This window comes from Rhinatrema bivittatum, chromosome 2 (assembly GCF_901001135.1).
Source record: "Rhinatrema bivittatum chromosome 2, aRhiBiv1.1, whole genome shotgun sequence".
NCBI classification, from domain to species: Eukaryota; Metazoa; Chordata; class Amphibia; order Gymnophiona; family Rhinatrematidae; genus Rhinatrema; species Rhinatrema bivittatum.
This window is the reverse complement of record NC_042616.1, coordinates 591,263,120-591,551,477: the sequence shown is the minus strand read 5'-3', so window position 1 is coordinate 591,551,477 and position 288,358 is coordinate 591,263,120. Positions and strand designations below refer to the sequence as shown.

General features: G+C 43.7%; 1 long non-coding RNA gene across 1 annotated transcript; it reads left to right on the top strand.

Annotated features, from left to right (window-relative positions):
- Window positions 1-121,132: 121,132 nt before the first annotated feature.
- On the top strand, window positions 121,133-257,760 carry LOC115086220. The gene is made up of 4 exons (XR_003855167.1): window positions 121,133-121,241; window positions 245,103-245,190; window positions 245,671-245,989; window positions 256,869-257,760. It is a non-coding gene; the product is annotated as an uncharacterized LOC115086220 (long non-coding RNA).
- Window positions 257,761-288,358: the final 30,598 nt, after the last annotated feature.

Sequence of the window (288,358 nt, the reverse complement as noted above, 5' to 3'; positions counted from 1 at the left end):
TAAGCAGCAAAGAGGTAGGAGGTAGATATTGAACAGGGTGGGCAATAATGAGGAACCTTGAGGAACACCCTGTGTGATTGGGACGTGTGAGGATTGGTGTCTTTCAGTTTTTACTATGTATTCTCTGTTGTTAAGATATGAGGAGAACCAAGAAAGGGCGGTGTCAGCAATGCCTATTTCCGCCAGGCGGATCATTAAGATTTGGTGGTTAACAGTGTCGAAAGCTGCAGAGATGTCTAAGAGTGCGAGCAGGTAGGATTTTCCATGGTCCATGCCCTTGAGAATAGTATCTGTCTTTGATAGTAATAGGGTTTCTGTGTTTCGGGCTGCGCCATATTAGAGATCTTAGACTAATTTCCTCTTGAGCAGTTGACGTATGGTTGTGCTTTGTATATAACTGCTTGTGGTTGTGGGAAGGCCACACACATTAGCACTGAACTGACTTTAATTCATAATGGTGGAATTCCTATTACGCGCCCTACCCGCAGTTGTCCTGCGCACGGGACTGCTCACCTTCAGGGTCACACAGCGGGTCCCGGTCCTGTCTCCCTCGCAGCCCTTGCAAGTCCGGCTAGACCCCGGCATCCTGCGGCGGTGGTCGCCGGGCCTTCAGTCACATGCCGGGACCTCACGCCAGACCTCAGCATCTCAGCAACTAGCCATGCCCCTACGTGCAAGCACGCGGACCAGTTGCCCTGATGCAGGTTGCAGGGCAGGGCCTAGTTCCACTGCGCACCCTGATTGAACTCATGTTATAAGGAAGTTCCTGGCCTCACTTCCTTGCCTTGGCAATCGACTCGGTTTGTTCCTGAGATTGCCCTTGCTCGTGTTCCTGCTTGCTTGTTCATAGTCTCGTTCCAGGATCCTTCTGTTCCAGTTCCATTCCTGCTTGTACCTGCTTCCTCTTCCTGCTTGTTCCTGTGTTCATTGTTCATCTCCCTGGTCTTACCTTAGACTGACTTTCTGGTAAAGACCTCAGCTTGTTCCTGACCTGCCTGCCACCTGCCAAAGACCTCAGCCTGTTCCTGACCTGCCTGCCTGCCTGCCACCTGCCTAAGACCTCAACCTGCTCTTTGACCTTGCTTGACATTTGGATCTTAACCCTTGCTTTGTTGACCACTCCTTGGACTGATTCTTGTACTTTGACCCTGCTCGCCTGACCTTGCTTGATTCTGGCTCTGTACCTAACCTTGTCCTCACCAACTCTATTCTGGTTCGCTCTCCTCCAACATGTTTCCAGCTTCGAACCCAATAGCGCTCTCCCAGTGTCTGTGGGCACGCCGGACTCTGACTCTCCCAGGAGACCCTGCGAGGCCCAACTAAGTCCCAGCAGCCCGGGTCCCTATGGGCTCCTCCCGGGGGGACCTCGGGCTTCCAGTGGTGAAGATCTACACTGCCTCTGTCTCCTTCCATGCTGCGCCCCCTGTGGCCAGTCCCTGTACTGCCACAGGACAGGGGTCCACCCCCGAGTGCAACAATTCCTAAGTAGAATGGTCTTTTAAAAACTTGAAACAATAACTTCAATTTAACAAATATCAGAAAACTAAAGGAGCTTTCCTGGAAGAATTATATATATATATATATATATATATATATATATATATATATAGTATTTATCTGCATTTGAATAAACATGGGCCCCTATAGCATGGAGCCAAATCATAACATGATATTTGTGCCCCAGAACACACCTTATGCATGCACTATTTTTTAGGGATGAGCCTTTGAGCTGATTGTGAAGACTATTGTGGTGAATAATATGAGGGGTTACAATATTCTATACTCCACGGACAAGAAAGACACCATGTGAAACAAACAGTGATATAAGGGAGTGTTTATCCCATATTAAAGCAAACAAATAAGTTTCTATTAACATTTATATATATTAAAAGATTCTAGGCACCATGATATACAGTATGGTATCTATGTCCCCATTAGGAAGTCACAACTGTGGTAAAACAAGTGCCAATGTAGGGGAGATTTTTGAAAGTACCAGACCGAATATTGTTGTTTAAAATTCAAGGAATTTTGAGTGATTTTTACATTGTGTAATGATTATATACATATTGCCACCTGCCACTAAGTACCATTAATTATGACTGCAGAGTGAATATCAACTCACTGGGTTTCCACTCATAACCCTTTGGAAAAAGTTTTTTTGGATAGAGTTTGAAAAAAATTGATAAGGAAGGCAACGAGAGAATTTGAAAAAGCTTGCTGTGGAAGCAAAAACTCATAATAAAATCTTTTTTAGGTACATCTGAAGTAAAAAGCCAGTAAGGGAGTTAGTTGGACCACTAGATGATCAAGGGATAAAAGGGTCACTAAGAGATGACAAAGCCATAGCAGAGAGACTAAATGAATTCTTTTCTTCAGTCTTTACTGTGGAAGATGTAAGAGAGATATCTATATGTAGAACAAGATCTTTCTAAGGGGGTCATTTTCGAAAGTGATTGCACACGAAAAGGGACTTTAAAAATGCCTGCCCTGACTCCGCCCCCACTAAATGGGGGCGGAGTCAGGGCAGAGTCGGCCCCGGAAGAGGAAGAGTCGGGGCAGCACCGGGGCCGACTCTATGGAGACATCGCTGGCGGCGAAAGGTAACGACCCTTATTGCCGCCAGTTTTGTGCCAAATAACTACACCTTTTATGTTGTAGTTATTCGGTGAGAAAGTCAGCAGCCAGCACACCGCAGTGGTGCGATGGCTGCCGGATTTCGCAGGCCCGCCCCCTGCTTCGCCTCTCCCCCCCCCGTTACTGCCAGATTCTCTAAGGTCTGTGACATTATAGAATCCAGGCCTAAGAGAATAAATAATCCAATGCAAAAAAAGGGGAACCCCATGTGTTGGAAGCTGACAAATAGAACAATTTGGGGCGGATTTTAAAAGCCCTACGCACGTAAATCCAGAGGATTGCCGCTGTGTCGAAGGATCACATGCCAGCAGGCTGCCGGCGCGCACAACTTGCGCCTGCCTGGATGCAGGCGCAAAAGGTAAAATAGAAATTTTGGAGGGTTAGAATAGGGCTAGGGGAGGAAAGGTTAGGGGAAGGGGTGGGAAAGTCAGGTTAGGTGGAAGGGAAGGGAACTGGGAAAGGCAGCGCGGCTCGGCACGCGCAAGGTGCACAATTGCGCACCCCCTTACATGCGTCGACCCCTGATTTTATAACTTGCATGCACAAGTGATAAAATCAGGTGTACATGCATGCATGCCAGGTAGCGCACTCACATGCACGCCCACGCGTACCTTTTTAAAATCTACCCCTTTATGTTTTAACAGGTGACCATCATATGCTGATGAACACACAGTCTTTTATAAACTGATTTCATGCACTCACAATATTATAATCATCAATAACCATAAAACCCAGTCTTTCAGTAGAATAGTTCAATTTTCCAGTGCCTTCATTTTCCACAATATTTTTTTAAGAAAGTTGTTTAGATGCATTTAAAAATGACTTATCTGTTAAATTAGTTAAGTCAAAAAAGGTCCATCGTATATGTTGACACTGGCTCAGGGTTTTGCATCCATCTGCATCAGGGGTATAATAGAAACCTTCAAATACCAGCTTGAAACACTACAATAACGTAAAAGAAACCATCATAATTCAGATAAAAAAATGTATATATGTCTTATTATTGCATTTATGTTTAACCATTCAGTGCTTAAACAAGCTGATGCAGCTGGACTCAAACTCATAGAGACACCATTAAGAGTGCCAAGAGCTCAGTGTTTTGAATATAAAGTGAAAAGAGCATTAATCCAGATTACTAGCAGAGATGAGGATTAGCCAGCCAACTCCAATATTCAGAATTAGCTAGTTAACTGGCTGGGCCAAAGAGCTGTCTTATAGTTAGGTAGCTATAGTTACTTGACTCACTTTAAGATAATATGTTTTCATTATTGAATATACTACCAAAGTTAGCTGGGTAAATTTATCCGGTTAACTTTGCTTGTCGGACTGTGTCTGAATATGGACCTCTTTGACTTTAGCTAGCTATTTTCAATGAAATGTGTACTAGGTATGATCCACTGAATTTTCAACTAAAGTTACCCACATAACTTTCTTGTTCTCCAGTTTACTGAATATTTACCTCACAGTTTCTTGACTAAATAATGTGAATTGGAAGTTCTCAAGTATGTGTTGGTTCCTCCTCTTCTCTCTTGTTTTCTCTCCTCTATCTCATTCCTGAGTTCTCTATTCTGCCCTTCCACAGCATTTTCTTCTCTAAATGCCTCATCTGCTCCATGATCCATCAGTAGTCCTCACAGGATCCTGTTAACAGAGCCCTTGAAATTGTGTGCATGCCAAAAAATTAACACCTGGTTTGATGCATGTGTTAAATTTAGCATAAATGCACTAAGTAAGTAAGGAAGGAAGGCACACCATGTAATGCTTTTAGCATAAATGCACTAAGTAAGTATGAAGGAAGGCACACCATGGGCCTCATTTTCTAAAGTATCGCAGGCCTGCGATCGCACCTCCGCAGTGCGATAACTGCTGGCATCGTGCCCAATAACTACACCATAGAAGGTGTAGTCATTGGGCGCGAAATAGGCAGCGAAAAGGCTCCTTACCTTTTCACTGTCCGCGCCGTTCTCGCAGAGTCGGCCCCGGTGACTCCCCGACTCCTCCTCTTCCGGGGCCGACTCCGCCCCGATGTAGGTAGCGCAGGCATGCGCTACCTTCGCTAGCTATTACTAGCTTGCGCTGTTAGCGCAAGCCTGCAATAGCCTTAGAAAATAAGGCCCATGTTATTTAGTGTGCACCCACAAAAGCCTCATTTGCTTCTGGAATTCCTTCATTTACATATGGTTGCATGCCAATTTTAATATACACATGCTAAGGTCTTTTAAGTCTGTTCTTGCATACATGCCTTTCGTGTGTAGCAAGTTATTTCAAGTGCATGCTAAACTGCCTTAACATGCACACTGTGCTTTAGTTATAGTCCCCTAAATCTGTTAAATTATCTTTTTAATCTGATTAAATTTCCCCCTTATATAAATGATTTAAAATGAGAATCTAATTATCTTATTCCATTCATAGTTGTGGTATGTGTTCTGACATTGCTCTTAAGGGAATGATTTGCAGAGCTAGTGCTGAATGCCGTTTCAGAAGTGTTACACTTGGTGTATAACTGATTATCAAATTGCATGCTTCTGTGTGTTTTCTCTGCCATCTGGGATGACTTCAGGCATTTGGAGTTCCATTTATGTTACCAAGTCACCATGGTTTCAGCCAACTAAAGTAAGACCATCTGCAAATGAATAAATGCCACCCTTCTGTGCTCTTTCCTTTCTGCGCATACTGTCACATCACGGTTTTCATACTTTGGTCTACAAGTGGCATACAGCTTGTATAAATATCTCTTCTGTGCCCCATTTTCTATATTTTTGGATGGAAGTTCACACTGCAAGTGATTATTAGTTCTCTTTCACACTGTTTCTAATAATAAATTGTTAAAAGTGTCGCGGAATATAATTATAGCATTATGGCTTTTAATTCTCTGTGGAATTCCATGCCAGACTTAAAACTGATTCTGTTACTCTTATTTTACTCTTCAAAAATCTGAGACTAGTGACTAGTTCTGTGCTGGAGCGAGAGCAAGATGTGGTGTTCTTTGCTATTAAGCCTGACTCTGCTAGTGCATTTAGTTTTCATTTTATGTGTTTGAAGGTTTTATGAACTAACACTGTATCCTACTTACTTAGCCCATTGGTAGTCAGCACAATATTCAACAGGTCTGATTTCCAGGTTAATCAGAATATACAAATATATTCAATTATGTCTGAAAAATATTTATTGCTGAGCTGATGATATATTTGCAAAGTATGATTGACTATATGGGATAAATGGTAACACAAGCCATCAAAGCCCCTGCTCCACCCTCTAGTCAGATGCAGGGGCTCTTTCGGAAGTTCTGGGGCCAGTTTCTGAACTGTGCTCTCATGGTTCCTTTCTGGTGGGGGAGAAGAAAAGCCTTCACAGCCCGTAGACATGCAGAATGTCTTATAGCACCTCCCCGTTGGAATAAAAGAAGTCTGGTATTGTCCATAAATCAATCCTGAATTTGATGTAGATGTACACTTGCATCCAGTTACAGTAACATAAATTGTCTGCACTGGAGAATTCCTTCCTCAGCTGTCTTATAGTGTACTCTTTAGAGATGCTCCCATTCTCGGTTGGTGCCTGCGTTATGGTGCGCAGAACTCTGTAGAGTCCAGTAGCTGATCTGTGCAACGACTCGAGAAGAGATACATTTGAGATCCTGATGATTCTTCCTCAGTAGCGGTTCAGAAGTAGGTTTCCAAGTATGGCAGTCCATCTGACTTCAGTCAGAAATCCAATAGGTAATTAAGGTAACTCAACGAGTATGGGGCTAGCTCCCCTTTCACCTTCCTTCACCTCTTGGTCTTCTCATCTAAACCTGAAAAAAATCACTTTAGATGGGATCTGGACTGTATTAAAGTCAATAGAAAACTCAATTAAAATGCTATCCCAGGTCACATTGGGGATACTAGGAATCAAACTGTTCTTAATAATAATCTAATATCAAATGTCAATAAAAAGGTGGAAGATTTGTATAAAAGGACCAGCTCTGTGGAAAATATACCACAGAAACTGATTGTGTCTGAGAACACTGCAAGTAAAAGATTAGACGTAGTTGAAAATACACTAAGGGCACATAACCTCAGAATACTGAACTTTCCGGTAATAAGATCAATATGGCCTCTAGAACTTTTAAAGATCTATATGAAACAGATATTAAAAATCCCTGATACAGCTTTACCGGTGATTGTGAAAGTCTATTACCTACAACAGCGTAGCCAGGTGGAAGAGCAGGATTGTTCAGGAGGACAAATATCAATGTTGGACTTAACAAATATACTAGAAATGTCTCTGGAAACAGTGATTAATCTTAGGAAACCACTACTTATGTCATTTGCTTTCTTATCTGAGACTTTTCTTTAGAAATAGACAAACTTTGTTTTATGGTCATCCAATTTGGATTTTCCCTGACGTAGTCAAAGATACTCAAACTCATCGAAAATAACTTTTAGTGATGCGTTCTGATGTACTTAAGCCTGGTGCTAGATTTATACTAAAATTTCCCTGTAAAGCTTGTGTGAGATTATATGAATGTTAACTATGTTTTTCAGGAACCGGAGCACCTCAGAGTGTTCTTAATGGCACGCTCCCCAGGAGCCATCATTACAGGCTCAGTATAAGGAATTGGTTATAGCACTATCCGGCATGTCAATCTTTTTCATTCGTGTGCTTTTCTTAATCATTATAGACGCTCTAATTTCTGCCTCCCAATATTCCTATAATTTAGATGTCTGGAAGAGATATATGGTTTGGAATATGTTGTACTTTATTATCTTTAGAAAAACCTTTTGCTTTTCTCTCATGTTAAGACGTCAAATTTTCTGTACAAGAATTTTTTTTCTTGGGATAATTTCAAAATTTGAAAATAAAGAATTAAATTTTTTTTTAAAAAAAAGAGGATTTTCCACCGGGGGCGGATTTTCAGAGCCCTGCTCGCGTAAATCCGCCCAAAACCGGGCGGATTTACGCGAGCAGGGCCCTGCGCGCGGGGAAGCCTATTTTACATAGGCCTACCGGCGCGCGCAGAGCCCCGGGACTCGCGTAAGTCCCGGGGTTTTCGGAGGGGGCGTGTCGGGGGGCGTGTCGGGGGCGGGCCCGAACCGCGCGGCGTTTTTGGGGCGTGTCGGGAGCGTTCCAGGGGCATGGCTACGGCCCGGGGCGGCCCGGGGGCGTGGCCGCGCCCTCCGGACCCGCCCCTAGGTCGCGTCCCGGCGCGCAGGAGGCCCGCTGACGCGCGGGGATTTACGCCTCCCTCCGGGAGGCGTAAATCCCCCGACAAAGGTAAGGGGGGGGTTTAGACAGGGCCGGGCGGGTGGGTTAGGTAGGGGAAGGGAGGGGAAGGTGAGGGGAGGGCAAAGGAAAGTTCCCTCCGAGGCCGCTCTGATTTCGGAGCGGCCTTGGAGGGAACGGGGGTAGGCTGCGCGGCTCGGCGCGCACCGGCTATACGAAATCGATAGCCTTGCGCGCGCCGATCCAGGATTTTAGCGGATACGCGCGGCTCCGCGCGTATCTACTAAAATCCAGCGTACTTTTGTTTGCGCCTGGAGCGCAAACAAAAGTAGGCTATTCGCGCTCGTTTTAAAATCCGCCCCCCGGTGAACAAGTCAATCTGTGGAAAAACATAGTCTGATTATTTTCTTCTTACCCCATTCCTTCTGTTCAGATAAAAGTATGTACAATATGGGGCGGATTTTAAAACGAGCGCGAATAGCCTACTTTTGTTTGCGCTCCAGGCGCAAACAAAAGTACGCTGGATTTTAGTAGATACGCGCGGAGCCGCGCGTATCTGCTAAAATCCTGGATCGGCGCGCGCAAGGCTATCGATTTCGTATAGCCGGCGCGCGCCGAGCCGCGCAGCCTACCCCCGTTCCCTCCAAGGCCGCTCCGAAATCGGAGCGGCCTCGGAGGGAACTTTCCTTTGCCCTCCCCTCACCTTCCCCTCCCTTCCCCTACCTAACCCACCCACCCGGCCCTGTCTAAAACCCCCCCTTACCTTTGTCGGGGGATTTACGCCTCCCAGAGGGAGGCGTAAATCCCCGCGTGCAAGCGGGCCTCCTGCGCGCCGGGCCGCGACCTGGGGGCGGGTACGGAGGGTGCGGCCACGCCCCCGGACCGCCCCGGGCCGTAGCCACGCCCCCGTACCCGCCCCCAAAAAGCTGCCGACACGCCCCCGAAATGCCGCGACGACCGGGCCCGCCCCCCGACACGCCCCCCTCGGAGAACCCCGGAACTTACGCGAGTCCCGGGGCTCTGCGCGCGCCGGGAGGCCTATGTAAAATAGGCTTCCCGGCGCGCAGGGCCCTGCTCGCGTAAATCCGCCCGGTTTTGGGCGGATTTACGCGAGCAGGGCTCTGAAAATCCACCCCTATATGTTCACAAGATGTTGTATTATTATCCACTGAAAAAAAGAGGTGGGGGAGGTCAAGGGAGGGAACTTCTGCACAGGACCTGATTTTCAAAAGCATTTACATACTTAAAACTGGGTTTTACATGTTAAATGTACTGTACCTGTGTTAAGTGGCTTTTGAAAATTGCTATGATATATGCTATTGAATTGTCCATAGGTTTTACCCGTGTTAAATGCACTTAACATGGGTAAATGTTATTTGAAAATTTCTATGATAGTATTTATTTATTTAACTCTTTTCTAAACCGACATTCGTGATACAAATCATACCATATCGGTTCACAAGGAACAAGGGGGTTATAACATTAACATTGAAGAAGAAGCAAAGTTACAATAAAATATATAACACAACCAGCTCATTTAACTGTTCGTTGTAAATATTTAAAATGCTATTAACCTTTTCTTTTTCCTTCCTCTCCCAGTTTAAGCATCCCTGTTTTTTGTAACTGCTTTTTTCCATACTACAGTTCCAGTTTGTTTTTTCTTTCTATGCACCACTGTTTTAATGTAAACCAGCATGATGTGATTTCATCATGAATGCCGGTATATAAAAACCTTAAATAAATAAAATAAATAAAACAAGATCGTTTGTATAAGGTAGTATGTTATATTTAGATGTGGAATTCATTTGAAAATTCACCTGATAATTTCTAGTATATACTTTGCACCTGTTTCAATGCAGGCACAAAGGTGCATGTGTACTGTGTACCTGCATTTTGCACCAAGGTCAAATATTCAAAGGAAACTCTTTGAGGAGTTTCCCTTTGAATATGAGCATGTAGTTGCATGGGTCTACAAATTCTATGGCAAGGATCATTATTCCCCTCCCTAAGCACAGATCTCTTTTACAGACTTAAACTTCTCTTGAAAACATGAGGTGGGTGAATAGTAACTTTTGTGATAGAGCCTGCCACTCGCTAAACTCTCTGGGATAGGAATTTGATTTCTCGCTCCCTTTCAGAGATGAGGCATGACACAATAGGGGTGTGCATTCGGATTGACCGCATTAGTAAAACGCAACTCATATTTTTTTTTTACTTAAAAAATTGATTCGACATAAACGATCGGATTTCCCACATATCGAACATAGATATGTTCGATATGTGGGAAATCGCGATTGTTGAGCCAAAATAAAAATTTAAACCCCCTAACCCTCCTTAATCCCCCCCCAGACTTACCACAACTCCCTGGTGATCGAGCGAGGAGTGAGGACGCCATTTCTGCAATCCTTGGCGAGAAGCATGTGACGTCGGCGGCACGTCGAGTGACGCCGGCGTCACGTGATTCCCGGCTCGATCGCGCCGGACGGCTCGTTCGGCCCAAAAAGAACTTTTGGCCAGCTTGGGGGGGTCAGGAGGCCCCCCCAAGCTGGCCAAAAGTTCTTTTGGGCCGAACGAGCCGTCCGGCGCAAACGAGCCGGGAATCACGTGGCGCCGCGTCACTCAGACGCGACGTCACGTGATTCCCGGCAAGTTCGCGCCGGACGGCTCGTTCGGCCCAAAAAGAACTTTTGGCCAGCTTGAGGGGGTCAGGAGGCCCCCCCAAGCTGGCCAAAAGTTCTTTTTGGGCCGAACGAGCCGTCCGGCGCGAACTTGCCGGGAATCACGTGACGTCGGCGTCACGTGATTCCCGGCTCGTTCGCGCCGGACGGCTCGTTCGGCCCAGAAAGAACTTTTGGCCAGCTTGGGGGGGTCAGGAGGCCCCCCCAAGCTGGCCAAAAGTTCTTTTTGGGCCGAACGAGCCGTCCGGCGTGAACTCGCCGGGAATCACGTGACGCCGCGTCACTCGACGTGCCACCGACGTCACATGCTTCTCGCCAAGGATTGCAGAAATGACGTCCTCACTCCTCGCTCGATCACCAGGGAGTTGTGGTAAGTCTGGGGGGGGGATTAAGGAGGGTGAGGGGGTTTAAATTTTTTTTTTTGCACATATGTACATATACCCAACTCATTGGATTTTTTTTTATGTCTATATTGGCCGCAAGTGGGACCCCCTTTCGGACATAAAAAATATGAACATAAAATTTTGCTCTGCACATCCCTATGACACAAGTACAGTATCTTTCTTTATTTTCACTCAAATTCACGTATGTACAAATCACAAACTCTGTTCATTGGCGTCAGACATCAAAGCATTTTAGGCATGTGAGAACTAACACAAACTAACATGAACCTGTTCAGAGAACTCAGGATCTTATACCTATCCTCCTTAGCAGCTGACTGTCACAGGATTTTAAAATAGTGCTTTCATACTGGCTTCATAGCTTTAAGATTCTGGGTTTCTTAAACAGATAATTCTTTCTGGCTTAACAATTTTTAGACTCTGCTGGCCCTGTCCAGTCAGACCCTGCCCATGGGTTGACTTCTCACTCAGCCTCCTGATCCCATTCCTATCTTATCACTCTTTCCCATTTATTTGCTTTTCTTTGATTCTTCCCTAATTTTTCCACTTACTTCTTCCTGGCCTTGCAGGCCAGCTACCTTTAAATATTACAAATCACATCATTTTCTCTCTGGGTAACAAAGCCTTTAGAGCTCCTGCTAAAGACCAGGTATCCACATTTAATGGATGGAATGCCTGCTCTCACACTTTTGTTCCCAAAAAGGCAATTGAATTCTATATGTTTATTAAAGTTGTGTAATTTCTTGGTATCTCTGATCGAAACCTTGACGATTGAAGACAGGCGAGGAAAGAATGGGTGATTTTATTGGCCCAAGATGGCCTGGTATAGATGTCTGATAAAATACCTCTTTTATTGCCTGCAATAATTGCTGCAATAATAGCTTCAATCCACGATAATGACTGCAGGTGCATGCTAAACTATTTTTTCACCTGGTATCGCAAAGAAAAAGGTGTAGTTATTTCTGACATTAAATACCATGTTAAAGTGCATTATTCTTTCACAGAATGTGGTAGGACACACCTTAATTTTCATACTAAAATTAGAATTTGCACGCTATCTTACGTTGTACTATTTATCACATGCACAATGCACGTTAGACCCCCTTAAACATGCATTCAGGTTTTAACGCAATTTGATGAATTACCTGGTTAGTGAGACAAACAACTCCACCTTGGAATGCCCTCATCCCACTCCAAGTTAGCCTGATAACCATAACCATAAAAAATTATATGGTTAACTTGGGGTCCATCAGCATGGTGGGATTTTCTAATCCCATCATTTGACTGGCTAATTCTACTCCATCTACATGGAAGTGGTCTGTAGCACTCAAATGTGCATGCTCGACATGGTGGCCAGGTTTCCAGGTGCTATGCATGATTTCTTTATACTTAAGCAATCTGGCCGCTTTGAAAATTTTGAGGATGGTGTCTATAGTGATGGTTGGCTGGTAGGTAAGACAGATGCTTCTTTCTTTACTCCATCTCTAGCTATGTGTTTGCAGCAAACGACACATTCATGGGGAGGAGGGTCTGGGGGATGTAACAACATTGCTGTCTTGACAAGTGACTTATACAGCCAGGGCCTGGCTTTCTCTCCCCATGCTCAAGAGGCCTGCTAATCTTGTGAGGCCAAACAATGCACTTGCCATAGAGCTTGGTGCGTGAGAAGCCACTACACGTTTTTTACGGGTTCACTGTAAAAACGTCCTTTTTCCAGTCCTCCCATTTGGGCCAGGAGAAATCTCACAAGTGAATCTAAGCCTTTCATTGTCCACACAGCTGGTACTTGCAGATTAGGTGTGGCTTGCTACTAATGGATCAGTCAGGATGTCAGACACAGTTTGTCTTGCCCATCACAGATGTAAAGCAGAAGCAACGGCCGGTGCATTTTGGGCTTAGCATATTCCCTGTGTCAAGGCAGATACCTTTTTGTATCTGTGGAGTACATACTGCAGAGCAGCCAGGGACATGCACATTCAGGCCATGAGCTAGAGGTTTCCTGCTAGGACAGGTGTGGCATCTCTGATGTACTGCTTAGGGTTTATAGAAACGAGTAGCCTTAGCTTGGTTGTGAAGTGCTGGAACACTTTTGGTGAAATCTCCAGACTCAGTTTATTAGTCTGGACGATGTGACCTAGATTCAGCTAATACTATATTGGTCATATAGTGTTCCAGAAAAAGATGGCAGGCACCTAGGATACGGAAATAGGCTTTTAAGGCTGAGGCTAAGCTACAGGCTTGCTTCTACTATCTTGCATCATGCTGTCATCTGGCAGAAAGATGTCAAACTGACTGTGGTGTGATTGATGCCCCATTCTGTCATTTTCCGCAAGCTTCTCACTCCCATTGCTATTTTCAATATGCTGGCAGAGGCAAGGTATAATGGTAGGAGTAATGGACGGCCGGCGCCATCTTTAAAAATGACGCAGGCCATCCAGTGCTCCTACCATGTGACAGGGGCTGGCCAATGGCATGGATACCCTGTCACATGGTAAGGGCAAAGTGCCATCAGCGCCATTTTTTTTAGTGGCAGCCAACGGCCCGAGAGCGGGAGATCGCTCCCCGGATCTCCACTGGACCACCAGGTACTTGTAAAAGGTTTGGGGGGGGGGGGGGGGGGGGGGGGGGAAGCTAAGGTATCTGTTTTAAAGGGTCAGGGTGGGTTTTTTGTTTATCGGCTCAGGTGCAGCCGATAAAAATAAAAAAGATCGGGCCGCACGAAAAAAGTTTCACGATGTGAATCGGAACCGGAATCGGAACCGATTCCGGTTCTGATTCACATCTCTAAAAGATTGTAGGCAAATTTAAGATAACTACAAATACACAAGGCTAGCTTAATGTTTTCTAACTGATAGTGAGTCTAAAAGAGGCATGTGTCACAAGACAGTTTATATACGACTGCCAACACAGTGTACATAGCTTGGCCTAGCTTGTGGCATTTGGCTTGGTGGGCCTCCCACTAGGACCCTGTCCTAGCTCTCACACGTGGGTGACATAGTAGCATAGATGTGATGGGACTCCAGCTGGGTTAGACTGCATTTTTAAATACTCAGTCAATAAGGTAGCAGTAGGTAGGCAGTGAATAAACAAGTTAGATTGTTTGTATTTTTAGTCAGTCAATAAGGTAGCAGTAGGTAGTGTGTTTATTTTTAAAAGTCTGCAGAACTGAGTGTTCTCCAGACTTTTAAAGAGCTGAGTGTTTGTATTTAATACTAACTGAGTGCTTGTATTGAAAAAAAAACAGCACAAAAAAAAACAAAAACCCACAAAAAGTAGCCAGAAGCTAGAAATAAGCTAGGAGCAGTATATACCAAAGTAAAAAAGTTGAATAGTTCAGCTCAGTTACTCACCTTGGAAAGGTGTTGAGGTAGTGTGATTGGGTTTGAATAGGGAACAACATTTGTTAATCAAGGGAGCAGTGAGTCACTCAGGCTGACTAACTGAAGTTAGACTGTATGTATTTCCCAACCCACCCACTCCTAGCTCATCCCTTAATTTATAGGCAGGTGCAACTTTCACAAAAAAAAAAAATCAACAAAAACTTTATTGAGAATTCGATCAGACCCCGGTAGGCCACTACCAGACACATAGTGAATTCACTAATACATTTAAAGGAAGTTAGACACATTCCTACTCCCATAGCAACCTAAAACTTAACTAGGAACTGATCAAAATTGAGATGAAGGCAGCAGTCCAGCAGCAAGAGGGGGGCTTCCCAGTCTTTTGCATCGTGTGTCACATGTACAATTTTTTACCCACCGGTGAGAAGTTGTACATGTGCATGCGATGCAAAGAGCTCCTGGCTCTCAGAGAACGAGTCCGATCTCTGGACCCTAGAGTGGCAGACCTGGAGGAGCTGAGGCAGACAGAGAAGTATATAGATGAGACCTTCAGGGACATAGTAGTCAAGTCCCAACTTCAAACTGGCCGCCCTCGTGCTGCCTTGGAGGAAGAAGGTCTCATGATGGGAGAGCACCAACCAGGTGTAGCAGGAAAGGATCCTGTAGCAAGGACCTGCTCTCTAGGTGATGCATTGTCCTTTCGCACTGAGGATATCTCCCCAAGGCCTTCTGCCCAGGAGGGAAGGGTTAGGTCGGCCGTCATAGTTGGTGATTCGATTATTAGGAATATAGATAGCAGGGTGGCTGGTGGGCATGAGGATCGCCTGGTAACATGCCTACCTGGTGCGAAGGTGGCGGACCTCACGCGTCACCTAGATAGGATTTTAGACAGTGCTGGGGAGGAGCCGGCTGTCGTGGTACACGTGGGCACCAACGACATAGGAAAATGTGGGAGGGAGGTTCTGGAAGCCAAATTTAGGCTCTTAGGTAGAAAGATTAAATCCAGAACCTCCAGGGTAGCATTCTCTGAAATGCTCCCTGTTCCACGTGCAGGTCACCAGAGGCAGGCAGAGCTCTGGAGTCTCAATGCGTGGATGAGACGATGGTGCAAGGAAGAGGGATTCAGTTTTGTTAGGAACTGGGGAACCTTTTGGGGAAGGGGGAGTCTTTACCGAAGGGATGGACTCCACCTTAACCAGGGTGGAACCAGACTGCTGGCGCTAACCTTTAAAAGGAGAGAGAGCAGCTTTTAAACTAGAACAAAGGGGAAAGCCGACAGTCGCTCAGCAGCGCATGGTTCGGAGAGAGGTATCTTTAAAGGATACTAATGATGCATTAGAATTAGGGCATCCCGACAGTGAGGTTCCAATAATTAGAAAAGTCGTCCAAGTGCCTGTAACTAAAAACTCACCTGAGCTAAAAAATTCTAACTTATCCCTATCAATTAAAAAGCAGAATGAAAATACAAACAAAAAACAAACTTTGAAATGTTTGTATGCTAATGCCAGAAGTCTAAGAAGTAAGATGGGAGAATTAGAATGTATAGCAGTAAATGATTACATAGACTTAATTGGCATCTCAGAGACATGGTGGAAAGAGGATAACCAATGGGACAGTGCTATACCAGGGTACAAATTATATCGCAATGACAGAGAGGAGCACTCGGGAGGAGGTGTGGCACTTTATGTCCGGGATGGCATAGATTCCAACAGGATAAACATCCTGCATGAGACTAAATACAAAATTGAATCTTTATGGGTAGAAATCCCTTGTGTGTAAGGGAAGACTATAGTGATAGGGGTATACTACCGTCCACCTGGTCAAGATGGTGAGATGGACAGTGAAATGCTAAGAGAAATTAGGGAAGCTAACCAAATTGGTAGTGCAGTAATAATGGGAGACTTCAATTACCCCAATATAGACTGGGTAAATGTATCATCAGGTCACGCTAGAGAGATAACGTTCCTGGATGGAATAAATGATAGCTTTATGGAGCAATTGGTCAGGAACTGATGAGAGAGGGAGCAATTTTAGATCTAATTCTCAGTGGAGCACAGGACTTGGTGAGAGAGGTAACGGTGGTGGGGCCGCTTGGCAATAGTGATCAAAATATGATCAAATTTGATTTAATGACTGGAAAAGGAACAGTGTGCAAATCCAAAGCTCTCGTGCTAACTTTCAAAAGGGAAACTTTGATAAAATGAGAAAAATTGTTAGAAAAAAACTGAAAGGAGCAGCTACAAAAGTAAAAAATGTCCAAGAGGCGTGGTCATTGTTAAAAAATACCATTCTAGAAGCACAGTCCAGATGTATTCCACACATTAAGAAAGGTGGAAAGAAGGCAAAACAATTACCGGCATGGTTAAAAGGGGAGGTGAAAGAAGCTATTTTAGCCAAAAGATCTTCATTCAAAAATTGGAAGAAGGATCCAACAGAAGAAAATAGGATAAAGCATGAACATTGGCAAGTTAAATGTAAGACATTGATAAGACAGGCTAAGAGAGAATTTGAAAAGAAGTTGGCTTTAGAAGCAAAATCTCACAGTAAAAACCTTTTTTAAATATATCCGAAGCAGAAAGCCTGTGAGGGAGTCAGTTGGACCGTTAGATGATCGAGGGGTTAAAGGGGCACTTAGAGAAGATAAGGCCATCGCGGAAAGATTAAATGATTTATTTACTTTGGTGTTTACTGAAGAGGATGTTGGGGAGGTACCCGTAATGGAGAAGGTTTTCATGGGTAATGATTCAGATGGACTGAATCAAATCACGGTGAACCTAGAAGATGTGGTAGGCCTGATTGACAAACTGAAGAGTAGTAAATCACCTGGACCGGATGGTATACATCCCAGAGTTCTGAAGGAACTAAAAAATGAAATTTCAGACCTATTAGTAAAAATTTGTAACTTATCATTAAAATCATTCATTGTACCTGAAGACTGGAGGATAGCAAATGTAACCCCAATATTTAAAAAGGGCTCCAGGGGCGATCCGGGAAACTACAGACCGGTTAGCCTGACTTCAGTGCCAGGAAAAATAGTGGAAAGTGTTCTAAACATCAAAATCACAGAACATATAGAAAGACATGGTTTAACGGAACAAAGTCAGCATGGCTTTACCCAGGGCAAGTCTTGCCTCACAAATCTGCTTCACTTTTTTGAAGGAGTTAATAAACATGTGGATAAAGGTGAACCGGTAGATATAGTATACTTGGATTTTCAGAAGGCGTTTGACAAAGTTCTTCATGAGAGGCTTCTAGAAAAAGTAAAAAGTCATGGGATAGGTGGCGATGTCTTTTCGTGGATTGCACGCCCCCGAAATGCCGCGACGACCGGGCCCGCCCCCCGACACGCCCCCCTCGGAGAACCCCGGGACTTACGCGAGTCCCGGGGCTCTGGCGCGCCGGGAGGCCTATGTAAAATAGGCTTCCCGGCGCGCAGGGCCCTGCTCGCGTAAATCCGCCCGGTTTTGGGCGGATTACGCGAGCAGGGCTCTGAAAATCCACCCCTATATGTTCACAAGACGTTGTATTATTATCCACTGAAAAAAGAGGTGGGGGAGGTCAAGGGAGGGAACTTCTGCACAGGACCTGATTTTCAAAAGCATTTACATACTTAAAACTGGGTTTTACATGTTAAATGTACTGTACCTGTGTTAAGTGGCTTTTGAAAATTGCTATGATATATGCTATTGAATTGTCCATAGGTTTTACCCGTGTTAAATGCACTTAACATGGGTAAATGTTATTTGAAAATTTCTATGATAGTATTTATTTATTTAACTCTTTTCTAAACCGACATTCGTGATACAAATCATACCATATCGGTTCACAAGAAACAAGGGGGTTATAACATTAACATTGAAGAAGAAGCAAAGTTACAATAAAATATATAACACAACCAGCTCATTTAACTGTTCGTTGTAAATATTTAAAATGCTATTAACCTTTTCTTTTTCCTTCCTCTCCCAGTTTAAGCATCCCTGTTTTTTGTAACTGCTTTTTTCCATACTACAGTTCCAGTTTGTTTTTTCTTTCTATGCACCACTGTTTTAATGTAAACCAGCATGATGTGATTTCATCATGAATGCCGGTATATAAAAACCTTAAATAAATAAAATAAATAAAACAAGATCGTTTGTATAAGGTAGTATGTTATATTTAGATGTGGAATTCATTTGAAAATTCACCTGATAATTTCTAGTATATACTTTGCACCTGTTTCAATGCAGGCACAAAGGTGCATGTGTACTGTGTACCTGCATTTTGCACCAAGGTCAAATATTCAAAGGAAACTCTTTGAGGAGTTTCCCTTTGAATATGAGCATGTAGTTGCATGGGTCTACAAATTCTATGGCAAGGATCATTATTCCCCTCCCTAAGCACAGATCTCTTTTACAGACTTAAACTTCTCTTGAAAACATGAGGTGGGTGAATAGTAACTTTTGTGATAGAGCCTGCCACTCGCTAAACTCTCTGGGATAGGAATTTGATTTCTCGCTCCCTTTCAGAGATGAGGCATGACACAATAGGGGTGTGCATTCGGATTGACCGCATTAGTAAAACGCAACTCATATTTTTTTTTTACTTAAAAAATTGATTCGACATAAACGATCGGATTTCCCACATATCGAACATAGATATGTTCGATATGTGGGAAATCGCGATTGTTGAGCCAAAATAAAAATTTAAAACCCCCTAACCCTCCTTAATCCCCCCCCAGACTTACCACAACTCCCTGGTGATCGAGCGAGGAGTGAGGACGCCATTTCTGCAATCCTTGGCGAGAAGCATGTGACGTCGGCGGCACGTCGAGTGACGCCGGCGTCACGTGATTCCCGGCTCGATCGCGCCGGACGGCTCGTTCGGCCCAAAAAGAACTTTTGGCCAGCTTGGGGGGGTCAGGAGGCCCCCCCAAGCTGGCCAAAAGTTCTTTTTGGGCCGAACGAGCCGTCCGGCGCAAACGAGCCGGGAATCACGTGGCGCCGCGTCACTCAGACGCGACGTCACGTGATTCCCGGCAAGTTCGCGCCGGACGGCTCGTTCGGCCCAAAAAGAACTTTTGGCCAGCTTGAGGGGGTCAGGAGGCCCCCCCAAGCTGGCCAAAGTTCTTTTTGGGCCGAACGAGCCGTCCGGCGCGAACTTGCCGGGAATCACGTGACGTCGGCGTCACGTGATTCCCGGCTCGTTCGCGCCGGACGGCTCGTTCGGCCCAGAAAGAACTTTTGGCCAGCTTGGGGGGGTCAGGAGGCCCCCCCAAGCTGGCCAAAGTTCTTTTTGGGCCGAACGAGCCGTCCGGCGTGAACTCGCCGGGAATCACGTGACGCCGCGTCACTCGACGTGCCACCGACGTCACATGCTTCTCGCCAAGGATTGCAGAAATGACGTCCTCACTCCTCGCTCGATCACCAGGGAGTTGTGGTAAGTCTGGGGGGGGGATTAAGGAGGGTGAGGGGGTTTAAATTTTTTTTTTTGCACATATGTACATATACCCAACTCATTGGATTTTTTTTATGTCTATATTGGCCGCAAGTGGGACCCCCTTTCGGACATAAAAAATATGAACATAAAATTTTGCTCTGCACATCCCTATGACACAAGTACAGTATCTTTCTTTATTTTCACTCAAATTCACGTATGTACAAATCACAAACTCTGTTCATTGGCGTCAGACATCAAGCATTTTAGGCATGTGAGAACTAACACAAACTAACATGAACCTGTTCAGAGAACTCAGGATCTTATACCTATCCTCCTTAGCAGCTGACTGTCACAGGATTTTAAAATAGTGCTTTCATACTGGCTTCATAGCTTTAAGATTCTGGGTTTCTTAAACAGATAATTCTTTCTGGCTTAACAATTTTTAGACTCTGCTGGCCCTGTCCAGTCAGACCCTGCCCATGGGTTGACTTCTCACTCAGCCTCCTGATCCCATTCCTATCTTTATCACTCTTTCCCATTTATTTGCTTTTCTTTGATTCTTCCCTAATTTTTCCACTTACTTCTTCCTGGCCTTGCAGGCCAGCTACCTTTAAATATTACAAATCACATCATTTTCTCTCTGGGTAACAAAGCCTTTAGAGCTCCTGCTAAAGACCAGGTATCCACATTTAATGGATGGAATGCCTGCTCTCACACTTTTGTTCCCAAAAAGGCAATTGAATTCTATATGTTTATTAAAGTTGTGTAATTTCTTGGTATCTCTGATCGAAACCTTGACGATTGAAGACAGGCGAGGAAAGAATGGGTGATTTTATTGGCCCAAGATGGCCTGGTATAGATGTCTGATAAAATACCTCTTTTTATTGCCTGCAATAATTGCTGCAATAATAGCTTCAATCCACGATAATGACTGCAGGTGCATGCTAAACTATTTTTTCACCTGGTATCGCAAAGAAAAAGGTGTAGTTATTTCTGACATTAAATACCATGTTAAAGTGCATTATTCTTTCACAGAATGTGGTAGGACACACCTTAATTTTCATACTAAAATTAGAATTTGCACGCTATCTTACGTTGTACTATTTATCACATGCACAATGCACGTTAGACCCCCTTAAACATGCATTCAGGTTTTAAACGCAATTTGATGAATTACCTGGTTAGTGAGACAAACAACTCCACCTTGGAATGCCCTCATCCCACTCCAAGTTAGCCTGATAACCATAACCATAAAAAATTATATGGTTAACTTGGGGTCCATCAGCATGGTGGGATTTTCTAATCCCATCATTTGACTGGCTAATTCTACTCCATCTACATGGAAGTGGTCTGTAGCACTCAAATGTGCATGCTCGACATGGTGGCCAGGTTTCCAGGTGCTATGCATGATTTCTTTATACTTAAGCAATCTGGCCGCTTTGAAAATTTTGAGGATGGTGTCTATAGTGATGGTTGGCTGGTAGGTAAGACAGATGCTTCTTTCTTTACTCCATCTCTAGCTATGTGTTTGCAGCAAACGACACATTCATGGGGAGGAGGGTCTGGGGGATGTAACAACATTGCTGTCTTGACAAGTGACTTATACAGCCAGGGCCTGGCTTCTCTCCCCATGCTCAAGAGGCCTGCTAATCTTGTGAGGCCAAACAATGCACTTGCCATAGAGCTTGGTGCGTGAGAAGCCACTACACGTTTTTTACGGGTTCACTGTAAAAACGTCCTTTTTCCAGTCCTCCCATTTGGGCCAGGAGAAATCTCACAAGTGAATCTAAGCCTTTCATTGTCCACACAGCTGGTACTTGCAGATTAGGTGTGGCTTGCTACTAATGGATCAGTCAGGATGTCAGACACAGTTTGTCTTGCCCATCACAGATGTAAAGCAGAAGCAACGGCCGGTGCATTTTGGGCTTAGCATATTCCCTGTGTCAAGGCAGATACCTTTTTGTATCTGTGGAGTACATACTGCAGAGCAGCCAGGGACATGCACATTCAGGCCATGAGCTAGAGGTTTTCCTGCTAGGACAGGTGTGGCATCTCTGATGTACTGCTTAGGGTTTATAGAAACGAGTAGCCTTAGCTTGGTTGTGAAGTGCTGGAACACTTTTGGTGAAATCTCCAGACTCAGTTTATTAGTCTGGACGATGTGACCTAGATTCAGCTAATACTATATTGGTCATATAGTGTTCCAGAAAAAGATGGCAGGCACCTAGGATACGGAAATAGGCTTTTAAGGCTGAGGCTAAGCTACAGGCTTGCTTCTACTATCTTGCATCATGCTGTCATCTGGCAGAAAGATGTCAAACTGACTGTGGTGTGATTGATGCCCCATTCTGTCATTTTCCGCAAGCTTCTCACTCCCATTGCTATTTTCAATATGCTGGCAGAGGCAAGGTATAATGGTAGGAGTAATGGACGGCCGGCGCCATCTTTAAAAATGACGCAGGCCATCCAGTGCTCCTACCATGTGACAGGGGCTGGCCAATGGCATGGATACCCTGTCACATGGTAAGGGCAAAGTGCCATCAGCGCCATTTTTTTTAGTGGCAGCCAACGGCCCGAGAGCGGGAGATCGCTCCCCGGATCTCCACTGGACCACCAGGTACTTGTAAAAGGTTTGGGGGGGGGGGGGTTGGGAGGGTGGGGGAAGCTAAGGTATCTGTTTTAAAGGGTCAGGGTGGGTTTTTTGTTTATCGGCTCAGGTGCAGCCGATAAAAATAAAAAAGATCGGGCCGCACGAAAAAAGTTTCACGATGTGAATCGGAACCGGAATCGGAACCGATTCCGGTTCTGATTCACATCTCTAAAAGATTGTAGGCAAATTTAAGATAACTACAAATACACAAGGCTAGCTTAATGTTTTCTAACTGATAGTGAGTCTAAAAGAGGCATGTGTCACAAGACAGTTTATATACGACTGCCAACACAGTGTACATAGCTTGGCCTAGCTTGTGGCATTTGGCTTGGTGGGCCTCCCACTAGGACCCTGTCCTAGCTCTCACACGTGGGTGACATAGTAGCATAGATGTGATGGGACTCCAGCTGGGTTAGACTGCATTTTTAAATACTCAGTCAATAAGGTAGCAGTAGGTAGGCAGTGAATAAACAAGTTAGATTGTTTGTATTTTTAGTCAGTCAATAAGGTAGCAGTAGGTAGTGTGTTTATTTTTAAAAGTCTGCAGAACTGAGTGTTCTCCAGACTTTTAAAGAGCTGAGTGTTTGTATTTAATACTAACTGAGTGCTTGTATTGAAAAAAAACAGCACAAAAAAAAAACAAAAACCCACAAAAAGTAGCCAGAAGCTAGAAATAAGCTAGGAGCAGTATATACCAAAGTAAAAAAGTTGAATAGTTCAGCTCAGTTACTCACCTTGGAAAGGTGTTGAGGTAGTGTGATTGGGTTTGAATAGGGAACAACATTTGTTAATCAAGGGAGCAGTGAGTCACTCAGGCTGACTAACTGAAGTTAGACTGTATGTATTTCCCAACCCACCCACTCCTAGCTCATCCCTTAATTTATAGGCAGGTGCAACTTTCACAAAAAAAAAAAAATCAACAAAAACTTTATTGAGAATTCGATCAGACCCCGGTAGGCCACTACCAGACACATAGTGAATTCACTAATACATTTAAAGGAAGTTAGACACATTCCTACTCCCATAGCAACCTAAAACTTAACTAGGAACTGATCAAAATTGAGATGAAGGCAGCAGTCCAGCAGCAAGAGGGGGGCTTCCCAGTCTTTTGCATCGTGTGTCACATGTACAATTTTTTACCCACCGGTGAGAAGTTGTACATGTGCATGCGATGCAAAGAGCTCCTGGCTCTCAGAGAACGAGTCCGATCTCTGGACCCTAGAGTGGCAGACCTGGAGGAGCTGAGGCAGACAGAGAAGTATATAGATGAGACCTTCAGGGACATAGTAGTCAAGTCCCAACTTCAAACTGGCCGCCCTCGTGCTGCCTTGGAGGAAGAAGGTCTCATGATGGGAGAGCACCAACCAGGTGTAGCAGGAAAGGATCCTGTAGCAAGGACCTGCTCTCTAGGTGATGCATTGTCCTTTCGCACTGAGGATATCTCCCCAAGGCCTTCTGCCCAGGAGGGAAGGGTTAGGTCGGCCGTCATAGTTGGTGATTCGATTATTAGGAATATAGATAGCAGGGTGGCTGGTGGGCATGAGGATCGCCTGGTAACATGCCTACCTGGTGCGAAGGTGGCGGACCTCACGCGTCACCTAGATAGGATTTTAGACAGTGCTGGGGAGGAGCCGGCTGTCGTGGTACACGTGGGCACCAACGACATAGGAAAATGTGGGAGGGAGGTTCTGGAAGCCAAATTTAGGCTCTTAGGTAGAAAGATTAAATCCAGAACCTCCAGGGTAGCATTCTCTGAAATGCTCCCTGTTCCACGTGCAGGTCACCAGAGGCAGGCAGAGCTCTGGAGTCTCAATGCGTGGATGAGACGATGGTGCAAGGAAGAGGGATTCAGTTTTGTTAGGAACTGGGGGAACCTTTTGGGGAAGGGGGAGTCTTTACCGAAGGGATGGACTCCACCTTAACCAGGGTGGAACCAGACTGCTGGCGCTAACCTTTAAAAAGGAGAGAGAGCAGCTTTTAAACTAGAACAAAGGGGAAAGCCGACAGTCGCTCAGCAGCGCATGGTTCGGAGAGAGGTATCTTTAAAGGATACTAATGATGCATTAGAATTAGGGCATCCCGACAGTGAGGTTCCAATAATTAGAAAAGTCGTCCAAGTGCCTGTAACTAAAAACTCACCTGAGCTAAAAAATTCTAACTTATCCCTATCAATTAAAAAGCAGAATGAAAATACAAACAAAAAACAAACTTTGAAATGTTTGTATGCTAATGCCAGAAGTCTAAGAAGTAAGATGGGAGAATTAGAATGTATAGCAGTAAATGATTACATAGACTTAATTGGCATCTCAGAGACATGGTGGAAAGAGGATAACCAATGGGACAGTGCTATACCAGGGTACAAATTATATCGCAATGACAGAGAGGAGCACTCGGGAGGAGGTGTGGCACTTTATGTCCGGGATGGCATAGATTCCAACAGGATAAACATCCTGCATGAGACTAAATACAAAATTGAATCTTTATGGGTAGAAATCCCTTGTGTGTAAGGGAAGACTATAGTGATAGGGGTATACTACCGTCCACCTGGTCAAGATGGTGAGATGGACAGTGAAATGCTAAGAGAAATTAGGGAAGCTAACCAAATTGGTAGTGCAGTAATAATGGGAGACTTCAATTACCCCAATATAGACTGGGTAAATGTATCATCAGGTCACGCTAGAGAGATAACGTTCCTGGATGGAATAAATGATAGCTTTATGGAGCAATTGGTTCAGGAACTGATGAGAGAGGGAGCAATTTTAGATCTAATTCTCAGTGGAGCACAGGACTTGGTGAGAGAGGTAACGGTGGTGGGGCCGCTTGGCAATAGTGATCAAAATATGATCAAATTTGATTTAATGACTGGAAAAGGAACAGTGTGCAAATCCAAAGCTCTCGTGCTAAACTTTCAAAAGGGAAACTTTGATAAATGAGAAAAATTGTTAGAAAAAAACTGAAAGGAGCAGCTACAAAAGTAAAAAATGTCCAAGAGGCGTGGTCATTGTTAAAAAATACCATTCTAGAAGCACAGTCCAGATGTATTCCACACATTAAGAAAGGTGGAAAGAAGGCAAAACAATTACCGGCATGGTTAAAAGGGGAGGTGAAAGAAGCTATTTTAGCCAAAAGATCTTCATTCAAAAATTGGAAGAAGGATCCAACAGAAGAAAATAGGATAAAGCATGAACATTGGCAAGTTAAATGTAAGACATTGATAAGACAGGCTAAGAGAGAATTTGAAAAGAAGTTGGCTTTAGAAGCAAAATCTCACAGTAAAAACCTTTTTTAAATATATCCGAAGCAGAAAGCCTGTGAGGGAGTCAGTTGGACCGTTAGATGATCGAGGGGGTTAAAGGGGCACTTAGAGAAGATAAGGCCATCGCGGAAAGATTAAATGATTTATTTACTTTGGTGTTTACTGAAGAGGATGTTGGGGAGGTACCCGTAATGGAGAAGGTTTTCATGGGTAATGATTCAGATGGACTGAATCAAATCACGGTGAACCTAGAAGATGTGGTAGGCCTGATTGACAAACTGAAGAGTAGTAAATCACCTGGACCGGATGGTATACATCCCAGAGTTCTGAAGGAACTAAAAAATGAAATTTCAGACCTATTAGTAAAAATTTGTAACTTATCATTAAAATCATTCATTGTACCTGAAGACTGGAGGATAGCAAATGTAACCCCAATATTTAAAAAGGGCTCCAGGGGCGATCCGGGAAACTACAGACCGGTTAGCCTGACTTCAGTGCCAGGAAAAATAGTGGAAAGTGTTCTAAACATCAAAATCACAGAACATATAGAAAGACATGGTTTAACGGAACAAAGTCAGCATGGCTTTACCCAGGGCAAGTCTTGCCTCACAAATCTGCTTCACTTTTTTGAAGGAGTTAATAAACATGTGGATAAAGGTGAACCGGTAGATATAGTATACTTGGATTTTCAGAAGGCGTTTGACAAAGTTCTTCATGAGAGGCTTCTAGAAAAAGTAAAAAGTCATGGGATAGGTGGCGATGTCTTTTCGTGGATTGCACGCCCCCGAAATGCCGCGACGACCGGGCCCGCCCCCCGACACGCCCCCCTCGGAGAACCCCGGGACTTACGCGAGTCCCGGGGCTCTGGGCGCGCCGGGAGGCCTATGTAAAATAGGCTTCCCGGCGCGCAGGGCCCTGCTCGCGTAAATCCGCCCGGTTTTGGGCGGATTTACGCGAGCAGGGCTCTGAAAATCCACCCCTATATGTTCACAAGACGTTGTATTATTATCCACTGAAAAAAAGAGGTGGGGGAGGTCAAGGGAGGGAACTTCTGCACAGGACCTGATTTTCAAAAGCATTTACATACTTAAAACTGGGTTTTACATGTTAAATGTACTGTACCTGTGTTAAGTGGCTTTTGAAAATTGCTATGATATATGCTATTGAATTGTCCATAGGTTTTACCCGTGTTAAATGCACTTAACATGGGTAAATGTTATTTGAAAATTTCTATGATAGTATTTATTTATTTAACTCTTTTCTAAACCGACATTCGTGATACAAATCATACCATATCGGTTCACAAGAAACAAGGGGGTTATAACATTAACATTGAAGAAGAAGCAAAGTTACAATAAAATATATAACACAACCAGCTCATTTAACTGTTCGTTGTAAATATTTAAAATGCTATTAACCTTTTCTTTTTCCTTCCTCTCCCAGTTTAAGCATCCCTGTTTTTTGTAACTGCTTTTTTCCATACTACAGTTCCAGTTTGTTTTTTCTTTCTATGCACCACTGTTTTAATGTAAACCAGCATGATGTGATTTCATCATGAATGCCGGTATATAAAAACCTTAAATAAATAAAATAAATAAAACAAGATCGTTTGTATAAGGTAGTATGTTATATTTAGATGTGGAATTCATTTGAAAATTCACCTGATAATTTCTAGTATATACTTTGCACCTGTTTCAATGCAGGCACAAAGGTGCATGTGTACTGTGTACCTGCATTTTGCACCAAGGTCAAATATTCAAAGGAAACTCTTTGAGGAGTTTCCCTTTGAATATGAGCATGTAGTTGCATGGGTCTACAAATTCTATGGCAAGGATCATTATTCCCCTCCCTAAGCACAGATCTCTTTTACAGACTTAAACTTCTCTTGAAAACATGAGGTGGGTGAATAGTAACTTTTGTGATAGAGCCTGCCACTCGCTAAACTCTCTGGGATAGGAATTTGATTTCTCGCTCCCTTTCAGAGATGAGGCATGACACAATAGGGGTGTGCATTCGGATTGACCGCATTAGTAAAACGCAACTCATATTTTTTTTTACTTAAAAAATTGATTCGACATAAACGATCGGATTTCCCACATATCGAACATAGATATGTTCGATATGTGGGAAATCGCGATTGTTGAGCCAAAATAAAAATTTAAACCCCCTAACCCTCCTTAATCCCCCCCCCAGACTTACCACAACTCCCTGGTGATCGAGCGAGGAGTGAGGACGCCATTTCTGCAATCCTTGGCGAGAAGCATGTGACGTCGGCGGCACGTCGAGTGACGCCGGCGTCACGTGATTCCCGGCTCGATCGCGCCGGACGGCTCGTTCGGCCCAAAAAGAACTTTTGGCCAGCTTGGGGGGGTCAGGAGGCCCCCCAAGCTGGCCAAAAGTTCTTTTTGGGCCGAACGAGCCGTCCGGCGCGAACTTGCCGGGAATCACGTGACGTCGGCGTCACGTGATTCCCGGCTCGTTCGCGCCGGACGGCTCGTTCGGCCCAGAAAGAACTTTTGGCCAGCTTGGGGGGGTCAGGAGGCCCCCCCCAAGCTGGCCAAAAGTTCTTTTTGGGCCGAACGAGCCGTCCGGCGTGAACTCGCCGGGAATCACGTGACGCCGCGTCACTCGACGTGCCACCGACGTCACATGCTTCTCGCCAAGGATTGCAGAAATGACGTCCTCACTCCTCGCTCGATCACCAGGGAGTTGTGGTAAGTCTGGGGGGGGGATTAAGGAGGGTGAGGGGGTTTAAATTTTTTTTTGCACATATGTACATATACCCAACTCATTGGATTTTTTTTATGTTCATATTGGCCGCAAGTGGGACCCCCTTTCGGACATAAAAAATATGAACATAAAATTTTGCTCTGCACATCCCTATGACACAAGTACAGTATCTTTCTTTATTTTCACTCAAATTCACGTATGTACAAATCACAAACTCTGTTCATTGGCGTCAGACATCAAAGCATTTTAGGCATGTGAGAACTAACACAAACTAACATGAACCTGTTCAGAGAACTCAGGATCTTATACCTATCCTCCTTAGCAGCTGACTGTCACAGGATTTTAAAATAGTGCTTTCATACTGGCTTCATAGCTTTAAGATTCTGGGTTTCTTAAACAGATAATTCTTTCTGGCTTAACAATTTTTAGACTCTGCTGGCCCTGTCCAGTCAGACCCTGCCCATGGGTTGACTTCTCACTCAGCCTCCTGATCCCATTCCTATCTTTATCACTCTTTCCCATTTATTTGCTTTTCTTTGATTCTTCCCTAATTTTTCCACTTACTTCTTCCTGGCCTTGCAGGCCAGCTACCTTTAAATATTACAAATCACATCATTTTCTCTCTGGGTAACAAAGCCTTTAGAGCTCCTGCTAAAGACCAGGTATCCACATTTAATGGATGGAATGCCTGCTCTCACACTTTTGTTCCCAAAAAGGCAATTGAATTCTATATGTTTATTAAAGTTGTGTAATTTCTTGGTATCTCTGATCGAAACCTTGACGATTGAAGACAGGCGAGGAAAGAATGGGTGATTTTATTGGCCCAAGATGGCCTGGTATAGATGTCTGATAAAATACCTCTTTTTATTGCCTGCAATAATTGCTGCAATAATAGCTTCAATCCACGATAATGACTGCAGGTGCATGCTAAACTATTTTTTCACCTGGTATCGCAAAGAAAAAGGTGTAGTTATTTCTGACATTAATACCATGTTAAAGTGCATTATTCTTTCACAGAATGTGGTAGGACACACCTTAATTTTCATACTAAAATTAGAATTTGCACGCTATCTTACGTTGTACTATTTATCACATGCACAATGCACGTTAGACCCCCTTAAACATGCATTCAGGTTTTAACGCAATTTGATGAATTACCTGGTTAGTGAGACAAACAACTCCACCTTGGAATGCCCTCATCCCACTCCAAGTTAGCCTGATAACCATAACCATAAAAAATTATATGGTTAACTTGGGGTCCATCAGCATGGTGGGATTTTCTAATCCCATCATTTGACTGGCTAATTCTACTCCATCTACATGGAAGTGGTCTGTAGCACTCAAATGTGCATGCTCGACATGGTGGCCAGGTTTCCAGGTGCTATGCATGATTTCTTTATACTTAAGCAATCTGGCCGCTTTGAAAATTTTGAGGATGGTGTCTATAGTGATGGTTGGCTGGTAGGTAAGACAGATGCTTCTTTCTTTACTCCATCTCTAGCTATGTGTTTGCAGCAAACGACACATTCATGGGGAGGAGGGTCTGGGGGATGTAACAACATTGCTGTCTTGACAAGTGACTTATACAGCCAGGGCCTGGCTTTCTCTCCCCATGCTCAAGAGGCCTGCTAATCTTGTGAGGCCAAACAATGCACTTGCCATAGAGCTTGGTGCGTGAGAAGCCACTACACGTTTTTTACGGGTTCACTGTAAAAACGTCCTTTTTCCAGTCCTCCCATTTGGGCCAGGAGAAATCTCACAAGTGAATCTAAGCCTTTCATTGTCCACACAGCTGGTACTTGCAGATTAGGTGTGGCTTGCTACTAATGGATCAGTCAGGATGTCAGACACAGTTTGTCTTGCCCATCACAGATGTAAAGCAGAAGCAACGGCCGGTGCATTTTGGGCTTAGCATATTCCCTGTGTCAAGGCAGATACCTTTTTGTATCTGTGGAGTACATACTGCAGAGCAGCCAGGGACATGCACATTCAGGCCATGAGCTAGAGGTTTTCCTGCTAGGACAGGTGTGGCATCTCTGATGTACTGCTTAGGGTTTATAGAAACGAGTAGCCTTAGCTTGGTTGTGAAGTGCTGGAACACTTTTGGTGAAATCTCCAGACTCAGTTTATTAGTCTGGACGATGTGACCTAGATTCAGCTAATACTATATTGGTCATATAGTGTTCCAGAAAAAGATGGCAGGCACCTAGGATACGGAAATAGGCTTTTAAGGCTGAGGCTAAGCTACAGGCTTGCTTCTACTATCTTGCATCATGCTGTCATCTGGCAGAAAGATGTCAAACTGACTGTGGTGTGATTGATGCCCCATTCTGTCTTTTCCGCAAGCTTCTCACTCCCATTGCTATTTTCAATATGCTGGCAGAGGCAAGGTATAATGGTAGGAGTAATGGACGGCCGGCGCCATCTTTAAAAATGACGCAGGCCATCCAGTGCTCCTACCATGTGACAGGGGCTGGCCAATGGCATGGATACCCTGTCACATGGTAAGGGCAAAGTGCCATCAGCGCCATTTTTTTTAGTGGCAGCCAACGGCCCGAGAGCGGGAGATCGCTCCCCGGATCTCCACTGGACCACCAGGTACTTGTAAAAGGTTTGGGGGGGGGGGGGGGTTGGGGGGGTGGGGGAAGCTAAGGTATCTGTTTTAAAGGGTCAGGGTGGGTTTTTTGTTTATCGGCTCAGGTGCAGCCGATAAAAATAAAAAAGATCGGGCCGCACGAAAAAAGTTTCACGATGTGAATCGGAACCGGAATCGGAACCGATTCCGGTTCTGATTCACATCTCTAAAAGATTGTAGGCAAATTTAAGATAACTACAAATACACAAGGCTAGCTTAATGTTTTCTAAGTGAGTCTAAAAGAGGCATGTGTCACAAGACAGTTTATATACGACTGCCAACACAGTGTACATAGCTTGGCCTAGCTTGTGGCATTTGGCTTGGTGGGCCTCCCACTAGGACCCTGTCCTAGCTCTCACACGTGGGTGACATAGTAGCATAGATGTGATGGGACTCCAGCTGGGTTGAACATGGAGAGCAACAGCTCTAGAAATCTTATAAATCACAAGTAGCTCAGGAGGGGTAAAAAAAATTAAATATCTAATTTCATGAAAGAGCTACAGACCAGAAGAAAGATTCGTGGGAGCCTCTTAAGAGACTTTCACCAGCAGTACCCCAAGAATCCTTGTGCCTCAGGGAGGGGGCTTAAAATGGAGAGGAGAGGATCACCTTGCTGGTGGCTGAAAGGAATCAGTAAGTTTTTGCTTGGGACATTGTCTTTTTTAAAAGTATTAGGGAAAAGTTAACTATTTGGGAATATTATTTAGTGTGTTTGTGTGTTTGTGCCTTTAATAGTCAGAAAGGCAGTGAATAAACAAGTTAGACTGCATTTTTAAATACTCAGTCAATAAGGTAGCAGTAGGTAGGCAGTGAATAAACAAGTTAGATTGTTTGTATTTTTAGTCAGTCAATAAGGTAGCAGTAGGTAGTGTGTTTATTTTTAAAAGTCTGCAGAACTGAGTGTTCTCCAGACTTTTAAAGAGCTGAGTGTTTGTATTTAATACTAACTGAGTGCTTGTATTGAAAAAAAAACAGCACAAAAAAAAAACAAAAACCCACAAAAAGTAGCCAGAAGCTAGAAATAAGCTAGGAGCAGTATATACCAAAGTAAAAAAGTTGAATAGTTCAGCTCAGTTACTCACCTTGGAAAGGTGTTGAGGTAGTGTGATTGGGTTTGAATAGGGAACAACATTTGTTAATCAAGGGAGCAGTGAGTCACTCAGGCTGACTAACTGAAGTTAGACTGTATGTATTTCCCAACCCACCCACTCCTAGCTCATCCCTTAATTTATAGGCAGGTGCAACTTTCACAAAAAAAAAAAAAATCAACAAAAACTTTATTGAGAATTCGATCAGACCCCGGTAGGCCACTACCAGACACATAGTGAATTCACTAATACATTTAAAGGAAGTTAGACACATTCCTACTCCCATAGCAACCTAAAACTTAACTAGGAACTGATCAAAATTGAGATGAAGGCAGCAGTCCAGCAGCAAGAGGGGGGCTTCCCAGTCTTTTGCATCGTGTGTCACATGTACAATTTTTTACCCACCGGTGAGAAGTTGTACATGTGCATGCGATGCAAAGAGCTCCTGGCTCTCAGAGAACGAGTCCGATCTCTGGACCCTAGAGTGGCAGACCTGGAGGAGCTGAGGCAGACAGAGAAGTATATAGATGAGACCTTCAGGGACATAGTAGTCAAGTCCCAACTTCAAACTGGCCGCCCTCGTGCTGCCTTGGAGGAAGAAGGTCTCATGATGGGAGAGCACCAACCAGGTGTAGCAGGAAAGGATCCTGTAGCAAGGACCTGCTCTCTAGGTGATGCATTGTCCTTTCGCACTGAGGATATCTCCCCAAGGCCTTCTGCCCAGGAGGGAAGGGTTAGGTCGGCCGTCATAGTTGGTGATTCGATTATTAGGAATATAGATAGCAGGGTGGCTGGTGGGCATGAGGATCGCCTGGTAACATGCCTACCTGGTGCGAAGGTGGCGGACCTCACGCGTCACCTAGATAGGATTTTAGACAGTGCTGGGGAGGAGCCGGCTGTCGTGGTACACGTGGGCACCAACGACATAGGAAAATGTGGGAGGGAGGTTCTGGAAGCCAAATTTAGGCTCTTAGGTAGAAAGATTAAATCCAGAACCTCCAGGGTAGCATTCTCTGAAATGCTCCCTGTTCCACGTGCAGGTCACCAGAGGCAGGCAGAGCTCTGGAGTCTCAATGCGTGGATGAGACGATGGTGCAAGGAAGAGGGATTCAGTTTTGTTAGGAACTGGGGAACCTTTTGGGGAAGGGGGAGTCTTTACCGAAGGGATGGACTCCACCTTAACCAGGGTGGAACCAGACTGCTGGCGCTAACCTTTAAAAAGGAGAGAGAGCAGCTTTTAAACTAGAACAAAGGGGAAAGCCGACAGTCGCTCAGCAGCGCATGGTTCGGAGAGAGGTATCTTTAAAGGATACTAATGATGCATTAGAATTAGGGCATCCCGACAGTGAGGTTCCAATAATTAGAAAAGTCGTCCAAGTGCCTGTAACTAAAAAACTCACCTGAGCTAAAAATTCTAACTTATCCCTATCAATTAAAAGCAGAATGAAAATACAAACAAAAAACAAACTTTGAAATGTTTGTATGCTAATGCCAGAAGTCTAAGAAGTAAGATGGGAGAATTAGAATGTATAGCAGTAAATGATTACATAGACTTAATTGGCATCTCAGAGACATGGTGGAAAGAGGATAACCAATGGGACAGTGCTATACCAGGGTACAAATTATATCGCAATGACAGAGAGGAGCACTCGGGAGGAGGTGTGGCACTTTATGTCCGGGATGGCATAGATTCCAACAGGATAAACATCCTGCATGAGACTAAATACAAAATTGAATCTTTATGGGTAGAAATCCCTTGTGTGTAAGGGAAGACTATAGTGATAGGGGTATACTACCGTCCACCTGGTCAAGATGGTGAGATGGACAGTGAAATGCTAAGAGAAATTAGGGAAGCTAACCAAATTGGTAGTGCAGTAATAATGGGAGACTTCAATTACCCCAATATAGACTGGGTAAATGTATCATCAGGTCACGCTAGAGAGATAACGTTCCTGGATGGAATAAATGATAGCTTTATGGAGCAATTGGTTCAGGAACTGATGAGAGAGGGAGCAATTTTAGATCTAATTCTCAGTGGAGCACAGGACTTGGTGAGAGAGGTAACGGTGGTGGGGCCGCTTGGCAATAGTGATCAAAATATGATCAAATTTGATTTAATGACTGGAAAAGGAACAGTGTGCAAATCCAAAGCTCTCGTGCTAAACTTTCAAAAGGGAAACTTTGATAAAATGAGAAAAATTGTTAGAAAAAAACTGAAAGGAGCAGCTACAAAAGTAAAAAATGTCCAAGAGGCGTGGTCATTGTTAAAAAATACCATTCTAGAAGCACAGTCCAGATGTATTCCACACATTAAGAAAGGTGGAAAGAAGGCAAAACAATTACCGGCATGGTTAAAAGGGGAGGTGAAAGAAGCTATTTTAGCCAAAAGATCTTCATTCAAAAATTGGAAGAAGGATCCAACAGAAGAAAATAGGATAAAGCATGAACATTGGCAAGTTAAATGTAAGACATTGATAAGACAGGCTAAGAGAGAATTTGAAAAGAAGTTGGCTTTAGAAGCAAATCTCACAGTAAAAACCTTTTTTAAATATATCCGAAGCAGAAAGCCTGTGAGGGAGTCAGTTGGACCGTTAGATGATCGAGGGGTTAAAGGGGCACTTAGAGAAGATAAGGCCATCGCGGAAAGATTAAATGATTTATTTACTTTGGTGTTTACTGAAGAGGATGTTGGGGAGGTACCCGTAATGGAGAAGGTTTTCATGGGTAATGATTCAGATGGACTGAATCAAATCACGGTGAACCTAGAAGATGTGGTAGGCCTGATTGACAAACTGAAGAGTAGTAAATCACCTGGACCGGATGGTATACATCCCAGAGTTCTGAAGGAACTAAAAAATGAAATTTCAGACCTATTAGTAAAAATTTGTAACTTATCATTAAAATCATTCATTGTACCTGAAGACTGGAGGATAGCAAATGTAACCCCAATATTTAAAAAGGGCTCCAGGGGCGATCCGGGAAACTACAGACCGGTTAGCCTGACTTCAGTGCCAGGAAAAATAGTGGAAAGTGTTCTAAACATCAAAATCACAGAACATATAGAAAGACATGGTTTAACGGAACAAAGTCAGCATGGCTTTACCCAGGGCAAGTCTTGCCTCACAAATCTGCTTCACTTTTTGAAGGAGTTAATAAACATGTGGATAAAGGTGAACCGGTAGATATAGTATACTTGGATTTTCAGAAGGCGTTTGACAAAGTTCTTCATGAGAGGCTTCTAGAAAAAGTAAAAAGTCATGGGATAGGTGGCGATGTCTTTTCGTGGATTGCAAACTGGCTAAAAGACAGGAAACAGAGAGTAGGATTAAATGGGCAATTTTCTCAGTGGAAGTGAGTGGACAGTGGAGTGCCTCAGGGATCTGTATTGGGACCCTTACTTTTCAATATATTTATAAATGATCTGGAAAGAAATACGACGAGTGAGATAATCAAATTTGCAGATGACACAAAATTGTTCAGAGTAGTTAAATCACAAGCAGATTGTGATAAATTGCAGGAAGACCTCGTGAGACTGGAAAATTGGGCATCCAAATGGCAGATGAAATTTAATGTGGATAAGTGCAAGGTGATGCATATAGGGAAAAATAACCCATGCTATAATTATACAATGTTGGGTTCCATATTAGGTGCTACAACCCAAGAAAGAGATCTAGGTGTCATAGTGGATAACACATTGAAATCGTCGGTACAGTGTGCTGCGGCAGTCAAAAAAGCAAACAGAATGTTGGGAATTATTAGAAAGGGAATGGTGAATAAAACAGATAATGTCATAATGCCTCTGTATCGCTCCATGGTGAGACCGCACCTTGAATACTATGTACAATTCTGGTCGCTGCATCTCAAAAAAGATATATTTGCGATGGAGAAGGTACAGAGAAGGGCTACCAAAATGATAAGCGGAATAGAACAACTCCCCTATGAGGAAAGACTAAAGAGGTTAGGACTTTTCAGCTTGGAGAAGAGACGACTGAGGGGGGATATGATAGAGGTGTTTAAAATCATGAGAGGTCTAGAACGGGTAGATGTGAATCGGTTATTTACTCTTTCGGATAGTAGAAAGACTAGGGAGCACTCCATGAAGTTAGCATGGGGCACATTTAAAACTAATCGGAGAAAGTTCTTTTTTACTCAACGCACAATTAAACTCTGGAATTTGTTGCCAGAGGAAGTGGTTAGTGCAGGTGATATAGTTTTGTTTAAATAAGGATTGGATAAGTTCTTGGAGGAGAAGTCCATTACCTGCTATTAAGTTCACTTAGAGAATAGCCACTGCCATTAGCAATGGTTACATGGAATAGACTTAGTTTTTGGGTACTTGCAGGTTCTTATGGCCTAGATTGGCCACTGTTGGAAACAGGATGCTGGGCTTGATGGACCCTTGGTCTGACCCAGTATGGCATTTTCTTATGTTCTTATGTTCTCTTACATTTGGTGGTCTGTGGACTACTCCCACTAACTTCTGTACTTACCCTCTTGGACGGGCCATACCCGCTAGTTTCCAGTGCACCCGAGGATCCCTTGCTCTCCTCATGGCAGAATACTGTGTTCCGGTGTGGCAAGCCACCACCATGCTTCCATGTAACAGGATGCCACCAACCGTGAACAGCCGTGCTTCTCTTTAGGTGCGTGCAAGCCCAATGCTACCTGATTTAAAGGGCCCATGGCGGGAGAATCCCCACATTACATCTGGATGACATCACACAAATAGGCCTAGAAAAAGGTCTTTACTGCCTCTGCTTCACTGCCTCAGCACAGGTCCACTTACATCTCTTCTTTTTCCCAGCTTGTCTTCAGTCCTGTTCCTGCTTGTATTCATTTCTGTTCCAGATTGTCTTCAGTTGATGTCCTCCTTGTCTTCACTCCTGGTCCAGTTTGTCTTCTCCTGTGTTGTCTGTCAGTTCTCTCCTTGCCTACCTGCCCTTACTATCCATCCCCCTCTGCCTTCAGACCGATACCTGGTTTGACTTTGGCTTGGATTCTGGATGTGCTTGAACACCTGGACCATGGATACACTTGACCACTGCAAGCCTCTGACAATTGCCTGGACCACTGATATGCTTGACCACTGCCTGCCTCTGACCACTGCCTGGATCCTGGGTACATCTGACTGCTGCCTGCTTTGACCCTAGCCATCCATGGACCTCTCCTTCTGCCACCAGCAGAGACCTCGCATAAATGCTGCCAGCCTCAGCACCTGAAGGCTCAACCCGAGGGGAATAAAGGCTGGTATAGATAAAGGTGAAGTCAGGTCTCCGCCTTGCCTGGGTCTGCCTGCTGATGGTAGGAACCTGCAGGGCACCTCCCTGCAGGTAGAGTCAATCCTTCCTCGGCCCAAGGGTCCAAAGATACAGCATGATGTTTTCTCATACAATTTGTGACTATAGCTGTAATTTCTACCTCACCAGTTCTCCAGAGCAATAGGAAGTGATGTTTGATGTTGGGGGGGGGGGGGGGGGGGGGGAGGGGTAAGGATATTATGCCCCCCAAAGCTTCAATTGCCACCTCCCTCCAAGAATAGTTCTGTCCAATAGTGGGAGTAGGGCTGGCCTTAAACCAGCATATATTTACAATTATTGGGGGGAGGGGGGTAATTTAGAAAAGAAAGTGTGTTGCAGTCTGGGAAGCTGCAGTCCAGGTGTGAACCCTTGAACCGAACTACCCTGGTTAGAGTAGCTCGGGAGGCGGAGCCACAGGCACAGGTCTTCACCCGGGAACCAGGAACCCCCCAGGAGGAGCCCGTAGTGTCCTTGAACCTTGGGACTTAAGAGCCACAGGCACAGGTCTTCACCCGGGAACCAGGAACCCCCCAGGAGGAGCCCGTAGGGTCCTAGAACCTTGGGACTTAACAGCCACAGGCACAGGTCTTCACCCAGGAACCAGGGACCCCCCCAGGATGAGCCCGTAGGGTCCTAGAACCTTGGGACTTAGGAGCACAGTAACAGTCTCTTTAGAGAAGGCCTGGGCAAGAGTAATCCACAGAGTCCAGCAGCAGGAAACAGGAAGGCCCGGCGAGAGTGGGGCAGTAGATGGAGTCTGTAGCCTGCTGAACGAGCAGTAGAGAGCAGGACCGGGATCTGCAGTAAGCCGCGGAGCGGAGCAGACAGGTAACAGGAACAGAGTCTGTAGTGGAACGTAGGCTGTGACCTGCTGAAGGCAGGACTGGGGTCAGAAGCGTTCAAGGAGCCAGACCGGGCAGAGAGTAAGGAAGACAAACCCGAGTCAGGCTGACAGCCAGTCAAAGCAGTCTCAGGAGCAGGCCAAGATCAGAGGCTGGCGGCAAGCAGGAGCGGAGTCAGGAACGAGCTGAGGTCAATGGCAGGCGGCAGGCAGAAGCAGAGTCAGGAACGAGCTGAAATCAATGGCAGGCGGCAGGCAGAAGCGGAGTCAGGAACGAGCTGAAGTCAATGGCAGGCGGCAGGCAGAAGCGGAGTCAGGAACGAGCTGAGGTCAATGGCAGGCGGCAGGCAGAAGCGGAGTCAGGAACGAGCTGAGGTCAATGGCAGGCGGCAGGCAGAAGCGGAGTCAGGAACGAGCTGAGGTCAATGGCAGGCGGCAGGCAGAAGCGGAGTCAGGAACGAGCTGAGGTCAACCGGGAGAGCAGAACAGTAGAAACGCAACTAAGAACTACTAACAGTAGCGACCCTCGTTGCAAGGCAATGAGAAGGCAGATGAACGCCGGTTAAATCAGGCTTGGGGCGTGGCGTAGTTAGCCCAGGCGGGGTCAGACCTCCGGGGTCCGTACGTCCATAATGCGCATCCTCGCGCGCACGCGCGTGGCGGCTGCGAGATGACCCAGTAATGGCGGGCGCCCCTCAGGCCCAGCAGAGCCGCGGAAGCGGCGTTCCCGGCATCGAAGGTGAGCTCTGAGTTCAGGAAAAAGAGGGGAAGCGGTGGAGACCGCAACAAGTGCTCATACAAATTCCTCTGCAATTCTTTTCTTACTTTTCCTCTGCTCTGTTTTAGGGGATTTACTCTCTTTTTCACTGTTGCAAGATAATTTAATTCCCATAATGTGAATAATTTTCAAGCTGTACTTTTTATCTGCGTTTTGCACTAATTATCAACGTGAAAGTTCTTTCAAACTTGTGATGGTAGTGGGGAAGGGGGAGGATGACACACTTTGATGACATCACTCTTAGAAAGTGTAGGTCAGCAGTGACTGCTGCTTGCATTTCTTTATTTAGGGGCTAGGTTTTTCCTTGAAAAGTACATTTGAAGATTTGCCCATGCCATCTACCCCTGCGCTTTTTCTGCCCACACCTTAAACATGCCCCCAGAATGCCACCTTTCAACACAGCTAAAAGTCCACACATTGTGGACTTCAGGTACTTCTAGCCATATTAAGGGGGGTCATTCATCATTTTGCTATAGGCCATTATCTCATGTGTCTGCAAATCGTGTATGCAAATAAAAAATGTATTATTCAACAGGGAGGAGTTTGGGCAGAGTTTATGAAGATTAGCGGCTGCCAGCGCTGCGTGCGATAAACTATCGCGCACTAGCACAGGCAATTTCGTGAGAAATAGCTACAGCTTTTCCAGCGGCGCTACGGGGGTGAAAATGACTAACACGGCCAATATTGCTGCCTATGATAACGCAATGCTGCGTGTGTTATCATATGCTGCAATGTGGCCGGCTGCTCATTTGCCTACCCATGCCCGTTTTCCTATCGCGGGCGATCATTTCCCTATAATTATAGAAAAATGAGGAATCCAGGTCAAAGAGACAGCAATTTCTAGACAGCTTTTTATTGCAGGTAAAAAAATATTTTTACCAGCATGAATCGCTTTGAAAATTGTCCAAAATATATTATTAATTTGTAAGTCACATCAGTTATCCCTGTGCATTATTTTTTTATACATTTGGCAGAGCTCAGCCTAGTTTTTTTGTGAAACAATATGCAGAAAGCATTGTAAACTGAGGCACTGAACTAAGGAGAAGCCTATGAAATGAACAAAATAACTTTAAATGCACTATTAAAATATTTTTATAAGATCAAAGACATGCAAATCTTTCTTTAAAGCCCATATTGACTGAATTTCATTATTAGTTTAATGTCATTTGGTGGCACATATAAAATGAATTGTAGCTTGAGTATAATTCCCAGTGGAAAAACTTCCAAGTCACAAAAATGCCAACATCTCCACTTACACTAATTAGTACTCTAGTCAGCAAACCCACTAAAAATGTCAAGGATTGAGTAGGCATGGAAACGGAAGTTTTCTTTAACAAATTGTCTGCAATTGGGTTGATGCAGGATAAGAATGCTTCCTCTATAGCTGCACAAGTGTGTATCTGCAGGACTTCAATTTCCAATGCTGTCAGTCTTGCATCTTTTACAAATTCTAGTTGTATAGCATTTTCTTTTCTTGCAAAAAATATTAAATGTATAAAAAAGTACCCAATATCCCAAGATAGCATAACTAAACATATTTTCCTTTCCACATATGCCCAAAAGTCTCTTTACTAAGCCTTAAAACAACCTTTCCTTACAAAGAAATCACTAAGTAGACCCAGAGACTGTTGTTAGAAAAAAATTGAATGTAATTTACTTTTAGTTTCTGTGCTAAGTCCCCACCTCTTTAGGTGATTTGTTTACAGAGTGCCTGAAGGAGGCTGAAAAGGAACAAAATCAATCATTCAACACATTGGGACACATCTTTACAGAATTTCCTAGCAAAAGCTGTGAAACAGGGAGGGAATAGTTACAAAAATAAAAAATTATAATTTATGTGATTTCCTCTGATGTCCCTTACCATTTTTGTTAAAGCCTAAGAAGCCTGTGATGAGAAGATCAATGCTTTACCCAGTACACAGAAACAAAAACACAGCGGTAAATTTTCAAGTGGATCCAGCCAGCTAAGGAAAGATTTAGCTGGCTACATCAAAGGCTTAGAAATTTCGCTGAGGCTAAGCGGCTAAATTTAACTTCCCAGTTTCAAAATATTTAGCAGGCCAACTTAAACCCCGGGGAAGAGTTAGGTTTGATAGAAGCGTTAAGTAGCTAGCAAAGATTTTCAGTGCTAACTACTTAATTCGGTCGGTCAATAGTAGGTGCTGCTATAGGAGGCGTAAATTCTTCCTTCCTCCTGGCCCAAAGGTAAAAGTGTGGCGGCGAGGCTAACAGCCCTCCCACCATGATCCCCTTGTTGATCCTCCCTCCCTTCCAACTCCTTAAAACAACTGCTCCCATCAACCCCCCTGATCCACTTCCATTCCATCCCTTCAAATACCCCCTAAAATGGGCCTACTTTAATGTATTTTCCAACCAATGATTCACAGATGACATCTGCTAATAAAACATAGCTGTATACCTTGCAATGTCTAAGATACAAGGTTGGAACTGTCTCGAAAAAAGGGCAACCCCATGAGTTAATCCAGAATGGCATATTGTCCATGAAATATAGACAATTTGTGCTCTCTGTTGGGCAGGGTCTGCCTTTACAGATACTGACTCCAAGATAGATATCGTGGTGGCGAGGTCCCATTGTATCCAATGAAAAGGTTGTAGCCTAGCCATTGTAATCTCTCAGTCAGGTCCTCCTTGGGCTTGCTGGACTTGTTATTCAAGTCCTTTTTTAGTCCGAGATGGCCATCACTCTGTAACTCAATATGGATCAGGGGGATAAAAAAAAAAAAAAAGGTTAACTTTTATTCTGCAGCATCTTCTTAGCACAGCTGCTAAACCGTCTTTGCAGTGCAGGAACATAAACACAGCAGGAAAGGCTTTTTCTCTGCAGCCTCTTCTCAGCACAGCTGATAAACAATCCTTGTCCTGGGAGAACTCTGGCTTGGGTTTTCTTTATCAAATTATCCCCTGGATTTTCAGGTCCCTTAGATTTTTTTCCTTTCTCTGCAAATCTTACAAGAAAACCCTGCCAAAGCTAACAGCATTGGCAAACTGTTTTACCTGAGTAGCATGGTTTCAGATAGCACCTTGGTGCTACTTTCTGCTCATGTTACATAAAAACATAAGAACATGCCATACTGGGTCAGACCAAGGTCCATCGAGTCCAGCATCCTGTTTCCAACAGTGGCCAATCCAGGCCATAAGAACCTGGCAAGTACCCAAAACCTAAGTCTATTTCATGTTACCATTGCTAGTAATAGCAGTGGCTATTTTCTAAGTCAACTTAATTAATATCAGGTAATGGACTTCTCCTCCAAGAACTTATCCAATCCTTTTTTAAACACAGCTACACTAACTGCACTAACCACATCCTCTGGCAACAAATTCCAGAGATTAATTGTGCGTTGAGTGAAGAAGAACTTTCTACGATTAGTTTTAAATGTGCCACATGCTAACTTCATGGAGAGCCCTCTAGTTTTTCTATTATCTGAAAGAGTAAATAACCGATTCACATCTACCCGTTCTAGACCTCTCATGATTTTAAACACCTCTATCATATCCTCCCTCAGCTGTCTCTTCTCTAAGCTGAAAAGTCCTAACCTCTTTAGTTTTTTCTCATAGGGGAGCTGTTCCATTCCCCTTATCATTTTGGTTGCCCTTCTCTGTACCTTCTCCATCGCAATTAAATTCTTTTGAGATGCGGCGACCAGAATTGTACACAGTATTCAAGGTGGGGGTCTCACTATGGAGCGATACAGAGGCATTATGACATTTTCCGTTTTATTCACCATTCCCTTTCTAATAATTCCCAACATTCTGTTTGCTTTTTTGACTGCCGCAGCACACTGAACCGACGATTTCAATGTGTTATCCACTATGACGCCTAGATCTCTTTCTTGAGTAGCAGCACCTAATATGGAACCTAACATTTTGTAACTATTAGGGATGTGAATTGTTTTTTAATGATTTAAATTATAGTCCGATAATTTTAAAATCGTCATTAATCAGTAAGGGACTTGATACAATAGGAATTCCCTCGATTTATCGTGAAAAATCGTTAAATCGAGTACGGGAATTATTTGGGGGGAGGGCGGGAAAACCGGCACACCAAAACAACCCCTAAACCCACCCCGACCCTTTAAAACCAATCCTTTACCTTCCCCCACCCTCCCGAACCTCCCCAAAATGTTAAATTACCTGGTGGTCCAGTGGGGGGGAGGGGTCCCAGCGCGATCTCCCGCTCTCGGGCCATCGGCGCCATTTTGGCTACCACTGATAAAAATGGCGCCGATGGCCCGATAAAAAAACCCACCCCAACCCTTTACAAATTACCCCTTTGCTTCTCCCATCCTCCCGACCCCCCCAAAAACCTTTTACATGTACCTGGTGGTCTAGCGGGGGGTCAGGGAGCCATCCCTTCAATCATACCCTCGGTGCCGGTGCCGGTGCTGGACTGGTTTCAAAATGGCACCAATCGCCATTGCCCTCACTATGTCACAGGGAGCGATCGTCGCTCCCTGTGACAAAGTGAGGGCAAAGGCGATTGACTGCCAGTATGGTAATGAAAAGGAAAATTGATGGTAATTTTAATCTCACGGATGAAATATTCATGGAGCACACAAAAAAATAATTTAAAAAAATTTTTGGGACTGACCGATGATTAAACATAAGGCAGAGTGATAAAAAAAAGCTGTATAGCAGTACACAATGATGCCTATTATGATGGTCAATTAGTAAGCATCAATACATTGATCTGATGACTGGGAAATTAGTGGTTGGTTTTTTAATCTTTCTACTATAACATCCCCTAATATGATTTGTTTCACTTCCCATGTCACAGTTATTCATACTTCAGGTAAATACACTAATACTTCTTTTCCACTAAATGGCACCTTCTTACTTCCTTTGGTGATTTCTGTTTCTCTAGGTACCTGTCCTCCACTTGTCTTTTTTCCTAGGGGGGACACATTTCTGGGATGCCCCATTGGGGCTCAGGTGTTTCCTTTTGGAGGGGGGAATGGTATAACATTCATGAGGGGATTTGAGTCCCTCGACCCAAGAAGTATGGGCCTGTTGCTAGCAGAGAGCTATGTGATTTGTCGGAACAGAGAAAGTATCTAGTAATGTAAATTTTCAGGTATAGTAGGTTGAGTTATACCAAATAGAGGTAGACATTGGCTAGCAAGTAATCCATTTTGTCTGCCCTGCTGCTTTTAAGTACTAACCAGCAGGGATTCTCTGTCGGCACAAAGTTGCTGTTTCTAAGAGGAGCGGATTTGAGCCAGGTTATGCTGAACATGCAGGACTGTTTTGGATATTCCCCTTTGCCTGTCCAGTAAGAGAATTGCTGTTTACTGCAACCTGTAGGTCAGCAAACCTTGCTGTTTACTGCAACCTATAGGTCGGGGAACTCATGTTATGTTTCGAATATGTGTGGCTTTTCATTAAATGTTGCTAGAATGTGTGTCAGTTGCGTGGTATTAAACCAGATCCTGACAACCTGGAATACTGTGTTCAGTTCTGGAAGCCATATCTCAAAAAGGATAGAGATTCTAGTGGTGGTTCAGAGAAGGGTAAAACAATGGTGAGGGGATGGCACCAAATGACTTATGAGTTGAGACTAAAAGCCTACATATGTTTGCCCTAGAGGAGAGAAAAAACAGTGGGATATGATAGGGTAATTTAAATACAATTCAACAGAAGGGAAGTTGTGTAGAACTAGGGGTTATAATGTGAAGCTCTAAGGAAGAAGACTCAAGAACAAAATCAGAAAGTATTTTTTAACAAAAGGGTAGTAGATGATAGGCATTCACATTTGTTGCTCCATTCATTTGGTTCATTTCAGCGGTATTTGCATATCTAATGAAAGGATAGAGCTCACGCAGAAATGAATGATGTGAACGTATGTCCTCGGTGCATACATGACCAAAGGTTTCCTTCTTTTTCTGTCTATGGGGGTCATTTATCAAAATGCTTTAAGGTGTTTTCACATGTGTTAGCACCATATCAAATTATGTGATGCAAATCTGAAAAAGAGGAGGAGTGGGCTTACCAGTTTGTGAAGTCCTATTGCATAAATTTTAGTGCTACACCTTTTTCAGTAGTGTGGTAGCTTTAGTGCATTTCATGATGTCTCCTGAAAGGCCTGTTGGGGGGGAGGGAGGGAGAGAGAGAGAGACTAGCCATAATGCCCTCTCCCTAGATAGGTATTTGTATCCCTATGGGAGGCCCAGCTAGTAACTCGAGGTGAGGTTTAAGTATTAGGGTAGGGGTTTAGGGGCCACTTTGACATTCAACGTGAGAAGTACGAACAGAACAGTGGTCTCTTGTGAAGATTTGATGACCTATGCAGAGGGAAACTCACCCAAAGATGAGATTGGTGCAATGTTCTCTCCACCTAGCTTGATGGACTCTCTACCTGGGTAACATCAAGCTAGGTGGAGAGAACATTGCACCAATCTCATCTTTGGGTGAGTTTCCTCACTATGAAGGTAATCAAATCTTCACAAGAGACCACTGTTCTGTTCGTACGTCTCCGTTGAATGTCAAAGTGGCTCTTAAACCCCTACACTAATACCTAAACCTCACCTCGAGTTACTAGGTGGGCCTCCCATAGGGATACAAATACCTATCTAGGGAGAGGCCATTATGGCTATGTGTTCTCTCTCTTTCTCTCTCCCTCTTTCTCTCTCTCTCTCTCTCTTCCCCCCCCCCCCCCCCCCAGTGGTTGTATGCAGGAAATACAATAGGTGTGCATTTGTTTGCAATGTATTGGCAATGTGCAATGTATAGGGTTGTATTCATGGGGAAGCAAAACATATTGCAATACAATGAATCTTCACTGAATTATTTGGCCAGGTAAAGGAGCAAATTTAAACAAAACCCCCACCCTCCTGACTTGCCAAAACTTCATGGTGGTCCAGCAGGGGTCTGAAAGCAATCTCCTGCACTCAGGCCATTGGCTGCCGGTATTCAAAATGGCACTGATAGCCTTTGCCCTTACTATGTCACAGGGGCTGACCAATGGCACCGGTAGCCCCTGTGACATAGGAAGGGCAAAGACTATCAGTGCCATTTTGAGTACCAGCAGCCGACAGTATGAGTTCAGTAGAAGGCTCCTGGACCACCAGGGAGTTTTGATAAGTCTTGGGGGGTCAGGAGGGTGGGGGTTGTAGTTAATTAAATTTTAGCCAGGAAACAAATAAGAATGGAATGCATGAAAGGATCGGGGCTCCCTCCCTTGCCGAATGCAACGTATCTGCCCCCCCTCGAATACGAATACCGAATGTAACGTATGCGGTCCCTCTGCACATCCCTAGCAATTTGCGCTAACTTAGCTCTTTGCATAGGTATTATTGCGATAAACTGTCTATTTGCATAAAACACGCCCCTTTGCTATCGTATGCGATACTTATCACATTTTGATAAATCCAGGCCTATATATGTTAACATAGAAGATCAAAAAGATATACTTAAGATAGAAGATCAAAATTAATTCATTTCTCCTAAAAATGAATATCTACTATTAGCTGTTTCTTCATATTGTAGTAACTGACATTGAAAGAAAATAATTGAGAAGGCAAACTGCTTGCCATAGGTAAGTTAAACACTGCAGTACATGAAAAATGTCCTCTTTGTTAGATAATAGGAATATTTAAACTTGCCCTAAGGGTTATTACAGAAAGGTTCATAGGAAAGGTTATTTTGCAGATGATACTAATATCTGTGACAGAGTGAACACTACTGATGCAATGGATCAGGGTCAGCTCGAGATCAAATGGCACTCTGGGCAAAATTCGGTGATTGCAGCAACCTCTACCCTGCCCCCAACTGATCTCTGCCCCCTGTCCTTGTATGGATTTGAAGGGTAGAAGGTGAATGCAAGTATTCTCTGCAAGTGAGTGGTGAGGTGGTTCCCAGCTCCCCAAGCATCCAATCCCCTGCCTCTTATCTCCTTCCCAAGCATTCTTGACCGTGTTTCTTATCTCCTTTCCCCCAGCATCTGCCCCACCTCCTTTCCCAAGCACCTTCTCCCCTGTCTCTTGTGCCACCATCTCCAGTATCAGCCTTCCTGCCTCTTAACCCCACATCCCCAGCATCCACTCCATCTGCTAAACCCCATCATATCAGTATCCTCTCTCCAGTCTCTTAATCTCCTTCACCAGCATCTGCCTCCTGCCTTATCCGTCTTCCTTCCAAGTGTAAGGAACCTCTGGTTTCCTTACCAGAAGGAACGTACTAACTAGCTAGGGAGGTTCAGAGAGATGTATAGAAGTGTAGGTTTGACTCCCCCTTGTGAGAGCTACAGATAGTGTGCTCTAGCAGGATATAGACCCCTGCCACCATCTTAGGGTGTAGATTCTTAGATTTTTAGGTTAAGCTTTCAGCAGGCAGGATGTCACTGCCTTCTGTTAATTCTTTTTGCTAACTTAGCTCAGAAGATTTTCCTGATTTGTCTACCTTGGTGTCAATATTTCATCTGACTTATTTTGATTTCTTTACCTTTTTGATCCATTTTTGAAAGCATTCCCTATGAGAACATTGGTACCCCTTTACAGAGGATTTGGGGAGCCCCTATATACGGTTAGATCAAGGGGTAGGGAAGATTCTGCTGCTCTCTATCTCACCTTCAGTAGATATAGCAGTCAATGACCAAATGTAGAGGAGTTCCACATTTGAGTTGTTTTCTTCATTGACTATCTTATCATTTTGGGAAACAGGGGAGTTTATCCACCCTCCCTGTCTCTTCTTTGTTTTTTCCCTATTTGAGTCAAAGTCCATTTTTGTTCCTTTTGGAAATGAGTGCCCTTGGTACCAGGGAATCAGTTTTTAGTTCATTGGAAGAAGAGGTGTATTTCACCTAGGAAGAGCCAGAGGAATGGAGGTTTCATCAAAGAGGAATACATTCCTATTCATTACCAGATGGAGAAAGAGTAGAAGTATTTTGTTCAAGATTTGTTTCTTCTACTGACCAAAGTATGCTGCACTTGAGAGGAGAGTGCTCACTGGTGCTTCCAGAAGAAAGTTAAATATATTTATGAAGACTGAAAGAACAGTATGAGAGTATGTGTTCTGATTAGTACTTTGGGATTACATTCTAACCATTCTACAGAGAGGAGGCAATTGAAATAAATTGAGGAGCTGGAAGAAGGATTATGCTTTCTTCAATCTGAGTAACTTAAAAAGAGAAGGATATAAATTGTCATGGAATTGGCCTCCATAAATTCAAAGATGTTACTAGAAGAGTGGGGTAAACATTGATTAAACTTTAATTATTATTGTTCATCAATTTTATTTAAGTGATGTAAAGAAACTTCATTCAATTTAACCAACTATCAGTAAAAAAGTTGGAAACCACATTTTTTTCTCAGTGTGATTATTGCTAAAGGCTAGTTGATACAAAAGAGCTGTGAAGCTATGCTTCCCCAACAGGTAGCCACGAACATTAGAATGAAAAGCTATCCATGGACAACTGGTTGCAGATAGGATCTATTTAATTTCTATATGCCTTTGGGAACATCATTAGGATTCTGTCCCATCCAGGGGTTACACTGTCATCTCCATCTTGTCTCCATACATTCTTTCCCACTTCTAACACTGCATCTAATCATTAGAAGCAGAACAGCTGCCACCCTTCCTCCCTGTCTGTACCAGCTTTGCAAGCATGTTCAAAACTTGCAGGTCAGCACTTCCTGTATGCTGAACTTTCGAATAATAGAAGGACTAGGGGGCATTCCATGAAGTTAGCAAGTAGCACATTTAAGACTAATCGGAGAAAATTCTTTTTCACTCAACGCACAATAAATCTCTGGAATTTGTTGCCAGAGGATGTGGTTAGTGCAGTTAGTGTAGCTGGGTTCAAAAAAGGTTTGGATAAGTTCTTGGAAGAGAAGTCCATTAACTGCTATTAATCAAGTTTACTTAGGGGTAGATTTTCAGACGAGCGCGAACAGCCTACTTTTGTTTGCGCTCCAGGCGCAAACAAAAGTACGCTGGATTTTAGTAGATACGCGCGTAGTCGCGCGTATCGGCTAAAATCCTGGATCGGCGCGCGCAAGGCTATCGATTTCGTATAGCCTGCGCGCGCCGAGCCGCGCTGCCTACCCCCGTTCCCTCCTAGGCCGCTCCGAAATCGGAGCGGCCTAGAAGGGAACTTTCCTTTGCCCTCCCCTCACCTTCCCCTCCCTTCCCCTACCTAACCCACCCGCCCGGCCCTGTCTAAACCCCCATCCTACCTTTGTCGGGGGATTTACGCCTCCCGGAGGGAGGCGTAAATCCCCGCGCGCCAGCGGGCCTCCTGCGCGCCGGGCCGCGACCTGGGGGCGGGTACGGAGGGCGCGGCCACGCCCCCGGGCCGTAGCCACGCCCCGTACCCGCCCCCAAAACGCTGCCGACACGCCCCCGCAACGCCGCGCGCTCCGGCCCCGCCCCCCGACACGCCTCCCGACACGCCCACTCCGAAAACCCCGGGACTTACGCGAGTCCCGGGGCTCTGCGCGCGCCGGGAGGCCTATGTAAAATAGGCTTCCCGGCGCGCAGGGCCCTGCTCGCGTAAATCCGCCCGGATTTGGGCGGATTTACGCGAGCAGGGCTCTGAAAATCCGCCCCTTAGGGAATAGTCACTGCTATTAATTGCATCAGTAGCATGGGATCTTCTAGGTGTTTGGGTAATTGCCAGGTTCTTGTGGCCTGGTTTGGCCTCTGTTGGAAACAGGATGCTGGGCTTGATGGACCCTTGGTCTGACCCAGCATGGCAATTTCTTATGTTCTTATGTTCTTATGCATGAGATCAGTATATAAGACATGCCATCCTGTGAGTTTTGATCATGCTCACAGGCCTGTCCATATGGTAAGGAACATGGCAGCAGTAGCATCTCCATCTGTTCTCCCACCAGGTCTGTTTCTGCATGGCCTGAGTTGTGACATGCACAGCTGTATAAAGAGCCCTCTTTGACTATGCATATATGCACTACAGGGAACAATGTACTTGTGACTCTGGGCTGGAGGTGCTCATTTTCACTTGGCAGCTCTGCTTTCTGCCACTCAGCCTTGCTATCATATCCAGGCATACACCTTGTGGTTTTGCCACTGTAGGAGGCCACTTTGCATCTCTCATTAGGCCTTGGTATGTTGGTATAACTCTTTGTGTTGTTTTGTGTCTTTATTAGTTCCTTGGGGTTTTTCCTGCCACCTTTTCTGCTTTGTGCCCCCTTCGTGTTGCCTTAGGATGTTGATGCCACTCTTAGTGCCACTTTTCTTTTCATGCTACATTTTGGGTTCATTCCACTGTTGTTAGTGCACCTTTTTTGAAGCCTTGGGGGTATTCCTCCCATTCTTGCTTCTTCTTTGCTCCTTTCATGGTGCTTAGGAGAACACCTGACACTGTTGGAACCCCTTTGTTCCTTTACAGTACCTTAGGCTATTCATGCTACTTTAGTGCCATGATGACATAGTCTTGCTGCATTGGCAAGCCTTCGCCCTTCTTATGATGTCTATCCTCCAGTTTTATTAGAACTGATTAGAAACCCCCAATTTTGGAGCCCAAAATAGGCTGCAATGCTTCCTCCATTGACTTTAATAGGAAATAATTGAACAAAAATACCCAAACTTTTTTCAAACTAATGAAATGAATAGATGTGCCCTATGAAATGAATGAACAAACTGAAATAAATCAGTTTTTCTATGCATAACCCTAGTGCATACTTATGTGTGTAGGTCCACTTTGAAAATTCAGGCTGAAGTCATTAACCCTCCATGGGCTGTTATAAAATTACCATCAAAAAGATCTATTGACAATTTTTGACTGTCCTGATTTTATATGTTTTTCCTAGTTGGGATTCATATTTACGTAAAAAAGAAATTAGTTTGAGTGGAATATGAAAACTTTTGTTCATGTGACTCAATCATTGAAAATCATTGCAATCAAAGGACTGTAGTTTAGAAAAGGATTGTAGCCCGTTTGTTTCTCAAACAGTTGTTAAAAGAAACACGTAATGAAGAGCAAGGGAACAATTAAGATTCTGATATATTTTGGATTGTTTTATGAGCTTGCAGCTCTTCATAAAGCCGTTAATGAAAACTGAACCCATATCTCTAAAAACTAAAAAGGTCTCACAGCTGGGTGACTTCCTGTTGAAGATATACCTAGATCCCTCTATAACTTTCTACTCTGTAAAATCAATTGGACCATAATAACACCCTTTTATCTTCTAATAAACAAATCAAAAGTCAAACAAATCAATAATATTGTGCTGTTGGGGGCTCACTGGTTTGCTTTCTGCACAAATGGAAATGCAGTGACCTGTAAGTTAATTACATATTGTCTGTAGCCACGAACTCCACAAGTATCCTACCATTTGAAACAGAAGAAAGACAGAGTGGGTGAAAGGTGTCCTGGCAGGTTTCAAATAATAATTTGAGGATTCAAGGCCAACTTAATTTCTTTTGGAATGAATGCACTGCAATATTATAGGACGGAAATGTCATCCTGCATGAGGTTGCTTTTCCCTCATGCCGTTAAATTGAGATATCAGAGATAAGGTCTCAAAATATGAGCAACTTTTGACAACCTTAAGAAAAATGTCAATAGTTCTCTGGCTGCTATAATGTGCTTTTCTGACACCACCACACATAGTTTCAATATAGTTTCCTAGTATTTTTTCAAAACAAACTATTTAAACTGAAAAATCTACTGTACTATTGATATTTATTTATTTTAATTGTTTGTATCCGCATTCATCGTGGATGCCTGAAATGGTTCAGAGTATATAAAATATATAATTAAAATACCCAGTATAAACACGAAAAAATAAAAAAACAAAATTTACATTAAAAATAGACAAAAAGTAACTATACTGTGCAGTGGAAGGTCCTGGATAAAAGAGTATAATAGCCAGGGTTGATGACAGTCATTTAAAAGTGTCGAGACTTCAGAGCCTAGGAAGCATCAGCTTATCCATCAATCAAAGCCATGCTTAAACAGGAATGTTTTCAGTGCTCTGTTCAAGTTTATTAAGTCAGAGATATCCTGCAAATTTTAAAGCAGTGAATTCCAGAATCTAGGTCCTGTAACCTTGAAGGCATGGATTCTGGTAATATCAAAACTAGCTAATCTAGGTGAGGGAATTTCAAATACATTTTTATATGATGAGCAGAGCTGTCTAGTGGGTTTAAAAAAGCTTAGGGGTCATTTTCCAAAGGTATCGCATGCAAAAGGGGATTTTTTTGGAATCAAAATGTCCCTTTTCGCGTGCAATATCTAAATTGGGGCGGAGTCCGCACCGGAAGGGGAGGAGTCGGGGCAGCCTTGGGGCGGACTCCATGATGACTTCACTGACGGCGAAAGGTAAGGCTCCTTATCGCCGCCAGTATCGTGCCCAATAGCACCACCTTTCACGGTGGCGCTATTGGGTGAGAAAGCCGGCAGCAATAGCACCGCAGAGGTACGATCGCTACCGGCTTTCGTAGGCCCGCCCCTCCCCCCCCCCACTTTGCCTCCCTGCTCCCCTGTACCGCGCGATTCACAGAGGCAGAAAATCTAGCCCTTAGAGAGGTACTTAGCCAAACAGATTGGTCAGTATGTAGTAGTTTAAATATGAACATAATAATTTTATACTGAACGCAATAAACAACAGGGAGCCAATGCAGGGAGATAAGTAAAGAATAGCTGTATAGATGACAAATTAGAGCTAGAATGCAAACACTACACAGGCAGCAATTTTTTATGCACATTCATAAAGCAAATATCAAGGTTATAACCACTGTGGCCTGGATTTTCTATCAGCGCACGGCTTACTGAATTCTGCGGTAAAGGGGGGCGGGGGGCGAAGTGGGGGGCGGGCCTGTGAAAAGCCGGCAGAGATCGCACCTCCGCAGTGTTATCACTGCCTGCTTTCGCACCCAATAGCACCACAGTGAAAGGTGGTGCTATTGGGCGCGCTACTGGCGGCGATAACGGGTCTTACCTTATCACCGCCAGCAAAGTTACTGCCGCATCCGCCCCAACTCCTCCTCTTCCGGTTCCGACTCCACCCTGACTCCGCCCCTATCAAGCTATCGCATGCCTAGATTCATCAAGCCACCGCCCCACCCCCCCAAAAAAAACCATGGCCAAACAAGGACGTTGAGGGGGGGTTAGTGCTGACCTCCATGTCAACCTATGTCTACTGGTTGAGGTGGCCCTGACTCCCCCAAAATTTAAAAAAAGTGTCAATGATGTGTGCAGTGGTGGCTGTGGCCCCCTTGAAGTCCAAGCCCCTGCTCCCCAGCCCAGAAAAGTTACTCCAAGATCCATCCCACCCTCCAACCCCCCCCTGACATGACTTTAATCCCACCCCCGCCTTAGCCCCCCAAAGGCACTCAAATCCCTACCTCCATTTTCTGCCCCCCCTCACCAAAGTGTTCAAACCCCTCACCTCCAGCCTCCCTGATGCTCAAACTCATCCACCACTCAATCCTGGCCCCCCTGAAATCACTCCAAGCCCCATTCCCCCACACCCCTGGCCCTACGAAGTCACTCCCCGATCCTCAGACCTTATCCCAGTCACATGCGAGCTTCTTGGAAGATTTCTGAAATCCTGCAAGATATAGTTATCTGCCACCAATAAAAGGATTACCTCTTTTATCGAGCACATAGACGTTTGTCAGCAGACATCCTAAAGAAGGGGCAATTACCCAATTCATAGTACCAAAATATATTGAGGGAAATAGCCAATAGCTGGTCATTGAGTTAAAACGTTGGTATTTCATTTTGGTGCAGTGTCTGTTTAGGAGGCTGAAAAGGGAAGAAAATGGTGAAAATGAGCATAGAACAAAGAATTTCAGGCTTGTCCTGCTCCAAGTTATTGGATGTATTACCTGCCTCATTTCTACATGAATAAGCTTGATTATGTCTTTTTGAACATAGGGAGAACAATTTTCAAAGAGTTTTACATGGGATATACAGCTGTTTATTCATGTAAAACTCCCCTTTGAATACTGCCTATCTCTCTCTGCAGGTAAATTAATCATGTCAGCTACAGCAAGAGTATTTTTAATCACCAGCAAAAAGGGGTGGAGAGAAAATAGGCAAAGGGCTATTATTTGAAAGCCCCTAGTATTCTTTCTATGGATACCTGCTTCAAAGAAGATGTAAATGGATGGGGGTACATTGTGCCATTGGGAGTTTCAAAGAGAAACCCTATAGGGGGTTTCTCTTTTAAAATAAGTTTGCAGTCCCTTGGGTAAATTGTATCTGTGGGACTGGAAGCCCCATGGTTATTTCTCAACAGTACATCCACAATGTCACTCAGTGACATTAGTATCCTATTAAAACAGATGGGAAAATGACACTGACGAGGGGCACTCTGTCCTCAAAAGCTCATGCATTAGTTAGCCTATAAAGTGTCACTCGACTCCTGTCATTTTTGGTATACCAGACTAACACGGCTATCTCTGAGATAAATCAAAATAACATTCTGTCTGCTCTGTGCTAACTTTTCAAGCTAGTGTCATCTGTAGGTATAGATCCATGATACTGGGGATTGGTGGTATGAGTGCTTAATAAAAAAAAAACCAGAATACTGTTGCCACCAGTGAGGTTGAGCTGAGAAGCAATCAAGCACTGGTCTTTGAGAGCTGCCATTCTGGGAATCTCTGCAAACTGTGTGGACCAGTGAAAAGATGGAAGAACAATAAGTAATCTGATAGGAGTGCATGTATCCCTTTTCTGGACATAGCAAAATTGTAACTCTTCTACATCTAGGCCCCTACCCTCCTATTCTTTGTCAAATACATTCCGCCATTGCCTGTGCTTTCCTTGTGCAGTCTTTCTTAAAAAGAACTGCTAAATGCTGGATAAGTAGGTTATGTTTGGAGATTTGTAAAGCACAGCATGCACAGCTCTAGTTTTACTACATCCTTGGTAATGCTTTCAGCAGTATCCTGCTGGAATTCATCTTTCAGCTCCTCCTCAGACATCTTGTATAGAATTTCCAACCTCTGGGTTTCTTTAAGATGATCCTAAAACATGTTGACAGACTTGATGGGAAGATGTTTCTTGTAGTTGTTATTTCTGCTGCCTTCTCTTAAGGAATATGTATTCTTCTTCAACAATGAACCTTAACTGCCTGAGCATGTGACTGGATGCATTTTAAAAAAAAATGTTTTTATTTATTCAATTTTCCAAATATATTCATCAAGACAACTTAAGAAAGAAAATCACAAATCGGCACAGAAAAATAAAGGAACAGAATACACTAATATAGGGAAAAATAGTATCTAATCAGCTATAGATCAAGTCCATAATTAAGAGAATTCTAAGATCTCAATAAAGAAGCAAAAAAAAAAAAAAAAGTCAAAGAAAAAAAATCAGTCATGTCAGCTACCCCCAGGGCTATCACTGAAAAAGACCTTACAATTACACCTACACAGGGGCCTCAGGTGCTATAGCAAGAGGTTCTGAGGATACAAATGTATGAGCAAGAAAAAAAGAAAGTTGGCTAGGTTAAAAAAAAAACCCATACATAATGTTCTTATATTTAACACAACATTTACAGCGGAATTTAAAAAAGAACTGAGCACCCAACTGTAACATCCTAGGTCTTAACAAAAGGTTTTGTTTCCTTTTCTTTTGGGTTGATCTTGTTACATCTGTAAATGCCAAATTCCTACATTATAGAAAATAACCACCACAATACCTAAAATACATTCCAAAGTGCCAGTCTCTATCCCGGCCCACTACCAAGGAAACCAATAATGTATTAGGTTTAGCAAAAACAGAGTCAGATGTTTCCAACAAAGCTGTGACATCCAGAAAATTATCCACTATCAGAGAAAGTCCCTGAGATCTTCTATCAACTTCTTTCTTAGAAGGAGACAAATAATAGATTCTGGCAAAAGGTGGAATTACATCTTCTGGAATTTTAAGAATCTCCAACATATATCTTTTAGTAGAGATGTGAATCGGAACCGGAATCGGTTCCGATTACGATTCACATCGTTAATTTTTTTAGTGAGGCCCGATTGTGTTTTTGTTTATTGGCTGCGCCTGAGCCGATAAACAAAAAACCCACCCCGACCCTTTAAAACTGACCCCTTAGCTTCCCCCACCCTTCTGAACCCCCCCAAAACTTTTTACAAATACCTGGTGATCTAGCGGAAGGACCAGGAGCGATCTCCCGGTCTCGGGCCATCGGCTGCGCTAATAAAAATGGTGCCAATGACCCTTTGCCCTTATCATGTAACAGGGTATCCGTGCCATTGGCCGGCCCCTGTCACATGGTAGGAGCAATGGCGCCGGCGCTACCTTTGCCCTCACTACGTCACAGGGGCCGACCGTCGGCCCCTATGACATAGTGAGAGCAAAGTTAGCGCCGGCACCATTTTGAATACTGGCAATATGGCCCGAGTGCAGGAGGTCGCTCCCAGACCCCCGCTGGAATTTTGGCAAGTCTTGTGGGGGTCAGGAGGCCCCCCAAGCTGGCCAAAAGTCCCTGGGGGTCCAACGCCGGCCATCAAGTGCTCCTACCATGTGACAGGGGCCGGCCAATGGCAAGGATACCCTGTCACATGGTAAGGGCAAAGGGCCATCGGTGCCATTTTTATTAGTGGCAGCCGATGGCCCGAGAGCAGGAGATCGCTCCCCGCACCCCCGCTGGACCACCAGGTAATTTTAAAAGGTTTTGGAGGGGGGGTTGGGAGGGTGGGGGAGGCTAAGGGGGTCATTTTAAAGGGTCGGGTGGGGGTTTTTTTTATCGGGCCATCAGCACCATTTATATTAGTGGCAACCAAAATGGCGCCGATGGCCCGAGAGCGGGAGATCGCGCCGGGACCCCCCACTGGACCACCAGGTAATTTAAAACATTTTGGGGGGGAGGTTTGGGAGGGTGGGGGATTTGTTTTAAAGGGTCGGGTTGGGTTTAGGGGTTGTTTTGGTGTGCCGGTTTTCCTGCCCTCCCCCAATTTACGATTTTTCACGATAAATCTGGGGAATTTCTATTGTATCGCGACTCTAACGATTTTTGACGATTTAAAAAATATCTGATGATTTTTTTAAATCGTCAAAAAACGATTCACATCCCTACTAGCTACCCCAAATTTTTTTATTTCACTACTTACTGCTCCTCTGGAGCAGAAGTATTTTCTGTGCACTGGCCAGCTGTCAGTATGCGCTTCCCCAGGACAGTGGCTAATGGCTGCTGACCCAGTGTTATCATTTTGAGGTGTTGAAGTGGATTCTTGGGCTCTGTGGTGATGGCCACTCCCATGGGGAGGAGCCCCGTGAGGAACCGCAGTACTAGGCTAGACTCTATACACGCAGACACAGAGAATTTGTATTTATTATACAGCTTGATGGTACTGTCCGGGTTGGACAGTAGTGAAGGTAGCTCAGTAGAAGCAGTCTAGGGGTCCTTGGCAGAGGAGACAAGCCCCACTCTTAGGTAGCTGAAAGGCAGCACAAGTAGAGGCAGAGCCCGGATGTAGATTCCAAGCGCTGAAGCTGAAGCTGAAGGTGTTAATACTCACTGAGCAGTTGGTTGTATTGATGAAGATCCTGGCAGGCAGAAGCAGATCGGTTACAGGTACCAGGTTAGGGAATGCAGGCCCTTGAGGAGTGAGTACCTGGTTTCCCAGATAGACACCTAAAAGAGAGAAGAAGGGCCCTCGAGGAGTGGAAACCCAAGTTAGCGATGAATTACCCTGCAGGGCGGAGAGAGAGCTTCCAGCGGCTGCTGGGAAGCGGCAGGGCAGCTTAGACTGGAGCATTCCACTCCTTGCTAACTCGGTTTGTTAGCAAACGAAGAGCAGGCTAAATACCAGGATGTGCTGATGTCACTCGGAGGAGACGCCTCCGAGGTTCCCGCCATGACGTGGATAAAGACTTGGGTGGCATGCATGCATGCACCCTAGGAGGCCCTTAGGAGAAACATGGCAAACACCATCGCCGTTGCCGATCCAGGGATGCCGGAGAGAACGGCATGAGGATGCGGTGACAGCCAGCTTCCCAAGGCTTGAGGAGAGAGAAGGAAGAAAGGTGAGGCACAGAGGTCGAAGCCGTCTGAGACCGACGGATGCAACACCTAGACAGCCTCTGTCCCTCCCCACCCTGCCCCTCCCTGACCGGAGCATGCCCCAGGCCAGGCCCTTTTTCAGGGCCTGGCACTTCTGCGTGTAACGGGGGTAACACGTGTAGCTGGGCCCATTCTAAAATGCATGTGGTGCACGCAAGGCCCGGCCATGTGCATACCCCTGTCATTTACATGCATGGCCCTTTGAAAATTTAGCTCAAAAACAAAATGACAATAAAAATGTGATTTATAGACGTAGCAGAAGTTCTAAGCCATGAGATACCATAGGCTGACAATGGTTGACAGCCTAATACAGTAAATATTACAGTACAATCTAATGTATGTGAAAACCCGGGCACAGTACTTGATAAATGGTTCCAAATGACTCAAAAACACAATTACAATAAAAAAAAAAGGATCAGTATATGTAGTCAAGGCTCTAAGTCATGAGATACCACAAGCAAACACTAAAAGACAGCATAATACAGGAAATATATATTTATTTATTTATTTATTTATTTATTTATTTACAGATTTTTTATATACCGGGGCACGTAAGAAACATCACCTCGGTTTACATTCAAACATTAATTCAGCATATTGCTTTACATTAAAACATTAAAACTGAAAGAATACAAATCCAAGTAAAAAACTTTGTATAATAGGAATAAATATACAATATTTATTATATTAATATTATTATTATATTAATATTAATATATTAATATATATTAATTATATATATTGATTTTATTATATTATTATATTATATTAATTATTATATTAATAAATTATATTATATTATATATATATATATTTATTTATATATATTTATATATATTATATATATATATAATTGATAATATATTAATAATTAATATATTAATATTAATATAATATTTAAATATAATAGGAATAAATATACAGCACACATGCATGAAAACATGCACTCTGTGGTTCTAGGCTGCTTCAATTTTTTTTAGGAAAACCAAAGTAGTGTGGGGGGGGGGTCGTCAAATTATCAGAAATTGAAGGTCAGCAGAAATGGTTAAAAGCAGGAAGATTCAACTTGCTGTGAAAATGTTTAATGATTGTGCAATCATTTATAGATTTCAAATGCATGAAAATCTGCACTCGGTGAGTATAGTATTAGCTATAATTGGGTTATTCTTCCTTAAGTGCATCACTTTGTATTTGTCCACATTAAATTTCACTTTCCATTTGCATGCCCAGTCTCTTGTGATTTAACAGCTTTGAATAATTTTGTGTTATCTGAAAATTTGATCATCTCGCTCTTTGTTCCTATTTCCAGGTTGTTTATAACTATATTAAAAAGCAGTAATCTAGGACTAATCCCTGGGATACTCTTCTATTCACCTTTCTCCACTGGGAAAATTTACCATTTTGACCTACTCTCTGATTTCTGTCTGAAATCCCCCTCCCAAGAGAGAGCATGGAAAAGAGCATGATACCATTTAAGTGTAATATAGCTATGTAACATGAGCTCCCAGCCCAGGAAAATCAAAGTGAGATTGAAAAGATTGCCAGACCCCTTATTGTGAAGGTACTTAAAAGGTCACTGAATAGATGAATCACAGACTCAACTAGGGGTTTACATGTCACAGCCCCCTTGAGTACTGCCATAATTTATAGTGAAACTAGCCGTTAAGCCCGTTAAAGCGGGCGAGATTCCATCGGTCAGACCGGCACGGTTAGACCCGCTCCGTTCTCCACAACTTCCCTTTTCCTTCCATCCCCTCTCATCTTTCCTTTCCTTCCCTCCTCCACTCTTTTTTCTCTTCTCCAGAACTTCTTAACCTTCTCACTTGTTCAGTCATATCCTCTTCCCTTTTCCTTCCCCTCTCACATTCCCTTTCCTTCCCCTTCTCCCCTCTCCCTCAGCCCTCCTCCACTCCCTCTTTTTCTCTACTCCACTTTACCCTTCCCACTTACTCACATCCTCTTCCTTCCATCCCTTCTCATCTTCCCTTTCCTTCCTCTCCCACCTCCTCAACCCCTCTCCCTCAGCCCTCCTCCACTCCCTCTTCTTCTCTTATCCAGAACACGCGCCTCACCACCGGGGGTATCTCTCTCGCGCGCGCCTCTCCACCGGGCTCGTTGCTGGCCCGCCCGACGCTCGGTGATGAGGCACACGCATGAGACTCCCGGAGACCTCCCATTTCTGTCTGTGCCGCCGCCGCTTCTCCCTGCGCGAGAGAGAGACCCCCCCCCCCCCCCCGAGACCTTGTGTGCTGCTGCCGTCGCCGCTGCTCCTCCCTGCCGCTTCCAAGCAGCCCTCTGCTACTCCATTTCTTCTCAGCACCATGTTGCTGCCCTCTGACCGACGTGCTCTTGCGCATGCGCACTAGAGCTGCTCTCTACTGCGCATTTGTGGCACGTCGGTCCAAGCCCATTTAAATGGTAGATATCATTTTAAAAACAAAGGATGGCAAAATCCTAAATTAAAGTACATTGACTGAATAGGTCCTACATTGCAGAATTCTGAAAGAGAGAGGGATTGATGAGAGAAATGTACTCAAAAACAGCCCTAGGAAGCAATCAGATTCTCACCCTGAGTAACAAGGGGAGTCAGAATCTTTGGGTATCTAAGACAAAAACAACAAAAAAGGAACAGGTAGGATGAAAGGGCTTGCACATATTCTCTTTCCATAGTCCTGCATGGGTCTTGGCCTTTTGGCTATGAGAAGGTAATCTCTCCAGGCTGGGTAACAGTGAATGATTAGCCAGAAATTAACTGAGCTAGAATCACTGAAAACTGAGACTGTGAGGGCCCGAATCACTAAGTACTAAGCAAGCCATGAGCATATTGGAGCTGTAATCCCAGGCATGGAAAAACCCCTCCTACCAAGGAAGAAGAGCATAAGGACAGTGGCAGATCTGGAGATGGAGTTGGGTCCCCTATGGGGAAGGGGACCCCAGCAGTAGATCAGAAGGTGACCCTGGGTTGCCCATGAGGAATGGGACCCCAGTGGTGGATCGGGATATGAGTCAGAGTCTCCCATGAGGAAGGGACCTCAGCAGCAGCCTTGGAGGCAGAGTCGGGTCCCTGAGAGGCATACTTAGGTCCCCCATGAGGGTTTTGACCCCAGGAGTGAACCAGGAGGTAGAGTCAGGACCCCCAGGAGGTCAAGGAACAGGAGTTGGGTCCCCTCCAGGAGGGTGGGGTCCCCAGCATTGGACCAGGAAGCAGAGTTAAGTACCATAAAGGGGGCACAGACCTGTCAGCAGAGTGGAAGTAGCACAGATGAAATGGCAATGGTTTATATACAATGGACACCCCTTCCAGATCAGCACTGCCCATCAGCCGAGTTGTATCTTTTCATATCGGTGAGACTTGGGATAAAAGGGGGAGAAGAAGAATAATACTTGATTAAGCAGGAATTCAAGAGTCCCTTCTTTTATATATGGTTGCCAACTGTGGGGACCAACAACCCCAAATAACTAAATATTAAATGTTCTTGCTATCTAGTGGAACTGTATATAGTTGAATGGCCTGAGATTAATAACCATAAAAAGATAAGTGCACTGTTTAATATCCTATTAGCAATGGACATAGTCTTGTAGAAATGTATATACCCATATAGTCTAATAAACCTATATATATTGCTACATACTGCCAGTCTTGATCTCGGTCCTATTTGTTTTTCTGGAATGAAGGGAGAGAAATCACAGCCACTACACTTTCTTTCCTGTGTGGAGACACCAGGCACCAAGAATGAGAGGACAAATTGAGTCTTCTTGCGGGGGCTCCCACCAGGATGGCACTGGATCCAGGACCACCCCAAGAGATAAGCAGTCAAGGGGGCAGTACATGACTTTTAACCAGTTTGTAATCCACAAAAGAACACTGCCTCCTATCCCATTATTTTTTAATTTCCTAAGAAGTCTCTCATGAGAGAATTTGTCAAATGCTTTCTGGAAATCCAGATACAATATATCAACTCTCTCACCTTTATCCACATGTGTGTTTACAACCTAACAAATGTAGCAGATTAATGAGGCAAATTTTTTCTTTGTTAAATCCATGTTGGCTTTGTCCCATTAAACTATGCCTATTTATTTGTTCAGCAATTTTGTTCTTTATGATAGTTTATACCATTTTGTCTGGCACAGTTGTCAGATTCACTGTTCTGTAGTTTCCTGGATCACCCCTTGTTCCTTAAAAAACAAAACAAAAAAAACAAAAAAAAACTGGCATTACATTGGCAACCCTCCAGTCTTCAGGTACCATAAATAATTTTCATGATAGTTTAAACATTTCCAATAGCAGGTCCGCAATTTCAGTTTTTATTTCTTCCTGTACTTTGGGATGTATGCCATCTGGTCCAGGTGATTTGCTACTATTTAGTCTGTCAATTTGCTCTAGTACTTCTTCCAGGTTCACTGAGATTTGTTTCAGTTACTCTGAAGCATCATCTTTGAATACCATTTCTGGCATGTGTATCTCTCTTACATTTTATTACTACTACTGCTACTACTTAACATTTCTATAGCACTACACAACATATATAGCTCTGTACAAACATACAGTGAAGACCAAAGCAAATAATTCATTTAGTACCTCTGCTATGGCTTTGTCAGTGTCCCTTTTAATCCTTGATCATCTAATGGTACAACTGACTCCCTTGTGGGCTTTTTACTGTGATTTTGCTTCCATGGCAAGCTTCTTTCCAAATTGTCTCTTTGCATTTGACTTGCCAGTGCTTATGCTGTTTCCTGTTTTCTTCATTCTGATCCCTTTTCCATTTTTGAAATATGTTTGAAATATCTTTTAGCTATTATAGCCTCTCTCACCTCACCTTTTAACCATGCCAGTTAGCCTTCTTTCCACCTTTTCTAATGTGTGGAAATACATGTGGTCCGAGCTTCCCAGATGGTATTTTTAAACAATGTCCATGCCTGATCTAAACTCTTAACATTTGCAGTTACACCTTTCAGTTTTGTCCTAACTATTTTCCTCATTTTATCTTAGTCACCTTTTTGAAAGTTAAATGTTGTCACAGTAGATTTCTTTAGTGCCCTCCCTCCAGTAATTAAGTCAAGTTTGATCATGTTGTGATCACTATTGCCAAGTATCTCCAATACTATTAACTCTCACACCAAATCCTGTGTTTTACTAAGGAACAGGTTTAAAATAGTTTCTCCTCTTGTTGGTTCTTGTACCAGGCCAGTTGCTACATGAAGCAGTCAATTATTTTATCCAAATCTTTACCTCTCTAGCGTTCCTATTGTGACATTCACCCAGTCAATACTGGGGTAATTGAAATCCCCCATTATTACAGTTACTGATTTTGCTTGTCTCCCTAATTTTGTTTTTAGCTTTTCATTTTCTGTTTGTTCAATTTGGCCAGGTGGATGGTAACATCCCCACTGCTATTAAATTCTACTTTCCACATGGAATTTCTTTTGTTTTCATTTTTCGTTTCATTTTTCAGAAGGGTTTTTTTTTCCCCATGGATTTTGGTTCTTGGAATGTTTGATTTGTTTTATTTGTGTGAAAAAAAAAAAAAGAATAAACATTAAAAAAATAAACAAACAGCCAAAAACAAAAATGGGGCCTCCCATCTACCTGGAAAATTGCCAGGCTCAACATCTCTTCCCCTAAGCCCCCACTTTCCCAGTCCATTGGAGATCTGCGACTTGCTGAAATGTTACAAAACTTTGATATAATAAGCAGATTTCAAATAATATCTTACTATTTTAAAGTTAAATAATATTATCTTAAATTAAAATTCAAACAGAGAAAAACATAACAAGAGAGACTTTTATGAACACTTCAGCCCAAATAAAAATGACGTTATTTAAAATTTTAAAAAATATAGATATAGCACAGGAGGTTACACTTTTCTTTTAATTACTGAAATCAGGAGGTGCTAGTTCTATATGAAAAATATTTTGTCCAGATATGTGTATAAACAAACAGTCAAATTAAGGAGAAATGACCTAATGACACCACAGACCATGGGGTAGCTGGGTTGGTACCTGTTACGATTCTGCCCGTGGCTAGGTCCACGAGCAGCTTCTCACCACATTTTCCCTTCCTCCGTGGCCAGAGGCCGTCGACATCCTCGCTGTGTGGCTGGAGCCGCTGTCTTTTACCTTTGTGGTCAGGAGGCCGCCGACGCCATCTCCATGCGGCCGGAGGCCGCCAGCGTACTCCTTGCTCTGTGGCGGCAGGGAGCCACCACCATACCTTCATGCAGCCTGGAGGCCTCCAATGTCAGCGTCGTCCTCCGCAGCTTGTGCCATCCCCCAGCCTCCTTTCGGCAGTCTGGAAGCCGCCATTAATGCTGGGCCTGGTCCTGCAGCCTGGTGCCATTCCTGCTCCTCTTTGCAGCATGGACACCACTCTCCAGGGTCCTGCCCTAGGCTTGAGGCCGTGCCTCTCTTCACTTATTAAAGGGCCCACATGGGAGTTGTCCTGCGGCCCCTCCTGATGATGTCATCCATGTCAGCCCTATATATAGGTTCTTCTTCAGTTCTTCGTTGCGTTTGCAAGGAGCCAGTCCACTCCTGGACTTCTTGTCATTCAGCTTCTCCTAGCCACTCTGTTGTTCATTGGAATTCCTTGTCTTCATCTATGGTTCCATGTCCTGGTGTCTTGTCAGATCCTGTGTCTCCTACTCATCGGTTCCTGATGTCCTTGCCTTGATGTTCCTGATGTTCCAGATATTCTCCAGATGTCCTGATGTTCCTGACATCCTGTTCTCCTGATATTCTTGTGTCCAGATGATCTTGTATCCAGATGTCCTTCTTGTGAGCAGCACAAGCCTCCAGAAGACCCTTGCTTTTAATGTTCCAAGCTCCGAGTGTCAAGCTCTAAGTACCAAGCTCCGAGTTCCCTGTTCCAAGTTCCTAACTCTGAGCCTTGTATCCTGAGTCTTGAATCCTGAATCCTGTAATGGTCTTTGGAGTTCCTTGTGTCTGCTTCCATCCATGTCTAAGTCTCTGCCAGAACCTGCTCCTTTCCAGCGTGGCCCGTACCTTGCCTTGACTGGCTGTGGAGGGCGCGTCTCGGGGCAAGCCTCTCCTGAATCTTTGTCATGTTCTGATTTGAAGTTCCATCACTTCACACGGAGTCTGCTTTGCCTGCAGTGTGGTCTGCGACCTGCCTTGAGTGGCTGTGTAGGGCGCATGGTGTGGTAGCACCCACTCAGTGCGTCTCCATAATCCTGAACCTTGCCTGAGATCTCCTAGCAACCTGTCTTCATCCGAGTTGTCTGAATCCTGTGTCTTTGTCTGAGTTCTTGTTCCGCCCTCAGCCTCTGGCCATCCTGTCACATCTGCCGTTCCTGTACCGCCGGTCTGAAAGGGCTATGGAGTGGCCGGAGGGTTACCCCAGAGACCAACATTGCATTGTGGGGTCTCTTTGATGCGTTCAGGTTCGGCAGAGGTCAGAGCCCCTGGTCTTCAGCCCCTCCGCCCGTCCTTTGACATGTCTAGCCTGCCTTGGTGCTTCCCCGGAGCCCCTCTGTGGTTGCTCTGTGGTCCATGGGCACACTACCTCTCCGAAATCGGGACCACTTCCCAGCGCTCCCACAACAGTACCAAAAGGCTTATACTCCTCAGAAACCAACTAGACCGATGCTAGTAGTGCTAGTGCTACAAATCCCCAGTATTCACCAAGTCAATACTGGCAGTTTGTTGGTGATCTAATATTCACCAGCAAGGTGAAGAGACCCAAGCAGGCAGATGTCTGAGAAACATCCTCACTAGTTTTAGTACTTGGTGATAAGAAATACTGTGAAGGATCTAGTTGTTCAGGCTTGTGGTTGATCTTTCACTTTTCTGTGAATAATCTGATTCTCAGCCTTGTCAGTATCATCTGCCCCTTCCACCTCTTCACTGGAGGCGAAGATGCAACTGTCTAGTAGGGATGTGAATCGTTTTAGGACGATTAAAATTATCGTCCGATAATTTTAATATCGTCTTAAACCGTTATGGAACACAATACAATAGAGATTCTAACGATTTATCGTTATAAATCGTTAGAATCGTGAGCCGGCACACTAAAACCCCCTAAAACCCACCCCCGACCCTTTAAATTAAATCCCCCACCCTCCCGAACCCCCCCCAAATGAGTTAAATAACCTGCGGGTCCAGCGGCGGTCCGGAACGGCAGCGGTCCGGAACGGGCTCCTGCTCCTCAATCTTGTTGTCTTCAGCCGGCGCCATTTTCCAAAATGGCGGCGAAAAATGGCGGCGGCCATAGACGAACACGATTGGACGGCAGGAGGTCCTTCCGGACCCCCGCTGGACTTTTGGCAAGTCTCGTGGGGGTCAGGAGGCCCCCCACAAGCTGGCCAAAAGTTCCTGGAGGTCCAGCGGGGGTCAGGGAGCGATTTCCCGCCGCGAATCGTTTTCGTACGGAAAATGGCGCCGGCAGGAGATCGACTGCAGGAGGTCGTTCAGCGAGGCGCCGGAACCCTCGCTGAACGACCTCCTGCAGTCGATCTCCTGCCGGCGCCATTTTCCGTACGAAAACGATTCGCGGCAGGAAATCGCTCCCTGACCCCCGCTGGACCTCCAGGAACTTTTGGCCAGCTTGTGGGGGGCCTCCTGACCCCCACGAGACTTGCCAAAAGTCCAGCGGGGGTCCGGAAGGACCTCCTGCCGTCCAATCGTGTTCGTCTATGGCCGCCGCCATTTTTCGCCGCCATTTTGGAAAATGGCGCCGGCTGAAGACAACAAGATTGAGGAGCAGGAGCCCGTTCCGGACCGCTGCCGTTCCGGACCGCCGCTGGACCCGCAGGTTATTTAACTCATTTGGGGGGGGTTCGGGAGGGTGGGGGATTTAATTTAAAGGGTCGGGGGTGGGTTTTAGGGGGTTTTAATGTGCCGGTTTTGCGATTTTTCGATTTTTAGATTTTTCTCGATTTTTCACGATTTTTCACGATATTTTACCCCCCCAAACGGCAACAATACGATTCCCTCCCCCTCCCAGCCGAAATCGATCGTTAAGACGATCGAGGACACGATTCACATCCCTACTGTCTAGAGTCACCAAATACTTTTCAGCCACTAGCTGTTTAATATCTTATAAGTCAGGGAATCTAGAACATGATTCTTCTTCTGAATCAGTTTTTCTTAATACTCTCTCCATTTTCTGAGAAGCAGTAAAAATAGACTAGTGTGGATTTGATTTTGGGTGCTACCCTTTTGCTGCCTTTGATTTTTACTGTAGAAATGTAAGGGAAGGGAGTTTGAAGACACAATTTAAAAGGGCATGAAACAATTAAAGACACTTGGGTAAGGCATGTGGAAAGCATTAGATTGCCAGGGCAAGACAAAGAATCAGCAAGCACCATACGGATAAGGGATTTGGAAAGAACTTCAAAGACAGAGGACAAGAGGAGGAAGCACTATAGGGTATCAAGAATGGGTTGGATGAGCAGCAGCAGCAGTTGCACTGGTGAATATATTCAGAAATGGTAGAAGCAGAGCAACACAGCAAGAAGAGTTGCAGCAAAGTTCCAGGATGTTTCACAAGGAAGAATGACATCAAAAGTCCAAGGCAATAAGAGAGGCAAAGTAGTACCAGGAGTGGCATGAAAGGCCCGATGTACTACGATTGGTGCAGTGAGTCTGTAAAGCATTGGAATGCCATGGCAACCAAGAGTTGCCAAGTATTGTAGAGGAAGGGGATTTGGAAAGAACCTTGAAGACAGCCAGAGAAGAGGAGGAAAACACTAAGAAATCAAGAATGGCTTGGAGTAAGATCAGCATGTTAGGATTCTTGGCTTGCAGGGGGACCCTGTGAGCCATGGAATGCACCCCTGCCAGCCACTAATGCTGCCATATCCAACTCTGCAGTAGAGACACTGCCACCGTGCTGCCCTGTTGTGAGATTTCCTAGTTGAGTATTGCATGTTAGAGATGTGAATCGGAACCGGAATCTGATCGGTTCCGGTTCCGATCCAAATCTTAAAATTTGTATCGCCCAGCCCGATTTGAGTTCTGATTATCGGCTGCACCCGATCCGATAATCAAAACACCCTCCCAAACCCCCAAAAAAGGTTTTAAAATTACCTGGTGGTCCAGCGGGAGCACGGGGAGCGATCTCCCGCTCTCAGGCCATCGGCTGCGTTAATAAAAATGGCGCCGATGGCCCTTTACCCTTACCATGTGACAGGGCAAAGGTAGCGCCGGCGCCATTTTGAATATTGGCAATACGGCCCGAGTGCAGGAAATCGCTCCTGGACCCCCGCTGGACCCCCAGGGACTTTTGACCAGCTTGGGGGGCCTCCTGACCCCCACAAGACTTGTCAAAAGTCCAGCGGGGGTCCGGGAGCGACCTACTGCACTCGGGCCGTATTGCCAGTATTCAAAATGGCGCCGGCGCTACCTTTGCCCTCACTATGTCACAGGGGCCGACCGTCGGCCGACCGTCGGCATGCTGTGTCACATGGTAAGGGCAAAGGGCCATCGGCGCCATTTTTATTAACGCAGCCGATGGCCCGAGAGCGGGAGATCGTGCCAGGCCCCCCCCCCCCCCACTGGACCACCAGGTAATTTTAAACATTTTGGGGGGGTTCGGGAGGGTGGGGGATTTGTTTTAAAGGGTCGGGGTGGGTTTTAGTGTTGTTTTGGTGTGTCGGTTTTCCCACCCTCCCCCTCCCCCGATTTACGATTTTTCACGATAAATCGGGGGAATTTCTATTGTATCGCGACTCTAACGATTTTTGACGATTTAAAAAATATCTGACGATTTTTTTAAATCATCAAAAGATGATTCACATCCCTATTGCATGTGGCTCTTCTTGTGGGCTCCATGGTGGTAACCCCGAGTACTGGCACCCTCTGATGACATCATGTGACTTAGTATATAAGGCCTAGCCATGCGCCCCATCTTGCCTCAGCTATGGGTCTCCTGCTTGCAGTGTATACTGCTATTTCCTATGTTCCTGGTTCCTGCCTCCTGCCTCATCCAGCCTTGCTTTCCAGCCTTGCCTCGTTCAGTTTTGCCTTGTCCAGCCTTGCTTCATCTAGCCTTGCCTCATCCAGCCTTACCTTCCAGCCTTGCCTCATCCAGTCTTGTCTTCAAGCCTTACCTTATCCAGCCTTGTCTTCTAGTCTTGTCTCCTCCGACTTTGCCTTCTCCAGCTGTCTTTGCTTTAGCCTGTCTTGTTCATCTTGTCCTGTGTGTCCTGTGTTTCCTGTGTGTCTTTATCTCCTCTTGGCTTGTCTCTTCGGATCTAGACCCCTTACTTGGGCATGACCATGATTTCCTGCTGCTTGGGTCTGACCCTTTGTTGGACATGACTACTCTTGCCTGCTGTCTGTCCTGACTTTAGTATCTCTCTGACTCTGTATGTCTCTCTCTGACTCTGTATGTCTGCTGCCTGCTCTGACCCTGTTGTGCCTTTAGACTCTAAGTATCACCTCCACCTTAGAAACCCACCTAAGTCCTGCTGGCTGCCAGAACCTAAGGGCTTAACCTTCAGGGAGGTGGCTGGTAAATGTGAAGCTCCAGTCTGGCCTCCTACCATTTTTCCACTGTTGGCATAGGCCTCATAGATCCTTCTATGAGGTTGTGTCAACTATGCCATATCATCAAGATCTCGCTCCATCTCCAAACAGCATCATGGTGTTGTTAATTAAAATAAAAATATGATAGGAACAGAGAAACACATCAAGAATTTTGAGATCAAAGCCCAAAGATATACCACAAGAGCTGAAGTAGGAGGAAGAATGGCATCAAAAGCCAAAAGCTATACCTATATAGTGTACTACAGTTATACATTACAATACTGCACCCAGTAACTCTTAAAATGCATGCAAAAATGTCCTTCATAAACTGTGTGTGGAATCACAAATAACATAAAGGCATTCAAATCCCTAAAGCACAGAATGAGGGGAATCACAAACAGAACAAAGACATCAACATCCCCAAAGCTAACACTGCAGGGAATTGCAAACAGCACAAAAGCATAAAAACCCCAAGGCATATAGTGTGGGGAATAAGAAACAGTACAAACATATCAAACCCCCCAAGGCATACAATGAGAAGAATCATAAATAGTACAAAGGAATCAAACCCCCAAAGGCTAACAGTGTGGGGGAACACAGACAACACAAAGGCAATAAAAATCCATAGATATAGAGTTCAGGGAATCACAAAGGCATCAAAGCTCCCAAGGTGCAGAATATGGAAAACTACAAATAAGAAAAAGTATTAAAACATAGAAAGAAACATGAGCAGAAAAAAGGAAACAGCACTAGCTATATAAACAGGCCACGGCAGTAAAGGAAGCACCAATAATGGCATGAATAGCCCCAAAGGAACTGCAAAGCTGAGGGTTTTCTCCAGGGCACCATAAAAGAGCCAGGAGCAGGTAGGACAGTAATAGTGCAGGCTTAAACAGCAAGGCATAAAACCAGAAAAGATGTGGTATGGGAAAGAAAACTTTTATTTTTAATTTTTTTCACATTTTTATTTGGGGGACAAAGCACCCTAGTATGTCCAAGAAAGAAGCAGAATGTGATAACAAGGCTATGATTATAAAAGGGCAAAAAACAGTAAAGTGGAGAACCAGAAAAGAAGTGGGATGGGAGGATAAATTTATATTTTAATTTTTACATTTTTATTTTTGAGACAAAACATCCTAGTATAAGAAAGAAAGGAGTAGAGTAAGAGAACTAAGTTGGGATTCAAGCATCAAACAACATAGAAGCATTAAAACCTCCAATGTGATACATCAGTGACGTGGCAGAGGAACAACGTGTCATCAAGACCCCAAAGGTGGTACATCTGGGCATGGCAGCAAGGCAGAATGGCAGCAAGACCTCCAAGGTGGTACAACTGGGGTATGGAAGCTAGGTAGAATAGAAACACGTCCCTCAAGATGGTACATCTGGAGCATGGCAGCTAAACAGACTGGCAGCAAGACCCCCAAGATGATACATCAGGGGCATAGCAGTTAGGCAGAGTGACAGCAAGAACCTCGAATGTACTTTCAATCATCTTGCAACTCATGGACATTTTTGAAAACCTAGCAAAAGTAAATTGATTTTCAAAAAGACCATGCTTTTTCATCAACTCTGGCACCAGCCTTGAAGAATGAAGGGGTCATGATGTCCCTTGCTATTAAGAAGACAAGTTTGTGGGTCACACTAGGTAATCAGGAAAGATAATTCTGAGCCAAGTTGGCAAGGTCTGGCAAGACCAAGGACTTGTGAGCCCAATATGCTAGCACATCTGAGTCCATGTCCTCAATGGGTTATGTTAGATAGCATATTATAAATGTCAGCTGGGTCTCCTTTGCTGGGATGGAGTAAAGGTCTTTATTGCCACTTTCTTTATCTATGGACTGTGATGGGGGGGGGGGGGCAACCTGGGAAGGAAGTGCTATCTGATAGGGTGCTATTTGTGCCTACACTGCTGCTTTCTGGGATGGCCACATTTTGCTGTGCTAAATCATCACCATCTTGCACTCTAGTTCATATACCCTACCTGCCAGTATCTCCTTAATGTATGTGAGACTTCAGAATTGGAGAGTGAAGGTCTCCTTCATCCATGGATGACAAAGTTTAGCAAGCACCTAAGTATTGTTTTCCGTTAGGTTTTTTCAGTCTCACTTTCACTTCTTGCTGCAAGCAGTCCACAGACTAGAACAACTGTTGCGTCCGTCGGTTGCAGACAGCTGTGACCACCCTGCCTTACCTATTTTCTTCCCTTTTCCTCCTCCTTGGGCAAGATGGCTGACTCCGATGCCGAGTGCCAAGGGCCTCGGCATCTCCAGCTTAGCACGGGCATTCCAGTGCACCATGCTCATTCCTGTTGCCTCCTAGGGCACACGCGCGCACATCTCCTACGCTCAAATACACATCATGGCTGCCAGACATAGTGAGGGCAAAGGCTATCGACACCATTTTGAATACTCGCAAAGGCTATCGATAGCCATTTCGAATACTGGAAAAGGCTATGGAGTGCAAGAGGTAGCTCCCGAACCCCCGCTGGACTTTTGGCAAGTCTTGTGGGGGTCAGGAGGGTCCCCCAAGATTTGCCAAAAGTCCCTTATGGTCCAGTGGGGGTCCGGGAGCAATCGCCTGCATTTGGGCCGTCGGCTGCCAGTAATCAAAATGGTGCCAATAGCCTTTGCCCTTACTATGTCACAGGGGCTACCGGTGCCATTGGTCAGCCCCTGTCACATGGTAGGAGCACAAGATGGCACCAATGGCCATGTGACAGGGGCTAACCAATGGCACCGGTAGCCCCTGTGACATAGTAGGTCAAAGGCTATCGGCGCCATTTTGAAACCAGAAGCCGAGGGTGTGAGTGCAGGGGATGGCTCCCGGACCCCCCGCTGGACTACCAGGGAGTTTTGGTAAGTCTTGGGGGGGTCAGGAGGGTGGGGGGTTTGTTTAAATTGGCTCCTTTAGGCGACCAAATTATTCATCGAGATTCGTTGTATTCGTGGGGAATCACGATACGTTTCGCTTCCCCACGAATACAACGAATAAGGCCCTATACGTTGCAGATTCCCAATTCGTAGGGAACAAATGCACACCCCTACCAGATTGACAAGGAACAAGGCTAGAGAAAAGACCACAGACAGGGAGTAGGATTGAAGGCAAGGCAGACAGGCAAGTAGCAGGAGTACAGGCAAGACAAGAGGCAAGGACTGGAATAGCAATACACACTGCAAGCAGATTGGCACGGAAGGTCTCCAGCAGTGTTTAAATGACCCAGGAGGCCTGTTGTCACCAGAAGGTGCCACCTCTATCTTTCCGCTGTGGGGTCTATTTAGCCCATATGAATGTGCGCACATGCGCCTATGGTGCCACATTGGAGTGCAGGCTGATAGCATCCATCAGGAGCAGCATTGGTGGCATTGGAGTCAATGTGGCCAGTCACAGAGCCATCCCGTGAATGGCCAAAAGTTACAATAGCTCCCTTTATAAGCCCCCTCCCCAAGTCTTTTGATTTAGCCTTATGGGGAAAGAGGCGGTGGAACTCCTTGGTGAGGCGAGGGGCTTGTACATTGGAGGTCGGCTCCCAAGTATTTTCTTCAGGGCCAAATCCTTTCTATAAGATGAATAGAATAGTTTCTTTCTGATTCTTCTGGAGTTCAAGATAGATTGAACTTTGTACTCCTTGTCTTCCCCCGAGATTGTCTTGGTGAGTTCAAGAATAGAGTGGGAAGGCCAGAACAAGAGTAGAGGTTTAAACAGAAAAGTGAAAAAGACATTATGAATCCTGAGAGTTGGACCGGTCCTATCTGGGGGACCAGAAAGGGCCCAATGAACCTTGGGGAGAACTTCATGGATGGCATCTTTAGGTGGAAGTTATGCATTTTGAGCCATAGTCTGTCTCTAGGCTTGAAGTGTGGTGCCGGGTGGCATTTCCGATCTGCATGTTTTTTGTATCTTTTGATATCTGAGGTAAGGCATTGATGTGTTTCTTGCCTCAGATTTTAAGCTGTTGGGATATAGAACTGTCAAGGCCACCAGAAGGGAAACTCTTGGGTGTCGGCCAAAATCTAAGTAGAAGGGTAAAGACTCCATGGGCTCGCTTGCGTGGTGGTTGTGGAAGAACTCTATCCAGGGCAGTATGGTAGCCCAATGACCTGCCAGTCAATAGCATATGCTCTTAAGAAGGCCTTGAGAATTTGATTGGTGCATTCCATTTGGCCATTGGTCTGTGGGTGGTAGACAGATGAAAAGTCTAAGGAGAATTTACATTTTTGACAGGTTCCTGGACATCAGACACTTCAAAGGACTTGGAGAAAGCATCCACATGCCTGTTCTTTTCTGCTGGCCAAAACTTAAGTTCAAAGTTGAACCGATTAAAGAACTGGGACCATGGGGTCTGCCTGGGATTTAAGCATTGTGCTTGCTGGAGGTATTGAAAGTTTTTGTGACCTTTGTATATGAGGAGTAGGTGCAAGGCTCCATCTAACAGATGATGTCATTCTTCTAGGGTGAGTTTTATGGTGAGAATCTCCTTTCACCGATATTGTAATTCCACTCTGTTAGTGAGAACTTCTTCAAAAAATAGAAGCAAGGCATAAGAGTCCCATTGTTATTATGCTTGGAGAGAATGGCCCCTTCTCCAATGGCAGACACGTCTACCTCTAGGCTAAATGGATTTCATGGGGCCAGCTGCTGTAACCAGGGTGCTTTGAGGAAGGCTGCCATGAACTGTTCAAAGGTCTGAATCACTGATCCTGGCTAATGTTTGGTATCTAGTCCCTTTTTTGTAAGAGAAGTGAGAGGCGTTACCAGAGTGTAGTAATTACAATTGAATTGTCTATAGTAATTGGTGAAGCCCAAGAATCTTTGTTATGCCTTAAGGCCCACTGGCCGAGGTCAGTCTTGTATCACCTTTAGTTTCTCTGGATCCATGGGTAGACCTTGTGGTAAGATGATATAACCCAAGAAGGGCACTTCCTCTTGCTCAATTGTGCACTTTTCTAATTTGGCATACAGATGGTTTTCTCACAGCCATGCATCCAATGTGGTAGAAGAGATTAGGAGAAGATAAGGATGTTGTCTAAATAGAAGAGCACACAGGACTGAAAGAAAGATCTCATTGACCATGTGCTGAAATGCTGCGGGTGCATCACAGAAACCAAAAAACATTTTCAAATATTCATAGTGGCCATCTCTAGTTCTAAAAGCTGTTTTCCACTCATGATTAGCACAAATGTGGATGACGTTATAAGCACCTCTAAGATTTAGTTTTGTAAAGATATTCGGCCCTTGCGTCGATCAAAGAGCTAAGATATGAAAGGCAATGGGTATCAGTTTTTGCATGTGATAGCATGCAATCTCTGATAATCTATACAGGGGTGAAGAGACCCATATTTCTTCTCAACAAACAAGAAAACTGCCACCTGACTGGTGTAAAGGGCCTTTGTATCAGCTTGGGGAAAATCTTCTCCTTTGCAACCTATTTCCTAAGGCTTTCTCTTTGAGTGGCAGAGTGCATCCCCAGGTTAGTACTGCTGCCCTTCCTTGATGCCAATAATAACAGGTGCTGCTTCTGCAGGTGATGCTGCATTCCAGCATTTGTCAGATGCCTTAGATACCTTCACTCGACTGTTGTCCTTAACTGCAGTGAATACACTGAGCAAAGCACATGTCCTCTCTCACTTTAAAATGATTCCATATCAGAGATGTCCTGCACAATCCCTTCTTTGCATCCTTGGTGCTGATGCTGGCACTGGAGTTGAGGTTTAGGGCAGTCCATTTGGAAAACAGCTAAAGGCATTGCTCACACACTTTACTTGCACTGTCTGCTATTTCTGGGGTTTGTTCTCAGTATCAGCATCTCTCCCTTATCATCCCACTGGACACTAATATGCTACTAAGTAACTAGACCTCCCAAATATTCCTGAGCTACTAGTCCTTCAATAGCTTCTGATTCAGTGAATCCCAAGTTTCTTTCTCAGAATCAGTTGTTGAAAATATTTCCTCATTACTTCTGAAGTAGTAATCATACATACGTGCACTGCTGTTTTTGGGTATTGCATATCTGCTGCCCTTGCCCTGCTGATACCAGCCTTTGATAGATCTCCCACCTTTTGCCCCCACTTCAATACAAAAGGGAGAGCAAAAGGCAAGGGTGACACATTCAATCCCAATTTAAATTTCTTCTCCCGGCTTTGTTTAGATAAAGACTCAAAAAAATCTCTCTAAATATTCTGAGGATGGTAATAGCCGTATCAAAAGTAACCATAACATTGGAGGCTAAAGAACCAAAATGTTATAACCCAAATCAACACACCGTGAATGAAAAAAAAAGTTTTCTCATTTGATGGACCTCACACATTCCGATGATGTCTACCCACAAGTTTCATTCGAACTGATTTAAAAAATGAATTTTGGAACTCAGACTGCTTTGCTTTTCCTAATGACTTGAATGGAAAACAAATGAAAAAAAAGTAGAACAAATAACTAAAACAATTTGTAATCCCACCCTGGTGTGCAAGTCCAGCATGAGCGAGGCCATAAAGTTATTTATACTCTTTGGGCAGGAACCCTGACCAGCTCTTCGATTTCTCTCGCTTCCCCAGGTGTACATTGGACTAAGGGAAGAAAGGAGTCCTTTCAGATCCCGATGTAACAGGGATGATTTCTTTACACATTCCCTGAGGTATACTGTTTCCCCTAGGGAGGATGTCTGTCCTTTATGTGGGTGCGGTGAATGCAGAAATACATATTCTGGAGCCATTTGGTTAGTGTCCAAAATAAAAGTCTTTACTGTTAAACACTAATGGTGAATGTCACAAAACTCAAACTGCAGCACTGCAGAAATGTATTTGTTTATTTATTTATTTGTTTTTATATACCGATCTTCTTGCATGGGATACAAATCAAACCGGTTTACAGTGAAACAGTAACCTCGCATGAAAGCGTAACATAGAACATGAAACATTGAATAAACTTTGAATAAAACATTAGGAATATAGAACATTAGGTAACGTTACAATTAATTAGAATTATATTGAATATAATATAGTATTAGACAATGGATAGCATTGAGCAGTTGGGGCTAGATCGGGCCAAATATAAATATAAATGTCTCTTCAATTCTTTTACAGTCTCTATCTGTGCAGGACTCACATATCAGGGCTTGGAAAACACCCACACTCTTGATTTAAAGTGGAGGTCCCAGATGGGCAGGGTCTTTAGGATGGTCAAAACCCTTTGAAACTGATAAAATAGCAAAGTCTATGGCACAGAGATGAAATCCTCTCTTTCTCACCCCAGGGTGATGAATACTGGATGTGTGTCCCCAGTGGTTTACTCACAGTTAGCAAGCCTTCTGGATCTACTTGATTTTACCACAGTTTCTTTAGTTCTCTCTCTGGATCCTTGATGGAAAAGATCCTCTTTGAAACAAGCAGTTCTCTTCCTTCTAGCAGGTAGGAAGAGGCAGCGAAACTTCCTCCTGGATCTTCTAAATCAAAAACTATTTCTCCCAAACAACTGAATTTAACACCGGAGTTGTTCCTTGCAGTGGGTCACTGTCACCCCTTTCCTCATTGAGGGCGTGAGGGGCAGGTCTTTCCTATCGATGGGCGCCCCAGACACAGGGTTTCCCAATCCCTGTGCCCAAGAAAGGCCCAGTTGTCTCACAAGGCTCCTACCATGAAAAATCTCAAAACCCTCAAAAACAGTCCAAAGGGATATGCCAACCAGCTAATGATTAGACTGGAAGGAAAGCCCTTCTCGCCCCAGTCAGTACACACAGGCTGACTACATATAAATACAAATTAATCAAGTAACAATTAAATGTTTATCAAGTAAAGACATATGTTACAAATGTTTAACTCCAAATTTTCCCTTTTGTTTTGAACTGAAATATAGTGCAACCAGCCTTTTTATATTGTATTTAGAAAATCCTTGTCATCTTTCAAAGAACATGAGCTTACTTATGCCGAAGCTGCCCTCAGCATCGGCAGTTTGCAATTATGGAGAAAGAGAGGTTTTGTATGCTCTGTGATTTATTGTTTTGCCCTATGACTATTTTCCCCAGAGAGCTCATTTCCAGGGCTAGTGTGTCCCATTAGGTAAAATGGCGGTTGCCTAGGGTGCCAACCATTAGGGGGTGGCAAAGAGCAGCCATGTGGGGCCACGAGAGGAGCCTATTCTGCTTTCGGCTGAGAGGAGTAGAGACTTGGCGGGCCGCAAACGGTGCCCATCTTGCTCATGGCGCAGAGAAGCACAGAATCGGCTGGATGCAAGCAGTGCCCATTTTGCTCATGACCAAGAAAAGCAAATACTTGGCAGGCCATGAGCAGCGTATCAATGAATGAGGTTGGGACAGGTGGGGGAGGGACGGAGGGGGCGGGCGCAAAGCAGAAAATTTGCCTAGGGCGCCTAACACCCTTGCATCAGCCCTGCTCATTTCCTCTGAGTTGGCCTGCAGGTGATGTTTGACCTCTGCAGTCTAGTTCAAACAGAGGCTTGGAACACTGGCTTGGTTCAAAATAAGGCTTGGAGAGCATTCATATACCAATATTCTTGAAGAAACCATAAGACCAACATCCCACAGTGCCATTGGCCAGAAAACTATTACTAGTAAGAAGGCCATTGGCCAGAGAGCTAATGCTAGTAATTTTCACCCTGATTGGCCTATCGGACAGAGATTTAGGTGCTAGAATTCTCTAGTCCAAAATGAACATGCATATGATATATGTGCAAACAATGCAGGCAAATATATCTTATGCACACTCATTGTGAATATCCTGATAATCAAACCTGTTTGTGTTTTACCAGGACCAGAGTTGCTTACTCCTGTTTTAAATGGATAACACTCGCTCCAGAAATGATATCAAGATCATCTCTGGTTTGATTTAAGAGATCTTTGAGGGATCAAACATTCTGTTTACTCTGTCCACTACAATCTCACCCCTCCCCTCCCATTCCCTTATAGTACAGGAGGGAGAGGCTGGATTAAATATCAAAGTACCTTTTCTCTTCTTTCTGCTTTTCTCTCCTGCCTCAGCCCTTCCCACTCTCCTACTGTTCCCTACAGGCAGCCTGCAAGAGGGGAGGCTGGAGCAGGGAATGGGCAAACCGCTCCAGAGAGATGAGTTCAGCTGAACACACAGTTTTACCAGTAGCAGAATGCACATTTTGTGAGCATAAACCTTACTGTAGATGCAGCAAGGAGTTTTACATTCATAAAATATGCATTAAAAAATGTGAGGTTAGCTTAACATTCTTATATGGAAATTCCATACTAATGAGGGCATTAAGTATTCCCTCCCAAATAAGAGAGGTGTGCTGGCTAACCTCACATTTATGGCTGTGGGGGCACATAAAATGTAAAATAATGCCCCCCCCCCCCCTGTTATTTAGCTGGATAAGTATGGACTTATCTGGCTAGCTGGGCATAGTTTGCCACTACTTATCTGGCTAAGTGGCAGCAGTTAACCATGACAAGAGAGATAATAGCTGGATAAGACCTGGCTTAAGTGACAGAGAATGTTAGACTAACTCTCCCACTGATAGCTCCCTCACCCTCTCCACTCTTGAGTTAAAATGTTCATTCAGTCCATGCTGAATACACATTTTAACTCTGCGTATGCACATTTTATCTCCCGATGCATAAGCATCCCATTAGCTTACTCCCACTGAGGGTGAGCCCTAGCAGGAGACCCTCTTAGGTCCATACCAACAGCAAGTAAACATGATCAAGCTGGGACAAGGTCAGAGATTCACCTGTACCGGCCCTGTTCCCCGCAAGTTGAGGCAGTGTCATGGTGGTGGTCCTTGCTGCTGGTGGGGTTTGAGGCATCCTGGGGTGGGTCAGCGGCCTCAGCCGGCACAACATTACACTTACTGCATCGGGAATTAAAAAAAATTAACCTGCATCTTAGAAAACTGTGTGCTGAATTGCAGTGCACAGTTTTAATGCTCAGGTTTCAGCATCGGCCTGAGAGCTTAAAGGCAGGCAAGCCAGTAACTTTGGGTGATTGAATTTATGGAAGTGGGAGCTTCCAGTTTGTTGATTTCATGGCAGGCTCTAAATTATGCAGCAACTGAAAAATTAAGCATTTTTTTTTCCTGCAGCCAAGGAATCGGTAGCACTGATTTTATCTTTTTAGAGATGTTACTTCTAGAAATGGACACAATTAGAGAGATGTGCAAACTCCTTGAAAAGAGATTTTGTGTGTGTACATCAAAGTGGTTCACAAACCTTTTTTAAGGGAGGGTAGTTGCTGGCAAAATTCACCGTGAAGCCTGCATTAATGAACAGCATAGCCAGCTCCTGCCGAGCCAAAGAATGAAAAAATGTGCCTGGGAATTGAACCGAGCTATCCCACAAGGCAGAGTTCAGTATTGTCACTAGGCAATGAATTTGTTCCAAGGAGTCAAAATTTTAGCAAGTAACTAAACAGTGTTTAATTCCTGTTTTATAACTTATCCAATGAAGCGTTTCTCTTTTATAGGTTTCTTAATTAAAATGCAGTGTGCTTACACTGGCATCAATGAACCTTAAATATACTGCTGTCTTTCTGCTTGTTTTAGACCTGATGCTGAATTGTATCATCTACGTTTCTGATTAAGATTTTTTTTTATCTTGTTATATTGTGTGAGAGCTGAACTAAAAACAGGTTTTAGCACCTGCTAAAAATATCAGCCCAGCTAAAATCATTAATTTCTGTCATCTGTTCCATGTCATTAGTGTAATTCTCAGTCTCAGACTTATTTTGTTTTAATTAAGACTTGCAATTGACTGTTAAAAGTAGACTTGATAGTAACGTATTTTATCTGTATTTATTTTGAATCAGTAGATGTGTTAAATTGTAATGTAAAATAGAAGAGTAAATTACTCATGATAATACTTTTACATTTCACCTTTAAATATTGAATAAGACTAGAGATGGATGCAACTAAACAAAAAAAAATCAGAGCCACATGGATTATTATTGTAATTATTATTTATTTTAAAACATTTATTATCTGCTTTTCCTACTTTCAGGGTGGGGTACAATGAAACATACATAATAAGTAACACATAAATAAAGCATAACTAAGTAAAATTCACTAAAACTTAAAAACATCAATAACATTAAATGAAAAAAATAAAATAAAATAAAAATACAAAATTACAGTAGTGGATAAATCAGTTCTCTGCTTGAATATGTAATTCAAGGGAGGCCTAGGATAATTATGTATTGTCTGCTTGATTGGGGAAGGCTTTCTTAAGTATATTTTTAAGGCTTTTCTGAAGAAGAATTTTTCATTGAAGTTTCTTAGTTCATCCATAAGGGAGTTCCATAGGAGAGGACCTGCAGAGAAAAATGTGTGTTCTCAGGTCTCTTCTAGATGGATTACTCTAGAGGAAGGAACATTGAGAAGTGATTGGGAAGAAGATCTTAGTGATCTAATAGGAGTATGGATTTTAAGGAAAGATGTGATGCACGGAGAGTGGATATTATGATTAGAGGAATGTGTTATTGTGGCCAACTTGTGTTGGATTCAGTATGTAATAGGTAGCCAGTGAAGAGATTCTAATAGAGGGCTAATATGTTCATGGATTGGAGTTCCTGTTATCAGCCTAGCAGCTGAATTCTGTATAATCTATAATGGCCGAGCAGTATGGGCAGGCAAACTGATTAAGAGTAAGTTACAATGGTCAGTGTTAGAGAGTAAAAGAGATTGTAGGACAGAGCAGAAATAAGTTGAGGTAAGAAGAGGTTTTAGATGTCAAAGAAGTCTTAATTTATAAAAAGAGGATTAGGTGAGAAGCTTTACATGGTCTTGCATTGAAAGAGCAGGGTCAATGGTGATTCCAAGATTATAAACTTTCTGGATGAATGGAATTGTCTCATTATTAAATTGAAAACTATTGAGTATATTTTGATTTGGAAATCAGGATAAGATGATGAGTTCAGTTTCAGAAAAATTAAATGCCAATTTATTATGACTTAGCCATCCTTGGATAGCTGATAGACAAGTGCGAAGAAAAGATTCAGTTTGAGCCCATGTTTCTTTAATTGGTAAGAAGAACTGTTTATCATCAAGCATAATGTTTATAGTGAATACCAAGATTGGTAAGAATATGGCACAGAGGTGTTAAGTAGATGTTAAACAAGGCTGCAGAGAAAGCATATCTTTGGGGAACACCAGAGCCTAAATGGAACAATGATAAAGAGTGGGATTGAATAGAGACTTGTTGGGTCCTAATAGAGAGATAAGAAGTGAACTAAGAAAGAATAGCTCCAGAAATCCCATGTCGAATGTTGAAAGAAGATGTTCTGTACTATATGATATGATATGATATGATATGTTGGAAACAGGATGCTGGGCTTGATGGACCCTTGGTCTGACCCAGTTTGGCATGTTCTTATGTTCTTATGTACTATGACGTTTCCTAAAGACAAACTGGTATTGGTCAAGTACATTATTCATTTCAAGCAAGTTATTAAGCTGATGAAGTACAGCTGTCTCCAAAATGTTTGCCAAGAACAGTAATGATGAAATAAGACAATAGCTTGAAAGAAGAGTAGGGTTGGCAGAGGCTTTTTTGATTCCATTGCTCGTTTCAAGTAATCTGGGAAGGAACCATGTTTTAAAGAAGAATTTGCAAAATCAGAGATAAAGCTGTATCTGATTTAATTTTTTTCAGTAGGTTTGTAGAGCACAATTTGAGCCGGTTAGGGGAGGGAGTCATGTTATTACTGATACTTATAATATCAACTTCAGAAACAGATTCAAATTTATCCCATAATGGGTCGTCAAAATTAGGTCATCAGCTTTAAAGAAGTTATAAATGATCTGAAAAGGGTAAGTCACCTGAACTATGATCTGCCAATCAATAGTGTGGATTGCGACATTTCTGATAATAGTTTGAATAAAATACCATTGACCATTGAAATAACATGTTCTTATGGCATTTTATCTTCCTTAATCCAATCTCCATTAACTTCACAGAGTTACTGACATCAAGGAATGTTGGACTAATACAGTTTCTATGTGCAAGGGCAGAGAAGGGACTGTGAAAACATTAATTTAATCCCTCTCTCAGGTCTCTCCTATGGCAAGGAGGTTTTAATGTTGCCTGTAGATTATTGGCTTTGAAGGAGGATGGAATATTTTTTTTTATGTCTGCCTTGCAACTCTTTAGAGTATCCTTGGGACTTACTTAGTCACCTTAAGATGATAAACATTAGTGGAGTTCATTAGAGATCTCCCAGAAGATAACCCAATTAGTGTTGTCCGATCAGTTTAGGACCAAGTTCTTGTATAAGCCTGGGTGTGAACATAATCACCCTTTGACTAACTGGTTATACAACAAAATGGCACTGGTTATACCTGACACAGGCACTGAAGTGATGTCCTTCGGCACTTCTATCCATGTGGCCAGTGCCATTTTAAAATCTTTTCCAACAAGGCATTGTTGCAAATGGCATTGCTCCTGCCCTTTCTATTCTAAGAACCCAATGGAAGGGATAAACTGGGCCAGAGAGAAGGCCCTCAGCTCCAGCTGAGGTTCCAGGGGGGGGGGGGGGGGGGGGGAGAGGGGCCCAGGGACCAGATAGGCCTGGGCCCTAAGAAATTCTTGGGGAAAGAAGGGTAATCAAAGGGCCTATGGCAGGCCTGTTGTTTTTTTGTTTTAATTTTTGTGTTTATTTAGTGTTTCTGTTCAAGAAGTAAACCAAACAGACAAAAAAAAACATTAAACAAAATATATATATATATATATAAATATATGTATCTTAAAATGAAAAAATGAAGGCTGTGCAGCGATTTTTATTGGTTGGTTTTAAAAAGCTTTGGATAAGTTTCTGGAGAACAGATCCATTAACAATTATTAGCCAGATAAATGTGGGAATTGACACCTCTTTCTTCTGGGAATGAACTTCAGGGAAGGGATCTCTCCATTAGGGTCTCTAAGGTACTTCCAAACTACCTAGATTTGCTACTTTAGCAGACAGGATGCTGGGCTCGATGGACTGTTGCTCTGACTAAGCATGGCTCTTCATATGTTCTGATGGTCTTAAGGATGCTTTGTTGTGGCTTACGGCTTAATTCTACCTGTAAATGAGATGCCTGTCATACTGTCAAGAAGGCCCTGTGTTGCACAGAGTGGAGCTGTGTTGCTGCCTGTGGAGGAATAGGTTTCATGAGAACATAAAGGAATTATTTTACTGCAAATCTAGCTCTGCATCTATTTCCAGTGATCTGGCAAGGATCTAGTCAGACTAGAAACTGAGTCATGGCCACACTGTATTATCCTTTACCCCTCCTCTCAATTGAATCAGTCTGTACAATAAAGCATACTGGCACACATATTTTCTGAAACTATACTAAATTATGATTGCAGGAGTGTTCAAAGGTATTTTCCCTGCCAAGTGTTTTTATCTATCTATGTATCTATCATTTTTCAAGTCACGTTAGGGCCTTATCGCACATATTAAGGACATATTGCGTGTGATAAATATCACAACACAAATGCAATTGCAAATTTTACATTGAGTTTGCAAGTGGGAGGAGAGTGAAAGAAATTAATGCAAAGTAGGATCTCCTACTGAGGAATCTGTTACATTATAATAATTCGTTCTTGTTACTGTTTTATATTGTTTAATGTAATTTAGATTTCATCTACTATTATCCTGTTATATGTACACGCAATTGCGTATTTTTGTTCCTTGTACACCGACGTGATATCTTTGATGAGCGGCGGTATAGAAAAACCATTAAATAAATAAATAAATAAATTAATTAATGCACAATTATGAAGATTTAACGCCAGAAATAAATACACCTATTTTTTTGAGTGGTATTGGCAAAAAATATTTTTACCAGAAGTGTATGGCATTCGTGCGGTTTGAGGCTATTATTGCACGCAATAAAATGAGGCCTAATCGCCAAAACACCAATCCTCCTGGGCCATTAAAAACATCTGTGCATATCTGACCTGCCTTCCTAGACCCACTGGGGTGGATTTTCAAAGGGTTACGTGTGTAATATATGCATGTAACCCTTTAAAACCCTCCTGCTCATGCCAATCCTATTTTGCATAGGCTTGGCAACGCGCACAAGCCCCAGGATGAGTGTATGTCCCGGGCCTTTAAAAATTGGGCGGGGGTGGGGAGGGCGGGGAAAGGGCGTGACCCGCGACCTCACCACTGCCGCTGGGCCTGGGGATCGCCGGCGTGTGCTACCTATGCCTGCCCGGAGGCAGGAGTAAATAGTAAAACAAAGGTGGGAGGCGATTTAGATAGAGCTGGGGGGCAGATTAGATAGGGGAAGGGAGGGGAAGGTGGAGGGGAAGGTGGAAGGAAAGTTCCCTCCGAGGCCGCTCCGATTTTGCTCCGGAGCAGCCTCGGAGGGAACGGGGAAAGGCATTGGGTCCCCCCTAGGGCTCGGCGTGCACAAGTGTGCACTCCCTTGCGCACGCCAACCCTGGATTTTATAAAATGTGTACGCGGCTCCGCGCACATGTTATAAAATCGGGCGTAGATTTGTGCGTGCCAGATTGCACGCACAAATCTACGCCTGCTCGTAGGTTACAAAATCTGGCCCATTATGTTTATGGCAAATGCATTTGTGAGGCGATATTGGATGCTTGAGGAGGATTGCCACAGCCAACAAGAAGAGAAGAAGAAGAACAACAACAACAACTACCAGAGCAGGCAAAGGACATTCCCACCTCTCCTAAGGAAATCTCTGTACTGGAAGCTGAGCTACTGGACTTGCAAGGAAAGCATCAGAGCCCATGACAGTGCTTGCCACACAGGCAGCCATGGCGGAGGAGATACAGGGAATGCATCTTTCCTCCACGAACATCTTTGCTTGACATGCAGAAGAATATGTGCTAAGAAGGTATCACTTCAGCTTTCACGCTATCCTGGAATTAGATGAGGAAATAGAGATGTGAATCGGAATCGGTTCGGATTCCAGTTCCAATTCACATGTGGGTTTTTTCCATCAGGCCCTATCGCGGTTTTGTTTATCGGCTGCGCCCGAGCCGATAAACAAAAAACCCACCCTGACCGTTTAAAACTAATCCCTTTGCTTCCCCCACCCTCCCGACCCCCCCTAAAACATTTTACAGGTACCTGGTGGTCCAGTGGGGGTCCCGGGAGCGATCTCCCGCTCTCGGGCCGTCGGCTGCCACTAATAAAAATGGCGCCGATGGCCTTTGCCCTTACCATGTGACAGGGTATCCGTGCCATTGGCCGGCCCCTGTCACATGGAGGGATCACTGGATGGCCGGCGCCATCTTTAAAAATGGCACTGGCCATCCAGTGCTCCTACCATGTGACAGGGGCCAGCCAATGGCACGGATACCCTGTCACATGGTAAGGGCAAAGGGCCATCGGTGCCATTTTGATTAGTGGCAGCCGACAGCCCGGGAGAGGGAGATCATGCCCGGGACCCCCACTGGACCACCATGTACCTGTAAAATGTTTTTGGGGGGGTCGGGAGGGTGGGGGAAGCAAGGGATTCGTTTTAAAGGGTCGGGGTGGGTTTAGGGGTTATTTTTGTGTGCTGTTTTTCCCGCCCTCCCCCAAAACGATAAGAGAACCCCCACGATCAATATTGTGGGGTTTTCCTATCGTTTCTGGGGAGCCCCCGATTTCTGACGATTTTGAAAATATCGACGATATTTTCAGTCGTCCGAAGCCCGATTCACATCCCTATGAGGAAATAAGAGGAGATCTGGATACGGTCATGGAACGATTTCATGCTATAGCTGGCTTCACCAAACTATTGTCCACCCTCCATTTTCTGGAATCTAGATCCTTCCAAACTACAGTAGGGGTCAGCAGGGTAATGGCCCAGAGCACTTCTTTATGCTGTCTGGGTCAGGTTATAGAAGCAGTATCCAACCGCAATAGCATTACTTCTGGACAGGCAGGACTTGACAGATATCAAGAGAGACTTTTATGCCATTGTACACTTTCCCAATGTAGTGGAAGCTATTGACCCTACTCATATAGCCATCATCCCACCATGTAACTGGGCAGAGATCTTCCGCAACAGAAAGCTCTTCCACTCCCTCAATATGCAAGTGCTCTGTGATGCATGACTGCATATGCTCGATGTTATGGCTAGGCACCCTGGAGCCATGCACAATTCTTTTATACTTAGGCAATCCGGCCTCTTTGAAGAATATGAAGATGGCCTCTACGGTGATGGTTGGTTCATAGGTAAGACACATGCTTCTTTATTTACTCTCTAGCTCAATGTTTCCATCACTCGGCTAAGACATGGTGGGGTGGGGGGAGATTACAGCATTGCTCAAAAAAAAATGCCTGGTACTGTTAGATGTACATGCCAGAGCACCAGGGCCTGGCTTTCTCTCGCCATACTGGATAGGCCTGCTAATGTTATTTTCCCACCCGATGCACTTGCCACAAAGTTTTGTGTTATGTTTGCCAACCGCAGGATCCCTTGGTCGGTCTCACTTACCTCAGGCCTCCTGGTAATGGCAGGGAGCCACTGCTGCCTTTCTCCATGGCCTTAAGCCACTGAAAGTTCTTGCTGTCTCTGCAGCCCTATGCTGCCAGCTCCTCATCCCGGCCTCCTCCTTCGTGGTGGTGGCTGCTGCTGCTACCATGTAGCCTCACGGTGGGGATGTTGCCGACTCTTCTGTACCCGGGCTTTCTCTTAGGCATGCACGCGCACCTCTCCTCTACATTTAAAGGGCCCGCGGTGGGAAAATGCCTGTGGCTCTTTCTCTGTCATCACCTCTCAGGGACTATATATGTCAAGTCTCTGTCTTCAGCAGATGCCTTGGCAATAGGCCTCCTCGCTCCTGCAAAGTGTATTTCCTGAGTTCCTGCCCTTTCCTCGGACTGATTCTGGTTTCTATTTGAACTGGACCTAACTATAAGATATGCCACCTGCCACGACCCTTGCCTGGAACTGGACTACTAGACACATCACCCGCCAAGACCCTAGCCTGGAACCGGACTACTAGATACGCCGCCTGCCACGACACTCACCTGGAACTCGACCTTGTGCTTCTCTGCCTGTTCCTTAACTGAGTCTTCTTCTCGGCCTGGGGTGAATGATGCCGATCGTGGATTCCAATGGCCCTTTGCCCTTACCATGTGACAGGGTATCCGTGCCATTGGCCGGCTCCTGTCACATGGTAGGAGCACTGGATGGCCGGCGCCATCTTTAAAGATGGTGGCGGCCATCTTTATGATGGCGGTGGCCATCTTTAAATACAGCGGTGGTCATCTTTAAAGATGGCAGCGGCCACCCAGTGCTCCTACCATGTGACAGGGGCTGGCCAATGGCACGGATACCCTGTCATATGGTAAGGGCAAAGGGCCGTCGGCGCCATCTTTGAGTGGCAGCCGACGGCCTGAGAACGGGGGATCGCTCCCGGGACCACCACTAGACCACCAGGTAATTTTAAAATGTTTTGGCGGGATCGGGAGGGTGGGGGAAGCTAAGGGGTCATTTTTAAAGGGTCGGGTGGGTATTTTTTTTTATCGGGCCATCGGCGCCATTTTTGAGAGGCAGCCAAAATGGCGCCGATGGACCAAGAGTGGGAGATTGGTCCCCGCGCCCCCACATGACCACCAGGTACTCGTAAAAAGTTTTGGGGGGGTTCGGGAGGGTGGGGGAAGGTAAGGGATTCATTTTATAAGGTCGGGGTGGGTTTAGGGGTTGTTTTGGTGTGCCGGTTTTCCCCACCCTCCCCCCTCCCCCGATTTATGATTTTTCACGATAAATCGGGGGAATTTCTATTGTATCGCGACTGTTAACGATTTTTGATGATTTAAAAAATATCTGATGATTTTTTTAAATCGTCAAAAAATGATTCACATCCCTAGATTTGAATATGTCTCTCTTAGGAGTAAATGGCAGTTGATATTCAGCAAAATCTGAATGCCTAATGATGTCATTCTGGATGATAATAATTTAGATGCATTAGTCTTTTGTATTTTATAGTGCATGTTATCAGGATCTGCCTATCTGAATACACCAAACATCTGTTTACTCTTTAACTTCTTTTTTTCTCTATTCTAGTATGTTTTTACCTCACTGTCACTGATGTGAGCATCTGTTTTATCTAGGAGATGTTGCGCTCAGGGCTGGACCCTTGTCTTGGAGCAGAGATGGAACGCCTCCTGAAAGGAAACAGGAGGTAACTGCTCCCAGGGGGTGAAGCACTGGAGGAGACAGAGGCTGGGAAGAGCTTCACCACTGGAAGCCCGAGGTCCCCCCGGGAGGAGCCTGTAGGGACCTGGGCCGCTTGGACTTAGGTGGGCCTCGCAGGGTCTCCTGAGAGAATGAAAGGGGGAGTGCCATCAGGTTCAAAGGTGACTGCTGGTTAGAACAAGGAGAACCAGAACAGAGTTGGTGATGACAAGGCGAGGAACAGAGCCTGAATCTGGATCCGAAGTCAGGCAGGCAAAGGTCAAGATCCAGAGGTCAGTCTGAGGAATGTTCAGCAAAGCGGGGTCAGGTACCGGAGGTCAGATGAGGTCAAAGGCAGGCTGAGGTCTTGAGGCAGGCGGCAGGCAGGCAGGTCAGGAACAAGCTGAGGTCTTTGAGGCAGGCGGCAGGCAAGCAGGCAGAACAGGCTGTGGTCTTTGAGGCAGGCGGCAGTCAGACAGGCAGGTCAGGAGCAAGCTGAGGTCATTACCAGTAAGACAGTCCGATGGTATTACCTGGGTAGACAGACAGATGAACACAGGAACAAGCAGGACGTAGGAACTAGGATGCAGGAACAAGTCAGGAACAGAACTGGAACAGATGGATCCTGGAACGAGACTAGGAACAAGCAGGAACAGGAACAAATGCGGAGGCAATCTTAGAATAAACCGACCCAATTGCCAAGGCAAGGAAGCAGAGACAGGAACTTCCTTATATCGAGGGATCAATCAGGGTGCGCCGCGAATCTAGGACCCTCCCTTGGCCCTACATGAGTCCGGGCAGTCCGCGCACACACGTGTATGGGTGTGGCTAACAAGGCCAAGGACACCGAGCCTTGGTGTGAGGCCTGGCGCGCAGTGGAAGGCCCGGCGACCGCCTCCACAGGACACCGGGGCCTGGCAGGACTGGCAACTACCGTGAGGGAGGTCGCCCCGGGACCCGCTATGGAACCATGAAGGTGAGCAGGCCTGCGTGTAGAACAGCTGCGGGTGGGGCGCGTAACAGGAGATATGATAACGGTTTATTAGATTTTGAATTAGTTCTAGAGATGTGAATCGTGTCCTCGATCGTCTTAACGATCGATTTCGGCTGGGAGGGGGAGGGAATCGTATTGTTGCCGTTTGGGGGGGTAAAATATCGTGAAAAATCGTGAAAAATCGTAAAAAATCGAAAAAACGTAAAATCGCAAAACCGGCACATTAAAACCCCCTAAAACCCACCCCCGACCCTTTAAATTAAATCCCCCACCCTCCCGAACCCCCCCCCAAATGACTTAAATAACCTGCGGGTCCAGCGGCGGTCCGGAACGGCAGCGGTCCGGAACGGGCTCCTGCTACTGAATCTTGTTGTCTTCAGCCGGCGCCATTTTCCAAAATGGCGCCGAAAAATGGCGGCGGCCATAGACGAACACGATTGGACGGCAGGAGGTCCTTCCGGACCCCCGCTGGACTTTTGGCAAGTCTTGTGGGGGTCAGGAGCCCCCCCCCCCAAGCTGGCCAAAAGTTCCTGGAGGTCCAGCGGGGGTCAGGGAGCGATTTCCCGCCGCAAATCGTTTTCGTATGGAAAATGGCGCTGGCCATACGCGTATGGCCGGCGATTGGACTGCAGGAGGTCGTTCAGCGAGGGTTCCGGCGCCTCGCTGAACAACCTCCTGCAGTCGATCTCCTGCCGGCGCCATTTTCCGTACGAAAACGATTCGCGGCGGGAAATCGCTCCCTGACCCCCGCTGGACCTCCAGGAACTTTTGGCCAGCTTGGGGGGGGCCTCCTGACCCCCACAAGACTTGCCAAAAGTCCAGCGGGGGTCCGGAAGGACCTCCTGCCGTCCAATCGTGTTCGTCTATGGCCGCCGCCATTTTTCGGCGCCATTTTGGAAAATGGCGCCGGCTGAAGACAACAAGATTCAGTAGCAGGAGCCCGTTCCGGACCGCTGCCGTTCCGGACCGCCGATGGACCCGCAGGTTATTTAAGTCATTTGGGGGGGGGTTCGGGAGGGTGGGGGATTTAATTTAAAGGGTCGGGGGTGGGTTTTAGGGGGTTTTAGTGTGCTGGCTCACGATTCTAACGATTTATAACGATAAATCGTTAGAATCTCTATTGTATTGTGTTCCATAACGGTTTAAGATGATATTAAAATTATCGGACGATAATTTTAATCGTCCTAAAACGATTCACATCCCTACTCTGTTCTAAGAAAAAAATTTCAATTGTTTTATATTGAAATTTCAATTGATATTTACTGCAAGTAGCATTAATATTACTCATCTCTCTTTGTTAATTTTTCTATTTTTTGTAATCTACAGTTGGTGTGGCAGTATCGATTTATTGATTTATTTATTGATTTATTTAAATGTTTTTATATACCGGTATTCATGTATACATCATATCGGTTTACAGCGAACTTAACAAGGTACAATGAAACAGGTTAGAAACAATTTACAACATTTTTAAACCATATAATACAATTTAAAATGAATTAACTCTTAATTGAACTAGATTAAAAGAATTTAAAACAAATTACAGCGATCTAGGGGTGCAGGGATGGGGGGGAAAGTAATAATGGGGGGGACAAGAGGGGGGCCAAGGCAGGCGCTGTAGGGAGTTGCAATATAACAAGTTATGGGGAAAATTTAAAACAATTTAATAGAAATTGCTGCGAGCTTGGGGGGTAGTAGAAAGGCGAGGGAGGGCTAGGGAAGAGGGGGGGTGGGGGGGCGGAGGCAAGTTGGGGGGTAACCTAAATACAGGAGGGGGGGAGAGGACGATGGGCCCTATTCAGGGTATGCCTGATTAAAGAGCCATGTCTTAAGTTTTTTTTTAAATTTCTGAGAGCATGGCTGTAGGCGGAGGTCAGGGGGCATAGAATTCCAGAGGGTGGGCCCTGCGCAGGATAGGGCATGTTGTTTAGTAGAAGTGAGGTGTGTGGTCTTGGGAGAGGGTGTGTAAAGACATCCTTTGTAGGTGGATCTAGTGGGCCGGTTGGAGGTGAGGAAGCGGAGGGAGTTTTCGAGCCATTGGGTGTTGTTGTTGTGTAGGGATTTATGGATGATGGTGAGGGCTTTGTAGATTATGCGGGAGGAAATCAGGAGCCAATGGAGTTCCTTAAGGTAGGGGTAATGTGTTCAGATTTCCTGGTGTTAGTGAGAATTTGAGCTGCTGCATTTTGTAGCATCTGTAGGGGTTTGATGGAGGTGAAAGGGAGGCCTAGTAGTAGGGTGTAGCAGTAGTCCAATTTAGAGAAGATGGTGTCTTGGAGGACAGTACGGAAGTCGTGGACATAAAGGAGGGGTTTAAGTTTCTTAAGGACCTGTAACTTAAATAATCCGTCTTTTATGGTTGCATTGATGTATTTTTTCATGTTGATTTGTTGGTCGAAGATAACACCGAGGTTCCGTATGCTATGGGGGAAGGAGATGGAGGGGGAGAGGGAGAGGGGCACCTTGTTGAGGGGTGGCATTATGTCATGTTGGGAGGATATACGTAGTAGTTTTGTTTTAGAGGTATTTAAAGCCAGGTGAAGATTGTTGAGGAGGGTGTTTATGGACGTGAGGCAGTTTTCCCAGGTCTTGAGAGTTTTTGACAAGGATTCTTGTATGGGGATGAGGATTTGTACATTGTCTGCGTAAATGTAGTGTTTGAGACCGAGGTCTAAGAGGAGTTGGCAGAGGGGCAGGAGGTATATGTTAAAGAGGGTGGATGATAGGGAAGACCCCTGGGGGACACCTTGTGTTAGTTGGATAGGTGTGGATTCAGTGTTACCAATTTTGACTATATATTCTCTCTTATTAAGGTAGGATTTGAACAAGAGGTGGGCTCAGCCTGTGATGCCAATTTCTGAAAGGCGGTTCATAGGGATGTGAATCTTTTTTGACGATTTAAAATATCGTCCGATATATTTTAAATCGTCAAAAATTGTTAGGGCCACGATACAATACCAATTCCCCAATTTATCATCAAAAAATCGTAAATCGGGGGAAGGGGGAGGGCAGGAAAACCGGCACACTAAAACACCCTAAAACCCACCCCCGACCCTTTAAATTAAATCCCCCACCCTCCCAAACCCCCCCCCCCAAATGCCTTAACTTACCTGGGGGTCCAGCGGCACACTAAAACACGGCACACTAAAACCCCCTAAAACCCACCCCGACCCTTTAAATTAAATCCCCCCCCTCCCGAACCCCCCCCAAATGCCTTAAATTACCTGGGGGTCCGTAGCGGCGGTCCATAGCTTAAATTACCTCCGTAGCGGCGGTCCGTAGCTAAATCGGGGGAAGGGGGAGAGCAGGAAAACCGGCACACTAAATCGTGTAGTCTTCAGCCGGCGCCATTTTGCAAAATGGCCGCCGCAAAATGGCGGCGGCCATAGACCAAAACGATTCGACGCAGGAGGTCGTTCCGGACCCCCGCTGGACTTTTGGCAAGTCTTGTGGGGGTCAGGAGGCCCCCCCAAGCTGGCCAAAAGTTCCTGGGGGTCCAGCGGGGGTCAAGGAGCGATTTCCTGCCGCGAATCGTTTTCCGTACGGAAAATGGCGCCGGCAGGAGATCGACTGCAGGAGGTCGTTCAGCGAGGGTTCCCTACGGTTCCCTATGGTCCCCCAGGTAATTTAAGGCATTTGGGGGGATTTAATTTAAAGAGTCGGGGTGGGTTTTAGGGGGTTTTAGTTGCCGTGTTTTAGTGTGCCGCTGGACCCCCGGGTAATTTAAGGCATTTGGGGGGGGGGGTTCGGGAGGTGGGGGATTTAATTTAAAGGGTCGGGGGTGGGTTTTATGGGGTTTTAGTGTGCCGGCTCACGATTTTAACGATTTTCACGATACTTTACACACCCAAACTGCAACAATACGATTCCCTCCCCCTCCCAGCCGAAATCGATCGTTAAGACGATCGAGGACACGATTCACATCTCTAGCGGTTCATGAGGCTATAGTGATTTATGGTGTTGAAAGCAGACGAAATATCAAGAAGGGCAAGAATGTAAGATTCTTGGCCTTTAAGAATGGTGTCTGAAAGGGAGATTAAGAGTGTTTCAGTATTAAGGAACTTATGGAAGCCGAATTGGGAAGGGGATAGGAAGTTGTGCATTTCAAGGTAGTCTGAGAGTTGTGAATTAACTGCCATTTCCATGACTTTAGCTAGAAATGGGATACTGATATTACATTAGGTGCAACCTTTCTTAATTTTCTCAAACTCAAGTTCATGTACGGATTTGGCCGATATGTTCCCTGAAACTTTCAGAAACCTTAGTGAAGTCTGCATCATTAATCTAATCACTACATACTAATTCCATGAAAACAATGAATAGTAAAACATAAAAAATTGTTGCAATGTCATGAAGAAAGACCATTCAGAGGAAAATAGGTGACAACATCTAGTAAAGTTTTTTCATTGATTATTCTGTAAACTTTCTTATATGTGTTGAGCTAGTGGACCCTTGGACTGAGGGGGAGTTAATGCTACTGTTGCACCTGTCTGTCACAGACAGCTGTGCCCTCTCTGTCTCACCTCTTTTCTTTCTCTTTCCTCTCCTCTGGGCAAGATGGCTGCCTCCGCCTCTCTCCGCCGACCTCTCCAGCATCCCTGGACCGGCATGGGCGATTGCGTTCGCCATTCTTACACTTAGATCACTTAGGGCACGTGCGCACGCACCGCCCTCTCTTTTGAATACATTATGGTGGGAACCTCAGGTGCATCCCCACCGCATGACTTCACTACTTCCGGGTACTTAGCCTCCGATCTCCAATCCAACTACAAGTTAGCAAGGATTCCGCTCCAGCTAATTTCAACTCCTTCAGAGACACCAGCTCTGAATTCTTGTTCCTATAAACCCTCCTGGGTTACGCTGGCTACACTAGGGCGTTCTAGGTACCTGCACCTCGGGGGCCTTATTTGCTCCTACCTACCCTCCGGAGTTTTGCTGTTCCAGCAAGAACGCTCAAGGCATCCGCTCCTCGGGGGTCTTGCTTCGCTCCTATTTACTCTCCAGGTTTCGCAGCTCATCAGGATCCTAGGTACCCACTCCCCGGGGCCTTACACTCGCCTGCCTTCCTCCTGAGTTAACCTGCATCTACAGAGGATATCTTGGCTCCAGCACTCCGGGCCTTGCATCATTACCTCCGTTCTACGGAGGCCATCTGCTCAACAGCTACCAGCCTTCGTGAGTACCTTCTCTCTCAGTCTCTCTTCCTTGTCTCACCACAGAATAGGTTCTCGACGTACCCCGCTTCGCGGACCACTACTGGATCTACCATCACTGCCTACGTCATCAGTGACTGGGTTCTCGGCCTACACCGCTCCGTGGACCTCTACCGGACCCTTCACTTCCAGCTTCTGGTGAGACCTTCTCTGCACTTGATACAACTCAGTACCTGGGCTGAACTAATCATCAGAGACCTACTCCACTGGCTGAAGAATGCAGCCTGCTTCTCGGGCCTTGCCAACTGCTGTATAATAAAGCTTCTATTCTCTCTGTGGTCATTACTGAAGAGTCAGCCTATTGCTGTATTTTCCCTATGGGGCCCCTCCCTGTGAGAAGAGTCATCAATACAGCAACCAGGGGTCCACAAACAAGTCAAACTTACAACAGATTGCTATCTCCATGGACCCGACTCAGCTCTCAGCCATACAGGCCATTCCTGGCCTGGCCCAACGGATCACCGAACAACAAAAGATTCTGGAGTCATAAACAATCACCTTGAACCAGTTGAACGCCCGACTGAATACCTCGATGGTTCCAGCTGAAGGCTCCTCATCTAAGGTACTTACTATCAAGTCTACCATACCTCCATCAACTCCTACACGGTTTTCTGTGGATACACGGATGTGTAGGGGCTTCATTAACCAATGTAGTATGCATTTTTCTTTGCAACCCAACTACTTCCCTACTGCTATCGCCAAGACCACCTACATCCTTTTGTTACTCGAAGGAAGAGCCCTGGCCTGGGCTTCACCGCTCTGGGAATGCAGTGACTCTATTTTGAACGATTTGACCGGCTTTCTAACCCTTTTCAAGTCAGTATTTGATGATCCCGCTCGTCAGTCCATTGCAGGATCTAATCTGCTGCATCTTCAGCAAGGGAACAAACCTCTACCGGACTATGTGATTGAATTTAAGACTTTAGCATCCAAACTCCATTGGGACCTGGGGTGCTTGCATGCCATTTTCTTAGAGGATCTCAACTCTCGACTGAAGGATGAATTAGTGACTCGAGAATTGCCTGATACCCTGGAATATCTCATTGATTTAGACGGGAGGATTGATCGCCACATTCAAGAGGCTAAGAGTCCCAAGAAGCACGTCTCGGGAGGTACCCGTCCTAAGCCTTTGCACACAGCTCCTACCCCACAATTGCCTCCTAGCAAGGAGGACAAGCTAATGAAGTTAGGTTGCATACATTTAACCTCTAAGGAGAGATGCTACCATAAACGCATGGGTCTATGCATGTACTGCGGTCACTCCGGCCATGCTATCCAGACTTGCCTTTTGTGTCCGGGAAACATGCAGACTTAGGAGCCACTAGAGGACACTTTCTAGGTCTAACTACACCTACTTCTCCATTATCATTTCCTGTCTTGCTTTTCTGCGGAAGCCTGGAGTTTCAGACACTTGCCCTCATAGACTCTGGGGCCGGAGGGAACTTTATTTTAAAACAGCTGGTGGAACATCTATGAATTCCTACGATACCCATGGCTACTTCCTTGCTTCTATCTTCTATACATGGAGAACCACTTCTGGGAGAAGTCTCTCTCACCTCTCAGCCCATTTGCCTTCGCACTGGGGCTTTACACTCAGAGACCATCTCCTTTCTTGTTCTTGAGAAACTATCCACCCAGTGGTGCTCGGCCTACCCTGGTTACAGGATCACATGCCTCAATTTAACTGGAATTGTCACGATGGGGTCCTGACTGCCATGGTTGATGTCTGTCTGAAATAACCCCTGTACCATTATGCCCACCATACCATTGTTACCCAGTCTACCACCACAATACTCATCTTTCCAGGATGTTTTCTACAAACAAGCAGCATACGAACTACCTCTGCATCGTATTTTTGATTGTGCTATCAATCTGAAGCCCAATACAGAGCCTCCCAAGGGAAGGGCGTACCCCCTCTCAGTAGCAGAGACTAAGGCTATGTCAGCCACCATCCAAGAGAACCTGCAAAAAGGGTTCATCATACCCTCTAAATCCCTGGCTGGCGCGGGGGTTTTCTTCATGGGAAAAAAGGATGGCTCCCTTTGTCTTTGTATTGATTACAGAGGCCTCAATGAGATCATCAACAAGCATTTTTATCCTCTGCCTCTAATATCAGAGCTATTCGACAGACTTCAGGGGGCTAAAATCTTCTCCAAATTGAACCTCAAAGGGGCCTACAACTTGGTCTGAATCCATCACAGGGATGAGTGGAAAACAGCCTTTAACACCCATGACGGACAATTTTGAATACCTAGTCATGCCTTTCGGCTTTTGCAATGCACCAGTGATGTTTCAGAATATGATGAATGACATTCTGCAGGATTTCCTGTACCAATGTGTAGTGGTGTATTTAGATGATATCCTGATCTTCTCACAGGATCTACAGGAGGACGTGAAGAAAGTACTGCGGAGGTTGCGAGAGAACCATTTGTACGCTAAACTTGAGAAATGCGCTTTTCATCAAGAATCCGTACCGTTCCTGGGCTACATCGTCTCTAAAAAGGGCTTTCAAATGGATCCCCAAAAGATTAAAAGCATCCAAAAGTGGCCTCAACCCACAGGGTTGAAGGCATTACGCCACTTCCTTGGCTTCATGAACTACTACCGTTCATTTATCAAGAACTACTCCACCTTGACGGTTCCACTCACATCCATGACTAAAAAAGGGGCTAATCCTTCCAAATGGTCTCCTGAGGCCGTGGCGGATTTTCAAACCCTCAGAGAAGCCTTCCAAAGAAAACCTTGTCTTCGCCATCCCGACCCCCATTGTCCTTTCATCGTCGAGGTCGATGCCTCGGATGTAGGCGTAGGGGCGGTATTAAGCCAGTACAGCAACTCCAATGTTCTCCATCCTTGCTCATTCTTCTCAAGATGCTTTTCACTTGCTGAAAAAAACTATGGAATTGGAGACAAAGAATTACTCGCTATTAAATTGGCCTTTGAAGAGTGGCGCCCTGTGGTATCCACAGATATTAAGAGATAGTATATTTGTGTTTTAATAATTAGTGATGCCATATTTATACTTTGTATGTACTTAATCTGTGAAAGAAATATATGTTGAATAATAAAAAAAATGTCATGTATTAAAAAAATATTTGTTTTTCATGTTGTTAAATGAATGAAATATACGTTTTACATAATCCTTGTTGAATAAGAATATACATTCATGTCCTTTTGATGATATTTGATTATGTTAAGTTAAGGACTATTACATTGCCCGTGTATTGTTTACCGTATTTGGCAGCTATGCACACAGTTCCTGCCGGTAAAACAGTTGTGGCTCAGAATATGAGGAAAATAGCTATTAAAATGGTCACATGATTCTCGTCTGGCTGGCCATCCTGGGCAAAGCCGCACACTAGCCATGCTCCAATGCTTCTATTGGTGGCCTACAATGAAGGAGGATTTACAAGCCTACGTATCTTCCTGAGCGACCTGTGCAAGACAGAAACCCCCTGCCAGACGCCCCTGGGGTCTCCTATAACCTCTGCCGGTTCTTGAGGAGCCCTGGACACACATTGCGACTGACTTCATAGTGGATCTACCATCTTCCAGAGGAAACAATACAATTTGGGTGACTGTCGATCGCTTTTCAAAAATGGCACATTTCGTGGCACTGCCAGGTTTACCATCTGCTGCTAAAATAGCAAAGCTATTTGTGAAACACATTTTTCGCCTCCATTGGATGCCCAAGCACATCTTATCCGACAGAGGTGTACAATTTGCCGCTAAATTTTGTAGAGCGCTTTGCAGAAAGTTTGACATTTCACTGGACCTCACGTCGGCCTATCATCCACAATCCAATGGGCAGACTGAAAGGATGAACAGGACACTTAAACAGTTTTTGCGATCTTATGTGAACACAAGACAAAGCGACTGGGCAGAATTACTACCTTGAGCAGAGTTTGCCTTAAACTCATATCTGGCCACTGCTACAGGGTCCTCCCCTTTTCAAGTCATATATGGTCGGCAACCACTACCTCCTCTACCAGTACCACTGACTGTGGCTTCACCTGCAGCTCAATCCATGGCAGCAGAATTACAACAGCTCTGGAGACAAACTAAGGAACTGCTACTCAAGGCAGGTCAAAGAGCCAAGAGAACTTACAATGTCCATCATAGAAAGGCACCTCAGTTTCAACCAGGAGACAAGGTCTGGCTGAGTACAAGATTTCTTCGCCTTAAGCTGCCTTAGGCATACTTTGCGCCATGCCACATCGGACCCTTTGCCATCCTCCGACGACTGGGGAATTTGTCGTACAGCCTAAAACTACCTCTATGCATGAAGATACACAACGCCTTTCATGTGGCTCTGCTAAAACCGCTTGTTTTCTCTGAGTTCTCCAATAAGCCTCCCGAACCTGCAACTCCAGAAGCTGAGGAGGTCATTGAATACAAGGTTGATGACATCTTAGATGTTTGCAAGAGAGGCAACACTTGGGAGTATCTTATCTCCTGGGAGGAATATGGTCCTGAGGAGAATTCATGGGAACCACTTGTCAACATCATCGACAAAAACATGCTTCGTCGGTTCCACCAGACTCATCCTCAGAAACCCAAACCCCCTGGAAGGAGGCCTGGAGGGGGCCCTATGAAGGTGGATACTGTTGCGCCCGTTGGTTGCAGATGCCTGCGCCCTCTCTGTCTCACCTGTTTTCTTTCTCTTTCCTCTCCTCTGGGCAAGATGGCTGCCTCTGCCTCTCTCTGCCAACCTCTCCGGCATCCCCGGACAGGCATGGGCGATTGCATTCGCCATTCTTACACTGAGGTCACTTAGGGCATGCGAGTGCGCGCTGCCCTCTCTTTTGAATACGTCATGGTGGGAACCTCGGGGGTGTCCCTACCGCTTGATGTCACTACCTCCAGGTACTTAGCCTCCGATCCTTAATCCAGCTACGAGTTACCAAGGACTCTGCTCCAGCTAATTTCGACTCCTTCAGAAACACCCGCTCTGAATACTCATTCCTACAAACCCTCCGGGGTTATGCTGGCTACGCTAGGGCATTCTAGGTACCCGCTCCTCAGGGGCCTTATTCGCTCCTACCTACCCTCCAGGGTTTCGCTGTTCCAGCAAGGATGCTCAAGGCACCCGCTCCTCGGGGATCTTGCTTCGTTCCTATCTACTCTCCAGGTTTCGCAGCTCATCAGGATCCTAGGTACCTGCTCCCCGAGGCCTTGCATTCGCCTGCTTTCCTCCTGGGTTAACCTGCATCTACAGAGGATATCTTGGCCTTGCATCATTTCTACCTCTGCTCAACAGCTACCAGCCTTCGTGAGTACCTTCTCTCTCAGGCTCTCTGCCTTGTCTCACCACAGAATAGATTCTCAGCGTACCTTGCTTCGTGAACCACTACCGGATCTACCATCGCTGCCTACATCATCAGTGACTGGGTTCTCGGCCTACCCCGCTCTGCAGACCTTTACCGGATCCTTCACTTCCAGCTTCTGGTGAGACCTTCTCTGCACTTGATACAACTCAGTGCCTGGGCTGAACTAATCATCAGAGACCTACTCTACTGGCTGAGGAATGCATCCCACTTCTCGGGCCTTGACAACTGCTGAATAATAAAGCTTCTATTCTCTCTGTGGTCATTACTGAAGAGTCAGCCTATTGCTGTATTTTCCCCACAGGGCCCCTCCTCATGGGAGGAGTCATCAATACAGCAATCAGGGGTCCACAAACAAGTCAAACTTACAACAGCTACCTGTGGAGAGGAGCCCCACAGGTCCCTTCCATTGACAGATGAGGCTGGTAGAAGCAGAAGCTCAGCTGGACCTTCACCAATACTAGCCCACGTTCCCCTTAGGTTGAGCCCTCGGGTGCTGGGGCTGGCTGGTCTTAGGTGGGGCCTCTGCAGAGGTGGAAGTCTAGGAATTTGGAACGTTGCTGGCAGCTTGCCAAAGGGTCAGTTGAGGAACAGACAGGGTATCGGAGAAGAGAGTGAAGTGGTGGTACAGGCCGAGGTTGGGGCAGGCAGTGAAGCTCATGGTCAAGTCTAGGCAACGGTTGAGGCAGGAGATGAGAAGAGTAGAGGTGAAGTCCAGTTCGGGTTCAAGCCAAGATCAGTCCAAAGGAAGAAGAAGATGAGGAACTCAGGAACTCTGCAAACCACTACTCCAGATGGTGAAGACCTATTGAAAAGTCAAGGACTGAAGGCATGAAACAGACTTAAATAGGTCCAGGGCGATGATGTCATCAATGAGGGCTGCAGGGCTTTTCCCACCATAGGCCCTTTAAATTACAAAGAGAGGCGCGTGTGCTCACTTAGGAAGATGCTGGCAGGAGCAGAAAGTCAGTGCCATTGGCAGCATGGCTAGTGGCTCAGCACCACAAAGATACAGGACAATGTAGACATAGGCTCTCAGCCACTATGAGGGAGCCTGGGATTGACTCAGCTGCGGCAGTGTGGCATAAGGTGAGTGAAGCTGCTGATAGGATCCGTGGGCAGCAGCCACAACAGTACCCTCTCCTCTAAACCCCCTCCTGAGGGTTTCTTTTCTTGGGATCAGAGGTGTGGAATTGTTTGATCAGGATCTTATCCAATATATTGAAGACAGGTTCCCAGGTATTTTCCTCCAGGCCATATCCTTCGCAAGAAAGGTGGTACTCCTGCCGCATCTCCTAATGTCCAGGACTTCTTGTACTTGGTACGTATTATTGCTCTCTGAGGCAATCTCCTGCGGCTGAGGTGCCTTCCAAGAGGACCTCAAGAATGCCAGGGATTTTAGGAGAGAGACATAAAAAGAGTTGTAAATCCTTAAGGATATGGATAGCTGAAGTTGATAGGTTACTGGCCCAAGTTGTCACAACACTGTAAATGGCCCGATATACCAGGGAGCAAGCCGAATGGATGGGACTCTGAGTCTGATATGATGCATGCTGAGCCATACCCTTTCCCCTGGTTTAAAATATGGCACAGATCTACAGTGAAGGTCAGTAAACCTCTTGGCCTTAAGGCCCATTTTCTGAAGCATCTATCAGAGTCTTTGAAGTTCTTGTACCATCAGATGAGCCACTGGGGAGGGAACTGTTAGAGGAAGAGGTAGAGGTGGGAGTGTCTGTTTACCATAGATGATTTGAAAGGGTGAAGAACCTGTGGTGGTGCAGGGATGAGAGTTATAAGAAAACTCCACCCAAGGAAGCAGGGTCATCCAGTCATCCTGGCAGGTATTGACATAGGCTTGCAAGAAGTGTTTTAAGCTCTGATTGATTCGTTTGGACTGACCATTTGATTGGGGGTGGTAGGCTCTGGTGAAGTCCAACTTAATGCTGAATTTCTTGCATAAGGATTGCCAAAACCTTGCGGTGAACTGGGTACCACAGTCTGAGATTATGTGTTTTGGAAGTCCGTGGAGTTGTAACACATGCTGGATGAAGAGTTGAGCCAGCTCAGGAGCTGTGGGAAGACCAGGCAAAGATGTAAAGTAGGCCATTTTAGAGAAATGGTCATCTGCTACCTAGATGACTGTATTGCTGTTAGAGAGGGGAAGATCCATGAAAAAAGTCAGTGGAGAAGTTGGTCCAAGATTCCTCGGGGGCTGCCAATGGCTGTAACAACCCCAAAGGTCATCCCGTAAATGGTCTCTGCTGTGTGAAGGTGGGACAAGAGTCCACATAAGCCCAAACATCCTTCTGCATGTTAGGCAATCAGTAGAATTGCGGAAGCAATGCAAAGGTGACCTGCGACATGGGAATCGTGGGACCAACTTAACATTTTTTCACGGTGTTTGTGAGGAACAACAGTCTTCACTGGAGGGACGGTTGTGGTGGAAGCAAGGAGGAACTGGGCCAGGTCAATGATATGCTGGAGTAGTTCAATGGTGTCCTGGGTCAGAAAAAAGCAAGAAAGAGCATCTGCTGAGACATTTTTGGCTGTGGGTCTGTATCTGAGTTTGAAGTCGAAGCGAGTAAAGAATAGTGAACAGCGGCCTGCCGAGGATTCAGATGCTGGTCAAGGTAGAGGTGCTCCAGTATAGAGGTTATACGATGTTGTGCCCCCTCCAACCACTGGCACCACTCCTCCAGCGTGAGCTTGATGGCCAGTAATTCCTTGTTGCTGATTCCATAATTACGATCAGCTGGGGAAAATTTTCTGGAGAAAAAGGAGCAAGGGTGCAAGATACCAGTAGAAGAGCTCCTACCCCTTCGGAAGCGGCATCCACTTCAAAAATAAAAGTAAGCTGTGGATTTTGGTGATGGAGACAGGTTCCTGGAGGAAGGTGGCCTTTAATTCTTCAAAGGCTATCACTGCCTCAGGCAGCCAATGTTTGGCATTGGCTCCTTTGTGGGTCAGGGCTGTGAGTGGAGCTGCAAGCTTGGAGAAGTTGTTAATAAAGTTGTGACAATAATTGGCGAAGCCCAAGAATATCTGTAGGCGTTGTAAGGCCAGTCTTGTATGCAATTGAGTTTGTCATGGTCCATGTGAAAACCCTGTATGGAGACTATGTAACGCAGAAATAGGAGGATCTCTTTTTTGAACAAGCCCTTCTAGAAATTTGGTATAAAGCCAGTTGTCACAGAGATGTTGCAGTACCTGGGAGACATCTTGGTGATGGGTTACCAGATCCTTAGAGAATACAAAGATGTTGTCCAAGTATATGACTATGCAGTCATAGAGTAGGTCCCTGAAAATCTTGTTATCATGTTTTGGAACACAGCTGGGGAGTTACACAATCCGAACAGCATGACCAAGTAGGTGTTCCACAAGGGTCTTCATGAGAAAATTCCCACCTGGCCCAGAATCTATTAGGGCTAGCATGGTTAAGTCCTGGTTGCCCACTGACAGCATCACTGGAAGCATTAATGGGGGAGCTGGAGAGGTGAGGTCTAGGATCAGTCCCCCTCAGAGTCCTAGGCCCAGAGGTTTACTGGCTGTACTGGGCAGTGGGCAATTTCGTGACCTGCCTTACCACAGTAAACACATAGACCAGTCTGGCAGCACCTGAGGCATTCTTCCAGGGTCAGCTGGCCACGGCCCAGTTGCATCAGCTCCTCTGTCATAGTTCCATAGAAGAAAGAGCTTCTGGAGGAGAAGAGGGATGCTGAGGTTGGTTGGCGGCCGCCGTACATCTCTTGGAGAGTTGTAAATCTCAAATCTGCTTCTGGAGTTGATGGTCAATCCTCCCAGCTAACTCAATCAGGGAGTCAAGGGAGTCAGGGAGTTCAACAGCAGCCAGTTCATCCTTAATTCGGGGTGATAGTCCATCCAAAAGATGGAGCGAGGACAATCCTCTCCTCAATGGAGTTCCATAGTCAAGGTCTGGAATTCAATGGTGTAGTTGGAGAGGGAGTGACTACCCTGATGTTATGCAGGAGATCTGAACTGGAATCTGCCTGATGGCCCCGGTCATCAAACACAGTCCTGAGGAGTTCCAGAAACTGCTGGAGGTCCTGAGGATGGGGTCAGAATGCTTCCACAAAGGAGAGGCCCAGGCAAGAGCTTTGTCATCCAACAGGGAGAGAATGTAGATAGTCATGGTGACATTGTCAGGAAACAAAGCAGATTGGAGGCAAAAATGCATGATACACTGGTTAAAGAACCACCAACAGAGCTGAGGCTTCCCAGAATAGCGGGTAGGAGCCGGAGGCAGTATGAGGAAGTGCAGAGGAGTCACCAAAATGGTAGGAGACGGTGTGGATGGTGTCAGTATGCCCACTGGAATAGCAGAGTATAGGCAGGTGCTGAGATGCTCCCTAGTGGCTGCCAGAGCTTTGAGAAACCACTGCTGTTCCTGTATTTTCTGGGCCAGGCCCAGAATGGCCTGCAGGGTGGAGGCCTCCACTGGGTCCATGGCCTTGGCAATCTGTTGAGCTGGTGGACCTTTGGACCAAGAGGGATTTGATGCTACCTGTGGGGAAGAGTCCCACAGGTCCCCACCATCAGTAGGCAAGACTTGTGGAAGCAGATCCCCACTGGAGCTTCACCAATACCAGCCCACATTCCTCTTAGGTTGATCCATCAGGTGCTGGGGGCGGTTGGTCTTAGATGGGGTCTCTGCGGAGGTGGAAGTTCAGGAAGTTGGAATGTTACTGGCAGCATGCCAAAGGGTCAGCTGAGAAACAGCCAGGGGTTCAGAGAAGAGAGCTAACTGGTGATACAGGATGAGGTCTTGTGCAAGCAGCGAAGCTCGTGGTCAAGTCCAGGCAAAGGTCGAGGCAGGAGGCAAGCAGCTAAGGGTCAAAGTCCAGTCTGGGGTCAAGCCAAGATCAGTCCAAAGGGAAGGAAGAAGAAGACAAGGAACTCAGGAACTTGGCAAGCCACTACTTCAGATGGAGAAAACCTATTGCCAAGGCAAGGGCTGAAGGCAGGAATCAGCCTTAAATAGTAACTGGGCAATGATGTCATCAATGAGGGCCGCAGTGCTTTTCTGAGCACGGGCCCTTTAAATTACAAAGAGAGGCATGCACACGTGCTTAGGAGGACACAGGCAGGAGCAGGAAGTCGGTGGTGTCAACAGCATAGCTGGCGGCTCAATATCGTGAAGATACGGGAGAGAATCGGTGTCGGCTCCCAGCCACTACGAGGGAGCTCGGGAGTGACTCAGCCATGGCAACATGGCATTGGGTGAGTGAAGCTGTCCACTGGCTCTGCGGGCAGCAGCCGCAATGATATGTCATTTATTTAAAAAGTGAAATTTCAAACCCCTTAATCTAAGAGGATATATTCTCTGTTGAAGCTGGTGAATTATAATACAGAGAGGGAGGGCAGAATAAACAGCATACACATATAGAGAAATAGCAACAAAAATAATGTGTGGCAAATAATCTACTGGTCAATAACAGTTAACAACAAAGACTTTTAATTTTGCATACACACACATCAATTGTGCATAATACTTAACAACAAATTGTAAAATGTAAACAGAAGACCCCAAATTATAATACAGACCAGAATGAGTCACCAGAATCATTTTAGTACATTTGAAAAAGAATCCTCTTCAAGCAGATGCCAGAATAACCCTGCCTGCTCTCAAGTTGTATTTGTTGGTTTATCTCTGCCATAGGGACATATGTTCTTTATTGCTAGTCCTTTTTTTAATCTCTCTATTTCAAAAATAACCACATCAAATTATACAGTGCTCATTTTCTTTCTTTCTTTCTTACTTTAATTCAGCTTTTAGAACGCTGGATCATAAATAGAATGCTCCCAATGGGTAAAAGCACAAGAACAGTAGAACACCACATTAGGAAGGGGATTATCAAAGAAAAATCTACCAGCAAAATTGTGCTTTACTTGCAGAAATGGCCCTATACAAAATTGTACAAGGAATAGGCATGTAAAATTATGCACATATACACTGTATGTTTGTACTTTTAAACACTAAGAAGAAAGGCATTCCAGGGGTGGAGTCTGGGTGGGGTTGGAGCTTATGGGCATACTTTTTTATTTTAAAAAGCATGGAGTAAATGTTCAAAGGAATTTTGCATGTAGAAATAGTATATACATGCATAAGTAGCATGCACTTGTGTATGTGCTATTTTACAAATCTTGAGAATTTGTACATATTCTCCATTTCAAACAAACATTTTACCTTGGAACAAAGGAAAGAAGTCAGAAGTATACATGGTGATTACTGTTTTGTTAGAGGTATACATATGTACATTACCAAAATAATTCATGCACTTTTATACCTGCTAATTGACTCAAGTAAATAAAATCAGACTCTCTGCAGGTTTTGGGTGGGAAGTCTGGATGAATGGGTTCCAGTTGAAGGTAACCTGGAAAAGGACTGGGTGAACGGGTGATTTCAAGTTCATGCACAAGTATTTTCAAAAAGGTAAAGGCACATATTTTATAAAATACTGCCTCTGTGTATAAATCAGGATTATTACACATACATGTTTATAAAATAGACAGAGAAAGTATGTGTTTCCTTGTAAATGGAAATATTCACGTATACTAATTTATACACCTGTACTTCTGGAGCAGAAATGTGCGGTATTTTATAAACTGTGCAGCTCCCACCTCAGAGTTTATAAAACACTAGTATTAATCTCTGTGCATCTGTATTAGCTTGTGAGCCCTCTGGGGTCAGGAAAATGCTCACAGTGCCTGAATGTAATACTCCTTGAAGTGCCGAAAATAAAACAAAAGAAAAACAAACAAACACATATATATAAATAAATGCTATACTATGGATAGCTTTGAAAGTTAAGATCCTTGTATGTAAATTCTCTTAGGGGTAGATTTTTAAAAACAGCGCGATCGCGTACTTTTGTTTGCGCAGCAGGCGCAAACAAAAGTACGATGGATTTTATAAGATACGCGCATAGCCGCGCGTATCCTCTAAAATCCTGGATCGGCGCACGCAAGGCTGCCGATTTTTGGGCAGCCGGCACGCGCCAAGCCGCGCAGCCTGCCTCCGTTCCCTTCCTCTACCTAACCCACCCCCCCGGCCCTATCTAAACCCCCCCTTACCTTTGTCCATAGATTTACGCCTGAGAGAAGCAGATGTAAATCTATGCACGCCAGCGAACTGCTGGCGCGCCATCCTCCGACCCGGGGGCTGGTTCGGAGGCCTGGACCACGCCCCCGGGCTGGCGCCCCACCCCGGTCCCTCCCCCGAAATGCCGCGCCCTGCCCCCAAAACGTAGCATCATCGGGTCCCGCCCCCGGCACGCCCCCTTCCAAAAACCCCGGGACCTACGCGCGTCCCGGGGCTCTGCGCGCGCCGGCGGCCTATGGAAAATAGGCGCGCCAGCGCGGAAGGCTTTTAAAATCCGCCCGTTAGTGAACCTATGCACACCAAATAGCAGGTGTAATTGTGTGAATGGTTTTGCCAGAGTAATTTTCAAAGTGAATTAATGCATGTAAGTTTGCTTTGAAAACTGGTTCTTGTAATTTATGCTCGTAATATTTGCAAATACATGCAGGCTGTTCCAATATTACCGCTAGGTATATATCATAAAGAGTAAAGTAAACCAAAGTAATCCAACCATTTCCATCTTAAATATAAAACAATTCAAGTTTAGCAACCTAAACCTCAGAACTCAGCAAAATTATGATTTTTTTACTCACTAGTGAAAGGTTTTATGGTTTCACCCAGTGCAAAGAGTTCCTGGCTCTCAAAGAACGAGTCCGATCTCTGGAGACTAGAGTGGCAGACCTGGAGGAGCTGAGGCAGCAGAGAAGTTTATATATGACACCTTCAGGGACATAGTAGCCAAATTCCAACACCAGTCTGGCAGCCCTAGTGCTTCCTTGGAGGCAGAAGGTCTCATGGACAGAAAGCATCAACCTGGTACAGCAGGAAATGATCCTGTAGCAAGGACCTGCTCTCCAGGTGATGCATTGTCCTCTCCCACCTTGGATGTATCTCCCAGGGCTACTGCCCAGGAGGGAAGGGTTAGGTCGACTGTCATAGTTGGTGTTTCGATTATTAGGAATGTAGAGATCTGGGTGGCTGGTGGGAATGAGGATCACCTGGAATCATGCCTGCCTGGTGCAAATGTGGCAGACCTCTCGCGTCAGCTAGATACGATTTTAGACAGTGCTAGGGAAGAGCCAGTTGATGTGTACACGTGGGCACAAAAGACATAGGAAAATGTTGGATGGAGGTTCTAGAAGCCAAATTTTGGCTCTTATATAGAAAGCTGAAATCCAACCTCCAGGGTAACATTCACTGAAATGCTCCCTGTTCTATGTGCAGGTTCCCAGAAGTAGGCAGAGCTCTGGAGTCTCAACTTGTGGATAAATCGATGGTGCAAGGAAGAGGGATTCTGTTTTATAACAAATTGCAGAACCTTTGGTGGACGTGGGAGTCTTTTCCAAAGGGACAGGCTCCACCTTGACCAGGGTGGAACCAGGCTGCTGGCACTAACCTTTAAAGAGGAAATAGAGCAGTTTTTAAACTACAACAAAGGGGAAAACTGACAGTCACTCAGCAGCACATGATTCAGAGAAAGGTATCTTCAAAAGATACTAATGGAGCAGAAGAGTTAGGGCATTTCAACAGAGAGGTTCCAATAAAAGTAAAAGTAGTCCATGTGCCTATAAGTACAGAATCACCTAAACTAAAAGATCCCAAATTATCCTTGTCAGCTGAAAACAGCTGTTAATACAAAAAAAACAAAACAAAAAAAACCCACTTTGAAATGTCTGTATGCAATGCCAGAAGTCAAAGAGGTAAAAGTACATAGCAGTAAATGATGAGATAGACTTATTTGGCATCTCAAAGACATGGTGGAAGGAGGATAACCAATGGGATAGTGCCATACCAGTATACAAATTATATTGCAATGATAGGTGGAAGCAAGTTGTGGTGGTGGGGTGGGGGGGAGGGCTCTTTATGTCTGGGATGGAATAGAGTCCAACAGGATAAGGATCCAGCAAGAGACTAAACATACAATAAAATCTTTATGGATAGAAATCCCTTGTGTGTTTGGGAAGAGTATAGTAATAGGAGTATACTACAATCCAGCTGGCCAAAATGATGAGACAGACAATGAAATGGCAAAAGAAATTAGGGAAGCTAAGCAAATAGGTAGTGCAGTAATAATCTGAGATTTCAATTACCCCAATATTAAATGGGTAAATGTAACATTAGGACATGCTAGAGAGATAAATTTCCTGGATGGATCTAATTCTTAATAGAACGCAGGAATTGATTAGAAAGGTAATGGTGGTAGGGTGTTTTGGCAACAGTGATGATAGCTAGGGATGTACATCATTCTTTTGATGGATGAAAATATTGTACGATATTTTCTAATCCATTATGTATCGGGGGTCCCCAAAAATGATAGCAAAACCCCACAAAATTTTCAAGTGGTTTTCTTATTGTTATGGGGAGGGGGGGGGAGAAAGGGCACACAGAAAAACAAAACCAAATCGACCCAACCCTTTAGATCTAATTATTTACAATCCCCCAGCCTCCCGACACCCCCAAAACTTGCCTAAAGTCCCTGGTGGTCCAGCGAGGGTCCTGGGAGCGATGTCCCCCTCTCGTGCCGTCGACTGCCACTAATCAAAATGGCGCCGATGGCCCTTTGCCCTTATCATGTGACAGGGGCTATCAGAGCCATTGGCTGGCCCCTGTCACATGATAGGAGCAATGGATGGCCTGTGCCATTTTTTAAGATGGCGCCGGCTTGCTCCTACCATGTGACAATTTTTTACAGTATCATGACTCCTTCTCCATGAGTTTTATTTTCTTTTCTCTTGTACATTATTGAAGACTGATAGACACTTTAAATGAGTTTGGTGACCAAAATAATAAATGGAATGGAACAATTCCCCTATGAAGAAATGCTGAAGAGGTTTGGACTCTTCAGCTTGGAGAAAAGGTGGCCAAGGGGAGATATGACAGAGGTCTATAAAATAATCAGTAGAATATACAAAGACCAGGGTACACAATATGCAGTTACCAGGTAATACATTTAAAACTAATAAGAGTAAATATTATTTTTACTCAACACATAATTAAGTTCTGTAATTCATTGCCAGAGGATGCGGTGAAAGCTATTAGTGTAGCTGCATTTAAAAAAGGTTTAGACACTTTACTGGAGGAAAAGTTCATTAACCATTATTAAGGTAGAGTTGCAGAAATCCATGGCTTATTCTTGGGATAAGTAGCTTGGAATCTATCTACTCCTTGGGATCCTGCCAGGTATTTGTGACCTGACTTGGCCACTGTTGGAAACAGGATACCGGGCTTGATGGACCCTTGGTCTGACCCAGAATATCAAGTCTTATGATCTTATAATTTAAGGAGAACTTGTATTTAAATGATCAAGGTGCAGCCAAAGCTATCTTTGCACTAAGCCTGGACAGTTCTTGCTTAACTTTGTACCAGCTTCAGCTGCACCTTGATCATTTAAATACAAGTTCTCCTTATATTGAGGAATTGTTCCTGAATCTTGACGGAATGCCTCAGACTATATAACCCCGAGCGACTTTTCATATATGACACCTCACCAATGCACTTCATTCCCATACATGAGATGCAGTGATTTTATCAACCTGCTTCTTATTGCCATTGTTTTCTATGATTTAACATCATTCTTCACACACATTAGAATAGTGCTCTTCCAATTGTAATTGGTTCACCACTCCCCCCCCCCCCCAATTATCCTCTGCAAATTCCCCTTGATATATCTAATGGGACACTTATCTCAAGAATGTAATGCCTCTTTATTTTAACACATGTAATTGCTCCCTCCCGATGCAGCCTTTGCGAAACATGGTCCGTGTCGGGGGACTGACATTTTGGAATTATTGAACTTTTCCTGTTTAAATTGTTTTTTCTTGTTTGTTTTACATGGACCTTTGCAATTGATTTTGCAACATACCTGTTCGATTGTGTTAAATTTATCTCACCCATGAGATTTTTACTTTGCAAACTTCAGAGAAAGAGTGAGAAGAGAAAGAGACTCTTCATAAGGCTGTCATAGTAGTCAACTATTTATATCAGTGGTCAACTATTTATATTAGTAGTCAATTATTTATATCAGTGGAAAAGGATAAACAGTGGAGTGCCTCAGGGATCTGTACTTGGATTGGTGCTTTTCAATATTTATATAAATGATCTGGAAAGGAATACGACGAGTGAGGTTATCAAATTTGCGGATGATCCAAAATTATTCAGCGTAGTTAAATCAGAAACAGATTATGATACATTACAGGAGGACCTTGCAAGACTGGAAGATTGGGCATCCAAATGGCAGATGAAATTTAATCTGGACAAGTGCAAGGTGTTGCATATAGGGAAAAATAACCCTTGCTGTAGTTACACGATGTTAGGTTCCATATTAGGAAAAAGATCTTTTTCTGTTTAAAGATCTAGGCATCATAGTGGATAATACTTTAAAATTGTCGGCTCAGTGTGCTGCAGCAGTCAAAAAAGCAAACAGAATGTTAGGAATTATTAGGAAGGGAATGGTTAATAAAACGGAAAATGTCATAATGCCTCTATATTGCTCCATGGGGAGACCGCACCTTGAATACTGTGTACAATTCTGGTCGCCACATCTCAAAAAAGATATAGTTGCAATGGAGAAGGTACAGAGAAGGGCAACAAAAATGATAAAGGGGATGGAACAGCTCCCCTATGAGGAAAGGCTGAAGAAGTTAGGGCTGTTCAGCTTGGAGAAGAGACGGTTGAGAGGGGATATGATAGAGGTCTTTAAGATCATGAGAGGTCTTGAACGAGTAGATGTGAATCGGTTATTTACACTTTTGAATAATAGAAGTACTAGGGGGCATTCCATGAAGTTAGCAAGTAGCACATTTAAGACTAATTGGAGAAAATTATTTTTCACTCAACGTACAATTAAACTCTGGAATTTGTTGTCAAAGGATGTTGTTAGTGCAGTTAGTGTAGCTGGGTTCAAAAAAGGTTTGGATAAGTTCTTGGAGGAGAAGTCTATTAATGGCTATTAATCAAATTTACTTAAGGAATAGCCACTGCTATTATTTGCATCAGTAGCATGGGATCTTCTTAGTGTTTGGGTAATTGTCAGGTTCTTGTGGCCTGGTTTGGCCTCTGTTGGAAACAGGATGCTGGGATTGGTGGACCCTTGGTCTGACCCAGCATGGCAATTTCTTATGTTCTTATGTTCACTATAGGAGGGTCAGCTAATAACCTGAGGTGAGATTTTGGTGGTGGTTTAGGGTTTTGGGACCAGTTTGACATGCAGAGTGAGATGTACAAACAGCACAGTACACCTCAGTGAAGATTTGACATCATCAAACTAGGGCGAGAGAACATTGTAGAAATCTCATCTTTGTGAGACTTTCCTCATGCCAAATGATGTCAAATCATTGTAAGAGTCCAAAGAACTGTAGAACCCAATATGGACAGGGATTGGGTGTCAGAAGGGAGTTCTGAGTTGGGACCATAGGGAGTTGAGTGGGACAAGGTCCCTCCCACCTTAGTCCAGATGGAGTAAAAGAGTACAGGAAGGACATGTGGTTCTCTCCTTTATAGTGACCACAAAGAAACAGCAGGAGGAAGGAAGCTCAGAAGCAAGAGGAGTCGGAGTGACCAGACTAAGCACAGCTGCTTAGGATGCACTAAGCGGTGGGAGAAGGAATGCCAGCAACTAGTTAGACAAAGTTATCAAGCATCATTTTTCAACACTGTAGTGTGGGGGAAGGACACTATAGAGTTGTGGAGTGGGAGAGATAACTGCAGCATTTCAGAAACTTCAGTTTTGAGACTGTGTAAAGCTGCTGCATGGGAGGTTGGCAGCGCAACCCATGCAAGGTTGAAGCCTTGTAAAAGCCTTGAACTTGTTTTTCCTTCTGGGGTGGCAGCAGTGTGGACAGATAAAATATTAAGAGAGTTTGAAGATTGGATGTAAGGCCTGTTTTTTTTTTGGTTTTTTTTTTTTTTGGGGGGGGGGGTTTGTGGTGGCCAGGGGCGGTTGGCTTTCACATATACCTGGGTGGGGACTGGACTCTCAGATTCAGATAAAATTGAGTCACACTGACAGACATCTGGATTAGCCCAGGAGTGATTTGGACATTTTCCACTCCTCATGGGATTTTGGAGTGAGACAATTGACAGGGGAATGGAGAGAGAATTGTTGGACAGATATATCTTGCTGTGGATGAGCATACTGATGATTTTAAAGACTTCTATCTTATCTCCTTCAGCTAACTGCTATCTCTTCTCCAGGCTGAAGAGCCCTAACCTCTTAAGTCTTTCCTTGTAGGGGTGCCATTCCATCTCCTTTATCATTTTGCTCATCCATCTCCATACTTTTTCTAGTTCTGTGATACCTTTTTTTGAGATGTGACAACCAAATTATACACAGTAATCTAGATGCTGTCGCACCATGGAGCGATACAGATTATTATTACATTTTCTGTTTTGTTCTCCATTCCTTTCCTAATAATTCCTAACATTATGTTTCTTTCTTCAATGTATTGTCTGCAATGACCCCTCAGTTCTTTTTCTGAGTGGTGAATCCAAATATGGACCCTAACATTATGTAACTAGTTTGAATTATTTTTTTGCTATGTACAACACTTTGAACTTCACCATATTAAATGTCATCTTCATTTGGATGCCCAGTTTCCCAATCTCCCAAGTTCCTCCTGCAATTTCTCACAATCCACCTATGATGTAACAATTTGAAATTATTTTTCGTTGTCTGCAAATGTGATTACCTCACTCATTGTTCCCTTTTCCAGATTATTTATATATTTGTTACAGAGCACCAGTCCCAGTACATATCCCTGGTGCACTCCACTAACCACCTTTCTTCATTCAGAAAACTATCCATTTAGTCCTATTCTCTGTTTCATATCTTTTTACCAGTCTATACAATAATGCTCACACTAAAATGTTTTTTGTGTAAGCTCACAACAAAAATGTAACATGCACACAAAAACTCTGCTTAACGTGCTATGCCATAGTAGTGGCATGCATGGTAACCCCACAAAACTTTGCTGCAGGCCACTACTATCTCAAATCCCCCCTGCTGAGTGCCTCTCTGCCAGTACATCTCTCTCCCCCTCCCTCCCATAAAAGGAAAAAAGCAAGCCTCCACCTGGGCAACTTCTCCCCTCCCTCCCCCATAACCCATGGCAATAAGAACCTAACATAGCAGATCCAATATTCCGCTACTAGCCCCAGAGTCTGAGACCCCATGGAAGATTAAGCACTCCCTCCAATAGCCTCCTTCTACCCCTTATTTATTTGAATTATTTGATTTATTATCCATCTTTCAGACACTTCAAAGCAGATTACATTCAGGTACCATAGATACCTCCCTCAAGATTCCATAACCGATAACCATAGTCTATATCCTCCAGGAACCCCCATTACCCTGCACTCCCTTACTGCAAGGTATACTTATCCTTCCAGAGGAGCCAAGATCTTCACAGGCAACAGGAACATCAAAGTCCTCCTCCCCATAGTGCTCTTTGCCAAATGACACTACTAGATGTGCTTCCCTGCTCATGATGATCTTGGACTCTTCAAAAGGATAATGCACCTCCTAGAGGGATGCCAGGTAGAGGTTGGGGTACGGGGATATCTGGAGGCTATTGTTTGAAAAGGGGACCCCCGACTCAGGGGTTTCTCTCTAAAACTAGAAGCAGGGGGGAAAGGAGAGAGATGGCTCAGTTGGAATTGAATGTGGTTGTGGGAACAGGGAGAGTTGGGAATGCCTCATATGGATCTTAGTTTTACTAAGAAAAAGAGGGAAGAAATTCTCTCACTAAGCAACCCTATCAGTTCAAGCTGCTTAAGACAAGGGATTTCAGATAGTAGTGGTATTAAAGATAGTTGTTTTGGCCTCACTACTGTGGCCAGAATTTAACATGCAGAAATTCTTTATATATCATGTTAGACTTTTTGCATGCATACCATATTTATTTATTTTTTTGCAAGTTCAAGCTATTTTTATTTTTGTTCTAAGAGTTTTATTACATAGGCTCCTATGCATCTGCAAATTAAACCCATTAGGGGAGATGTCTTAACTGATTCACGTAATAGTAGAATAAAATGTATGTATATGTGGAATGATAAAATATTACCAAGAAAAGTCCAACAAGCAGAATACATAATACAAAGAGTCTGATAAATTTCCAAAAAAAATTGAAAGATGTACCTTTAAAGAAATTAGTAAATTGCACCTTAGAAAGAAAACTATGAGATGTTTATCTCTGAGTTTATATTCTGTTTCCTGGAAGGTGAGAGAGAGTACTTTCTGGCAAAGTAAACTGGTAAGTTCTAAGGAAGCATTAACAAATGCTTGCTTCTCATTGTGTTCATCAAATTAAGATAATAAATGTGAGCTGGCAATATATAACATTTAGATTAACTGTGCAACTCTAATAACTGAGAGTTTTAAATGATTGCCACAGAGTAATGATGTCTTATTTTTAGAACATGAAGGACTGAGATGCTTGATACTGATTTCAAACAAGGATCCAGCAGTTGATAATGGCAGCTGTCAGACGCACATCTACTAAGGATGAGTCATGCTAGCCATTCTAGAGTTCCCTGTGAGCCAAGGTTTTTTTTATTAGTTCACTCTTCTGAAGGTTGCTGGAAAATAAAATATAGTTATGTTTACCTGCAACAGCCACTAGGGAAAGGTAATGAGCTCATTCAGAAGACACAAGCTGGCCATCACCTGCTTTCCTAGTCAATACAGAAGTTAAGGAGGCAATTTCCATCACTGTAGGGACACACAAGCTAATTTAAAAAGTACCAGTTTTTAATTAGCTTCAAGTCTTGCACACTGCATGGCAAAATCATTAAGTAAGCCAGAGGTGTTATTCATTAAAGATACTCTGAAATATTTAGTATGACCAAAACCACTTACATGACCTTACTCCAAAGGGAGCAGTGGGGAAAGGATAAAGAAAAGAAACTTGATTCAAGAGACACTTTAATATTTAGAAATATGTTGCGATGTTAGGAGTTGTCACATGTAAATGGAAATCTGATAAAAGAACAAGAAAGATTATCATTTGCATCACACATGTTGTCTTATCCTCACCCTCTAAGTAATTGCACTGTGTATCAAGGAAGACTATTCTGTTTCCAAACAAAACATCTCTGCATTTCTGAACTTATGCAGGCCATACCTTCTATTATAGCATGCTTAAGTACATAAGTACATAACATATGCATACTGGGTCAGACCAAGGGTCCATCAAACCCAGTATCTTGTTTCCAACAGTGGCCACAAGTACCTGGCAATTACCCAAACATTAATTAAATAAATCACAAACTACTATTGCTTATTAATTAATAGCAGCTAATGGATTTTTCCTCTAGGAAATTATCCAAACCTTTTTTAAACCCAGTTACACTATCTGCTGTAACCACATCCTCTGGCAATGAATTCCAGAGCTTAACTCTGCACTGAGTGAAAAAGAATTGTCTTCGATTTGTTTTAAATGAGCTAATTGCTAACTTCATGGAGTACCCCCTGGTTCTTCTGAGAGAGTAAATAACTGATTTACATTAACTTGTTCAAGTCCTTTCATGATTTTGTTGACTTCTATCATACCCCCTCAGTCAACTTTTCTCCAAACTGAAGAGCCCTAACTTCTTTAGCCTATCCTCAAAGGGGAGCCTTTCCATGCCCTTTATCATTTTGGTTGCCCTTCTCTGTACCTTCTCCATCGCAGTTATATCTTTTTTGAGATGCAGTGACCAGAATTGCACATAGTATTCAAGATGAAGTCTCACTATGGAGCAATACAGAGGCATTATGACATGTAGGGATGTGCATTGAAATTGTCTAATTCGTCCTGGTTTGGAGGACCTGAAAAATGAACACAATTTTTCCGAAATTTTTGAAAAATGTGTTTTTCGGGTTAGCGCGCACTAACTCCCGTTAGTGCACGCTAACTTTAAAATGTTAGCACGCACTAATGGGAATTAGTGCATGTTAACTCGAAAATCGGGGTCCCCCCAAAAAAAGCCCAAACAAAATTTCCCACGGCGAGCCAAAAACGAAGCCCAAACCAAATGGTTTTACCGCTGCGCATCTCGAATGACATGCATCCTTTTATTTCCCATTCCCTTCCTAATAATTCCTAACATTCTGTTTTCTTTTTCAATCGCCACAGCACACTGAACAGACAATGTCAATGTATTATACACTAAGATGCCTAGATCTCTTTTCTGGGTGGTAATTTCTAGGGATGTGCAGAGCAAAATTTTATGTTCATATTTTTTATGTCCGAAAGGGGGTCCCACTTGCGGCCAATATGGACATAAAAAAAATCCAATGAGTTGGGTATATGTACATATGTGCAAAAAAAAAAATTTAAACCCCCTCACCCTCCTTAATCCCCCCCCCCAGACTTACCACAACTCCCTGGTGATCGAGCGAGGAGTGAGGACGTCATTTCTGCAATCCTTGGCGAGAAGCATGTGACGTCGGTGGCACGTCGAGTGACGCGGCGTCACGTGATTCCCGGCGAGTTCGCGCCGGACGGCTCGTTCGGCCCAAAAAGAACTTTTGGCCAGCTTGGGGGGGCCTCCTGACCCCCCCAAGCTGGCCAAAAGTTCTTTTTGGGCCGAACGAGCCGTCCGGCGCGAACGAGCCGGGAATCACGTGACGCCGGCGTCACTCGACGTGCCGCCGACGTCACATGCTTCTCGCCAAGGATTGCAGAAATGGCATCCTCACTCCTCGCTCGATCACCAGGGAGTTGTGGTAAGTCTGGGGGGGGGATTAAGGAGGGTGAGGGGGTTTAAATTTTTATTTTGGCTCAACAATCGCGATTTCCCACATATCGAACATATCTATGTTCGATATGTGGGAAATCCGATCGTTTATGTCGAATCAATTTTTTAAGTAAAAAAAAAATATGAGTTGCGTTTTACTAATGCGGTCAATCCGAATGCACACCCCTAGTAATTTCTAAGATAGAACCTAATATTGTGTAACTACAGTAAAGGTTATTTTTCCCTATATGCATCACTTTGCACTTGTCCACATTACATTTCATCTGCCATTTAGTAGACCTGACTTCCAGTCTCGCAAGGTCATCTTGCAATTCATCACAATCCACTTGAGATTTAACTACTCTGAATAATTTTGTGTCATCCACAAACTTGATCTCCTCACTCATTGAACCCCTTTCCAGATCATTTATAAATACATTAAAAAGCACTGGTCAAAGTACAGATCCCTGAGTTACTCCACCACCTTTTTCCACAGTGAAAATAGACCATTTAATCCTACTCTCTGTTTCCTGTCTTTTAACCAGTTTGCAATCCACAAAAGGATATTGCCTCCTATCCCATGACTTTATAGTTTTCTTAGAAGCCTCTCATGCGGAACTTTGTTGAACGCCTTCTGAAAATCCAAATACACCACATCTACCAGTTTACCTTTGTCCACATGTTTATTCACCCCTTCAAAAAAGTATAGGAGATTTGTGAGGCAAGACTTCCCTTGGGAAAACCCTTGCTGGCTGTGTCCCATCAAACCATATCTGTCTAAATGTTTTGTGCTTTTATTCTTTATATCAGTTTCTAAAAATTTTCCAGACACTGAACTCAGGCTCACTGTCTACAGTTTCTCAGATCACCCCTGGATCGCTTTTTAAATATTGGAGTTACATTGGCCATCTTCTAATCTTCAGGTACAATGGATGATTTTAATGATTGGTTAAAAAGGAATTGAAATAGGTGAACATTTTGCATGATACAGAGTTGATTATTCAGACGAGGAGAAGGGGGTGGATTAAGGCAATTTGAAAAGCATTGGCCATCTGGTTAGGACACCATAGTTGTCCTCAGATCCACACAATGACACCTCTATGCTATGATGTATAATACAAACTTATGGGAGGCAGAAACTGTCCATGCCACATGGAAAAGAAGAGGAACTACTTCATACAGAGTAATGCCACTTGTAACACATCTATTATCTCATGTATTATGAAATTTTTTTCCAGATTGCTGTAAGCCATTTACCACAATCCTTTTGACTTGATTAGGCTGGGTACAAATCTAATAAAACATTACAACAATCTTACCCTTTTATAGAAGCAGTAGGAAATTACAATTTACAAATTAGTTCTTACATATATATATATATGTATCAATATATATATATATATATATATATATACCTTATAAATGGCCTGTGACCGACGGCCCGCAAATGCGCAGTAGAGCGCAGCTCTACTGCGCATGTGCGGGCAAGGATGTCGATCAGAAAAAAAAATGGCGGTGGGGCCGCAGGAGCGGGAGGAGAAGCAGCGGCGCCGCGCGCGCGCGGTGCCGCTGCTTCTCCTCCCCAGATCTGCCGGCAGATCTCGGGGGGGGGGGGGTGTCACTCCCGCGCCCCCCCCCCCCACCGAGATCTGCCGGCAGATCTCGGGGGGGGTGTCACTCCCGCGCCCCCCGAGATCTGCCGGCAGGAGCGGGAGGAGAAGTAGCGGCACCGCGCTGCGCGCGGTGCCGCTACTTCTCCTCCCCAGATCTGCCGGCAGATCTCGGGGGGGTCACTGCCGCGCGCGCGGGAGTGACCCCCCCGAGATCTGCCGGCAGGAGCGGGAGGAGTTAATGGAGCCGGGTGAGGGTTGCGGGAAGTCGCGCTTACGGCGCCGGGAGGAAATGGAGGTGGGTGAACGGAGGGAGGGAGGGAGAGGGGGACTGAGTGAGTGGGAGGGAGAGGGGGACTGAGTGAGTGGGAGGGAGGGAGAGGGGGGACTGAGTGGGAGGGAGTGAGGGAGAGGGGGGACTGAGTGAGAGGAGAGGGAGGGTGGAGAGGAGTGGGTGGGGGTGGTGAAGAGTGAGGGGAGAGAGAATGAGGGGGAGGTGAGAGACAGAGGGATGTAGCCCGTTTTAACGGGCTTTACGGCTTGTATATATATATATATATATATATATATATATAAAACTCAATAAAAGATGTAAGCAAAATGGATTAAAAACAGGGAGTCTGATATTCAAAACAGACTTAGCTGGATAAGTCAGACTTCTTCAGCTAAGTGGCACCACTGAATATCCTTCTCAGTAAGTGGTTGCCTTCCCATTGCTAGATAAGTCACTTAACCGACTAAATATTCAAATGAATAACTCTGGGGCAGAGAATGGGTGGTTTGGAGAGGAGTTAAGTTAGCTGGATATTCAGCGCTAGCTGGCTACGTTAACTAGTTAACTCTTGACAACCCATACACCTATCCTAAATTTAGCCAGATAAACTTAACCTGCTAACTTAAGGATATCCAGCTATGTTCAGTGGTGTGGCTGTGCCACTGAATATACAGCACTAGTTTACCAGATACATTTATTTGGCTAACTAGCAAAGCTGTACAGTAGTTAGTTGAATATGGACTCCTGAAGGGATAGTTACTCCGGCAGACACTGAGGCATCTCATCCAGTCACATCTTCCATAGGACAAATGATTCAGGAAGTAAAACAACATCTGCTCATCTTTATAGCCCTAGTTTAATCTTTTACACCATCATGTCTATCAGCTCTGTCAAATGGATCTTTAAATTCCTTTAAATTCTGCTTGAAGCATAGGTGCTAGCTCTAAGGAAAACTTATTTACTGTGTCCAGGGAAAGGTAATTTTATAAATTGTCTCCCTCATAGATTGAAGTATTATGATTGGTTTTAAGTTCACTTGAATATGCAGAAATAAAGATCAACATACAAATTGTAGTTGATATCTTTTTATTGGACTAACTCAATATATCTTTGATAAGTAGTGTAACTGTAGTCTCTCTTCACTGACCTGATGAAGGGAGCGCACAGCTCTCAGAAGCTAGTAAGAAATGTATTTAGTTTGTCCATGTAATGGAGTGATCCTATTTTCCCCCTTGATGCATATGCAGGACCAGGCTAGATGCCTGGTCTACCTTAAATCCCACAGAGGGTGAGAGCTATTTGGGTGGGACCCTGCTGGGGCAGGGAGAGTCCTGAGGGTGAGACCAGCTGGGGTGCATAAGAGTGTAAGCCCAGCTGGGTTCAGGAGGCCCCTATGTCTCCAGGAGTGGCAGCTCCTATTAATCTGTGTTGACCCAGATCCCAGGGAATGGGGAACATACTGCAAAGGTAGGCAGTCCTGATTATTGTTGAAGTACTGTGAATACTTTGAAAAGGCTGGAGCCCGGGTGGCTTTCTGCCTCCAGCCTGGGAAACACTGCTTGGTTTCCAACAGACCAATAAAAAAAGAATTTCCTAGTCTACTTGTTAACCCTTATTTCTAAATATTCTGATTCAAGAAGCTTTATTGGTATGACAATTTCTATATGTTGCCAAAGTGATTCATAAAGAAGGCAGTTTCAGTGGGGTGCTCAGGAATGAATTAAATCAGCTGTGTTACACTTGGCTAGGTTAAGGTTAATTTTCAACCACAACCTAGTTGGTTAGGTAGTGGTTGAACATTTTCTTAAAACTGTTTGGGCATAACATAGGCCTAGATTCATCATTTTGCTATAAATTTCTCAAGAATAATGCCTGTGATAAAAGTGGGGTGTAGTTAGGGTAATTTTAGATTCTTTATAAAGCTCTTATATAAGAAAATTATTTATATCACTATAAGTGGGGCTACTAGAAACTCGGGGTGAGGTTTTGGTGTTGGGCTAGGTTTAAGGGGGCAGTTTTACATGCACAGTCAGAGGTACGAACTGCACAGTAGACAGCAGTGAAGATTTTATGTGATTTGGAGTGATGAAAGGTATAAAAAGATGAGATTTGTACAATGTATTCTCGACCTAGCCACTCCAAATCACATAAAATCTTCACTGCTGTCTACTATGCTGTTTGTACCTCTGACTGTGCATGTAAAACTGCCCCCTTAAGCCTAGCCCACCACCAAAACCTCACCCCAAGTTCAGAATGGTCCCTCTTACAGTAGCATAAAAAGTGGACTAATATGTGTGCCTCCCCAGAGGTTCTCTCTCTCCCCCTCCCCAAAATAGAATTTACGATATTTATTGCAAATTCCATTTCAGCAGTAACACATAGCTATTGCAGGCATAACACCAGGAAAAAAATCTGTAGTTATTTCTGATGTTAAAACTCACGATAGTGTGCATTACTCCATCGTACATAACATTAAATGCCCCTCATTTTCATTTTCTCCTCCCATTCCAGAAAAATGTAACAATTTGCATACTCATCTCGCAATGCAATAAATAACGCATGCGTTATGGCATTATCATGGGCGTTAGGGCCCCAACGCCAGCAATAATGTCCTAAGGCGATTTGATGAATGACCCCCAGAGGCGGCTAGCCTCCCTTCACTGGCCCCAGCCCCCAAAATTTATGCACAGGATTTTCCTCCCTAGTACCAGACTTCAAAATAATTCCTGGTGTCTTCCCTCCTATATTTTGGACCTCAAACTCAGGCTAAATTAGGGCAAAAACAAGATAGCCATATGTCTAGGGTACTAAATATTGAAGGCATCCAAAAACTAGAATCTCCACCCCCACCTCCAATCTCCCAATTTCTAAAACAGATCTCTGCCCTGGTCCTCCCTATGGGTGTCATAATCTTGAATCTGGCCTTGCCCAAACTTATATGGAAAGCCCCCAATCAGCAATGCCTCCCTCACCTAAATCCTGAGGCAGAATGAGTATGTATGTATGTATTTATTTATTTTTTTTTACATCTATCAACATTACTAGGTGGTTTACATAAAAACATTCATAAAATATACCTTTAAGAACTAGGCAGCAAATAAAAACTATTTACATAAAAACACAAACATAAAATTACCAAATATTGTGTACCCACCATCACAGACACCTAATACAATGTACATTAAAAAATCACCTAAAACCAAAATAAAATAAACATCATGGTGGGTGAGCAGTTAAACCTGCAACTGGAGTACACAGCTGTACATGTGATCATAAGTTGAAGCCTTGTTGGAATAAAAAGGTGTACCACCTCTCTGTTTTAATACCAGGTTTCAAATACCAATGGTAGGCATGTGTGCTGCCAATCAACATTTGGACCTTGGCACTGGAGCAGGGAGGAAGTAAGCATACCCACTCTTACCTCGCGGGGGTGGCAAATGGGCTTGTGGGGAGGGGAGGATTTGTAACCAGGTGAAGAACTTACATGGTCCAGGAACTGTGAGGGGAGACATTTGGAATTATTTTGGGCGCCATTGGAAGCTACTTCAAGGTCTGAAAGTAATAAAAGAAAGCTTGGGAAAAAGGTTTGGGGCACAGACCTGAGAAGGGAACCACTGGGGAATGTTTTAGGATCTTAGGGAATGAATGCTGAGGCATTGGAAAGTATTTCAAGATCTGGAGCTAGGGAGGAACAACATTGGGGCCGATGTAATAAGGTGCGCTGAAGCTACTGCAGGTTTGTGCACGCCTGTACACGCGTTCGTACGTGCATTTTCCCGCACAAAGCCCTAACAGGGATGTAATAAGGGTTTTGTGCACGGGAAAAAAAACTACATTTGAAGGCACTTACAGACCCGCGGTTTTTCCTGCACAAATGCATGCTAATGACATGCTAAGGAGGCGATTTGCCAATCCTAGGCAATGTAGGGAGCTGCACTAATGATAGTGCAAGTTTTTTAATGCAGGATTTTACCGCCATGGTCAGGGTATGACTTGGGGGACCTATCTCGGCTTCTGAGCATCCTGAAAACCACCTAGTTGAACTCCTATCTCGGTGTCCGACTCCCCACGTATTAAACATTTTTGTTTGAATGTAAACCGATCTGATATGTAAAATCGAACACCGGTATATAAAAATAAATAAATAAAATAAATAAATAGGCAATTTTCTAGGTGTCGGAACATCCAGCTTAGGTAGGTGCTTCCCTAGGCACTTTTCTGGGTGTCCAACGGCATACATTCACGACCAAGTAAAATGCCTAGCCTTTCTGGGTGCCTAGCTACTGTTGTCGTTTGGGTGCTCAGCTAGGCGCTTACTTGGTCACGAATGTATGCTGTCGGTTGCCCAGAAAGGCACCTAGCTAACATTGCTGCTTGGGCGCGACGAAGTAAGTACCTAGCTTAGTACTCGAGCAGCAACAGTAGCTAGGCGCCTTTCTGGGCACCCGATTGTGCAGATATGCGAGCGATTAAGCGCCTAGCTGAGTGCCCAAATGGCAACAGTAGATTGTGCAGATTTTCCTGCCACGAACAGAGCACGAGTGGCCTCATAAGCGCCTGGCTTAGCATCTATCTCAGCTTCAGCGTGGCGAGCTTTTCACGGTGTCCGAGATAGACGCTTCCCTGGGTGGACAGATACACGGCCAGAAGAGCTGCAAGATTGTTGTGAATTAGCATCCATGAAAATATTTGCCATGTTTTCTGCAGCACAGTTCTTGGAAATATTTAAAAATACTTTCCAGGGTCATATTTAACTTAATAAGGAGACCCGTTCACTCGCACGCTTTTATGCATGGATTATCAGTGCGGGTTTTGAGCACGGATGCGGCCATAGACCCTTACCATGCTTAGGTTCGCACATTTTTCCGTATGTGCATGGATTTCTGCGCGCAAGTCAGTTGCATAATTTATATTTATTACATCCCTGTGGAAGCGGCAGCTTCAGCTGCGTGCGGTGATCAAAACCCGCGCACTTAAGGAGCGCCTGTTTTGCTGCTGGTCTTATTACATCAGCCCCATTGGCAGGTTTGAGTTCTTGCATGTATTCTGAAAATCAAAGATATGGGCATAGTCATCTCCCCAAACCAACTATACCCTGCCCAGAGAAGGCCTACATTCTTAGGGGCAGATTTTCAAAGGCTACACGCGTAACATACACGTGTAAACTTAGAAAATCTGCCCCTGCATGCGCTGAGCCTATTTTGCATAGGCTCGGTGGCGCGCGCAAGCCCTGGAACGCACGTTTGTCGCGGGGCATCGAAAAAGGGGTGGTACGGGGGTGGGCTGGGGGCAGGGCTGAGTGCTCCTGCACAGCGGCCTGTGCCGGGGCATGGCACTCCGGCAACTGGCTGGTGCGCGCAAGTTACGCCTGCCTCGGGCAGGCGTAACTAATGCAACAAAGGTATGGGGGGTTTAGGTAGGGCTGGGGGGTGGGTTAGATAGGGAAAGGGAGGGGGAGGTGGGGGGAGCGGAAGGAAAGTTCCCTCCAAGGCCGCTTCGATTTCGAAGTGGCCTCGGTGTGCGCAAGGTGCGAACAAATCTACGCCTGGGCGTATTTTTTAAGATCTGGCCCTAAGTGACTAAATATTCCTGTCAAAATGTACAGAATTTCACAGCACATTTTTTTTCAGACTTAGAAACTGACTAAATTTATTTGCCCAAAAACATAACTGTATTTTTTGTCAGAACATGTTCAATGTCCCAAAAAGAAGTGAATTAATCCCTTAAATTTCTATAACAACAATGAAGGGGGGAAATCTGCAGTCAAAAAAATATGCAAGAAAACCTCTGCAAAAAGTGCTGTGGAATTGTTCCCTCATGCGTGCTAAATTTAAAATTTAGGTAAGTTCAACAATGCTTTTTGGATACTAGTTGATATCTACCTTTAGATCACAGAAACCAAGATGAAGGAAATAACTCTTCGGCCAAGTATACGGAAAACCTAAGCCATTGGGGAGGTTCTATTTATGACTTCACTGCTGTAGGTGCTAAGAGTGACAGAAGGTAACAAACTGTCTCCCAATAAGCCTCATCTGAAAGAAAAAAAACAGGTGAAGTGAGTTCAGCAACTAAAACTCTCATACTAAAACAATATGTTCAGTGTTATTTTGTCATAATATATAGGGCCAAGAGCATGTCTTAAATCACATTCGGTTGTAAAGTATCTAGTTGATATCACTACCGCTCTTAGCCATGTTTCATGATGAAGTCATTATAAGAAAGCTTGGTTACAGCACATTATAGTCAAGTCACCCAGAATAAATCTTGGACAGCATTTTTTTATGGTATTCAAATTCTATTACCACAAACCTCCTTTTATAACTGTGATGGGGTACACATTCCCTGCCAGAGAAAGGTAAGATTTAAAGAGTCAGGCCCCAGGAAAAAAAAAAAGTCAGTGTAATAAAGTAGCAAGGAGAAAAAGAGAGAAAGAAAACACAGCAGGGCTCTAGGGGATTAATTCAGTAAGGGAGAGGGCCCGAACCCTGCCCAGCCTATGGCAGAGAGCGTAGGAGGTAAAAAAGCAAGCACATCAGGAAATCATCTCCTGGAGGGATGCACATTAGATTAAAAGGAATATCTATCCCAAAGTGATAAGGCCATTTTTGTTTCACTAAAATCTGAAATGATCAAAAATACCTACAAAAAAATCACAAACATTATTTAGACTTTTTTTGTTTTGGAAAATAGTGCACACTGTTTGCAAATTGTGTATACTATTTTCTGAAATTAAAAAAAAAAAAATCAAATGACACCCCCACCTCCACCTCCAAAATGAAATTCATCCAAAACACAAATTAAATGAATCCAACGGAAAATATTTGTCTGCACATCCCTGTAGTAAGTCAAGTACAAATCTGGGCTTCAGAATAGATGCTCAAAGGTAGGACTAAGGCCAGCAGAAGAAAGAGCTCCTGAGAGTCTGAGAGGCTTAGGCTGCTTAGATTATCCTGGCAGTAAAGAGGTGGAATAGGCTGTTTAGGCTCATCTCTCCCAAGGAGCTGGAAGCAAGGACAGAGAGAGCAGCTGCTTGGGGAGCTAAAGGTGAAGGAGTGACCTGAAAGGGGTGGGGGGGGGGAGGAAAGAACAGCAGGCAAAGTAGGAGTTATAGCCTTTGACTAGATGCCCAGAAGCTAGGTGCCCTGCTTGAGAGAGGACCTACAGACTAGGGATGTGAATCGTTTTTTGACGATTTAAAATATTGTCTGATATATTTTAAATCGTCAAAAATCGTTAGAGCCGCGATACAATAACAATTCCCCCGATTTATCGTCAAAAAATCGTAAATCGGGGGAAGAGGGAGGGCGAAAAAACCGGCACACTAAAAAAACCCTAAAACCCACCCCGACCCTTTAAAATAAATCCCCCACCCTCCCGAACCCCCCCAAAATGCCGTAAATTACCTGGGGTCCAGAGGAAGGGTCCCGCTGTGATCTTCCACTCTCGGACCTCCGGTGCTTGTAGAAATGGCGCCGGCGCTACCTTTGGTTTTTCCGTACGGAAAAACGATTCGCGGCAGGAGATCGCTCCCGGACCCCCGCTGGACCCCCAGGGACTTTTGGCCAGCTTGGGGGGGCCTCCTGACCCCCACAAGACTTGCCAAAAGTCCAGCGGGGGTCCGGAACGACCTCCTGCAGTCGAATCGTGTTGTCTACGGCCGGCGCCATTTTGCGCAAAATGGCGCCGGCCGTAGACAACACGATTCGACTGCAGGAGGTCGTTCCGGACCCCCGCTGGACTTTTGGCAAGTCTTGTGGGGGTCAGGAGGCCCCCCCAAGCTGGCCAAAAGTCCCTGGGGGTCCAGCGGGGGTCCAGGAGCGATCTCCTACGCTCCTGACCTCGGGGGACAAAAAACAAAATGGCGCCGGCGCTACCTTTGACCTGTCATATGACAAGGCAAAGGTAGTGCCGGCGCCATTTCTACAAGCACCGGAGGTCCGAGAGTAAAAGATCACACCGGGACCCTTCCTCTGGACCCCAGGTAATTTAAGGCATTTTGGGGGGGGTTCGGGAGGGTGGGGGATTTATTTTAAAGGGTCGGGGTGGGTTTTAGGGTTGTTTTAGTGTGCCGGTTTTCCCGCCCTCCCCCCCACTGGACCCCAGGTAATTTAAGGCATTTTGGGGGGGGGGGGTTCGGGAGGGTGGGGGATTTATTTTAAAGGGTCGGGGGTGGGTTTTAGGGATGTTTTAGTGTGCCGATTTTCGATTTTCATGATTTTCACGATTTTTAAAAAACCCAAACGGCAACGATCCGATTCCCTCCCCCTCCCAGCCGAAATCAATCGTTAAGACGATCAATCACACGATTCACATCTCTACTACAGACTGGTTCACAATAACACATTTGACTTGTTAGCGAGAATGCTTAATATGCTGTAATATCAGAGAAACAGTTTGATGCATACATTTCATATGATGTGCATTTGTGACAAAGTCCATGGACCCTTTTTTTGACAGCAGACTTTGCTGTTGCGCTGGAGTTGGACCCTTGGCTTGGTGCAGGATTGGTATGGTCCTCTGGTCGGACCCAGAGAGTGCCTGCCACCAGGAGGCGGAGCACACAAGGAGACAGAGGCTAACTGGAGCTTCACCAATAACAGTCCGTGGTTTCTGCAGGTTGAGCCCTTGGGTACCCGGACCGCCTGGACTTAGGTGGGCCTCTGGTGGTCTCTCGGAGAGGTAGCGGAGGGGTGTGCCCACCACAAGCAAGGGTTCTCGGCTGATGCATAATGGATGGACTAGACCCAAACTGGAAGCTCCGGAGACCTCAGGGATGCTACAGTTAAGGAAGGTTTTCTGGGTGAGACAGGCAGCGCCTGCGGGTCTAGTCAAGTGGAAGCCACGGTTAGTTTCCAAGCAGGTTGGTCTGATAGTCACGGTAGGCCAGAAGAGAGTGTCCGAGTGAAGCGTAAGGGTCAAAGCCAGTCCAGGAGTAGTCAGCCAAAGCAGGGGTCAATACCAGAGTCAGTCTGAACGTAGTCAAGGCAAGCAAGTGTCTGTTCCAGGCAGCAGGCAAGAGAATGGTCAGGCAGGTAGTGGTCAGTTCCAGGCAGCAGGTAAGAGAATGGTCAGACAGGCAGTGGTCGGTTCTAGGAGGCAGGCAAGAGAATGATCAGGCAAGCAGAGGTCAGTACCAGAGGACAGTCCGAAGAGGTACTATCTGGGAAGGATACAGGAACACAAGGAGCCACTGGGAACACGGAGATGCTAGAACATGGAGATGCTGGAACATGGAGACACTGGAACAGAACACTGGAACAGGGGAACACTGAAACACAAAGGCAAACTAGCACACCAATGGTGTCGACCCGATTGCCAAGGCAGGAATCAGGGGTTTGAACCCTGCCTTATATACAGGGCTCTGGTGATGTCATCCAAAAGCACCTCCCTCGGTTTTCCCGCGCTTGTCCTTTTAAAAGACTGGACATCAGCTGCGCGCACACCTAGGGGCGGGCCGAGACAGCCGAAGATGCGGAGCCCCATCAGGAGCTCCGCTGCAAGGCCTGCTGGGATGAGGATGCTGAGGAAGGCCGTGGTGAACGATGGGGATGCCGGGGGTTAGCGGTGGCAGCCAGGCCAGCACTTGTGGAGGGCAGCTCAAGGTGAGCAGGCCCGGTCGTGGCACCTACACGGCCGGGGCGCACAACATAACCCATGAACATCTGCAATTGCATTTTGTGTGGCTAGTTTTTTCATGGAAAATAACATGCATAGAGTTGTTAAAACAATCCATCATGTTATTTTCTGATCTCACCCAAAATACACCTCCAGCAACACTTTCCCTAAATGTGGCTAAAAGTGCACTCATATTTTTAGCCATATTGAGTGGAATTATCAAACAGCCAATTTAAATTCATAAATTTATATTTACCTGTTGTGGTGTGCACATAAAAACTTTAGTTCATCTCTTAATTACAAAGTGCCCTCCAAGACTACATTTAATAGGAATGTTATCCCCACCATGCACAATCAGTGGCATAGCTGCATGCAGGCACAGCTGGCCAAGGGAAATGGGAGTAGCGTGCATTTCGCCAGCAACTTCTGGGCTAGCCAATGCATTATACATGCCTCCCTCACCCTGATGACACACTGGTGGGAGCTGCCTGAGGCAGGAGCAGATAGTGGCAAGTGGGCTGTGCTGCACACCCACATGATACTCATAACTCATGCAATATCCTAATAGCTATAACAAAGATTCTGGAGGGCTGGCACCTAGACTGGACAGGCAGGAGTGCTTATTCAGGGTTTTGTTTTAGTCAGATAGTGGTACAAATATGATAAGGGCAGTGAAAGATGGGGGCTGTGAAGGGATCTATTGCTTTGCACATTTGTTGCACCTGGCAGTGAAGGATTCCCTGGGGCTGGGGCCCAAGGAACACAGGATTCCAGTCCTGAAGGACATAATAGAGAGGTGCAGGAAAATGGAGTGACATTTTCATTGTAGCGTGAAGGCTGAACAGGAAACATTTGGGATGTTTCACAAGAGACTCATTCAAGATGTTGGCACCCACTGGACTTCAACCTATCTGATGCTGCAGAGGTTAATGGAGCAGCACACACCCCTCATAATCTGTCTCTGGAAATAGAGATAGATGTGGATAGCCCACTGGAGCTTCATATTTGGGTAGAGGTACAGTTCTGAAACTCTTCAAGAATGCTACAGAGGATCTGAGTTTCAGAAGTGCCACCTTATGTGGGGTCATTCCCATAGTAACTATTCTGGAGGAAAAGATAGAGGGTTTCCATGAGCCAGAGGGAATTAATGCAGAGGTGTTGTAATGTGTGGACTCCTCACAGTAGCAAACAATATTTACATGCTTGCCACTGTTTGTGATCCACAAGTAAAAGGGAGTCTTGCACTCTGGTCCCAGTATTTCACGTACATGAAGAAGATTCTGGCGGCTAGAGTGCATGAACAGGAGCACCAAAGGAAGAGTTGATGTAGGGTTGCAGCACAGGAAAGAGTGGCCACCCCAGAGAGTAGTCTGAATACAAGAGGCACATTGTCAGCTACCACTTTCTTCCCCACCTCAATATGCAAGAGCCATGTTGGTCCCACAGAACTGTCACTGTTGGCACAGACCACAGCTAAGGGAGCTGGCAACAAAGACTCTTACCTGATCAAAGCAAAAGAGCGACCAGCAGAATTTCTTTTCACATGCTATCTGACAGAGCCCATTAAGAACATAGCCACAGACCCATTGGTATATTGGGCACACAAGTCTATGGTCTAGCTCAGTGATGGTGAACTCTAGTCCTCAAGTGCAATAAACAAGCCAGGTTTTCAGGATATCCACAATGAATATGCATGAGATAGAATTGCATACAATGAAGGCAGTGTATGCAAATCTTTCTCATGCATATTCATTATGGATATCATGAAAACATGGCACTCAAGAACTGTTCACCATCACTGTTCTAGCCAGACCTGGCCAAGGTGACTCAGCACTATCCTAACTACCCACCATTCAGTATAGCTGACAAACGTATCTTTTCAAAGACAGGACATTGTGAGCCCCAGTCATTTAAGACTAGGGCCAGATTTGATGAAAATGTTGATAATCAAGCTGCCTTTGCTGGGTTTCCCAGAAATTGCATGTGAGTGGCAGGACAACTGAAATCACTTTTGGGGTTTTGCTGCCACTCTACTTAGCATCCATGCCCATGAAGCTACAGTTTGAAGGTCTTTCTGCCACTCTGCCTAGACATTATGCCCAATTCTATAATTTGGGGTCTTACTGGTACACTGCCTAACTGCTATGCCCTTGATACTACACCTTGATGGCCTTGCTTCCACACTGCCTAACTGCACTACTCCTGATGCTTCACCTTGTGGGTCTTCCTGCCACTCTGCCTTGCTGCTCTGGCACTGATGCTACACCTTGGGGTCTTGTTACTACTCTGCCTTGCTGCACTGTCCCTGAAGATACAACTTGGGAGTCTTGCTGTCATTTTACTTAGATTCAATGCCTCTGTCACTACACCTTGCGAGTTTTGCTACCTTTCTGTCTTGCTCTTGACACTACAACTTTGGAGACATGCTTTCACTCTGCCTGCTGCCATGCCCTGATGCTATACCTATTTCTATTTATTAAAAATTACATCAAAGCTCGAGGCAGATTACAAAATAAAACATAATCATATGACAAACATTCTACAAAATCAAAAGAAACAATAAAAACAAAACGACACAATAGAATAGAATCTACACTACTAATAAAATAAAGTCATGTTATGCCTGCTAGATATCAAACTGCATTTAAATCTGACTAGAAAGTCAGTTGAAGTTGAAAACAAGCCTTTTAATTATGTTCCCTTGAACAAGTGGGTCTTCAACACCTTTCTAAAAGAGCTGTGACATTCAATAGCCCTGATATTGTCTGGTAAAGAGTTCCATACAACTGGACCCACAATTGAAAATTTACTCTCTTGAGTAGACTCCAAATGAGCAGATTTTACAGAGGGAACTTTCAGCAAAACTTTACCCTTGAACCTAAGTAATCAAATTGGTCTTCTTACTGGCATTCTGCCTAGCTGTCATGCCCTTGATGCTAAACCTTGGCAGTCTTGCTGCCACTCTGTGCAGTAGTGATGCCCCTAATGCCACATCTTAAGTGTCTTGCTGCCACTTTACTTATCTGCCATGCCCCATTTGCTAAAACTTGGGGTTCTTTGTTGCCTTCATGTAGTTTCCCTGCTTGGGTCCCAGTCTAATCCTCACATCCTGCTTCTTTCTTGGATATACTGGGGTATTTTCTCTCCAAAATAAATTGTGAAAAAATAAAAAAAATACAAGTTTCTCCTTCCAGCCCACCTCTTTTCTTATTCTATGCCTTTCTAGCTAAGTCTGCCACTGTTATTTCCATGCCTGCTTGCGGCTTTATCATGTTGACCTGGAGAACGCCTGCCACTAAGAGTACCATTTTGATGCTTTGCAGTTCATCTGAGGATATACATGCCACTGATGGTGCTGCCTTTGCTGCTCTTTTAGTGTCTTTACTGCCTTGGGCTGTTTACATTATTTTGATTCCCTTTGCCCCTCTGATTTTGCCTTGGGTTTTGATACCTCTGTATTCTTTGTGATTCTCTACACTCTATGCCTCATGGAATTTGATGCCTCTGTGCTGTTTTCAGTACCCCATAATCTACATCTTGGGGGAATTGATGACTATATGCTGTTTGTGAATCCATGCACTCTTTGGATTATGGGTCTTGATGCATCTGTTCCATTTGCAATTCCACAGTCTGTGCTATTTGTGATATCCCACACTGTACAGCTGGGGAGGGGGGGGGGGTGTTTGATGCCACACTGTCTTTCTTATCTCTATTAACTTCATAGACAGATTGTAGTGAATACCAACCTAAACCTTGTCTTGTGTGTGTGCAAAAGTAATCAGCTGTTACATTTAGTAGCTCACGGTATATCCCCACAAGCTGTGTTCCTCACTCCAATGCCACATCTTTGCAGCAGAATGCTGCCATCATGGCCGGCATGGCAGGACACCATCAGACTTCCTTAAGGTACCCGCCTGCTGACGCTGAGCCTCTTAAAGGGCCTACAACGGGAAATTCCCCATGGCACCCTTAGATGAGCTCATTGGACTCTTCCTACTTAAGACTGCCTCAGACGCCCTCCCAACACTTCAGCAACAGGATCAACTACCTCGGTTGTGCATGTTGCCTCATCTGCCCAGCGTGATACTGCCTTGTTTGCCCAGCCTGATTCTGCCTTATCTACCCAGCCTAATCCTGCCTCATCAGCGTTTCTCCACCTCCTGCTCACCTAGTTCCTCAGACGGATACCTGATATTGACCTTTGCTTGGACCCTCATCTTGCCTGATAGCTGCCTGCCGCCAACCTCTGCCTGGATCCTGGAATGTTAGCTGCCCTCCTCCAACCCAGCTTGGCCCTGGACTCTGCTTCCTTGCCTACTCCCAGAGACCCTTGCCAAAGTCTTGCTGGCCTCGGCACCCAAAGGCTCAACCTAAGGGGAAAAGGGGCTGGTATTAGTGAAACCACTCCAGTCTGTCATGCCAGGGTCTGCCTTCTGGCAGTGAGAACGTGTGGGCTTCTCCCCGCAGGTTGAACCAATCTTACCCCAGCCCAAAGGTTCACAGACACAACAGTTTGCTGAGGCCATGGTCGCAGTGGACTTGTCTTCATTCCAAGCAATTCCAGGAATGGTCCCTTTCTTCAGGAGCAACAGGGAACCCACAGCAGCCAAGGACTGCCTTACTCTTCGCCTGGATGCACTGACTTCAGTATCCATCCTGTTTCCACCTGTGGCTGTGCCTACACTGCCTGCACCCATTAACCGGCCAGTTCCTCAGCTCCCAGAACATCCACACTACTCTAGGGATCCTAAACAATGTTAAGCATTCCTCAATCATTCCTCAATTAGCTCAAACATTTTCAGCTACAGGCTGAAAATGATTTTCCCCAACAATCAGTGCAAGGCAACCTACATCCTCTCTTTGTTGGATAGGCACACTTTGGAATGGGCTTCTCTTCTCTGGGAGCAAACAGATTGCATTTTACTAGACTTCCCTGTCTTCCTGGAACAGTTTTGCTCTGTATTTGAAGATCCAGGGTGAATGACTTCACTGGCTTCAGACTTAATTTACATAAGCCAAGGCTACATACCTTGGCTGAATGCGCCTTGGAATTCTGAACCCTGGCCTTGGAGCACAATTGAACTGAAGACACGCTGCTCACTATTTTCCTGGAAGGCATCTTGGGGAGAATAAAGGACAAGCTAGCAGCCTACAACTTACTGGCTTCCCCGGAGGTTCTCATCACTCTGACTGGCAAGATCAACTGTCATCGAGAGATCAGGAGAATCATCTGGTATGCAAGTCCTTCACTCTGGCTCCGTGATTTCAACACCTGCCTACTCTGGCTCCCACACCTCAAGTGGATCCTGTAGCCATTGAAGAACCCATGCAATTGGGTTGATGTAAACTCGCTCCTGAGGAAAGGCTCCATCGCAGAAACAGGGGCTTGGTACGTACTGTGTGGCCAAAGGTCATCTCATTGCCAAATGTGCTGAGAGGTCGGGAAACAAATGCTTAGGCTCAGTTAGGGAGGTGGCCCTAAGTCTCAACGTAGGGAGTAGCGGTAACTGGTAACTGTCTCCCTGGAGATGGGCCCAAACTCTTTCTCTACACAGTCCTTCATTGACTATGAATCCTGAGGGAACTTCATCCTCCAGACCTCGTACAACAGCTACAGATACCTAACTTGTAATTGATACAACCCTCATAATTTCCTCCATGTGCAGGAATTCTCTCCCAGGTTCCCTCACTCAGACAACAGTATACCTCAAACTCCGTACTGGGCTGTTGCACACTGAAAGTATCATCTTCCATATCATTCCCCAGTCATTTAACCAGTGATTTTAGGCCTGCCTTGGCTTTATCAGCACCAGCCCCAGTTTGACAGGTCTACTCTGCAACTAGCCCGCTGGGAACCTGCCTGCTTTGACTCTGGTTTATCCTTTCTTGAGCATCCTAGCTGTTATGCTTGCCAGCCATGGGAACCTGCAACCAGCCTCGCTCACCCAATGCCGCTTCGGGTCTGCTCTGGGCCTCCTAGTTGCGGCAGGGAGCTGCCGCTGCTGCCGCTATTAAACCATGGTTTTCCATCGCCATCCTTCCGCTTCTCCCTCCTTGAGAACTGCCGCAACCCCGATGCTGTTTCCCTGCAGGGCTCCAGAGGTGCATGCATGCACTGCTCCTCAACATTTAAAGCGCCCACAACGGGAAAGTGCCACAGTCCCTGCAGATGAGATCAGTACCCCGGCACTATTTAAGTCAAGTTCCTGCCTGCAGTCCTTGCTTTGGCAACAGGTCTCTTCGCTCCTTGCAATCTGTGTGCTGCTGTCCTGAGTTCCTGAGTTCCTTGCCTCCTCCCTTGTTCTTTGGATTGCCTTGGAATTTGATTTCAGACCGGATACTGACCACACGATACGCCACCTGTCTTGACCCCTACCTGAAACCCAACCATCAGATATGCCGCCTGCCTCGACACCTGCATGGAACCTGACCACGAGATACGCTGCCTGCCTCGACCCTTGCCTGGAACCTGTCCTTGTACTCTGTTGCCTGATCCAGAACTCGTCCTACTCACCAGCACCTCTCCTTCTCCTGGACTTCCTTTGTACAGAGACCCCATGAAAGTCCAGCCAGCCCCAGCACCCGAAGGCTCAACCTAAGGGGAACGTGGGCTGGTAGTGGTGAAGCTCCAGTGGGTCTCTCTTCTCCATCAGCCTCACCTACTGTCCGTGGGGACATGTGGGGGTCCTCCCCACAGATAGCGTCAACGCCACCTCAATCCAAGAGTCCACCAGCGTGACACTAGCTCCATGATAGTGGCTTCAGTGCTACCCAGGCTTCCGCCCCAGTACGTGGATTTTCAGGATGTCTTTTCTGTGACTCTTGAGATAAATATCAATATCAAAAATAACAAACAATTTCTCAAAAAAAATTTTAATATAGTGAACAAGTAAGAGTCAATGTGTATTACCCAGTGACCATCATAAAGCACCGGGTTGAGTCAGTATCCCTTATTCTGCAACCCAAACAATTGTTTTATTCGTTCTTAAAAATTTGTTAATCATCAGTCACTGGGAACAGAAGACTTCTAACAGCCTTCCAATTATTTTTGTGCGAATTCATCTTCATCTTCCTTATATTAAATCTTTTAATCTTTTTGTACATCCTTTTTTGTTATTTTTTATTATATTTTTGAAACATTTTGTTTTTTTGTAAAAATGCTGTTCATCACTGAATCTTACAATAGTAACAGTCAAATTTTACTATGCTTATCGCAGCAAGTTATACTTAAGGAACCTGCATGCTTTAAAGAGACAAGATAGGTGTTGCTCACTTGCATTTTATTGAATACAAAATACCAAAAAAGTATGTTTGAACTTGGAAAACTGATGATTATTTAAAAAGCAAGGAATATTTTCGGGCTGGTAGTGTTTAGTATGATGGTCTCTCTATTCAATTTCTTTTAAGTTTAAAAACAACTTCTGTACTGTTTGTATGCTGTAGTGATAAATCTTTCCCATGTATCATTGACACCTCTTTAAAAACAAGAATAGGATCATGGTTTATCATTTGTTCCTACAGTTGAACACGATCCATATGAAAGTTGAATACATTTATATTGTTTCTTCCAAACTCTTGAGATAAAGCTTTTTTTCTCACACAACCTCATTGCAAATCCAGACACCTTGTCACAATCATGTTGGCATGCTCTGGACCCTATCAATCCTCACATGCAGACTTTTCAAACCTTACTTCTCCAAGGTCTGGAAGATATGCAGCACTAGCAAGCTTGAACATTCTATAACTTCTCATCTGCAGAGAAAGTGGCTCTTTGATCTTTAATCAACAACCATGAAGTTGTCATCAAGCTGGCAGACCAAGGTGGAGCTATGGTGATAATGGACACCTGTGCTTACATCGCCGAGATGAACAGGCAGTTCGGTGAGATTTGCTTCTATGTTACAGGAAGACCCTTCCTTTCATTTAAAAGACTGTATCACCAGAATGTTTGATCAGGCATCCTTGAGAGGTTTCCTGACAAATAAAGAACTAACTTTTCTCCATGTCCAGAGTCCATGAACTCCTCTTCTTTACAGTGTACCTAAGGTGCACAAGTCTAATGAATTCTCCCTGTCGTCCTACTGCATCTGCAAATGGTTCTTTATTAGAACCTCTAGCCACATTTTTGGACTTATTTTTACAACCTCAGGTACAAAGTGCCACTTCTTACATACAAGAAATTGCACATATACTTAGAAAACTGTCTTCTTTGTCCACATGTTTAAAATCATGAGAGATCTAGAATGGGTAAATGTGAATCAGTTATTTACTCTTTCTGATAATAGACAGACTAGGGGGTACTCCATGAAGTTAGCATGTGCCACATTTAAAACTCATCTGAGAAAGTTCTTTTTCACTCAACCACAATTAAACTCTGAGATTTTTTGCCAGGGGATGTGGTTAGTGCAGTTAGTGTAGCTGGGTTTTAAAAAGGATTGGATAAGTTCTTGGAGGAGAAGTCAATTACCTGCTATTAATTAAGTTGACTTAAAAAATAGCCACTGCTATTACTAGCAACAATAACATGGAATAGACTTAGTTTTGGGGTACTTGCCAGGTTCTTATGGCCTGGATTGGCCACTGTTGGAGACAGGATGCTGGGCTTGATGGACCCTTGGTCTGACCCAGTATGGCATGTTCTTATTACCAAGGGAAGCATGTCTTTTTAGCATGGATGTAGAATCTCTCTACACAAATATTCCCTTGGGGGAAGCTCTAGAAGTGGTTCAAGATTCTTTGGATAATTTACCTCAACCACAATGAATTCCATCCAAGTTTTTAATGGAACTGGCAGAATTGGTTGTTTGTCAAAACTGTTTCATGTTTGAATCACATAACTATCATTAAATATAGTCCTTGACATAGCCAACCAGTATGTTTCACTCTTTGAAGAAAGACATGTATTTCAGTCCTCATTTTTTCAATATGTCACATTCGGGAGAAGATACGTCAATGATGTTTTCTTCATATGGTGTGACACAGAAGAACATTTAATCCAATTTCATTGGTGGCTAAATATGTAAGATGTCTATCTACACTTTACCTTAACCTATGACCAGAAATGTTTGTCCTTCTTAGACATTCTTGCCTTTTGTCAAGATACTTACATTTCCACCACTCTGTTTCACAAAAGTATCAAGCAAAACAATTAACTTAAGTTTCAAGCATCCATCCTTGGCCGTTCTTGTGCAGTCTTCCTGTCAGCCAGTTTCTGAAACTCTGGCATATATGTACCATCATGGAAGAAATTAAACATCAATCTACTGATCTTTTGCAAATATTTCCTGAGAGAGGTTACATTAAGAAATCAGTTTGCAAAGCAAACTTGCAAGCCATATTTGCTGATAAAGACCAGTTGCTCTGATACAAATATAAACCACCTATGGAGAATTAAGTGTATGTCCTAAAATGTGCTAACATGGCACACAACATAACATCATTGATTAAGCATTATTGGCATGTCCTAAGTCCTTATTCCATTTTCAAGAATATTCCCCTCTTTTCTTATGCTAGAGGAACCAACATCAGAAACTGGGTGGTGAGAGCAGGACTTCTAGAACCAATACCTTTAGACTTAATGCCACCAGGAAACTACAGTTAATGAAATTATTACATATGTAGCAGTACCATCCAAGGTCAATATTGGCAGCTCCCCCAAAAAGGACAGATAGTCCAAGTTCAGAGTTGTACAAAATGTAATTCCAAAGTTGTCATTTATTTGATCTAACATCCATGCTATATGATCTACATTGGACGTACGAGAAAGATCAAGGTGCATCTAATGGAACACCTCTTATAGTCCCAGGCCATGCCCCGGTACCTCCACTCACCTCCCGGCCCGGGCCGGCCATGGGAGTCCCTCCACTTCGGCCCCAAAGGCCCAAAACGTGGTCTACGATGGCGCTCTCCCTGTGAGGGAGACAGCGTCAACGAGCCGCGGCTGGCCCTGCCCCCTAGGCGCGTGCACGCGCCGGGACTTCAGTCTTAAAGGGGCCAGTGCGGGAAACTCAGGGACAGCCTCCCACTGACGTCAGACTCTGCTGGGTTATTTAAACCTGGCAGTCACTGACATACCTCACCTTGCAACGAGGTTCACTCAGTCCCCTGAGTTGCTAGTTGCTGCATTGGATCTTGGATCGTCTCTTCTACTTCTGGCTTCCAACCCGGCTTCATCCATTGACTTCATCTTCGCACCTGATCCTGGTTTTGGTTTGGACTTCTGCCTTCTGGCTTCCGACCCGGCTTCGTCCATTGACTTTGTCTTCGCTCCCGCTCCTGGTTTTGGTTTGGACTTCTGACTTCTGGCTTCTGACCCGGCTCCGTCCAAGACTGTTTCCAGTTTCCGCCCCTGGCTTTGACTTCAGGCCTCTGACTTCTGGCTTCTGACCCTGCTTTGTTCCTGGACTCCGACTTCTGTTCCCTCTGCCTCTTCAGGTATCCAGTTCTTGCTGGCCCAGGTGATTCTCCTAAGTCCCAGCGGCTCAGGCTCTCACGGGCTCCTTCCGGGGGAGCCGTGGGCTTTCGAGGGTGAAGACTCTTCCAACCTCCTGGGCCCTACCGTCCTCATAGACCATCTCTTCAACCGCTTCCTGGATCCTTTGTCGCAGAGGGTCCCACCTAAGTCCAAGAGGTCCGGGTCCCTACGGGCTCCTCCTGGGGGGACCTCAGACTTCTAGTGGTGAAGTCTTCTCTGGAGTCTCTCGTCAGCACTGCCTCCCAGCTGTGACACTCACTGTGGGTCCCCACAGTGCAACATCTGCAGTCTCAGCCGCCCAAGGGTCCACGACCATAACACCACCACAGTCGCTTTAACACTAAAGATGTCCATGCACCCATTGTCCAGCATTGCCCTTCACAAGACCATTCTTTTTTTGAACTATGGTGGACTGTGTTGGAACAGATCTGGTTGCAATCATGAGGAGGTGACATGACATCGCCGTTAACAAATGCAAACATTTCCAGATATTTTTCTTAAAATTAGTAGCATCAGCAAGTTTAAATATTTATATCAAATGGCACATTTTATAGAATGGTTATATTTTCTTCAGTTTTTTTATGTTTTTTCTCATTTTCCTTGTCAGTATCCTATGGTTTTGGCCTTTCAAAATGGCCATCATCTTTGAAGGTATGCTATAGCTGATTGTCAGAATTACTGGCCTGTGCTTTTTCCCTTTATATATGGCTGCTTTACTTCCACTTACATTCAGCAGCTGATTGGCAGAGCTGAGTCGCTGACTATCAGAGCAATTCCACTCAGTCAGCATTGCAGATATGTTTCTTTGCAATTGTAGCAAGTAAGTTCTTAATTTTTCTTTATCTTTATCTTTGTATTTATGTTTTATAAAAGGCTAGCATTTCATTAAGGTTTTCCAGCACAAAAAGTATGAAACTTTGATGAGAAGGGATATCAGCAAGCCGGGAAATGTTTTGTGTCTAACCCTTGTCAATATGTAGACTAGAGTGGACAACCTGATCTTCTCAATCATTCATCCCAAATATGGAAGTGTTATCATGGATAGAAACCTTTTATTTTTAGTTATTTAGAATACACTTAAAACATATAATACCACAATAAAGCACGATGACAAGATACGTTTTGCTTATAAATCCTCTTCCTGATGCAGGAGTATATAGAAACATCAGCTGATGTTTGGGTTTTTGATGTATAATGTTTCATGTTGATTTTGAGAAATATGGTTTAGATATTCTATTGAAACATCTAGCCAGAGTAACTGAGATAGTTATGCCCTGCAGTGTCTTCCATAATCTGGCTCACACAGAGCTCATTCTTAACTAAGAGGTACGTACAGATCCATAGCCCAGGCCAGTACAGGGGTGGGAGCCGGACTGTTTATATCTGCCTGGTCCTAGGCAACAACAGGCCTCATCACTGCCTACTCCTGGGCAGTGGGGAATCTCTATTCTACACAACACTCTGACTCCTCATCAGTTCTCACACAGCATTTGGCACTGTGTTAGAGCAGGCTGCCAGTAGAAGACACTTTGTTTTAGTGGCAGACCTTAAAATGCTTTGGTTTTGAGTGCCTTTTAAGTGGAGAGAGGTCACAAGTAAGGGACCCAAAGTTATTTCTTATGAGGTGGTTAGTGTCACTTCACCTAACACCACAGAAGATTTACATGCACGCTATGTACTTTTTGTGTCTTGTGCTTGCAGCTTCTCAATTTGGCTCCCTAGAAATAACAAGAACTTGGGTTTTATGTTTTTTTTCAAGTAGGCTTCTGACTAAAGACTTATGTGATGACAGTATTTAGTGCCAGACCCAGAGAAAAGTCCTATTGCTTGGTCAAAGATTATATATCTTTACGAAGGAAGAGGTCAATGGTTATTAAACTGCATTATGACATTCTTATAGCTTTACAACCTATCGGTCACCCTCACATTGAATACAAGAATTAGCTAAGAGTATGCTCTCTGGAGAAAGCAGCATTAGCCACTTGTGATGCCCCACAGTAAGGAGTTTGCTGTTTAGCTTCTGCTGTCTTCTTTGGGAGTATATAACGAGCTTTCAGTGTAATGAACTAAGCCATATGGTCTTGCATGTGAGAAATGTGCCTAGTTGAAATGGCCAATGGCACTCTAACATGCAAGGTGATGTGGGCCCTAAAACTTTTACCTAGTGAGCCCTTAAAACAAAAGCTACACAATGAAAAGACAGAACCAGAAAGTGAAATTTCAAAACACGTGACCACTTTATTAAACAATTGTAGTAAACATAATCAAAAAAAGTAAATGTCTTTGGTAATCACATTCTTCAAGGACAAGAGATCAAATAGCACATGACATCATATCTGAAATGACCAGCCCATTTAAAGTAGACCTGTCACACATAGTTACAAATGGCAACATGTCATATACTGTATTAGGATCTTATTCTTTTACAAAATCACGACTAGAGCAAAGAACATAGAAAGTGAAAGTGACAAACCAGTAGATACAGTATAGCTCTAATGGTAGAGTTGATACCAGCACACCTCTGTGATGGCAAGAGAAAGCCCAGACAGTCCATGTTGAAAGAGTGCACTCAAGAGGACAGCAACTATTTATTTATTTATTTAGTTATTTAAAGTTTTTCTTTCCCACACCTTCCAAAGTTCGGGGCAGGTTACATATAAAAGCATACATAATTTAATTCAATATATATAACTAAAGCTAAAAAAACAAAATTGAACAAAATAAATATTTAAATAAAATAATAAAAATGCTTTAGTGGTATAACATAGGGTTATTAAAAGAAAAAGAGAGGAAAAGAGAAGGATGGTCATGATACACATAAGTCAGGGAAGGCTTGTATGAAGAGATGATGCTTAAGAACTTTTTTGAAATCTCTTTTATTGGTGATTAATCTTAAGCCAGGAGGTAGTGTATTCCAAAGAATAGGATCTGCAATTGAAAATGCTGGCTCTCTGGTTTTAGTTAGCCTGGTTGTTTTAAGGGACAGAATTTGTAAGAGAATTTTGTTTTTGGATCTGAGGTTTCTGCAAGGAGTATATATGTGTAATGTGGAAGATCAGGTGGAATTATTGTTATAAATCAGGCTATGAATAATTGTTAGGGTTTTGTATTGGATGCACCATTTGACTAGTAACCTATATGATCCTATATGTTCATAGGGCTTCCTGTTGGAAAGAAGCTGTGCTGCAGTGTTTTGTAAAAGCTGAAGTGAATGAATAGTAGATTGAGGTAGATCTAAGTATAGCAAGTTGCAGTAATCTAAGCCAGAAAAAATTAGTGATTGAAGTATTGTGTGATAGTGGTTCAAGTCAAGTAGAGTTTTTATATGCCTGAGAAAGCAAAGTTTGTACAAAAAAGTTTTGAGTAAAGATTTAATGCATATGGTTAAATCTAACTTTGGATCTAGTTTGATGCCAAGATTATGGACTTGTTTCATGATATTGATGGTAGAGCTATCTATGAGAATGGATTCTGGAATGATGTCGAACTGAGAGTTTCCTAAAATCAGTATTTCAGTTTTTGCTAGATTTAAGCTGGGTTTGTTATGCAGTAACAATTTTTTTTACTGCGGATAAGGAGAGTTCAAGAAATTTGAATGTTTCATTCCAAGTATGCTTGGTTGGAAAGTAAAATTGAATGTCATCAGCATAAATTCAATATGTTATGCCTAGAGTGGACAATAACTGACAGATGGGTGTGAGGTATATGTTGAATAAGAGGTCCGATAAAGCATATTCTTGTGGACCACCTGGTTTAAACAAAAATAAGAGAACTTGCTTGTTTTAGGAAGATTTCCAGATATCTGTTTTTCAAGTATGATTGAAACCAAGCATGTACTGTTCCGGATATTTCCAGATTGGAGAGGTGAGTAATTAGAAATGGTTAGTGCAGTTAGTATAGCTGTGTTTAAAAAAGGATTGGATAAGTTCTTGGAGGAGAAGTCCATTACCTGCTATTAATTAAATTGACCTAGAAAATAGACACTGCTATTACTAGCAACAGTAGCAGGTACTTATGGCCTGGATTGGCCAGTGTTGGAAACAGGATGCTGGGCTTGATGGACACTTGGTCTGATCCAGTATGGCTTGTTCTTATGTTCTTAAAGTTGATTGGTATTAGATGGAGCTTGAACAACACCAGAAGGAGTAACTGCTTTGCTTTTTCAGTGATCAGTATATACCTCTCCTCAGCAAAGTTAAAATAAAAACACTCTTCTGAATAAGGATAGATTTTTTTTTTTTTTTTTTAGAAAATGTTTGCCATGGCTCCTTAATAATTTTTTTTTTTTTTTTTACTCTTGCATAGTTAGGGTAAAAAAAATTATCCTTTGTTTTTATTAATTAGCATACAGTAACAATTAGATGCATCACCAACATTTAGGGTACACACAAATAGAGCTGGCGGAAGAATCTGAGGGGGGCATCTCTAGTATCTCTAACTGGTTTATTTGAGTTTATTTATTTGAGTTAGGTAGGTAGTAAGTTTGAGAAGAGGACCAGAAAACTACAAAATTCCTATGCACTTCAGCAATGCCCGCCACAAAGAGATAGAGAGACTCTTAACTGAAAAAGAAAGCTAAGTGTGCACACAAAACCAATAATGAAAAAAGAGGAATAAAACAAGCTGGTTTGATAGAGAAAAGAAGAAAGATTAAATTGTACAAGGAGAAAGAAAAAAGAAAGACAAAGAGATACGAAGGGCGCAATCTTTACCTGATGGCTATTCCATGATGAAAAGAAAGACATTCGTAGATACCTAGAAGGAAAAATAAAAACAAAAAGGGGTCAATTTTAAAAGGAGTGCAAGGCCATCCATGTACGCGTGGTTCCCAGCGCACACACATGGATGTGCCGATTTTATAACATGCACACGCTAGCGCGTGCATGTTATAAAATCCGATGGCCGTGCGCACATGCACGCCGGATTTTAAAATCCATGTGCACATGTGTGGGTGGCATGTGCAGAGGGGAAGAATTTTCGGTAAATATGCACGGTGATGCAATTGGGCCTCCCCCAGTTTCCTCCCAGTCTGCTCCAGTTAAGGAATGGACTGGAAAGGAACTTCCCTATCCTCCTGCCTAATCTTCCTTCCCTTTCCCCTCTCCACCCCAACCCCTAACCCATACCTACCTACCCCAAATTTTTTTATTTCACTACTTCTTGCTCCTCCAGAGGAGAAGTAGTTTCCACATGCCAGCCGGCTGCTGGCGCATGCTTCCCTGGGACAGCGGCTAATGGCCGCTAACCTGGTTGGCCTCTGTCCCACCCCACCCCACCCCTCCCCTCCCCACCAAACCACACTTCCTGGCCCGCCCCTTTTTCAGGAGCCAGTACTGGTGCGCGTGTCTGTGGTCATGCGCATGGCCGGGCCATTTAGAAAATGCGTGTGGCGTGTGCAGGGCCCAGCCACGCACATAACCGCCAGTATTTGACGTGTGGGCCTTTGAAAATTTGGCCTAAAGTATCAATTCTAAACATTTATATTAGAAAAGTAGAAATAGATACATAGAAGTTATACTGAAAAATGTACAATATACTTATCTGACAAGAGTATTAGAAGAGATATTCAATGTTCTTTTAATTGATTAATATTTGAATAGTTGTATTTTGAATTTGAAACCTGTAAAGGATATAAAAAAAGGTTAAGAAAACAACTGATTTATGGTTTAACTGTTATAAATATTTTATATCAATTAATAAAAAAACATTGTTAAAAGATAACTGGTAGTCATCAAATTGGCCTTTATCCTATTTAAATACTTCTACTTCCCCGCCTACTCAACAGGAGAAACCTTGATTGGATATATCATTTTATGGGTATAGTTTAGTAGACCTAATAAGAAAGAGACATTTTTGCATGTGTCCTTCTATAGGCAACATCAGGGTTCCCAATATTTTACACTCGACCTTAAACAAGTTTAAGTGGGTGGGTTACTCCAATAAAGGTGATTTACACCAGGACCTTTTGGAAACCCAAAAGTGTATTGGCTAAATAATATGAGCATGTATGATCATAGTAAATCTACCATACTCTGTTTTCTTTTCCTCTTTGCTTCTCATCCTGTCTTCCAAAGCATAGCTAAGTAAGCTTGATACATGAGGGTTGCTTATTAGTGCAGAGAGAAGAAGTGGGAGACCCACTGCATTATAGCATAGGAGGTCAAAGGAGAGCAGAGGGTTACAGGAAAGCATAAAACAGGTTTAGATCTAACTCTCATGTTAGAGATCATGTTAGAAGATCTTTAAATATTGGTGTGACAAGATGTGGCTGGGGACAGAAGGGAGAATGCAAGGGGGAGATCCAGAGAGCAATCTGACTGCTCTAACTTAAAAGAACATATGCATCTAACATTTCATCCCCTCCCAATGACCACCCACCACAAAGTCAGCTTTTGTCAGCTTCAAAATGCTTTTGAGGCTCAGACTACTCTTCAACTTCAAGTCTCTATGCGATCCATATTCAGCCTCTGTATGACACAGCAAGTTAGCTAGATAAACTTCAGCCATATTTCTGAATATATTCATTTATCCTAAAGTTAGCCAGATAAGTTCATTTAACTTTAGGACAGGTCTATGGGATGACCATAGACCTGGATAACTCATCTGGCTAACCCGGCTCCTCCCAGTTATGCCCTCCGACTTATCCAGCCAAATTTTAGCAAAGTAATTATCTGGCTAAAATTTTAACCAGATAAGTACCCAAATATGTATTTATCCAGATACATTTTGAGTTGCTTCTGAATACACTGGTCAACAGCCAAAATGTTTCCAAAATGAATGTAGTCAAACCAATAAAAATGATAAGTACTCTTAAATGGTACAAACTCTTAGATCATCCAATCAGAACTTCTTAGATACCCTCTCAGCCCTGGACACACCTTTTGAAACTCTTTTCTACATGAATTATGAAAAATCAAAGATACAATTTTGCTCTAAAAGTACTAAAATATACTTATTTTAAAATCCTTTGATTGCTAATCTTTTCTTACTTATTTTACCACAATGTGCATTATATGTATTGCACCTGCAATATTTTCATGTTGCATGCTGAAAAGTACCCAGACAGGCCTTTATCAAATTTTGGGCAGCTGGAGAGAGAGAGAGTGAACAAGAGACTCTTTATAAGGATCTCATATAAGTAAACTATTTTTACCACTCTAAGAGGGGCAACTAATAACTTGGGGTGAGGTTTTGGTGGAGGCCTTGGTTTTGGAGGGCAGTTTTACATGCACAATTAGAGGTACGAACAGCACAATAGGCATCAGTGAAGATTTTATGTTATGTGGAGTAATGACAGATTCAGAAATAAGAGATTTGTACAATGTACTCTTGACCTAGCTTGATGCACTCTCTACCTGACTGGTATCATGCTAGGTCGAGAGTACAATGTCCAAATCTCATCTTTGTTTACCTGTCATAACTCCAAATCACAAACAATCTTCACTGATGCCTACTGTGCAGTTCGTACCTCTGACTGTGCATGTAAAACTGCCCCCCAAAACCTAGGCCACCACCAAAACCTCACCCCTAGTTCAGAATGGCCCCTCTTATAATGATATAAAAAGTTGACTAATATGTGTGCCTCCCCACAGGTGCTCTCTCTCTCTCTCTCTTAAACAGGATTTGCGATAAATAGCACAGTTCCCATTTCAGCAGTAACACATAGCTATTGCAGGCATAATTCCAGGAAAAAAGGTGCAGTTATTTCCGATGTTAAAACCCACAATAGTATGTGTTAAGCTATCACATACAGTGCTAAGTGTCCCCCCATTTTAATTTGCTGCGCCTAGTTGGGGAAATTTGTAAAATTTGCATACACATCTTGCAATGTTTTATTTATCATGCAGATTATGGCGTTATTGCAGGCATTACGGCCCTAAAGCTCGCAATTACACCCTAACGTGATTTGATAAATGACTCTCTTGAGTTTGGACACTACTTGCTTTTTGGGAAGAACAATGTGGGGACATTTTTAGCTGCTTTGGAAAATTGTGTGCAATGCCTACATTTATGGCCTAGATGTTGGGAAAGCATTTGATAGGGTACCTTAGTCTTCCTTATTTGTTATTTTAAAACATATGGGTTAATAGGACCCTATATTGTAAAACTTGTAAATCCTTTATGTTAATCCAATGGCATGTGTTAGTGTTAATGGTGTTCTATCAGAGATATTTTCTATCCAGTGTGATACTAGGCAAGGATGTCCTCTTCCCTCTCTGCTTTTCATTTTGTCATAAGAACATAAGAACATAAGAAAATGCCATACTGGGTCAGACCAAGGGTCCATCAAGCCCAGCATCCTGTTTCCAACAGTGGCCAATCCAGGCCATAAGAACCTGGCAAGTACCCAGAAACTAAGTCTATTCCATGTAACCATTGCTAATGGCAGTGGCTATTCTCTAAGTGAACTTAATAGCAGGTAATGGACTTCTCCTCCAAGAACTTATCCAATCCTTTTTTAAACACAGCTATACTAACTGCACGAACCACATTCTCTGGCAACAAATTCCAGAGTTTAATTGTGCGTTGAGTAAAAAAGAACTTTCTCCGATTAGTTTTAAATGTGCCCCATGCTAACTTCATGGAGTGTCCCCTAGTCTTTCTACTATCCGAAAGAGTAAATAACCGATTCACATCTACCCGTTCTAGACCTCTCATGATTTTAAACACCTCTATCCTATCCTCCCTCAGTCGTCTCTTCTCCAAGCTGAAAAGTCCTAACCTCTTTAGTCTTTCCTCATAGGGGAGTTGTTCCATTCCCCTTATCATTTTGGTAGCCCTTCTCTGTACCTTCTCCATCACAATTATATCTTTTTTGAGATGCGGCGACCAGAATTGTACACAGTATTCAAGGTGCGGTCTCACCATGGAGCGATACAGAGGCATTATGACATTTTCCGTTTTATTCATCATTCCTTTTCTAATAATTCCCAACATTCTGTTTGCATTTTTGACTGCCGCAGCACACTGAACCGACGATTTCAATGTGTTATCCACTATGACACCTAGATCTCTTTCTTGGGTTGTAGCACCTAATATGGAACCCAACATCGTGTAATTATAGCATGGGTTATTTTTCCCTATATGCATCACCTTGCACTTATCCACATTAAATTTCATCTGCCATTTGGATGCCCAATTTTCCAGTCTCACAAGGTCTTCCTGCAATTTATCACAATCTGCTTGTGATTTAACTACTCTGAACAATTTTGTGTCATCTGCAAATTTGATTATCTCACTCGTCGTATTTCTTTCCAGATCATTTATAAATATATTGAACAGTAAGGGTCCCAATACAGATCCCTGAGGCACTCCACTGTCCACTCCCTTCCACTGAGAAAATTGCCCATTTAATCCTACTCTCTGTTTCTCTTTTAGCCAGTTTGCAATCCACGAAAGGACATCGCCACCTATCCCATGACTTTTTACTTAGAGCTCCTAATATTGTCTCTTGAAGAAAATAAGGATGTTTCTGGCATACCAGTTGGGACTGCCCAAATTAAACAACTATTGCTTGCAAATGATATTTTACTGCTTTGGGATAAGACTCAGATGTCTTTACCCATAGCATTGAAAATGTTTAGGCTTATGGTTCTTTCTCTGGGCTCAAATTAAACCTGGATAAACATGAAGGGTTACATATAAATGGGGGCTTAGCTTCTGGATGGCATGATTTACCACTCAAATGGGCAGATGGCAAATGTAAATATTTGGGAGTCTGAATAACTAGGGCCCCTTCTTGATTATACTGATCAATTTCTTTGATTGGGTGACCAGAGATTTTGGATCAAGGGAGAGTGCTAGATGTAGTATGCTTGGGTTTCTGCAAGGCCATTGACATGGCTCTGCCCAGAAGATTTATAAATCAATTGTGCACCTTTTGTATGGATCCTAGAGTGACTGACTGGGTTAGAAACTGGCTGCGTGGGAGGTGACAAAGGGAGTTTTCTCTGAGGAGGGGTTTGTTACTAATGGTGTGCCTCTGGGATTGGTCATTGGACAGGTTCTTTTCAACATTTTTGTGAATGACATAACAGAAAGGTTGTCAGGAAAGGTTTGTCTTTTTGACAATGATTCCAAAATCTGTAACAGGGTGGACATCCAGGAAGGAGTGGAAAACATGAGGAGAGAGCTAGCGAAGATTGAGGAATGGTCTGGTGGTTATGATTTAATGCTAAAAACATGCTGAGTATTGTAATGTACTTATGATGCAAAAACCTAAGGAAAAGATAATATTGTATAGGGATGTGAATCGTGTCCTCGATCGTCTTAATGATCGATTTCGGCTGGGAGGGGGAGGGAATCGTATTGTTGCCGTTTGGGGGGGTAAAATATCGTGAAAAATCGAAAAAAATCATGAAAAATCGTGAAAAATCTAAAAATCTAAAAATCGCAAAACCGGCACATTAAAACCCCCTAAAACCCACCCCCAACCCTTTAAATTAAATCCCCCACCCTCCCGAACCCCCCCCAAATGACTTAAATAACTTGCGGGTCCAGCGGCGGTCCGGAACGGCAGCGGTCCGGAACGGGCTCCTGCTCCTGAATCTTGTTGTCTTCAGCCGGCGCCATTTTCCAAAATGGCGCCGAAAAATGGCGGCGGCCATAGACGAACACGATTGGACGGCAGGAGGTCCTTCCGGACCCCCGCTGGACTTTTGGCAAGTCTCGTGGGGGTCAGGAGGCCCCCCACAAGCTGGCCAAAAGTTCCTGGAGGTCCAGTGGGGGTCAGGGAGCGATTTCCCGCCGCGAATCGTTTTCGTACGGAAAATGGCGCCGGCAGGAGATCGACTGCAGGAGGTCGTTCAGCGAGGGTTCCGGCGCCTCGCTGAACAACCTCCTGCAGTCGATCTCCTGCCGGCGCCATTTTCCGTACGAAAACGATTCGCGGCGGGAAATCGCTCCCTGACCCCCGCTGGACCTCCAGGAACTTTTGGCCAGCTTGTGGGGGGCCTCCTGACCCCCACGAGACTTGCCAAAAGTCCAGCGGGGGTCCGGAAGGACCTCCTGCCGTCCAATCGTGTTCGTCTATGGCCGCCGCCATTTTTCGGCGCCATTTTGGAAAATGGCGCCGGCTGAAGACAACAAGATTCAGGAGCAGGAGCCCGTTCCGGACCGCTGCCGTTCCGGACCGCCGCTGGACCCGCAGGTTATTTAAGTCATTTGGGGGGGGTTCGGGAGGGTGGGGGATTTAATTTAAAGGGTCGGGGGTGGGTTTTTAGGGGGTTTTAGTGTGCCGGCTCACGATTCTAACGATTTATAACGATAAATCGTTAGAATCTCTATTGTATTGTGTTCCATAACGGTTTAAGACGATATTAAAATTATCGGACGATAATTTTAATCGTCCTAAAACGATTCACATCCCTAATATTGTAGTGAAATTCTAAGCACAAAGGAAGACCAGGATCTGGGGGGTTATTGTATCTGATGATCATAAGGTAAAAGTAAAAAAACGGAAAGATGCTTGGCTGCATAGGGAGAGGAATAGTCAGCAGGAAATGAGAGGTGATATTGCCCCTGTATAGGTCCCTAGTAATATTGTCTACAATTCTGGAGACCGCACCTTCAAAGGTTATAAACTGGATGGTGTTGGTCCAGAGGGTGGCTTCTAAAATGGTCAGTGGTTTTCATTCTAAAGCGTATAGAGATAGATTTAAAGATCTAAACATGTATACCCTAGAGGAAAGGCAAGATAGGAGAGATATGATAGAGACATTCAAATATCTTAAAGGTTTCCATGCACAGGAGGTGAGTCTTTTTCAATGGAAAGGAGGCTCTAGAAGAGATTGAAAGGTGGTAGACTCAGGAGTAATCTTAAGAAATATTTCTTTACAATGAAGGTGATGGCTGTGTGGAACAGCCTTCCAGTGGAAGTGGTGGAGAAGAAAACAGTATCTGAATTCAAGAAAGTATGAGATAAATACAGGGGATCTTTAATAAGGTGATAAGAATTACAATGCTAAATTAATTGGATGGATTATGCAGACTGGATTATGCAGACTGGATGGGCCATACGGTCTTTTTCTGCCATCATGTTTCTATGTTTCTGTGTACTCAGCCAATGTTCCTCAGGTACTAAAGGTGTTTAAAGATAAAGAGCTTGGAGTGGTTTCCTTTGGCTTTGTAAGGTAGATTAACCTTAATTAAAATAATTTTGCTTCCTAAATTGCTATATATCTTGTTGATGTTACTGATTATTTTGCTTAGTAAAGATGTCCCTCCCAGGCCCCCTTCCAGGGGATTTGGGTTTCCGAGGATGTGACTGATGGAAGCATCGGATCATGTCTTTGTCAAGGATATTGACAGCGGGCTCCCAAGAGTTCTCTTCAGGTCCGTATCCTTTCCAGGAGATAAGATACTCCCATCATTTACCTCTTTTGCGGACATCCAGGATGTCATAAACTGTATATGCGATATCCTCCTCAGCATCAAGAGGAGTGGGTTCCGGAGTCTTGTTGGAGAACTCGGAAAGGATGAGTGATTTGAGTAGTGCCAGATGAAAGGCATTAAGAATCTTCATGGATAGATGTAGTTTTAAACTGTACATCAGATTCCCAAGATGTCAGAGGATGGAGAAGGGTCCAACGTATCATGGTGCAAAGCGTGCAGAAGGTAGTTTAAGGTGAGGGAACTTCGTACTGAGCCATACCTTGTCTCCTGGTTGGAACTGGGGTGCCTTCCTGTGATGAGCGTCATAAGACTTCTTGGCCCTTTGGCCCGCCTTGACAATCAGGTCCTTGGTTTGTCTCCACAATTATTGTTATTCACATGTAGTAGTTTGAGCTGCTGGGGAAGACACGGATAGCAGCAGAGGCAATGGAGGTAATGGTTGACGATCATATATCACTTGAAATGGGGTTGATGCTATAGCAGAAGCAGGATGCAAGTTTAGAACAAACTCAGCCCAGGGAAGTAGTTTAGCCCAGTTGCTTTGTCTAGAGTTCACTTATGAGTGCAATACTTGCTTGATTGTCCGATTCATTCTCTCTGTTTGTCCGTTGGATTGTGGGTGATAGGCCGAGGTTAGGTCCAATGAAATGTCTAACTTCCGGAACAATGCTCTCCAAAAGTTTGTGGTAAACTGAACACCTCTGTCCGACAAAATGTGTTTGGGCATGCCTTGGAGGCGGAAGATGTGCTTCACAAACAACTTGGCTAGTTCAACAGTGGATCGTAGGCCTGGCAGTGCTACAATATGTGCCATTTTCGAGACTCGATCAACAGTCACTCATATTGTTTTGTTTCCACCTCTGAGGCCTGGGCATTGGGCCTGGACCTGAGGCTGCGCTAATGCTCTGGCATCGGTCCTGGATCAGAGTCAAGGCCCAGGCATTGGGCCTGTGTCTGGGGAAAGGCCCTGGTGTCAGGCCCTGGCCTCAGGACTGAGTTGCAGTGTTGGGCCTGGGCCATGTTTGTGGCCTACATCAAGGTCCTGTGTGTCAGGGCCAGGCCTCAGCCAAGAAGCCGGCTTTGCAATCAGGCCTGAGCCGAGATCCTGGTGTCACACTTGGACCTATGTCACGTCTCCTGACTCGGGCTGCGGTCTATGCTCTAGGCGAATCGTCAAGGGATTTTAAAAGGGGAGCATACCAATGCTATTCCCAGTTTTACCAGTTGATACCCAGTTCACCCAGTTAGGAAATTAGTCCTCCGAACCCCCCCCCCCCCCCAGTTTAATAGCCTTCAATCTCCTCAGCTTTGACCCTTAAAACCCCACAGATCTGCCTAGTTTTCTTTATTTTTTAACGTACACGTCACTGTAGCAGAAGTAAAGTTACATGGCAGGGAGACTCAGCACGCACCAGATCACATAAGTATTTACGAACACATCTCAGGTTCATGCCCCAAAATACCCATATCTCTTCCAGACCATGCTCACACCCCACTCCTTTTTGACAACTTCTGAGATGTGCATGCACCAAAAGATACACGTATCTCAGCAGCTTTTAAAATCCACTCAGTGTGTGCGAGCCTGACATATTCGCACATCCCCTAATTAATGCACACGTCGGGCTTTTTAAATTCACCGTTATATGTGCAAATGTTAGCTAACATAACTTATTTTTTCTGTTTAATGATGGCATAACACTTCAAGAGTTCCTGTATTAACTTACACTTTGATAGACCATTAGGATACCATTGGGGAAAAAAGGGCTACAATAAATATATTACTTGATTAAAGGCAATTGATGGGAATAATTACACACCAAACAATTTGTAATGTGTTACAGAAGTGTCAGTTAAGGAAAGAAGAGCAGACGCGATTAGAGAAGAGGAAGGCTGGCAAACTATCTTCCAAGTGCTGCATATTAGTACTGTACCCCTGGGTTCAAAATTACTTTAATTATTTGTTTACCACTTCTCCTGAGGAAGAAACAAATTGCCCAAGTAGTACATCTAATGAGTTAACCTTATTTTATGCCTGATGACTGCCATATGGAGTGGCAGGGCTATTACCAGCCTCTGTGTCAAATGAAATGAGTGCACTGGGAGTTTTTCTTTTTAGAAAACCTATTAAAGATCTTAGTTAATGAGCTTTTATTTGTTGCATTTACTCCAAAAATAAAATAAAGATGTGATTACCATGAAACGTGTAAGAACGTGGTATGATTATCTGCAATACAGTATTTTTATAAGCCTGACCCATTATAACTTAATTCAACAGAATTCATATAAAACTTCAATTTATAAAATGATTGAATACACTTAATTAAAAGTGTATGAATTATTTGAGAAAGAATATTACATACATTTGTAGCAGCTTATTTTGCCTTCAAGAAGCAGTATCTTGCATATTAATTAGACAGTATGACTGAGTGTATATAAGAATTTTAAAAAATCATTTAAATGATAACAAAGGGCTATTTTCAACCCTCCTGCTTAGAATGAAGGACTGTGGGTACTTACTTTGTGCCAATGATGCTGCAACCATGGGGCCAATATTCAGCCACGGAGTGGCTAGTTAAGTTAGCCGGATATATAGCTGGATATAGCCCCAGGGGACTGTGAAATATAAATAAAGATTGGCATATCTCCTTGTGATGCAATTATAAGAAGCCAAATACAAATGGATTGAGTATCAACTGAGAAAATTGTCCATTTAATCCTACTCTCTGTTTCCTGTCTTTTAACCAGCTTGTAATCCACGAAAGGACATCACAACCTATCCCATGACTTTTTACTTTTCCAAGAAGCCTCTCATGAGGAACTTTGTCAAATGCCTTCTGAAAATCCAAGTACTCTACATCACCTTTATCCACATGTTTATTAACCCCTTAAAAAAAGTGAAGCAGATTTGAGAGGCAAGACTTGCCTTGGATAAAGCCATGCTGACTTTGTTCCATTAAACCATGTCTTTCTATATGTTCTGTGATTTTGATGTTTAGAACACTTTCCACTATTTTTCCTGGCACTGAAGTCAGGCTAACTGGTCTGTAGTTTCCTGGATCGCCCCTGGAGCCCTTTTTAAATAGTGGGGTTACATTTGCTATCCTCCAGTCTTCAGGTACAATGGATGATTTTAATGATAGGTTACAAATTTTTACTAATAGGTCTGAAATTTCATTTTTTAGTTCCTTCAGAAGTCTGGGGTGTATACCATCCGGTCCAGGTGATTTACTACTCTTCAGTTTGTCAATCAGGCCTACCACATCTTCTAGGTTCACCGTGATTTGATTCAGTCCATCTGAATCATTACCCATGAAAACCTTCTCCAGTACGGGTACCTCCCCAACATCCTCTTCAGTAAACACCGAAGCAAAGAAATCATTTAATCTTTTCACAATGGCCTTATCTTCTCTAAGTGCCCCCTTAACCCCTCAATCATCTAGTGGTCCAACTGACTCCCTCACAGGCTTTCTGTTTTGGATATATTAAAAGTTTTTACTGTGAGTTTTTGTCTCTATGGCCAACTTCTTTTCAAATTCTCTCTTAGCCTGTCTTATCAATGTCTTACATTTAACTTGCCAACGTTCATGCATTATCCTATTTTCTTCTGTTGGATCCTTCTTCCAATTTTTGAATGAAGATCTTTTGGCTAAAATAGCTTCTTTCACCTCCCCTTTTAATCATGCCAGTAATTGTTTCGCCTTCTTTCCACCTTTCTTAATGTGTGGAATACATCTGGACTGTGCTTCTAGAATGGTATTTTTTAACAATGACCATGCCTCTTGCACACTTTTTACTTTTGTAGCTGCTCCTTTCAGTTTTTTTCTAACAATTTTTCTCATTTTATCAAAGTTTCCCTTTTGAAAGTTTAGCACGAGAGCCGTGGATTTGCATACTGTTCCTCTTCCAGTCATTAATTCAAATTTGATCATATTATGATCACTATTGCCAAGCGGCCCCACCACCATTACCTCTCTCACCAAATCCTGTGCTCCACTGAGAATTAGATATAAAATTGCTCCCTCTCTCTTCGGTTCCTGAACCAATTGCTCCATAAAGCTTTCATTTATTCCATCCATACATTTTCTTCATTCCCACTTGGACTTCTTCCCAAACAACCTTGGTGGTGTGAATGATGAACATGGTGAAAGGTCTCATCAAGACATTGTCAAGATGGAGAAACGGTATCAAGGCAATTGGAACCCCTCCATGCTGGGTGACTATTGTTGGTCTCTAATCTGCGAAGTGTCGGATAGTGATTACAAACAAAAATATGTGGCAAAAGATTTTTAGTTTTGTTTTCTGGTGCCAACATTGCCATTATAGCTTATGCCGCTACAGACACGTAACAATGCTTAATGTATATCACATTTTTCTGGCAAACAGTATGTGATACAGATATAATAAATGCATATTTGTGTTCAGCTTGTTAAAATCTACTTGTTTCACTGAAGGTTGTGGAAGAAACAAAATGTTCCCAGAAATTTGTTTACCAGTGTTATTTACCCTTTTAAAGAGCACTAGGACTCTGGAATACTCCATGAAATTGGCAACCAGCAAAATCATAGGAAGCATTTTTTTCACTCAGAATACAATCTGTTGCCAGAAGACATGGTCAAGGCAACTAAGAAGATTCAAGAGTGAATTGGATAAGTTCCTGAAGAAAAGTCCAAAAAGAGTTATTGGTCAGGTAGACTTGGAAAAGTCAGTGCTTATCCCTGAGAATTAACTATAAGAATTATTTCAACTATTGAAGATCTGCTGGGTACTTGTCACCCAGAATGGCCACAGTCAGAGACAAGATGCTGGGTTCAATAGATCTTGGTCTGACCTAGCATGGCACTTCTTATGTTCTTATGAAACTTGCTAGTAGACATCATCAGAAGGGGGAAGACACTCTAACATATCAAGACTATGTCAACGTGGCACCAAAAGTGACATTTATAGCCCAAGGACCTGCATTAGAGCAAAACGCTACCAGTAGCAGCAGTACTTCCAAGGCACCGTCAGAGGAGCAAAACAGCAGCAAGAATGGCCAGAACACCCCAAGGCTCCAAAAGTGGTACAAAGGGCACCAACAACATTAGCAAAAAACCCCAAGTCTGTGTGAGAGGAGAAAAGTGGCACCAAGTGAGACTTGAACAGTTCAAGGCAACATGAAGAGGAATAAAGCAATAAAAAGGGCAGTAAAAAAACCCAAGATAGTGATAGAGGGTCAAAAAAGCAGAAAGGTGGCATGAAGATTCCATAACACTATGAAAGTCTCAAAGCAGCCACCCACAATGGCAAGAATGCCCAAATGTTCTAAATGAGGAGCAAAAAGCATCAGATAAATTGGTACAAAGTCTTAGGCATGGAAAATCAGAGAAAATCCCTGGAGGAGGACTGATAACCTTTCTGTATGACATAATTCGGAGAATAGGCTGGCTGTTCAGGCTTAGAATTAGTCTTTCCCTTTGCTGTATCTAATCTCAGCCTTATCAGTATCATCTGCCTCCTCCATCTCCTCACTGGATCCTAAGATTCTACTGACTAGTTGTACTAAATTCTTTTCAGCCACTAGCAGGTTCAATATCCTGTAATTCGGAGAATCAAGGACACAGTTCTTCTTCTGAATCAGTTTTCATAAATATTGTCTCCAATATCTGAGAAGCAGTAATAATGAAATAGCATGGTCCTGATTTGTGTGCTACATTTCTGCTGCTTCTACCTTTTGTTTACCCTTCCCAGCTTTTCTTTATTTAAGTCAGCTTGTGCTGTTCTCCATTTTTTGGCTGGTCTGTAATTTCTTCTTCCTTCAGTGAGTTAACAGGTAACCTTTTGTAGCACCTTCCTATCTTTTGCAACAATAGATCAAGGTGAAAGGTGGAGAGGATGTGCAACAGAGGTTAAAGAGTGCTGAGCTTAACCCAAAAGAAACCAAAAGATATTTTTTTTCTTTAGCGTTAGAGATACTCAACACCATCTCTGCCCAGGATTCCAAATTGCTAGTTATACCTATATTTACTAAGGTGCCCATCAATGTATTTTCAGACTTTTATTAGATCATTTTGCAAACGTCCATAGCCCAGCTTCCAGAGGCCCTGCATTCCTTTGTAGTAGAGGAGGACCGGAAGGCTCATCTGCATACTGCTCCCAGCATCCCCCGGGAGAGGAGTCCAGAATTCACCGCAAGCGATCCAGGAATTGAGGTCCATAGCCCAGCTTCCAGAGGCCCTGCATTCCTTTGCAGTAGAGGAGGACCAGAAGGCTCATCTGCATACTGCTCCCAGCATCCCCTGGGAGAGGAGTCCAGAAGTCACCGCAAGTGATCCAGGGATTGACGTCCATAGCCCAGCTTCCAGAGGCCCCGCATTCCTTTGCAGTAGAGGAGGACCGGAAGGCTCATCTGCATACTGCTCCCAGCATTCCCCGGGAGAGGAGTCCAGAAGTCACCGCAAGCGATCCAGGGATTGACGTCCATAGCCCAGCTTCCAGAGGCCCCGCATTCCTTTGCAGTAGAGGAGGACCGGAAGGCTCATCTGCATACTGCTCCCAGCATCCCCCGGGAGAGGAGTCCAGAATTCACCGCAAGCGATCCAGGGATTGACGTCCATAGCCCAGCTTCCAGAGGCCCCGCATTCCTTTGCAGTAGAGGAGGACAGGAAGGCTCATCTGCATACTGCTCCCAGCATCCCCCGGGAGAAAAGTCCAGAAGTCACCGCAAGCAATCCAGGGATTGACGTCCATAGCCCAGCTTTCAGAGGTCCCGCATTCCTTTGCAGTAGAGGAGGACCGGAAGCGCGTGCCTAACGGCGCACAAATCCCAAAACCTTCCATTAACTGACTGAAGATTAATTTAACAGTGATTAAAGAGGGGTTGGTAAGTATAGTTTTCAGAAATTTTTGGGCTTATAAAAGTTTGATGAAAGGTGAAATTAAGGGATATATTCTTTAGAGTTTGTGTGTGTCTGAGGTAATAAGCAAGCCAGAGATAGTTAATTCTAGTGCCTGTCTTTCCCACCCACTCAACCCTTGATTTTTAGGCATGAGACACTTTCTCATTAAAAATCAATCAGGGTCTTATCTAAATCATATTATTTTGCCAGCCCTTACTGAAAGTTTAATCATCCACTTGTAGGACACTAGCTGATTAATTAGTAAATTCACCTGTAAATTTAAACCACCCATTCCAACTCCCTTAGTATCCTAAACTTAACTAGGAACTCAATAAAACTAAGATGAAGGCAGCAGTCCAGCAGCAAGAGGGGAGGGGGGGCTTTCCAGTCTTTTGCATTGAGTGTCAAATGTATGATTTTTTACCCGCCGGTGAGAGATTGTATGTGTGCACTCGGTGCAAAGAGCTCCTGCCTCTCAGGGAACAAGTCCAATCTCTGGAGGCTAGAGTAACAGACTTGGAGGAGCTGAAGGAGACAGAGAGGTACATTGATGAGACCTTCAGGGACATAGTAGCCAAGTCCCAAATCCAGTCTGGCAGCCCTAGTGCTGCCTTGGATCAGAAATGTCTCCCAGTAGGAGAACATCACCCTGGTGTAGCAGGAAGTGATCCTGTAGCAAGGACCTGCCCTCCAGGTGATGTATTGTCCTCTCGCACCGAGGACAAGTCTCCCAGGGCTACTGCCCAGGAGGGAAGGGTTAGACCGGCCATCATAGTTGGTGATTCGATTATTAGAAATGTAGATAGCAGGGTGGCTGGTGGGCGTGAGGACCGCCTGGTAACTTGCCTGCCTGGTGCGAAGGTGGCAGACCTCACGCGTCACCTACATAGGATTATAGACAGTGCTGGGGAGGAGCCCGTTGTCGTGGTACATGTGGGCACCAACGACATAGGAAAATGTGGGAGAGAGGTTCTGGAAGCCAAATTTAGGATTTTAGGTAGGAAGCTAAAATCCAGAACCTCCAGGGTGGCATTCTCTGAAATGCTTCCTGTTCCAAGTGCAGGTCCCCAGAGGCAAGCAGAGCTCCAGAGTTTCAATGCGTGGCTGAGACGACGATGGTGCAGGGAAGAGGGATTCAGCTTTGTAAGGAACTGGGGAAACATTTGGGGAAAGGGGAGACTTTTCCGAAAGGATGGGCTCCACCTTAACCAGAGTGGAACCAAGCTGCTGGCACGAACTTTCAAAAAGGAGATAGAGCATCTTTTAAACTAGAACAAGGGGGAAAGCCGACAGTCACTCAGCAATACATGGTTCGGAGCAATGTATCCTTGAAGGATACTAATGAAACAGGAGAGTTAGGGCATCCCAACACAGAGGTTCCATTAAAAGCAAACATAGTCCATATGCCTATATGTAAAAAATCACCAAAGCTAATGATTTTCAAATTATCCCAAACAACTGAAAAGCAGGTTGTTAAAACAACAAAAAACAGACTTTGAAATGTCTGTATTAGAGATGTGAATCATGTGATCAATCGTCTTAACGATCGATTTTGGCTGGGGGGGGAGGGAATCGGATCGTCGCGGTTTTGTTTTTTTTTAAATCGTGTAAATCGTAAATCGGTGGAGGGCAGGAAAACTAGCACACTAAAACAACCCTAAAACCCACCCTGACCCGTTAAAATAAATCCCCCACCCTCCCCACTGGACCCCAGGTAATTTAAGACATTTTGGGGAGGTTCGGGAGGGTGGGGGATTTATTTTAAAGGGTCGGGGTGGGTTTTAGGGTTGTTTTAGTGTGCCGGTTTTCCCGCCCTCCCCTTCCCCTCCCCCTTCCCCCGATTTACGATTTTTGACGATAAATCGGGGGAATTCCTATTGTATATCGCCTCTAACGATTTTTGACGATTTAAAATATATCGGACGATATTTTAAATCGTCAAAAAACGATTCACATCCCTAGTCTGTATGCCAATGCCAGAAGTCTAAGAAGTAAGATGGGAGAGTTAGAGTGTATAGCAGCAAATAATGAGATTGACATAATTGGCATCACAGAAACTTGGTGGAAGGAGGATAACCAATGGGATAGTGCTATATCAGGGTACAAATTATATCGCAATGATAGGGAGGATCAACTTGGCGGGGGTGTGGGACTTTATGTCCGGGAGGGTATAGAGTCCAACAGGATAAAGATCATACAAGAGACTAAATACTCAGTAGAATCTATATGGGTAGAAATCCCATGTGTGTTGGGTAAGAGTATAGTGATAGGAGTATACTACCGTCCACCTGGACAAAATGGTCAGACAGATGATGAAATGCTAAGAGAAATCAGGGAAGCAAACCAATTTGGCAGTGCAATGATAATGGGAGATTTCAATTACCCCAATATTGACTGGGTAAATGTAACATCAAGACTTGCTAGAGACATAAAGTTCCAGGATGTAATAAATGATTGCTTCATGGAGCAATTGGTTCAGGAACCAACAAGAGAGGAAGCTATTTTAAATTTAATTCTTAGTGGAATGCAGGATTTGGTGAGAGAGGTAAAGGTGGTGGGGCCATTTGGCAACAGTGATCATAACATGATCAAATTTAAACTAATAACTGGAAGAGGGACAATAAGTAAATCTGCAGCTCTAACACTAAACTTTCAAAAGGGAAACTTTGATAAAATGAGGAAAATAGTTAGAAAAAAACTAAAAGGTGCAGCTGCAAAGGTTAAAAGTGTTCAACAGGCTTGGACACTGTTTAAAAATACAATCCTAGAGGCACAGTCCATATGTATTCCATGCATTAAGAAAGGTGAAAGGAAGGCAAAACGATCACCATCATGGTTAAAAGGTGAGGTGAAAGAAGCTATTTTAGCCAAAAAATCATCTTTCAAAAATTGGAAGAAGGATCCATCTGAAGAAAATAGGATAAAACATAAGCATTGTCAAGTTAAGTGTAAAACATCGATAAGGCAGGCAAAGAGAGAATTTGAAATGAAGTTGGCCATAGAGGCAAAAACTCATAATAAAAACTTTTTAAAATATATCCAAAGCAAGAAACCTGCGAGGGAGTTGGTTGAACCATTAGATGACAGAGGGGTTAAAGGGGCTCTTAGGGAAGATAAGGCCATTGCAGAAAGACTAAATGAATTATTTGCTTCCGTGTTTACTAATGAGGATGTTGGGGAGATACCAGTTCCGGATATGGTTTTCAGGGGTGATGAGTCAGACAAACTGAACGAAATCACTGTGAACCTGGAAGATGTAGTAGGCCAGATTGACAAAGTAAAGAGTAGCAAATCACCTGGACCGGATGGTATGCATCGTAGGGTACTAAAGGAACTAAAAAATGAAATTTCTGATCTATTAGTTAAAATTTGTAACCTATCATTAAAATCATCCATTGTACCTGAAGACTAGAGGGTGGCCAATGTAACCCCAATATTTAAAAAAGGCTCCAGGGGCGATCCGGGTAACTATAGACCAGTGAGACTAACTTCAGTGCCATGAAAAATAGTGGAAACTATTCTCAAGATCAAAATCGTAGAGCATATAGAAAGACATGATTTAATGGAATACAGTCAACACGGATTTACCCAAGGGAAGTCTTGCCTAACAAATCTGCTTCACTTTTTTGAAGGGGTTAATAAACATGTGGATAAAGGTGAACCGGTAGAAGTAGTGTATTTGGATTTTCAGAAGGCGTTTGACAAAGTCCCTCATGAGAGGCTTCTACAAAAACTAAAAAGTCATGGGATAGGAGGCAATGTCCTTTCGTGGATTACAAACTGGTTAAAAGACAGGAAACACACAGTAGGACTAAATGGTCAATTTTCACAGTGGAAAAGGGTAAACAGTGGAGTGCCTCAGGGATCTGTACTTGGACCGGTGCTTTTCAATATATATATATAAATGATCTGGAAAGGAATACGACGAGTGACGTTATCAAATTTGCAGATGACGCAAAATTATTCAGAGTAGTTAAATCACAAGCAGACTGTGATACATTACAGGAGGACCTTTGAAGACTGGAAGATTGGGCATCCAAATGGCAGATGAAATTTAATGTGGACAAGTGCAAGGTGTTGCATATAGGGAAAAATAACCCTTGCTGTAGTTACACGATGTTAGGTTCCATATTAGGAGCTAGCACCCAGGAAAAGGATCTAGGCATCATAGTGGATAATACTTTAAAATCGTCGGCTCAGTGTGCTGCAGCAGTCAAAAAAGCAAACAGAATGTTAGGAATTATTAGGAAGGGAATGGTTAATAAAACGGAAAATGTCATAATGACTCTATATCGCTCCATATACTGTGTACAATTCTGGTCGCCGCATCTCAAAAAAGATATAGTTGCGATGGAAAAGGTACAGAGAAGGGCAACGAAAATGATAAAGGGGATGGAACAGCTCCCCTATGAGGAAAGGCTGAAGAGATTAGGGCTGTTCAGCTTGGAGAAGAGACGGCTGAGGGGGGATATGATAGAGGTATTTAAGATCATGAGAGGTCTTGAACGAGTAGATGTGACTCGGTTATTTACACTTTTGTATAATAGAAGGACTAGGGGGCATTCCATGAAGTTAGCAAGTAGCACATTTAAGACTAATCGGAGAAAATTCTTTTTCACTCTGTGCACAAGCTCTGGAATTTGTTGCCAGAGGATGTAGTTTAGTGCAGTTAGTGTAGCTGGGTTCAAAAAAGGTTTGGATAAGTTCTTGGAGGAGAAGGCCATTAACGGCTATTAATCAAGTTTACTTAGGGGTAGATTTTTAAAAAATGCGCGTTTGCGTACTTTTGTTGGTGCACCAGTCGCAAACAAAAGTACGCTGGATTTTAGTAGATACACGCGTAGCCGCGCGTATCTTCTAAAATCCAGGATCAGCGCGCGCAAGGCTGCCGATTTTGGGCAGCCGGCACGCGCCGAGCCGCGCAGCCTGCCTCCGTTCCCTCCGAGGCCGCTCCGAAATCGGAGCGGCCTCGGAGGGAACTCTCTTTCGCCCTCCCCTCACCTTCCCCTCCCTTCCTCTACCTAACCCACCCCCCCGGCCCTATCTAAACCTCCCCCCTACCTTTGTGCACGGATTTACGCCTCCCGGAGGGAGAAGTAAATCCACGCACGCCAGCGGGCCACTGGCGCGCCGAGACGCGACCCGGGGGCGGTTCCGGAGGGTGCGGCCACGCCCCCGGACCGCCCCCGGGACAAAACCACGCCCCCGGGCCCGCCCCCGAAATGCCACGTCCCACCCCCAAAACACCATGTCGATCGGCCCCGCCCCCGACACGCCCCTGACACGCCCCGACAAAAAACCCTGGGACTTATGCAAGTCCCGGGGCTCTGCGCGCGCCGGCAGGCCTATGGAAAATAGGCGCGCCGGCGCGCAAGGCCTTGCTCGCGTAAATCCAGGCGGATTTACGCGAGCAGGGCTTTTAAAATCCGCTCATTAGGGAATAGCCACTGCTATTAATTGTATCAGTAACATGGGATCTTCTTAGTGTTTGGATAATTGCCAGGTTCTTGTGGCCTGGTTTGGCCTCTGTTGGATACAGGATGCTGGGCTTGATGGACCCTTGGTCTGACCCAGCATGGCAATTTCTTATGTTCTTATGTTCTTAAACCATAATGTTTCTCTAAATTTATAGTACTATAGATGTTACATATAAACTAATCAGCATAAAATGTTCGAGACTTGCCATGCATTCCTCACTTTCTAAGTGGAAATATATCAGTATCATATTGCCTTTTGTAATAGATTGGGTTTAGCTATTGGGATGATCATAAATTCTTGTTTATGGCGAAATACCATTTGTTTAATGAAAAAATATGAAAGTCTTTTAGCAGAAAAATATAGATGAAAAAACTATCATAACATATGGCAACACACTATCCTATCTAATATAAAAGTTTTTCATTATTACAGAATCCCTTCTGATCTTTGCATATTATCTACATTGTTGTCATTTTCTGGTTTTATGTTTTACATATGCATTATTAAAATTAAGTGAACTTCAAAAATATTATTTTTCTAACAAAGGTTTGGTTAGTAATGAGTATTGTTAATGAGAATTCCTTCAAAGTTTTGTTTGTAAAAGTTCACTTTTTAAGATTTGTCTATTAAACTTGTGTTTATTTTAATCTACTATTTGAGATTGAATAAAACACTTGTTATAGAACATAAGGGGTAGATTTTCAGAGCCCTGCTCGCCTAAATCCGCCCAAAACCGGGCGGATTTAGGCGAGCAGGGCCCTGCGCGCCGGGAAGCCTATTTTACATAGGCCTCCCGGCGCGCGCAGAGCCCCGGGACTCGCGTAAGTCCCGGGGTTCTCGGAGGGGGGCGTGTCGGGGGGCGGGCCCCCTCGTCGCGGCGTTCCGGGGGCGTGTCGGCAGCGTTTTGGGGGCGGGTACGGGGCGTGGCTACGGCCCGGGGGGCGTGGCCGCGCCCTCCGTACCCGCCCCCAGGTCGCGGCCCGGCGCGCAGCAGGCCCGCTGGCGCGCGGGGATTTACGTCTCCCTCCGGGAGGCGTAAATCCCCCGACAAAGGTAAGGGGGGGGGGTAGACAGGGCCGGGCGGGTGGGTTAGGTAGGGGAAGGGAGGGGAAGGTGAGGGGAGGGCAAGGAAAGTTCCCTCCAAGGCCGCTCCGATTTCGGAGCGGCCTTGGAGGGAACGGGGGGAGGCAGCGCGGCTCGGCGCGCGCAGGCTATACAAAGGGGTAGATTTTCAGAGCCCTGCTCGCCTAAATCCGCCCAAAACCGGGCGGATTTAGGCGAGCAGGGCCCTGCGCGCCGGGAAGCCTATTTTACATAGGCCTCCCGGCGCGCGCAGAGCCCCGGGACTCACGTAAGTCCCGGGGTTCTCGGAGGGGGGCGTGTCGGGGGCGTGTCGGGGGGCGGGCCCGGTCGTCGCGGCGTTCCGGGGGCGTGTCGGCAGCGTTTTGGGGGCGGGTACGGGGCGTGGCTACGGCCCGGGGGCGTGGCCGCGCCCTCCGTACCCGCCCCCAGGTCGCGGCCCGGCGCGCAGCAGGCCCGCTGGCGCGCGGGGATTTACGTCTCCCTCCGGGAGGCGTAAATCCCCCGACAAAGGTAAGGGGGGGGTGTAGATAGGGCCGGGTGGGTGGGTTAGGTAGGGGAAGGGAGGGGAAGGTGAGGGGAGGGCAAAGGAAAGTTCCCTCCGAGGCCGCTCCGATTTCGGCGCGGCCTTGGAGGGAACGGGGGGAGGCAGCGTGGCTCGGCGCGCGCAGGCTATACAAAATCGATAGCCTTGCGCGCGCCGATCCAGGATTTTAGTGGATACGCGCGGCTCCGCGCGTATCTACTAAAATCCAGCGTACTTTTGCTTGAGTCTGATGCGCAAGCAAAAGTAGGCTGATCGCGCTTCTTTTAAAATCTACCCCTAAGTGTTCTGTTAGGACTTTAGGGGAATGAGGGATAAAAGGATCTCTGAGAAATTTAGAAGATTTACATTGTGACACCCCAAATAAAAGCAGCAATAAACATTTTTCTTTATTAGGTTTTCTCTCCTTTGGAAGTGTAAAAATTTAGAATGACATTTTGATGGCAGCAGGATACCTGAATCCAATAAACCTCTCAGTCTTTTATAGCACAATAATATAATACTAGTGAAACATATAGGAAACCTAATTAAAGTTGTCACTTGTTTGATTGAAAGGCAAAGATGCCTATATTCTGCTGTCTGATAATGGTCAGCATGACAGTAGCTATGTAAGAATATAAGAATTGCCATGCTGAGTCAAACCAAGATCCACCGAGCCCAGCATTCTTTCTGACAGTGACCATTCTGGATACAGATAGCCAGCAGAAACCCAGTAGTTGATCTATTTCTTATATCTCACTCTCAGGGATAAGCCCTGATTTTCCCAAATCTACCTGGCTAATAACTGTTTATGGACCTTTCCTTCAGGAAGTAGTCCAGCTCTCTTTTGAACCCCACTATGTTAGCTGCCTTGACCACATCCTCTGGCATCAGATTCCATAGCTTGATTGTGTGCTGATTGAAAAAATACTACTAAGAATTTATTTTAAAATTGCCAGTTGCTATTTTCATGGAGTGTCCTCAAATAACCAGTCTCTATTTACCCGTTTCACTCTTCTCATGATTTACAAATCTCATTCATATCTCCTCCAGTTGTCTCTTTTTTCAAAGCTAAAGAGCCCTCATCAGTTTAGCCCTTTTCCATATGTGAGCTGTTCCATTCCCTTTATCATTTTTGTCATCCTTTTCTATACCTTTTCTATATCTGCTGTCTTTTTTGAGATGGGAAGGCCAGAGCTGCACACAATCATCCAGGGGCAGATCTTTACAAAGGGATTATGATATTCTCAGTTTTGTTCTCTATTCCTTTTAACATAATTCCTAACACTCTATTTGCATTTTTAACTGTCACCGCACACTAAGCCAAAGATTTCAAGGTATTGTCCATAAGGACTCCGATGGCCTTTACCTGGGTGGTGACTCCTAACATGGAATCCAACATAGTGTACCTGTAGTTGAGATTATTTTTCCCTACATGCATTACTTTGCACTTGTCCACACTAAATTTAATCTGCCATTTATGAACCCAATGTCCTAGTCTCATAAGGTCCTTCTGCAGTTCCACATAATTTGCTATTGTTTTATGACTCAAAATCATTTTGTGTTATCTGCAAATTTGGTCACCTTACTCATTGTTTCTCTCTCTAGTTCATTTATGAATATGCTAAACAGAACAGGTCCCAATACAGACCCCTGGGTCACTTAACTAATGATCTTTCTCCATTTGAAAAACTGACTCTGTTTCCTGTCTTTTATTCAGTTACTAGTTCTCAATAGACATTGCCTCCTAATCTATGACCAACCAATAGGTAATGTAATAGAATAAACATTACAAAATAATCATAACATGCAACTTAAGTTAACTTTAGCCAGCAAGGAAACAAATAGATCAGGGCATAATTTATAGATCTGATAATGGAATTCTTACAGTGTTGTTACAATGGATACACTGGATAGAAGTGTTATTTTTGTAACTTTGAATATTTGTCTTTTGCAGGGTAATTTTGTAATATAATGCATAACATCCTGCAGCTACACACATAAGTTATATCAGTTTTCCATGCAAACTTATACACATAAATTTGCTTTGAAAATTATGCAAAAGTACCCACAGCAACTGTTGTGTACCCCGTCTGCGCTCAGCCCACGCACGGGCCTGCTCACCTCTCCAACTCCTCTGCAGGTCCCGGGTCAGCCTCTCCAGCGGCAGCTGCTATTTCCTCTAAGCCTCAGCATCCTGCAGCGGCGGTTGCCGGGCCTTCCTCAGCACACCAGGCCTCATGGTGGGGGTCGGCGTCCACCGTGGCATTGGCCTCGCCCCTGGGTACGCTCACGTGGACCGCACGGTCCCTTATAGGGCCAGGGACGAGTCCAAGCTCCACGGCTCGCCCTGATTGATCACGATACTAAAGGAAGTCCCTGCCTGCAATCGGGTCGACACCATGTGTGTACTAGTTTTCCTCATTGTCTCATCGCTTGTTCCAGTCTTGTTCCAGCGTCCCTCTGTTCCAGCGTCCATCTGTTCCAGTATCCTCTGTTCCAGCGTCCTTCTGTTCCAGCATCTGTCTGTTCCTGCGTTCCCCAGGTAGTACCTCTTGGACTGACTCTCTGGTACTGACCTCTGCCTGCTCTTGATTACGTTGATCACTGCCTGGATTCTAACCATTGCCTGCCTCCTTGACCACGTCTGATCTCTGGAACCTGACCTCTTCTTTGGCTGACTACTCTCGGACTGACCTTTGGAACTTAACCTTTGCTTTGGCTGAATAATCTCGGACTAAATTTTGGAACTTGACCCCTGCTATTACTGATTGCGCCTCCTTGAGTCTAGCCCTGCTTCTAGCCTTGTCATCGCAGACACTTTTCTGGCCTTCCTTGATCCCTCAGGCCTCCAGTCCATATATCGACCGCACACCCTTGATCCTGGTGGGCACACTAGGGATGTGCAGAGGGACGCCATACATTGCATTCGGGATTCGTATTCATCGGGGGGCAGATACATTGCATTCGGCAAGGGGACCCCTGATACGTACATGTGTTAATTCGTATTCATTTCCCGGCTAAAATTGAATTAAGTACAACCCCCCCCCATCCTCCTGACCCCCCAAGACTTACCAAAACTCCCTGGTGGTCCAGCGGGGTGTCCAGGAGCCATCTTCTGCACTCACACCCTTGGCTGCCGGTATTCAAAATGGGCCGATAGCCTTTGACCTTCTATGTCACAGGGGCTCCAGTGCCATTGGTCTGCCCCGTCGCGTGGTAGGAGCAATGGATGGCCAGCACCATCTTGTGCTCCTACCATGTGACAGGGGCTGACCAATGGCACCAGTAGCCCCTGTGACATAGTGAGGGCAAAGGCTATTGGCAATATTTTGATTACTGGTAGCCAATGGCCCGAGTGCAGGAGATCGCTCCTGGATCCCCGCTGGACTACCAGGGACTTTTGGCAAGTCTTGGGGAACCCTCCTGAGCCCCACAAGACTTGCCAAAAGACCCTGCTGGTCCAGCGGGTGTCCGGGAGTGATCTCCTGCACTCAGGCCGTCGGCTGCCAGTATTGAAAATGGCACCGATAGCCTTTGCCCTCACTATGTCACAGGGGCCGACCGTCGGCGCCTATGACATAGTGAGGGCAAAGGCTATCGGCTGCCAGTATTCAAAATGTGTTCAGTGGGGGTCAGGAGGGTCCCCCAAGACTTGCCAAAAGTCTCTTGTGGTCCAGTGGAGATCCGGGAGTGAACTCCTGCACTCGGGCCGTCAGCTGCCAGTAATCAAAATGGCACCGATAGCCTCACCATGGGCACGCTCCTCAAGGAGGAGATGTCCTTCTATGTACTGAAGCATTCTACACATCCTGTCATCCTGGGGCTGCTCTGGCTCCAGGTCCACGGACCTCAATTCAATTGGCATTCCTTGCAGTTGGTGCAATGGGGTTCCAAATGCCAGAAGATCTGTCTATGACAAGTGTCTCCAGTGGTAACCCTTACTGGGTTGCCAACCCAGTACGCCGAGTTCGAGGACATCTTCTCGAAGCAAAAGGTGGACATGTTACCTCCACTTCACAAACTGAATTGCCCTATAGAACTTCTGCCGGCCACGACGCCTCCCAAGGGCAGAACCTATCCATTGTCTCATCCAGAAACCTTAGCCATGTCCGAGTATATTAAAGGAAACCTAGAAAAAGGGTTCATTAGACCCTCCAACTCTCCCACTGGAGCGAGTTTTTTCTTCGTCAAGAAAAAGGATGGATGGTTACCCCCTTGTATTGATTAGAGAGGACTTAACGCCATAACCCGCAAAGACCGGTACCCGTTGCCCCCTTATCAGTGAGCTGTTTGTCCGCCTCCAAAAGGCACAGATCTTTAACAAGTTGGATCAGAGGGGTGCGTACAATCTCGTAGGCATCCAACTGGAAGGTATTTGGAAGACCACATTCAATACTAGGAATGGTCACTACGAGTACATCATGATGCCCTTCAGCCTATGTAATGCCCCCGCTGTCTTTCAACATCTCATGAATGAAATCCTCTGAGATCTATTCCTTTGTAGTCTTTTACCTGGATGACATCTTGATTTTTTTTAAAGATCTGGAATCACACCGTGATCACATCAAGACCGAAATTCAACGCTGAGAGAGAACCACCTCTATGCCAAACTGGAAAAATGCATCTTCGAGCAAAATTGTTTACCCTTCCTAGGGCATATCATCTCCGATTGAGGATTTTCCATGGATCCAGAAAAATTTCAAGGCATTCGAGATTAGCCTCAGCCAGTTGGCCTCCATGCACTGCAACGCTTCCTTGGTTTCACAAACTATTATAGAAGCTTTATTGCAAATTACTCTACCCTAGCTGCTCCGCTCACCACCATGCTGAAGAAAGGGGCTAACACCCATGTTTGGACTCCCAAAGCACAAGCTGCCTTCCAAACACTAAAAGAAGCCTTCTGCTCCAGCCCTTCCCTACAACATCCAGACCCAAGATGCCCATTCATCGTAGAAGTCGATGCATCTGCTATCGGAACTGGGGCAGTATTAAACCAATTTTCTCCCAAGGGTACATTGAAACCATGTTCATTCTATTTGCACAAGTTCTCCCCTAGTGAACAGAACTATACAGTCGGTGATCAGGAACTCCTAGCGGTCAAGTTGGCCCTCCAAGAGTGGCACCCCTGATTGGAAGGGATGCAACACAAATTTACTATTTTCACCGATCATAAAAATCTCGAGCACCTAAAAGAAGCACAACTCCTGAACCCAAGGCAAGCCCGATAGGCGCTGTTCTTCAAGAGATTCAATTTTGAACTGCACTACCAACCGCCTTGAAAAACCTTTGTGTAGACATGCTCTCTAGATCATTCGAACCAGAAGACATTCCTGATGTCCCTAGACATATCATTGACCCTGCCTGTGTAACTCTCGCAGTGACCAACACGGTCCCTGCTGGAAAGACCGTCACTCCACGGAGATTAAGTGAGCGGAATTAAGTTGGAAGTTAATCCGGTCTGTACAAGAACCCTCGATGTTGCGGAGATTTTACTGGTGGCCCAGTATGGTGCAAGACTACCGCAACTACGTTGATTCACCAACGACATAGGAAAATGTGGGAGGGAGGTTCTGGGATCCAAATTTAGGCTCTTAGGTAGAAAGCTTAAATCCAGAACCTCCAGGGAAGCATTCTCTGAAATGCTTCCTGTTCCACACGCAGGTCACCAGAGGCAAGCAGAGCTCCGGAGTCTCAATGTGTGGATGAGACGATGGTGCAAGGAAGAGGGATTCAGTTTTGTTAGGAACTGGGGAACCCTTTCGGGAAGAGGGAGCCTCTTCCGAAGGGATGGGCTCCACCTTAACCAGGGTGGAACCAGACTGCTGGCGCTAACCTTTAAAAAGGAGATAGAGCAGCTTTTAAACTAGAACAAAGGGGAAAGCCGACAGTCGCTCAGCAGCGCATGGTTTAGAGAGAGGTATCTTCAAAGGATACTAATGATGCATTAGAATTAGGGCATCCTGACAGTGAGGTTCCAATAATAAGAAATGTAGTCCAAGTGCCTGTAAATAAAAACTCACCTGAGCTAAAAATTTCTAACCTTTCCCTCTCAATTAAAAAGCAGAATGAAAATACAAACAAAAAACAAACTTTGAAATGTTTGTATGCTAATGCCAGAAGTCTAAAAAGTAAGATGGGAGAATTTGAATGTATAGCAGTGAATGATGACATAGAGTTAATTGGCATCTCAGAGACATGGTGGAAGGAGGACAACCAATGGGACAGTACTATACCGGGGTACAAATTATATTGCAATGACAGAGAGGAGCACCCGGGAGGCGGTGTGGCGCTTTATGTCCTGGATGGCATAGAGTCCAACAGGATAAACATCCTGCATGAGACTAAATGCAAAATTGAATCTTTATGGGTAGAAATTCCTTGTGTATCAGGGAAGTCCTGGCTTTTCCTCCAAGCCTTCCCTTAACTCTCAAAACCTCCAACTCTCAAAACCTCCAATACCCGACCAGACAAGACTCCACCTTCCTGACTAGGTACCTCGCCTAGCTTAAACGTTATATTTTATGCCTTTGTTTAATTTATTCAGATACTCTGTCCTTTACCTCAGGCTACCCTAGCCACACCAAGTTCTACCTCCTTGTTAAATGTAACTTTCGCTTCTTGTTAAATGGTTGATCAATGTTATCCCCCTGTTATATGTAAACTGATCTGATGTGAATTTTTTTCATGAAGGTCGGTATAGAAAAGTGTTAAATAAATAAAAAAAATAAATAAAAGTCTATAGTGATAGGAGAATACCACCGTCCACCTGGTCAAGATGGTGAGATGGACAGTTAAATGCTAAGAGAAATTAGGGAAGCTAACCAAATTGGTAGTGTGGTAATAATGGGAGACTTCAATTACCCCAATATAGAAACATAGAAACATAGAAATGACGGCAGAAGAAGACCAAACGGCCCATCCAGTCTGCCCAGCAAGCTTCACACATTTTTTCTCTCATACTTATCTGTTTCTCTTAGCTCTTGGTTCAATTTCCCTTCCACCCCCACCATTAATGTAGAGAGCAGTGATGGAGCTGCAACCAAGTGAAATATCTAGCTTGATTAGTTAGGGGTAGTAGGGGTAGTAACCGCCGCAATAAGCAAGCTACACCCATGCTTATTTGTTTTACCCAGACTATGTTATACAGCCCTTATTGGTTGTTTTTCTTCTCCCCTGCCGTTGAAGCAGGGAGCTATGCTGGATATGCTTTAAGTATCAGTTTTTTCTTCTCCCATGCTGTTGAGGCAGAGAGCCATGCTGGATATGCATCGAAAGTGAAGTATCAGGCACATTTGGTTTGGGGTAGTAACCGCCGTAACAAGCCAGCTACTCCCCACTTTGTGAGTGCGAACCCTTTTTTCTTCTCCCCTGCCGTTGAAGCAGAGAGCTCTGCTGGATGTGTGTAGTATCAGTTTTTCTTCTCCCCTGCCGTTGAAGCAGAGAACTATGCTGTATATGCATTGAAATTGAAAGGCTTATTTGGTTTGGGGTAGTAACCGCCGTAACAAGCCAGCTACTCCCCTCTTTGTGAGTGCAAATCCTTTATTCCACATTTCCTCTTGCTGTTGAAGCTAGAACGATGTTGGAGTCACAGTAAGCATGTGTACGTTTATTGAATAAGGGTATTGTCTCCAGGCAGTAGCCATCATTCTGGCGAGTCACACACTCTTCATTGGCGGCCTCTTGACTTTATGGATCCACATAAAGTCAAGAGGCTGGGTAAATGTATCATCGGGACACGCTAGAGAGACAATGTTCCTGGATGGAATAAATGATAGCTTTATGGAGCAATTGGTTCAGGAACCGACGAGAGAGGGAGCAATTTTAGATCTAATTCTCAGTGGAGCACAGGATTTGGTGAGAGAGGTAACGGTGGTGGGGCCGCTTGGCAATAGTGATCATAATATGATCAAATTGGAATTAATGACTGGAAGAGGAACAGTATGCAAATCCATGGCTCTCGTGCTAAACTTTCAAAAGGGAAACTTTAATAAAATGAGAAAAATTGTTAGAAAAAAACAAAGGAGCAGCTACAAAAGTAAAAAGTGTGCAAGAGGCATGGTCATTGTTAAAAAATACCATTCTAGAAGCACAGTCCAGATGTATTCCACACATTAAGAAAGGTGGAAAGAAGGCAAAACGATTACCGGCATGGTTAAAAGGGGACGTGAAAGAAGCTATTTTAGCCAAAAGATCTTCATTCAAAAATTGGAAGAAGGATCCAACAGAAGAAAATAGGATAATGCATGAACGTTGGCAAGTTAAATGTAAGACATTGATAAGACAGCTAAGAGAGAATTTGAAAAGAAGTTGGCCATAGAGGCAAAAACTCACAGTAAAAACGTTTTAAAATATATCCGAAGCAGAAAGCCTGTGAGGGAGTCAGTTAGACCATTAGATGATCGAGGAGTTAAAGGGGCACTTAGAGAAGATAAGGCTATTGTGGAAAGATTAAATGATTTCTTTGCTTCGGTGTTTACTGAAGAGGATGTTGGGGAGGTACCCATACTGGAGAAGGTTTTCATGGATAATGATTCAGATGGACTGAATAAAATCACAGTGAACCTAGAAGATGTGGTAGACCTACTCGACAAACTGAAGAGTAGTAAATCACCTAGACCAGATGGTATACACCCTAGAGTTCTGAAGGAACTAAAAAATGAAATTTCAGACCTATTAGTAAAAATTTGCAACCTATCATTAAAATCATCCATTGTTCCTGAAGACTGGAGAATAGCAAATATAACCCCAATATTTAAAAAGGGCTCCAGGGGTGATCCGGGAAACTACAGACCAGTTAGCCTGACTTCAGTGCCAGGAAAAATAGTGGAAAGTGTTCTAAACATCAAAATCACAGAACATATAGAAAGACATGGTTTAATGGAACAAAGTCAGCATGGCTTTTCCCAAGGCAAGTCTTGCCTCTCTAATCTGCTTCACTTCTTTGAAGGAGTTAATAAACATGTGGATAAAGGTGAACCGGTTATGTAGTATATTTGGATTTTCAGAAGGCGTTTGACAAAGTTCCTCATGAGAGGCTTCTAGGAAAAGTAATTTTTTATTGCGTGTGAGGAAAGTGTGATGAGGTGGGGGCTGCAAGGCTGTAAAATTTTCCTAGGGCACCTAATACCCTTGCAGTGGCCATGGGCAATGCTGTACAAAGATTGAACAGAGTCTCCTAACTCATGGTGTCATTTGTTGTGTAATGGGTGAGGGCACAGTTTTTTACTTGGCCATAGGTGCCAAATTGCCTGGCTACAGCTCTACTGGCAAGGGCTAGCTAGATTCCAAGTTGCTTATCCCAAGAATGAGCAGAGGATTTCTGCAAGTCTACCTTAATGGACTTTTCCTCCAGGAAATTGTCCAAAACTGTTTAAAATGCAGCTATACTAACAACATTCACCACATCCTCTGGCAATGAATTCCAGAGCTTAATTATGCTTGAGTAAAAAATATTTTCTCTTATTAGTTTTAAATGTATTACCTAGGAGCTTCATTGTATTTTCCCTGGTCTTTGTACTTTTCAGGTGTGATTCCTAATTTGTTACTATTTGGTCCATATACACCTAGATGAAAATCATTGAATACAATAGATGGGAATTATAATGCTACAGTTGGACTCATTCCTCTGTGCCTAATTAGAAGCCTGTTTGGTAAATTTTTAAAAAAAGAGAACTCGTGCTGAAATCCAAAAAGGGAAATTTCCATTTTCCCCCTCCATTCTGCAATCAGACATAACATTCATTCCTGTTAACAGTGTCAAGTGGTGCAAACTTCTATTTTGCTCCTGAAAATGAACTTCAACAATTTATTTTCTCTCTCTTGCAGACGAGCTGTTGCAGCTGATGACTCAGTTCCCAGACATAGCCTCAATGGTGATTAATGGTGTTGATGATGCCTTATGGATGACACCTGAGAAACTTGCTAATAAAATCACTGCTCTTCTTTGTACTTAGGCTGTTTTGAATTTTATTTAACATGGGTCTAGGAAAAAAAATTACAACATTCTGTACGAAAAGCACTAGGTTAGATGAACCAAAAAAAATCTCTTAAATGGAAAGAAGAGCACAGTTTTCTTTCACTTTAATATTATAACTATTACTGTTTTGATTATTTCATCATTTATATGGCATACTAAACCAGGGTATTTTGTAACAAATTACATACTAAGGTATGGTATCCGAAAGAGCTTACAATATACATGATATGAATGAAGTACCAGGAGGTAAATTTTAAAAGCACTGGGGTAGATTTTAGACCTACATGTGTAAAGCCCCGGGACGCGTGTAAGTCCTGGGGCATCGGGGAAAAGGGTGGGGAGGGGGCAAGCCAGGGTGGTCTGGGGGTGGGGCAGGGCTAGAGGCTTCCGACACAATGGCCATTTGCCACTGTGCCGGGGGATCGCATGCCAGCAGGTGCCGTTGCGCGCAACCTGCGCCTGCCCCGAGACAGGCGCAAAAGGTAAAACAAAGATTTAAGGGGGGGGCTATGTTAAGGCTAGGGGGCGGGTAGGTTAGGGGAAGGGGAAGGGAGGTTAGTGTAGAAGGTTGGGAAGTTCTCTTCCAGTCCGCTCCGAAATTGGAGCGGCCATCTTTACGATGGTGGTGGCCATCTTTAAAGATGGCACCGGCCAGCCAGTGCTCCTACCATGTGACAGGGGCTGGCCAATGGCACGGATACCCTGTCATATGGTAAAAGCAAAGGGCCATCGGCGCCATCTTTATGAGTGGCAGCCGACGGCCTGAGAATGGGAGATCGCTCCCGGGACCACCACTAGACCACCAGGTATGTTTTGGGGGGATCGGGAGGGTGGGGGAAGCTAAGGGGTTGTTTTTAAAGGGTCGGTGGGTTGTTTTTTTTATCGGGCCATCGGCGCCATTTTTGAGTGGCAGCCAAAATGGCGCCAATGGACCGAGAGCGGGAGATCGGTCCCCGCGCTCCCACTGGACCACCAGGTGCTCGTAAAAAGTTTTGGGGGGGTTCGGGAGGGTGGGGGAAGGTAAGGGATTCATTTTATAGGGTCAGGGTGGGTTTAGGGGTTTTTTTGGTGTGCCAGTTTTCCCCGCCCTTCCCCCTCCCCCGATTTACGATTTTTCACGATAAATCGGGGGAATTTCTATTGTATCGCGACTCTTAACGATTTTTGACGATTTAAAATATATCTGACGATTGTTTTAAATTGTCAAAAAACAATTCACATCGCTAATCCCTGGTAGTAGCCCACAGAGTGGGGTATGCCAGGAACTCCTCTCCCAATGACACACCTCCTGGGTTAGATCCGGTAGTGGCCCGCAGTGCGGGGTATGCCGAAAATCAGTGAGTAGTAGTTCAGAGAGGTGAAGGAGGTCAGTAGAGCAAGGTAGATGACGGTACTCACTCCGAAGTGTAGATGAAGGCAGCTGAGATGAGCACGGTAGTGGCCTGAGGCACGGGGTGCACTAGTGGTTCCATCAGGAAGCTGGTAGAAATGAGAAGCGTACTCACAAGGCTGACCTAGGCAGGATCCCAAACAAGGATAGATGGATTCTCCAGGCAGGAAGGCCCTCCGAGGAGCAGATAGCCAGAACATGACAAGGCCCCCGAGGAGGGTACCTAAGGCGTCCAAGTCCCGGAGTTCAGGAACAGTTCAGCGTAGCAAAGCGAAGCGTCTCCAAGAGGAGTGGAATAAGCAGGAAGGAAGTCTTTTCTAATTCTTAGGAAGCATAGGCAGGATGGATTAAATACAGTGGCGGGTGACGTCATGCGGAGGCAACGCCCCCGAGGTTCCTGCCATGACGTGAATAAGAGAGGACCTGGCTCACGCGCGCGCCGTAAGTAATCCCCAATTCAAGATGGCAGACGGGAAGGTGGTGTTTGCAGGCTGAGGCCACTATGGCTCTGAGAATCGCTGGTACAGGGAAAAGAGAGGTGAGTAGCAGAGATCATAGCCGTCTGCGACCGACTGGCGCAACACTCTGTACCCTTTTTTTTTTTTTAATTCTTTATTTATAATTTTTTCCAATTTACAATTTGGTTAATCAATTACATTCAATCTTAATTGAATTGAAAAAAACTTATTACACATATCTGCAATTACAAACAAGAGAAAAAAGAAAAGAGAGAATAAAAAATAATTTCAAGGACAATACTCCTTAAAACTACACATAATTGCGCAATATGTAATTTGTAACCTAAATAAAATAGAAAAATAGTAACCATATCTCCAGGAATATCAAGTATTACTTCTGAGACAGCAAGACAATTGCAAGGGAGAAAAGAAAAAGGAAAAAACAATTGAAATTATGAAACAGCTCATTTACAGCTGGCATTTATTTATAAGTCACCTGCACTATTTAGGGCTCAACTGGGGATGAAGCAAGTGGTTCTCGCAGTTCTAAAAATTGTCGCAACTGATCTGACTGGCTGAAGCTAAATGACTCAGTACCCCTTCTAATTATACACCGGCAGGGGTACCTTAACAAAAAGGAGAAACCTAAAGCTATAACTCTTTGCCTCAAATCTAGAAATTCACGCCTCTTTGTTCTTGTAATTGGGGCTAGGTCTGGAAAGATCTTTATATTCTGCCCACAATATATAATGGGGAATTTTTGAAAATAAGATTTCATAAGGCTACTGATGTCTGTTGATGTAATAAAAGAAACAATTAGAGTTTCTCTGCCTAATATTTGTATATCTGAATTTTCTAAGAAACTCGTGAGATTAGCTGGGATGGTCAAAGCTTGAGCAGGAGTTCTTTTTGCAAAAAAGCAAGAATTTATAGCAAGCATATTATTATTCATATCGGAAAAACCAAGGACTTCTGCCAAAAACTTTTTAAAGGAAACAAAGGGAACTTCCCCTGCTATTCTAGGAAAATTCATTACCCTTATATTTAGGTGTCTAATATTATTCTCCATTATTTCTAATCGTCTGGAACAACCTAGCTGATCTTTTACCATAACTATACTCAAGTCTTGTAAGGACTTTATTTTCTTCTCAGCTTCCCCTATCCTATTTACTACTTCATTTGTTTGTCTTTGTACTCCCATAAACTTTTGCTGTAGATCTGAAGATACTGAGTCTATTTTCCCCTCCAGTCGATTTACAGTAACAGTTAGTCCATTTACCAAATCCCAAATTGCCCCCAACGTTACCGTCTCTGGTCTTAAATTTATTGCCCTCACAGTACCTGGATTCTCAGGGTGAGAAGAGTCTTGTTTCTCTATTTGAGGGAGTAATCCCTCTGCTTCCACTGAGTCCAAAATGGAGCTTGCTCCTCCAGTAGACAACGATCGCTTTACCTCTTCGGTATTGGATGTTGCTGCATCTCCATTGGCTCCCCGTTGGGCCGGAGGCGGTCGGGTGTCAGGACTAAGAGATGCCTCATCAAGGGGGGCAACTCGTTCTCCTTCCGGGTTGCCCCCAACAGACTCATTGGTGCTCTCTTTTTCCAGCTGGGTCATAAAACGGTCAATTTCCAATTGAAGTAGAGAAGGTAAGGGCTCTGGTGGAAACACCCTTACCTTCCCTTTTCTTTTTGGAGGCATCTCTAATTGAAAACAAGGTCGTCGATCGTTATGAGCTGATTTTGTCTGCGTCTCAGCAATCAGAGAGGATAGTGGGTCTCCCCAATCTGTCCTGGTTCGTCCCAGTCCGTCCTAGTCCGGACTAAGCCGGACAAAGCCGTGCGCACCCCTTGGGCGCGCACGGCTTTGGCGACGCACCGGCGGTGGCAAGCACCGGAGTCGCGGCTGTTTTGAGCGCGCGGCTCCTCCCTCTCACTTCCGGGCTCGGGGAGGGTGGGTGATGGTCCGGCCCTGAATCGGGGCCCAGCAATCTGGTCTCCTCAGCGTTCTCTCTGCGCCGCAGCGTTTTGAGCGCGCGGCTCCTCCCTCTCACTTCCGGGCTCGGGGAGGGTGGGTGATGGTCCGGCCCTGAATCGGGGCCCAGCAATCCGGTCTCCTCAGCGTTCTCTCTGCGCCGCAGCGTTTTGAGCGCGCGGCTCCTCCCTCTCACTTCCGGGCGAGGGGAGGGTGGGTGATGGTCCGGCCCTGAATCGGGGCCCAGCAATCCGGTCTCTTCAGCATTCTCTCTGCGCCGCAGCGTTTTGAGTGCGCGGCTCCTCCCTCTCACTTCCGGGCTCGGGGAGGGTGGGTGATGGTCCGGCCCTGAATCGGGGCCCAGCAATCCGGTCTCCTCAGCGTTCTCTCTGCGCCGCAGCGTTTTGAGCGCGCGGCTCCTCCCTCTCACTTCCGGGCTCGGGGAGGGTGGGTGATGGTCCGGCCCTGAATCGGGGCCCAGCAATCCGGTCTCCTCAGCGTTCTCTCTGCGCCGAAGCGTTTTGAGCGCGCGGCTCCTCCCTCTCACTTCCGGGCTCGGGGAGGGTGGGTGATGGTCCGGCCCTGAATCGGGGCCCAGCAATCCGGTCTCCTCAGCGTTCTCTCTGCGCCGCAGCGTTTTGAGCGCGCGGCTCCTCCTTCTCACTTCCGGGCTCGGGGAGGGTGGGTGATGGTCCGGCCCTGAATCGGGGCCCAGCAATCCGGTCTCCTCGTCTCTGTACCCTTTTTAATTGTGCTATATCTTTTTTTGAGATGGGGTAACCAGTACTGCACACAATGCTCAATAGAGGCATTATGACAATCCTTTCCTAATAATTCTTAACATTCTATATGCTTTCTTGGCAGCTGCTATGCACTGGGCCAGATTTTCAAAGGGTTTCATGTACTGGGCGTATTTTAAAAAGGCGCGGCGAAGTACCTAAAGCCCCAGGACACGTGTAAGTCCCGGGGCTTTTCTAAAGGGGCGGTCCGGGGGCGGGGCATTCCGGGGACAGGGTGGGGGCAAGGCAAGAGGCCTCCAACGGAGCAGGCATTGCCGCTGTGTTGAAGGATCGCATGCTGGTAGGCTGCCAGCATCTGCAACTTGCGCCTGCCCGGAGGCAGGCGCAAAAGGTAAGTTAAACATTTTGGGGGGGTTACAGTATGTTATAAAATCGGGCATACATGTGCGCGCACTGGTTACTGCATGCAGATGTATACCCGCGCATAACCTTTTAAAATCCACCCCACTGAGCAGATTTCAACGTAGTATCAACGATGATGTCTGGATCCTTTTCCTGATTGGTGACTGCTAATGTGGATTGTTGCATTGTGTAGCTATAATTAGAATTGATGAGAAAATCCTAATTTTGAAACTCAAAGGGCCCGATGCAATATAAATCACGGAAAGCTGGTGCTGAAAAGTCAGCGCCCGCTTTCCTAACACGCGCATGGCGCCCGCAAGGAGGGCACCATGCAATATCCAAATTGGGGGGTCGCGCTAGCAAGCAGACACTAGGGCCACTTGCGCAACCTTAGCGCCTCCTTGCTAACGCAACCCCTCCGCGGCTGCTGGTTATGAAGACTGACGCTGTTAAATTTGAGTTTATCGGCGGCCATTTTCATTACTGGCAGACAGCCGGTTATGAAAACCGACGCCGAGTTGTTCCCAGTCGTCTGCCCACACATGGCACCTCAAATGTCACTCCCAGAAAAATTTGACAAACTAATAAAGGATTTCCGTGGATTTCTCAATCAGTATAAACTCTGATTCTGATTACATCTATATCCTTATGATACAGACTTTCTTAAAATGTGCTTCACTATCAGCTTACTTTCAGAGGAGGCCTTGATCTGGGATATTCCACGATGCATCATGACAATCCAGTGCTTGCTCATGTGGACAGTTTCACAGCCACCATTTATCAGGCCTTTGGGTAACCAGACTGGATCAAGCTATCAGAGAATACTCTTGTGTATCTCTGCTTAAGATAACAAACAGTGAAAGAGTAGATTGCAGAATTTTTTTGCTAGGCCACTGATCTGGACTGAAACAAATCAGGGCATTGGGCTGATTTTTGAGGAGGTCTTTCAAGCCACATAAAGGATGAGCTGGCACATTTGGACTCTCCAAGTAACCTGGGGATATTGATCACCTTTATGTTTGAATTGACAAATGCATAATAGAATGGAACCAGGAGAAGAAGTAAAAAAAAACCCTGGTCCTGAGACAAGTGCATCACCTTCCAGACAAGCCCATGATGATTGATGGTGGAGGCATCAACTGTCAATACAGGAAATGGAGAGATACCATCAAGAAGGCTCTATCTCTTTTATAGGATTGCTGGGCACTGACATATCTGCTGCCCTGCAGGCCAGAAACTCATCAGAACACCTGAGGGGGGAAATTGTCCTAATTCCAGTAGAGGGGAGGAGTGTTATTCACTGAAAAGACCTTTTGGACCAAACACATTAAGCAAGCAGAGCTAAAACCTCCCACATGTCAATTCCAATTTAGTTCTTTGTTGACAGGAGGAATCTCCAGTATCATTGCCCATTTTGGGAGTAGGAAAAATTCCCCTACTGTGGACCTTTTTTTCACAGATATTACAGCAGGGAGGGAGGAAGGCTAAGAGTCCATCACTGTGCTGAGACATTTATTACAATTTTGAAGGGTGGAGGGAGAATGGGAAAGGGGCTCCCACCATGCAGGGCCATTCTATTTTCATTTAAAGCCATAAGACAAAGGCACAGTTTCAGGAAAATCCAGCACCATTTTAGATCTGGAATCTGGCAGGGCAGCAGTGACTGTGGATTGTTCCTTCCTTTCTTTGTCAAAGATTTCCACAGAAGAATTAAGCAGTTACAGGCTGCCAGGGAGACAGCAGTTGCTGTTTCTTTTTTGTTTTTACATTTTTTTATTATCAGCAAATAGTATGGTCTATTAGCAAATAGATTGCACTATTTGCTGAAAGCAAAGATCCAAATAAATTCCAGATGGGTTATTGTTTCGCTCAGGTTGAAACAAAATTAACCAAAAATCAGCTCATTTGTCATGTTTCACTATTTATTTTTAAATAAATGCACATTCCTAATATTCAGAATTTTGAGAAATATTTGAAAAAATATCTGCATACATATTACTTCTTTATGATCCCCTAAAAGAACTGCAACTATGGGGGCATAGGTTACATTCAGAAGGATTTAATTCTTTTCTGAACCAGAGTTAAAAAGCACTATGTGAAATATCTGCCAGATCCAACACCATAGGATGCCAATGTTGCTGCATTCCTGAGTCCTGCTTTACTAATGCCAGAGGTGCTGATATACCTAAGTCCAGCTTTGCTGACAGCAGATCCTTTATTCTTAGCTTAACTCTAGTTTATGACCAGTTTTCCATCTCAGGGGGCCCAGCTCCAGAAAATTTCCCTTTGAAAGGACCCAGATCCAAGACTTTACCTGTGGGGAAGGGAGGAGGCTCAGCTCAATGGATTACAAGAATTATTTTTCAAAAAGATCCTGGACTCAGGGTACATCTGAAAACAAATGCATTATCTAGTAGATTGAAAGAGACATATTGCAGAAGAGCGTGGTTGGGAGGTGGTTAAAAATAGAAATGTGAATAACATAAGTCAGATGTCAGATGCCAAAACCAGGGACGGATGCTGAAGCCAGAGTCGAAGAACGAAACAAGGTCAGGAGCCAGGAATCAGACATCAGGAACAAGCAGGAACCGGGAAGCAGGAAGCACAACTAGCTACTCCGAAGAGTGAACCTCGTTGCAAGGCACTGGTTGGCTGTGGCTGCCGGGTTTAAATAACTCGGTAGCGTCTGATGTCAGCAGGGTCTGTCCTCCTGTCTCCCGCACTGGCCCCTTTAAATCAGAAGCCCAGGTGCGCGTGCGTGCCTAGGGGGCGGGGCCAGCCGCGGATCAGTGGCGGCATCTCCCTCGCTGGGAGAAGGCCGTGGTAGGCCGCGTTTCAAGCCTGGGTGGCCGATGAGGAGCTCCCGCGGCCGGACCAGGCTGCATGGTGAGTGAAGGTCCCGGGGCACAGCCCGGGACCGCAACAAATAGACTTAGTTTTTGGTACTTGCCAGGTTCTTATGGCCTAGATTGGAAACAGGATGCTGGGCTTGATGGACCCTTGGTCTGACCCAGTATGGCATGTTCTTATGTTCTTATGACCACGCCTGCCTTTTCTGTACCCTGACCATTGCTTTGATTGACCACGCCTGCCTTCTCCGTGCCCTGACCCTTGCTTTGAATGACTATGCTACAGACTCTCCTGTGTCCAGAGTCTACACCACTTGCCAGAACTTCTACTTGCTTTGCCTGTCAGTGACACCTTTCCTAGCCTATTCTCTGGACTTGGACTTACAAGGCTTAGGCCTTCCTTTCCTTGAGCACCTCCAGCTACCTATTGTTCCTTCGGCACCCGAGTTCCAGTTCCGAGTCCTGTCCAGAATAGGACTATGCCATCTACCAGCTGCAGTCTCTGGGCTAGCTAACTCTGAGGCCCACCTCAGTCCTGCCGGCCCCGGCACCCAAAGGCTTAACCTGAGGGGAACGGGTGCTGGTATAGGTGAAGCTCCAGCGGCCTCTAGCTTCAGCCCACTCCACCTGCTGATGGTGGGGACGCGTAGGCCCCTGCCTACAGGTTGCATCAACCCTACCTCAGCCCAAGGGTCCACCTCCAATGCAACACCTGGCCCTGTATACTCTCTAAAAGGGCTACCTTCTCATCTTCATTCTCTTCTCTCACCCATCTCAGTCATTATATCATAAGTATCCGTGAGTTAATTATTGTCATTTTGGAATGTATTTCTCCTGCCACTCAGTCCCAGTATGCTCCAATCACAATCACTCACCATATCAGTATGCTCCAGTCTGCCCCAGTGACCCTCATTCATCCACTCAATATGCCCCAGTCACCTTCACATGTGCACACTAACCCTCGCTGGAATGCTGTGGCATTCACTAACAAGTTCCCATAAAAAAATGTAGCAAACCAGACAAAATTAAAGGTAACAGGCAATCAAACATTTGGGCAAGGACTACGATTTCCCTGATTGCACCTTCACCCCACCACCTCCTCTACCTCTCTTCCTAGCCCATTGCAGTGACCACTCACCAGGAAAAGCCAGACACCAACCACCAAGTCGAAAAAGAGAATGCAAGTTTGAATTTGGTGCTTAAATTAGCTGTAGTAAAAGTATTTGTGAAGTCTTCATGATGTTCACATGCATGTTCTTTATAAAATAGAAAGGTACACTCAGAAATGCTAATCATAACTTTTATAAAGAACATGCATGTTCTTTATAAAATAGAAAGGTACACTCAGAAATGCTAATCATAACTTTACAAGCTCCAAAACATGCCAAATTTGTTAACCTGTATGTTTTTTACTCGTGAAAGCAAATGAAAGGTATTTTTCCCTTTTTAAAAATCATATGTGCTTCACATATGTGCATAGATGCCATTTTTTGCATGTAAATCCTTTGAAAATTACCTCCATAAGCTATTTTTCCATAATGTCTGCTAATGTAGCCTTGTCTAGCCAATATTTTATTATGCTTTGACTAGTTTATTATTATTATTATTATTGGCAGTTAACAAGAACAAATTAGACAAACATAGATATTCATTAGACATCAAACCATAGCATTCAATTTTCTGTGACTTTCTTAGAGAATGAAGGATATGAATGCCTAGCCTGGTTCCTCATTCCTGTAGTACACCCAAAAACCACATCAAAGAGAAGGTACAATGAGTCGCACACACAGAAAGTTCCTAAAAACAGTACCACAATTTGATAGACCTTTTTCTTTAAGGGACTTGATCTGTCAATGATTGTTGCTGGAAGGTTTTCAGTTTAACCTATTTAATGATAGACTGAATTTTCTGATAAACTTTCTGGATCAACAGAAGTTTGACAGCTTGGCTCATGTTGACAGAAACCTATTTTCCTCATTGATCCTTCCATCATACATACAATGGAGCACTTAGCAATCCATGTCCATGTGATTCTATTATAAGTGCCAGTTGTCCATTTGCTGACCTTGCTCATGATAAATATTTGGGTGCCTTTCTGTTTCTAAAGGGGTTAACCTTTTATGGACCAACATAAGTATTTTCCAAAAATACTGTTGCTCATGAACTTTTGAGATCACATAGGTCCCTTCAGGTGTGACAGCAACAATGAAGCTAGGAAGCAAACATACTTTGAGTGGGTGCTAATGCATACACATCTATGATGACAGTCACAAAGGGAAAACATGGTTATAGTATTTATGCTAATCAGAAAGGTTATTTACATATAGCATGCACTTATTATGTAAAGTCTCATTGTTGATAAAATGACAGATGCACCATTGTCTGTTACTTCAGGTGATGCCAAATAAAGCTTAAAAATAAAATCATCATAGCTGCAGCAAAATTCACAGATCCAGCAGTCAGTTACAAATGTCCACGTATCTAGGGCCAATTGTGTCATAGCTTACAGCATTTTTAAGAAAAAATGAGGCAGATTTCTACCTGCAAACCAAGGAAAATACATTAGATCCCCATGGAACCAAACTACAAAGAAATGTGACTGTTTCACTTTCATGGTGATGAATTTGCACATGGCTAAATGAATGTAGTGACAAGGGGAACATGGTCAGTCTGTTTTTCTATATATGTTGAAGCAGGTTTAATCCAGCTATTTGTATAGCTTTTTATTTTTATTCTCCATTCTGTCTGAAGAGAGGCTTATCAGATGTTTGTGTATGTTGCAATTTTCTCAGTGTGTACATTTGTGTGTGTGTCCCTGTTATAACCTTTAAACTGCTGGACCTTGCTTCACCAAACTTTCGGGGTTATTTTCCAACCCGTGAAAGGCCATTATCGCGTGCATTAAGGCCTTATCGCGGTGGTAGCATTCAAATTAGGTGGAGGGGAGGAGTTAGGGAGGGGATTAAGGAAATAGGATGGCGGCACCACTGACAGCGATAATGTTTAGAACATTATTGCCAGCAGTAGCGCGGGAAATAGTACCACCTTTTACAGTAGTTCTATTGCCCGCGATAGTGTGCAGCACAGCCGTGGTGTGGTCGGCTGCAGACTATAACCCGACCGCCCCCTTCTTCGCACCCCCACCCCTCTTTACCACCATGTTCATCATTCCGCACAGAATGATGAACCTAGCCCTTTGTGTGCACATCTCCACCATTCAAAGTTGTTGAGTGGTGGGAATTGGTCATCTTTCCATAAGAAATACATGGTGACAGAACCGAGACTCTCTAAAATTCCATACTTTCTATTGCTTTGTTTCTGTATCAGTTAATATGGCAGAGTCTATCTCTTGTGTCCTTGTCCATGCAACTTTGATAGTGTCAGTCAGATAACCTGACAGAAAAGTACTGATATATTAGTGTGGCTGAGTTGTAAATATCCATACTGGTTCTTATTCAGACACTATGTGGCTTGACTAGTTAGCCAGATAAAACTATCCAGCTAACTTAAACCTAGATTCATCATTTTGCTATAAACAGCACCCATGATCAAAAAGAGGAGTGGTAAGGGTAATTTAATATGCACTAAACTTATAGAAAAGAGAGGGAGTCAGAGACAGACTCTTTATAAGGTTTGCTAATAAGTAAACTATTTATACCACTGTAGGAGGGTCAACTAGTAACTCGAGGTGAGGTTTTGGTGGTGGTCTAGGGTTTGGGGGGCAGGTTTACATGCACAATGAGAGGTACGAACAGCACAGTACACATCAGTGAAGATTTGATGTGATTTGGAGTGAGGAAAGCTACACAAAGGTAAGATTTGTACATTGAACTCTCGATCTAGTTTGATGCACTCTCTACCAAGCTGCTATCAAGCTAGGTAGAGAATGCGAGTTGACTGGTATGAGGGGCTCTCTCTCTCTCTCTCTCTCTCTCTCTCTCTCCTGCCCAAAATGGGATTTGTGATTTTTAGCTCAAATCCTGGTTCGGGCATATAGCACAGCATAATGCCAGGAAAAAAGGTGTAGTTATTTCTGGTGTTAAAAAGTGCGATAATGTGCATTTCGCTATTGCATGCAATGTTAAACACCCCTCATTTTCATAAACTACACCCAAACCGCTCCCTTTTTGAATACATTTTTTGAATTTGTATATGCATTTTGCGATGTATTACCTATCACATGCATTATGGCGTTATTGTGGCATTAGGTCCCTAATGCCCATGATAAGGCCCTAACGCAATTTGATGAATGACCCTGTTAGATTGCATATTCAGAGGTGTGGGTATACTGCTTAATATGCTCAGTTATCTTAAAGTTAGCCAGATGAGTCTATCTGGCTAACTTTAGGACAAATCTTTGTTGAATCTCCCATATTTGCAATAAAAAACGCCATAGCTTATGGGATAACTTGAATCAACAGAGTGGAAATGCAGTTGGTAAAGGGTTTGAGCATGGACAGGTAGCGTGCGGTACTTGTTCTGTTTGTTCACATGTATTGGCTTTACAGGTTTTTCAACATCCAAGTTTGAGTCAACCATATGTACTTCCTGAATTATTTACATGTGAATCTATTGGTGTTGTTTATGCCATAGTATGCCCTTGTCAATTAATTTATATAGGACAGACTGCTAGATCAGTTAAAGCATGCATAATCGAACATAAAAGCAGAATTAGATTGCTCAAAGAACACGCACCATTAGTTGATCATTGGATAGAACAACAACATACTTTAGATGATCTTAAATTTTTCGTGATTAAAAAAGTAAGACTGGAACATGGTGAGGATTTATCAGTGACATTGAGGCGAGTGGAACAAAGATTTATTTTCAACTGGAGTACAACGATTCCAAATGGGCTTAATGGCCCTATAGAATGGACTGCATTTATTGGATGAGATGAATATTTGTACGTGATGGTAGATTGTGTTTTTCCCTTTGTGATATAGTCGAAATAGGGTCTTGTGATTTATAAGGGCCACAGTATGTTTCGGTAATTGGTTTTGTGAGTAGTAAGAGTTTGGTACTAAATAATGAATTAATATACAACATATGTTGGAGTTTTGTTATGATTGGTTAATTCATGACATCGATGTGCAATAAAAGATTAGTAGGGTTCCTTCCGTAATTGAGGTATTGGAATACGTTGGCGGGTTCGTCATTTCTGGTGTAACGTAGGTATGTGATCGTGTTGGTGTCTGTTCAGGTACGTGTTGTGATATTTCTCTAATCTTTTTAACTATAATAAGTTTATTTTTGGGTTGCAGTTTCTGCAACCGGATGAATTTGTGAAGCATACCAGATCGAATTACATTTGAGAAGATTTGAAATGCAATGACCATCTTTAAGTCTCTGTTAAGTGGTTTAGAATATGCGAGCTTCAGGCAGTGAGTATTTGATAGCGTTGGAAAGGTAAGGCTATAAATAATTTTCTGAGTTGTGGGCAATAGTGGTGTCTATGGTTGCTGTTTAAAACTAAAATTGTTCGATTGTTCCAGTGGAACATTGGTGTGAATGGGTCCCTGATGAAGCCCTATGATCAGGATGAAACAAAGATCTTTGTCGGACAGTGTGGATATTGTGGATTAAAGATAGCCGAGTGGATCGTGTGGAAACTTCATTGACAACAATAGATTAATGAATATGAAGATAAACAGCACGCATACATTATGGAGACAGATAAGAAAATGAATTGATTCGACATCGTTATGAGCGGTAGCTACAATGTATCATTATTCAAGTCAACATTGTTATCAGTCAGAGCAATTATCAATTTGGTATAAGGAAGAGTAGCAACATTCTATATATATTGTTAAATATATTGATAATATTGTATGAATAACCATCTTGCTGGGTAACAGTTCACTGCAGCTTTTGATTAAAAAATTGGGGGGATACTTTTTGCATTTGGGGATTATTATACTGGATTGTTTTAAATGATTGGATGTGGGTGGATGTGATAGGTGTGAATGGGATAGGTATTATTTATTTGTCTAGATAGGAGCTCATTATATGTACATGAATAAATATTTTTGTAGAATTGAACATTTTTGTGATATGATGTGTGTAGTTCTCTAGAAGTGTAGCCATTTATTGAGTATAGAGAACCTGTTAATTTACACCCTTTGTATTAATGTTAACTTTAGGACAAGTCTATTGGACAACCAGACTTAGCCAGATAATTTATCCTGATAACTCAGCTCCTCCCATTTGCACCCCACAGATTGCCCCTGATGTATCTAGCTAAATTTTAGCTAGTTAGTATGTTATCTGGCTAGAATTTAACCAGATAAATGCCCAAATATTCATTTAGTCAGATAACTTCTGAGTTATCCAGCTAAATGCTTCTGAATGTGGACCTCCCAGTTTTTTACAGATTTCAGCTTCCATGTGATCACTTTCTTGAAGCTTATTGTGGTGTCTAATAAGTTGATGTTACTGGTGGTATAGAGAATTTCAGCAACTGTCACCATGGAAAATTAAGGGAGAATTGTATTCAATACTTTAAAATAAAATTCATTTTGTGGATGATGTGGGGCAATTTCTCATCCCACACTGTAGCTCATCTGACTCAACAATTAAATTAAAATCTTTAGAGAAACTTTAATCAATGTTTCAGAATTGCACATTTTTGTAGTAAACGGCATGTCACTGTATACTACCATAGCAATTTCTCAGGCCCATTGCATGTCAGCCCAGTTAATAATCTCTTGTAATGTTCTCTCTGGAGGGTCTTATTGCTCCATTCTCCATTTTCTTGATGACATTATTGTATGGCTCTGAGGTATCATATCTGACAGCTCCAAAACATACTGTAATTGTATCTCTCAATTTTACTTCTTTATATTACACAATATAGAAATATGAACTCCCTGCATTCTTAGCCATCTGTTGTAAATTTCTTCCTTCTATAAATAACAAATACTCATTTTCAACTTTGAATGTGATTGACTTTAATTGCTGTGTGTAGTAGCATTTCAAGTTTAACAAACCCAAAGCCAATTAATTTTTTTTCTACTAGAATTAGCTTTACAACACAATAGTTTATAACATGTTATTGCTTTTTCATCGTAGTTATTAAATGTCGCTCTTAATATAAATCAAAAAACACACAGAGGCCAATCACAGTCCAATTATCCATCACCATACCTGGGAACTCTCCGGATTTTACTAGGAGTCTCCAGAATTAAAATTAAAATTTTGGATCTCTGCAATTGTTAGTTATGCTGGTGATGTTCTAGTTGTGCTTTAAACACACAATGATATAAGAAAAGATCTGTCTTTTCCCTCCTCTTTCCCTGTCACATGCACTAAAAAGTATTTGTTATCCTTTAAAGTGTAAGTTGTGTGCTTCAAACACACAATGATATAAAAGATGAATCTCTCTCTTTCCATTTTTCTTTCACTGTCACATGCACTACTGGCCTACCTTTCAAACATGAGGAGTATTTAGCAAGAAAAGGGGGGAGGCAGGGAAAATGACAGCTTAAAAGGTAGTTTGTGTTGGCTTTAGAAGAGAAGCTGTATTCTAATTGCTATGCATTTATGGTGGTAGAGTGTAGGTCTGGAGGCAAAATATTAAAGTAAGCAGTTAAAAGGCAGTTTAGTGCTAAAATTCTCTACATAAATATCTATGTGTACTAGGGATACCACTTAAGGTCACAAATTATTTTAAGCTAATGTAACCCATGGTTTCTGATTGCAATGGTACATTCCAGCACCACCATGTGGAGATTGTTAAATGGTTCAGTCCAACTGATTTTTGGTTTCTGAGCATGTTCCAATTTTAGTTTCTTTTTTCCCCTCTTTTACAGCCTCAAGGTGTTCTTGCTACTTTTGATGCTGTTTTGTGGCTCTCATAGTGCCTTGAGTTATTAATACCTCTGCTTGGGTTACTTTGTCCTCTCACGGCGCCTTAAGCTACTGATGCCACTCTTGCTTGCACTTTGCCCCAGTCCTGGTGTCTTGGAGTGCTCTGCCCTCTGCTGTTGATCTGCTTCAAGTTTCATAAACTTGAATATAAAACCCATTTCAAGTTCAACAAGGGATGCATTGCTTCCTCCATTGACTTTAATGATAAACAAATAACACAAATAAAAAAAACAAAACCCCCAAAACCTAAAATGAACAAAACAGGTTATGTAGAAAAATGAACTGAATTAACAAACTAAACAAAACTTTTTTTCTATGCATTTCCCTGCAGGAAAGATTAGCAATTTGGGCAACAACTGACAAATGGAATACACTAGAGACAAGTGCAAAGTAATGCAGATTAGGAGAAAAAAATCAACAAATTATCAGTAAACTCTGCTGGGGTCTAATGTGGGAAACTGTTATCAAGAGAGGGACAGTAGAGTTACTGTAGACCACACACTGAAACTATCTGCAGTGTTCAGCAGCAGCCAAAAAGCCAACTGTAGGTTAGAGATAATTTGAAAAGTCATTAGTGACAAATCTAAGGAAACTATCATGTCTCTGTATAGAGTTTTGGTATGACCATACTTGAGTGCAGTTCTGGTTGACCCATCTCAAAAAGGATGTGATGGAGCACAAGAAGGTGCAGAGAAGGACAACCGGAAGATTGAGGAAAAACTCTAGTACAAAGAAAGGATGAAAAGCTAGGGATTTTTAGCTAGGAAAAAGAGAAATGTGTGTGTGTAGGGGGGGGGGGGGGGGGGAGTGAGGGGGCGGGGAAAGATAGAGATAATCAAGATCATTAACGAAATAGAACCAAGGAGGCAGTTTACTCTATCAAAAAAAAACAAAAACTAGGACCAGGGGGGAAACCAATTAAACTATACATTAGCAGTTTCAAGATGAATACAAGAAATTATATTTTAGCCAGAGTATAGTTAAATTGTGGAGTCTGTTGTCATGGGATGAAGTCACAGCAAACAGCATGCATGTGCATTATTTTCAAATGAAATGGAAAATCAAAACGAATATGGGTTAATTTGTTTCTTTCTGAGGACTCTGAAATGAATTGAGAGGGTCCCCCAAGATAAATGAATCCTATTTGGGTTTTTTTTGTTTTTGTTTTTAATAGAATGATTTCTATAAGCCATTATTGTCAATGGACTCATAAAAATCAATATGAGAGCAACAGGTGTACATTTAGGAATTGATACAAAAAGTAGAGCAGGCAGCCAGCAGACATGGGTAGAATGGACATGTTGTCAAGGAGACAACAGGGGTGATGTATAACAGTGAAGCAACTTTCTAATCTAACCTATCACTGCACTCTGGGTATAGTAATGCTGATCTTGAAGACTAAACAATTAATCACAAAAAACCCTAGTAGCATGAATCTCATGCAAATCTAATATATGAAAAATCTTTGCTACAGTGATAAACAAGGGCTATTTTTTATAGAGTGACCATCATATAGTGCTTAAGGCTTTCCAAACCGGATCTGCCCTGACTTGCACTGGGACTTTGTAATCATCAGTCACTCTGTACATGGTTTATGAATGCTTATGATTATGGCTATATATATTCATATAGATGCTTGTTGTTGCAAGCTATCTCCACACTTGTCTGCAGTAAGTCCACTGTATTGGCGAGCCTCTTAATGATAGTAGATGGTGGTCTTACATTGCAATGTTTTGGAGTGGTTAATCTCCTACTTCAGTGAATAGAATCGCTTGTGTGGACTGTTGTCAACTTTGTTTGGTCAGTGAGATCCTGCGTGCTAATTGCTGAAGTGAGAGTTCCTTCAGCGATGAAAAGTTGAGGTCTCTACCTGGGCAGTGGACAGTGGGCAGTGTGGGTAGTGATTGAAGTATACCAGGCTGTGTTGTGAAACCTGTCAGTGTCAGTGAGCTAGTGCATAGGAACACTCTCAGTGCAGCAGTGTCTCTGTTCCCTGCACACACAGATTTGCATGGCAATGGCCCAGTCAGTGGGCATTACAGTACCACTGTGAAATATTAACTCATTTAATCTTCACATCCCCTGTGACAAACTCATCTCAGATCAGGGATAGGAAAAGTCAGAGCAGATAAAAGAAATGTTTCCAATATTGGCCAGGTTGGCAGTGCCAGCAACAACCAAAGAAGTAGTCCTGCACCTAAGTTGAAGCACTTCCACAATCTTTGCTTGGTTCTCCCACCCTGTTTAATAGTTGATTACACTGGGGTAGTTTGTCCAAAAAAGCCCTCATTCATCAGAGGGAGAAATACTGACACAAGACAACAGTTGCTAGAGAGAAACTATTTACTTTACTGAATGTCATAAGAGGTGAGAGTACTAAGAGACAACTCATGCAAAACCATTAAACAGGAAATGTAACAGCCACAATTAAACTACAGAATATAGGAAACATTTTCTATTAAAAATAAAAATGTCACAACTATAAACCCTCTGTCATTGTGAAACCATTTCTATGTACTGCATGTAATAACATTTTCATTTGGAAAACCAATTTCACAAGAAAATCCAAATTCTATCCTGTACTTTGGGGGTTTTGTTTGCCACTCAACTTGCACTTTCATGTCCAGATGTTGAATCTTTCAGTTCTCTTTGCAACTGTGCCTAGCTGTCGTACCCTAGACCTTACACCTTGCCAGTCTTGGGGGTGTGAGGATGCTTTGTACCTCTCATGTTGCTCTGGAGTCTTGAAGCCAATCTCTGTGCTGCTTGGCCCCTTTATCAGTGTCTGCTTTGTTTTCTTTTTTTTCTGCCACCTTTTCTGCTTTGTTCCCTCTCTATGCCACCTGAGGATGCTGATACCCATGTTTGATGCCAGGTTCCCACTCAATATTCCATCAAAGGTTCATGTCACAATTGCTGGTGTCCTCTTTTGGAGCCTTATGGTGTTCTTCCAACACTTGCTTTGCTTTCTTCTTGGTTTATGTTATTCTGACCTGGGGTGTTCTGCCTCAACACAAAACTTAGAAAACAGTCAGAAAAAGATAGAGGTTTCATTACCATGCTGCAACACTTGTTCTCTACTACTTCATTTTCTCCAGTCCCTACATAATCTCAGTCTGGTTCTACCACATGTATGATGGTTGATTACATTGAGGCAATTTATTTAAAAAAAAGCCCTCTTTTAGAGGAAGAAATATTGGTACAAGACAAAAGATGCTTGAGAGAAACCATTTTCTTTACTTAATGTCATAAGAGGTTAGAGCAGTGGTCTCCAACCTTGTCCTGGGCCCTACCAGCCAGTTGGATTTTCAAGATGTCCACAGTGAATATGCATGAGATAAAATTTGCATGCACTGCCTCCATAACATGCACATTTTCTCTCATGCATATTCATTGTGGATATTCTGAAAACTCAACTGGCAGGTAGGCCCTCAGGACAGGGTTGGGACCACTGGGTTAGAGTACAAATAGAAACTCATGCAAAACCACAAAATCAAGAAATGCAACAGCCACAGTTCACAAAAATAAAATAAATAAAATCATGATATCAGGTACATAAAATTATAAGTACAGATAGGTACATCAATATTAAAACAAAACAATGAAAAAATAAAATTATTAAAGCTTAGAATTGATCATAATAAAAGTAAAATTACATTTAAGATAAGACAAGATAAGATAAAAAATAAAATAAAATATGCTTCATTCAAAATTTCTGTATTTCTATCAGTACACCTGCCAAAGTAAACTGCCAAAGTAAAAAGTAAAAAACTGCCTAGTTCTATGCTTTGTTTTCATAGGCCTGCTTAAAAAGCCAGGTCTTTAATTCTTTCTTAAAAACAGAAAAGTCTCTTTGCAACCTTAATTATACTGGGAGAGAATTCCATAGTTTAGGACCAGCAATTGAAATTAGAGATGTGCTTCGGGTAAAAATATCGTGTTAGGCTTTGTTTCGCCCCCCCCCCCACTACCTGGGAATTTTGTTTTTCCCATGGTTCGGGGGTTTTTTTTTCGGTGGCCTCAATTTTCGGGTTAGTGCGCACTATTGGGAGTTAGTGCGCACTAACTCCTGTTAACGCGCACTAACCCGAAAATGAATTTTTTTCCGAAATTTCAGAAAAAATGTTATCTTTTTTTGGTTCTCCCGAATCATTACGAATTAGGAAATTTCATTGACATTTGCTTAATTTTGGAAAAACAATTGCAATTCCCTAATTGAAATTGCTCTCTCCCTTACTGCACTCAAATGTGCAGATCGAACCAAACGGACCATCAGCAGGCCTTGGCCTGCAGATCTTAAATTCCACTGTGGTATGTGCAGATGAATAGCAGCATTCAGCCATTCCACCTTGATTTATGAAATAAGCATAGAACTATATAGTTGATCCTAGATTTTATTGGTAGCCAGTGTAATTCAATTAATATAGTCATACTTTATTTTCACCTGTTAAAATTCTTGCAGTGGCATTTTGGAGTAGTTAGTAGTCTTAAAATACTTGCTGTGAGACCCAGTACAAGTAAATTGCAATTATCTAAATTTGAGAAAATTAGAGTTTGAAGTACGGTACGAAAATCGCTGTAATTAAATAGAGGCTTCAATCGATTTAACAAATGCAATTTATTATATCCTTCTTTAATATTAAGGCTAATATGCTTTTTCATGTTAAGATCACTGTCAAATATTACTCCAAGATCCCATGCATAGGTGGAGAACTCAATTTGAGTTAAGCCATAGTTAAAGGAAATAGGCGTATGCAAAGAGACTTTTCTGTTTAAATGTAGAATTTCAGTTTTTTGAGTGTTCAATATTAATTTCCTGTGTTTTAAGAGCTGTTGTATAGCTGACATATATATCTCAATGAGTTTAAGGTTTTTTTCTGTGGATTCATAAATCAGAGTCAGGAGCTGGATATCATCTGCATAAATGTAATAAGTGATCCCCAGTCCTGTTAAAAATTTACATAAAGATGTTGAAAAGTATAGCAGACAAAGATGAGCCCTGGGGGACCCCCAAAACCAAATCATTTTTTTTTAAAGAAAATTACCTAAGATTACCTGAAAGTAGCAGTTCTTGAGGAAAGAGATAAACCATTGCAGGGTAATACCACTGAATCCGATTTCACACAGTCTTTGAATCAGCACCTGATGGTAGGGGTGTGCATTCATTCCCTACGAATTGGTAATCCGCAACATATAGTGCCATATTCGTTGTATTCGTGGGGAAGCGAAATGTATCGCGATTCCCCATGAATACGTTGTATTCGTGGGGAAGCGAAACGTATCGTGATTCCCCACGAATACAATGAATCTTCGCCGAATTATTCAGCCATCTAAAGGAGCCAATTTAAACAAACCCCCCACCCTCCTGACCCCTCCAAGACTTACCAAAACTCCCTGGTGGTCCAGTGGGGGGTCCGGGAGACATCTGCACTCACGCCCTCGGCTGCCGGTATTCAAAATGGCACCGATAGCCTTTGACCTACTATGTCACAGGGGCTACCAGTGCTATTGGTCAGCCCCTGTCACATGGTAGGAGCAATGGATGGCTGGCGGCATCTTGTGCTCCTACCATGTGACGGCCATCCATTGCTCCTACCATGTGACAGGGGCTGACCAATGGCACCGGTAGCCCCTGTGATATATTAGGTCAAAAGCTATCGGCGCCATTTTGAATACTAGCAGCCGAGGGTGTGAGTGCAGGAGATGGCTCCTGGACCCCCCGCTGGACCACCAGGGGGTCTTGGTAAGTCTTGGGGGGGTCAGGAGGGTGGGGGTATGTAGTTTAATTTTAGCTGGGAAATGAATAACAATTAACATATAAACGTATCGGGGGCTCCCCTTGCCGAATGCAATGTATCTGTCCCCCGACGAATCCGAATCCCGAATGCAACATATGGCGTCCCTCTGCACATCCATACCTGATGGTCAACAGTATCAAACACAGCTGATAAACAATATTTATTTTCATTTTTAAACTAAAGAAACAAATTTGGGTCCCCACAAAATATCTTTTTTCCTGCTGCACATGCCTAACAAGCAGTATAGCAGGGTTGAAGAATGATCTATATGTATTCCTAGAGGACAAGGACATAAATAGATATTAGTGACTGGGTGGGATGTGGATCACTACATGTTTACATATCTACTGGAATGTGTAGATGAGCTCTGGTTTGGATCTGTTTGGTGTTACATAATAACTCTGGGACCACTGTTGGAGATAGGATGCTGGCCTACATGGAACATTGATCTAACTCAGCTTGACTGCTCTTATGTTCTAATGATTACACATACAGTATATCTTTCTTGGTTAATGAGATAAAATTTGCATGCTATAGAGGTAGTGCATGAAAATTTGTCTCATGGATATTCATGGTGGATCTTCCAGAACAGATTTGGATACCACTCCTGTATGTCTACTCTGTTACAGATTTTTACATCATTTGCACACAAGCATATTATCCCTCAAGTCTCTGTGCAATGTAGCTAATAAAGATATTGAAAACAACTGATCCTAGCATTGAGCACTGGAATATTCCAATGGCTATTTTACCTTCATCAGAATGTGTTCCATTGAATACCTTTCTCTGTACTCTGATGTTCAACCAGTTTCTCTCTCCGTTTACAATTTTCTGTCCTACTTAGATACTGCCCAGCTTGTTTACAAGTTTTATATGTGGAATGGTGTAAAAAACCTTATAGAAGTCCAAAAAATCAGTATCTGCTATATTTCTATGATCCACAACTGTTGCCACCTCATTAAAAAATAAAATCAATTTGGGGGACCGTGAAGTCACGAGCAGTGATGGCAGCTTGATCCCTGAGCTCCCACCTACTCCCGGCTAATCAGCAATCATCTATATTGCAACAGCATAAAAATCTTATCAAACCGCGGTGGATCGCAAGCTAAATACCTCAGCATGGCATCTAAGAAGAAAAATATTGATCTCAACAGGTTTTTCTTCACTAGAGAAGGTAAACGGGTGATAGACAGTATGGCCACAAGGGAGGAGGAGGCCCAAAATGGCGCCAAATCGCGGGATTCTAGTCCGGACATTTTTCAGTCGAACCCTGATCTCGCAAACGCGCCGGACTCTGACCACCGCACCCAAGCGGAATTTTGCAACTGGTTTGCCGGATTGCGCGCCGACATTAAAACATATCGGCAAGAACTACTTACCCATATAGTGAAAATGAAGGAGAAGCTCACATGCATGGGGAATCATGTAGATGAGCTGGACGGGCGCATAGACGGTCAGGCAGAGCAAATCTCCAACAATACGAGTGCTCATGAAGCTTTGCGTTTAGACACCTCCCAGCTGCTCAGTAAAATTGCTGACTTAGAAAATCGCGTGCGCAGGAGCAGTCTTAGATTTCGGGGGTTCCCCCGAGGTTGATGGCCCGGAAAACTGTGCAGTACTCATTCAGCATTTTTGCCAGCAGTTCATGAGGGATTCAAATTCCACTGACTACTATGCACCACCGGAGATCCTGCTTGACCGGGCACATAGGGCTCTTAAAGCCTCACAATCTATCGCACTAGGGATATTATTGTGTGCTTTAAAGACTATACAATAAAAGAAATGATAGCAGTGGCAGCCAGAGCCAAAACCGTGTGGCCCTGGGAGGGCAGTGACATAGCCATCTTTCCTGATCTCTCAGCTGCCACCTTACAGAGCAGACGATCCTTTCGGGAAATAACATCTTTCTTTCGCTCCAAGAACATAAAATATAGATGACTACATCCATTTGGGATTTCCTTTATACTGGAAGGTACCACCCATAAGCCTTGGTGCCTGCTGAAATTATACCAGCTCTCATAACATATGGCTTTGTCAGCATCCAGGAGAAGACAGCAGTGCCTAGAGGGCCCGCAGCACGACCACCATATCCAGCATGGCAGCGTATTGGCAAACGAAATAGCAGGCTGCGCCACCAATCAGATACTACTGCTAATAGCCAAGGCATCGCCTGAAAAGTTCGCGACGAAATAGCCAAAAATAATGTCCTATAACACAGGGGTACCTTGTGTCCCTATAGCGGTTTTTCGAAGTACTCTCTTGTTTATCAGTATTATGGTTTATAATGTTACTAATTGTTTTTCCATTCAATTGCTGTTTGCAAAATTATAGCATAAAATGCTTTCACTTGTTATGATTGGAAGGGGGGCCCAGTGGGGAGACTCCTAATCAGCAAGAGGCACTCACACTACCCCTACTAGGGGATGGTGAAAGCCTGCGAGGAGGGGCATGCAGGCTTATTTTCCAAAATTAGGGATACTTACAGCTCCCATGGATTTCATGCTAGAAATGCTAGTTCTACCATATTGGTAATTCATTCATGTCACACTTGGGTTCTCTCAGGAATAGGAGTCCTTCTAGGTAAGGATTTTTGGGGATTTCCTTCAATTCCCCTAGAATATCTATATACTAAACCATTTACAGCAGGTCCAGATGGGAGGTCAATTGAAACTCCCGCGGGATGGAGGGCAGAATCACATTACTTGCTTTCTCTCGAGAGTTCTAACTCCATATGAGCTCTGATGGCTTTGCAACTCTTTTCAATCAATGTTAAAGGACTAAATTCCCACAAAAATGTTCCTTCTTTTTTAAGGAATTGGGAATATCATCTCCTAATGTAGTATTTGTCCAGGAGACTCACCTTTCTAGTAAACATGATAGGCTTATGAAGTCCCCTAAATACGCTACACAATATTATTCAGCCAACAATAAGCAGTCTAAGTATGTGGGGTGGGTATTTTATTTGCTTCTCATCTAGTATTTGAATGCATAAAGTGTATAAGGGACCCTCAGGGTCGTTATATAATGCTTTGTATTAAGATAAATGATTATGAGCTCACCTTTCTCAATCTATATACCCCTAACAAAGATCAGGCAGTATTTTTACAGCAAATCCATCAACTTTTATTACAACATACAACTAGTAAATTAATTGTAGGAGGAGATGTTAATGTAGTCTTGTCACCGAACTTGGACACCTCTAAGGGTCACTCTTATACTGCCATGATCCATCCCAGACCCTTAAGGCATTGCTCACGGACCACCACCTGGTGGATGCATGGCGGGTGAAGTATCCCCACTCCCACTCGTATTCTTATTTTTCTAGAGTGCATGACTCGTACTCCCGAATTGATTACTTTTTGATCGATAAATCGCTCTATCACTCGGTCAGGTCGGTGGAAGTGGGTATAATTACCTGGTCCGACCATGCTCCCATCTCCCTATTGTTTCAACTAAATACGGGCAATCATGGCAATCGATTCTGGAGGCTTAATGACTCTCTCCTCCAAGATCTACCATTTGTACAAACAACTTCTCACCTTATCCATGAATTTTTTCAGATAAATATTGCCTCGGTGACCTCACCAATTCTTGTATGGGATTGCTTTAAATCTTTCATCCGGGGACATTTTATTTCAAGATCCTCATACGTAAGGCGCAAAAGGGATGCAGCCTGCTCTCACCTTAGGGACAAAATTACTCAGTTTACTTCTCAACATATCCAATCAGGTTCACAAAGTTATACTAACCAAACTAACCAAAACCAGAGAAGATCTACATAGATTGGAATCTGATCAAATAGCACATCAAATGAATATCACCCGCCAGATCCATTTTGAAGGAGGGAATAAGGCTGGAAAGATTCTAGCACACCAATTGAAAAAACTCACTTATCAAAATCACATCCTAAAAATAAAGAATGAGCAAGGCCAAATAGTCTCTACTAATTTGGAGATTACCCAACAGTTTCTTAAATTCTATCAAACATTATATGCGACCAAGCAGCACATATCAACCTCAGACATTAATAGTTATTTACAAGCTGTGGCTCTTGTGAGGCTCACGGAAGATATGGGTGCCATGCTCAATGAAGAGGTCACAACCCCTGAGATTCTAAGTGCCATTAAAACTCTTAAAGTGGGCAAGGCCCCTGGACCAGATGGCCTCACGGCTAAATTTTATAAATCCTTTGGTCCTCTTTTAGTATCTCACTTGCAACAACATTTTAATTATTTACGAGAGGGGGGGGGGGGGGTCATTATTACCAGACTCAAATAAAGCAGTAATTACAATCCTCGCCAAACCAGGAAGAGACCTGTTTTATGTGCATCCTATCGGCCCATATCGTTGATCAATTTAGACCTTAAACTACTAGCTAAAATATTAGCGGACAGGCTAAATGGTTTCATTGCAAAAATCATTCACCCTGATCAAGCGGGCTTCATACCGGGATGCATGCAAGTGATAATGTGCAGAAGATTCTTAATATCTTCTGGGGAATCTCCCAAACCACATCAGATTACCTTTTATTGGCCATAGATGTGGAAAAAGCCTTTGATATGGTTCATTGGCCCTTTCTTTTTCGCACACTCACAGCTATGGCCTTTGGTGATCAGTTCCAAAACTGGCTGACGGCGCTTTATCACTCACCTACAGCAAGCTTGAAAATAAATGGCCAATATCCCCCTCCATTTCCGATCCAGCAGGGAACCAGGCAGGGGTGCCCACTCTCCCCTATTCTTTTTGCTATTTTCCTGGAACCACTAGCCATATACAAACGAACCAACTCTGTAATCAAAGGTTTTTCCCTCAACACATACCAATACAAATTATTGCTTTTCGCCGACGATATTTTATTTACAGTGGGCCAACCTGCCACTACTCTCCCAGTGATTGAAAAGGAACTTGCACACTATAGTGCAGTTTCCGGATTCAAAATTAACTGGGATAAGTTGGCGATCTTGAACCTCTACCCTTAGTCACCCATCTCCAGTCTTCCCACCCCTTCAAATGGGTACCCCACAAACTAAAATATCTGGGAGTCAATTTGAGTAAATATTCCAAGTACCTATTTCAGCTAAATTATGCCCCACTGCTCAACAGTGTTGATCAGGATATAATCAGATGGAACTCTTTGCCACTAACCTGGTTGGGTAGGCTGGCGACCCTGAAAATGAACGTATTACCACGCCTATTGTATCTCTTTCAGACTTTACCCATTCCTATTAGCAATGCTACATTGAAAGGATGGCAGAAGAAACTACTCCACTTTTTGTGGAAATGCAGACCCCCGAGGATAACCAGAATGGTTCTTTTCCAATCTAAAGCTCAAGGAGGCTTAGGTCTCCCGAATCTAGCTTGGTATTACGCTGTGGCTCAACTACGTCCCATTATTGACTGGCATCGCACTACAGATGTGAAATCCTGGGTTCAGCTGGAACAAACTTACTTACCAGAAATGCCTATCTCAGCCCTTATCTGGCAACCAAGTAATACCTGGCGACCAACTTCTTCCATGTCGCCGTACACTCGACATACTCTCAATGTGTGGCGACCTTGGAAAAAAAAGCTAGTGGGAGAGGTGACATACTTTCTCCAGACCTCCTTATTTGACAATGAATCCTTTCTTCCGGGTCTCCCTAAAACAGCCTATCTTACTTGGAAATCTCAAGGACTACATCAAATATCCCATCTCATTTTGTGTGGCACCTTTATTCCTTTCAATAATCTACAAATTCCTGTCTGAATTCCTTCCATATATGCAACTTCGCCACTTCATCCATATGAGCCGCTCCCAAAATCTCTTATCCACCGAGAGATCTCTGTTTGAGAGATATTGCACCAATTCCATATCAGCTGGGGGCTTAATTTCTAAATTATATATTGATGTCCAGCCCGCCATCCAAACCCGCTCACATAGCGGCCTGGGAAAAAGACATGGGAATCTATTTTTACACGCCAATCACAAGGTTCCATCTCGGCACAGATTATGGAAGCCAATTTCAAAGTCTTATATAGTTGGCATATTACCCCGGTACGTCTAAGCCACTTTTGTTCATCCAACACACCATACTGTTGGCGGAATTGCCATCAATTGGGAACGTACTTGCACATGTGGTGGGATTGCACTCACATACAAACTTTATGGACATATGTTTCCAGGATCTTGACGGAGATCCTTGAGCTGCCTAAACAGTTTACTAAGGACCAAGCACTTCTTTATCTCTTTGACGAGGCGCTGACATCACAGGCTCAGACTTTTATACAGCAGGTTTGCACTGCCGCAAAAATGGAAATAGCGCGCACTTGGAAAAAACCTATCCCACCGACACCATCTGAACTCTTAACTCGCCTGGATCGGGCATGTACTCTTTATCGTTTAACTGCCCTGAAATATCATCATATAAAGAAATTTTATAGCATCTGGAATCCATTCATCTCTTGGAGACAATTGTCATTTTCAATATCTACTCCTTAATCTTTGTTTTCACTGTGTTTGTTTTACCCGACAATTTCATCATACATTTCACTAACAAGAATTACCAATGTATCACTATTGACTAACCATTGCATGGTATGAAGGGGAGGGGTGTTTGGGGGGGACATTTGTAAATCAGAAAACGCTGTTTCACGGTGATGTTGTTTATTATGTATGTTTGAATATGTAAATGAATAACAGCAATAAAAAAATAAAATAAAATCAGTTTAGTCAAAAAGGATTTTCCTTTTATGAAATCATGTTGTCTGATGAGCTATAATCTATAACTTCCAAAGTGCAGCATTATATTTTCTTTAGTGTTGTTGCAATATTAAGAATCATCTACACCATAGAAACATGGAAAAATGACAGAAGAAAAAAGACCATATTGTCCATCTATTTGCCTAGCCACCCAATTTATCTGGCTTTTATTATTTCTATCACTCCCTCAACGATCCCTTGTATTTATCCCATGCTTTCTTGAATTCAGATACAATTTTTGCCCCATCACCTCTTCTGGGAGGCCATTCCATACATCCACCACCCTCTCTACAAAGAAATATTTCCTAAGATTACTTCTGAGTCTACTCCATTTCACCCTCATCCTATGACCCCATTGTTCTAGAGTGTCCTTTCAGCTGAAAGAGGCTAGCCTCCTGTGCATAGAAACATTTAAAATATTTAAATTTATCTATCCTATAATTCACCTTTCCTCTAGGGTATGCATGTTTAGATCTTTAAGTCTATCCCCATTTAATTTAGAATGAAGACCACCACTGATAATTTTAGTAGCCACCCCCTAGACCAACTCCAACCTGTTTATATCATTTTGAAGGTGCAGTCTCTAGAATTGGACACAATATTCCAAATGAGGTCTCACAGGGATCTATGCAGCTAGCTTTGATAGATTCCACCTCATGTTTTCCACACCTTCTTGGCAGTCTATCCTGTTTATGATTTTGGTGTCGTTTGCAAAAAGACAAACCTTTCCTGACAATCCTTCCACTATGTCGCTCACAAAAATGTTGAAAAGAACCAGCCCCAGGACAGATCCCTGAGGCACACCACTAGTAATACCCCCCCATCCCCCCTCCTCAGAGTTAACTCCTTTTACCACTACACTGTCACCTCCCACTCAGTTAGTTTCTAACCTAGTCATTCATTCTAGGTTCCATCCCAAGGGGGCTCAATTTATTTATAAGTTTTCTGTGGGGAAATATGTCAAGGATTTACTGAAATCCAAGTATACTACATCTAGCACTCTCTCTCGATCCAAATCCACCTTAATAATGGTTTATTGACATTTCTTCCAGGATCTTGTCCAAATCTATTTTAAATGCAACTATACTAACAGCTTTGATCACATTCTCTGGCAATGACTTCCAGAATTTACTTATGCATTTAGTAAAAAAATTATTTTCTCCTATTTGTCTTAAATGTATCACATAGTAAGTTAATTGAATATCCTCTAAAATCTGGAGAAGAGGTCACAAGGAGTGGCTGCAAGATTTGAACACTGGCCTTTTTGGTTCTTAGTCTACTTCTCTAATCCTTAACTTACTCCTCCAATGTTCTTATCTACTATCCCTAGTACAGGGGGAAAAGAGGAAAGGGAGAATTAGATAAATACAGCAACCAAGGACATTGAATGGGTGGACAGGTAGCAGTTAGAATGCTGACTCAATATCAGTTTTAGCCATCATCGCCACCCTTCCACACCTCCTCAGAAAGGATATGGCACTGTCAAATGAAGCATATTGTATGGAGCATTCCTCTTGAGGCAGATGGTCATTAACAGAGAGCCCCACAGGGTAAAAGAGGTTCTGAATCAATTTTCCCTGCTCCTCTTTAGGATCACTGCCAGAGGCAATAACACCATTTTGCGGAAAGGAGGGGTGGAGAAAGGACCCACCATTCTGCCTAAGGCGAGCTCCACATTCAATTAGTCTTGCACGATCTTGATGTGATGCATTGTAGAGGGGGTGTTTCTAGCCACCGCGCTGCAAATATTGCCTTGGTAAGGGATTCTAAATATGTCTCAGAAGCCCTACTCAATCCTTATCGCCTCATCTTGTCTGGGGTATAAGGCAAGCCAGACCAGCATTCAGTCCAGTCTTATTGGTGAGGGAGCCTTCTGAAATTTCTGAACATCATTGGGCTGGGGCAGAACTCCCAGTCACTGCTTTCCTGGTATACTTGATTGCTGGATGGGGAGCTGCGCAAAATCATAAATACTGTGCTTGAACTTGCAGTCCTTGAAGGAGCAAGATAACTTGTTAAAGCACCAGCAAGTATTGCTTGGAGTATTCGCAGACCCGGCTGGGGCTGCTTTTGAGGTGGCAGGTTTCTTTGACATTCGAACCCGACCACCCACGTCGACCACCTTATTCGTCAGTTGCTTCAGTCAGAGACTTACATCCTGAATCCCCCAAGACCTGACTTGATTTTCCTCCATCCAGACCTGGAAGCGCTCATCATAGTTCATCCAGGCATATCCTTTGTTTTCCCTGTAAGCCTTCAAAATGGTGTCAGCTTAACTGAGCATGGGGCCACATTGTGATGGATTGCCCAGGATAACAATACTCATCATTCTCAGAAATGCTCATACCCAATTTTTAATGTTCCGTGGAACCTTCGTGTCAATGCCTGGTGAAGGATCCGTCATTCTTGCCCTTTCTCTTGTCACGTGGCCTCCGTCTTCCTTCCATTGGCCGGAAAATGTTGATGTATCGCTGTTTCTTTATCTTTGTCATCTGGATATGCACCCTGGGCATTGATAGCAGTGGTACTTTCTCAGCACTGTACCTCTAGTTCCTATGCTGGTAGGTGCTGGCTTCACCTCCAACTTGTTGCGCTGGTGTCATGCTTGCTGCTGGGGCGCTAGCAGATCTCTCCTGACTTTCCTGTGTGGAGCACCCATCCTGTTGCTTTGGCCATTGTGCCCATGGTTATTATGGACACTGAGCTCTCCCTGGGTAGTCCACAGGGGACTACTGTGACACTGGGTTATATATGTGCGGATTGATGCTCCAATTACTGGGTGGATACCACAGCCCCACAGCCAGTCGCTAGGAAGTGCAGCTCCAGGGGGGAAACTAGTAGGGGTGTGCATTCGTATTGAACATAAATGTAAAACGCTACTTATTTTTTTTTTTAACTTAAAAAAGTGATAAGACATAAACGATCGGATTTCCAACTTATTCAACATAGCTATGTTGAATAAGTTGGAAATCGCGATTGTTGATCCAAAATAAAAATTTAAACCCCTCACCTTCCTTAATCCCCCCCCCCCCCAAAGACTTACCACAACTCCCTGATGATCCAGCGAGGAGTGAGGACGCCATTTCTGAAAGCCTTTCCGAGGAGCACGTGACGTCGGCGCCACGATGGAGTGATGCGGCGTCACGTGATTCCCCGCGGGTTCGCGCCGGAACACAGGAGGCCCCCCCAAGCTGGCCAAAAGTTCCTTTTGGGCCGAACGAGGGTGCCGGAGGGAACTTGCGGGGAATCACGTGACGCCGCGTCACGCCGACGTCATGTGATTCCCCGCGGGGTCACTTCCGGGATCCTCGTTCGGCCCAAAAGGAACTTTTGGCCAGCTTGGGGGGGTCAGGAGGCCCCCCCAAGCTGGCCAAAAGTTCCTTTTGGGCCGAACGAGGGTGCCGGAGGGAACTCGCGGAGAATCACGTGATGCCGCGTCATGCCGACGTCACGTGATTCCCCGCGAGTTCCCTCCGGCACCCTCGTTCGGCCCAAAAGGAACTTTTGGCCAGCTTGGGGGGGTCAGGAGGCCCCCCCAAGCTGGCCAAAAGTTCCTTTTGGGCCGAACGAGCATTCCGGCGCGAACCCGAGGGGAATCACGTGACGCCGCATCACTCCGACGTGACGCCGACATCACGTGCTCCTTGCAAAGTTGGTCAGAAATGGCGCAGTAGAGAAAATCATGTTGAAAGGAAGACCATGCTGAGGATTCCTGAAGCTGAGGGCAGGCCAGCATGGATCCACTTGTTTGATAGCCATGGTGTCAAGCTTGCAACAGGGCATTCACATGTCTGGGCATGACAGGCTGCACTGGATCTGCAGGGAGTTCCAGCTCCACATGTGGCTGTGGCTGCTCCTGCCCTTGCGGGATTGCTACGACCAGCGAGCTGAGATTTTCGCATGGGTTGTCTCATTGATAGGCTCGATCAGCAAGGGTGCATCATGACTGACCCTTTCCTGTGTCACATGGTCTGTTGTGTGCTGCCTTTGTCCCTTCTGAGCCCTGCCCTTCATCATGCTTTGCGGAGTCTGCTTTGGATCTTGCTGGCCCTCAGATCGATTGGGCTGACTGTGCTTCATAGGACAGCTCCTCCCTATGAGTGGGAAACCTCCCCTTCAAGCCCTTTTGAGCCCTGCTACTCACTGGATAGGGATTAGGGAACCTCTCTGCTGTCTTGTCCACATGTCTCCAAGGTGGCCTCCTCATGGCAGCAGGACTCCTTCCTGCCTGCTATCCTCTTCTTTTCTGTTCTTCTTTCTTCCTTTTTTTTAATGTATATCACTGAACAAAATAAAAGGACCCACCCCCTCGAAGAAGACGGGGGGGGGGGGGGATTGACCGATGACCCAACCCCCTGGCCACAAAATAGCACTTCCTCCTTTTGTTTTTTTTTTTTTTTGTTTTTTATTATAAGGGCGTGCAAGGGGGGGGAAAGGGGCGACAGAAGATAGGAGGATCTTTGCATAGAGAGGAATGCTGTGGCTGACACGATGAGGCACAGAATCCAGCTAAAAATGGAATGCTAATGTAACCGTCAGTAAAAGTCAGTAAAAGCCATCATTATAAGGGCGGCTCCCTCCACTAACTTTTTTGCCCATGACGGTGGATCAAGAATAACTGCAATCCAGGCATCAATATACGGGATATCTTCGGGACATCCTGGATTCCCGTCTACAATTACTATATTTTGAACTTTGGTAGCTGTCTGAAAATCGAAAGTTCCTATTGGAGGCCAATTCACAGATTCTCCTAAACTCGGCCATTTATATGCACATCGCTGAATCATTCCTGTTTTCGTGCATTTATGCTTATCGAACACTTCACTAAAGTACTCCGTCATGGTTTTTAATGGAGTCGAACCTCCCCCACCCATTTTAGAATAGAAACACAGACAAAGAGGGAAAAGGGAATGCGGACAGGTAAGGGGTCCGTTTCCGCCAGACACATATAGGGTCACAATCGCCCCGACTAGGACGCGGTCGCCCGGCCTAGAACTGCGAGGCCACTCACTCTCTTTCACACAACAAGAAACCTGTTCCCAAACTTTTTCCCAATTGCCGTGGGGTTTCAGAACCTAGTTCTTACTCGGCTACTGTGCGGAGCGTGATCAAGGCTCCCTCGATCCTTCGTGATAACGGATCGGACTATTTCTTATCTTATTTCTTATTTCCCAAAAATACTCGCCTGCAAAGTTCCAACTTCCGATCGTCAAAGCCTTCTTTCCGGATCACCAGCCCAGAGGTCTCAGAAGAATTTTTGTGGAATGGTCCCCTCAGAAACCTGATCACTGAACTCAGCGGTGGCCACTCACCAGGTAAGTCTGGGGGATCACTCCGCCACCAAACTACCGGACCAACTGGGGGGCTAATATAGCATCCCCGGTACCTCCTGGCTGGCTCGCCAAATGTAACCGTCAGTAAAAGTCAGGAAAGAGGTCCAGACAACTGATCCGCAAAGATAGACTTTTATTGCCAGCAAGATGCAGCTAAGACAAAGGCTTAGTACAAACTGCATGCCACTCCCCGTGGGGAGTGAACTTTTATACATTCTTTCAAGTAGGTGTAGCTTATAATCAGACCACTGTACACGTCATATAATAGACATGATATGTTAGACATTTTATAGCAGCAATCGTATTAATACAATACAAAATATTATTACAAAATGGTAGTGTGTTTCACTGAATGTCAGTACGTAAGTGCGTAGTGCATGCCATTGCGTATCAAACGTTAATACATCCAATATGGCTGTGCGTTTCAATGCTGGCATTATTAATTAGAAATTCTCAGTTTTCTCATTCATCTCGCTTAACGATTGTTCATAGGATCGAGCTCCTACATTAACGAACACGAACGCAAATGTGGTCGCTGGCGAAAAGGGGGTCATCCAGGTGGTGCTGAGCCCTTTAAATGCCAGTGCCACTTCATCAGAAGCAGCCAGAAGGCCGGCTGCTCCTGATGACGTGCCGGTGAAGGCCTGCCCAAAAGAGGCTGGCTTCAGAGTGGTGCCCATCCCGTGTAGGTACCACCATAATTGGGGGCAGCCGGATTGCCGGCCAGCCCTGATGATGTAGAGAATGCCATGGCTGCGCAACCACCACGCACGGCCTGGTCCCTGGTCACTTGTGGGCTCCGGGCATTTTGGTGCGGGCCTGCACATTTAAAAAAAAAAGCAATTTACATGCGTAACTTTCGACTCCTTCCTAGAACATCCCTAGATCACCCCTTTTGTTGCACAAATATATGTGCTTGAAATATAAAGTGTGCATGTATTTTTGAGGTTTATAAAATGCCAAGTGCACAAGTACATACTACTTATGTGCCTATATGTTAATTGTTACACATGTAACATTTTGAAAATTCACCCCAATGGGCAATGGCCAAACAAGTAGATCTTATGCATATTCTTTGTAGAAATCCAGAAAACTTGACTTGGTTGCAGCTCTCCAGGATTGAATTCAGGAACTTCTTCTTTTGTCTATAGCTGAAAGAAAGACAGCAATTTGATAGGGTAGGAATCTTTTAATGAAAACTATTTATATCTCTATAAATTTGTGAATGCACTAAACAGCATATTTTGCACTTCACATCTTTTGTAAAGCCTTCATCTCTCCACCCCATTTCCTTCCCCTCCCCATCCCCATCCCCCATAAAGTAGATCGTGGAGAATTTAAGATAGTGGAGTTTATACTTTTTCTCATATTTTCATTCTCCCCTTCAATCCCTATGCAGCATGTGCAAGCAGCTCAAGTACCCTTACTGACCCATTAGAGCTGAAGAAAAGTCAGTACTTCTCTACAGTTAGCAGCTGCTATTACAATAAAGGCACATACACTTCTCTCCCTTCATGGGCAGAAGTTAAACATTAGATTTTAATCATTCTTGTCCTTGCTTCAGATGAAGGATAAATACAATTCCCTGCAGAAGCAAAAGATATGAGAAAGTTTCCTAGCAGTATAAAACTTGAGCTGTTTAATTTACTATTTACAGTATGTTGACATCTTAGGTCAGTATAATAAATGTTATGGTTATTATTAGGACAGCATCAGAAGGACTGAAATAGTGCAATAAAGCTTTTGTAAGTATGCGAGGATTCAGCACCATAAGGACTGAAATTGTGCAATATAACCTTTGTAAGCATGTAAGGTGAAAGAGGCTATATTAGTCAAAAGAAGATCTTTCAAAAATTGAATAAAAGATTCATCTAATTAAAATAGTAAAAAGCATAAGCATTGGCAAGTTAGATGTAAAACATAAGAACATAAGAACATAAGAACATAAAACAATAATAAAGTGAACTAAAAAATAATTTGAAACTAAGCTGGACATAGAGACAAAAGCTCAAGCAATTTTATAAATATATTGGAAGCAGGAAGCCTGTGAGGGAGTCACTTGGACCATTAAATAATTGAGGGGTTAAAAGGGCACTTAGGGAAGATAAGATCATCATGGAAAGACTGAATTAATTCTTTGCTTCGATGTTTACTGAAGAGGATGTTGGGGAGATACCTGTGCTGGAAACTGTATTCAATGATGATGATTTAGAAGAACTGATACAAATCACTGTAAACTGGAATATGCAATAAAACAGATTGACAAACTAAAGAATAGAACATCACCTGGACCAAATGGTATACACCTCAGAGTTCTGAAATAACTCAAAAATTAAATTGCAAATCTGTTACTGGTAATTTGTAACCTATTGTTGGGATCATCTATTGTACCTGAAGACTGGAGGGTGGCCAATGTAACCCCAATCTTTAACAAGGGCTCCAAAGGTGATCTGGAAAACTAAAGACCAGTGAGTCTGACTTTAGTGCCAGGAAAAATCATGGAAACTATTCTAAAGAACAAAAAGACATAATATATAGAAAACCATGGCTTAATGGGAGACAGCCAGCATGGATTTACACAAAGGAAATCTTGCCTCAATAATCTGCTATGTTTTTTGACGGGGTTAATAAACATGTGGATAATGGTGATCTTGTGGATGTAGTGTATTTGGATTTTCAGAAGGCAATTGACAAAGTGCCCCATGAGAGACTCCTGAGAAAATTAAAAAGTCACTGGCTAGCATGCAATGTGCTATTGTAGATTGCAAACTGGTTAAAAAATAGGAAATAGAGAACAGGACTAAATGGTCTGGGAGATCGGTCCCCGTGCCCCTACTGGACCACCAGGTAATCGTAAAAAGTTTTGGGGGATTCGGGAGGGTGGGGGAAGGTAAGGGGTCAATTTTAAAGGGTCGGGCCTCACTAAAAAAAAAAAAAGAGAATTGATGTCCAAGTTGAGAACAATGTTGTACTAAAGGTGCCGTGAGTTTGCCGGTCTTAATGCAACTTCTATGTTCGATCAATCGCGTTCTGATTTTTCTCTTGGTGCGACCGACATATATCCTATCGCACGGACATTGAATCACGTATATCATGCATTCCGAGTCACAGCTAGTTAGAGCAGCTTGACGTACTACTATCGTAGAATTTGGTAATCTCCACTGTGTGCCTGTAATTGCCAAAGCACACATGTCACAGTGTCCACATGTTTGATGTCCTCCATGTTGTGGGGACACTTGAATAGATTGAAATACCGAATGTACCACTAAGTCACGAATATTAGATGCTCTAGAGAAAGCAAATCTGGGGGTAGAATCAAAAATATGATGCAAGGCAAGCACTTGCCAATGTGATTTTATGATTTTTACCACCTCGTGACTACGAGAAGAATAACATAAGACACGTGTCAATTCTTGATTGTAAGGCTTTTGTTGGTACTGGAGTAATAGATCCCGATTTGCAAATAAAGCACGTTTGAATGCCTTCTTGATGATTTTCTTAGGGTATCCTTTTTGAGTAAACCTTTCTGTTAGCTCGCCCACTTGTTTAATGAAATTGGCTTTATCTGAACAAATCCTACGTAAACGAAGAAATTGAGAAATCGGAAGACCATCCTTTAATTTTTTAGGATGGTAACTTGAATATTGCAAAAGATGGTTGCAGTCTGTCTCCTTACGAAACAAAGTAGTGTGTAGTTTCTGTTCATCTCGTTGAATCAATATAACTAAAAACGATACTGAATTTCGATGATAATGTGCAACGAAATGAAGATGGGAATTGTATTGATTAAGTTCTTGTAAAAAATCTATAAGTTCTGCTTCGGATGCCTGCCAAATGCACAGAACGTCATCTATGTATCGTTTCCACATCAAGATCTTTGAAAATGACGAAGATGTATACAAATGTTGAATCTCAAATTGAGTAACATAAAGGTTCACGATATCGGGGGCCACAGTTGCCCCCATCGCTACCCCTTGAATTTGAAGGTAAAATGTCTCATCAAATTTGAAAAAAATTTTGAATAGTACCAATTTCAATAACTCCAAAAGAAAACCAGTTGGAATTCTATGTGGGCGAGGTCGTGAGTGTAAAATGTCTTTAATCAAAGAAAAGGCTTCTGCTTGTGGTACATTTGTGTATAAAGAAGTAATATCTAGGGTGACAAGCCAGCAATCTTCTGGTAAAGATGGCAACTCTGCCAACAGACGTAACATATGGGAAGTGTCTTGTATAAAAAAAAACAGCTTCTCTTACAAAGGGTTTGAGAAAAAAATCCAAAAAGTTAGAAAGTGGTTCTAAAATAGAACCTTTGCCCGACACTATCGGACGTCCTGGGGGGGCTGTGGAATTTTTATGGATTTTAGGCAAAGTGTATAAGACAGGATGTCTTGGATGAGACACTTTCAAAGCACGAGCTTCTCTCGATGTCAGGAAACCTTTGTCTTTTCCATCGAAGATCAAATCTTCAGTGGAATCTTGCAACTCATTTGTGGGGTCCGAATCTAAAACTTGATAATATTGTCGATCATCCAATTGTCTTTTTATCTCCGCAACATAATCAATGGTGTTCTGTATAACAATTGCCCCACCTTTATCTGCTGGTTTTACTACCACTTCCCGATTATTTGCTAATTCCTTCATTGCATGGTACTGTTTATAAGACCATTCTGGGGCATAATGCCTATTTCCATATGTCAAACTTTTGTCCAATTTGTCAATATCTCTAAGGACCAATTGCATAAAGGTGAATATGGTGGGATCAATAGGCCCAAGGGGCAACCAAGTTGATTTTGGTGTGATGATGGAGAAATCTCCCTTACATTCATTAGTCTCACTAAAAAACAACTTCAACTGGAGACGTCGGAAAAACCGATGAAATCAATGTATCTTTGAAAACCATCATATTTGCTGCAGGGCACATATGAAAGACCCTTTCCTAAGGCAATACACATGTCATTAGAAAGAGTTGCTGTAGATAAATTCAAAATTGGTGTTGTTGCTGTTGGTTCCGCTGTTGTGATCTTGTTTGTGGTCCTGTCCAACCACTCATGTGTGTCGGGGGTCTTGACCACTCTGGTGGTCTGGATCGTGTTCGACCTCTGTATGAGCGGGACCTGTATGTCCCGCGGTTTGACTCTAAAAAAGATTGAGGCGCAGTATGTTTATTGGTGGATTTGTCCTCGTCACTATTAGAACTGGATTCTTCTGAAGAATCTTGAAATGTCACCCGAGGTGGTTTCTGGGAATCTTTTTTATTTTTCCAAAAATAAATATTTTCTGTATGGTAGTCATTTTCATCTCGCCGATATTTTTGAATCTTAAATTGTCTCAATTGGCTCTTGAATTGAACTATGGTCTGTTCTAATTGTTTTTGAGAAGTTTCTACTATCTCTGCACTATGTGTAGACTGTAAAAATTCCACAGCCCCCCCGGGACGTCCGATAGTGTCGGACAAAGGTTCTATTTTAGAACCACTTTCTAACTTTTTGGATTTTTTTCTCAAACCCTTTGTAAGAGAAGCTGTTTCTTTTATACAAGACACTTCCCATATGTTACGTCTGTTGGCAGAGTTGCCATCTTTACCAGAAGATTGTTGGCTTGTCACCCTAGATATTACTTCTTTATACACAAATGTACCACAAGCAGAAGCCTTTTCTTTGATTAAAGACATTTTACACTCACGACCTCACCCACATAGAATTCCAACTGGTTTTCTTTTGGAGTTATTGAAATTGGTACTATTCAAAATTTTTTTCAAATTTGATGAGACATTTTACCTTCAAATTCAAGGGGTAGCAATGGGGGCAGCTGTGGCCCCCGATATCGCGAACCTTTATGTTATTCAATTTGAGATTCAACATTTGTATACATCTTCGTCATTTTCAAAGATCTTGATGTGGAAACGATACATAGATGACGTTCTGTGCATTTGGCAGGCATCCGAAGCAGAACTTATAGATTTTTTACAAGAACTTAATCAATACAATTCCCATCTTCAGTTCATTGCACATTATCATCGAAATTCAGTATCGTTTTTAGATATATTGATTCAACGAGATGAACAGAAACTACACACTACTTTGTTTCGTAAGGAGACAGACTGCAACCATCTTTTGCAATATTCAAGTTACCATCCTAAAAAGTTAAAGGATGGTCTTCCGATTTCTCAATTTCTTAGTTTACGTAGGATTTGTTCAGATAAAGCCGATTTCATTAAACAAGCGGGCGAGCTAACAGAAAGGTTTACTCAAAAAGGATACCCTAAGAAAATCATCAAGAAGGCATTCAAACGTGCTTTATTTGCAAATCGGGATCTATTACTCCAGTACCAATAAAAGCCTTACAATCATGAATTGACATGTGTCTTACGTTATTCTTCTCGTAGTCACGAGGTGGTAAAAATCATAAAATCACATTGGCAAGTGCTTGCCTTGCATCATATTTTTGATTCTATCCCCAGATTTGCTTTCTCTAGAGCATCTAATATTCGTGACTTAGTGGTACATTCGGTATTTCAATCTATTCAAGTGTCCCCACAACAAGGAGGACATCAAACATGTGGACACTGTGACATGTGTGCTTTGGCAATTACAGGCACACAGTGGAGATTACCAAATTCTACGATAGTAGTACGTCAAGCTGCTCTAACTAGCTGTGACTCGGAATGCGTGATATACGTGATTCAATGTCCGTGCGATAGGATATATGTCGGTCGCACCAAGAGAAAAATCAGAACGCGATTGATCGAACATAGAAGTTGCATTAAGACCGGCAAACTCACGGAACCTTTAGTACAAAATTGTTCTCAACTTGGACATCAATTCTCTGATCTGAGATGGACTATCTTGGAACACACTATGGCTAATACCCGCGGGGGAGACATTCAATTTTTTTTAAATAGCTGGGAACATTTCTGGATACATCGTTTGAATTCAGTTGAGCCTTTGGGACTCAATGATAAAATAAATTGGTACTCTTTGATTTGAGCATTATACAATCACTTTATATGTGTTTGTGAGAAATCCCACTCCGTTCATGCTCCTCATCTTCATTGATTTTTTTGACAACTGGTTTTCGTTCTCTGTTTATTTTAGGTTTCAACTAGCTGCTACTCTCAATCATATTTACATGGTATAATTTTTTCCTCATTTGACATACACAGTTTGTGATAAAAAGGTCGATGCAATTAAAATCTTCAGTTTATTGGGTGGTTTCCCTTTAAAACAAAAGGACGACCTGTTAGAAGACTAAGTTGCCAAAAGACGACCTGTTAGAGGACTGAGATTAACAATTTTGTATGCTGGATCTGCGTATAAAAACCGGAAGAGCCGCCATGTTCTTTAAATGGAATGGCGGTCGAAGATGCCAATCACACAAATAATTTGATGAAAAGGAAATTGAACCTCGAAAAAATCCTTGTAGACCCTGAAGTTTATTTGGAGTAATCACTGCCCCTGAAGCAGGACCAGGATGGTCCGAAACACGGCCGTGTCGGGACGCTGAGGACGTCTAAAAGATGAGTATACCGTTCGGGACTGTTATATTAGAAAACCCGCTAAGAATGATCTAGTGGAGTGGTTTTCATTTTTTGAAAGGTGGGCTCAGTTTTCATAGTTGATGCATTAAACAGCTGCCAATAGTGTGGGTCTTGCAACGTCTTTTAAATACAAAAATTTGAAAAAGAAAAAAATGTTTTTGATTAATAAATTAAATTTGGACCTGTATACTACAAATGAGTCTGTATGGTTAACATTCTCACGTAGATCAGAGGTCCTACAAATATATTCAATTGATCTATATTTGGTGGTTCTACATTTTACAATTATTGTTAAATGTATACCAGTGGCCTTTTTTGGTTTGATGTGTGGTTGACAATTTTGGAGGCTCTGGAATAAGAGTTTTTTAGGGTATTTTTTGTGTGATGGACTACAATTGAAAACATTGATAATAAAATAACAAATCAAATCAAATGGTAATCACAAACATACATAATAAAATATCTAACAAAGATTAAAAAAATACCTCATAGAAAGATGAAAAAGTGCAAGGCATAAAAATTAAATCCATTGAAGCCAAGTTTGTACTACTAAACAAATATAGTTCATACATTATAATAGCATCTACAGGTTACTCGACCTCAAGATGTTAGTTACAGTTAGCCTTTCAAATGTTTGCCTATAAAGCTAGGTTTTTAGGGCCTCTTAAAATAATTACTGGTCTACTAAGAGCCTCAGCTGTTCTGGTATCATTTTCCAGTTTTTGGGCCTTCAATTGATATAGCACACTCTCTCACCTCTCCTAGCTATGCTTGGTTTATCTCAAGGCTCGAGCTGCCTCATTCTGCAACTATTGTACAGGTCTCAGTCTATTCATTGGAACTCCCCAAAGCAGGGCATTAAAACAATTAAGCCCTGAACAAATGACATAAGTCAAACATCATCAGGATCTAAAATAGATTTTAATATTCTAAGTACCCATAAATTTATTAAAAAAACATTTTTTACTAACTGACAAATATGAAGCTTCATTGAATATCTATGACTATTCCTAAATCTCAAACTACAGAGGATATCTCCATGTCCCAACTAGGGAAACTAAATTTCATTGGCTTAAAAAGTGTTGGTTTTTTTTTCATAAAGATATATCACTTCAGATTTTTTATGCTCAGTGTTAATCTATTAAAGGATAACCAAGTTGGCATGGCCTGTAAATAAATTTCTAATTTCTTATTGTGATTAACCATGGACTGGGAAATAAAATTGGATATCATCTGAGTATAACACTGCCATGTGGTTTATTTGTCTCTTTTGATGCTTTGTTCATCATTTATGGTGTGTTGAGCCCTTCATGTCACACTTAGTACCACTTTACCCCTCTGATGCAGCCTTGTGACATTTATGTCACTGTTGTTGGTGCCTTTTAACCAAACTTTGCAGCTTTGTGGGGTTCTGACTATTATTGATGCTGCTTTTCTCTTCTCTGATAGTGCCTTGGAAAACTCCTGACTCTGCTTGTACTAGCTTGCCCATTATAGGTCCTTGAGCTCTTCTTGATACTTTTGGTAGCAGGTTGACATAGATTGATGCATGGCATGCCTTCACCCTTCTATCTCCCTCCAGTTTCATTACAAATAATTAGAAAAGCCCAGTTTAAGAGCCGAAATACGCCACAGTGCTTCCCCCATTGACTATAATGGTAAATGAACTAATAAAACAAACAAATGAAAATTTCTTTTTGTTTGAGCCAAACTGAACAAATGACTGTGACCTATAAAATGAATAAATAAACCAAAATGAAATTTTTGCCTCTGCACATCCCTAATGTCCATTGTGGGTAATTAAAGTAACTTATGGTTACTGGCCAGATACTTTTGTCTCCTGCAAGCACACAGAGTGACGATTTTTTCACATTTTTTAAGCTCTCCTCAACCATGGAAGAACAGAATGTGCTTTACAGAAATACCAGCAGCGACATTTCAATGTCTTGTAAGTCTGTCTAAATATTATAATGCTTGGGATTAAAAAAAAAGGGTTTTTATTTTTCTTTCTTGACTCATGCAGAGTGAACCAGGAGAAAGATTTTTTTTTTTTTTGCAACAATTAAGTAGTAAAAGCAATAGTCAAAGCAGTGAAAAAAGTCACCTGATATTTCCAGTTCTAAGGACATGCTCTTAACAAGCTAGGCTTTGTTTATATCATTGTATAAACCTATTGTTACTACATAATTATTACTATTTAACACTTCTATAGTGCTACTTGATATATGTAGCATTGTACACAAACAGTCTATACTCGATGAAGCTTACAATCTAATCAAGACAAATATACAAGACAAAAGAGACTTTGTGCATTTTATTTATTAAGAAAATGGTTACAAAATAATGAGGTTGTAAATGGGATACTCAGGGATTAAGATTTAAAAGCAGCCTAAAAAAGGCTTTTTTAGATGGTGTTTAAATAAGATAAGAGAAAGAACATAAAGCAGCAGCTCGGGAAGTCTATTCCAAACATACAGTGCAGTCAAGGTGGGAAGCCTAGATTTGGATATTGGTGATAGAGTAGAAGGGCAGACATAGGAGTGACTTACCTGACGAGCAAAGTGCACAAGGAGAGGTGTGAGAGAGATAAGAGGGGAGAAATAGTGAGGAGCTAGGGGGTGAAGGCTCTTGTAAGTTAGAGGAGCTTAAACTGTAAGGGAATAGATAAGGAGCCAATGTGACTTGAGACGAGAGTTTATATGGATGTAGCTACTTTGGCAAAAGATAAGTAACACTGCTGAACTTTGGATGGTATACAGTGAAGAGAAATGGCTCACTGGAAGATCTGTGAGGAACAGGTAGGATGCAATAGTCTAAGTGAGAGGTGATCAGAGAGTGTTAAAGGGTTCTGGTAGTGTGTTCAGAAAAAAAAGGGGCAGATTTTGGTGGTGTTATAGAGAAACAAGCAGCACATTTTAACAGTGTTTTGGATATGTGTAGAAAAGGAAAGAGAAGAGTTGAAGATGACTCCAAGATTACAGGACTGTGGGGGTGGGACGGATTACGAAGTTATTTGCAGAAACAGAGAAAAGACAAAGAGAGGAGGGGCTTGGGGGAAAGATAAGGAGCTCTGTGTTAGCCATTTTGGGTCCAATATTCAAAGATATCTGGTTATCTAAGTTATTTGGATATCATTTATCTGGATAACGTAGAAGGGATATTCAGCTGCATGACTATGCAGCTGAATATAACTGGATAAGTTCTAGTTATTTGGATAAATTAATCCCAGATAACTTTAGACCTTTTATTGAGTGGATCTAAGTTATTTGGTTAACTTTACCGGCTAAGGATGAATATAGGTACTTATCCAGTTAAGATATCTGGATAAATAGTGCTGTCCCAATCCGCCCATTCCAAACTCATTAATTTTTCAGCTATTTACTTAGTGAGATAAGTGACTTATCCAGTTAAGTGGTGGTTTGATTATTGGTTGTCACAAAATCAAGGTTGATTGGGGAATGATATATCATCGCAAAGAGTGGGGGGAGAGGTTTTTCCTGCTCTAAGAAACCCAGAAGAAATGGAGAAACCTGGAGAAATGTTTCGCTGAGGACTCCTGATGGCTAGGAGGATGCAGCACAGGCTGAATTGGGTGAGCTGTGAGGAGATGGTTTCAGTGTCTAAGAGCAGAGCTCACGGGAGGCCTCTGCAAGTGTGAAGGCATCATAGTCATTCGAGTCAGGGTAGAATGAGGTTGTATAGCTGACAAAATCCTAACAGCTCAATGTGTGCCAGCCAGGCTCGGTGAATCCTCAGACCTCCACAGCTCAAGAGACTACCTCCAACTACTCCTGCCCTAATAGTTCACAAGCCAGCCATGCCAACTCCATGAACCAGGACAAAAAGTGTCCTTCTTCAGTTAAGTAATTTTAATTTTAAAAGGATTAACTTTAATCCCTTCATTTATTACCTTATTCACACTTTGCTAACCTCCTGGTTTATCCAGCTCTGTTACTTACCTACATGTAATTTCTTCTGGTTTGGTTGTATGGATAACCCAGTACTACTTTAATGTCAGTCTAAAACGTGACTTTGCCAGTTTGACTATAGATCTCCACTATCTCTGTGAAGGTGGAAAATAACTTAAATAAGTGATGTTACCTATGTTGATAGTGGCCTAGAATCATGAAGAAATGGTGGTCACTTGCAGTAGACCTCTGAGGTTTGCACTGGATAACTTTGTATAGCCATAGAGGTCCCAGAAATAAAGATACTGTGTCTTGAAGATACACAGTTTGGGTGACTAGACGTTTCAGGAGATTAGAAAAATAATCTCGGCACTTTTAGGATATCCAGCCATGTGGGAGTGATGCCATAGGTAGAGAGCTTCAAGTCAGGCCACCTCAGGTGAAACATACACTTCTTGGCAATCAAGAAGTCCTCTACCTTACTGGAATGGGTATGCTGCTGAGGGGGCTTTGTATCCTTCAGTTCAGCTTGGACTATGGGGTTTGGGATCTCTGCCCCGAAATACTGCTAGCAGATCTGGGGTCTGTGCTGCTCTAACAATATGGCAAGGGTCAGTGATGGCCAGGGGCTGGTATCCTTCCCTGGCATTTTCCATTAGTGACCTCTTTATGGAAGAGTGCATCTGCTTTTTCACTCTGAAAGCCAGGAGGTAAGATATCTGGAAATAAAAAAATGTATGAAAAATAGGACCCAGCACAGCTACCTGGGGTGTATTAGATCCCTGTCTTACTCAGATCAATTCTACCAGGAAGTGAGAAAGAATATTAATATAGTTAAAACAGCGCCAGCCACATCTGAAATACACAAAGTTCTAAAGAAATTTATATGAGGATCCCATAGAGCACAACAGGGAGCAGATTGGCCAGCCAACATACAGGAGAATATGAAAAAGGTGAACATCAAAACTGTGGAATAGCCTGAGGCAACAAAAACAGATCTGGAAACCAGGTTGAAAAGAGACCCAAATTGGAAGTGTCCTATTCCCAATGGAGTGTCAAAATTTTGTTTTAAATATTTAATATATTTTTGCCAAGACCTGGCAAACTGCAAAAATCAGTTGATCAGATACCCAGAAATAATACCACAATGGCTAATAACAGGGAAAAAAACCTTCTCATTCCAGTCAAATAGCATCCCCAAAAATTACTAACCAATAACCTAACTAAAATCAACAAGATGTTCACTGCAATAGATGCAGGCAGAATATACAATCACATAGACCTTAACAACATCCTGGCAACAGAACAAAAGAACAACAAAAGTGGAACATTTTGAACTAAAGATCAATTGATGCAAAATAAAGTGATCATGGCTCGCTAGAACAAAGTTTGAAACTTAAGTATAGCATGGATTGACTTAAAAAAAAAAAAGCCTTTCAAAGCTTCCCACACTCTTGGATGATAAATTGCCGTGAAATGTATGGAGTAAACCCTAGGTTTATCAAGTACATTTAGTTTACCAAATGTGGCAGACTATACTCTTATGAAGATGTGCAATATGTCATTCCTAACACCAAGATTCAGCAAGGAATATTTCAGAGATATTCCCTTTTACCACTCCTATTTTGTCTGATACTGCATCCACTAAATATTCTTATTAACTCCTTTGGTTATGGATTTAGCCTTAATCCTACAGGTACCAGTGATTCACAGATAACATTGCAACTACAGTTTGTAGATGATTAGAAGATTTACAGCTCCTGAGTAGTGGAGAAATTCTGAGATGACATCAGGATGACATGTGGCCTGAACAAATGTGCTAAAGTGACATTCCTTAAAGGAAAATTAAGTAAGACTGAAAATATTGCTCTGATTGAAGAATGTAACATAAAACAACTTGGACATGAAGATAAACAATCCAGCATAAATTATTGAAAAAAAAAAAAAAGATTAGCAAAAAATAGTACAGGAGACTGAAGATGATATTGTAAAGTGCTTTAACACCACAGAATAAGGTACAAGCTATCAATCAATTTCCAATCCCCCATATTCTCTTCCAATTTGAAATTATAAACTGCCCCAATAAAAATCTCAAACAGTTGGATGTAAGAACAAGAAAATGTTTCCATGCCATTAGGTAATCTATAAGAATCAGCTTATGTCAAGATTGTATTTATTTATTTATAATAATTTATTTATTTAATGTATTTTTTTATTTATAATAATAAATAAATATTATTTATTTATTTATTATTGTACATTCCAAGAGTTGAATGTGGTATGGCCTTCTAGAACTAGATTACTTATATAAAGCTGCTATTATAGGCCTTCAAATCTACATTCATAGAAATTATTGTCCAAGCTTTAGGACTCTCAAGGCTTGATATTCATTGACAGATGGATAAATTCTGATTTATTTGATTAAATGGCAGTGTCTGAATGTCTAGCCATATTGAGAGGTCATCACCTGCTTTTGAGAGGTCTAAAGTTATCCAAATAAACTTATCCTAACTCAAATTTATCTGGGTATATTCAGCAGTACTGGATAAGGTTGTTTCTTTTTTTTTTATTTTCAATTTTCAAAAATACATCAAGAAAACAATCTTGTGTAGAAAGTAGTTCCAACAAACCAACATTTTACAGCTTAACACAATAATATATTTTCCCTAAACCATCTGCTTTAAAGTCCTCATCAGCAGGGAGAGATCCATTACTCTTGTTGTGTAACGGGGTGTTTTAGTGTGCCCATGGGCCTCAGCCTGACCCAGACCTTCAGGGCCGAGCCAAGAGTTGATGGTGGCTCCGCGTGGCTGAACAATCTTGCCCTCGGCCAGGCCGGCAAGCTCCCATGGCCAACATCCGAGGATGTTGGAAGGTGAATGGTCCTCTGACCATTCCGGGCCCTTTCGGACCTGCTGCAAGCAGCATGGAGCAGCAGGCCTGGCCTGAGGTTGAGGGCAGACGGCCTTGGCACGAAGACATGACAAAGAGTGATGCGATGGCATCTAGACGAAGACAGAGGGTTGATGCAACGGCATCCTTGGACGAAGACTCGGGGTTGATGCAACGGCATCCATGGGCGAAGACACATGACTAATGCAACGGCATCCATGGGCGAAGACACATGGCTAATGCAACGGCATCCTTGGCGAAGACACATGGCTGATGCAACTGCATCCATGTCAAGACACTTGACATCCACATAGGCAACACAAGGCATGGACATTGGCACTGTCTCTCAGGGCGCCCTACTCAGGCCACCCGCGGGACTGAGTCGTGAACCACCCTGTCCCATTATGTGCCTTACACAGCCCCAAGAGACTGGTCACGGACCACGATGGGAGCAGGACAGCACAGGAACGAGTCCAACCCAGGCAGAGCTTCAACGACGGAGCCATAAGTCGCCTGGAACTCCACATAGGCTGGCAGGCATGACGGCTCCAGAGCGCAGGGACAAATCCCTCCTGCAGGCTGCACCGTTCCTGGGCACGACATCCTCCAGAAACACAGTCAGACAGGACATGAAGGCTCAGGAGCATCAGACGAAGACAGGACATCCAGGAAGGCAGGAACATCAGGACGAGGAAACCATAACGAGACATCTGGACATGGACAGGGACCTCAGGCAAGACACCAAGACAAAGACATGATGAAGGCGGACGAGACGAGGAGCTCCACGAAAACAGAGGACATTACAACACTGGCAGGCAGGAGCCTCCAGATGGAAGTCATCATGATGCAAGGCCTGGAACAAATGACGAAGCAGCCTTTTATAGGGCTGAAGCAGGAAGCAGTCACAGAGGTGGGGCCAAGACACTTCCTGTGTCTGGCCCTTTAAATGTTGAAGGAAGATGCGGCCACACGCCTAGGACAGAGCAGGAAGCTGTGCAGGACCGCGGACAGCAGCCTGCACTGACGAACAGCATGTGAAGAAGCAGGACTGAGCCTGAGCGCAGGCTCCAATCTCGGCAGCGGCTCCAGCCGCTGTAGGGGGCCCCGGGGGCAGCTCCAGCCGCTACTCCAGCTCGGGGCTTTTGCGGCCTCCAGCCGCGAAGATGTAAACAGCGTCGGGGGAGGTCCCAGCCCTGAAGAAGGCCGTGGGTCCGACCGCGGAGACCGGGGAAGCACAGGTGGCCTCCAGGCTGCAAGAAGAACTTCAAGCCGCGGCTCCGGCCGCGTGGGAAGGCCGACGGCGGTGTCCAGCCGCACCGGCGAAGATCAGCAGCATGGGTTGAGTGGCCTGCTCATGGGGAGACTCGCTGGCAGAGTTCATAACAACTCTACCTCAGGAATATAAGATTTACAATTAACGAAATTGATGGGTTCTATACAGGAGATTTCTAATATTATGGATCCAGCTGTAGACTAAAGGTACTAGTCTTCCAAAACAGGAGAGGAAGTTATTATATCTAGTGAATACATTTTTAGGAAATTCTCCAATTGCTCAGGTTGGAAAAATATATAGGAAACATTTTTATATTTTATGTGACATTTACACGGGTATTTGAGAATGTACATAGCTCCCATTTTTTGTACTTGAGGTCTCAATTTCAGAAATAATTTTCTTCTTAACTGGGTGCTTCTTGCCAGATCTGGAAATATTCCAACTTTTAAACCAAGAAAAGACTCGGTTCTATTACGAAAGTATAATCTCAGAATCCAGTCACGATCTGATTCAAGCAAAAACATCACAATAAGAGTGGCAGGTTTCACATGCTCTCTATGGGTTGTTTCTAACAACTTTGTTACTTCCAAGGCTGGAGTTTCAGTTGTATTTAATATCACAGGAGTTAGAAGTTGAAAATCTTTTTCTCCTTCCTTCTCAACTTTTTTAAAAGCTGGTATATAATACAACTTAGATGTAGGCAGTATCAATTCCTCTGAAATCTTTAATGTCTGAACCAAATATTGCCTCCACATATCTCATGGGGTCACCATAGGGTCTCTGGGAAAATTTATTAAATGTAAGTTTCTCCCTTTTATTTGATTCTCCGTGTTTTCTAAACGATTCATTAATATGGTTTTCTTTTATAGTGTTATATTGAAGATTTCTCATTTCTTTCACTTCATTCTCAACCTTTTCACATTTTTCCATTTGCTTATTCATATCTTCCTCTAGTTTTCCCATTCTCACCATGGTAGTATTTAACACAGAAGCCAGAGGATTTATCTGGTTGAAAAGATTATTGTTAACTGTTTGTATTGCTTCCCACATCTTCTCTAGAGAGAAAGCATCTGGTTTTATTAATTCTTTCTTTTTAGGTAATGTTAAAAATACTTTCTTTTCTGTTGGAAGCTGTGTTGTACAGCCTACAGCGTCTCCCAGGCCGGTCTCTTCCACGAGGTGTGGCCTCTGCTGTTCCTCCCTACCGCCTTCATCGTGCAGCTACGATTCTCCGGCAGTTTCACTCTCACTTTTGTGGTTGAGATCCTTCCTGTTTGCTCCTCGCAGAGCTGCAGGATTTCCTGGGGGCATCCGCTGTACCGGGAATAAATTTGTCTGGAGCTCATGTGAGGAGGCAGTTTCTTCTTCCACCCGCTCTCCTCACTGCGAGCTTTCCTCCGGCTTCTGCTCCCGTATTATGTGGGAGTCCATAGGACTTGAATCCGACCCTCAGTATGTTCCCCCTGACTTTCTCTCCCTTTCGCTCTTCTTTTTCTGCCGGTATGAGGCATTTTACACAAACGTATACGTTACTCCTCAGAGCCCTGGTTACCCACGTCCGGACCCGTCAACCATCTTGGAGCTCTCTCAGCACTGGATAAGTTTTGAATATCTACCTTTTATAATTCAACATTTTGTGAATATTTTGATATGTTGATGCTGTTAGGTAGATATTCGAAATGTATCCAGTGCTGCTGAATATACCCAGATAAATCTGGGTTAGCAGGGTTTAAAGGGGCTCTTAGGGAAGATAAGGCCATTGCAGAAAGACAAATGAATTCTTTGCTTCCGTGTTTACTAATGAGGATGTAGGGGAGATACCAGTTCCGGAGATAGTATTCAGGGGTGATGAGTCAGAAGAACTGAACAAAATCACTGTGAACCTAGAAGATGTAGTAGGCCAGATTGACAAACTAAAGAGTAGCAAATCACCTAGACCGGATGGTATGCATCCTAGGGTACTGAAGGAACTAAAAAATGAAATTTCTGATCTATTAGTTAAAATTTGTAACCTATCATTACAATCATCCATTGTACCTGAAGACTGGAGGGTGGCCAATGTAACCCCAATATTTAAAAAAGGCTCCAGGGGCGATCCGGGTAACTACAGACCAGTGAGCCTGACTTCAGTGCTGGGAAAAATAGTGGAAACTATTCTCAAGATCAAAATCATAGAGCATATAGAAAGACATGATTTAATGGAACACAGTCAACATGGATTTACCCAAGGGAAGTCTTGCCTAACAAATCTGCTTCATTTTTTTGAAGGGGTTCTTAAACATGTGGATAAAGGTGAACCAGTAGATGAAGTGTATTTGGATTTTCAGAAGGCGTTTGACAAAGTCCCTCATGAGAGGCTTCTAAGAAAACTAAAACTTTCATCATCCGCCTCCGGGGAGCCGGAGGCGGACGATGAAAGTCATTGACGCCAGGGAAGGCTTATGGAGTTCGTCCACACTTTTTTAGAGCCTGAGAGATCCTTAGGCCATCATGGCGGCTGTGGCTTCGGTACCCAGGGACCTCTATCTCGGCGCCTCACTCGGGGAGCTTAACAAGAAGGCCGAAGTGAAGCCGGAGAAAACGAGCACGAAGAAGACCCGCGAACGAATCGGAAGACCCGGACAGAGGTAAAGCCTGAATTTTAAATCTACACCTACCTCCGACGTTCTCCCCCGCCGGCCACGAGGCAGTCCGCACCGTCCTCCAGGGCTCACGACCCGCCCCCTCTCGGACGAGCAGCCAATTAGGGGCAGGGAACCCCAGAATGAATCAGAAGGCAACTTCAAGGGCTTTAAACCCGAGCACCTCTTCCAGGCGCACTTTTCCCCGCGCGCACAGGACCCGCGAACAAATCGGAAGACCTGGACATGGGTGGGAGCCTGGGCCTGCGCAGCTGGCGCTAGAGCCCGTCGGGGTAAGGCCTGAATTTCCACTTCCACTCCCTGCCTAACAAATACCTCGCTTTCTCTGCCGGGGCTCACGCGGTCCTTTCGGGGACAGGAGCCCGCTCACCACCAGGTGAGCCGTGCAGACGAGTGCAGACGAAAAGGCCGGTAAAAAACGGAAGACCCGAACACAGATGCAGCTCGCCGTGAGTAAAGCCGCTCCTCCGAAAGGCACTAGGCCAATTGGAAGCCAGCCTGAGCCCCCTTTAAATTGAACGAGGCTCCCAACAGCGTCGCGCGCCATGCGTCGCTCGCCCGAAGGAGCGCAACCTAAGGGGCTTGCCCCTTAGTGCGCCCTTTTGTGAGCCCCTGGTCTGGGGTCCACCCCTACAGGCTATCTGACGCGCTTCAGCCCTACCCTCAGAGTGCCAATTACCTTTCACCCCACTGCACTCATCCTACCAGTCTCCAGCACTCACCTAATCTTCATCCAGCATTCATCCTACCAGTCTCACGCACTCACCTAATCTTCATCCAGCATTCATCCTACCAGTCTCCAGCACTCACCTAATCTTCATCCAGCATTCATCCTACTAACGTCAAACTCTCATCAAATCTATCATACAACTATCATCAAACCACCTTTCATCCTGCGCTCATCCCCCCATCCAAGAAATTAAGACTCAGTTTTCTAGTGACCAGGTCACCGGTTTACATCAGGCCACAATGTCTATTGGTCTCTCAATACCACTTCTCCATCATAAGACCATACGCACAGGAAAACCTTCCTTGATTTCCTGTCCACTCACTTACAAATCCCTCATTCCCATCATGATTTCACCTTTGACACAGATTCTAGGCCTAGCTCTATTCTCCTTGATTCTATTCAATGCCCAATCTCGCACCAAGAAAACGCTAATACTCAATGACCTTCTTCTGGACACAAATCCAGACTTCTGTGCCATAACAGAAACATGGCTTAAACATACGGACACTGCACTAATAAATCAACTCCCAACCCAAAACTGCGATTTCTTCTCCATTCCCCAATGGAAAAAAAGAGGTGGGGGTATTCTCCTGGCAGCCAAAAAAGAGCTGAGACTTACACATTTCCCAGTCAATTCACCTACAAAAATTGAAACAGGCCTTTTCAATTCAGACCATCTGCAATTCCTTCTAGTCTACGCCCCCCCCCCCCCCCCAGGCCTTCTTGAATCTGATGCCTCACCTATTCTGGAATTAACAGCGTCACACCTAAATCTGGAGTCCCCAGCCATTATCCTGGGAGATTTTAACTTACATGTCGACGACCCCACTCGCTCAACTAACTGCGAAACATTCCTAACCGCCATGTCTGCCATGGGTTTCAAGCAGATAATTTACAAACCTACCCATAGAGCAGGTCACACCTTGGATCTCATTTTTGTAAACTCAGGCATATCAAACTCAGCACATCCTGTTTGCAAACCAGTCCCCTGGTCAGAGCATGCATTAATCTCTATCACCTTTTCACTGGCACAAACGAGCAACAAACACGTCCCTCAACCTCAATTTACCTACAGGAAATCTTGCTCCTCCGATGAACTACACAAACACCTTGTTCTAGAACTCCCTCGCATAGACATCTCCACTCCTAATTTAGCCCTCCACTCCTGGTCCAATATAACAGAAATGGCAGCAAACAAACTCTGTCCACTGACAACAAAAAAACTCAAACACAATGCCTCCAAAAGACCACCATGGTTTAACGAAGAACTTCAAAAACTCAAACTCTCCCTTTGACAGAAAGAAAGCAAATGGCGTAAAGCACCATCACCCACCTCCCTCTCCGCTTACAAACTTGCCCTCCACCTATACAAGAGTTCTACATTAAAAACAAAAAGGGACTTCTATGCTCACAAAATCCATCACCTTATTTTCGATTCTAAAGCCCTTTTCTCTTACATATCAAACTTAACACAAATCAATACACCTGATATTCCACTCAACCAAGCGCAAGAAAAAGCAGAGGAGTTGGCCCTTTTTTTCAGCAACAAAATCTCTAACCTTCTAACACAGCTTAAGTCTAATACAGTAGCGACATCCAGCACATATCTCCACCCCAACAAAGACACTTCTCTACAATCCTTTGAACCCTTCACAATTTCAGAGATCCAAACAGTAGTGAGGAAAATGAAACCCTCTTCACATCCTTTTGACCATATCCCATCCAAACTGCTTCTACTAATACCAGACACCATCTCCAAAGCTCTAACAGACATTATCAATTGTTCTTTAGCCCAAGGAATCTATCCAAACGACCTTAAAATTGCCTCCATCAAACCGCTCTTAAAAAAACCTAACTTAGATACTAAAGATCCTTCCAACTTTTGTCCAATCTCCAATCTCCCTTTCATAGCCAAGGTAATGGAAAAATTAGTTAACTCTAGATTATCGGACTACCTCGAAGACCATAAAATACTGTTCCCTACCCAATATGGCTTCCGAAAATCATTAAGTACTGAATCACTACTCATATCCCTGACAGATTACCTCATCATGGGTCTCGACAAAGGTCATGCCTACTTACTGATCCTCCTGGACCTCTCAGCCGCTTTTGATACTGTTAACCACTCCATCCTCCTAAATCAGTTAGTGAACATTGGAATAACAGGCACGGCACTGGCCTGGTTCAAAACAGAGGCTACAAGGTCAGATTACACAACAAAGAATCTAAGCATTATCCTTCCTCTCTAGGAATTCTGCAGGGCTCCTCCCTCTCACCAATGCTCTTTAACATTTACCTTCTCCCGCTCTGCCAACTTTTAACCAAACTGAACCTTAAACATTTTTTATACGCGGATGATGTCCAGATCGTCATCCCCCTCAAAGAATCCTTCACAAAAACTTTAGAATTCTGGGAAAATTGCCTTCTAGAAATCGACAGCCTTCTCTCCAGTCTAAACCTAATACTAAACTCCTCAAAAAGTGAACTCCTCCTCATATCCCCGGAAAATAATAACATCTCTACAACTCCTCCAACCAACTTACAAACATCACAAGTAAGAGACCTAGGAGCTATCATTGATAACCGGCTAAACCTAAAATCATTTATTAATGAAACTACCAAGGACTGCTTTCACAAACTTCATGTCTTAAAAAGAATAAGACCACTTTTCCACTATCATGACTACAGAACAGTCTTGCAAGCAATAATCTTCTCAAAGTTAGATTATTGCAACTCTATATTATTAAGTCTCCCGGCATCTCACACTAAACCCCTTCAGATGGTTCAAAACACGGCAGCCAGAATATTGACAAACACACGGAGAAGAGACCACATATCTCCAATCCTCAAAGACCTATATTGGTTGCAAATTCACTATAGAATCATATATAAGTCCATCACCACTATCTACAAAGCCATCCATCAACTCTCTCCGCTTAACCTACAAATCCCATTCAGAAAATATACATCCTCCAGACCCATCAGAGAGTCCTTCAGAGAATCTCTACAGGTGCCACACTCCAAAACCTCTCAGCATATAACCTTCAGAGACAGGGCATTCTCCACAGCAGGACCGCCTCTATGGAACTCCATTCCACTGGACTTATGACAGGAACCCTGCCTCCCAACATTTAGGAAAAGACTCAAAACATGGTTATTTAAAAAAGCCTTTCCAGACCCCAACGAAAACTTAATGCACCATTAACCGACGCACAGACTTTACCTTTAACCTGGTAAATAATAACTTTGCAAAATTCCATAACTTAGTAAATACCATTAATTGGTAATTTTGTTCTCTGTTAAATTCCTATCGCCTCTTCACTGCTCCAAGTTATGTAATTCCCTGTTTTATTGTAACTGCAACCTTTCGTTCAGCACCTGTTAATGTTCTTATTGTTGTGATCCCCCCTGTTGCTGCGCTACAGGAGGTATCTTACCTTCCTCCCGGAGGCCGCTGCGAAGCCAGGGCCTCTCCTGTGCACCATCCGGGACGTGCTCCAGGGCCTGGGAGGCCTAGCTGTTCCTGTGGCCTGCCTGTGGCTTGCATGCATGCGTTTGGACTTCCTGTTTGGCGACGCCCTTCTCCTAGGGGCCGGCCCGCAGCTCTCTACCCCACATAGGGCTAGCGAGGGGCGGTCCTGGCAAACTCCTCCCAGGGAGTTGCCTTCAACCTCCAGTATATAAGGACCTTCTTGTCACTTGCAACTGGCCTTCGGATTGAGTGCTACAGTTGCCTGTACCTCTTCCTCGATCCAGGTCTTCCGTGGTCTGCCTTGTATTGATGGCTCCTTGTCCTGTCTCTGTCCGGATGTTTGCTTCCTGATGTTACTGACGTCTGCCTTGATGTGTTCCTGATGTCCTGATCCAGTTCCGCTTGTTCTGCCCTACGTCCTGTCTGGCTCCTGAGCCTTCTGGCCTGTTGGGCCCTGGAGTGGCCAACAGGTGGGATTCTTCCCTGCACTCTGGAGCTTCCCTGCCTGCCAGCCGAAGGGGCTTCGGATGTCAGTATCCCAGCATCGGAGTTCCTGCTCGCCTGGATCTTCCCTGCACTCTCCTGTTCTCAACGTGGTCCGCGACCAGCCTTCCTGGGCTGTGTAGGGCGCGTATGGGACAGGGTGGTCCGCGACTCAGTCCCGTGGGTGGGCTGAGTAGGGCACCCTCAGGGACAGTGCCCGTGTCTCCTTCCAGCCCTCCTCTATGATGTCTGCACTAGCCTTTGTCTACGATGTCTGCACCTGCCTTGTCTACGATGTCGTCAGTGTAAAGGACTCTGTCTGCCCTCTCCTCTGTCCAGCCTGCTGCCCATTGCCGTTCCCAGCGGCAGGTCCGAAAGGGCCGGGAACAGTCGGAGGACCATTCATCAGTCAACTTCCCAGTGTTGGCTACCATGGGCGTGCAGGTCCGGCTGAGGGTCGGACTCCCTGCTTTTGTACCCGCCTGGCTCCCCATGCCTGCTCAGCTCACCTCCCACGGTGTGGCTTTGGGCTCCTCCTTGAGTCCTGCCGTGGCCCAAGGGCTCACCACCCGCTGGAGACGACCGCGCCCGCGCGCGCTCGTAACACTTATTGTTTCTTCCTTCGCACTCCTTTGTTAATTGTAAACCGGCATGATGCGATTCCCATCGCGAATGCAGTATAGAAAAACACAAAATAAAATAAATAAATAAAAAGTCATGGGATAGGAGGTGATGTCCTTTCGTGGATTACAAACTGGTTAAAAGACAGGAAACAGAGAGTAGGACTAAATGGTCAATTTTCTCAGTGGAAAAGGGTAAACAGTGGAGTACCTCAGGGATCTGTACTTGGACTGGTGCTTTTCAATATATATATAAATGATCTGGAAAGGAATACGATGAGTGAGGTTATCAAATTTGCGGATGATACAAAATTATTCAGAGTAGTTAAATCACAAGCGGATTGTGATACATTACAGGAAAACCTTGCAAGACTGGATGATTGGGCATCCAAATGGCAGATAAAATTTAATGTAGACAAGTGCAAGGTGTTGCATATAGGAAAAATAACCCTTGCTGTAGTTACACGATGTTAGGTTCCATATTAGGAGCTACCACCCAAGAAAAACATCTAGGCATCATAGTGGATAATACTTTAAAATCGTTAGCTCAGTGTGCTGCAGCAGTCAAAAAAGCAAACAGAATGTTAGGAATTATTAGGAAGGGAATGGTTAATAAAACAGAAAATGTCATAATGCCTCTATATCGCTCCATGGTGAGACCGCACCTTGAATACTGTGTACAATTCTGGTCACCGCATCTCAAAAAAGATATAGTTGCAATGGTGTTCAGAACCTGAATGCAGGAGTTAGCAATCTGTTAGTGACTTACTGCTCAAGTAGCAATCTGTATGGAGAAGATGCTTGATGGGAGGAGCAATCAGATAGGAGTAGCAATCTGTAGAGGAAGCTCTGTGTAGCAGGCTCCTGAAGAGGGAGGAGTCAGCAATCTTGTAGTGTCTCAGATATTGTTTTGCTAAGGTGTAGCAATCTGTAATGAATCCCTGGGCCGATGGCAGATGACCACGCTCTCGGGAGGATACCCCAAGAGGGACCACTGGCGAGGCTGGAGTATGGAGACACACACACATTAGTTCTTTTATTAGACAGGTTATTAGAAACCACCAGAGGTGGCAGTAGTGAGCTGATATGCACGGCAGGGCTGTAGTCCCTCAGGTACTGGAACAATGATCCCAGGATGGCTGAGCTGTTGAGAAACTGTAGAAAGTGAGTAGGCAGTGTAGGCAGAGTTCATGAAAAGAACTAGATGACAAAATTCACATAAGGTCTCAAGTAAGCTCAGGAGCTGGAAAGAATTAGGCCCTTGAGGAGTGAGTACCTGGTTCCAAGGAAAGCTCTGAGAGAGCGGTGGTAACTCACATTTGTCTGTAGCAGTGATAGCTTCCAGGTAGTAGAGAATCTTCAGAGTGTTCAGGAACATGGGCCCTTGAGGAGCGAGTACCGGTTCCTATCTGTTATCTGAAATAAAAAAAAGAGCAAGGCCCCCGAGGAGTGGGTACCTCTGGTAAGTCCAAGGAGGCAGAGTAGCTTGGGAAACATAGCCGAAGCAATCCCCTTGCTAACTCGATTTGTTAGCGTTTTCAAAGACCTTTAAGTATTGGAAGCAGATCACATCATCTCAGGGGGAAGCCCCTGAGGTTCGCGCCCTTGCTGGTACAAGACTCGCGCGCGCCCTAGGCATCAGGACAAGATGGCGGAGTTGCAGCATCGAGCCGGTCCAGGGACGCCAGAAGGAGATGGCATGGAGATGCCGTGGTAGCCAGCTGTCCATCACAGCCAGTAAAGAGGGCGGAGTGAGGGTGTCGAGCAGCGATGGACACAGCAGATGGAGAAGGTACAAAGAAGGGCAACCAAAATGATAAAGGGGATGGAACAGCTCCCCTAGGAGGAAAGGCTGTTCAGCTTGGAGAAGAGATGTCTGAGGAGGGATATGATAGAGGTCTTTAAGATCATGAGAGGTCTTGAATGAGTAGATGTGAATCGGTTATTTACAATTTCGAATAATAGAAGGACTAGGGGGCATTTCATGAAGTTAGCAAGTAGCACTTTTAAGACTAATCAGAGAAAATTCTTTTTCACTCAACGCACAATAAAGCTCTGGAATTTGTTGCCAGAGGATGTGGTTAGTGCAGTAAGTGTAGCTGGGTTCAAAAAAGGTTTGGATAAGTTATTGGAGGAAAAGTCCATTAAGGGCTATTAATCATGTTTACTTAGGGAATAGCCACTGCTATTAATTGCGTCAGTAGCATGGGATCTTCTTAGTGTTTGGGTAATTGCCAGGTTCTTGTGGCCTGGTTTGACCTCTGTTGGAAACAGGATGCTGGGCTTGATGGTCCCTTGGTCTGACCCAGCATGGCAATTTGTTATGTTCTTATGTTCTTAAGTTTATCTGGATAACTGTAGACTTGCTCAATAGCAGGTGGTGACCGGTGACCATGGAATATGGCCAGACATTCACTCGCTGCCACTTAGCCAGATAAGTAAGAACATATCTAACTAACTGCCACTGAATATCAGGTCCTAAGAATCCTAAACCTTGGACATTGTTTCTATGAAAAGGAATGAGAAATAATCTACCAGCACATAAGTGGAAAAAAGGACACAGAATTTACAAACTGAGAGAAAAAGTGCTTTAAAAATTAGACTAGCAACAAGAAAATAATTGGCAAAATCATGAATATAATAAAACATATAGTTACTTCAGAAACCCAATGTTTATTTATTATTTATTTATTTATTTATTTATTTATTTATTTACAGTTTTCTATACCGTCGCTAAGTTATATACCATCGCAGCGGTTTACATGTAGGCACATAAGTAAGTTTGGTGTAAGCATACTATAGTACATTCTAACCCGTGCCATTAAGTTTCGGTTACATTAAATCATAAAAATACGTACAAATGTTTAGTGATGTAGATTCTGGCCAGGTGTACCTAGAAGGTACTTTTACAGGTAAAAAAAAATCACATTTACTGTGTTATCTTATTACATTCATTGTGTACTCAATATGTTAAAATATTGTAATGCACATTTATGAGAATAGTGCTGTGTGCCGGTGCTCTTCTGTTTATTCCAGTGTATTTTCTATTCTCAGGTCTCTTTATAAAAGACTTGTTTAAAAAGCCATGTCTTTAGACTTCTCTTGAATGTTTTGGGGGTATCTCTGTAATCTGATCTCCAAAGGCATTGAGTTCCAGAGTGTGGGTCCTGCTAAAGACAATGCCCTCTCTCTTACCTGTGTTAGTCTCGCTGTCTTGACTGAGGGAATGGTTAAGAGAGCTTTGTTTGCTGAACGAAGGTTCCTGTATGGTACATGTACCTGTAGTGTTGATTGAAACCTGTCACAGGAATGGAGAGATTGATAATTTCAGCATAGGACAGTAGACTACAGACAAGATAGTTCACAGCCAACATAGAAAAGGTCAGTACATGCATATTCTGTAAAACAAAACTGGAGACAGTGATGCAGCTTGTCGCTGGTGTCATGTGGTAATGCCAGAAGGCCTGTATACAGAAATGCATAATAAGGTGGCACGGCTCATCCACTAGAAGCTGTGCAAATACTTTTACATTATTGTACCAGAATAACACTGGGATCATAATTCTTAAAGAATCATACAGAATGAAGAAGTTGTGAATATTGCAGATATTCCTTTTCTAACTGATGATAAGCTCATTGCAAAAACCCTGGGCATTATGGTAAATGAGAAAAATACAAGAATGACATTTTTAAGAGAGAGAGAGAGAACCACTGTTAGAGAAACAATCTCACACTCTATATAAACTTCCACTGTAAGAGGGATACTTTCAACTCAGCGTGAGTTTTGGTGGAGGTGGGAGCAATGTTACATTGGTCTGCCTAGGGCACAAAGGTCTGTAACACTGGCCCCCACAAAACCCATCCTGAGTTGAAAGTGCCTCTCTTATAGTGGGACATAAATAGAGTATCAGATTATCTGTCTCTCTCTCCCTCCCCCCCCCCCCCTCTCCCCCCCTCCCCCCCCTTCCCCCCTTCCCTTCCCTTCCCTTCCTCCCTCCCTCCCCATGGTCACCTGTGCGAGCATGTTATTAAAATATTGCACGTAAAGGCTGCACACATATGTGCAGCAGGATTATTTTAAATGATACGCATATACTTGCACACACGATATAAAATTAAGCATTATCTTTGCTCACATGCCCAAAAAACACGTTTCTGGGCACATACGCACGCCTTTTAAAATTTACCTGTATCTTATGAGCTCCAGAAGAAGGCTCTCTTTTGGTACAATGCAAGCATTAAGAATGGCTTTAGCAGTACATTTGAGAGAGATGGTTTAAGAGAGAGATTCATTCCTGTCATGGTTTACACAAAAAAGTAACCCATTTGGGGACATTACCCTGAGAAAAATTAAATGTTTAGCTTTATTTTTTCATCTGGTAGCACAAAACTCTCAGCAGATAATCTAACAGAGCTGTCATCGCCATTTCTATACTGTGAGAACAGCAGAACCCTACCTATTGCTCATGTAAACATTTATTGTCATCACCAAATTTTGACTCACAGTTGCTTTTAGAACCTTACTGCAAGGGAGATATTGGTTGCCTGGAAGACAGTGAGGCATACATAGAGAGAAAGAAAAAGTAACCTTTCCACTAACCCAATCAATATATGTGGTTTATATTTTCTCTACCAGGAAAGTCCTAGAATGATGGGCAGGTGAAGACACAAAGAATGTTTATTCATTTGCATTCATTTCTGGAGATTATGCACATTAATATTTTACATGTATAAAATTAGAATTTTTTGCATGTAACTGCAATTTATGAACATAAAATCTAATCTTATGTACATTAAACAGTATTTAAGTGCATAAACTCTGAATGTAAGTTACCCATATTAAAAAAGGTTGCACCAAAAAAAAAGGACCAACCAAATTACTGAACAGAACACAAAGGGGAAGATTTTAAGACCTGCGCACAGGCATGCATATGCTCATGCTACCCGGCGCGAACACATGTACGCCTGATTTATTAACTTGCGCACAAGTTATAAAATCAGGGGTTGGCGCACGCAAGGGGGGTGCACACTAGTGCACCTTGCGCATGCCGACGCCTGCGGGCTTCCCCCATTCCCTTCCCCCATAACCTAACCTTCCCACCCCTTCCCCTAACCTTCCCCCCCCCAGCCCTTCTCTAACCCCCAAAAATTCTTATCAAACCTTTTGCGCCTGCCTACCAGCATGCGATCCTCCAATACAGCGGTAAATGGCCGCTGTGTCGGAGGCATCTGGCCCCGCCCCGCCCCACCCACGGACCACCCCTTTTTGCAAGCCCCGGGACTTAGACCCGTCCCGGGGCTTTACCCGCATCGCCAGCCCTTTATAAAATAGGCTCAGCGCGTGTAAGGCGATTTACGCGCATAAAGCTTTTAAAATCTGGCCCTTTGTGTACACATCCCTAGAGCACATGCCTAGAAGATATTGAATGAGTCTGAACATCAGGAGCTTTATGTGCACCCCCAAGTAGTATACCTTGAAGGGAAACGGTCTCATGAATCTCAGGTCCTGATTTCAATAGGAATCCATTGATTGTTTCTACCAGTTCAAGGGTAGCTTTACTTTGTTGTGGAAGCCATAAGGTTTTGGCAAGACTCAGATTCATAAAGTTAGCAGTAGCCTACTGATCTGGGTAAGCCAAGCCTGAGGCATAATTTAAGAGCTAGGTGAATGCTATGCTCCCTATGTAGATTGCACTAATGATACGCATGCAAGCTTTGGGGTGGGGTTATTTCCTTAGTGCCCAGTTTGTTTCCCTTAGGCCACTTCTGGAGGCATCTGGAGGCAGTGTGTTCAGACTCCCCACACAGTTCGCAGAGATTTTGGTGTTTCTCCCACTTCTTTTTTTATTTTGAGATAAGCGATGTGCACACCATGGCCACCTGCATCAGTTCTGGGTAGGAGGGCTCATGAGAAGTCTGGAAACTGGGACCAAGTAACAGACCCCATTGCCATTTTTACTCCTGCCACAGCTCAGTCAGGCACTTATCAGTTCTTTCAGGGGGATCTATTCAAGCCAGTTCATCTTTTATTTTTCCCTAAGCTCCCTTCTGAACTGGTGGCACTGAGCCAATTCATTGACAAAACCAGGAGGTGGATGTAACAACCAATCATGTTCCTTTTCTCAGGTTAAGTTCAAGTTCTGTAATATAGGCATGGTGAGATCCATTAAAATAATTCCAGAAAACATACATAGAAACACTTTAGAAGGACCTAGGCCAAGTTCAATGCTTCTCCTATTGGGAGACTTATCACTAGCATCATCTTTGCCCTTTCATTAGCATAGTATTAGAAATCACAGATAATTATAGGAACCCAAACTTCTGCACAAAATATTATAAATATCTACCACAGTTGAGACATAATCTCAAAACACTGCCTTGCTATAATTACTGGCATCATAAACGTGAGCTTAACGTCAAGATACTAGCAATGGATTGACAGTAATAGACTGATGTTCACAGATCTAATCATATACCACTTAAAGTGTTAGCACAAAATCTTTTAGTGTTTTTTTTGTGTTGCTTTGAGGCTGTGGCTGTGACACCTTTCCCCTGATGCAAGCATAACATCTCTGGGGATTGTTATTCAGATCTTGCAGGGAGCACTTTCATCTTCATTTTGGAAAAAAAAACCTGCTAAAATTACATATGCTGGTTTTAAACTATTTAACATTTTTGTATGGAGCTCAGGCATGCAAGTTTTTGTCAATAGGCACTCTAGGCCTGTGCATTGGGCGGCACACATCTGGGGTGGCATGGGAAGGGGGGGGATGACAACAGGCTGACTGAATATTTATTGCCTTCCACTTGTGCTGAATCTCACTTAGCAGAGAATAGCTCTCAGTTTCCTTATCCCTTCTCCCCCTCCCTGAATTCCAGAATGTCCTTTCCCCTCCTTTTCTCCCATCCCAGATTCCTAATCTCACCCTCAATTCCCTCTTCCCCATATCCCATCTCTGCCCCTCTGCGCTCAGTCTCACCTCCTTCTCTTCTCCCCAACCCTGAGATTTCCTTCCTGTATTTGAGATCCTTTTCCTTCACCTAATAAAAGGAAAATAAATTATACAGACACAAGCAAAGTAATATAAAAGATGGAAATGTTTGTCAGTTGACTTCAGAATTTTCACATATTTTGCCTCAGGATCTAACCCTGAGCTCCCACAGGAAACTCTGGATCTGGGCCTTAGTCCTACTCCCTGTTATCCAACCTTACTTAGGGAGGAGGGTGGTTGAGAGCCACAATACCATCAATGCCGAGGGATGAAAAATCCTAAATTTGTCACTGGTGGAGCTCCCTGTCAACTCTCATTAAAATGCTAAAAATAATTTGGACTAATGCTTTAAGTGGTAAATGATTAGACCTGTGCATATCAGTCTGTTACTGTCAATCCCACACAAATAGTATCCTGACATTAGGCACGGTTCTATGATACCACTAATTACTAATTACAGCAAGTTGGTGTTTTGAGAATATTTCTCAACTGTGGTGGATGTTATTACTATTAATAGTATTGGGAATAACAAGCATAAATGGCACTGATTCACAAAGTCTCAAAACTTCCTGTCTGCCATTGAAACATTCAAATTTATTTTATTTGCAGAGTTTTATAAACCACCCATACAGTTTCAAACCTGATCAGAGTGGTGTACAATTTAAAGTAATACAATATAATCAATATGCAATATACACATCAAAACCCATTTTAAAACAGACCGACATTTACTAATTCTTACAATGCCTGGATACACAATCATCTCCCCCATTCTTATGGACCAAGATCTTAAGGAAACAGCCACACTTTCACTTTCTTATGGAAAGTTTACAAATTTGAGTTCAGCCTAACATCCAGAGGTGCAGCATTCCAAGTTTCAGGGCCCACTCCTGAAAAGGCTCTTTTTTTAATATAATTTTATATAATTCTAAAGAACAGAACATTTAGAAAGACATGGTTTATTGACATACAGCTACAATGGATTTACCCAAGGGAAGTCTTCCCTCACAAATCTGCTACAGTTTTTGAAGCGGTTAATAAACGTGGATAAAGGTGAAACAGTAGATGCAGTGTATTTGGATTTTTGGAAGGTATATTACAAAGTCCCTCATAAGAAGCTTCTAAGAAAACTAAAAAGTCATGAGATAGGAGGTGATATTCTTTTGTGGATTACAAACTGGTTAAAAGACAGGAAACCAAGAATAGGATTAAATGGTCAGTTTTCTCAGTGGAAAAATGTAAACAGTGGAGTGCCTCAGGGATTTGTACTTGGACTGATGCTTTTCAATATATTAATAAATGGTCTGGAAAGGGCTATGACAAGTGAGGTGATCAAATTTGCAGATAACACAAAATTATTCAGAGTAGTTAAATCACATGCGGATGTGATAAATTCAGAAAGACCCTGCGGAACAGGAAAATGGGACATGGGATCTTCTTAGTGTTTGGGTAATTGCCAGGTTCTTGTGGCCTGGTTTGGCCTCTGTTGGAAACAGGATGCTGGGCTTGATGGACCCTTGCTCTGACCCAGCATGGCAATTTCTTATGTTCTTATGTTCTTAATATCTTATGGAACAAGGCCCCAGCCATCAAACGAAGGTTGCATCTGGGGGTATAGCTGGTGACTACTTTCCTTTTGTTGCATTTGTGGATCTTTAGCCTGAGGTAAGATTAGTGCTACCTACAGGGAGGAACCCTGCAGGTTCCCAACAATGGCAGGCAGACCCAGATGAGGCACAGACCTAGTGGGAGCTTCGTCTATACCAGCCTTTGTTCCCCGTGGGTTGAGCCTTTGAATGCCAGGGCCGGCAGAACTTAAATGGGATCTCTGCCGATGGCAGAAGAGGAGGGCTTAGATTGCTCGGATTGTAGACAGGTGGAAATCAGGCAAGTCCAAGGTCCAGGTAAAGTTCAGGCAGGTAGCAGTTAGGCATATTCAAGATCAGGCAGAGGTAAAACCAGGGAATCCATCTGAGAGGAAAGGAGGGACGGATAGCCAGGGCAGGTGGGCAAGGAGAAGAGCAGGTGGGCATTATGAAGGTCAAATATTACTAAGAGAAGCGTCTGGGTAACTTTATTGCGAGGTTCTTGGCTTTTTGGATTGTTAGATATATCTCTTACATCTTCCTTATTGAATACTAAAGCAAATAATTAATTTAGTCTCTCTGCTATGGCTTTATTATCCCTAAATTCTTTTTACCCCTTGATCATCTAATGGTCCAACTGACTACCTCGCAGGCCTTTTACCTTGAAAGTACATGAAAAAGCTTTTATTATGTGTTTTTGCTTCCACAGCAAGCTTCTTTTCAACTTCTTTCTTTTCCTTCCTTATCAATGCTTTGCATCTGACTTGCCAGTGCTTATGCTGTTTCCTGCTGTCTTCATTTGGATCCCTTTCCCATTTCTTGAAAGATATTCTTTTAGATATTACTCCCTCTCTCACCTCACATTTTATCCATGCCAGTAGTTGTTTAGCCTTCCTTCCACCTTTTCTAATGTGTGGAATACATCTGGTCTGGGCTTCCAAGATGGTATTTTTAAACAGTGACTGTTCCTGGGCTAAACTCTTAATCTTTGCAGTTGCTCCTTTTAGTTTTTTCCTAATAATTTTCCTCATATTAGCCTAGTCCCCTTTTTGAAAGTTAAATGCTGTTGCAGTAGATTTAGTTTTGTTTCCATTCCCTCCATTTATTAACTCAAATTTGATAATATTGTTATCACTATTGCCAAGTGGCTCCAACTCTGTTAACCCTCTCACCAAATCCTGTGTTCCACTAAGGGCCTGGTCTAAAATAGTTCCCCCTCTTTTTGATTCTTGTACCAGCTGCTCTATGAAGCAGTCATTTATTTAATCTAGGAACTTTACTTCTGATGTAACATTTAATCTAGGAATGTTCTGATGTAACATTCACCCAGTCAAGAATGGGGTAATTGAAATTTTGTTAGCGTCCCTAATTTCTTTTAGCATTTCATTGTCTGTTAGTTCATTCTGGCCAAGTGGATGATAATATACCCCCACTACTATTTTATTCCCTTTTTCACCTGCAATTTCTATCCATAAAGATTCAACATTGGATTTTGTTTCCTGTAGAACTTCTATCCAATTTGTCTCAATGCTCTCTTTAACATAGTGTCACCCCTCCACCAATTTGATCCAACCTATCATTTTCATATAACTTGTACCCTGATATCACCATGTCCCATTGGTTATGCTCCTTCCACCAGGTCTCTGACATGCCAATTATATCTACCTCATCAGCCAGTGTTATACACTCTAACTCTCCCATCTTATTTTTTGAACTTCTAACATATATATACAGACATTTTAAACTATGCTTTTTTCTTTGTACTAACATCTGCTCATCAGTGGACAGAGGTAATTTGGATTCTTTGTGTCCTTTACTTAAAGGAACCTGGTCCACTTTGTCATTTATTGCAACATTTCTACTGAAATGCCTTATTTTCCCTGTTCTCTTAGTATCTTTCAAATATACATTATTCCGAACCATGCACTTCTGAGTGACTGTCAGCTTTCCCCCATCATCTAGTCTAAAAGCTGCACTATTTCCTTTTTAAATGTTAGTGCCAGCAGCCTGGTTCCATTCTGGTTAAGGTGGAGCCCATCCTTTTGGAAAAGACCCCCCCCCCCCTTCCCCAAAATGAAGCCTAGTTCCTAACAAACCTAAAACCCTCTTCCCTGCACTATTGTCTTATCCATGCATTGAGATTCTGGAGCTCTGCCTGGGTCTGGGTTCATGCACATGGGGATCATTTCTGAGAATGCTATCCTGGAGGTTCTTGATTTCAGCTTTCTACCTGAAACCCTAAATTTGGCTTCCAGAACCTCCCTCCTGCACTTCCCTATGTCATGGTACCCACATGTACCCATATAGCTGGTTCCTCATCAGCACTATCTAAAATTCTGTCTATGTTATTTATTTGTTTATGTATTAGCTGATTTATTTATTTATTTATAGTCACTTATATACCACAAAATCATAATGCATCGATGCGGTTTGCAGCAGGTTGGCAAATTACCAAGCGATCCTCATGTCCAACAGCCACTCATCTATATACCTTCCTAATAATTGAATCACAAACTATAAGGCTATCCTAACCCTTCCCTCCAGGGCACATGCCCATGAAGACCTATCCTTGGTGTGAGAGGATACTACATCACCTTGAGGGCAGGACCTAGCTAAAGGATTGCTTCCTGCCTCATCAAGCTGATGCTCTCTCTTTTCGGCACACTATTACTCCTTACTGAATAAGGGGTAAAGCTAGCGCATCGAAAACACTTGTCCAAATGCGGGTTAACAGTGCGCTCCACCAGAGCGCACTGTACTGTATCGGCCCGTTAATGTGAAACATTTGGCTTACAAAACAGTGATTGTGGGAGCAGACATATCTATAGATACAGATAAAGCATTCGATTGGGTCTCTTGGCCTTATTTGTTTTATACTTTGCAGCATTTTGGTCTGCTGGAACGGTTTGTTGCCTGGTTGAAAGCTTTATATGCAATGCCTATGGCAAGAGTGAAAACAAGTGGAATGACTTCTGCTTTGTTTCCAGTAAAGAGAGGATGGAGGCAGGGTTGTCCTCTGTCCCCTCTTTTTTTTTTTTGACCTTGCAATAGAGCCAGTGGCCCAGGCGATAAGGTACTCAGAGGAGATTATTGGTTTTAGACATAATGACTATAATCATAAAGTCTCGCTGTATGCAGATGATACTTAAATATATTTGACAGAGTTAAGGAAATTGTTGCCTACTTTGATGGAGTTAATTGATAGATTTTTGGGTCATTTCAGGGTACATCATTAATTATTCAAAATCAGAATTGATGTTGTGAGTCCTGCTACGAAGATCTTGAGGGAGGTGCATGTAAAATTATATATGGTAAGTGTGACTTCAGCATGTATGTCTCTGCATATGACCAGCACGACCTGTGAATTTTCAAAGCAGACTTATACATTTTTGAAAATTTGAGCTAATATCTACAGGTACCTTTTACCTGTGGATTTCCTCCTTATATGGACTACTGAAAATTACCCTCTTAAAATTATGATTGTGTTCACTTTATTTCATTTATAGATTAGTGGAATATACATGGCATAATAATATTTAGAGTATATGCACTTAGGAATTCCTACAATATTTAGAGTATATGCACTTAGGAATTCCTACAATACCCAACTGCTAAACAGCAAAGTTGCAATTGAAACTTAGTATTTCAATAATTAAATATTTTGTAAAACATGGCTTCAACACAGACTATCTTCTCAATTAAACCACATGGCAATTGTTTTATGCTCTGGTACAAACCTGATCTTGGTGGTATTTTTCTCATACATATTTATCTATATTCTATATTCTCAGAAACTTCCAATGGGACTTCCCTCTTCACTCGGCTGGAAAAATCTTTTGCAAATGAAGCCATATGTTTGTGCATAACAATAAGAGTACCAAGAGAGAGATACATCTGGTTTATCTGTAATAATTGTCCTGTTCCCTGCCTAAATGAGTATAAGCCTCTGTTCTTGTCTGGAAACTGTTCCAGACATAAATTCCAAAAACATATTTTTAGCCAATGAATTCAAATAAGTTCCTTTATTTTAATCTTCATACATAAAGCTATCTCCGATGCCATCACTCTGAGTGAATCTGAACCCACAGAAGCCAAGCAAGGTCAGGTCTGGTAAGTAGCTTGATGGGATACTATCAGGGAAAAGCAAGCATTGTAGGCTACAGAAGACAGCCACAAACCACTGCAGTACCCTGGTAAGAATGTCATAGTCATATGGTGAGCCATGATCAAGTGTATGAAAAACAAGCTAGGTACTTACTTACCACCATTTAAGGTGTTATCACATAACATTTTTGCAACCTATGGTCTTATCTTAAGATATGAAATTGCTAAATAATCTACAAATGTTATTTGCGCAATCTCTTTTAAAATAGCAATATTACCCCTAGATCCATCAAAATGGTATAAATATAGCTAGAGACTGCACTGTACAAAGCAACTCCTGTTGTTGTGCCCTTTGTCAATTCAAATGATAGAAATTCTTGAGTGATTTCAAATTTGCAGTTAATTCCTCTGACTATGTATACAACAACACTCCCCAAACCAAACCCATTCTGAATTGAATGTGCCCATCTACAGTGCAAGATATATAGAGAGTCTCTCACTCTCTTCCTCTCTCTCTCTCAAAACAATGTGTAGTCATTTCTGATGTTAAATTTTGTGTTAATCTGCGGTAGATGGCCCCAATTTGCATTAACTCCTACCACTTGCAGAACAAATTTGCATGCTAACTTACATTGCGATATTTATCACATGCATTAGACCCATTTAATGTGTGTTCAGGCCCTAACACATTTTTATGAATGACCCAAATAATTTAAATGCTATTACTGTGAACAAACAGTGCTTTACCTGTGAAAATGGGCTTTTTCAAAAATGTCTATTCTGAAAGCAGGTAAAAATATGCATGTATGGCCTCTATGTATCTAAAAACATAGAACAGGATGGCAGATAAAGAGCATATGGCCTAGCCAGTCTTTTAACAATAATGTTTACTGAAGATGATGTTTGGGAGATACCTGTATCAGAGAAGGTTTTCATGGTGATGATTCAGATGACTGAACCAAATCATGGTGAACCTAGAAGATGTGGTAGGCCTGATTGACAAACTGAAGAGTAGTAAATCACCTGGACTGGATGGTATACACCCAGGGTTCTGAAGGAACTAAAAAATGAAATTTCAGACCTATTAATAAAAATTTGCAACCTATCACTAAAATCATCCATTGTACCTGAAGACCGGAGGGTGGCTCATGTAACCCAAATATTTAAAAAGGGCTCAAGGGGGGGTTTCGGGAAACTACAGACCAGTTAGCCCGGCTTCAGTGCCAGGAAAAATAGTGGAAAGTGTTCGAAACATCAAAATCACAGAACATATAGAAGACATGGTTTAATGGAACAAAGTCAGCATGGCTTTACCCAAAACAGGTCTTGCATCACAAATCTGCTTCATTTTTTTGAAGGATTTAATAAACATGTAGATAAAGGTGAACTGGTAGATGTAGTATATTTGGATTTTCAGAAGGCATTTGACAAAGTTCCTCATGAGAGGCTTCTAGGAAAAATAAAAAGTCATGGGATAGGTAGCGATGTCCTTACGTGGATTACAAACTGGCTAAAAGACAGGAAATAAAGAGTAGGATTAAATGGACAATTTTCTCAGTGGAAGGGAATGGGCAGTGGAGTGCCTCAGGGATCTGTACTGGGCTGAGGGGGGATATGATAGAGGTCTAAGATCATGAGAGGTCTTGAACGAGTAGATGTTAATCAGTTATTTACACTTTCAAATAATAGAAGAACTAGGGGGCATTCCATGAAGTTAGCAAGTAACTCATTTAAGACTAATCGGGGGAAATTCTTTCACTCAACGCACAATAAAGCTCTGGAATTTGTTGCCAGAGGATGTGGTTAGTGCAGTTAGTGTAGCTGGGTTCAAAAAAGGTTTGGATAAGTTCTTGGAGGAGAAGTCCATTAATGGCTATTAATCAAATTTACTTAGGGAATAGCCACTGCTATTAATTGCATCAGTGACATGGGATTTTTTTAGTGTTTGGATAATTGCCAGGTTCTTGTGGCCTGGTTTGGCCTCTGATGGAAACAGGATGCTGGGCTTGATGGACCCTTGGTCTGACCCAGCATGGCATGTTCTTATGTTCTTAAATGATCTGGAAAGCAATACGATGAGTGAGGTAATTAAATTTGCAGATGATACAAAATTGTTCAGAGTAGTTAAATCACAAGCAGATTGCAGGAAGAACTTCTGAGACTGGAAAATTGGGCATCCAAATGGCAGATGAAGTTTAATGTGGATAAGTGCAAGGTGATGCATATAGGGAAAAATAACCCATGCTATAGTTACACAATGTTAGGTTCCATATTAGGAGCTACCACCCAAGAAAGAAATCTAGGCGTCATAGTGGATAACACATTGAAATCGTCGGTTCAGTGTGCTGCGGCAGTCAAAAAAGCAAACAGAATGTTGGGAATTATTAGAAAGGGAATGGTGAATAAAATGGAAAATGTCATAATGCCTCTGTATCGCTCAGTGGTGAGACCGCACCTTGAATACTGTGTACAATTCTGGTCACCGCATCTCAAAAAAGATATAGTTGCAATGGAGAAGGTACAGAGAAGGGTGACCAAAATGATAAAGGGAATTGAACAGCTCCCCTATGAGGAAAGACTAAACTGGTTAGGACTTTTCAGCTTGGAGAAGAGATGGCTGAGGGGGGATATGATAGAGGTGTTTAAAATCATGAGAGGTCTAGAACGAGTTAATGTGAATCAGTTATTTACTCTTTCGGATAATAGAAAGACTACGGGGCACTTCTTGAAGTTAGCATGTGGCACATTTAAAACTAATCGGAAAAAGTTCTTTTTCACTCAACGCACAATTAAAATCTGGAATTTGTTGCCAGGGGATGTGGTTAGTTTAGTTAGTGTAGCTGTGTTTAAAAAAGGATTGGATAAGTTCTTGGAGGAGAAGTCCATTAACTGGTGTTAATTAAGATGACTTAGAGAATAGCCACTGCTATTATTAGCAACAGTACCATGGGATAGACTTAGTTTTTGGGTACTTGCCAGGTTCTTATGGCCTGGATTAGCCACTGTTGGAAACAGGATGCTGGGCTTGATGGACCCTTCGTCTGACTCAGTATGGCATGTTCTTATGTTCTTAAAGGGAGCATTCCTGAAGGTGGGATTGGGGAAGAGTCTGTACTTATATGCATATTTTGGATTCTTTAAAAGCATGCATATAATTTTCTTGAAAAATCTACCCACAGAAATTAGCAAGTGTAAATAATTTGCCTGGGTATTTTCCCTGGAATATTAGTATAAAATCTATGGGTAAAAAGTACCAATGTGGGCATTTTTTAAATTACTCCTTAGGGCTGAATTTTCAAAAGATTTATGTGCACGGAAATGTCATATGTGTGTGTATGTGAAGCGTTTGTGCGTAAGTCATATTTTCCATACAGGTCATATATGTTCATATACACTTTCATGAGCAAATATAGGTGAGGAAAAAAAGGCCATGTTAGTGGTGTATCTGGGCATATTTTGAATATATGCATGTAAGTTGCTTTTAAAATAAAGCACACAGACACAAATGTTATAAAAATTGCGCAAATAAATTTATTACAGCTATATTATGCATGGTGTTTTTTGTCCAGGCGTTTCATGGACTGGCTTCTCAAGGTGAGTGAACATGGCAGCAGACTAGGAGAAGAAACAAATGGGGTAGGAGAGCTAACTAGCAAACCCTTGCCCAAAACGGTGTATGTTAAGAAGACAATTTTGGTTGAGACTCTCATGCAGAGATTTAGGGGAACCTTTCTCTGAAAATCACAACATTGCTGATAGGGTATGATTGGGAAAGATTGAGCCATACTGGGGAAGAAAGGTAGAGACACTGGGACCCACCGGTCCATAGTGAGGGGGAAGTGTGTGGTGGAGAACCAAACGTCTAAATGACTCTAATAGGCTTATGGCACAATGGTTGAGGAGGGAAAGAGAATAGAGAAGGAGGAAAAGGTACCCCTTACAGAGAACATACAGGTAAGTTCTCTGTAAGGTACCCCTTCCCCAGGGTTCCCTACTTCCTCTTTGTGCCCTTAACGCCAATCCCTTCCTATACCTTAACGCCATTCCCCTCCTACTCCAAAATAACATACCTATTTCACTTGTATATGTCTGTTGCTTGTTGATTGTATATCCCGCCTATCTCTGCTTCGAGGCAGTCTGTTGCTTGTTGATTGTATATTCCCGCCTATCTATGCTTCAAGGCGGTACTCTGGACTGGTTTTTCAGTTGTCTGCTGTTCATTACATCCTACCCTTATGCCTGCTCCCAGCTTGGTTCCCACTTGTTTATATACCTTTTGTTCCAGTTCTAATATTCCACTGTATTAGTTGCACCAGTTACACCAGTTGCTCCAGTTGTACCAGTTTTTAGTTTGTTTCTACTATTTTTCCACTGTTCCATGTACTGCCTTTAAGCAAAGTTTACTGTTTACTGTAAACCGAGGTGATCTGTATCTCATACAGGATGTTGCGATCCCCCCTGCTGCTGCGCTGCAAGAGGTCTCTTACCTTCCTCCAGAGGCCTAGCTGCTCCTGAGGCATGCCTGTGGCTTGCAGCCTCAGTGTTTGGACTTCCTGTTGGGCGACGCCCTTCCCTAGGGGCTGGCCCGCAGCTCTCTAACCTAGTTATAGGACCAGCGGTGGGCGGTCCTGGCAAGCTCCTCCCAGGGAGTTGCCTTCTACCTCCAGTATTTAAGGACTTTCTGTTCACTGTGTCTGGGCCTTCGGATTGGGTTACACAGTTGCCTGTGGCCTCTCCCGATCCAGGTCCTCCGTGACTACGACTCTTGCTTGTCGTCAGCCTGCCTTGACTCCGGTCCGAGACTCCGACTCCTGCTTGTCTTCAGCCTGCCTTGACTCCGGTCCGTGACTCCGACTCCTGCTTGTCTTCAGCCTGCCTTGACTCCGGTCCGTGACTCTGACTCCTGCTTGTCTTCAGCCTGCCTTGACTCCGGTCCGTGACTCCGACTCCTGCTTGTCTTTGGCCTTTGATCAGGCCTTACAGTTGGCTGTAACCGTGCTGATCCAGGTCTTCCATGATTCCTAGTCCAGTGTCCTTGCCTGATGTCTGCTCCTGTTTCTGCCAGCCGAGGGGGCTTTGGATGTGAGTATCCCAGCATCGGAGTTCCTGCTCGCCTGGGTCTTCCCCGCACCCTCCTTCTCAGCGTGGTCCGCGACCAGCCTTCCTAGGCTGTGTAGGGCGCGTCTGGGACAGGGTGGTCCGCGACTCAGTCCCACGGGCGGGCTGAGTAGGGCGCCCTGATGGACAGTGCAATGTTCCCGTCCAGCCTTGTCTTCAGTGTCTGCTTCAGCCCTTGTCCGGATGTCTACCTGTCTCTGCCTTGACCTGGTTCCTGAGCCTTCTGTCCTGTTGGGCCCTGGAGTGGCCAACAGGAGGGATTCGTCCCACGGGCTCTTGAGCTTCTGCCAGCCGAGGGGGCTTCGGATGTGAGTATCCCAGCATCGGAGTTCCTGCTCGCCTGGGCCTTTCCTGTGTCTCGCTTCAGCCCTTGTCCTGATGTCTCCGTCTTGCTTCAGCCTGCTTCTGCCCCGTCTGATGTCTTCTGTTTAAGGACTCTGTCTGCCCTCGCCTCTGTCCGGCCTGCTGCCCATTGCCGTTCCCTGCGGCAGGTCCGAAAGGGCCGGGAACAGTCGGAGGACCGTTCATTAGTCAACTTCCCCGTGTTGGCTACCATGGGCATGCAGGTCCGGCTGAGGGTCGGACTCCCTGCTTCTGTTCCTGCCTGCCTGGCTCACCATGCCTGCTCAGCTCACCTCCCACGGTGTGGCCTTGGGCTCCTCCTGGGGTCCTGCCGTGGCCCAAGGGCTCACCACCCGCCCGAGACGACCGCGCCCGCGCGCGCTCGTAACACAGGAACCGCGGTATATAAAAATCAAAAATAGATAAATAAATACAGGATTAGGGCATAGTTTTTGGATCTGTCAGAAGAGCAATTCTTGTGCAGATTCAGGTTCAACAACGAATCCATACTGCACCTATGCCAGCTGGTGAAGCAGGATCTGTACCCTTCCACCTACAGGGTTCATGACCTGATAGTAGACTTCAAGGTCACTACCATCCTGGCATTTTTGGCTACCAGGCATCAAGCGGTCATAGCTGGAATAAGCCAGTTAGCCAGGTCACAGTTGGATTAAGCCAGTTAGCCACCTCCACATTTATTGAGTAGTTCCTGGCTGCATTTCTCAGAAACAAAAGTCACAATATAATATATACATCAGCTTGCCCCCACCTTCCCTCCACTGAGCTGCAGGGAAACTATGAGGTGCCTGTTATAGTTAGTGAGGTTTGGGTGAACCCTTGGACACTGTGGCAGCTGACCACACCCACAGGGCGAAGTCCCATGAGGGGCCACAGGTCAGGCTCAGCTCTGGACACACAAACACAGATAGTACTTAATTTAGACAGTTTGAGAAACCACCAGAGGTGGCAGTAGTGAGTAGAAGAAGTAGCCTGGCTGGGCTAGTATTCACCAGGGCGCTGGAACAGCGGTTTCTCCAGTAGCAGTGCTGTAGTGGAGAGAACTGAGAAAGTGAGTACAATAGAACATTGAAAGAGTCCCAATTATGGAGAAGCCCCGAGATAGGGAGAGCTGGCCCTCAAGGAGCGAGTACCAGATCCCTGGAGGTAGAGAGACTTGTTGGCAAAGTACTCACACAGCAGTTCCACGTAAGAGATGGCACTGGCGCTGGAACGGGGGCAGGCTCTCGAGGAGTGAGTACCTGGTTCCAGGGAGACAGCTCTGAGGAGTGGATGATAGTAGTACTCACTGATGGTGTCTGTAGCAAATTCTTCCAAGTAGAAGAGGAGATAGATGCAGGAAGCGGGTCAGGGAACATGGGCCCTCGAGGAGCGAGTACCGGTTACCTGACAGCGACCTGAAAGAAGCAAAGAGTCCCCCGAGGAGTGGGTACACTGTTAGCAGAAAGAGTCCAATGGAAGTTGGAAGGCAGAGTAGCTGGGTACGGAGAGTGAATCCCATCCATAAGATTACCCTTGCTAACTCAACAGCTAGCAATAAACAGTAGGCTTAAATATCCGGGCAGCGTGATGTCATCACAGGGGGACACCCCTGAGGAACGCACCAATGAGGAAATAAGAATGAGGGCCGCGCGGCACATGCGCCCTTAGGTACCTGAAGAGCATGGTGGGAGGCAGTGCCCAAGCTGGTCCAGGGACGCCGGAGAGGACGGCAGATGGACGCCGCGGCAGCCAGGAGTCCGTGAAGAGCAGGAGGAGTCGCAGAAAATGAAAGGTAAGCAGAGTGAAGTCGTCAGGAAGTGATGGTTGCAACAGTGCCAGCCTTCCTCCCTGGCCCTCCATATCCCCAAAAAACCTTATTTATTACTGCTGGGAGCGAAGGACCTTTGCGCCACTCCTGGTGCCTTCAGCACTGCTCTGAGACAGCGCTGGAATTGTAAGCTGGATCATATGGTAACACTTCCAGCACTGCCTCTGTTAGAGGAGCAGGGCAGAGGTTCCCTCACTCTTGGCAGTAAAAAATAGGGAATCAGGGAATGGGGTGTCATAATCTGTTATGTTGATGGGAGGAGCAATCAGATAGGAGTAGCAATCTGATGTATTCTGTAGGCGGAGTAGCAATCTGTTGTTATAGACTGCTGGAGATAGTAGTGGGTGGATCCTTAGGCCAGTGGCAGATGACCACGCCCCCGGGGGAAGATCCCGAGAGGGACCACCGGCTAGGCTTAGAGTGTGGAGACAGACACACACTAGTTCTTTTATTAAACAGGTCTTGAAACCACCAGAGGTGGCAGTAGTGAGCTGAAGTGTCCAGCAGGGCTGAAGTCCCTCAGATACTGGAACAGCAATCCCTGGATGGCTGAGCTGTTGAGAAACTGTAGACAGTGAGTAGGCAGGGTATGCAGAGTTCATAAACAGAACTTAGATGACAATACTCACATATTGGTCTCAGGGAGCTCTGGAGCTAGAAAGAATAGGCCCTCGAGGAGCGAGTACCTGGTTCCAGGGAAAGCTCTGAGAGAGCGATGGTAACTCACAATGATGTAGACAGTGATGGCTTCCAGGCAGAAGAGAATCAGCAGGTAGTCAGGAACGAGGGCCCTTGAGGAGCGAGTACCGGTTCCTATCTGTAACCTGAAAAGCGAAAAGAGAGGGGGCCCCCGAGGAGCGGGTACCTCTGGTAAGTCCGAGGAGGCAGAGTAGCTTAGGCAAGGTAACCAGAGTAAACCTTGTCCTAACCCGAACCCCTGCTAACTCGGTTTGTCAGCAATAACAGAGACCTTTAAATATTGGAAGTGGATGATGTCATCTCAGGGGGACGCCCCTGAGGTTTGCGCCCTTGCTGGTACTTCACTAGGAGAGCGTGTGCGCATGCGCGCCCTAGGCTTCAAGCCACATGGCAGATCTGCAGCGTCGAGCCGGTCCGGGGATGCCAGAAAGAGGCGGCAGGGAGACGCCGCGGCAGCCAGCCATCCTTCAGACCTGGAGGGAGTCACCACAGAGGTAAAGAGGGCGGAGTGGAGACGTCGGGCAGCGATGGTCGCAACATGGGGAGAGTCGAAGGAGGGGAAGGGAGAGACTGGTGCCTCATAGCTTCCCTGCAGGTGGGTGGAGTGGAGGGTGTAAGCCAATCTTTATATTTTGCTAACATCAAAACAGGGGTCCTGTCCTAAAATTCCCATACTTTTCAAGTTTTGGAGGTAAGCACACTATGGCTCAACAGGGGATTGGCCTGCTGACCCTTTTCTTTCTTTTGACTCTATATGTCAGCACTACTTAGCCAGATATCTTTTTAAGATACCCGGTTAAGTAGCACGTTATCCTGCCACACGAAGCTGGATAACTTAGATGAATATATGTGATATTCAGCTAAGTTAGCCCTATAACTCAACTCCTCTCTGGAATTCTATCTGGCTAAATTATAGCTGAATAACTACTTATTCAGCTATAATGTAATTGTTTATGCGGCTGAATATGCCTAGGTTAGGGCTGTTGGGGCTGTTCAGCTTGGAGAAGAGATGGCTGAGGAGGGATATGATAGAGGTCTTTAAGATCATGAGAGGTCTTGATCGAGTAAATGTGAATCGGTTATTTACACATTCAAATAATAGAAGGACTAGGGGGCATTCCATGAAGTTAGCAAGTAACACATTTAAGACTAATCGAAGAAACTTCTTTTTCACTCAACGCACAATAAAGCTCTGGAATTTGTGGCCAGAGGATGTGGTTAGTGCAGTTAGTGTAGCTGGGTTCAAAAAAGGTTTGGATAAGTTCTTGGAGGAGAAAACCATTAACGGCCATTAATCAAGTTTACTTAGGGAATAACCTCTGCTATTAATTGCATTAGTAGCATGGGATCTTCTTAGTGTTTGGGTAATTGCCAGGTTCTTGTGGCCTGCTTTGACCTCTGTTGGAAAACAGGATGCTGGGCTTGATGGACCCTTGGTCTGACCCAGCATGGTAATTTCTAATGTTCTTATGTTCTTATTTTGACATTTCGTCAGATAATTTGTGAGTGGTTTTTGAATATGGACACAACAGTTTTTCAATAGAATACTGGAGTACCAATGATGTTAACAAATTTAAATTTAGGCTTGGAAAGGTCAACATTCAAAGGCATTTAGCCACGTGACTTGAAAGTTATCCAGCTAAATGCCAAGTTTTGATTATCCAAAGCACTTATCTGGCTATTTAAAAAATAATTACACTCAAGCGGGCCTAGTGTACCTCCATCCACAAGTGCCTGCTGGCCCAATCCTTCAATCCTCCCCCAAGGTCCCCCCAAACATTGAAAAATATATATTTTGAAAGTGATGGATTGCTGCCCTTCTCTCCTTCCCCCCCCCCCCCCCCCCCCCCCGCCCTGGTATAGACTTTATCTCTGGCCAACTCCTTTACCCTCCTCCCCTTCCCCTGTCACTTCTACCAGCACCCTCGAAGGTGTCAAGCTAGCTAGCCTTTACTAAAGAAAAGTAAGGAATCATCTAGAGATGAGTGGTTTAGGAAGTGGTAGTTTCTAGTTTGAGTGATAAGAAAGTCTATCTCTTCAGGAGGCAGAGTAGTGACTCCCTGAGACACTAGGGGGAGTTCTGAGTTGGAGTGTTTTGGAAATGGAATGAGAGATATCTCGCAGGAAGCTTGGGAAGGCAGCCAAAGAGTTGCAATCTGCCATGGGCTCTAAGGTTCTGTGGGAGAGAGAAGCTCCCTTGTAAGGGTAAAAAGCCATCCAAGAAAATTCATAACCCTAGCCTACATGGAGAGGATTGTATGGGATAATATGCAGTTATACTGTTCAGGATCTTGCCAGCTACTTGTTATTTGGATTGGCCACCACTGTTAGAAATAGCATATATGGCTCGATGGACCCTTGGTCTGAATTAGTATGGAAAATTTGTATATTCTTAAATTCTTATTGCTTCTTTATTTCAATCAACAGGTCACATTGTGACCAGCTTTAACAGATTTTTTAATGTATTTTCAAGTAAAAGAAAAGATATACAAGAATAGTGTTCTTTTGGAGAAAACTTAATAATTGATAGTACTATAAAACATTAATCTCAACTTAAGGATTTAACTACAGTTAAATATTCTATCAAAAAATTATTTAAAAAAATATATATATATTCTATCAAACATTTATTCAGCTCTCAAAAGAAGCAGGATCCAATCTTAAATAGCTGAAAACAACATTTTTGCCAAATAGTCATGCCCCTCCACTGCCAATAATACAATGTACAACTTGGTCTTTCATATGCATTCATTTATCAAGTTTTAGCAGAACACATAATTTATGTTTTAAGATTTTTATGATTTATGTTTTAAGTTTATATATCTGTGATGATATATTTTTAAGTGTCTGTTTTCTTTTCTTTACCTTGTATAGTGATATTATTTTTACTCTTTTTAGCAGATATCTTCTGATGCTTCGGGAGTAAGAGAATGCCAGACAGGAACATGTTCTGACTTTGTTGCTAGGAAAGTTGTGATGCAAGGTTGCCTTCTCTTGTCTTCTGCTTTTGCCTTCAGACTGTCCTTGGTGATTCACTGAGAGCAACTTCAAACTAGATAAGGAATGCATCCTTCAAACATGAAACGTTTGTGAAGGCTCCACTTATCCCCTCTCCTACAGTGTCTGTATTTATAAGAAGTGTTAGCTTTTTCTACTTTAATAAATTATTTGTTCATTGACAAGTGAATGCATTGAGGCAACAGTCATGAATGTGACTAAGCATTGAGGAAGAAGTGAGAGGTGACAAAGTTGCGACAGTTGGGTTCTGAAAATGAGATGAAATCCTTCATCAGCTCTACTGATTTATGATGTGATCCCAGAATCTTCAACTGATAATTTACTTGTTTTGTTGTCAATATATGAGTGCATTATTTAAAGAAAAAATAAGGATTATTATTATATCTTGCATGCAATTCATATATGCAAATGACTGAGATATGTAGCCCATTTCTTTAAGCATAACTTGAACAGGAAATGATAGTGCATCCACTTGCATGGACAAGGAGCACTAGTGAACTTTACCCCATGATTGCATAAATATTTGTTTTATGAATTTATAGTACACATATTTTTAGAATTCAAGTTATAAAACCAATATCTACCTATGAAAATCAAAACTGATAAAATATTAAAACCTCATAATCTGTTCATCATAGAGTGTCTGAAATGTGGCATTCTTACAGGAATATAATTCACTGCTGAATAATTAGTTATCTCAGATCCTAAGGATTTTAATGCGACTATATGATAATGTATTCAACTTTTGTACAGATTTTAATTATACATGTGATGTCTAGACTTTCTTTAAACTTTATAAAAACTAATAAAGTTTGATTGATTATGAATAATCATTTTGCAAAAGATACAAGTCAGCATCTAAGTTGGGTCAATGGCAACCAGACCAGCCTGGATGGTTCATTACTGTCTGTAGTTATTTTATCCATCTAGAATAAAAATCATGTTTTCTCTTTATCTTTATAAATAGATAATGCTGAAAATCATAAAATGATTTTTGCTATAAAAAATATGGGATGGACAGCTTCATTTATCATTAATTGTAAAAAAGGGTTATATCCATTAGCAAGAAATTAAATATATGTATAAACACATCTGTTAATAGTTTTCATAGTCTGTACTGGTAAAAGTGAAACAACAAATATCTCTTCAGTAGGTATTTTAAAGAAAACATAATAGCGGATTTTGTGTTTATGAAAACAAATGGCAAAGATGCCATTTTTAATTTGCAAGTTCTTAAAGATAATTTAAAAATATCACCCTTTGGATTCAGAGAAGATTACCATATTGCATGGAAATAAATATTTTCTGCTAGTGATGAAGAATCATATAATCTATACTGACTGTGAAATAAAGAAATGGATTACTAATAAAATTTGGGAAAACTCTTTAAACATTATCATACTTTTCAAAGTATTATTATATATTATCTTTTTGTCTTGCACATTAACAAAGCATTGTAGCCTGCTGCTGGGCAACTGTGGATTTTCACTCTACCTTATGAAGAATAAAATAATCTAATTCAATATTAAGCTCATTTACTTTGTGAACAAACATTTCCGAGATCTGATGACCACTGGGTAGCTGGATCTTCCTCCAAGAGACCAATTAGGAAAAAAAAAACACAATACATAATAAATATGAAATCAAAGAAAACGATGAACAGTACCATGGGAGATTATTACTGACTGTTCAATGCTACTTTCATGTGTTCCTTTTGGGAATAAAAATGTGATAAAATAGCATGTAACAATGAAATATGCAACTTTAAAATGCAACTATTTCAGTTCAGTGGGAATTATGAAGCACTTCCTATTCCTTGCATCAAAATTAAATATACTCTAAATTTGAATTTTTAATGTACCCATAGGGTCAAATTTAACTAGTATTTGGCCTGACCTACCTCACACCCCACTCTCAGCTAGCAGTAACAATTCTGTTTGGAATTTATTTTGTAGAAATGAATCACTTCACATAAAATAGCTCCATTGATGAAACTGAAAAGACTGCTTTCCAGTTCTTAAGTTGATATAAAAAAAATGTTCTTTCAAACATGAGAAAATTGTCAGTAGGTTTTACTTTTGTTCAGGGAAGCTTTCCGGCAATATCCAAGAGTCTCATCACTTTTTCAAGCACTATAAAGAAACTCTTTTTAGGCTTTCCAGCATGTGGAATACTGGAAAGAATGATGTAAAAGTGATTCCTGTCTACCTTTTCATCTATCTGTCCGACTGCCTGGCTGTTGCCCTTCAGGGTGGGGGGCTGGAGCAACATAATCCTTCCAGGGAGGGAGAGAAATTTAGAAACATCAGACCAGTAACTATTTTCAGAGAATAACCCCTCTGAAAATTCCAGATGGCTTTACTCTGGGAGTTAGAGGCTAAGGAATATGGAAAGATGAGAGAAATAAAACACGAAACAGCTGGTGAAGGATTTCAAGCCATCTCCCACATACAGTCTTCTCCCCTGAAACACACACACAGACACATACCCAGGCACAATAAGTATTTTATAGTTTTTATGCTTCAGTTTTGTGATTTGCTTTTGCTAGTCAGGCTAATACCGCAAGCTAAATAGAAAATGCTGTATTTACAAAAAAAACAGGGCTACAGGAACTAAGTTTAGAAACAACAAGGTCATGCTGGCAATGCAATTAGTTGCAGGCCCATACATACAATTTGCATACAATGATGATAACTTTTAAACAGGTGTGTGGGGACATATGTATGCACATTCATCAGCCGATGTTTATTACAATTAATTTTTATTGTATTATTTTAATTTGTTTTTATATATTTTTTTAACTTTATTAATCTTTACAAATTATAACAAAGTCATACTTTGTAATAGAAATTGAGAGAACAAATTACTAGGGCCTGGATTTATCAAAATGTGGTAAATATTGCATGTGATGGGAAAAGGGGTGTGTTTTATGGTAATAGGGAGTTTATTGCAATTTGTGCTAATAACTAAGTGAAGAGCTAAGTTACTGCAAATTGTGATAACTTTTTTGCACTTTGAGATAAGTGCAAGAATGTGGTATTTCCTACATACCACCACTGGGGGGGGGGGGACCATAAGAGAGAGAGAGAGAGAGAGAGAAAGAACCTACCCACAATGTAATCACCATAGATAAGTATTTATATCTCTGTGGGAGGCACACCTAGTAACTCGAGGTGAGGTTTAGGTATTAGTGTAGGGGGTTAGGGGCCACTTTGACATTCAATGTGAGATGTACGAACAGAACAGTGCTCTCTTGTGAACATTTGATGACCCTCGGAGTGAGGAAACTCACCCAAAGATGAGATTTGTGCAATGTTCTCTCAACCTAGCTTGATGGACTCTCTACCTGGGTAACAAGTTGATCCACCTATCACTGTGATATAATGTGTACCCTGTCCATTGGTTATCCTCTTTCTACCATGTCTCTGAAATGTCAATTATGTCTACTTCATTCAGTGCTATACAATCTAGCTCTCCCATCTTACTTCTTATACTTCTGGTATTGACATAAAGACATTTCGAAGTATGTTTTTTGTTTGTATTGGTAAACTGGTTTCAATTGACATGAATCATTTGGAATCTTTTAAGTCAGGGTTTTTTTTACTTAGGCATATTGACTATTTTTGTTTTTATTGAAACTTCTCTATTGGGAAACTTCCTGTTTCATTAGTATCTTTTGAAGATATCTCACTCTAAACCATGCACTGCTGAACGACTACTTCTGCTACTGCTTGTGACCTGTTTCCTAATTCGGGTTCCTGACCTGCAATTCTATACCTGTTTCAGCCTTATATCTGCCTGAGAATTTCAGTTCTTGGCTTGCAGCCAACTCCAGATCCAGATCACTCTAGCTCTTATTACCTAACTCTAAGATCCAGATCTCAGTCTGAGTGAAACTATTCAGTCCTGGATGTTTCCCAGCCATGCTTGGCTCAGCTTGTGAGCCAAAGATTGGGGATTGGCCCCGACCAAGCCCCTTACGTATTTAAAGGGTGGGAACATGACAACAGCTTAGCTAGCATAGTGTTGCATTGTTCTCAGGGCAAGGCTACACTACTGGTATAGCATCACTTTGACAACAGTGCAATATTATGCTAGCTGTGCTGGCTATTGCATAGCTAGCCTAGCATTCTCAAAGCAAGTCTAGACATCAAGCCAGAAGCAGGTTTGAGGGAATTTTACTTCCATATCAGTTTGAGAAGTTTTGGGAGATTGCCAGAAAGCCGTAAGGGGAACTAGCAGAAGTCTGAAGTTGCTTTCATGAACAATTGGGTGAGGAGTAGGGATGCTGGGAGACAACAAAGTTTTTTTCAATCAGGCATCTTAAATTACATAACAAAATGTTATTTGTGTTATGTTGTTCTGGATGCAAATGAATGCAAACAACGTGAAGAATATCATTGATATTTTTAACTGTTTGCCAATGAAAGCTTAACCCTAGTAGTAAAGAGGGCAATTTATAACTGTGCAGGTAGGGGTAAAGTCTGCATGTTCCTGTTATCCACACACTTTACCTTGAATTTTCAAAGTGAACGTATATGTATAAGTTTGTTTTAAAAAATTTCATGTAGGTGGATTTATATTCTTATACTCGCACAATCTCTCCAACATAAAGTTATGCCCACTGTATCAAGGGAGTAACATAAACACAAAGGGCTTTATATTCAAAGATATCCAGCTAAGTGAGTAAGCTCGATAAGACTTATTCAGCTAACTCACTCAGGTTTCTAGTTAGCCAGATAAGTCTTATCCAACTAACTTTAGACCTGCTGTTGAGCAGATATAACTTATCCAGTTAACTTAACCTGGTAAGTCTGAATATCACTACTTATCCGACTATTAGGGAGATTTACTAAGCAGCAACAGCTTATCACGGGAGAGGCTATATATCATGGGGGAGGGGGGATTGTCCCTTCAATATTTGGCCCCTCCCTGACAAACTACACTATTCTACTGCCAACATGCTTCTGAAATGAATGTAATTACACTTTTCTAAATCTGGGTCACTTACAATGAAAAGGATGCTTAAAATTGTTGATTGATTTTAGTTTTCAAGATATGCTACTGGGTCAATATATATGACCTTTGACTTGGGAATTGTGGTGGATAAGTGAATAAAGAAGGGAACGGATTTCAAATTAAACCAGGAATGACTAATAAACATCTTTGATTATCTATGAATAAATCCATGACTGTATTTGGACAGTACTTGCTTTTTGGGCACAAGCCATTGACAAAACTAAAGCACACTTCAAGTACCCTGGTGGTAAATTTCCAGGGTTAAGTAAAGCTAAGATAAAGGAAAGCATCTTTGTTGGCCTTCAGATTTGTGAACTTCTTCAGGATGATGCATAGCAAAGAAAAGACAGTGTGAAAAAGCCTTCCAGTTAGTGGTAACAAATTTCCTCAGACACAACATGGTAGACAACTACAAGGAGTTGATAGAAAACTTCCTCAAGGCATACAAAACCCTTGGCTGCAACTTGTCACTAAAGATACAATTTTTACACTCTCATCTACATTTTTTTCCACCAAACTATGGAGCAGCAAGTAATTTCACCAGGACGTTGCAACAATGGAAAAATGGTATCAGGGCAAACAGAGTCCATCAGTGCTTGTAGACTGCTGCTGGACTGACAAGAAATGCTCCATTTAATTAATACAAGAGATAAACCAAGAAGAGCTGAGTAGCCACTGAATAAGAACTAAACTATGTACATACATATATATATATAAAGAGAGAGAGTTTTTAGCCTTTTGTTTCATAGTAAACTTTATTTCTATAATACTTTTGCTGATTTTAATTTTTAAAATGTTACATAAACAGAACAGGTGAAATATTATGCAACCTTCAATACTCAAAAAGACCTAAGTTTACAATTTATGATTAAAACTCCACTATCTATGCACTATCTATGCAATAGACATAGACATAAAATATAAAAACTTAAATATCATGGAAACATTAGCCAATCAACTGGTTTAATTATCATATTTGAATTCAGCACATTAATATCAATCATAGACTGCAGATTTTATCACTGAAGTAGATGACTTCTAAAATTTATGTACCAGTGCTATGGTAACTGTACTGTGGCATGACTTTTTTATCACAGCCCAAATGTGCAACCAAAAATGGTGCTGTTGGGTGGGAGTTTTGCATGTGATAGAGGCCCATCTGAACTGGGGCCAACATTGTTTAAAAGGCCAGAGGCCTGAAAAATTGCCCCTCGCCAAATAAGAACAAAACCACCCCAGGAGTCAATGATTACGTGGTCTAGGTCTGGGCACCGGACCTTGTCATGTGATGGGACAAAACCTGATTGCTGCCATTTTGAAAAATGGCATTGACCAGGATTAGTGATTGTGGGTGCCCCCAGCCCTCTACTGAGTACTGAAGATTGCATTTAGAGGTACAGGGGAGTTAGGGGATAGAGGTACACCTTCCTCCCCAGACCATCAGGGCCATTTTTTGGGAGGTTGGAAGGAATCCTAGACACCAAGGATATTTATTTATTTGGAAGGAGATGGGGAAAGGATGGGGATTTTGTGGGGGGGGACCTAAAGTATAAGGGGGAAGTTTTAATTAATAAGGAGAGGGGTGAGGGAAAAGAGAGGGCAGTCACTGTGTCATTTGTTTATTATTTTTTCTGTACTGTATACTCCTATATTCATGGTGGTTTACAAAAAAGCCTACATTCATAATAAAACATAAATAATATGTTGGAACTTGCATTGGCCTCGAGCTTGGGATGCTCAAGGCTTGGCAATCCTGTTGCGCTAACGATGGGACAGAGTGCAACCAAGGGCTCATCAGCATGGGACAAACAGAATATGTGCCCTTGCAGTGAAGACAGTCCAAGTCTGGGAGTCATGAACCTCGAATCCTCCACCAACCTTCACGCCATGGTGATCTCTGAATGGTCCTCTGACCGTTCCAAGCCGTTTCAGACCTGCCACAGGGTGTAGAAGAGGCTGCAGGCTGGACAGAGGTCATGGTGGAAGGAAATGGTAGGCATTGGAGCTTGGAGTGAAGACTGGAACTTGGAGTGAAGACTGGAGCTTGGGATGAATCCAGGAAATAAGAGGGATGAGAAAGACCCTCAGGCGCCCTACACAGCACGTGGGGCTGGTCACGGACCACACTGTCTTCTTCGTGCCCTACATAGCCAGATGGCTGGTCGCGGACCATGAGGAGAACGGGACAGGCTCATGAAGTCTCATAGCGCAGGTTAATAGAAACCCCTCGGATCCTCCGGAATCGGGACTTGGGAAACGAGATAAAACCTTGGAGCTTGGAAACTCAGAGTAAAAGCATGAAATCTCCAGAGGCACAGGTCCCACCAGACCTGGAGCATTAGGACTGGGAACATGACAGAACTTGGGACATCAGGACATCAAGGAATATCAGGACATCAAGGAACATCAGGACAGAGACCAGGAAAATAAATGAAGATCCATGGAAGAAGGTCAAGATGCGAGGAAGGAGCTGAAAGCAAGAAATCCTTGGGAGGACTAGCCCAGGAGGACTAGCTCCTTGCCGAAGCAAGGGCTGACTGACAGAGAAGCCCTTTTATAGGGCTGAAGACAGGCAACTCCCTGGGAGGAGTTCAGAGGGGCCACACCTGGCAGGCCCTTTAAATGAAGGAAGAAGCCGCAGACCCACCCCTTAGGAAGGAAGGGGCAGGACACTGGACATCGGCCATGCTTGCAGCTGTGACGCTGAACCGGAGAGAGGAAGTTGGGCCTCAGGGAAGGCCCTGAAGAAGAAGGCGGCGTCCGAGCCACTGAAGACCTCCAGGAGTGGCACCTCTGCCACAGGAAACATCGCCGATGCGGCCTCCACGCTTCAGGGGTAGATGGCGGCGGCGGTTCCTAGGCTGCAAAGGAAGGACAGGCATGGCTCTGGCCGCCAAAGGAATCCCGACGTGGCTCCTGCCATGCCAGCACGGTGGCAGCCCCGGTCACAGGAACCAGGCAAGGCCTCGGCTTCTACGGCCTCCAGCCGCGCAGGTGAGCACCTCCCATAGCTCCAGGGATGGGAGGAGTACAACATAATATAGAACATTTATCATAAAAACAAATATATACTCATTGTCTGCATTAGATCTCTTTAGAACAGCCACCCTACTGGCATCACTCTTATTCTCCTAAATTGGCTCAATTGCTTGCATAAGATGGTAAAGTTGACATCATTCTTTTTTTTTTATTTTATGGGGCCATTGCCACCTTGGAAGGTGGTGGGGGACAGGTGGCAGTCACCATTGACCCACAGAGTGATATGTGGCCTTAGGGGTGGGATATTGTTGGGCCTCAGCATCTTTAATTTTCCTGTAGGACCATCTGGGACCCATGATAGCTTCCCGATGCTCCTGTGGGAAAATAGCTACTGCTCCCTGAGATGTGCTAAAATAACAGAGCTGACTTTTTCTAAGTCAGCTGTGTTATAAATTTACATAGGATTGCCTATGCATGAGCTGCATTGCATGCATTAGGAAATGTTATGCATGCAAATGCTTGCAAAGCAGTCCATTTCCATGGGGGGAGGAAATATTGTGTTCTATCATGCGACAATGCTGTGATATGGTAATATTGTGTGATAAACAGCATTTAACATGTGTTGCATGTTGTTTAATTTGTGAGATCGCCTTATCGCAGCTTAGTAAATCTAGCTATAAGTTAGCCAGATAAGTAACTTCTCCCTGGATTGCCCATATCCCACCCATCACTTATACAGCTAACTACCTAGCCAGATAAATATTTATCAGCTAAAGTCCCTACTTATCCGGCTAAGTAGCACTGAATATTGGCCTTGCACGTTTTCATGTAAGCCCCAACTCACCACCCTCCCTCCCCATTGGAATGGCTCCCCAGTGTGCATAAAAGTATGTACAAAATTGGGTTGTATGCATACTTATATATGCACTGAGTCCTGGGCAATTTTTAACAGTCATTTATGTATATAACACAATATTTTATTCACATCAATAGCTTTGAAAATTCAGCTCTGATTCTCTATCAGAAGGCATAGGGATTACTAGCCTTAACCAATTAACCTTGATGTTATTGATACAACTGCACCATCACTCTCTAATTTGACTTTGGGGAGGGGAGAATAAAAAGGGGTAATGGATTCTGATGACAGCCAACGCTGGACCCTAACGTTTATGGTCTGAGGTACTGATACACTGACACTGGGGATTAAGCATAGGACTGATTCTATGGCCAAGTCCAAAAGCAAAGCATGTTCAAGCAGTATTGTCTGATAGGGATGTGAATCGTGTGATCGATCGTCTTAACAATCGATTTTGGCTGAGGGGGGGGGCGAAATCTGATCGTCATGGTTTTTTTGGTTAAAAAATCGTTTTATCGGGGGAGGGGGGAGGGCGGGAAAACCGGCACACCAAAACAACCCTAAAACCCACCCTGACCCTTTAAAACAAATCCCCCACCCTCCCGAACCCCCCCCCCCAAAATGTTTTAAATTACCTGGGGTCCAGTGGGAGGTCCCGGCGCGATCTCCTGCTCTCGGGCCACGGCTGCGTTAATAGAAATGGCGCCGGTGGCCCTTTGCCCTTACCATGTGACAGGGCAAAGGTAGCGCCGGTGCCATTTTGGTTCCTGGCACCCGACGTCACGAGTGCAGGAGATCACTCCCGGACCCCCGCTGGACCCCCAGGGACTTTTGGCCAGCTTGGGGGGCTTCCTGACCCCCACAAGACTTGCCAAAAGTCCAGCGGGGGTCCGGGAGCGACCTCCTGCACGCGGGCCGTATTGCCAATATTCAAAATGGCGCCGGCGCTACCTTTGCCCTCACTATGTCATACGGGCCGACGTCGCCCGTATGACATAGCATATTATATATACATAGCATATAGTATAATATTGCATCCCTTAACATAAGGCATGGGGGTAACGATGGAACAGCAGTTACTGCCTTAAGAAAATTTCCTGGGCTGACTGGATGCACCACTTGGTCTTTTTCTGCCATCAATACTATGTTACTGTGTTACTAACTATTTTTCCCATAGACATAGAATAGTAAAAAAAAGCCTTAGTAAATCAGGCCTTTAGTCACTCCACCATAATAAACTAAGTGGGCAGAGTAGCAGCAATCTGAAATCTGTGCAGACTTCATACTAATGCATATAAAAGTATAAATACAGCACAAGTGCCAAAAAGTTGAATGCATTAGGAAACTTTTTTTAAAGCTGTAGATACAAATTAATAGCTATATAAAACATATGACAGCAAAAATGAAAAACATAACTGAGAACAAATCTAATAGGAATCAATAGGTGAAGGTACATGAATACTGATGCTGTAAAGCATTGCATGCAATAGAGGCAGTGCATGCAAATTCCCCTCATGTATATTCATTGTGCATAACCTGAAAACCTGACTAGCCAGGGGCCCTTCAGGACAGATTTGGGAACCACTGCTGTAAAGAATCTAGTAAATAGGGTTGTGCATTCATTTGAAATGAATGGGTAAAACACCTCAAATAAGTGCAAATTCATTTTATTCATGGTCCCCGAAATAAACAGAATGGTGTAAAAAATGTAACAAAAAATATCTGTCTCAGTTCTTTATATTTTCTATTCAAGTCTATGGCCCATTGAAGTCTATGACTGTGTATGCTGGAAAAATCAGCAAACGATTCTAGCCTGTGTCACCTTACAGCCTTGTCACAGCCTTGTCAGAGCCAAGACAGGATAAGTTGGCAAATAAACCACACAGAAGACAATTTACAGTGAAGCATCATTCTAAAGTAGCTTATAGTTATTTTCTGGATCAGTTGACACTAAGGTCCTCTCACTTCTAAATCTAAGCATGTGCACTCCTCTAGCTCTTAGCTAAGAAGGATGTGCTAGTAGATGCTCTCACAGAGCTTTAAAAACGCTTAGAAACTTTTGATTTGTCACTAGTATAGGGATGCTTCTGATCTCTGTGCTACAGTGATCTTACTCACTATTCTAGAAAGAGGCAGTGTACTCCTGATGATTTTTGTTTTTTTCTTCATTGGGGAAGGGTCAGGGTAAGAGACAGTGTAGAGATTGCAGTTGCAGCAGTTCTAGTGATTTTTCTTTGTCTGTCTGTCTGGACACCAATGAGGTGAACAGTGCACACTCTAAGAAGAGTGTTACCAGGTTACCAGTCTTTTTTGTTCTGTTTTGATTTTTTTCTGTGGGTCAAGTCAGTTAACACTAGTCTACACAACATAGCACACATACACTACATATGTGTCTGCATGTGTGTATGTGACGATAGTTCTCCATACAGTGAGTGGTACTATGAGTGGGAATACAGGTAGAAAGTATCACTAAATAAATTAATTTGGAATATCCAAACCTGGAATAGGCAGAACACTTTAACACATTTCATCATGTCAGTAAAAGGAAAAGGAGACAATGTTGGCAGCATTGTCAGCTTTGACAGGGGATGTTGGGCAGATCCAGCCCAGTTTACATCTACTAACCATGATAGAAAAGGCTACAGTCCTACACTGAAATTGAAAATAGGCTTTTTAGCAGTAGAATGGAGACATTTGGAGAGTATGTGCCACATCTACCTGTTTGACTCTTACTTGCTTTGGAACAGGGGGAAATGGCAGGAGATATATCCAAGGCAGACAATATCAGAGCAGGGGCATGGATTGGGGAAGTAGAAGTGTAACAGCCAAAACCAGCTGCACAATCCTCCTCATTAGTTCTGACTTCTAAGGCAATGGAGATAGTAGTTTCAACAACTGATTCTGAGGATGAATCTTGTCTGGGTTTCTCTGCATCAGAAATTGAAGAGCTAGCACCTGAAGCATATTTGGAAGCATTAGTCAGTAGCATCTTAGCCCTCAGTGAGGAAATGGGGAAGATAGATGATGATGCTGTTATTGCTGAGATCAAACCCCAGGAATAGCAGGCAGCACAGGTAGAGAACATGAGCAATGCCCTGGCATTTTTCCTCAGGGTCCATCCTCGACCCCCAACTACAGTGCTATTATCAGCCTCCAAGGATGTAGAGAAGAGATTACAAAAGACATCCATGATCTGGAGGCACTTTAAAATGAAGGAGGACCCACATTTTGCCCAATGTATTCACTACAGCAAGTATATTAGTCAAGGGAAGCAATTGGGCATCTGACAAACAATATACAGCATCACATACAGAAGCAGCAACCACTAGCACTGGCATTAGGGGAGGGTGGCAATAGTAGCCTGGGGATCTCTTCTGCCAAGCAAAGTAAAAACCAGAGGAAAAGAGTTGTAAAGGGGAACACTTTTGCCCAAATTGATCTCAAGGCCCCTTCCAGCAGTTGGGTGGCAGGCTAGCAGTCCCCAGCCATGTGTCTGAAACAGTAACCCACCATAGAGGATGGTGTCCCGGGGCAAGAGGCAGAAAACATCTAAAGTAGTAATGAAGAATGTCTGGGAAATGAATCTGATTGCCCTGGATAGCTAACCCTTGCAGGTAGTGGAGAATGTAGGCTTTAAGCATCTGCTGCATGTTAGCCCCCAATTACAAAATCCCCTCTAGGACTACATTTAGCAGGAAGTTCATCTCTACCATGTATAACCACTGCCATAGTCACAAGCAGAGATTGGTAGTGAGCATTTCACCAGTGAAATCTGGACCATCATAAACGCTATGCATGCTTACCTCTCCCTGATGTCACACTGGTGAGACTTGTCTAAGGCAAGGGATGGCAGTAGCTGTAACAAAGATCAGGGTGCAAGTGGGCTTTGTTGCACACCCAGTTGATGCATAGCCCCCATACCTCGTGAAATATTTTATCAGTCATAAGAAAGAAGCCGGAGGTTTATCAGCCAGACTGGAGAAGCAGGAGTTTTCAGAAACAATTCTTTGTGACAGAGAGTGATGCAAGTAAAAACAATAGTCAATGGGGCATAAGACATAAGAAGTTGCCATACTGGGTCAGACTGAGGGTCCATCAAGCTAAGCATCCTGTTTCCAACAGTGGCTAATCCAGGGTACAAGTACCTGGCAAATATCCAAACAGTAAATAAATCCCATACTATAAATGCCAGTAATAAGCAGAGTCTATTCTGTAATGGGCTAATTTTCAGAAGCCAGCATGCATAAAAACAGAGGGTTAACTGTATGGCCGGGCCTTCCATGCTGTGCGTGCATTTTCGGAAGGGCCCGGCCATATGCATAAAGCTCGTTAGGTGCCGAAGTGTCAGGCCTCTGCAAAAGGGTGGGCCAGAGGCGTGGTCTGGATGGGGTAGCAAGGGTGGCCGGGACAGTGCCATTCGACGCTGTCCTGGGGATGCACCCTGGCAGCCAGCTGGCTCGCGGAGATTACTTCTGCTCTTGAGCAGTAAGTAATGGAACAAAAAAAAAGTAAGTAGCTAGGAAGGGGTTAGGGATCAGGGGGGAGAGGGGAAAGATTAGGAAGGTTAGGTAGGGTTATAGGAAAGTTCCCTCCCAGTCCACTCCTTAATTAGAGTGGACTGGGAGGGAACTGGGGAAGCCATGTCGATCTGCGCGTCTCACACGTATCTGATTCAAGATGCCGGCACTCACTGGAATTCAACCTATATGATGCTGCAGAGATAACAGAATTAGCTGATATACCTTCATGATCTGCTCTGGGAACAAAACGTATTATGGATTGCCTCATCGGGCATCATGATTGGGTAATGATAAGGCAGAAGGCGTTTGACAAAGTCCCTCATGAGAGACTTCTAAGAAAACTAAAAAGTCATGGGACAGGAGGCGATGCCACTTCGTGGTTTACAATTTGGTTAAAAGACAGGAAACAGAGAATAGAATTAAATGGTCAATTTTCTCAGTGGAAAAGGGTAAAAAGTGGAGTGCCTCAGGGATCTGTATTTGGACCGGCGGTTTTCAATCTACTAGATAAGGGAGCCCTGACCGACGTGCCGCAAATGCGCAGTAGAGAGCAGCTCTACCGCGCATGCGAGCACGTTGGCCAGAGCAGAGCGTGCCCGGAAACAAAAATGGTGCCTGCTCCTTAGGAGCAGGAGCGGCGGCAGCAGCAGCAACCATCAGGAGCGGCGGCGGCGACAAGCAGGAGCAGCAGGAGCGGCAGCGACAAGCAGGAGCAGCAGGAGTAGTAGTGGCGGCGCGCGCGAGGGAGGGAGGGAGGAGCAGTAGCGGTGGCGACGCGCGCGCGCGGGAGGGAGGGACACCCCCTGTCTTCCGGTTGTGGATGAGCTGAAAGGGGAGGGGAGTGAGTGAGGGGAGGGAGGAGGGAGTGAGGGGAGGGGAGGGAGGAGAGAGTGAGGAGAGAGGGAGGGGGAGGGAGGAGAGAGGGAGGGAGGGGGGGGGAGGGCGATAGAGTGAGCGGAGGGGGAGGAGGAGAGGGAGAGAGGGAGGGAGGGGAGGGAGGGAGGAGAGAGTGAGAGGAGGGGTGAGGGAGGAGAGAGGGAGGGAGGAGGGAGGAGAGAATGAGAGGAGGGGTGAGGGAGGAGAGAGTGAGGAGAGTGAGGGGAGAGGTGAGGGAGGAGAGAGTGAGGGGAGGGGAGGGGAGGGAAGGGAGGAGAGGGAGAATAGAGGGGTGAGGTGGGAGGGAGGAGAGAGTGGGGGGAGGGAGACTAGAGGGGGGAGGAAGTGGGAAGGAAATGGACCGAAATTTTTTTTTTAAATGTAGCCCGTTGTTATGGGCTTAACGGCTAGTATATTTATAAATGGCCTGGAAAGGAATGCGACAAGTGAGGTAATCAAATTTGCAGATGATACAAAATTATTCAGAGTAGTTAAATCACAAGCAGACTGTGATACATTACAGAAGGACCTTGCAAGACTGGAAGATTGGGCATCAAATGGCAGATGAAATTTAATGTGGACAAGTACAAGGTGTTGCATATAGGGAAAAATAACCCTTGCTGTAGTTACATGATGTTAGGTTCCATATTAGGAGCTACCCCCCAGGAAAAAGATCTAGGCATCATAGTGGATAATACTTTAAAATCATGGGCTCAGTGTGCTGCAGCAGTCAAAAAAGCAAACAGAATGTTAGGAATCTTTAGGAAGGGAATCTACCTTATAAATGGGCTCTGGCTGACGGCCCGCAAATGCGTAGTAGAGAGCAGCTCTAGCGCATGTGCGGGCACGTCGGCCAGAGTTTGCCTGTTGACAAAAATGGCGCTGGGAGGACCCGTAGCGGCGAGGACCATAGCGGCAGCGGCGAGGACCCATAGCGATGGCGGAGAGAACCAGTAGCAGCGGCGGCGCGTGCGCGCCATCCGAAGGGGTTGTGAATGAGCTGGGGGAAGAGGGGATTGAGAGAGGGGAGTGACTTAGGGGAGGGGGAGGGAGGAGAGAGTGAGGTGAGAAGGAGTGGGGGGATAATAGAGGTGGGAGGGAGAATGGGGGAGGGGAAGTGGAAGTGGAAGGAGAGGTGGAAGGGACAATGAGGGGGAGGGGGATGTGGAAGGGAGAATGAGAGGGAGGTGGAAGGGAGAATGAAGGGGAGGGAGAATGAGGGGAAGGGGAAAGGGAGAATGAGGGGGAGGGGGAGGTGGAAGGGAGAGGAGGGGGAAGGAGAATGAGGAGGAGGTGGGAGGGAGAATGAGGGGGAGAGGAGAATGAGGGGGAGTGGGAGGTGGGAGGGAGAATGAGGTGGAAGGGAGAATGAGGGGGAGGGGGAGGTAGAATGAAGGGGAAGGAAATGGACCGAAAAATTTTTTTTAATGTAGTCCGTTGTTACAGGCTTAACGGCTAGTGGTTAATAAAAAGGAAAATGTCATAATGCCTCTGTATCGCTCCATAGTGAGACCGCACCTTGAATACTGTGTACTAGGGATGTGAATCGGGTGCCCGATCGTCCCCACTTTCGGGATCGTCTGGCCATGGGAAAAAATAATTTTCCCGCATTTCCCCGGTTTTTTTTTAGTGAAAAATCATTTTTTGGGTCAGTGCGCGCTAACAAAAATAGCAAAAAATAACAAAAAGTAACAAAAATAAACGTTTTTTTGTTAGCGCGCACTGACCCGAAAAACAATTTTTACGAAACATCGGTGGTAAAATTGATCATTTCTTTCTTTTAACCAATTTCTAATGAATTTAGAAATATCGTACGATATTTCAATTTGTTAGAAAAACGAATCACATCCCTATTGTGTACAATTCTGGTCACTGTATCTAGAAAATATATAGCTGTGATGGAGAAGGTACAGAGAAGGGCAACCAAAATGATAAAGGGGATGGAACAACTCCCCTTTGAGGAAAGGCTGACAAGGTTAGGGCTGTTTAGCTTGGAGAAGAGATGGCTGAGGGGGGATATGATAGAGGTATTTAAAATTATGAAAAGTCTTGAATGAGTAGATGTGAATCGGTTATTTACACTTTTGAATAATAGAAGGACTAGGGGGTACTCCTTGAAGTTAGCAAGTAGCACATTTAAGACTAATCATAGAAAATTATTTTTCACTCAACACACAATTATGCTCTGGAATTTGTTGCCAGAGGATGTGGTTAGTGCAGTTAGTGTAGCTGAGTTCAAAAAAGGTTTGGATACGTTCTTGGAGGAGAAGTCTAATAACTGATATTAATCAAGATGTCTTAGGGAATAGCCACTGCTATTACTGGCATCAATAGCATGGGATCTTCTTGGTGTTTGGGTACTTGACAGGTTCTTGTGGCTTGGTTTGGCCTCTGTTGGAAACAGGATGCTGGGCTTTATGGACCCTTGGTCTGACCCAGCATGGCAATTTCTTATGTTCTCATGTTCTTAGCTGGTACAAATCCTGAAGCTCTTCAAGGATGCCATGGAGAATCTGAGTTCCAGAAGCACCACCACTCTGATTGGGGTTGCCCTGATAGTAGGAATAATATTCTGGAGGAATAGTTAGAGGGCTGCAGTGAGAAAAGGGAGTAGAAGCCTTAATGTTGCAGGTTCTGGACTCTTTGCAGCAGTAGGTTCAAGAGCGATTGAAACTTATCATACAAAATAATAAATACATGCTTACTATACTTTGTGAACCAAGGGTGAAAGGGAATCTCACGCAGTCCAGCATCTTACATTCATGAAGGAGATTCCAGCAACTAAGGTTAGTGAACAGAAGTGCCATAGGCAAAGGCAGAGTGGGTATATGGAACAGGAAAGAGTGGATACCTCAGAGAGTAGTTCAAGAAGAAGCAGCACTCTGGCAGCCTCCAATTCCTCCCCGTCTAAATATACCAAAGCTACAGCCACAAAAACGAATCATCTGACACAGGCCATACCTGGCAAGGGGCACCCTCAGCCCATGCCAGCAAAGGAAATTGCAGCAGACATTTCTATGAAATTATATCTTGTAGAGCCCATTGAGGACACAGTTGCACTGGCATACTGGGCACACAAGTCAGAAGTCTGGCTAGACCTAGCCAAAGTGGATGACTGCTAACATTCCTGTCTACTAACCAGCATGCCCAGTGACTATGTTTTCTCAATGGCAGGGGACATCATGAGTCTTCATCACTCAAGGCTGGCATCAGAGTTCATGCAAAAGCTGGTGTTTTTGAAACTCAATCTGCTTTTCCTTGAGTTTCCAGAATTTCTATACAAGTAGCACGATGACTGAAAATGCCTTGAAGTCCTTGCAGCCACTCTGCCTACCTACCATACCCTAGATGTATCACCTTGGGGGTCTTGTGGCCATGCCCAAAATGACCTACCCTTGGGGTTTTGCTGCTACTGATCTTCCTATCTAACATGCCCCTCATATACTACCTAAAGGGTCTTACTGCTAATATGCCAACCTGCAATGCTCCAGATATACAAATTTAGAGGTATTCCTGCTATTATGCCATACCCCTAATATACCATCTTATGGGTCTTGCTACTAGTACTCTTCTTCTCTGCCATGCCTGATATACTGCCTTGATGGTTATATTATTAATATACATAACTGCCATGCCAATTATATTCCAGCATGGATATTTAACCACCTCCATGTTGTTTACTTTTGGATCTTAGTCTAGTTCTCCAATCCTGTTTGTTATTTAGTTATATTGGGTTATTTTGTCTCCAGAAAAAAAAATGTGGAAAAAGAGAAAATACAAGTTTCTGCTCTCACCCAAATTATTTTATGGTTCTTAATTTTGTTCTACCCCTCTACAATCCCAGTCTAGTTCTTCTACCATCTTTGCTCATTATACTTGGGTATTTTATCCCCCTAAAAAAATGTGAAACAAAATATATTCAAGTTTCTCTTCCCACCCCAACACTTTTGTTGTTTTCCATCCTGTTATCAAGGCCTGTCTAGGCATTTGGCTATTTGTAATTTCCTGTACTATTGGTTGTTTAGGCACCTTTATGCTTTTTGAAATGAATTATGTAGTTTAGACACCTTAGTGCTGTTTGTGATTCACTGCAGTCTAAGCCTTTTGGGTTTTGACACCTTTGTGCTGTTTGTAATTCCCTTCAATCCACACCTTGGTAAATTAGACACTTTTGTGCTGTTTGCAATGCAGCACACACCATGTCTTGGAGATTTATACAACTCTGAGCAGTTAGAGTCAGACTACATTACACTCTTTGGGAGTTTAGACAACTTTTTGCTGTTTGCAATTTCCTGCACTGTACACTATTTAGGAATTGACACCTCTATGCAGTTTGAATTTCTCAATGCAGTACATAATGGGGTTTTGACATTTCTATACTCTTTGAGGTTCCCTATACTGTATGTCTTGGGAGCTTTGACATCTTTATACTGCCTGCAGTTCTCCACACTATAAACCTTGGGGACTTTGACACCTTTGTGCTGTCTGCAATTTCTCATACTATATGCATTGGGGACTTTGATGCTTTTATACTGTTTTTGATTTCCCATGCTTTATGTCTTGAGGACTTTGTCACTTTTATGATATTTGCAAATTCTCATACGCTATGCCTTGTGGGCCTTTCCAACTTTATGCTGGTTGTGATTTGCCAATCTGTACGCCTTTGGGGTATTGATGCCTTTGTGATATCTTTAATTCTCTGCAGTATACACCTTGGGGGCTTTGATACTTTTATGCAGTTTACAATTCCCCACACTTTATGTCTTGGGGAATCGGACACCTTTATACTGATTGTGATTTGCCAGCCTGTATGCCTTAAGCGCTTTGATGCTTTTGTTCTGTCTTTTATTCTTCACAGTATACACCTTGAGTGCTTTGCCACCTTTATGCAGTTTGGAATATCTTACAATTTACATCTTGAGGGCTTTTATGCCTTTATGCTCTTTGCAATTCCCCTCACTGTATGCCTTGAGGGCTTTTATGTCTTTAAACTATTTGTGATTCCATGTACTATGTCTTTGGACTTAGCATTTGTTGGCATGTATTAGCTCTACAGTCACTATGTTGTGTCCATCGGAATCTTATGGCTACATCCCACATGCCTCACCTCAATATTCACTTTCTCCACCAGCCTCGAGAAAATGGCTACCGCCGTGGCTGCTTGCTGCACTTCCCAGCATCCCCAGAATGGCTATGGCAAGGCATTCTGCCATGATTCACCTGAGGGCCTCCTAGGGTGTGCATGCGCATGCTACCCACGTCTTTATTCCGACATTGGCGTGAACCTCGGGGGCGTCCCCCTCGAGTGACGGCACAACATCCGGGTATTTAGATTGCCCATTTGCTGAATTACTTTGAGTTAGCAAGGATTGGATTTGTCCGGTCTAAGCTTCTCTGCTGCTTCTTGCTGCTGCTGGAAGCTCCTTCTACCCTCCGGGTTCTACTAACTTGGGTACCCGCTCCTCGGGGGCCCTATGCTTCTTTCCAGGTGCCTATCCAGTATCCAGGTACTCATTCCTCGAGGGCCTGATTTGTCTATTGTGGTGTCTGCTACTATTACTTCTACCTGCTGAGAACTCCACCATTTCAGCTACAAGAGTGTGAGTAATCTAACAGTCTGTCTCACCTACACCTCCTCATTGGAAACCTGCATCGGAGCTCCCTATACCACCATTGTGGGACAAGTCTCCTCAGCCGAGGACCCAAGACTGCTGCAGAAATCTACTCACTACTGCCACCTCTGGTGAACTCTACACACTACAGTTGTACAACAAACAGATGGAGCCATAGCTGATTTAATGAGACATTCACAGTTTCACTGTACTGGCCATGTGTACATAAACCTGCATGGCTCAATCTTTATAGGTTATTAGAAGTGCCTGCTAGTCCACTGGTATGATCAACCACATTCCTTCCACTGAGATATGCATCCCCACTCCAGATGTTTTTGGGATTCTTTTCAAATCCCCTTCCCTTATAGTACTTGCTGACTCTTAATCTTGCTCTATAAATCTGTTTCTTAGCATACTTGCTGCACCATTCCTTAAGCACTTCATGTCCCTCCTGATATCACTTTGCCCCTCCTGGTACTTTTGGGTTTTGATGCTATTCTTCCTTCTGCTTCAGCCCTCAATCTACACCTTGAGGTTTTTCAGCTACTCTTTTTGCTGTGTTGCTCTGCTCATAACATAATAATATAAGAACATAAGAACATGCCATACTGGGACAGACCAAGTGTCCATCAAGCCCAGTATCCTGTTTCTATCAGTGGCCAATCCAAGTCACAAGTACTTTTCAAGAACCGAAACATTAGATAAATCACAAGCTACTATTGTTTATTAATTACCATAATAGCAGTTTATGGATTTTTTTTTCCCTCTAGGAACTTATCCAAATCATTCTTAAACCCAGTTACACTAACTGCTGCAACAATATCCTCTGCTAATGAATTCCAGAGCTTAACTATATGCTGAGTGAAAAATAATTTTCATCTTTGATTTCTACCATTTCTGCTTTAATCACCAGTGCTGCTGCTGCTGCTGCTGCTACTGCTTCAAGCCAGTCTTGGTACCTTAGGGTAATTCATCCTCTGCTTCAGCTGTCATAAAGGTTTTCTCCAAATCCCCTTTTCATGTTATACTTGCTAATTATTTGTCTTGTCCTGACCATCCATTGCTTTGCATGCTTGCTGTACCATTCCTCAGGCTTTTGATACCATTCTTCCTTCTGCCTCAGCCTTTAGGTATACCTTAGAGATTTCATTGCTATTCTTATTGGACTACTCTTCTCCTACCATGTCAAATTTTAATCACCAATGTCACTGATGCCACTGCCATTCTAAGTCAATCTCGGTCCTTTAAGGTACTTCCTCCACTTATCCTGCTGTCTTCTTGGTGCTTTCTAACTCCCCTTCCCCTGAGGTATTTGACAATTCTTGCTCTTGCCCTGACTGTCTGATGCTTTACACAGGCATTACCCATCCATTCATATTTAACTGTTTCATGGATATTTTATTCTTATTCCATTCTTTTATGATTCTTTTCATTATTGATCTCATCTGATATTTAGTTTTTGATGCATTCTACCAAAGCAAAAGGCAAGTGCTGCAGAAGTGCAGCACCTAGTACCAGGAATGTGCTCCTCCATTATTATTTCTTCTGATGTAATGGAGGCAGTATTTGCAAAAACTGATTCAGAAGAAGAGTATCCTGAATTCTCTGAATCACAGAATATTAAAAAGCTAGTCACTAAAGAGCATATGAAGCCTAGGCAGTAGCATCATAGCCTCCAGTGAAGACCAGCTCCAAGCCCAAACAACCAGCCTCTTCACCTAATGATGCCATATAGAAATAATACCAGGCCTCCTCCAGGAATTTCTACCATTCTACTTAGTGCCCTTTGACCCTCATTTAGAGCTTTGTGGTGTTCCTACCACTCTGGGTGGCTGCTTTGCACTTCTTTCAGTTTCTATGAGCCTCTATAAGTGCCTGGGGGAGGATATTCTGTCTTTTAGGGTGCCTTTTTCCCCTTCATGTTACCTTGAACTATTCATGTCACACTTGGTGCCAATTTGCCCCTCTTGTGCAGACTGGGGGGGGGGGGTGTCATGCTCTTGTTATTGATACTCTTTGCCATACATTTTCAGCCTTAGAGTGATCTGGACAGTCTTTTTGCTGTTTTGTTCCTCTGCCAGTACCTTGGAGAACTCCTGCCTCTGCTGGTACCATTTTGCCCCAATGCAGATCCTTGGGCTTTTCATGCCCCGTTTGGTGCCACGTTGACATAGTCTTGATGTGTTGGCATTCCTTCACCCTTTAGATAATGTCTTCTCCTCCAGTTTCATTAGAAATGATTAGAAAATCCCAATTTGTGAGCCCAAAATAGGCTGCAATATTCCCCACATTGACTATAATTGTAAACCATTGAATGAATAAAATGAATAAACAATTTTGTTGTTGTTGTTGTTTGAAACCAATGAAACAAATGGAGGTACCCTATGAAACAAATGAAAAATACAAATGTTGTCACTGTGCGTCTCTAATAGTCAGAATTGCTGCTTGAAAGTAAAATTCACAAAGATTTTTTTTAAAGAAAGTTGTATCATAATTTTGTATATGATAAAATTCAAATTATTGTCAAGATATCATAAGCAGTGGAATTTAACTAATTATACCATTTTCCTTTGTCTATGGCAATTATGAAAAAGCTTCATTTTATGGGTAAGGGTTATCAACCAGAGCATATTAATAATGTAGCTCACATCACACAGAGTCAGATGAACTGACCCGGGTCAGATTGTTCTATCCAGTTGCCTGATCAAATTCAGAAGGTGGTTATAGCCATTCATTAACCTATTCTAAATTTGTTGTACTGCATGGACCTATTCTAGCCAGCTGCAAAGAAATTTTCACAAAGTGTAATCTGTGCTTGTATGGGGAAAGGGGAGATATTCTATAGAGGGGGAGAATGATTATCTGAAGTGGAATGAATTAGCAAAGAGAAAAACGTCAAAGCCCATTTATGGTCTGCTCTGATTTTCCTAACACTTTCAAATGAGGTACAGAATATAAAGGAAGCTTGATGTTCTTTTAAAATAGTGGAAGAAATCCCAGAAATTAAAAATCCAATCAAAATGTGACTTGTTTTTCTCCAAAGTCTTTTCAATGAGAAATAATTTTACATCCCACACCAAAAAAAATAGCATTGTTTCATTCTTCTCAGTAATAATTACCTTTTTGAAAGAAGAAAGTTGCTATTTAAATATATCAGTTTGGAGTTCATTGGAATTATATTTCCCTACTACAACCTAATACAATAATATTGAGATTTTCTTTTGTTCAAATGAATAATGGATTTTTCAGCATGTGTGAAGGTCAATGATTGTTTTCCAGTTCTGTTAGCAAAAGGCAGAAAGGTTTGCACATATTCAGAATGTCAGACAATAGAACAGTAGATAAAAAGATTTTGTAAACACTTGTTATTTTCTGAACCTGCCAGAAATGTTCCATAGTTTCAGAGAAAAAAATATTTTGTCAGCATAAACTGTTCCCTTAGAACATGTATTCATCCAGAATCTCCACTGTTCTATATCAGCCTATACTGTAAATATTTAACAAGAAAAAGCAACATGTAATAATATGTCTATATAATATATATAATCTAAAAGAAAGAAAGAAAAAGGAAGTATGATGGCAGCATTCTATGAACCCCAATTACTGGTCAGACTGGTATTATCCTTTCAGCACATACATGAGGCAATAATGGTATAGCTGGACATATACTGAGAAAGCTCCAGTTGGAGAGGGGCCAGAGTGTGTATATCCCATTTGCTTCTCAACAGCTTTGTGGAAGCTGTGATGTATTCTTTCTTGGCTCACTTCCAAAAAGTGGACATGACTCTGTTACAGTACAGTGTTCCTCTCTTAAGGACATAAGAACATAAGAAAATGCCATACTGGGTCAGACCAAGGGTCCATCAAGCCCAGCATCCTGTTTCCAACAGTGGCCAATCCAGACCATAAGAACCTGGCAAGTACCCAAAAACTAAGTCTATTCCATGTTACCATTGCTAATGGCAGTGGCTATTCTCTAAGTGAACTTAATAGCAGGTAATGGACTTCTCCAAGAACTTATCCAATCCTTTTTTAAACACAGATATACTAACTGCACTAACCACATCCTCTGGCAACAAATTCCAAAGTTTAAGTGTGCGTTGAGTAAAAAATAACTTTCTCCGATTAGTTTTAAATGTGCTCCATGCTAACTTCATGGAGTGCCCCCTAGTCTTTCTACTATCCGAAAGAGTAAATAACCGATTCACATCTACCCGTTCTAGACCTCTCATGATTTTAAACATCTCTGTCATACCCCCCCTTAGCCGTCTCTTCTCCAAGCTGAAAAGTCCTAACCTCTTTAGTCTTTCCTCATAGGGGAGCTGTTCCATTCCCCTTATCATTTTGGAAGCCCTTCTCTGTACTTTCTCCATCGCAATTATATCTTTTTTTTAGATACGGTGACCAGAATTGTACACAGTATTCAAGGTGCGGTCTCACCATGGAGCGATACAGAGGCATTATGACATTTTCCGTTTTATTCACCATTCCCTTTCTAATAATTCCCAACATTCTGTTTGCTTTTTTGACTGCCACAGCACACAGAACCGACGATTTCAATGTGTTATCCACTATGACACCTAGATCTCTTTCTTGGGTTGTAGCACCTAGTATGGAACCCAACATTGTATAATTATAGCATGGGTTATTTTTCCCTATATGCATCACCTTGCACTTATCCACATTAAATTTCATCTGCCATTTCAATGCCCAATTTTCCAGTCTCACAAGGTCTTCCTGCAATTTATCACAATCTGCTTGTGATTTAACTACTCTGAACAATTTTGTGTCATCTGCAAATTTGATTATCTCACTTGTCGTATTTCTTTCCAGATCATTTATAAATATATTGAAAAGTAAGGGTCCCAATACAGATCCCTGAGGCACTCCCTGCCCACTCCCTTCCACTGAGAAAATTGTCCATTTAATCCTACTCTCTGTTTCCTGTCTTTTAGCCAGTTTGCAATCCACGAAAGGACATCACCACCTATCCCATGACTTTTTACTTTTCCTAGAAGCCTCTCATGAGGAACTTTGTCAAACGCCTTCTGAAAATCCAAGTATACTACATCTACCGGTTCACCTTTATCCACATGTTTATTAACTAATAACTCCTTCAAAAAAGTGAAGCAGATTTGTGAGGCAAGACTTGCCCTGGGTAAGCCTTGCCCTGGGTAAAGCCATGCTGACTTTGTTCCATTAAACCATGTCTTTCTATATGTTCTGTGATTTTGATGTTTAGAACACTTTCCACTATTTTTCCTGGCACTGAATCAGGCTAACCGGTCTGTAGTTTCCCAGATCACCCCTAGAGCCCTTTTTAAATATTGGGGTTACATTTGCTATCCTCCAGTAATGTTACACAGAGAAGGCCACACTTTGAATAAGTTCTCAGGGGTATTCTGAAATTCCACAGATTAAAATACTGTTTCTACACAAATCAGGCAGCATGCTAGAGATCAAACTGCACAAATATGACTCAAGCCTAGATTTCATTATTTCTGCATGTTAACAGAGCACATCATGTTACTGATGAGAGTAACACATATTCTTGATTAATGATGAAAACCTTGTCTTAGGATCCTTCTTATGGCCTTTTAGTCTCTGTTCTCATGATCATATTTACAATCTGGTAGTGTATAACTTCACAAAGAATTGATCTGTTACTGTAGACAAAATTGGACAGAGGATTACAGCCATAACATATTACCTTTGTCAGCATGCAATATGTAATCAATTCAATTTGGGCCAAATTTTTAAACCTACGCGAGGGCGTAGATTTGGGCGCGCAGCCGCACGCATGTTATAAAATCCGGGGTCGGCGCACGCAAGGGGATGCACACTTGTGCACCTTCTGCGCGCCAAGCCACGCAGCCTTCCTCTATTCCCTCTGAGGCCGCTTGAAATCGGAGCGGCCTTGGAGGGAACTTTCTTCTGCCCCCCCCCACCTTCCCCTCTCTTCCCCTCCCTAACCCGCCCCCCAGCTCTACCTAAACACCCCCCATTACTGTTATCTGCTAAGTTGCGCCTGCCTCTGGGCAGGCATAGGTTATGCACGCCGGCCAACGGCCGGCCCACGATCCCGGGCACAGCAACAAATGGCCGCTATGTGTCCCGGGGCTTGCGCGCGTCGCTGATCCTATGCAAAATAGGCTCGGCGCACGCAGGAGGGATTTAAAAGGGTTACACGCGTATATTATGCACGTAACCCTTTTAAAATCCGCCCCTTTTTCTTCTTCTGCTGATTTGAGCAATAGGCTATAAACCAGAGTTCAAATCCCACTAACACTGCTTCTGATATTGGGCAAGTCACTTTGAGGCTGATATTAAAAAAAGGACGAGCACCTAGATTAGCTTCCTAATTTAAGCCAAAATTAGGAGCCTGTGGTTTCAACTGAAATGTTACCTACCTTTAGGTCACAATTCATTTGCCTAGATTTAGGCTCCTAAATCATTTTCCCCTCTTAATTTTTATGGGTTGTGTACACAAAACATTCTCAATGTACAAATTTCTGCACAGTGTTCTTTGAAACACCATTCTATTTTCCTTTTCTTGTGTGAGCTATGTCTTCCTGTGTGTACTTCCTTTACAAACTGTGGCCTAGATTCATCAAGCTGCTATATTTTTTCACAAGAGGGGTTCCACTAGGGATGTGCAGAGCAAAATTTTATGTTCATATTTCTTATGTCCGAAAGGGGGTCCCACTTGCGGCCAATATGGACATAAAAAAAATCTAATGAGTTGGGTATATGTACATATGTCGCCCATTAAAGTCAATGGGGGAAGGATTTCCAGCCTATTTTTGGCTGCAGAATTGTGGTTTTCTTATCAATTGGCCCAGGAGAGAGTTCCCTTTCCTTTGTGCAGGGAAGTACTCCCTGGAAAGGGTCCACCCCTAGAGTTGTGGGTACCCGGTGTTTACATTGGCGTCCAGTGAATATCGTTGGCGTCTAGTGAATTCCGTTGGCGTCTAGTGAATTCAGACGGTACTTACGCACTTCAGCAGATGACAAAGGAATTGGAGGATCTCTCAGAAATAAGAATACGTGTGGGAATACAAGGTCTGGATGAACAGGCAGGCACAGCAATGGAGTTAAAACAGCAGTAGGAACACAAGGCCTGGATGAACATGCACTTCATTCGAGGACAGAGGTCAATCCCAGCTAGGGACACAAGGCCTGCATGAACAGGCACAGGAACTAGGTTAAAACACTGGTAGCTCGCCAGCATCTTTCTGATGCATGCTAGAATATTGGCAGCGGTATGGGCATGGTCCGTCAGGTGGGTGTGCAGTAAAGCCCACCTCCACCCTCATGCTTGTTCAGGGAAGGACTCCCTGGAACGGGTCCACCCCTAGAGTTGTGTGTACCCGGTGTTTACATTGGCATCCAGTGAATATCGTTGGCGTCTAGTGAATTCCGTTGGCGTCTAGTGAATTCAGACTGTACTTACGCACTTCAGCTGATGACAAACGAATTGGAGCCTAGGATCTCTCACAAATAAGAATACGTGTGGGAACACAAGGCCTGGATGAACAGGTACATCATTCGAGGACAGAGGTCAATTCCAGCTAGGGACACAAGGCCTGCACGAACAGGCACAGCAACCAGGTTAAAACACTTGTGGGAACACAAGGCCTGGATGAACAGGCACAGCCACTGAGTTAAAACACCTGTGGGAACACAAGGCCTGGATGAACAGGCACCGCCACTGAGTTAAAACACCTGTGGGAACACAAGGCCCGGAAGAATGGGTACAGCAACTGAGTTAAAACACCTGTGGGAACACAAGGCCGGGATGAAGAGGCGCAGCAGTCGAGCACAGAGGTCGATCCCAGCTAGGGACACAAGGCCTGGATGAAGAGGCACATCATTCGAGGACAGAGTTCAATCACAGCTAGGGACACAAGCCGCGGAGGAAAAGACACTAACCAGGATCCTCCAAGCCCTCATTTTCTCCAAATTAGACTACTGCAACTCTACATTTCTTGGACTCCCTTCCTCATACACAAAACCACTCCAAATGGTTCAAAACGCAGCAGCCCGTCTACTAACAAACACTAGGAAAAGAGACCACATTTCCCCAGTCCTAAAAGACCTCCACTGGTTACCAATTCAGTTCAGAGTCATTACAAATCCATCACCTTGATATACAAAATCTTTCACCAACACACCATAATCGACCTACAAATTCCTCTCCGTTTATACAAATGCACAAGACCGACCAGGGAAGCCTACAGAGGATGCCTCCTTGTTCCACCCTCCAAAACCACTTATGACAGCACCTTTAGAGATTGAGCCCTTTCCACAGCAGGTCCACCGTTATGGAACTCCATCCCCCCAGATCTCAGAAATGAACCTTGCCTCCTAACCTTTCGGAAAAAGACTCAAGACATGGCTTTTCAGGCAAGCCTTCCCGAACTGCACCTAACACACACCATCAATAAATTCTCAGCTCAGAAGCTGTATATATTGGACGCCATATTTGTAATGTACTCTTGTATATTTTTATATTCTACACATGTATATAATTAACCTCCTCTATCCCTCTTTATTTCTTACACTCCCAGTTCATAGCCCCAGTTAATTGTAACTGCATCTCTTCACCACGTGTATTTATGTTATAGGTTGTTTTCTTTGCACCCCTGTTTTCTGTAAAGCGACATCATGTGAACGATTTCATGAATGCCGGTATAAAAAAACCTTAAATAATAAAATAAATAAGTAAGTACCGCAAGGGAAAGTTGAAAACAACTTTGAAGAGGGAGTTCAAGAGGGCGTGAAATTGTAAAGAGGTAAATGGGTGGGGTCCGTGCAGTCCGCCCGCAGGATTCAACCCGGCGGGTTCGGTTCGGACCGGGGTTTCGGCGGATCCCCCACCCCCACCCCTTTCGCGGGGGGTGGGGGAGGGGCGGGGGAACGCCTCCCGGACGGCCCCGGCCCCCGCAGGGCGCATTTCCTCTGCGGCGGTGCGCCGCGACCGGCTACGGTTCGGCTGGGAAGGCCCAGGGGGGGCAGGTGGCCCGCTGCTCCAGCGGCGCGTGTTATAGCCCCCCCTCCCGGCGTTTCCTCCTTCCCCTTTGGCAACTGTTAACTTGTCTTAACCTCATTCACTACATCTATGCAGACGATGTTCAGATTCTTATTCCCATAACAGAATCTATTAACAAACTTGGCTATTCTTACAAGCCTTCCCTGATCCTTCAAACTTTCACTAGATAAGTAAAGCTACTCAGCTTTCAATATGGAACTTCGCCCCTCCAATATTCTCCTCATTTAGCTACCCTACTTATGCACTTCAGAAAATGACAAAGGAATTGGAAGATCTCTCAGAAATAATAATACGTGTGGGAACACAAGGTCTGGATGAACAGGCAGGCACAGCAATGGACTTAAAACACCAGTAGGAACACTAGGCCTGGATGAAGAGGCACATCATTCTAGGACAGAGGTCAATCCCACCTATGGACACAAGCCGCGGAGGAAAAGAAACTAACCAGGATTCCCTCCGTAACGGCGAGTGAAGAGGGAAGAGCCCAGCGCCGAATCCCCGCTCGTCCGGCGGGCGCGGGAAATGTGGCGTAAGGAAGATCGCCTCTCTGGCGCCGCTCGGGGCCCCAAGTCCTTCTCATCAAGCCTCAGCCCGCGGACGGTGTTAGGCCGGTAGCGGCCCCCGGCGCTCCGGGACCGGGTTTTCTCGTAGTCTGTTTGTTTGGGAATGCAGGCCAAAGTGGGTGGTAAACTCCATCTAAGGTTAAATACCATTTCCGGCGCGTGTTATTGCCCCCCCCCCCCCCCGGCAGCAGCTTCGCCGTTTCCCCCGCCGTTTCCTCCTTCCCCTTTGCCAACTGTTAAGTAGTCTTAACCTCATTCACTACATCTATGCAGACGATGTTCAGATTCTTATTCCCATAACAGAATCTATTAACAAAGCCATCGCACTTTGGAACAACAGCTTACAAGCCATCACTAATCTCCTCAACAGTCAAAGCATGAGATCTTATTAAGAAACTGACATTATCCTCAACAAATTCTTACTCCTAGCAAAACCTATACCAAGTAAGTACACAGGGGTCTGTATTTTCATACCCCATTGCTTGCTGTTTGAATACCGCTCTTGCCGTACCGACCCGCAGGGTCCACCTAGGGACACAAGCTGTGGAGGAAAGAAACTAACCAGGATTCCCTCAGTAACGGCGAGTGAAGAGGGAAGAGCCCAGCGCCGAATCCCCGCCTGTCCGGCGGGCGCGGGAAATGTGGCATACGGAAGACCGGCTCCCCAGCGCCGCTCGGGGGCCCAAGTCCTTCTGATGGAGGATCAGCCGGCGGACGGTGTTAGGCCGGTAGTGGCCCCCCAATAAAACCACCAAAGACTGCTTCTATAAACTGCAAGTTTAAAAAAGGATAAGACCACTCTTCCACGCCAAACACTTCAGAACCATCCTCCAAGCCTCATTTTCTACTACTGCAACTCTACATTACTTGGACTCCCTTCCTCATACACGAAACCACTCCAAATGGTTGAAAACGCAGCAGCCCGTCTACTAACAAACACTAGGAAAGGAGGCCACATTTCCCCAGTCCTAAAAGACCTCCACTGGTTACCAATTCAGTTCAGAGTCATTTACAAATCCATCACCTTGATATAAAAAATCATTCACCAACACACCATTATCGACCTACAAATTCCTCTCCGTTTATTCAAATGCACAAGACCGACCAGGGAAGCCTACAGCGGATGCAATGCCGGTATAAATAAATAAAATCAATAAATAAAATCAATAAGTACGTAAGGGAAAGTTGAAAATAACTTTCAAGAGCGAGTTCAAAAGGGCGGGAAACCGTTAAGAGTTAAACGGGTGAGGTGTGTGCAGTCCGCCTGGAGGATTCAACCCGGCGGCGGGTTCGGTGGGACCGGGGGGGGTTTCGGCGCATCCCCCACCCCTTTCGCGGGGGGGCGGGGAACGCCTCCCGGATGGCCCCGGCCCCGTCCAGGAATAAAAAAATAAAGTAAATCAATAAAATCAATAAGTACGTAAGGGAAAGTTGAAAACAACTTTCAAGAGCGAGTTCAAAAGGGCGGGAAACCGTTAAGAGTTAAACGGGTGAGGTGCGTGCAGTCCACCTGGAGGATTGAACCCGGCGGGTTCGGTGGGACCGGGGGTGGTTTAGGCGCATCCCCCACCCCTTTCGCGGGGGGGCGGGGAACGCCTCCCGGACGGCCCCGGCCCCGTCCAGGAATAAAAAAAATAAAGTAAAGCAATAAAATCAATAAGTACGTAAGGGAAAGTTGAAAACAACTTTCAAGAGCGAGTTCAAAAGGGCGGGAAACCGTTAAGAGTTAAACGGGTGAGGTGCGTGCAGTCCACCTGGAGGATTGAACCCGGCGGGTTCGGTGGGACCGGGGGTGGTTTAGGCGCATCCCCCACCCCTTTCGCGGGGGGGCGGGGAACGCCTCCCGGACGGCCCCGGCCCCGTCCAGGAATAAAAAAAATAAAGTAAAGCAAT